The 288358-nt window shown below is 40.7% G+C and overlaps 2 protein-coding genes and 1 pseudogene across 19 annotated transcripts; 1 reads left to right on the top strand and 2 right to left on the bottom strand.

Annotated features, from left to right (window-relative positions):
* Nucleotides 1-60780: 60780 nt before the first annotated feature.
* Nucleotides 60781-135651, bottom strand: KIF20B (kinesin family member 20B). Of its 6 annotated transcripts, none has more exons than XM_047826115.1 (34): nucleotides 135592-135651; nucleotides 133524-133616; nucleotides 131925-132072; nucleotides 126988-127074; nucleotides 126756-126872; nucleotides 125990-126128; nucleotides 125256-125440; nucleotides 123323-123359; nucleotides 121946-122173; nucleotides 120679-120790; nucleotides 119766-119837; nucleotides 119509-119655; nucleotides 118662-118824; nucleotides 117915-118205; nucleotides 114404-114543; nucleotides 113276-113414; nucleotides 112147-112375; nucleotides 111166-111218; nucleotides 109684-109803; nucleotides 105365-105518; nucleotides 100627-101860; nucleotides 100153-100291; nucleotides 92872-92991; nucleotides 90852-90912; nucleotides 81593-81718; nucleotides 80806-80933; nucleotides 79009-79164; nucleotides 75040-75216; nucleotides 73306-73416; nucleotides 70358-70555; nucleotides 67724-67825; nucleotides 67169-67319; nucleotides 62615-62757; nucleotides 60781-61033 (listed from the first exon to the last, which is right to left on the bottom strand). In XM_047826115.1, the coding sequence occupies exons 3-34, from the start codon at nucleotides 132069-132071 to the stop codon at nucleotides 60956-60958; spliced, it is 5484 nt and encodes a 1827-aa protein (XP_047682071.1). In that variant the 5' UTR covers nucleotide 132072; nucleotides 133524-133616; nucleotides 135592-135651; the 3' UTR covers nucleotides 60781-60955. The 6 variants fall into 6 exon arrangements, 5 of the variants coding, with proteins under 5 accessions (XP_047682071.1, XP_047682069.1, XP_047682070.1 ...); XM_047826113.1 differs by having other exon boundaries at nucleotides 135509-135644; XM_047826114.1 differs by having other exon boundaries at nucleotides 135574-135638.
* Nucleotides 135652-135751: 100 nt separating this feature from the next.
* On the top strand, nucleotides 135752-237625 carry PANK1 (pantothenate kinase 1). 13 transcript variants are annotated; one of them, XM_047825032.1, is made up of 11 exons: nucleotides 135752-135984; nucleotides 141032-141174; nucleotides 169416-170471; nucleotides 174065-174146; nucleotides 175365-175508; nucleotides 211633-211985; nucleotides 221697-221950; nucleotides 226905-227081; nucleotides 227592-227715; nucleotides 231742-231867; nucleotides 236158-237625. In XM_047825032.1, the coding sequence occupies exons 6-11, from the start codon at nucleotides 211650-211652 to the stop codon at nucleotides 236215-236217; spliced, it is 1077 nt and encodes a 358-aa protein (XP_047680988.1). In that variant the 5' UTR covers nucleotides 135752-135984; nucleotides 141032-141174; nucleotides 169416-170471; nucleotides 174065-174146; nucleotides 175365-175508; nucleotides 211633-211649; the 3' UTR covers nucleotides 236218-237625. The 13 variants fall into 13 exon arrangements, with proteins under 13 accessions (XP_047680988.1, XP_047680987.1, XP_047680992.1 ...); XM_047825031.1 differs by lacking the exon at nucleotides 169416-170471; XM_047825036.1 differs by lacking the exon at nucleotides 169416-170471 and having other exon boundaries at nucleotides 174065-174150.
* Nucleotides 237626-245930: 8305 nt separating this feature from the next.
* Nucleotides 245931-246385, bottom strand: LOC125147788 (60S ribosomal protein L26-like; annotated as a pseudogene).
* Between the last annotated feature and the right edge of the window lie 41973 nt (nucleotides 246386-288358).

Genomic DNA, 288358 nt, shown 5'->3' with positions numbered 1-288358 from the left:
ATGGTGAAAGAAAGTGGTCTAGTTTCCTTCCTTTGCATGTAGCTGTTCACTTTTCCCAACACCATTTGTTGAAGATACTATCCTTTTCATATTGTATATTCTTTCCTCCTTTGTCAAAGAGTAACTGACCATATAATCGTGAGTTTATTTCTGGGCTCTCTGTTCTGTTCTGTTGATCTATGTGTCTATTTTCGTGCCAGTACCATAATGTTTTAATTACTACAGCTTTGTAGTATAACTTGAAATCCAGGAATATGATACTTCCAGTTTTGCCCTTCTTTTTCAAGATTGCTTTGGATTTTTGGAGTCTTTTGTGGTTCCATACAAATTTTAGAATTGTTTGTTCAACTTCCATTGGCATTTTTTTTAAATTTTTCTTTTAACGTTTATTTATTTTTGAGACAGAGAGAGACAGAGCATGAACGGGGGAGGGTCAGAGAGAAAGAGAGGGAGACACAGAATCCGAAACAGGCTCCAGGTTCTGAGCTGTCAGCACAGAGCCCGACGCGGGGCTCGAACTCATGAACCGCGAGATCATGACCTGAGCCGAAGTCACACCCAACTGACTGAGCCACCCAGGCGCCCCCCGTTGGCATTTTGATAAGGATTGCATTAAATCTGTAGATTGCTTTAGGTATTATGGACATTTTCACATTTGTTCTTCCAACGCATGAGCATGGAGTGTCTTTACATTTATTTGTGCCATGGCTGGTGTTTTTAAGAAGCAAGAAGCTGAGCACATTTAGCTTTAGATCAATATGCAAATGACTCACATCACAATCAAATAGGAGATGCCAAAGTCTGTTCCTGACTCACTCCAAACTCTCTTGAGAGCTGTGTGGTAGGCTCCAGACACTCCAGCACAAACCCAATAATCTCAGCAATCACCAAGCACACATGAGTAGCATGAGTCACCCTGGCTCATGCAAGATGAAGAGGCTGAGGTAACAGGCACATTTTTAAGGCACTTTTAACTTTCTCAAGCAGGATTTTTGTTTTTTATTGGTGGTGTTTTATAGGGTTCTTTTTCTTTTTTCGGTTGGTTTGTTTGTTCATTTTTGCTATCATTGCATTTCTTCCCAGGTCAGGAGGGTAGTTATTGCAAGACCCATCCCAAAGATGAAGAATCTCAGGACGAGCAAAGCCATACCCCATATTATATGATTACCGAATGGCGGAGCCTGGCTCTTGATAAGAACAACTCTCCCCTGTAATGTGCTTTTGTCCTTGTGAGCTATGTCTTATCCTTCAAAACTCAACTCAAATGACACATCCTCTGAGAACACATCCCTCCCCTCAGGAAGAATTAGTCACTCTCATCTGTGTGCTCCCAAATCTGGACAAATAGTGCCTCTGATGTAGTGGTTCTAATTGGAGGGACCTCGTTCATATACCCAAAGTGCTTAGTATGGGAGAGGGGTCAGCAAACTACAGAATGCAGGACAAATCCAGCCCACTTGTTTTTGTACAACTCTTGGGCTAAGAATAGTTTTTACATTTTTAAAGGGTTGTAAAAGAAAAAAGAGGAGGAGACTGTGCAACAGAGTCTATATTTGGCGTGCAAAGTCTAAAATATGTCCTATCTTGTCCTTTACAGAAAATGTTTGTTGAGGCTGGACAGCAGGGGCACTATCATGGATCACTATGTGAAATCATTCATTATGAGGCCCCAAACTGCTTCTCTGTCCATCCTCTCATTAAATTTGATGCTCCAGACGTATAGAACCAACGGAATGTGCCAAATACAACAGACTTTTTCACACTTCCGTGTTCTTTGCTTATGATGGGTTCTCCCTTTTGGCTTGACTGATAGTGTGTGTGTGTGTGTGTGTGTGTGTGTGTGTGTGTGTGTGTGTATTTTGGCCTCATTTTATTAATTTATTATTGGTATGGCTAGTTCCATTTTGCTTTTCTTTTTTATTCAGGTACAGTTTGTATCCAAAGAAATACACTGATCTTAAGTGTACAGAGCAATAAAATCTGATAAAAACATACATCCTACCTAGATATAGAACTTTTCCAAGACCCTTAGAAAGTTCCCTCCTGTTCCTTTCCAATCGATTTGGTTCCCTGCCCCAAGCCAACAGACAACTAATATTCTGCATTTTTATCTCCATAGATTAGTTCCATCTGCTATAGAGTTCATATGAATCGAATCATATAGTATTTACTCTTTAGTGACTGGCTTCTCCACGCAGCATGTTTTTGAGATTCACCCAGTCGTGTGCTGAAACTGGCTTATATTGGTCCATAAGAGCTGACTGCCAAATTTTGAGAACTGGTTGTTAAAAACAACTATTATTAAAAGCTAAATTATATAAACATACACTTAAGTAGATTATATGTAAAAACAAGGTAATACTCAAAACGCATTATTCCCTAATGTTTTACCACATTTCACTATTCTCTATTCTCTTGAGGTTATTGGTATCCATTCTGTCTGTATAACGGTGTGCTTCCCAGTTCTGGGTTCAGTGTCACCGCACTGGTAGCTTGAAATTGGCTATAGGGGGAGTTACCTACACCATGAAAATCAGCAAACACCACAAATAAGAATTTTTTTTCACTTGTTGGAGAACCAGTTCTTAAGCACTTACCGGAAAACCACTAGATACATCTATGTCTGAAGGTATCAATAGCCCATTCTTTTTTGTCGCTGGATAGTACTCTATTGTATATTTATGTTACAGTTTTTGCTGTTGATGGGTATTTGTGTTATTTCGACTTTTGTATGTACAAAGCAGCTATGAACTCCCTTATATAAGAATTTTTATTAGTTTGTGCTCCCATTTATTTTGCGGTTCCCATTTTATTGTATCTTGGGTTTGCGTTATTTTGGAGATTTGAAACATGGGTGGTATTTGACCTTATAAGTAAGCACCACGTTTCTGCCAAAGAGGTGGTGCCATTTTACAATTCCATCAGCAACATGCTAGATAGAGCCCCGGTTGTCTTACATTCTTAGTTACGTTGGTGTCATCGGATTTGGTTTCTGCCATTCTCCTAGGTGTGTAGTGATATTTCCCTGAGGTTTCTATTTTCCCTGCTGACTAATAGTGTTGAGAACTTTTTCGTGTGTTTACTGGCCATTTGTGTATCTTTTATTTTGAGGTTTCTGATCAAGACTTTGGCTTCTTTTTAATTGAGTTTCGTGTCTTGTTAATATTGAGTCAGTGTTCTTTATGCATTCTCAACAGAAGCCTTTTGTCAGCTATACATTTTAGCAATATTTTCTCCCCACCTATGGCATGCCTGTCTTACTATTCATGGTGTCCGTTGATAAACAGAAGCTTTTAATTTTGCTGAGTACAATTTATCAATTGTGTCCTTTATGGATTCTGCTTTCCGTGACTTATCCAGGAAATCATTGCTTACCTGAAATTCGTAAAGATATTTTCCTATGCTTACTTCTAAAAGTCTTATGGACTTTACATGCTGTATGATCCATCTTGAATTGATTTGTGTGTATGATGTGAGTAAGGTAGGGGGCAAGGTTCATTTTTTTCCCTCTATATATTTCTTCTAGCACTACTTTTCCTGTTTAATTCCTTCAGTAACTTTGTCAGAAATTAGTTGACTATATTAACGTTGGTCTATTTCTGGTCTCTATCCATTCACCAAAAAGTGTCTCTGCCAGAGTGCCTTCTTGTGCAGGGTCACCTGGCAGATCCCCCCACCCGGGCAGCACCAAGTGACCTGCCTCAGAACAATGAGAAACAGCCTTTATGAAACTACTCTGTTCAATTCAGAATTGAACAAAATCTAGTGGACTCAGGGAGGATCCATAGGAGAGCAGTTTAAAAAAGGCTTAAACAGACCTTCTGAGGAAAGGTTAAAAAATAAAGATTATTTCAGCTCAAACAGAAGGTGACTATAAATATTCAAACAATGAAAGAATAGCATACAAACAAAGTGGTTAGCTGTGAGCCAGGTCCACAGAGGACAGAAAAAGAGGAAGCTGACAGCTTCAAGAGGGAGATATTTGCACTAAATCTAAGGAAGAGGGGCTCCTGGGACGTTTAGTTGGTTCAGCATCGGACTCTTGATTTTGGTTCAGGTCATGAACTCACCGTTCATGGGATTGAGCTCTGTGTTGGGCTCTGTGCTGACAGTGCCTGCATGGGATATTCTCTCTCTCTCTCTCTCTCTCTCTCTCTCTCTCTCTCTCTGGCCCTCCCCTCCTCGCACATGCTTTCTCACTGTCTCACTCAAAATTAATAAACATTTTCTTTTTAAATCTAAGGAAGAAATGGGAGGAACTGTGGTTTGGAACTAATAAGAATAATCCGACACATGGGGCTGAGTCGGTTAAGCATCCTACTCTTGATCTCAGCTCAGATCATGATCTCATGGTTCGAAAGATCAAGCCCAAAGTCAGGCTCTGTGCTGACAGTGCGGAGCCTGCTTCAGATTCTCTCTCTCCACCTCTCTCCCCGTCCCCCGCTCACACACACTCTCTCTCTCTGTCTCTTTCAAAATAGATAAATATTTTTAAAAAGAATAATCTGACACTTACCAACCTAAGTAAGTCTGTGTTTACATGACACACATAACGTAGATTTTTTTTCTTAAGTCAGAAGAAGTGTCGATTATTTTTCCGAATGTTTTTCATGTCCCTTCTACACATGTGGAAACTTCTTTGCAACATAAGGCAATATTTGGACATGAGACTTCCAAGGTTAAGACTGTCATATACTGAAGTTGGATTTTTCTAGTGTACTATGACCTGACTACCCTTAGGAGAGACTCACTTTATTCTACTTCCATTTTATCACGGATAATAATATTATGGAGATGTCAGGGAGTCTCTACCATGAAATTCGTGATCATCAGGCTGGTGAACCTGTAGCTGTCTATATATTTGTTCTGCTCTGAGAAAGATATAGTTACCTACCTTTGCACAAAAACATAGTCTACTGAAAAGTGCCTCCAAAATAGTTGCTAAGATACAGCTTTGACTGGGACAATAAAAACAAGAATAAGTGGTTTCACACTGCAGAGGAAAACAGAAATTTCAAATCACTTCAATCTAGGAAAAGGAAAAAAAAATTCAGACTGACTTGGCATTGGGTGGGCCAAACATTGGAAAGATTAGCCGAGTCTTTTACATTTCATCCAGATGTTCTGAAACCCAAAAACGTTGGCCAATAATTTAAAAGCAGCTTAAAGTAAAAAGTCTTGGAGACAAAACAGCTGCTAGGGTTTGATATAAGGCTCCGAATGCTGTGAGGGTTTCAATGAAGAAGTGATCACATAAAATTCTGTGAGTCGTGAACAGTGAGAGGCTTTGCTGCAGAGGCATTGGAGGCTCACTGAAGGATGCCGGGATGTTGGCAGGGTGGTAGCAATGCCGGACACTTACGGACATTTACCTAGTAAACCAAGAATAACAAAGACTTTATTTGGGGACCAGATAGCTTTCCATGTGGCTGAATTCATGGTACATACAGTTACTGGAAGCCACAGAGATAAGTTGGAAACAGATGCAGGAAGCCTTGAATGACCTACCCAAGACATAATGAGGAACTTCCTTCAGAGAGTGGCTACCATGTCTAAGGCACACTGGGCAAAGAGCTTTCATCTTGAGCACCAATTCCCATGAATTGATAAGAAAGGACCAGAATTGTTTGCAGAGAGTGATTCTGAGGCCACGTGTCTGGACAGTGGGAAGGATCCTGTGATCAATTAATGGTGTCTGCCATGGTCCCTAAAAGCAGTGCTAGTTTAGATTCCACAGGTGTTTAGCTGTGTCACCTCCCTGGGCTTTTCTAAGATTCTAGGCCCTCTGAAAAGCATGTGTTTTTGTTTAGAACGTCATTTATTTCTTTGTTCTTACGGTTACTTTCCATTTCTGTTTTGTGGAGAGTATAATGGCCACACCATTGATTTGGTGTTAAATATCTTAACTCATTGAAATTCCGTTGAAGTCATAAGAAGGTGAAAGAAAGAAAAAAGATTGGAAAAGGCCGACTTCTGTCGAAGGAAATGTCTGAAAAATACCTACAGTTTCCTTTTTTTTCTTCCTTATATATTTTACATTATTTTTGGCAAGTGGCCTAGAAGAGAAAAAGGAATTATGTAGCCTAGTGGCCACTCCATTTATTCTATTTGCCACAGAAAGAGCCCTGCTTGCCATGGGCACCAGGACTCTGCTTCTCTAAACAGAAGCTGCTGGCAAAAACAAACAAACAAAAAAAACAAAACAACAACAAAAAAAGGAAACATTCACTTCCCAAAGGATGTGTTCGTCCTGAAAGGTAGTTCTCTGCTCAACTGCCAATAAAAAGAAAGCTATTTTGGGGTGCCTGGGTGGCTCTGTTGGTTAAGTGTGGGGCTTTGGCTCAGGTGGTGATCTCAGGGTTGTTGAGTTCGAGCCCGCATCAGGCTTTGCACTGATAGTGCGAAGCCTGCTTAGGATCCTCCCTCTCTGCCTCTCCCCCACTCTCTCTCTCTCAAAATAAATAAACATTTTTTTAAAGTATATTTTTCAGTTAACAGCTCAATTTTTCAGGTATCAGAAATGCTAGAAACAATACAGTCTACAAGATCACGGACCTAGTGAAATTCTTTGCGTGGGTACCTTTTCAACCCTTCGAATTCAAAATAGCAACACATGGGGTTTTGTCCTCACATTTTTCCCTCGAGAGGTATTAAGTTCTTTCAGAACTGGAATGTGATCTTTAAAGTGTCTAGCTACCTGAAGTCAAAGTCGTAATAGTATATCAAGTCATGCCAGTGAAAGACCCCTAATTGTCCCCTCTTCTCCCTGCCTCCTCCACCCCTCCCCAGACTCACTTTCAGCTCCAGGAGACAGAACAACCAGCAATACAAAATACTCTTGGGAGGAGCACCGGGGTGGGTCAGTTGGTTAAGCGTCCAACTTTAGCTCAGGTCATGATCTCACCATTCGTGGGTTTGAGCCCCGCGTTAGGCTCTGTGCTGACAGCTCAGAGCCTGGAGCCTGCTCCGGATTCTGTGGCTCCCCCTCTCTTTGATCCTCCCCAACTCATGCTCTGTCCCTGTCTCTCTCAAAAATAAATAAAACCATTAAAAAAATTTTTTAAGACTGTTAGGAAACCCTTTGGATGTCACCCATGAAAAGAGCCTATGTATGTGGGAATCCTGACCACTCACCTCCCTCGGGGCTCATCTAAGCTGTGTAGGGAGTAGATTTAACTGTCAGTTTAATCTGCTTCCCGGAATGAGCTTGATGAGGTGGGGTGGGAGAGTCCCAACATTTAATTTCTTTGTGTGGGTCTGCCCATTGAGTCAAAAACTCACGTTTATTTGAAACATGTACTGAACCCATACAGTATGCTTGATGCTATGCGGAGAAGCTGAAGCAGGGGGTGTCCTGAGTTCAGCGAACTCCCAGTGTAGTGGAAGAAATGGAAACACACAACTGAAATATTTGGTCCAGTGCAGCATAAGAGTGGTCCCCCAATCCAATGTGGGCACTCCCGGTGGTCTTTTGGAGCAGGAAAGGCCAGAGCTGTGGAAGATCATTCAGAAATGAATGCTCAGCCCCCTGAATTCAAAATCAGGTGGGGAGGTCTTTGCCATAGAAAAACACCCTCGGGGCGCGTGGGTGGCTCAGTTGGTTAAGCATCTGACTCTTGATTTCGGCTCAGGTCATGACCTCACTGTTTGTGAAGTGCGCTGGTCTCTGTGCTGATAGCACGCAACCTGCTTGGGATTCTCCGTCTCCCTCCCTCTCTGCCCCTCCCCTGCTCACACATGCATGTGCTCTCTCTCTCTCTCTCCCTCTCTGTCTCTCCCCTTCTCTCCCTCTCAAAAATAAACATTAAAAAAAAGAAAGAAAAATACCCTCAACATTCAAATACAGGGATCCGCAGTTCATCTACATGATGGAATATTGCAGTTTTTAAACATTTTAAGTTTCATGTATATATATGTTTACACACATTATATTTATTGCACATATACACATATGTAGGTGTGTGTGTAAGTGTACGTACATACATTTTTAATGGACAGGGGACTGTTCAAGAATATAAAGTAGGAAAATTATAACAGGATAAAAACTATATATGTGATATAACAACGATCATTTTGGGTCGGTCTCAGCCTGTAGATAATGATGCTATTGGCTAGAAATGCCTGCGGGCACTCACCGGGGCCGGTACCACTTGTAGGGAGCCCCACAGAGCCAGTGTGGTGGCTGGACCAGCCCTTCTGGTTCTTGTTATGATTCCAAGACAAGTTCAGCAATAACCATCAGGAAACTAAAAAATCAAGGCATATTACTCACAAGTTTTGGAGGGTACACGGCATGCCTGGAGCCACCCAGGAGACCTCTGAGAGAAAGAGGAGGGGGGCCTGGGGTTCTTCCTTTACTGCCACGGAGGGTGGGGTGCCTCACATTTCTTGATTTCACTATTGGTGAACTTAAAACATAAGATCCAGAATTAAATCCCTCGGAGGGAAAGGCAAGCGGCTAGATGTTTCCCCTTCCCCAATTCCTAGATACAGTTGACTCACCCTGTCATTCTTCCCCAGTCTGTGGAGGTCCAGAAGCCTGCCAAAGACTTCTGCAGCTGCCAGTGGGCATCAGTGCTCTTGGTCCCCTGAGCTGCGGCCTCCCCCACCCTCAGGTTTATGCTGCTTGTTTTGGTCTAGAAGTGAAATTAACACCTCTTCACAGCACCCCCAAAATATCCATTCACACAGTGCAACATAAGCCTCTCCCCCATCCGGCTTCCCCCCACTTCCAAAACCCTTTGGCCAGAGGACACCCAGCCCCCACACCCTCTCTCCTTCCTATACCAAAGGACAAGATGTTCTTCCACGCTGAATCCAGAAAATATATCAGTTTATTTTTCTCTGAAAAAGAAAGAATTTCACGCCAAAGAGGAATTCTGATGCCAGCTGTTACTTTAATTAAAAAAAAAAAAAAATCAACTCATTACATACCAAAATGCTAACAGAGGAATTGCAAAGTCCAGGCACTGTGGGCAGTTATTTTCTTGGTGATTTTCTGTATTTCCCAAGTTTTCTGTATATCCCTTTCCAAATAGGAAACACAAAAGGAAAAAAACGGTGTCATTGTTGATAGCACTCACTGATGAAGAGGGTGCAAAGGCCCCCGATGGAGGAGGAAAGGGGACCTGCCAGGGCAGGCAGGCTCCCTAGGGCAGGTGAGTCTGCGGAGCACGCCCCCTCGTGGGGCGTCCCGTTGGCGCCCTCCACTCTCCAGGGTCGGTTGGAGCTGCCTTTGCAAAGGTCACCCCAGGCGCCTCTTGGAAAGCCAGTGAATGATCTTGTCCCAGCCTCACCCTTCCCTGCGCACCCTGCTGAGGGGAAAGGAGAGAAGCTGTGGCATTCTGGTGTGCCAGCCGCCACCAGGAAGGGTCCTGGCTGCCAGGAGGACCGCCGAGCAAGTCCACTTCCTAACAGCCTGCTTTAACCTCCTGGATTCATTAACCTTAGTTCTAATTAGTGCAGCTCCAGCGTTTTGCTGCCGCTCACCATCACAGCTGCTTAATTGCCTGAACAGAGCAGTTTGCCTATTTGGGGCTACAAATTAAAAGGTCTTGTTTCAGTTTGTGTGTTTCCTAATTTTAATTTAATTTGCAGCATTAATCCTTTTCAAGATTCACTAGCACGCAGCTCCGCTGTTTGCTAAAGCAAACAGCCCCGCCTGGGGCCTCCCCACCACTCTCGCTCTGCCGCCCAGGGGAGCCCCCAGATTTGTTGGGGAGGGGAAGATACACTCCAGAGGGACTGGGAGAAGTCTCTCTCCTGGAGAGGACTGCTTTGGTGAGATAGCTCCCACCCAACCACCCGCACACCCCAACACCACCCTCCACAAGGCCCCCCTGGTGCTGCTCTTGGCCTCCAGGGGCCTTATCTCTTCTCTTAGCTCTCCTCCCCTCTTCATGGTCTCATAATACTGCTCTCTGCATTTCCGCTGTTTGCACCAAACCTCCGCTCCAACTGGGAAAGGGCTGGGGGTTACCCTGTTGCGTGAACACCCCCTGAACTTTTCTAGTGGCTGGGACTGGGGGAGGGAGGGACGCTCTCCCCAGGCTCCGCCCTCCCCTTGCAACCAGCCACTGAAAAGCCTCCTGCTCTCCAAGGTCTGCAGGACTCAAGTCACACGTCTTTAATAAAGATTGCCTCCCATTGTTCCGAGGCATCCCTTGGTGATGCCTTGATGACTCATTCAATAGCCATGCTCATCTGCCTGATGGCATCTTCTCTCAGCTTCCCCACTTTCCAAAACCATCACAGTGGGGGGTTAGGATTTCAATACATGAATTTCCAGGGAGAGGAGTGGGGGGACACAAACATTCAGACCGTAGCAGTATCTGTGACCCAAACCATAGGACTGGCTGAGTACTGGTTTGGTACTCTCCACTGTATCCAGTGGAGACAAATGTACTAGTTTCCCAATTATTAGCACAGATCTGGTGGCTTAAAACAGAAATTTATTCTCTCAAAATTCTGGAGGCTGGAAGTCCAAAATAAAGGTGTCTGCAAGGCCACACCCCCTCTGGAGGCCCTAGGGAAGAATCCTTCCTTGCCTCTTCCAGCTCCTGGTGGCTCCTTGCATTCCTTGTGGCTGCATCTCTCCAATCTCTGCTTCCGTCTTCATATGGCCTTCTTCCCTGTGTGTGTCTGAGTTTTCTCATGTCACTTAAAGGACACTGTCATTGGATTTAGGGCCACCCTAAGTCCAGAATGATCTCACCTTGAGATTCTATAAGTTTAATTACAAGTGCAAAGATTCTATTTCCAAATAAAGTCACATTCACAAGCACTAGAGGTTAGGACCTAGATCTATCTTTTAGTGGCCACTGTTCAGCCCACTGCAGAATGGCTTCTCACCTGGCCAGTCTTCCACTTGGAAGCAATACAAAGACGATTATGCAAAAGACACTTAAATCCCAGATAACCAACAAAGTGGGTACTTCAGTCTCTGAAAGTGACCCTACCCTATAAAATCAACACTGTGGGCAAAGCCTGGTTTGTTTTAAAGCTTCACCAGCACGCTGAGGCTTAGAGCAGGATGCTAGAAACAGATGGCAGCACTTCCCTGAATTTTCTGGAGTTAACAGAAATAAGACAGAGAGAGATGAAGTGTGAAGAAACAGAATGTAAAGACTTCTTCCCATTCACTTTCCCCCTCTTCACTTCTGCTCCAACCACACAAACTACCTGCACAGAGAGACCAAGGCAGAGTAACCAGTAGGCATATATTTGACAGATGAATGCGGAAGTGAATCTATAAACAAGTTAATGGTTCTTATAAAGCTGTGAATTTCTCTAACATGTAATCACATGCAAAAGAAGCAACGAAGGTAGATAATTCCATTTAATTTGACCATTATTTATTAAATGTCTACTTTGCCTTCTGAGGCTGGAATTGAAGTGAGATATAGAAGAGCTTAGACCAGTGATGGTGGTTGAGCTGGTGATAGAACATCAGTTAATATTCATCCATTCATTCATTCATTTATTCATCCATTCATTCATTCTTCACATGGTGCAGGCAATGTGCTTGATGCAGAGTTGTTATCAAAAACATTTTGGCAAATATGTGTGTCCTTATTAATGCATTACAAGGCAGGATCTGATTATTACCGTAATTTCAAAGTAGCAGGAAGCATAAATGATATTTTGAGAAACTTGCAACTGTGATGTAACATGACTACGTCTATGGAGTCTATTGTGACAAAGTCATGGATTCTGCTCCTACTACCAGGTCTGTTGCTACATCCATAACTGAAGGAAATGCTAAATTTCAGTCAGAAGTTAACAAAAAGAGAGAGATAGTTTTCCCATCCAGGTCTACAAACCACTTGATTATTGTGAGCTCCTGAGTTTAAAGTTCTAGGTGCAACCATGAGAGAGACTGAACTCCGCCTGCTCCAACGTGGGGCAGGTGCCTTCACTGGCCCCCCAGGGGCCGTCCCTATGACATTATGAAATGTGGATTGAGGAAGGAGAGCCATTTCCACAAATGAGCGGGGTGGGGAGTGCAAGGGGCAGGATGAGAGATAGACACCGTGTGTCTATTACACTGGAAAATTGCTTAAACTGAGCAAAGACTCATTTGGTTGATCACACACGTGTAATTCACTCTATTACTGTTAACAACCGAAATGTGGCTTCAGGCTGGACTATAATAAGAAATCAGTATACATGGCAAAATGGTTCATTTCCTCTTCTCAACTAAGCACTGGGACAAAGGCATCTTAGAAGAAATTAAAATCAGCAGGATGGAAAGTGAGAAAGAATTACTCAAGTGCAATTAATAATCATTAATAATTAATAACCATTCCGCCCACACACTGGGATCCTACCTTTATTGCTAATAAGCTAAGGACTCAAGGGTTACATATCGCTCTGTGTGTATTTGTTAATTTCTTTTCAAGCATTCTATAATTATTCTCAAATTAGCCTTCAGTGTGAGCATGAGTCTACAGGGGAGACTCTTATTCTTTCATAACATTTCACAACGTGATCCCAATACACCCCCAGATCCCCCTTTACCACTTCCCTACACCCACCATGTTCCAGCCACATAGAAAGTCTTGCCTCTTCCAGGTCAAGGAGATACATTTATGCTAAAAATTATTCACTGAAATTTACCTGAAATTCAAATTTAACTGAATACACGCTATTTTTATTTGCTGCATAAGTAAATAAACCCTACCCAGATCACACTTTGTACTTTCAAATGTCCTTGTCATTGTCACACTATCCTTTCCCTTAAGATGCACTCCGTTATCCCCTTGGCAAACTCAGTCTTCAAGAACCACCTCAAGCACCCTTCCTCTGGAGAACCTTCCCTATTTCCCTCAGGTAGATCATCCCGAGATAGTTTCTTATACCCATTAAAGACTTGAACAGTGAATTGGCTACCCGTCTCCCCCACTGACCACGAACTCTTCAAGGGTAGCACTGGGTCTGGGTATCTTTGTATCTTCATGCCTGGTGTGCAGTAGAGACTTAATAAGTGTTTGTGGAAGGAATGAATTAACGGATTTGTTTGTAAATGAACTGCTGCTATTCCTATTAACAGCCTCCCTGCTCCTATTTCCCCTCGCCACACCGATTCAGCTGCTTAAAACAATATTTTTCAAACCTCAGGCCATTCCTTAGTAAGAATACAAATTAATTTAGAGGATAAAAACCAGCATGAAACAGAATAGAATGGGGGAGAGTAGAGAGGGTGATGCGTAGCAGAGTGAAGTGGAGAACAGCACAGCTCACACAACACGGCTAAACCTTGATGAGTTTCAGGCACATGCGTGTATGCGTGTACGTGCACGTACTGGGTTTCACCAGAAAATGTATTTCTTACTGTAACTGATGGTCAAAGTAGTATGAGAGCCCTGTGAGGAACATCGGGATTGGTTGTTGGCTGTGAGTCTCTGTTAACATTTCTTGTGATTTCTTCGCTCTCCCTCCAAACATCTTCGATGGCTCCCCATCTCTGACATTCGAGACCTTCTATGATCTGGCCTCAACCAAATGCTTAGGCTTTTCTTCCCACAACCATCTCCACAAACCGTCCACCCCAGATAAATGCCTACTGCATGCCCACCGCCCCCGCTTAAATGGACAAGATATACTCTTTGCTCCCCAAAGTCTGTTTGCCTTCTCCGCTCCAGCCCATCCCTTAATGGCCTCTCTCCTGCTTCTTTTTTCCATAGAATTACCCCTGCTTCCTGACATCCAATCCAAAGCAAACTCCAACTTCCCTCAACCCTCTACAAAATCACCTTTTAAAAAACCCCAAATCCTGGGCCACTTGGGTGTCTCAGTCTGTTAAACAGCCAACTCTTGCTTTCAGCCCAGGTCATGATCTCACGGTTCGTGATTTTGAGCCCTGCATGGGGCTCCACGCTAACAGTTCAGAGCCTGCTTAGGATTTTCTCTCTCCCTCTCTCTCTGCCCCTCCCCGGCTCGCTCTCTCTGTCTCTCTCAAAATAAACTTAAAAAAAATTTAAAACACCAAACCCAAATCCTATAATAGTTTCTTTCTAATGCCTTCTTACTTAGAAGCCCCTCCGTTCCTTACTGGTTCCTCCAGTGGCCTTACTGGTACCACTACTGATGTGTTCCTGGTGGTCTTGGGCTGGAACGCATGGACAGTTGGCTCAAACTGGTGAGCACACACCTAATGTTTGCTGTAAAATACCATCAGGGTTTTTGTACCACCACGTGATTCCATGCTTTTCACATGGTGAGAATTGTCTGGATTGTGTGGTGAATGTCGTTTGCACAGAACATAAAGTTGTTTGCATACGCAGTCTAGGTTCGATATGTCAGGTTTACGTGAAGAGTGTCAGGCCAACTGCCACCTAAGAGTTCTTTTAATTGGCTATGGTGTGTTCTCACAGTCACACAAATGACAAATAACTGAAGATTCTGGCCCCATTACTCCATGATTGATGTCAATAAGCCACACAACACTGAAGTTGCCAAATACGTCTTTTAGACGTTTTGGGAAACGACTTCAAAGCCTTTTGAAGAGAGATGCAGCGTATAAATATATTTCAGAACAAAGAACGCCATATGGCTGTGTTGCACTTCATAGGTTTTGAAGTTCTGTGACATCGGTTACTTTCTGGTGATGTCTACTCCCACCGGTCATGACTAAAAGCAGCTTCCTTAACCATGTGTGCCCATTCTGAAATGAGTGCATACAAACCCAGGAAGCAAATGTTTTCTTTTACCCAAAGATCTTGCATGTTCTTCACAAATGCTGAAAATCAACTTAGAAGCATTATGTAATCTATTCAACCTGCTCAAATAAGTTCTAAATTCAGTTCAATAACTCCCCCTCCTTTCAACAGTCTAGTGCATAGCCGAGATCTAAAAAATAAATTGATACACATTTAAAAATCACGTAGAAGTATCTCCTACATACATCTTATTTGGTCTTCAGAGCTGCGTGCCAGCAAGGTACATGTGAGGAAATTAAAATTAAGGAGCATTTCAGTAATGGTCTGAATTGTATACCTCCCAGATTCATGTGTTGAAGTTCTAACCCCTAATGTAAGCATATTTGGAAATAGAGCCTTTAAGGAAGTAGTTAGGGTTGAATGAGGTCATAAGGGTGGGGTCTAATCCTCCAGGAATGGTGTCTTTCTAAGAAGAGGAAGAGACACCAGGTCTCTCTCTCTCTTTCTCTCTCTCTCTCTCTCTCTCTCTCTCTCTCACTTTCTGTCTCTCTCTCCCTCACTTCACACACAAAGGAGAAAGCCAGTTGAGGACACAGTGAGAAAGCAGCCAGGAAGAGAGGTCTCACCAGAAACCAACCCTAATCTTGGACTTCCAGCCTCCAGAACTGTGAGAAAATACATTTCTGTTGTTTAAGCCACCCGGTCATTGGTATTCTGTTCAGCAGCCCCAACAGACAAATACAAATTCCAAAGTCAAACAGATAATAAACGCTGAAGATAGGATTTAAAACCAGATCTCTGGACACCAAGTCTAGCATTCTTTCTAATATACCAAGAGCAACATTTTGGATCGGACTTTAGACTAAGTTCTGAACTTCCTAGGAACTCAGAGAAGTAAAATGAAACCTGTCTCCTCTGTACGCAGAGCAATTACCGTGGTGGCTATTTTCACTACTTCAAGCTTGCCTGGCTTTGGGGAGTTACTCCCAACACTTTCTCTTAACTTTCATTTTAACTTGACTGTGTGGCAGAGCTCTGAGGCCAGAGGCCGTAGCATGGACAGGCCGGGATGCAAGGTTTGTTCAGTGTCAGAATCTACCCCAAACTTTCTTCTGCTTTTCTTTTTTACTTTACCCACTGGTAAGGGCCCTGAGGCTGGAGACAGAGGCTCAGAGCAGCCACAATCTACACCTGGTCTTCAGGGTTCACCCCTACTCTCTACTACTTTTATCTTAGCTAGTATAAATAACAATAACCAAAGAACAGTATATTCTGCTTTTCTCTCGTGTCCTGTGCATTTTCTTATGCAACCAGTGAGCTAACTCCCTGGAAGCTGCATCCATCATTTCTAATTTCCATTGGTAACATTTAGTTCCAGTAACTGATGAGAGCTGCCAGTCCATACCATGGATGACCCCGCCGTCCAGGAATCAAAAGTGTGTCAAGCCTTGCCCTCTCACCCTTTCTCTCTCCAAACCACGTGTTTCGGTGAGTCAGGGTCATTCTACTGAATCCTGCTTCTCTTGGCACCAACTACTTGCTGTTGGCCCAAATGGGAGGCTTGAGGGGATAGACCTTCAGAGTTGCCAAGTCTCCCTCAAACTTCTGACACTACCTGCAAAGATAGAGTCCACCTACGAAGTTAAAAGTCCATGGTTTCCATGACTTTTCTCACTTCTGACACCAACCACAAATTCCAGGGGTTCCCAAAACCACCCTCAGTCTCAATCATGCATTCAAAGGATTCACAGAACGGGCTGAAAGCTGCAATAGTCATGGTTAGAGTTTATTACCGAGAAAGGAGACCAGTGAAAGTCAGCCAAACAAGGAAACACATAGAGAAGAGTCGAGAAGGTTCCTAAACACAAAGCTTTCCATTGCCCTCAAGACATATTACCTTCCCATCACCAGTGTGTGACCATACACATGGAGCATCGCCAACCAGGGAAATTCACCTAGTCTGCAGTGCCTAGAGTTATTATAGGAGCTTTATCTGCAGGTATTATTGATGAGCCATGGCGTTTAACTCAGCATTCAGCTCTTTCCCGAACCCCAGAGGTAGGGTTGATAACATGTGGCCCAAGGGACCCACCATGCATCACCTCGTTGGCATAAACTATCAAGTGTGACCTAAGAGGCCACTATAAATAAAAAATACATTCCTGGCACTTGGAAAACTCCAAGAGTTTAGAGGTTACCTCCCAGGAACCGGGGACCCAGGCCAGACTTGTCTTTGAGCAAGGCAAGTTCTTTACTACACCTCTTTCACCTGCTTTTGCCTCCTAGAAATGCCCGACAAAGACGGAAAAATAAAAATAGTAGCTCTATTGAGAGTATATTAGCTGCCACTATACACTTATTTTTGCCTAATTCTTAAAATCCTATACAGTTGGTGCTGTTAATCCCATTTTACAGAAAAGAAAATGAGGCTCAGAAAAGTTGCTGCCCCCAAAAAGTAAAGTTGCCCAAAGTTTTAGAGAGGTAAAGTAACAGATTTGACCTTGGTGACACAGCATACCCTTTGGGCTATTACGTCCATGTTGCCAATTACCTTCACTCATTCATTCTACAAACATTTATTTTATGTCTACTAGGTACCAGGAACTGTTCTAGGTGCTGGAGATACAGCAAAGAACAAAACAGACAAGAATAACTGCTCGAATGGGGTCGATATTCTAATGGGAGGAAAACAGAAAATTAGCAAACAAGCAAAATACATAGTATTTTGAATGGTGATATTACTATGGAAAAAATAAAGCAACATGTACACCTTGTTTAGATCTTTATTTAAACATATCAACGGTAACAAGACGTCTTTGAGACAAATGGGAAATTTGAATATGGACTGGTGTTGTGATACTATTGATGTTAGATTGGACGACGGCATGATGTCTATGTTCCAAAAAAACAGGTATTTATCTATTAAAGATTTAGGCTGATTATATATTTAGGGATAGAGTAAGATTGCAAAAAGTGTTGATAATTATTGACGCTAGATGATACATACGTGAAGGGCCTTTATACTAATATTTCTAATTTGGGGTAGGCTTAAAATTTTACAGAACACAAAATTTTTAAAAAAGAAAGAAAGCAATGGATGGGGGTGGCAGATAGGTCTTGCTACACAGCTTGCAAGATCAAACCGGTATATTGGAGAAGACCTTGCTAAGAAGATGACACTGGAGCAGTGCAGGGGAGAGGGCTATGAGGCTCTCTAGGGGAAGAACTTTCCAGGCAGAAGTAGGGTCTAGTGCAGAGCACTGAGGTGGCAGTTTGCCTGATAGGGCATGTTCAAAGGAAGAAGTCCATTTGCTGGAAAGGCACGATCAACTGATTAAAGTAGAAGGTGCCACCAAAAAGTTAACAGAGATGGGATGCGTGGACCGGAGAGGAAGTAGAGGCATGGCCACATCCAGCCAAGAATCCATACCCCCCCAAAATGAAGAATACCTACAAACCAGTAAGAAAAATGCAGGTAACCCAACAGAAAAATGGGCAGAAGACAGGAACAAGCACTTCACAGAGAAGTAAATGGCCAATAAGCATATGATGCTTATTGAAGTAGGTGCTCTACTTCATTAATCGTCAAGGAAATGCAAATTAAAACCACAATGCTACACCATCACACACCCACAGAAAGATTAAAATCAAAGGCAGGCAATGCTAGGAATTAGTATTGAGGATGTGTAAGTTGCTACAAATTGCAGGGTCTACTAACACCCAACATATGCATACCCTTGAAGCAATCAATTCCATTTGTAGGTATATATCCAACAGAAAACCCTGTAAATGTTCACCAAAGACTGGAACAAGAATGCTCACAGCAGCACTGTGCTTAAAAAACTGAGAACTGGGGCGCCTGGGTGGCTCAGTCGGTTAAGCGTCCGACTTCAGCTCAGGTCATGATCTCGCGGTCCGTGAGTTCGAGCCCCGCGTGGGGCTCTGGGCTGATGGCTCAGAGCCTGGAGCCTGCTTCCGATTCTGTGTCTCCCTCTCTGTCTGCCCCTCCCCCATTCATGCTCTGTCTCTCTCTGTCTCAAAAATAAATAAACTTAAAAAAAAAAAGTTGCTGAGGATTCAACTCAGTTAAAAAAAAAAAACAAAAAACTGAGAACTACCCAAATGCCCAGTAACAGCAAAATGGATAAACAATGGGCTACAAAAAAGCATTTAAAATAACAAAATAAACCATATATATGAATCTCACAAAAAAAATAATGAGCAAAGGAAGCAGACACAAAGAATACTGTGATTCCATGTATGTAAAGATCAACAACAAGCAAAACGAATCTGTGCTGGTAGAGGACAGGTTGTTGCTTACCACTGTGGAGAAGGTGACTGAAAAGGAGCATGGGAGATTGGGGAAGAGCTGATAATGTCCTGTTTCCTGATCTGGATGCTAGTTAAGTACATGCATTCAATTTGTGAACAGCTACCAAGCGGCACCCTGATGAGGTGTGCATTTTTCGGTATATTACGCTTCAACGAAATGTTTCTGAAAAATCACGTAGGGCCATCTTGGTTCCCTCCTCCAAGATAGTAGTGACATGGCCAACATGCAGATGCCCCTCTCCTGCATCCTATGCTACAGGAAACGGGGGTTGTTGCCGGAAAAAGAGCAGAAGACCTGCCTTCTCAGCTCAAAGTTGCAACCTCACTGGTTAAAGACACAGAAATGGACATGGCAAGTTTTTACTCCCAAGAAATGGGGCAGAACTGTAAACAAGAAAGGAAACTATGATGATAGCCACCTTTCCCTCAGCATTACAGATGTTGGTAAGGTACCTGATTGTATCTTATCTCACAGAGTATTTTTACACAAGGTCACGATGCCAGTTAAGTTGTGGCATCATTTTGAGGCCAAACTGCTCAGAGTTCAAAGAAAAAGAGATTGAATGTTGCTAAGTGTAGACGTTATGAACTCTTCAAAAGCCAAAAATTATTACAGCTTTTCAAGCTAGATATGAAAAGGCCAATGGATCATCCTGCAGGTTTTAATTTCTAATACAGTAAATACTGATCTCTGTAACCTACATAAGCAAAAAGCTCTTTGCATCCTCAATAATTTTTTTGAAGAGTAGAGGATCTTGAGCCCAAAGGGAATAAATCACTGTGGAAGGTCCTCAGCCACACTAGGTTCATTTCTTCCTATGACCTCATACGGAGCTACTGTTCGGGGATTCTAGCAACCAACTAAATTTCTGTCTGGGCCTAGGTTACCATTCCTTCTATTCCTTCTGGCTCAGGAAGCTGCTTTTCAGTGAACTGGAGACATTAACCAACCTTAGCTTTTTCCTCCTCGGCATTGTGAGTTTTCTTTTTTGTTCGTTAGTTTTTCCCTTTTTTCTCTATTCTTTTTTCCTCATCCTTATTCCTTTTTATTCTTTTATTTCTACTCTTCTCTGTTTATTTTTCCTTTTACGTCATTTTTTTTCTTTTTAAATTCGTTTGTATCTGTTCAGTTTGGGTTTTGGGTTTTGGAGAGGGGGGGGCTCGTCTGACATTGCATTTTGACTCCATTACCAAGACCAGTTCCCCAGGAGAACTTCGAACTGGTTTTCTTTTGAGGTGATCTGGACCAAACTTGTCACCAGCTTTTCCAAATGTGAGCCGACCTTAGGACACCTTGACTCCAAGTGCAGCATTAAGTCCAACATGCTGCGGGGCCTCTCAGTCACCTCTGCCGAGGAGAGACTCAGACAACGGTGTCCTCAAGCCATTGGCCAGGGTAACGGGGCTGTGGTGAGGCTGGCCCAGCACGTCCTGACCGGGAAAACGATGGCCGTGAACATCACTGCTGAGACCCCACAGAACTCCGCCAGCCTCCAGAGACTACCCCGCAAAGCAGGAATCGTGAAGGGCAGATCACCTCCACACGGCGAAACACTTAAAGTGACCGGGGCTGCGGAAACTGCCGGCCTCGTGAGGAGCGGCACTGGTGGAGGAGAGGTGTTCGAGCACCCGGTGGCCCACGGCAGTAGGAGAGAGAAGAGGCTGAAGGCTTTAGCAACAAGCTCACCTTTTTCAACAAGCCGGATGCCTTCTGTGGCAGCCCCCCGTGTGCCGCCCCCCGCTCGTCCAGGGAGTCCTTCAACACACACGGGTCAACACATTCCTGCCTCTTGAGGGACAGAGCTCCAAGGAGCTATGCCAGCCGGTGCTGAGCAGAACAGAGCACCTTCCATTCTAGCCCGTGGAAGGTGGAAATCTGCTGGAGAAGTTGCCCTTTCCCACCCGGTAAGAGGGGCAGGTGGGGGATACTAGGAAGACTCCGTGGGTTACTGTGGGTCATGAATCTGAGGGCCTGAAGCCCCAGGTGGAGCCCTTCTGTGACTACAAGGACCTGGGCGGCTGAATTCGGGGTGCCCGTGGGTTACCCCCGGAAGGAGAGACCCGGGACTCACTCACAGGCCGGAAGTGCGATGAGGCCATGGCCACCTACCTGCTCCTGGGGGGTGAGAGACCCGAGGGCGACCTCCCGCCCTGAAGCCTGAGCCTTCAGCTGATCTAACCAACAGCGGCTCCTGTCCCTGCCTCCGAGGGACGCACAGGGGTCTCTGCCAACCCGCCTGAGGGGAAGACCACCCTGTCCCCGCTGCCCTGTCACCAACCTCTCCACCAGCAGGAATCAGGGCAGGAATTCCTCACTTTGGGAGAGAGCGGCCTGGGCCAGGCCTCCATGCAGGACGGCCAAGACAACCTAAGCCAGCCGGGGCCCCGGGCGGAGGCTTTCCGCTTCTGCCACCTCCACCGTCCCGCAGGGCCCCTGCAGGAACCCAAGGCCCAGGCAGGCCTCTGGGCTGCGCCCTTGTCGAGTCCCCCGCGAGGAGCCACTGTCCAGCACGCCCCCCCAGCAGGTCCTGGTGGCCTCCCCTCTACCCACACTGTCGCAGGGATGGTGGAGACCCGGTTTCCATAGGGAAGGCCCCATGCTGGGCAGCCCAGCAGGTGCTAGACCCAGAGCCTCTGCCCTAAGTGAGACCCTGGCCTCTCCCCGAGAGGGCCGCTGCCCGCAGGGGGCCACTGGGGGTGTCTTTGGGAAGTTTCAGTTCAAATCTCTAGGAGGAACCTTTGTCCAAGGGTGGCCGGTTAGAACCTAAAAGAACCTGAAAGCAAAGACAGAGGGAAGACACCTCGCTCCCGGCGCGGCCGCGGAGCCGGTGACACCGAGGGAAAGACCCGCCGGCGACCGCGCGGAGCTCCCAGCGCTGCAGGTGCAGGACGGAGGTGACACAAGTGACAGCTCCGCCGCCCCCCCCCCCCCCAGCTGCTTCGGGAGGCGGCCGCCGGAACGGGACGGCCACACCGCAGTCTGGGGACACTGCTCCTCCGCCGCGTCGTCTCCGCCGCCTTGCGCGGAGGGCAGGCGGCCCTGCGGGGGGACAGACACGGCGCCAGTGAGAGCTCACGAGGCTGAGGGAGCCCAGCTGGGCGGCCCCGTCGCCACCCTCCCTGCGTGTGGCGGCGACTCCAGCAACCGGGACAGTGGGGAGCCTCCCGGTGCAAAAGGAAGGCCCCACTGTGCACGCTGGAGGCCGTAGGCCAGCGGCCACCGAGGCCCCCGGTCTGCTAGCCTCGCTCCTCGTGTCGGAATGGATGGTTATGGCTGCCGGCTGGTGGCTGCTGCATCCCTCAAGTTATTTCTCGGCTGTTTCTGTCCTTGAGAAATAAGGCTCAGATCTAGGGCTCCCCTTCCCCACCCTGCCTATTCCTGCTCTGTGGAGCTTCCCCGATGCTCCAACAGGTCCAGGAGGGCATGGCCTGGCTCCTGGGGCACCCCAGCCAGGGCCCCACCCCACCCAGCATCCCTCCAGCACTTAGTTTCTCCTGAGGATCCAACAGAAAGTAAAAGAATATTTGGGTGGGGGAAGGGACTCTGTAAGACTTTTAATCTGAAAGGGATCGGGAGACACTAGAGTTTTCACAGAGAATTGACATAAGCTGACTGATGTTTCAGTGGGATCCCTGTGTCTGGTAAAGTGTTTAGGGGACCAGGGCAGAAGTGGGGAAATACCAGGAAATATTGCCATGATCCAGGTGAGTGGAGATGGTGGATTGGACCAGGGTCATGGAAGCAAAGGTGAAGAGGAACATGGCCCTGTGACTGGCAGCTTGTACCTGCTGAATTAGCCCTCGGGGCTTGATTTCCCAGGGGCCTCCTGCCGGGCCCTCTGCCTCCCAGGCCCAGTATGGCCTTCCATCCTCTCCTATCTCTTCTCCCAGACCCCCTCTTCCAGCTAATATCAGAAGGGCCAAGTAGCAGAGGCCAAAAGAAGTCATCTAAGATGCAGACTGTGAAGTATAGAGCTAAAGGAGACACATCACAGAGGAAGAGGAGGCCGGTCGGTTCATGGTCTCAGCTGTAAGCAACAGAAACCAACTCAGATTGATTTCGGCAGAAAAGGGGTTTATGACCATGATACTGAGCGGATCACCAAATCGCCCATGTGCATGGAGAGTCAGGTTCTACGAAACACCGGATCAATGCCCACTGCCCCATGGCACAACTCATCAGGTGTGGACATCCCTACCACCACCAGCGAGGCAAAGACTCTACAGCTTGCACCATCCACCCCCCCAGCACTGTACCCTGCATCCCACCCCGGCCCCGCGGCCACGACTGCCCTAGGAACCCAGTCCAAGTGGAGGCTCCCGGTCCCTACCTCTTTGAGTCCCTGACTCCTGCTTCCAAGTCAATGCAAGTCACCTGACCATGCTGTAGCTGCAAGGGAACCTAGGGAAGGAACCATCTGTCATTTTCCTCTCCCATCGGGGGAGGCACCCTCTGCATCCCACTATTGCTAATAAGGTTGGGGAAATACCAAACATACAAGGGCCTGTGGATGCTAAGCAGGCTTAAAGCAATATACACACAATTGTCTATAAGAAAAAGTGTATCAGATGGGGCCCAGCAAATGTCCTATGATTAGGAGATTACCAGACTGATTTCCTTCTGTGGCTCTAATGCGCACTACCAGAAGGAAAATCCAAGAGAAAAATTATTAAAATGTCCCATTCTTTTAGAAAGTGACTTAAACCCCTGAGAAATTGACTTTAATTAACAGTGATTTAGATACTTGTTTGACTATTATTGACAACATGATACAATTTTCATTTTAGAAATGTTTGGGGACACCTGAGTGGCCCAGTCGATTAAGCATCCCACTCTTTTGATTTCGGCTCAGGTCATGATCTCGTGGTTATGAGATCGAGCCTCATATCCAGCTCCATGGTAGGCATGGAGCCGATTTAAGATTCTCTCTCTCCCTCTTCCACTGCCAATTCCCCACTCACGTGCATGCTGTCTGTCCCTCTCTCTCTCTAAAAAAAAATCTTTGTGTAATTTAGTTGTATCTGTATATGCATACAAATATATATATATATATATATATATATATATAGAGAGAGAGAGAGAGAGAGAGAGAGAGAGAGAGAGAGAGAGGCGGGGGGACATCAGAACCCTGATCATCAGAACCCACCTGGATCCAGCTATATCTAGAGCTGAATAAACTTCTAGAATTCCTAGGAATTCTAAAAACTTAATTACCTTTTGGGTTTCAGTTAGTTTGAGATGAGTTTCTGTCACTTGTACCCAAGAGATTCTAGAATAAAAAAATACATGTATTTAAATATTATCGTAAATAAATATTATTGACACTTAACCTTAGTTGATTTTATTAGTTGGGACTAAAGACATAAATAGGCTTATATAAGAGAACCTTAAATAAAATGAGTACATGGGGTAATACAAACTTAAAGGATTATAGATTTATTTTTATAACCCTCATATCCAGAGCTATGACAAATTTTATATTTTTAAATTTCCCATCGTTTTTATAGTCTCAGTTTTCCTAATGTGTGTAGGAGGGCCATAAGCATGTTTAACAAAAAGAAGAAAGAGGTCCTGATGTATTCTGAAGAAGTATTTTTAAGTTCCAAGCAAGACAGATTCTATTATTCCTGGAAAGGAGCTTGCTTTGACATAGATGTAATGTCAGTGTGTGAAAGAAAGAATAGATTTTAAAACTTAAGCTATTTATAACGTATGTGGGGAAAATGAGTATCGAAGATTAAATTTGTGATTTAAATATAGGAATAGCATACAGTTAAGGCTCAACTAAGCATCCAAGTCTAGCACTGATGCCCTCTTATCCTCAAGACACACACATGGCAAAATAGTTACTTTGCTCTAAGGGATCTAGGGCACTAGATTACACTTAAATAATGAAGTAAAATGTAAGCATTTTGAGACACTTCCCACCAACCATCAAAAAATGGACATGGACATTTACCTCCACTCCCTCCTGTAACTCCACTGAAATATAGTAAAGGGATTAGATTAAAAGGTCAAACCACAAGGCTAAATAGAAGTGGCAAGGAGACAACAGCAATAACAATTCGGAAGCAAGAAGTAGGAGTAGTGACGTTTTAGCAAACGTGAGGAAACCAAAGCCCAAGCCAGCAGCGGCCGAGCTCCCCTGAGCAAGCTCCTTCCTGCCGCAGGCCCCTCCCAAGCTCTGAACTGGAGGCATCAGGGACCCTGGGGGAGGGGGGAACCGGTGGTTGAAAAGTCAGGGGAGTCCCTGGAAGTATGAATACAGAGTGGTTAGAAGGCTATATCTGCTCCCCACTGACAGAAGACGGGAGGTTTACTCTCTGGAGATGTACATCAAACAAAACTCTGGACTTCAGGGCCCCAGGTCCCCATGTTGGCAGTAAACTGAGCTGAAAACAGGGACAAGTGAGCATCAGACAGTGAGACCCTCCTGGCCCCCTTGTCCCCTAGCTCCGTGAATGCTGGTAGTTAATTTAGGATGTTATTTTCAGGCTACCTTTACTTTCTTCTTTCTAATTATAACTATGTTTTTAAATTCCTACCGTAAGTATGTATTTGCACATAGTTAAACATAACTTAGGAGGTGAATTATTTCCAACCTATAATCCTATATCTAGCCACACTATCCTGTCAGCCAATTAGGATAGATTGAAGGATTGATCTGACATGTAAATTTATCTCCCAAACACCGTTTATCAGGAGCCCTCTGAAATGTACTCTGTTGAAATGAGGGGGGAGTAAGAGGGGGGTAAGGGGGCCAACATGAAATCTCAGAAAATGGAGGATCCAACATATGAGAGAAATGAATAGAATTTTCAGGATGAAGATAAAGGGAGATGTCAGGACCTAGAGAATAAGGAGGTTGGAGGAGGTGAAATCAGGGCTCTTGGAGTGACAGACACCCTCCAGCAGGGCCAACTTACCCATGAGGGACACTGCACACAGTGCCTCGGGCCCATGATACATTTAGGGACTATCAGAAATGTATTCTTTTTAGTTTCCCTAAAATCAAGAGCCAAATTTAATGTAATAACAGTGGATATACAATAATGAATCCAACCTGGATTATATTCATCTTTATCCCAGTGCAGCCATGAAATGTAATTTTTAGTATTTGTTATAGAAGAAGGGGCTCACAATGGCAAAACCGCTAGGACCTACAAGTCATAATGTGGCCCTGACCTCCCAGTGGAAAAAAAAGAAATTGGACAGCTTTATTTCAACATATGGAAAGGTGGTTTAGATCAAGTGGGTTAGTCATAGGTACACAGAAAAAACTAAGCAAAGAAAAATCAAGACGTTGCATTGTAAAGGGAAAACAAGGTCTATACGTAAGGAGATGTAATCCTAATATATATAAGAACAGCATGAAAAACCCATTGTCAAAATAGACACTGAAAGCTGATGTAATAAAATACATAGCTCTAGATCAGGAAAATGAGAGAAGGGGAGAAATGTGCCCAGTGGTAGGAGAACTAATTCCTCTTCTCTAGTAGGAAGGACGTAGAAAATACAGAAAGTTAAAAATTAAGAAATGTATTAGAGGGGCGCCTGGGTGGCTCAGTTGGTTAAATGTCCGACTCTTGATTTTGCTCAGGTCGTGGTCTCATGGTTCGTGAGTTCAAGACCCGCATCAGTCTCTGCGCTGACAAGTGCGGAGCCTGCTTGGAATTCTCTCTTTCTCCTCCCTCGCTCTCTGCCCTCCCCCAAACACAGTCTCTGTCTCTCAGAATAAATAAATAAACGGTAAAAAAACAATAAAAATAAATAAACAGTGTTAGAGACATGTTATAGAAAAGTGAAGATACATAATAGAGGAAACAGTTAAAAGAGATGAACATCAGAACCTTCGGGAATGAGGATCAAGGGAGGTGCAGATGGGAACTGGATGCCGACCTGCCTCGGCTGACTTAGAGAACGTTTTGGCTTCGTGAAGGAGAACCTTTGCTACTTTAATAAAATTTAAGATGAAAGGAACTATATGCACCGCTGTGTGTTAATATACTTACTTGAAGAATTTTCTATTTGCCTAAATGTTTATGTATTAAATTTGTAAAAGTTTAAGAAGTCCAAAAATGATGGAATTGCACGCTGCGACACTTAGAAACCGTGAAAGACATGCTCACGGGACAGTATGTATTGAGGAGACCACGAGGCCGGAATGAAATTCTAACGTGATTGAGATGAACACACTTCAAATAGACAAGAATTATGAGGAAAGCAAAAAATGCTAAATCTAATCAAACAGATGCCAGAAACAGTCAATACGTTAGAGTCGCTAAGGCAGAATATAAAATAGGTTATAAATATGAGCTCTCCATGACAAGACACTGAGGGAAGAAGTAAACCACAGAATAAGTTCCGGAATATTTTATCAATAGCTATTGTGATCTGTGAAAATGCGTGTTAGGTAGGATATTCATATATAAAAAGCCTTGAAGACATTTGAATATCTATTCCCAGAAGTTACTCCCCACTCCCTGCTTCAGAATGCGTTTTCCATGGATTCTTTTAAATTCATAGCAACTGGGGCACTTGGGTGGCTCAGTCAGTTAAGCGTCCCACTTTGGCCTCAGTCATGATCTCATGGTTCGTGAGTTTGAGCCCCACGTGGGCACTCTGCTGTCAGCTCAGAACCTGCTTCAGATCCTCTCTCCCTCTCTTTCTGCCTCTCCCCCGCTTGTGCTCTCGCACTCTCTCTCTCAAAAATAAACATTTAAAAATGAATAAATAAATTCATAACAACGGTCCAACAGCATGTCCACTCCACAGTGCTGTGCTATCTACTCCTCCATGAATGTTACAGCTAAGTGATTTTAAAACAGAAAAAAAAAAAATGGCAAAGATACCCTTAGCCAAAACAAAATCAAATAGTTCTCTCAGACATGAGTCAAAAACTTAGATATGCATAAAATAGTGTTTAAAAAAGTTCATGTCGGGCCGCCTGGGTGGCTCAGTCGGTTGGGCGTCCGACTTTGGCTCAGGTCACGATCTCGTGGTCTGTGAGTTCGAGCCCCGCATAGGGCTCTGGGCTGATGGCCCAGAGCCTGGAGCCTGCTTCCGATTCTGTGTCTCCCTCTCTCTCTGCCCCTCCCCCAGCCATGCTCTGTCTCTCTCTGTCTCAAAAATAAATAAACGTTTAAAAAAAAAAAAGTTCATGTCACTTTATAGAAGTAGGGGGGAAACGTTCTGCTGACCATAACATAGTGAAGACAACAAAAATCCAGGAAAAGCAAAGAGTTAAGATGAAGATATGGTTGAGCAGTGAGGTACAAGCCAAAATGTTTCAGACCACCCTCTCTATAGCACGTGCGGCAATTTGGCACTTTCCAGGGACCAGCACGAGTGTAGAGGCCCAGGACACCCTCAAACGCTGCACAAATATTAAAAAATAGTTTTCCCTAATAAACTCTTTAAGCCAGATACTGAAAGCAAGTTGTTCATGTTCCTTCTCAGGTCACACCCTCTTATTTGAGAATCTGAGTAGTGGATAAATAATAGGTAGAGCTATCACGTATCGTGTGCTTATTAGGGGCTAAGTACATGTTTTAGGTCCTTTGTTAAGTCAGCACAGATGTATTGAATGTCTTATGAGGCTATCGTGATGACCAAAGCAGACCCTTGCCTACCTTCCCAGAGTTTCTGGTCTATCAACTTCTAGACTGAGACCTCAACACATGATGGGAGGAGACAGGGAAGGAAAGTCCAGAGTGAGGGGAAAGAGAAGCAGAGAAAAGTCACTGTCCAGTCCTCCTAAAGTAGTCACGTGGAGGGAAACTGAGAATTTGCAGAGAAATCATGGGAACAGCACATCCAGCTGTAAGAACAGGACATAGGTGGGAGCTGGTGTAGAAGCCCATGGAAGGCTATTGCCTCTGCATCAGATGGTGGGCCTGGGGTTGCTGCCGGTCTGCAGGGCAGGAGGGGAGGAAAAAAGGCTGGTGGCAAAACAGAGGAGGGCAAGGACAAGCTTAGAACCCTAGACCAGCCTGTGTACCTGCCTCTCACTGCCTCTAGGCACTACCTACAGGGAAAATAGCGGCTGCTTCATTTCCCTGTCCAGAGCTTGCACACGGACAGGGTGCAACCTGTCCAACCCTGACATGCAACCCTTTTGACCAACCTTGACATGCAACCATAAAGGAAATGTAGCTCCAGCTTAGGCCAGCCCAGCGCTATACTACCCCTCGTCAAATTGGAATCCTACTCCCCTCTTTTAACCATATTGAACTTCGAATAGCCAAGTCTGGCTTATACCTAACCTGATGCAATTATTCCTGGTACAACCAAAAACACCCTAACCCTCACTAGCCAAAAGAGGATAGGAAATCCAGTATGTCACTTTATCTTTGGGGAATGCCCATTCCTTCTCTTGCTAAATGACACTCCCCTTTTATAGCCTGAGAGAGACGCTGAACTACTACTAACTCTTTTCATGTTCACTAGGAGGAGAATGGGGAGGTGAAAAAAAAAAGTTGATAATATATAATATAATTTGCAAGGTTGGTACCCAAAATAGGAACCAACCCTTCTCTTGGAATTATCGAATGGTTTCTAATGGAAGTTCACAGTGTGATTGGCTTTTTAGATGGCGATTTGGTAACGTACCATTGTCATTAATGGCTGGATGGGCTGGAGCGGGAGACTGCAGATGGGTGGAGTCCCCGAGTCCCCGTGTCCCAGCATCCCTGCCTCATCCCTGCCGCCCTCCAGCCTCTTCTTGATGTTCTCTACAGATTGGAGCCCCAGCTCCAGGGAGTCTCTCCTTGAAGTGCCAGGAGCGACTTCTACACTACAACCTACAAGCTTTCTTTTAAGAACTTCAGCCTAATGAAATTACCATGAATGAGTAGCTTACAGTGGTTTTTACGATTGGAAATAACCTAAACACCCAACAGTAAGGGAGTTGGTTAAATAAATTATTATACTTCCAAGGGGCAAAATCATAATGCAACCATTAAATATTTTTTAAAATAGTGAATGGCAAAGAAAGATTTCCATTATTAAGTGGAAATAAAGAGAGACACCTAAATTATATGCACAGTATGAGCACATTTTTGTTAAATTATATATGCAAAGGAAAATAAGGTTGAAAGTACCAACAAGGTACCTATATTGAACTAGCATAATAATAAGTCACTAATAATAATCAATTTACAGAAAGGAATTTACTGTGAGGAAAAAATGAATAAGCAAACTGAAGGATATTTGCAAAACATAACAGGTAATCTCTTTAATAGATAACTGATTTTCTTCAAACCAATAAAGATGAACAATCCAATAGAAAAATGGCATTTAGAAAAGAAAATAAAACTGATTTTTGTTTTTAAAGTAAGCTTCATGCCCAGTGTGGAGCCCAACACAGGCCTTGAACTCCGGACCCTGAGATCAAGACTGAGCTGAGATGAAGAGTCAGAAGTTTACAAGTGACCCCCCAGGCACCCCCAAATAAAACTGATTTTTAAAGGTATGAAATGTTTTATCTCAACCATGGTAAGATAAAAGCAAACTGAAACCAAATCCAAGTACCATTTTTCAATATATAGTCTTGGCAAAGACAGAGAGTTTAACACACTGAATTGTCAAGAGTATAGGAAAACAGACACTTTGATGTGTTGCCCGTGGCAGCACAAATTGCTAAAACATCCACGAAGGGAAATAGTCAACTCAAAATTTTGAATGCATGTGCCTTTGAATACAATAATTTTACTTAAAGGAATTTATTCCCTGGTTGTATTCGATCACGTGGTAGTGGCATAAATACTATTTAGGGACTGGTTAAATTATGACATAGCCATACAACGGAATATTCTGTGATAGTTAAAAATAGTAAGGTACCTCTTAACGTGCTTACATGGAAAAATCTCCAGGATATATTACATGAAAAATTCAAGGTATATGACGGTGTGATTGAACACTACTATTTTGTAAAAATAAAATAAGAGATGTGTGTATGCATATGTGTGTATGATCTGTGTAAACTTCCACATGGCTGTGTGGCCACAGACCATCTCTGGAGTGGTACAACGAAATAATTAATAAATTGCTTTCCTATAATGTTGAGGGAGGGTAGACAAGCTCCCAACAGCTAATTAGTTCTTATTCTTTGCCTCCAACTTGCCCCTCCTTTCATTTCTTCATTTCCAAAAAGGTACTACCGCTTATCGCACTGATTATGTCCAAAAAAGTGGGAGTTGGGTTTGTTTCTTCTCTTTTTGTCACCCACCCTCTCCATTAAATTACTCATCAAATCCCACAATTTTACGTCCAAAACATCTCTCAATTTTTTGTCTACTTCTGTGCCAGAAGATGTTGGTTATCTCCCATGTTTGTTGTTCCCTTTGTCCTTAGTCACAGAATCCTGGCTTTTCAACCGGTCCTGTAGTTGCCCAGAATAATCTTGCCCAGAATAATTGTCTTAATTTCTCAACTCTCCTTGCAACCACATGCGGCCATGTGACTAAGTTCTGTTGAATGAACTATAACTAAAAGTGTCATGTGTAATTTCTAGAAATGCCCTCAAAGAAAAGAGACCCATTTCCTCCCTTCCTCATTCATGTTGGCTGGAATGAAAACAATGTCACTGGAGTTAGGGCAGCCATCATGGACCAGGAGGCAGAAGTCACATGTTGACAAACAAGATGGAAACATCTGGTACCTGCCATTTGTGAAGACACCAAACTACTTCTAGGCTGACTATGTGCAGCCTTCAATTATGTGAGAGAGAAATAAACACATATATGCCCAAGCCACCCTAATGTGGGACTTTCTGTCACAGCTACTCCTAATCCCAAATGATAAACCGTCTCTCCATTTCAACCATCAATGCTTTGGTCCAAGCCCAACACTTCTCACTTGAACTACTGCAACAGCATCCTGACCTTCCAGCCACATCTGATATTGATCTCTCTCTCCGTTCAATTCTATACACTGCAACCAGAGCCTGCTTAAGACTCTCTTTCTCTCGGGGTGCCTAGGTGGCTCAAAATGTTACAAAAACATTTACATGATTAAATCTCTCCTTTGTTTTGTTTTGTTTTTTAATTTTTTAACTTTTTTTTTGTTTATTTTTGAGACAGAGAGAGACAAAACATGAACAGGGGAGGGGCAGAGAGAGAGGGAGACACAGAATCGGAAGCAGGCTCCAGGCTCTGAGCCATCAGCCCAGAGCCCGATGTGGGGCTCGAACTCACGGACCATGAGAACGTGACCTGAGCTGAAGTCGGACGCTTAACCGACTGCGCCACCCAGGCGCCCCTAAATTGCTCCTTTGTTTGCAGTCCTTCAATGAATTCCCATTAGTTTTAGGACAAGTTTGAAATTTTCAAGATGGCCTATTCAGTCTTACATTGGCCAACAAAATTTCAGCTCATCCCTTGCTACTTTTCCATCTCACTCTCTGGGCTCCAATCACATCAAAGCATAATATATCATGTACTCTCTACCGCTGAGCTCAGTTTAAATCTTTTCTCTCCAGTCCCCACTGCCTGACTAATTCCTAGTAATCTTCCAGGTCTTCAGTAAAATATTAACTTCCTCAAAAATCATAGTGAAAAGCCATTACCATACTTCTTCATGATGTCTTGCACTTTTCTTTATGGTCCCTCTCTCATTTCTACCTACATAAGTATTTGTGCGATTATTCATTTAATGTAATTCATTAATGAATGAATTCACTCATTCATTCATTCATCCATCTCAAATGGTATGTATAGGTCTAATGCGTCTATAGTGCATTCCATGGCCTGTGCAGTTGTTAGGGTTGTTTGGTTTGTTTTCATTAAATTTAAAGAACTTTAGTGAGTATATCCTCTTTTGGGTTTGCCACAGGATCTACCAGTTCATATCATTTGACCAACTTAAGTCCCTTTCTTTCTTTTCTTTTTTTTTTTTAAGTCCCTTTCTTGTGTCCTCTAGGCCTTTGTATCTTTGGTCTGTCTTACCCACTACGCTGGAGATTCCATTAGGGGAAGGATGCTGCCTGTCTTCCTTGATATCCTATGCCCTCCGTCTTAAAGCACTTGGGACCTATTAAGGTGCCGTAGAAATCCCTGTCCGGTAAATGAAAGCAATGAATGAAACTCCCTTGCCACCATTAGTAGGGAGCTGTTTCTTCCCTTGGGCTTTTTTTTTTTTTTTAATCCCAGACACCCTAGAGAGATCAATGTGGAGAAGCATCCATTTGGTAATTGCTGCACTGCAAATTTTGAACAAATTTAGTACAAGATTCTGAACCGTAAAGCAAACTTCCACCCTCTTTTCTTTTTTTTTTTTTTTATTTATTTTTTATTTTTTTTTTTTCAACGTTTATTTATTTTTGGGACAGAGAGAGACAGAGCATGAACGGGGGAGGGGCAGAGGGAGAGGGAGACACAGAATCGGAAACAGGCTCCAGGCTCTGAGCCATCAGCCCAGAGCCCGACGCGGGGCTCGAACTCACGGACCGCGAGATCGTGACCTGGCTGAAGTCGGACGCTTAACCGACTGCGCCACCCAGGCGCCCCTTCCACCCTCTTTTCTACTAATGGACTAAATAGAAAGTAAAATCATGTATTTACATTTTTGAAAGTTTTGAGACAAAGTTTTGATACAAAAACATTCCATCTGGACCATTCTAGTTTTGCTCTCAAGGCGCGAAGCCCCTCGCTGTCAGCACCCCCGATTCCCTGTTGGCTTTTTCAACTCAAGACGCTCCAACATGTATGTTTCCATAGTCTGTCCTTACCAATGGCAACACCAAAAATAAATCCAGAACATATTGCTGAAATTTCTTACCATAGCAAACATAGTAGATTAGTATAACTCAGGAATGTTTCAATTCTGTCAACAATTAAAAATAAAGATACAAAATAGCCATCCCTGTTCTGGCCAGGTGCTTAATTTTTATGTTTTATATTTCCTTGTCCCTTGAAATGGCAACAGTTTGAGGCTTTATTTTTTTTTTTTTTTTATTCATGAGGTTATGAAAGCCAGAGACTTTTCTAAAGCCCAGGGCCTCCTACAGTTTGACTGAGAACATGGGGGCTGGGTTACTTCTAAAAATTAAATTCCGGGTTCCCTACCCCTACACATCATTATACATTTTCATTGCTTTGAAAGTTGCTTCTTATCCCTTCACACACACACACACACACACACTTTGTTTCACTTGATGAAAACTACAGTCGTCTTAATATCTCTAAGCATTTCAGAGTTGTCTAAGATGTAGATGAAAATACTAGAATCCTTTTTGTGGATTTTTACCTGTACTGAATGAAAGCAAAAAAGAGAGAGTGAAAGAGAGAGGAAAAAATCAGTTAATCTTGAAATATAATGTTCAAAATTGAAATTTAAAATAGAATATAAGGGTGCCTGGGTGGCTCAGTCAGTTGAGCATATGACTCTTGATTTTGGCTCAGGTCATGATCCCAGGATTGAGGGATTGAGCCCCATGTTGGACGCCACGCTGAGCACAGAGCATGCTTAAGATTCTCTTTCTCGGGGCGCCTGGGTGGCGCAGTCGGTTAAGCGTCCGACTTCAGCCAGGTCACGATCTCGCGGTCCCTGAGTTCGAGCCCCGCGTGGGGCTCTGGGCTGATGGCTCGGAGCCTGGAGCCTGTTTCCGATTCTGTGTCTCCCTCTCTCTCTGTCCCTCCCCCATTCATGCTCTGTCTCTCTCTGTCCCAAAAATAAATAAAAAACGTTGAAAAAAAAAAAAAAAGATTCTCTTTCTCTTGAGGTGCCTGGGTGGGTCAGTTGGTCCGGCACCCAACTTCGGCTCAGGTCATGATCTCACAGCATGTGGGTTTGAGCCCCGGGTCAGACTCTGTGCTGACAGCTAGGAACCTGGAACCTACTTTGGATTCTGTGTTTCTGTTACTCTCTGCCCCTACCCTGCTCATGCTCTGTCTCTCTCTCTCTCAAAAATAAAAATTAAATTTTTTTAAAAAAGATTCTCTTACTCCCCCTCTGCTCCTCCCCCCTCAAATAAAAATAAATAAATAAAATCTAGTTTCTTTAACAAAGATCTGGATGGATGGGGCACCTGGGTGACTCTGTCAGTTGGGTGTCTGACTTCTGCTCAGGTCATGATCTCACGGTTTGTGAGGTCGAGCCCCGTGTCAGGCTCTGTGCTGACAGCCCAGAGCCTGGAGCCTGCTTCAGATTCTGTGTCTCCCTCTCTCTCTGCCCCTCTCCCATTCATGATCTGTCTCTCTCTCCTTCAAAAATAAGTAAACATTAAAAAAAATTTTAATAAAAAAAAATCCAGATGGAAAATGTTTCCATAAGCAAAATAGTAAGAATAATTATTTTCTGTTATTAAAACAAAGTCAAAACACTGATGTTAATGAAAGTCAATCATACACTTGACAAAATGATGTCATGAGCTTTTTTTTAGTCAGTATAAAATCTTACCAAGTATGTAAACCAAAACATCAGACCACTAAATTCGTTCTATGCTTGTTCAAGTAGCTAAATGCTTTGGTGCAACGTTGCATATTTTCCTATTTTTCTTCCTCTGTGTTCTACGTTTCATTCTTAGTTGAACTGATTTGAAGACCAAAGGCAATCACCTCTAACTTCAGCTCTCCATTTTGAAATATCTCTATTCAATTCATTGAAAAGACAAATCACAGTGTCTCAAAGTTATGAATTGTGTGCTGCTATGCCTGTTTCTTTTTTGCTGGGAGCAATCTGTCCAACAACCCTGTGCCCTTCAAAAAATGAGTTGCCACAAAACTCAGAGTTCTCTAAATTACCCTCACAACAGTTCTCAGATGATAAGTTTTTCCATGGTTCCATTAAATGTCTCAGAAAACCCAAAATCATTTAACACTGTCATTGATGCAGTCACTCGTAATAAGAATAACCACTATTGTGCATTGAGCACTTACTCTCCTCCTCCAGGTACAGCGTTAAGCAGTTTATACATGTAATCTCATTTTATCTTCCCGATAACTCCCTATTAGTCAAGAACTTTTGGTTTGCAAGTAGCAGAAATCCAACTCAAACATTTTTAAGTAGAAGTAAAAAAACAAGCTCCCATACCTGCAAGTCTTAGAGTCTTGTTGGCTGAAGATGTGGCTGGATCCACATCATCAGGACGCCATTTTTTCTCTCAGTTCTGTTCCCTCTAAGCAGCTTTATTCCCAAGCTATCCCTATATTATTATGAGATGATTGCCCTTAGCTCCATGCTTGCATCCTATCAACATAACAACCTGCTACGGAACGCTGGTGTACCTCCCTTCCCCCACCCCCTACCCCCACCCCGCCATTCATATGCTGAAGCCCTGACCAACAAGGTGGCTGTGTGTGGAGTTAAGGCCTTTGAAGGTAATTAAGAGTAAATTAGATCATGAAGGTGGAGCTCTAATCTGATGCGACTGGTGTCCTTAAAAGAAGAGATGTCAGAGAGGTCCTCTCTCTGGGATGTGAGCATGCAGAGAGAAAGGAGACACCTACAAGCCAGGAAGAGAGAGGCCTCACCAAAAACTAACCCTACTGGTACCTTGGTCTTGCACTTTCAGCCTCCACAATGGTGAGAAATTTCTGTCGTTTAGGCCAATGGTATTTTTGTCATAGCACCCCACTGACTAATGCAGCCCTAGAAGGGTTTTCCCAACAACCTTAGCAAAGTCCCAGACTCAGGCCTTGTTCAGGTCACATGTCCACCACTGAACCAATCACCGTGGGGAGGCCTGGGTCACCTGCTGACCCTTTGAGCTGGTATGTGAGATTAGTCTTCCTTGACTATTTGGGAAAGCAAACGGGCAGTCATTCCTAAAGGAAAATTATTGCCAAAAGAAGCAGAAAGTGATACACAGAAAAACAAAAACACAACAGGAGCCGGTGACTTCCAAACACTGTGGAGAAGGTTCTGTTGTATCTCTTATTTCTGTAAGGGGAAACAGGTTGAACAGAGTCAAGTGATTTGCTGAAAAACTCATGTCTGTACATGGATGCGCTTCAGACTCTCCAACTCTAGACTCTGAGCCACTTCTTGATGATAAAGCCCTTATAAAATGGTGTATAACGCTATTTCACCTCTCTTCATGGCCAACCTGCCCCACTTCCGTTTATCACAGGGAAGTTTAACAGAATGCTAAGTAATATGCCTCTGTCTCTATAATTTTTATCAAAATGATTAAAAAAAAAACCCTCCAGCCAAAATGAAAACAAGAACTTTTCTGGATTGGATCAATGGTGCCCTCGGCCTCAAAGCATCTTCAACAATACATTTGGGATGTATTTTGCCTCTGATTATAATCTTAATAGGAACCTCATTTCCCAAGCATTTCAGGGTCCTTTTATTTCTTTATTTTAAATGTTTATTTTTTAATTTTGGGAGACAGAGAGCATGAGTGGGGGTAGAGAGAGAGAATCCCAAGCAGGCTCTGTGGCAGAGCCCCACACGGGGCTCAGGCGCACGAACCAGGAGATCCTGACCTGAGCCAATATCAGGACCCAGATGCTTACCTGACCCAAGCCACCCAGGTGCCCTTCAGTGTCCTTATAATCACGGCTCTTTTGTCCATTTTTCATCTCATACTATTTCTCTTGGTTTGCCATTCGCCACAGGAAATAGTATTTCCTTTTATGTATCCTAAGCATCCTTCACTTAAGCTGCAAAGAAGTCTCCTCTCACCTCCGTTCAGGACTTGGTGCAACGGTCTCTAATGATATCCAGACCAGACCGTTGACCTTAAAGGTTTGCTGGAAGGGTACCTCCTCCTGGGTGTCACCTCTTCCCTAGGCTAGATCTTGGGCAATTGAGCTTATCCTCATGAGGCATCCCTCCCTTGAATCTTTCCTGAAAAACTGCACTTGGGCCCTTGAACGTGGCTGATGATCATTTAAGGGAAAAAAAAAATTCTTCAAGACAGGGCTCCAGTAGAGGCGGGGACTCGGCCATCCCAGTGTCTCCAGTCCAGGTCAATTAGGAGCAGAAAGCACACTGAGGGGTGGAGGAGACGGTGAAGCAGCAGGGACGGGGGTGGTAAGAGTAGATAAGAGGAGATCCTCATCCGCTGGATGTGATAAAGCCGGATTCCGCAACAGAGATGCAAGTCTAGAACGGTTATGAGCGCTGCCAAAGTCGATTACATACGACAGTCTTACCACAAAGGCAAAAGCCTCTAGTGAGGCAATCAAAAATGCACTCTTCATAGGAAAATGTTACAGGGAAATACCAAAAGAAAGGAATACCTGTTACAAGTTCCTAGACGGGTGAGTGTCAGTCAGCAGAGTGGACGGGCGACCGGCTTCCCAGAACAAGACTTCGTTCCTTTAATGTTTACCAGAAAATTACTTAAGCGTTTTATCAGGAATGTTCATGTCTTCCCAGAATGGAGGTTGCAAATGACTTCATGTAAAAAGTTTTCTTCCCACACCAGGTTTGTGGCAAGTTCTCTTTAACAGTAGTCAAGAGTGTTTAAAGGCCATGTTTAAGAAGCGGAAGCAGGGTAGCAGACTGGTTCTGAGTGTGGGTTTTGCAGCCAGACAAACCTGGGTGTTCAACCTTAAGCCTTAGTTTATTCATGTGTGAAATGAAGGTGATAATAATGACCTTCTTGGGGAGGGAATATTAATATTATTTCATTCTTATTATTTTCGCCGAATTTTTACAATTGATCACTTTTATACTAACATGTTTATGGTTATAATAATAATAAACCATACTTACTATTATTGTAAAAGTCTCTAAGTAGCCAGGACCTATGTTCCACCTGCTATAGCCCCTTTCAAGGCCCTGCGGCAACTCCTGAAAATTTGGAAAATGTTTGGGCACCAGGATCTCAGGAAATACTGAACCCTGAGTTCCACACACTGCACGAAGGAGGCGGTCCTCGACCGAATCCATTTCTCGGCCAAGTTTTCACACACACAAATGGGCAGAGGATTTGAACTGACATTTTCCCAGAGAAGACATACAGATAACCAACAGACACATGAAGAGATGCTCGATGTCACTCACCATCAGAGAAATGCAAGTCAAAACCACAGTGAGATGTCACCTCACAGCTATTAGAATGGCAGTTCTGAAAAAAGCAAGGGATGAGTATTGGTGAGGAAGGGGAGAAGAGGGAGCCTGGAAGCGTTGTTGCTGGGAATGCAGGCTGGTACAGCCACTATGAAAACAGTACTGCGGCTCCTCAAAGAATTAAAAATAAAACTACGCTGGGGTACCTAGGTGACTCTCAGTTACGCGGGGACACTTCATTCCGGCTCAGGTCATGATCTCACGGTTCGTGGGTTCGAGCCCTGCGTGGGGCTCTGCGCTGACCGTGTGGAACCTGCTTGGGATTCGCCCTCTCTCCCACGCTCTCCGCCCCTCCCCCACTTTTGCACTCACTCTCCTGCTGTCTCTCTTTCTCTCAAAAATAGACAAACTTTTTAAAAAAATCAAAAAATAAAAATAGAACCACCCTACCATGCAGCAATCCCACTTCGGGGTATGTATTTGAGGGAAACGAAATCACTACCTCACAGAGATACCTGTACCCCATGTTTATTGCATCATTATTCATAACCAGCCAAGACACAGAAGCAACCAAAGTCTCCACTGATGGATGGGATGAGTGGATAAAAAATGTGCAATATATGCATAATGGAATATGATCCAGCCATTAAAAAAAAATCCTGCCATTTTGCAGCAATGTGGATAGACTGGGAGGGCATTATGCTCGGTGAAATAAAAGAAAGATAAATACGGGATGTTTTCATTTATGTGTGGAATCTAAAAAAGCTGAACGGGCTGGGTTTGGAGGAAATAGGGAAATATTGGCCAGTGGGAACAAAACTTCCAGTGAGAAGATGAATAAATTCCGGGTGATCTAACGTGCAGCATGATGACTAGAGTTAACAACCCTGCATTATATACTTGAAAGTTACTAAGGGAGTAAATCTCAAATTTTCTCACTACCAAAGAAAAATGGTAATTGTGTGAGGTAATGGAGGTGTGAACTCCTGTATTGGGGTTATCATTTCATAATACATGTGTATATCAAATCATCTCATGGAATGCCCGAAATTTACATGAGGTGCAGCACCCCCTGCAGGCAGTACGAGGAATGGCTGTTGGGGATGAGCAGGGCAGCGCCCCTACAGAACACTCACAGCCACCGAGTCTCAGAAAAACCAAGGCATGGGCTCCCTGCACCCCAGAAGTGCTGTGATCCAGACCTTTGCGGCTCCTGAACAACAGACCCGGGGAACCAGGACAGTTCTGGAGCAGCCACTGACTCTGCACTACCAGGCGCTGAGCATTGTGCCTGTGAATCCAGACATATGTCCAGGAAAGTCACATCTAGGAGAGAGAAGGGGTGCACTGGATATGCATGCAGGTGTGCAAAAATGGAATGCTCTAGACTTACTCTAAGTTGAAGGTAACTTTTCAATCACATCATACCTCAGAAATGTTTAAAAGCCATCGTCCTTTACCCCTTCAAACATCTCTCCTTCCAACTCCCCTGAGGTGGCCCCTTCGCCGGGGCTCTTTCTCCACCTTCTCTTAGGTCCACTCACCGCTCCATTTTAAAAGTTAATTGAGGGGCGCCTGGGTGGCTCAGTCGGTTAAGTGTTCAACTTCGGCTCAGGTCATGATCTCGCGTTTGTGAGTTTGAGCCCCACTTCGGGTTCTGTGCTGACAGCTTGGAGCCTGGAGCCTGCTTCTGATTCTTCCAATTCCGATACTCTTCTCTCTCTGCCCTTCCCCTGCTTGTGCTCGCTCTCTCTCTCTCTCAAAAATAAATAAACATTAAAAAAAAGGTAATTGAACTGGGAGAGCAAAGCCACACCAGAAGAACGAACCACTTTCCATGTGACTTCAGGTCTTGGTGGCTTGCCCGCAATGGGAAATTTACAAACAGGAACTGTTTCCAGTATAACCCAGCTTATCTCAGCTGACACACCTGCATCGACCTGCTTCCAGTCCTCAAACTCCTGGCAGAGAGGACCTTAACCTGCCAGTCAGCTTGACTAACCTTTAGACTCTCTGACTCTAGGCCCCTGAGCCCCTGACCAGCCTCCCTTTTCTCAGACCACAAACTTTAGAAAATTTGCAATTGTAAATTTGTTCTTCCACTTCTTGGAGGTAAAAAGTCTTCTACAACCCAGAAATCTTTCTCCAGGACCTGGAGCCAGCCCCTTTGAAATATAATCATCAAGAAAGATAGGACCCTCACGTCCCAGGCTCTGTGCATGGTAGGAGCCTGATTTCAGTAAACATCAATTAGCAAATGCAAATGGCCTCATCACATGACCGACCTCCTCCCTGACATCCTCCAGTATGTTCCCCCTACCTAGTTCACCTCAATGTTTAAGGTCCTTCGGCTTTCGTGTCAGTGGAGACGAGTTCACCCACCTTCCCCTACAGAATGCTACGTTCTGTGTATGTGTAGAAATAAATTTCCTTTCCTATGTTCTTGTATCCTGTCGCTGAGATCTGGCAAAGGGACACCATGAAAGAGGGAAAGAGTAGCAGGTTCTGGCCCTGGGTCTGCTGCCCACCAGCTGGTTTAGTCTTTGGAAAACGTTCAACCTTCTCTGGATATTCTTTCCTTTATCAGAGTAGTGAAGTAGAACTGAGACCGAGGATTCTCCAACTTCTATTACTTATGTCCCACTAATGACCAGGTCAAATAACCTGAGCACCTCCACTCCCAGGAGAGGGACCAAACACTCTCTGAGGATAAATAGTCACAGGGCCCCCCTGGCGCTGTATTTATCATCTTCTGTGGGTTTACACATTGCAATGGCAGAGCCGAGAATAAATTTTATTGCTATCATTACTGGTTGCAATTTGTAATAATTTCATTGACATATATGTTATCGCTACAGTAAATCTAAAACGTAAACGTGTTTTTAAATTGTAGTCGCATTATGGATAGTAATGGGAGGGGACTGATTAAGAGAAATACGAGCTAGGAGATGAATAATCCAGCACCAGAGATCTCAAACTCGTCCATGAACCTGGGGTTTGAGTAAGCAAGCTATCTAGCAGGGGTGGGGGCGCAGAATGAATATTCACACTGTCTTCTCCTCCTCCAACAATTCCAACTGGCGCTGCACTGCTCCCCAGCCCCCCAGCCCACCCCCACTTCCGTGCTTCATGACGCAGGTGGTCAGAATGGTGAGAACTCAGCAGGAAAGCCTGGATTTCCACAAAAAAAAAGGGAAAATTAATGATGAGAGAAAAGAAGGCTCAGAAGGGGTGGAGAGAAACGAACCTGGGCTTGGAAGAATATCTAGGGTTGGGAGTTGAGAGAAAGCCAGAGCTTCTGAAAGCAACTTCTGTCCGTGAGGAGTATCTTAAGAGGGGCGCTGATCAGGACAAATACTTTAGGTTCTGCGACACACTAGGAATATTCTCTGCCCCCTCCTTAGTCGGAGTACATTTTTCGGTAAAATTACTCCTTTGTGGTTGTTACAGGTTTCCTTAAAATCATCCCTTTATGCAACCTGTGCACTACACAATCAAGAAGCACAAGAATACCTTGTTTCTTTCAGGTTATAGTGATAGACTTTTTCTAATCCTGAGTACCACTTTCCTGCCATCGATAATCAATGTGAAATCCTGCCTGCCCCTGATCTGGGCTCCTGGAGCGGACCTTCGTCCCAAGGGGAACACCAGTGCAAGTGCGGCAGCTCGTGTCTGAAAGGCTGTGATGGACAGCCACACCTCAGAACTGTCTCAGCCATCTTTGTCACCCCCAGATAGTGGTGATGAGCTATGGACTTTAATATGAATGCTCTTCAAGATGTGCAGCTGCACTGTAAGTATTACAAAGGCTCTTCCTCCTCTTGTAAGAGCTGTCAGCACAGACCCTGATGCAGGGCTCGAACTCACGAACTGCGAGATCGTGACCTGAGCCAAAGGCGCACACCCAGGCGCCCCCTACTCAAGGGATTCTTGACGTCAGTGCCCAACTGTAAAGTTAGCCAAATCCAGCTTCCAGAATATTGCCCCGTTTTCCCTCAGGGACCTTTCAACCAGGTATGGAGACAAAGATTCTCTCCTTGACCAGACTAGTTGGGCTCCTTTGAGCTCTTTTTCAACTGGAACCTGTTCTTGGGCATGTCCTCAAAAGCCCAGTTTTGGGGCATGTCCTCAAAAGCAAGAATCCTGCTTCAGTCAGTTTAGCCAGAACTTCCCATCCCCCACATCCGATCACTCTCAATACCCAACCAGATTCTTCATCCTCCACCATCCCTCAGGTGATGTCTGATCATCCTGGCCTGCCTTCAGTGAGAATCCCACTAGGTTGATTAAGCCAGAATCCCCCTGCCCTTAATGTTTCCCCTTAGCAATTTTCCGTCCACCCCCCGCTCACACACACGTACTGTTCCTTGGCTATAAGTTGCTACCTTTCATTATTGTATTAGGAGTTGACCTCAATCTGTCTCTTCTACAGTGAACCCCCACTGCATTAGTCCCTATACCTATCTCACTAGTCCTGAATAAAGTCTGCCTTACTGTTTTAACAAGCATCATGAATAATTTTTTTTCCTTAACAATGGCCAGAGGATCTCAAAATGGTCAGATCTGGTCGTTTAGGGGCCTGTTTGCTATTAAATGTGAGTATGTGCCAGGATATCTGGTCTGAAACTTGCTCTCATCATAATCTCGTAGGGAGTTGTAAAGCAGGAGCAAATAATCCTCCCCAGCTTCGAACACTGAAAACCACGGACGTCTGCCAAAAAGAACCTGATGGCTGTACATGAGCAGATTAGTTTGGGTCACTTCACAACATCCACCTCAATGATGATGCAGATCGAGGGTCAGAATCTCGAGGATCTCTCCAGCGGCAACATTCCTCGATTTTGCAACTTGCCTAAAATGTGTGCAGCATCTACCTCCCAGGCCTGGAAGCAGTTATGTAATCATGAAAGTGTTCCGTATCTTTCAATCTTCACTTTGGTATTGATCTTTCCCATCAATAGCAGATAAAGAAACCGACTAGATTTTTCCAAAGCCAGCCATCCCTCTTTTCAAAGATGCTGCTAAGTAGTGAAGGCATAATTGAATGTCAGCAGCCACTGGAATTCAACAATGAGGCTCCCAGGAGAGTGAAGTAGATTTGTTCTCTTGCCTCCCTATCCAAGGAAGCTTCCCCACTGAGTCCTGCCTCCTGAGTGGAGGTATTGTATGAAGAATGAGGCTGGTCCACTACCTTCCTCCTTACTTGTCTGGATTGAAAGCCTCTTGCTGATGTCTCTTCCTGCTCTTTGATGGAGGGTCCTTTCTCTGGCAGCAGGAATTCTGCCCCTGTGGGAGAAAACCAGCTGGAGACCAGGAAATGGGATTTTAAACTCTCTTTGGATACCTGGCACTGACAGGTGGAGGTGCCTACATGAACCACGGGTTGTGTTTCCATGGAAACGTGAGGCAGTTTGGACAGGCGATGTTAGCATTAACCAGCACTGCTCCACGGACAAGCGCTCCTTCTCTCTCTCTTTCAAGGAGTCCCAAATTCAACTGAAACCAGTATTTCATTGAACAACTAGTATAGGCCGAGCACCAAGCTCCTGCAAGTATGAAGGTAAACAAAATAGACATAGTCCTTTGCCTTCATGAGACTCCGGTCTAGCTGACTGGAACGTCGGTCAGAACAATCAGAACATGAACTGAGCCAATTAAGCCATTCCTTGAGGTGTGAAATATGAAACTCAAAAGATGGGCAGGACTAACAGACCTTTATAAGTAAATGCATCTGCCTACGTTGGAGGTGTATATTTTTCACGTTTTTTTCACTGCGAGGGGGGTGAGTGGTCAAAAACGTTCGAAGACCATTGCTCCAGAATAAACGATCCCCAAACCTCACTGCAGGTTAGAATCCCCCAAGGCACTTATTAAAAGAACAGATTCCAGATTCCCAGTCCTCACCCGGGATAACTATCTTCGGGAGATCTGGGGTGAGGTCCAGGAAACTGTTTAGTAAACACTCCAGGTGATTTTGATGAGTCCAGCTCTGCCAGATCTGTTCCCTACAAAGCTAATCTATTGCCTCTGCCCCAATCCCCAAAGGAGGTCTTTGTCTGTGGCTAGCCCACATTTTAATTTAGGGCAGGGAGTGAGTTTGTTTCGTGTCTGTGTGTTTGTGGCCTTTGATTATTTTGCTTATTGGTTATACGAAGTGGCCTCAGTAACTGCTTCAACTTCCGGGCTTCCCCAATGGTTGACTAATTCTACTTTGTGACTCTGGGGACTTACGTCAAGCGGCTGACCCCCTACCCAGACTTCCCTCACCCCTGACCCCAGCCTATAGCTCTAGAGTCCACTGAAGCTGTCTCTTTCTCAGTGCTTTTTGTCTCAGTCCTTTCCAGTTTGGTGACCGATTGTCCCAGTTGGTCCAAGACAGAGAGATTTACAGGAAGGCAGACTTCCATTAATATATTTGGGAAAAGTCCAGGTAGACCAGAATGAGCTGGTCACCGGAGCCAGCAGCTTGGCTCTCAGTAAATGGGGCATTTGAAGAGCTCCAATGGTGAGCCCAGTTCATGCTTCCCAGCAGTGCCAGTTTCTTTAGCCGAACTATTTCTAAGCCTTCTTTGTTTTCATCCATCTAACATCCACCTAGATCCATGGAAACAGGAACAAGAACAAGGCTATTAACTAGAATTTAAAACTCCCTTGTCAATTGTAGCTGCAGGCTGCCTGCGGAGACTTTGGAAATGCCAACTTCTACATGGCCCTCCTGCTGTTTAGAGGGGAGAATAACCAATAAGCCGGGGTCCACGGTGATAAGTGTTGTCAGTCAACCCCATCAGATCCAGCTCTCTCTGGCTTCGGGTAACCAGGAGTAACGTGTCTCCAGCCCAGTGGCTTGGAGAATTGTAGTGGATCCAAACGGCAGCCTCCTGCAGAGCCCAGCTCCCTTCCTTGCAATCTGTGTTAACGCGAGAATTAGAAAGAGGGTTAAGTGTGAAATCCCTTTCCCTCCAAGTTGAGTCTAGCCCCTGCACACCCCCACACTCACTAGATTACCTAGAAGGAAAGTGTCACTCTCTGCTCGGGGAGGGGAAGAAATGATCCAATCTACCATCTATGTGTTAGGACCTGCCATAGCCATTGTAAGAGCCCAATCTCTCTCTGTCCTCAAATCAACCCTAGGAAGAAGGCATTTACAATTCCCTTTGAGAAAGGAGGAGCTCCATGCACCGAGGATTTAGATATCGTCGACCATGTCCCACGGCTAGAAGATGCAGAGAAGATATCCAACCAGCAGAACAGGACTGTGCTCTCAGCGGCAGCTTCTCCTATACCTGGCACGCTCTGCTTCTCCCCGCAGGGTCCCTGCTCCTGTCCCATGTTCAGTTTAATTAACATGGAAAAGGCAAGGAGGGCGCTTTTGAAAACCCAGATCTCGGCAATGGAAGTTCCCAGGATCTCTCGCTTCCTCTGAGCAGCACCTGGATTCTCAGGCAGCTGGAAAGCATGCAGCCACTCTCTCAGCTTTGTCTCCCCAGGAGAAGCCCATTTTGGCCCTGATGTTTCCTGACTCTGGCAGGGATGCCACACTGCCTTTCTCCCAGGTGATCTTCCTTTTGCCGAATCCCAGTCTCCTCCCGGTCCTCCCAGCTGCTCTCCTCCTTTTTTCAGCTGCTGGATGTTTCCAGAGCGTTCTAAAAGTTCCTCTGCATCTGAGGTTATTCACATAAAGGATCCCCGGCCATCATGACCCTGCTTTTTATAAGGCTTAAGAAAAAATTGTGCTTCTACCTAGATTGGCTGATACATGGAAAAGCTGGTTGGTCTATCTATAGTTCGCCAGCCATACGTGGTGCATCAGTCCCTAGAGCTTAGTCAGAAATTAATCTGTGCAAGCCCCTAAAATGCCCCGGTGACAAGCTCTCCCTGGCTTTTCAGTAAGGTAGAGCTTCGGTCTACTGACTCTGAAACTTAGGCTTCGTACCAGCTAAGGAGCTCATCCTCTTCCAGCCAGAGGCCAAACTCAGATACCAACTGGGAAACCTGGAAGCAGTCCTCATCCTCTGTACATGCTCTGTATCCCTCTTCCCCCAGAAGCTGAGGCATAACGCAAATGGCATTGGCGGGAGGAGCTCCGAGTACCTGGTCATCGCCCCCAGGTAAGGAGGGAAATGTAACCTTCATTATAATTGTGGTTATCATAAAATTCAAATGGATGTACAAGCTCTTTATTTCAACTATCTCTCTTGCATCCCGGTTAGGTCTTGGGCTCGATAGTCAGACGGATGGCAGAGATTTCCAGATTCTTATATTGCGAGGGCCATGGAGAAGAAGCGCAGGAAAAACCTCCCCCCACAAACTAGAGGCGAAACTTGTACTTTGGCTCTGTTTGTTGATGGACAGTTTACTCTCTGCGGTGACACGTCACACCCGATCTAAGTCTTAATTCACATCATTCAAGCTTCTAAAAAAGCCTTCCCTCCTCCGGTACTGGGTAGAAACACTTGCGTCAAATTACATGATCACTAGAAATTACCTGCTCTTCTTTTTAACTTGGGCGTGTTTTTACTCAAGCTGATCGTGTCAGCAGAAGATGCCTCGAACGAAGAGTATCTGGCCTACAGGTTGCCTCCTCCGATACACCAGCTGTCTCTTGAACAACAGCGACACTTCAGACAGCATCCAATTCAGAGCAAAGGCCCGCCCCTTTACACCTGCCCCCAGATCACCTACCACAGGCCCACGTTTTGTAAGTTCATTCAAAGACCTCTCCTTTCCTGCCCCGGCCATGTTTCTCTGTGTCATTCATTGTCCCTCATTACAAGTCAGAGAGTCCGATTCTGTTTGGCTGGTCGTGCCGGTAGCTTTCCCCTGGAGGGTATTGAGCAAATGGGGTCCCGGACCAACTCTGCTGCTCAATAACTAATCCTTGAATAAATCACTCCCTTTTTCTGGGCCTCCTTTCTCACGTGAAAAATTGGACAGCAGATGCGACATAGGTAGTCATAAATAATCGCTGTGCAGGCATAAAATTCACTTTATTTTTTATCAATTTTTCTGTCATGAGTATTCATTCCCTCTCAGAAACGACAAAACTAGATTTAAGCCAATCTGAAAAACTTGGCCCAATCTAGTAATTTTCTTTTTATCATTTGGGATTGATTTTTTTTTAATTTTTTTAATGTTTATTTATTTTTGAGAGACAGAGAGAGACAGAGTATGAGTGGGGGGGAAGGGCAGAGAGAGAGGGAGACAGAATCCAAAGCAGGCTCCAGGCTCCGGGCTGGCTGTCAGCACAGAGCCCGATGCGGGGCTCGAACTCATGCACCGTGAGATCATGCCCGGAACCAAAGTTTGGGCGCTCAACCAACCGAGCCACCCAGGCACCCCTATCATTTGGGATTTAAAATGTCACTTTTTTTTTAATGCTTATTAATTTATTTTGAGGGAGACGGAAGGAGAGAACGTATGCAGGGGAGGGGCAGAGAGAGAGGGAGAGAGAATCCTAAGCAGGCTCTGTATTGTCCACATGAACTGTGAGGTCATTACCTGAGCAGAAATCAAGAGTCGGACTCTTTACCAACTAAGCCACCTAGGTGCCCCCCAAACTAGATTTAGGCCAATCTGAAACTTTTGGCCCAGTCTACTAATTTCCTATCGTTTTGGGTTTAAAATGCCACTTTCTTAAGTAACGTCATCATTATCGTCAGGCATCACGCAGTGCTAACTTCCTGGCCTACCGTGCCGCCCCCTAACAGTCTGTTGGCTTCCCGGGGGCCTCACACCTGACTGAGTCCCACAGTCTGAGTCTCATGGTGGACCGTCCAATCGCCTAGATGCATAGAGGTGATAAAGATGTCACTCATCAAATTTTTGCTTATCCCTCTACTAATTTCCTCACCCCTGGTGAGATGTCATGGGTGGTTCTACAGAGACAGTCCTATTTCCTCCCCCATCAAACCCTGTGAGTGGCTCCAGCCTGACCTACTGACCACACAGGCTGCTAGCACTGATAAAAGGTGACAAAACTGTCCCTGCTCCCCAGTCACTCCCCAGCTCGCTCAGGACCCACAGCAAGCCTCAGGTGCACCTGCCATGCCATGTAACGGGGTCAGGGCGGGCCCCCCCTCCCCTGCTCCCTCAGCTGTGCCTCCACATGACCCACCCCCACCCCAGTTAGCACTCCTGGGGTTCCCAACTTGGAGCCAGCACCAGCCCGTATCAGCTCCCACCCTCTGGGGGATTCTCTTGGGCCCCCTGCCAGGCCCAGCAGCTGCCTCCTCTCAAAAAAGGAAGAAAGAAAAAGAGACTAGGAACCTCGGGTGAAGACACGACCTCTGCTTACTTCACAAAGCCCCTCACTTCCTTCCAGCACCTTCAGATCTTCTTCTCTGGCAGGACAGAAAAACAAACCAGCTCGGGACCCTGCCATCATCTCTGTCTCCTGCTCCCCACCTGGGATGACCCCCAAGATGCTGAGGTAGAACCCTAGGGTCACAGAACCCAGCTTAAAACCCAATTTTTCCATCCTCTGCTAAAATTGTGAAATGAGCCCTGAGACTTCCTGACATGACCCTGCTTAGCGCCCACCTTTCTGCTCACAGCCGGAGACAGGAGCCAGCTGCGTGGTCCTTGATCTCGACTCTCCTCTCTGTGAGAGCATCGCTGGGGACTCGGAGCTGAGGCGAGTGTCTGCACGGCACAGGGTGAGCATGAGCGTGTGTGGCGTGAGTCACGGCGAGCGGACAGGCTTCCCTTCACCACAATCTCATGTGAAGCTCAAGTTAGGGGCCTTTGTCATCCTGCCATGCTCTCACACAAGAGACGGGAGTAACGATAACATTGGAAGGAGAAGGGAGTGGACGGCCCTGCCTTCCTTCCACCCGCAGAACTGGAAAAAATGAGTCATGTTCATCGGGCGAGCTCTGCGGGCACAGCTGTGGTTTAAAGGCGACAGAAGATACGGGACCGACAGGGGCAGGAGGCAGGTCCTAGATGGCGAGGAGGCAGATAGCCAGGGACTGATTAGCAACATCACGAGCAAGTCTGGCCAAAACACATGGTGAAACCTGGCTGTGATCGTAGGTTCCGTGTAACTATTTTCTCTGCAAAGTGACCTAAGGAAAGCAAGCACTCCTGTATGTTAAGCTAGAGTTCCAACGCTGTTCAGTGCAGCCTTGTTTTTAGTAGCAAAAACCTGAGAACCCTAGATGACGGAGAAAACAGGGCAGGCGAAATAAATTATAGCCCCTGCATCCGATGGAACACCGCACAGTCCTTAGAAAGATTGATGAAAAATAGTTAATAAAATCAGAAGATGCTCACTATAGATTGTTAAATGAAAAAACAAGGCACAAAGCCATAGATACTTGCTTCTCTTTTGTTGAAGAAGAAAATACATGGGCAGAGAAATAGTCCAAAAGGATATCTTGGGTGTTCATTTCCCATCCCCGCCCCCAGAAACAGATTTCATATTATATAATATAAATCATATATGAGTATATATGATCTTATATATGATTTTCATTTACTTTTTAAAAATTTGCATACATTTAAACTTTCTGTATCAATAGATATTATTTTGCAATCCATGGAAGAAAAACAAAAATGTTTTTTAAAAAGTAAATCCAAATAAAAAATAATAACTGGTCTTTTTTTAAAAATTCTTTTTATGTTTATTTATTTTTGATAGAGAGAGAGACAGAGCATGAGTGGAGGAGGGGCAGAGAGAGAGGGAGACACAGAATCTGAAACAGGCTCCAGGCTCCAAGCTGTCAGCTCAGAGCCCGACGCGGGGCTCAAACTCACGGAGAGGTCATGACCTGAGCTGAAGTCGGATGCTCAACCGACTGAGCCACCCAGGCGCCCCATAACTGGTCTTTTAGAGCCATGTCAAAAGGTTGGTGTTTGTTCAAACACGCACCTGAGAGTTTTCAATCTCGGAGAGACAAGGACAGAGCTGTGGGTTCAAAGCCCTTGCTGTGAGCCCTAGGGCGGCTAAGATGAACTCTTGCTGAGCCATGCAAAATATTAAAAGAAAGGGACAAAAATAAATAAACGTTAAAAAAAATTTTTTTTTAAAGGGGCGCCTGGGTGGCTCAGTCAGTTAAGTGTCTGACTTTGGCTCAGGTCATGATCTCAGGGTTCGTGGGTTCGAGCCCTGCATCGGACTCTGTGCTGACAGCTCAGAGCCTGGAGCCTGTTTCGGATTCTGTGTCTCCCTCTCTCTCTGACCCTCCCCCACTTGCACTCTGTCTCTTTCTGTCTCAAAAATAAATAAACATTAAAAAAAAATTTAAAGAAAGGGAGAGAGAGACTTGGAAACAGAAAAGGGCTGTGAGGTAGATGTGGGATGAGCAGAGCTTAGGTGAGCAATTAGGCACGGCCGGGAAAGAGGGGAGGAGAGAAGTCAGGGAATCCTGCAGAACAGGAAATGGCTAAATGTGATAACAGCCTCAGCATGTGCATGGGTGAAAATGACAATAATGTCCAAAACGACCAATTCTACCACAGACCTGGGGACGCATCCCACTGTGGGAGGAGCACCTTTTTGGGAAGAACACGTTATGACTTCATCATCCCACGTTGAGCCAAGACAGCGCTTCTTATAAATAGTAACATCCTAAATCAGCTAGACAAATTCACAGATAACGACAAGTAGAGGAGTTGTCTTGTGTTTTAGAAAAACATTCGAAAGGAGATAGGTTGTGACGAGAGCAGATGGAAAGGAACGAGAATTGTGAGTTGGAGTAATGCTCACGGAAGTATTTTTAACATGCCTACCACATAGTGAATCCCCATCGGTACGAGTGTGATTACTTGCACGCAAGGTGTAGCTTTCCTACTCAGTGAGGAGGTCCTTCTGAAGTTTCCCCCTTATTCTCCCTCCAAAGTGTCTGTTGAACACATCGCCTTGTGGGCAGTGAGTGATCAACCGTGTCTGTTGAAGAAATGAATGAAGGCAGTTAATAAATCTGGTCCTTCCTAAATGCCACGTTTGTTGCTAGTAACATTTGTCTTTCTCTCTGCAGCCTTCGCCACAGTAACTAGGGAAGAGTGGGTGCGATCACCCACCAACGGGATCCTCGCTCCGTGCGAAATGATTCACTTGGACTCGGAGACTGTCACAGGTAGAAGGGATTTTAGAAATCACCAAGTCCCATGGGTTTCAAGCTGTGCTCAGTTCTACCACCTTGGGGCGCGAGTGAACCGTACTCAGCCTCAGCAGCAGTTACGCTCCTACCTGTTTCACGTGGCGGGCTTTCTCATAAAATTTCCTTTGTGCAGATTTGAGACTAAACAAACTCTGAGAACCGTGGACGCCGAAACCCTCTCATTTCATAAGGAGACAGCAGCTGCAAGATGTAAGAGCTGTGTGGCCAGAAACCAGTCCGTCGGACATTTTTCCGAAATTCTTGCTCACACGTAAACAGCCCCTAAATTGGGGTATGTTTTTTCAAGTCACTTTTGTGTAGAGGTGCCAGATAAAACATCTGACGTCCTTTACATTTGATTATCAGATAAACAAACCGATGTCTTTAGTATGTCTCAAATACAGCTGCACTTGTCCAGCTGTCCAAACACCAGGGTCCACGAATGCTTCATCCTAGGAGCTGCTGTAGCACCTGGGCTCTCGGCGTGTTGCTGTCAGGACCCTATTATTTATAAACTCTGTCCGAATGAGAAAAACCCAGCCCATAAATCATACGCTCCAGCAGCTATTATGGATGGAGTCAGGACCAAACAGCCATTACCACAAGAATCGCAACCATTCATTAGGGTAAAATGAAGGCTCTCTTATTGTAAGTGGAAGGTGTAATTGGTCAGCTCTACCTTAAAGATCGTGCCCTGCACACGTTCACAATCCAGTAGATCAAGTGCTTGCGCCCATCTGTCGCTGATGAAAGCACGTGTCTGTGTAAGGGAGTCATAACCTCTGTGCTGTTGACTTTCGAGGCCAGTTGGACAATCAAACCATAAATCATCAGTTGCTTCCTCATCTGAGGCATCACATCACATTTCTTCCCAGGTAAACTAGTATTTCTCCATTTCTGGTTCCATTTCGTGGTGAGCTCCATCACAAATTGCATTTGCCAAACATACTGCTGGACAGGGAGATGAGTAAATTACGCCCCCCGTCCTTGACGTACCTACATTCTAGAAAGGCAGGCAAATGTGAAATGTAGTGTAGTACTGAGTGCTATAATGAGGGTAAATAAGCATGAACCACTATGAGCACGGGAGGGCCGTGGGAGACCAGCAAATTGGAAGTCAAAGATGAGAAGGTGAGGTAGAACCATATAGATGGGACAGCAGGATCAAAGTCTCAAACGTGTGAAATGCCATAATAGTGTGTTCAAGATACACTAGTTGAATAGTTTGGTGTTGCTTGGGTGTAAAATTCAAGACAGAGGAAAAAAATGATGAGAAAAAAAAAAAGCTAAGCTGGTGGGTGATGGGCATTGAGGAAGGCACTTGCTGGGATGAGCACCGAGTGTTGTATGTAAGCCAATTTGAAATAGATTATATTCATTAAAAAAAAAGCTAAACTACCAGAAAATAGAACAGAAAATAGAAAATAGAAACATAAAATAGAAAACTACCAGAAAAGCTTTAGGCAGAAACGCAGCACGGTCAGATGCAGGTTTTGGATAACGCTGTCTGGAGCAGTCTGGGAAGGGATGGGGGTGGAGTGCAGGGCAAGGGGAAAAGTGTACAAAGTCTGGCATCAGCAGCGCATGGTCCATACAGAAGACGGAGACAGTCTCGCCGAGGGTAATGAGGAAGGGAAAGAGGATCGGGGTTTGTGAAATATTTACAAGGTCAGATAGGCAAGATGTGGCTCCCTGTGTGTAAACGGTAGGAGGGAAAAGAAAAGAACGACGGCCCGTTTTCTAGCTTGGATGATCAGGTGGGTGAAAATTCTGCCAAATGAGACAGGAAGGCCCCCTCCGGTATTCTCAGACCGCATCCTGTGTGCATTCCTTTGTCATCACAGATTGAAATATGTCATTATTGTGTGCTTACTTGTTCAGTGGCAGCCTGCCCCTCTGGACTGAAAACGCAGGGGCGGGCGGAACCGCGTGAGGTCTGCAAGCCCTGGCGTCACCAGCATTGGCACTGGGGGGTGGCACGGAGTCAGCACACAGTGACTAGTCGGCAACGAGAAAGACAAATACTAAGTATGTAGAATGTTAAAAAAAAAAAAAAAAAGGAAAACAGGGACAGTGGGGAGGGCAAGAGACACAGGGAGACAGGGAAAAATTGGAAAAAGGGTATGGATCTTTTGTAAGATAAACAGGGTCTGAGGATCTAACGCACAACATGGTGACTGTAGTTGATAACACGAGAGCATGTAATCGAAAGTTGCTGAGAGTAGAAATTCAGTGTTCCCACACAGACAAAAAAGGTAAATATGTGAGGTGATAGACGTGATAATTAATGCAGGAATCCTTTCACAATGCATACATGTACCAAATCATCCTATACCTTAAATACCTTGCAACTTTGTTAATGAGATGTGAACAAAGCTGAATAAGTAAATAAATGCCAAAGATTACAGATTGAGAAAGGGAAGTACAAGAAAAAAGATACCAATTTAACAAATTGCTTTCTGGACACGGTCAGTCTGAAATGACTGTGCAAAAACCCAGGTGAGGATAATCAGAGGCAGCGGGCAACAAGTCTGAATCTCGAGGGAAGAATAGGTTTGGAGATAAAGATGTGAGTTTCTAGGAAGCGATAAAAAGCATGAAAATGAGAAGAGCGTCAGGAGCAGACCTAATGAGATTCAACAGTTAAAGGGATTTACTTCCTCCTACTTGGTGGGCAATTACCTTTGCCTTCACTGCCCCCTGGGCTGCTCACAGAGCTGGCATATGAGAGGCTCAGGCACACATTTCTAGGTTGTGCCCCAGGGAGGGTTCACCTGTGCCTTTATGACCTTCCCAAGGCAACACTGTATGCCTATAATATCTTTCTCCCCTGTTTTGCCAAGCCAGTTCTCCCAGGTTCTTTAAACAGCCCCTGAATTCTGTGAAATTCTCTTCCATGAAATCCTCCTAGGAACCACAGGATAGCAATTATCCTGAACACCCTAACCATCGAATCACAAATTGCCACTCTGCTTAATCAAGATGAACAAGTCTTATGATCTACCAGTTCTTTTTCCAGTTAGATATCTTTGTTTGCCGTTTACCTTTAAGATCAAATTGGGCCCGTGTTGATGTAAGCACCTGTTGTCTGTTGTTACTTGGTTTTTTGTTTCTATTCTGTTGTTTGTGCATTTGGCCACAGCAGGGGTCTGTGTGCTTTGACCTGGGACTGTACCCTGAAGAAACCACAGGCTACGTCAGGTAGGGTAACAGAACATCCTGGATTTTCAAGCACTGTTGTGCTGAAAATACCCTGTAACCAGGTGGTATGTCAAACTCTGCATTTTGGCTTGGAAAATGGGGTTAGGGCAGAAATGCTCTGTAGATTGTGTGGTATTTACAATTAGGCATTTAACATACGCTTTTTAGAAATAACCAAAACAAGGGGCATCTGGGTGGCTCGGTTAAGCGTCCGATTCTTGATTGCGGCTCAGGTCATGATCTCACAGTTTGTGAGACTGAGCCCTGTGTCGGGCTTCCTGCTGACAGTGCACAGCCTGCTTGGGATTCTCTCTCTGCCCCTCCCCCGCTCACACGTGTGCTCCCCACCCTCAAAAAAAAGAAAAAAAAAACTTAAAAAAAAAAAAAAGAACCAAAAAAGGAAGTTGAGCTTCCAAATTCCTAGCTTTGTCAAAAGCCGACAGGGTTTCTTTTTTTAAATATTTTTTTAATTTTTTTTTCAACGTTTATTTATTTTTGGGACAGAGAGAGACAGAGCATGAACGGGGGAGGGGCAGAGAGAGAGGGAGACACAGAATTGGAAACAGGCTCCAGGCTCTGAGCCATCAGCCCAGAGCCTGACTCGGGGCTCGAACTCCCGGACCGCGAGATCGTGACCTGGCTGAAGTCGGACGCTTAACCGACTGCGCCACCCAGGCGCCCCATTTTTTTTTTTAATATTTTTTTTAATTTTTTTTTCAACGTTTATTTATTTTTGGGACAGAGAGAGACAGAGCATGAACAGGCGAGGGGCAGAGAGAGAGGGAGACACAGAATCGGAAACAGGCTCCAGGCTCTGAGCCACAGGATTTCTTTACCTAGAAAGATTAAAAAGAAAATAATAGGGGCGCCTGGGTGGCTCAGTCGGTTAAGCGGCCGACTTCGGCTCAGGTCACGATCTCACGGTCCGTGAGTTCAAGCCCTGCATCGGGCTCTGTGCTGACAGCTCAGAGCCTGGAGGCTGTTTCAGATTCTGTGTCTCCCTCTCTCTGACCCTCCCACATTCATGCTCTGTCTCTCTCTCTGTCTCAAAAATAAATAAACATTAAAAAAAAAAGAAAATAATAGAGAAGATAATGTCTAAGGTCACTATGATAAATTTGTTTTTATGTCTATATGGCAATATAACTTTTCAGTGATGGATCAGTCAGGAATAAATTTATCTGCAAATCACAGGAAGCCTCCTTTTCCCTCATAACAAGTTCAGAGATAGGCAGTCCTTGTTAGCATAGTCGTGCCCAGAGGGACCCATTGAGACCGGGGTTCCTGCTACCTGTCCTCTCTGCCATCCTTAGTTATACTGCCTAGTCCTTACTTGTCATCTCATAGAGTGATTGCTGGTTGCTCCAAGTTTTGTATCCCGAGGACAGGGCGAAGGGGGTAGAGCAAGAGAGAAAAGAAACTTGTTTTAGGAAGGGAAGTCCTCCCCAGTGACTTTGACCTACATCTCACTGACCATTCCAGCTACAAGAGGACGGAGATCAAGTTTGTAGCTTTCACAGCTTCCACCACAGAGCCTGGCAAGAGGTGGGAGAAATAAAAATTGGGAACTGTCAGTATTTCAGACTTAATAAAATCTAAGTCACATTATTATATCTGCGTATTTCCTAAAATCTTGGGAGCATATTTTAATCTAATTTACATGTGCTGACGATTTCTATCTGCATAATTCTTAGAGTGATCTTATGTCGAAATTTCCCCCTCTATATGAGCAATATTACCCTCCTTTTCTATATGGTCTACTTTATCAAAGTGGGCTAGGAAAAGGATTAGAAAATATTTCCAGATGCTAGCTCAGGTAATTGGGTGAGTAGGTTTTATTTTTAACCACACGGTATTTTTTAAATTGGTTCCTGGAATTTTCCCCAGTGGTGGCAAGAATATCTTTGGTTGGCAAGCAACGGTACCATGGATAATTTTACCTATCTTCCCACATGTTTGCCCTGCTTGGTACGTTACATAAATTGGAGTACAGATGTAAAGTCAGAGAATGGGTTTTGTTTGTGTGGAGCCTTTTGCACAGAGAAGTGCTTTGTCTCCATCTAGCGGACAAACTCAGCAACGTCAGCCGTGGTTCTCAAGCCTGCTGCACTTCAGCATCACCAGTGGGGCTTGTAAACAATCAGGATACCAGGCCCCTCCCCAGACCAATTCAGTCCGGTCTGAGAAAGGACCCAGGCTTCAGTATTTGTGTGTGTGTGTGTGTGTGTGTTAGGTATATAGGTAATTCTAATGTGCAGTTAGCGCTAAGAACCACTGAGTTAGAAGCAGCTCTAAATTGGTGGATGCTGGACAATCATCCTTCCTCTAAGATTGCCATAAAGGAAAAAGAATAATCTATGCAGGTAAATTCTATACTATTCCAGAGGCCTTTTTCCACCTTCCAGAGAACTCGGCAAGTCGATGCTAAGAATAAAAGAAATCTAAATTTAAATTCCTTCCTGTGTGACTCTCCATATGAGGAGACAGAATGTGCCCTGTCCCTGGGCAAAATTGGCAAGCAGTCTCAACCTTATTTTAATAACTTATGTGTTTACAAATTTTACATACTTTCTCAATTCTCTCAAGAACCTATGAAAGTAGGTCTTCCTTCTGCGAGTGTCCACACTCATCCAAGACCAGATCCCTAAAGCATCTTAAGTGCCCACTCAAACCCTGTTTTCCCTTTAATCTTCTCTCATTAAAGCTTACTTTGCTGAACAGCACTGTATTGTATAATTGAAATTTCCTACTAGAACTTCAACTTGCTCACCAAAAAGGGGGAGAATATGTGAGGTGAGGGATGTGTTAACACGTTGGCAAGGGATCCTTTCACAATGTATACCTATATCAAATCATCACTTTGTACACTTTAAATATCTTACAATTTTGTCAATTATATCTCAAAGCTTGAAAACAGAAGGACCTGGGTAAAGATTCTAAAAGTATTTCATGTAATAGTCATGCAAGTTTTCTGTAATCTTGAAATTATTTACAAATGAAGTTTTTTTTTAAATAGTTTTTAAAACTTACTTTTCCAAGATCTGCTTTCTCAGCTTGCTTTTATTCCCCGATTACCGATTTACTGAATGTGCACTTGTCAAACACACAGTTGATAATCTTGCAAGGAAAATATATCAAAGGCATATATATAGGAGTTTTTAGTATACACATAGCATGGAGGATGCATCTTATTGCTTTTTACATATTCCAGAAGACATTCATATGAAGATAGATTCAAACTGGCCACTCTAATTCCCACTGATTTCTCACGTCCTCTGATCCCATCTCCTGACCACAGCCTTGAAGAAATCACTAGTTTTGCCTCTACTTTTGGCTTTGTCTTCCCATAACTAAAGACTTGAGTATCTTCTCATATGCATATTGACCATTGCTTGTATATTCTTTAGTGAAGGATCTGTTCAAGACTTTTACCAGATTTTTATTGGGTTGGTTGTGTTCTCATTACAATTTTATATATAATTCTTGTATTTCTCCCAGTGGCTCATATGCAATGTGTTTTTCCTACGATTTTCAAGATTGTGATTTCTCTTTCAAAATTTTCTCTTTACTGTTGGTTTTCAGTAGTTTCACTATGATCTTCCTAAGTGTAATCATTGGATTTATCTTAATTGGGGTTTACAGTTATTCGAAGTCCATGTTTCCTCATAAAACTTATACAATGGCCATTTTTCTTCAAATATACTTTTTCTGCCCTATTTTCATTTTTTTTAACCTTACGAATCTCCAATTAAATGTGTGTCAATCCATTTGATACTATTCTATAGGACCCTGAAGCTCTGTTCTTTCTTCAATCTCTTTTTTCCAGCTTGGGCAATTTAAATTGATCATTCTTTTGACATCTCTGCTGCTATAGCTCTCCAGTAATTTTTCATTTCACTTATCTTTTCTGATGTAACAACTCCATTTTCTTTTTCTTCATTCCTTCCATTTCTCCGCTGAGATTCCTTATGTCTACAGTCATTAAGATGACATTTCCTTTAAATCCCTGAACATGCACTTATGAGGTGCTTTAAAGTTTTTGATGGGCCGTGTCAAGCTTTGTTTTGACTGTGTCACACGTTATAAAACTTCTGTTACAGAACTTCTGTATCGTATCTTTCTCTGAAGGGTGTTGATTTCTGTCCCAGGAGGCATTTTGATTACTACTTTCAACCTTACATAGGCTTGGTTCTATGCTTTGTTAGTATGATTCTTTGGAAAGTACAAGGTGTATCTCAAACCCTTCTAATTTGGTAAACTCTGTCTCCCTTGCAAATCTTGTTGAGGCTTGATTTCAGACTATATTCAGGGACGCGGACACTTGTCTACATTTTGAGACCTGAAACAAGAAGGCAGTGTCACCTTGTTCAACCGTAGCTGGGAACATGCATCTTGGGCAACTAAAATTTTTTGCCACTCTGCACATGCCTGAGAAAGACTACAAAAGAGCCTAGAGTACTGACTTTGGAGTTACAAGGAAATTTTAGCAAATAGCAAATTTCCAAACATAATCTGTGAATGAGGATCAACTGAGGATATATTTTTAGCGTAATGAAGCCAGGTAACATAATGAAACATATTATTGCTTTAAAAGGCTGTGTTAACTATTTTGATGGAAATTTTTCCTAAACATGGTGTTGCTTGCTCTTAAGACTAAAGGTAACTTTTTTCCCCAAGTCAAGGTCATCACTATAATAAAATGAACAGTGATAAAATCCAATGAAACCTTTAAGGTTTTAGATATATAAATGTATGCTCTTAGATTTAAAACCCCATTTGGCAACAATTCTTGAGGCCTCTGCTTTGTTTTTTGCTTATTGATTTTTTTTAAAACCAAAAGCTCAATATACCTTAGCTATATGATCCCGAGAAAAGTAAACTTTATGTCTCAGTTTTCTTATCTTTAAGAAAATGCATTTCTAAGGTCCTTCCAGGTCTAAAATTTTGTACTTTCTAGCTATCAGTACTTTTTGGTCTCTAGATGCTTCCTTTCTTTCTGCTTCTGATCTTCTGTGTCCTAGAAAAAACAGGATTACTAACAAGACATTACTAACAAGACATTATAATTAAAAGACTTGAGATCTTTTCTAAATTATGTGCCTACAAATTCTAGCAGTGAGGAGACCTGTACACCCTACTCCTGGATCTTAGCTATAATCCAGACATGTAAAATCAGTTGTGTTTCCTAACAAATGAAGTAAAAACAATTCATAAAACACTGTTAAATAGAAGTAAACCAAATATCTGACCTGCGATGTATGTAAAAAAACCAAAAACAACAGCATCTTTCCCAGAACCTCACTGATCCTTATGCCTGAGATAAAAGGAAAATGCACACAGTTTGAAAAACTGTTATATAGCACAATGTATAAACTTGTCAAATCAGTAAGTTGTACACCTGAAACTAACGTCACATTGTGGGTCAACTATACTCAAACAAACAAAAAAAAAAAAAAAAAAGAGAGAGAGAGAGAAAGAAAAAAAGCTATTATAAAAAAGTCTTAGAGAAGTAGACAAATTGAGCTGTTGACATATTGTCTTTATTGAATTAAAATTATACTATGTATAAAATAGCAATGTGTACACAGAGGGATTTAATGCATCATCATATATACAATTCTCTTTGAAAAGTTAGCATACAAATTACAATGATTATGAACATAAAATTTATTAAAACATCCTCCAAAAGTGATTTATTTGGCTGTTTTAGTTCGAAGCCGTCGTTTAAGAATCTGATGATCACTCTCCTTTACTTTATGGTCCATCAAAATCTGAAATTAACAATTCCACAATTTTTTATAAATAAAAGCTTATTTATAATTTAATAAGATATTCATGTGCTTAATAACTGGAATAATAGGTACATTTTAATATTTTTTTGTCCTCTTGGCCTGCAGGTATACTAACCTTCAATAAAAAAGCATCATCTATAGTAACAGATTTTGTAAAGATTCTTTCAACATTACCTAACATAGAATTAAAATCATCTACCCTTTATATTGCATTCAGGACATATATATCTTGAAGTAATAACTGAAATATTTGGAGAGAAGTACCTTAAATAATTTTTAAGAAATTATCTTTCACAGCAACAAGTACAATAATCCCCCCTTATCTGTGGCACATATGTTCCAAGATCCCCAGTGGCTGTACCAAACCCTACGTATGCTGTTTTTTCCTATACATATACATACCTGTGACATAGTATAATTTGAAAGTTAGGCACATTATTATATTGACAATCACTAATAATGAAACAATTACAACAATATACTGTATAGTAAGTTACGTGAATGTTATCTCTTTCTAAATATGTTATCGTACTGTCCTCTCCCTTCTTCTTGAAATGACCAGAAATGATAAAATGCCTACGTGATGAGTGAGGTGAATGATGTAGGCATTGTGACATATAGGCTACTACTGACCTTCTGATAATACATCAGAAGGAGGATCATCTGCTTCCAGACTCCAGATGACCGTGGGTTACTGAAATCATGGAAAGTAAAACAAAGGATAAGAAAGGGCTACAGCATATAACTCAGAAAAGTAGAACGAGTATTATATTCCAACTAAGAAAAGAAAGAACTTCAGTGAAAGGAAGAAATCATGAACTAATCAGACAGATGGTGAAAAGTGACCAAGAAACTAGGATTTCCAACAGCATGTCCTAATTGACACCAATTCTTCACCACCTGCCTTCAAGTGTCTTGTATCTGATCACTGCTGTTGCAAAAAGTCTCTCTCTCCCCTGATTTCTCTGAGCCACTTCCTGCAGAAGCCTCCTCCTGTAATTACTTTTCTACTGTCACTTTCATCTACTGGGCAAATGCAAGCATGATGGGAAATTAGAACTCTCCCTGTAATAGCACAGACTGTTCTGAGTGAAGAGAATGAGTCATCGAGTCGGGATGACAAACTACAGTCTTTTCTTAAAAGAACCTGGAAGGCTTAGAGAAAAGGTGGGAGGAAATGACTGAATGTCAATTCTGCATTTTTACCAGGCCCACTTAGGCCAGATTTGTACAACTCCTGTGATAAAGTTAACAAGAAAAACAGGTGTTAGGAGCAAACAAATTGCTCGACAGTGATAATTCTGTTGATGGAATTAAAATTCCTCTGATGAGTTTACAAATGTAAATACATGACACTTGTATACGTTAATGCAGCACTTGTTTTAATTATTACAAATTTAACACATCACATAGCAAAAGTGTAACACTTAAAGCATTTCAGGAGATGTGATCTAAAGAATAAAAATTCGAACCATTGTAAAATTCAAACTGTATGAATACTTCAGAATTAAAAAGAGCATGAACAGTTTTACTTTCAAGAAAACGAAAGGAGTAGCTTACCACTTGGCCAGATATATCAATAGGAGATGAAATTTCATTTGTGTATAATTTCCGCTTGGCCCGTTTTGGTCGAGACACATTTTCTTTACTCACTTCTACATTTGAGAGCTTTGAAGAGCTCATCGTTTCAATTATCTTCTTTGCTATGAAAAAGAAAAGTTTAAATCCTAAAATAAATAACTTTCTAACTGGAAGGGTTTGAAATCCTTAATAAAGAAAAAAACATACCAAAGTAAAGAGAAAAGCACTGTAACTTAGAAATGGTGAAAGGACATGACTCGACAATTCGCAAAGAAAAAATCAAGTGCCTCATAAACACATGGCGTAACGATGAACAGCAAAAACAAAAAGGCAGATAAATAAAACATCATTTGACTAATGTTCAACATGGTGAAAGGTTTGGTAAATTACAGTACAACCAATAAGTGTCTTTAATGATTCAAAGAGGCTTATGCTGTTATAGCAAAAAGCAGGATCCATATATACTGGACCATGCAGCAGTACTCACGTGTAGAGATATCCACAATCAATATTAAGTCAAAGTAGTTTATAATCGTGAGCCCTTTGCTTATAGTTAACACACACACACACACACACACACACACACACACACACAGTAAAAGAAATCAAATTGTTAATGGTTGATTGTTTCTGGGAAGTGGAAAAAATTTTCAATTTCTTACTGTGTACATTTGTTTTTCTTTCTTTTTTTAAAATGTTTTATTTATTTTTGAGAGAGCACAAATGGGGGCGGGGGGCAGAGAGGGAGGGACAGAGGATCTGAAGTGGGCTCTGACCTGACAGCAGTGAACCTGATACGGGGCTTGACCTCACAAACTCTGAGATCATGACCTGAGCTGAAGCCGGATGCTCAACAACTGAGCCACCTAAGTGCCCGTATTTTTCTTTTTTCTTTTTTTTAAAGTTTATTTTATTTATTTATTTTGAGAGAGAGAGAGAGAGAGAGAGCAGGGGAGAGGGGCAAAGAGAGAAGCAAAGACAGAATCCCAAGCAGTCTCTACACTAAACAGCACAGAGCCCGACACACGGCTTGAACTCATGAACTGTGAGATCATGACCTGAGCCAAATCAAAAGACACTTAACCAACTGAACCACCCAGGCATCCCTACATTTGTTTGTTTTTCAACAGGTACATATTGATTTTAATAGAAAACATACTTCCAGTTAGGAAACCTGCTGGATAGAAAATCCATATACATATGATATTAGCTATATATTTTTTTTAATAGAAAAAAGGTTGAAGAAACATGCTAAATTGAAAGTCTCCTTGCTAAGGGTTAGGCTGGGCTTGAAAGAGCTGAGCTGCCAGATGTCAGAGTAGCCAGTTAAGTCAATAAGCCAAAATGAAAGCAACACTTAGGCCTTTAACCACTTACTGCAATAGAATAAGCAAGAGGCAAAACCTGCGAAAATGCGACTCGCACCCACCTTCCATCTTTCCCCAGGTGTGGTCTAGGTCAGAAGGATCGCCACACAAGTGGGGAGTCCTCTCACTGCCAAGGGAGTACTGAACAAAAACCTCTTGCCTTTGCTATTTTATGGACCTTAGGGCTGGAGACCAGAAGGAAGGGATAAGAGTGGAAAAGTAAAGTCTGAGTGGAGAAAAGTATCTTCCAGGTTCCCTCCCTTTTCCTGTCATGAGAAGGTCCTAGGAAGAGGTGCCTGAGGAATTTCTCTGCTGAGGGGCCCTAAAAAGGAGGCTCTGAATGAAGGCACCTCGGCGAGGACTGCGGGTATGTATAAGGGGATGGCTGGCCAGGGTCCTGAGTCCTTGACTGTAACTCCCTTCAGAGACTGCACTCTGCCTGGGGAGGGCAGCCTTTCCCACGAAAAAGCCATGAGGCCTAACAGGTAAAGATTACCTAACTGCCTATGGGTCAGCCTAAAAGGGGGGAAAAAAAAATCACACATAGGATTTTGGCCTGGAGCCCCAAACTCCCCACTACGATGTGCCAGCCACTATACTAAGGGCTGAGGATGTAAACCACACAAACACGTGGCATTTGTGAAGCTTATATTGCAGTGGAAAAGATAACACAAAAATTGTAGTTTAAATAATTCAATTTGCAGTTTGAAAGATCACTCTGGTGGCCATGCATTAGCGGGACAGGAGAGAGACAAAAGGGAAATGAAGGAAGACCAATGACACCAAGGAATGAAATAACAGTGGTTATCAAGAGCCACAGAATTCTAAAAATTAATCTCTATTTTTCCCCCTAGATTTCTAAGTGATCGACAACAGACACATAGTGTAGTTATAATCCAAAATTGGGGTATCTTATACTCCTAGAAGTAAGTTTCTAAAAATCCACACTAGGGGCATCTGGCTGACTCAGTCGGAATAGCATGTGACTCTTGATGTCAGGGTCATGAGTTCAAGCCCCATGCTGGGTGTAGAGATTAAATGAATGAAAAAAAAAAAATCCACACCTGCTGTACAGGTAGGGAAGCTGTTAGGAGCTGAGTCAACCAAGCAAGAAAGTCAATTACCATATGTGTGCTCCTTTCCTTGAAAACTTATTTTCCTTTACTATGTAAGTGCTATTCAATATAATTTAAACAAAATACCTAAGAATCTAAAATAACAAGTCCTACCGCTCTACATTTAAACATTTAACAGTTGCTGTTTGTCCCTCCAGATATCTTCTATGCCTATGCTAATTATAACTTTTAAAAAAGTACATGTCTTATAAAAAAAATACATATATACAAATGAGGTTTGGTAAGTCTAAAATTCCCATACTGTGCATGAAGCCAGCCAGACTACAGCAAACTCACAGGAGCACCTCGAAATAGTTTAAATTTTCAAAGAAAACAGTGACACTAGGGGCACCTGGGTGGCTCAGTTGATTAAGCGTCTGACTTCGGCTCAGGTCATGATCTCACCATTTGTGAGTTTGAGCCCTGTGTCGGGCTCTGTGCTGACAGCTCAGAGCCTGGAACCTGCTTCGGATTCTGTGTCTCCCTCTCTCTCTCTGCCCCTCCCTCCCATGCTTATGCTCTGTTTCTCTTTGTCTCTCCATAATAAATAAACGTTAAAAATTTTTTTCAGAAAGAAAGAAAACAGTGGCACTCGATAGCTCAAGGTAGTATTGTTTCAAATGGTAACATGTTACATTCCTTTTGATGATGATGTAATTTTACAAACTGGATTTTCAGAAGCTGAATTTTCAGTGGTTGTTTGGCCTTAGCATTAATGGATAAAATATTAGCTGTTTCTTTTTGGGTGTAGGGGAACAATGAAAAAAATTACCTAGACGTTAAAGGCACTGTGAACCAAGAAAGTTTGGGAACCTCTGTATTAAGTTTTTACAGGAAGTGTTTTTCCACAGCCTATTTGACTCAACTCAACTATCCCCTGCTTTTAATTTAGCTCAGTCCCTTTCCCTCATTCTCCTCACCGGTAGTCTCAATTTATCCCACAACTACCACTGAGGTTAAGTTGACAAAAATCCACTCCTCTGCCTGCCCCTTGTCCCCAGTAACCTCTCCACACTCTCCAAGCCAGATGCATATTACTACCCAGAATTGCCTACACATTCTCTACACTTTCCTGGTACTCTACCTGTGTTAAAACTGTTCCCTCTGGTAGATGTGTGTGTGCACATGTGTGAATACATATAAATGTATGTTTGTGTTTATGTGTGTGTGTATTTAGAAAAAGTATGTATCTTAGTATATATTTATACACAAATAATATGGCTATGTTATAAAGAAGAAAGCATTAAGCAATTGAACTCAAGAGATATTTCTAGAAATACATATATTTTTGATATATTTTGATATTTTTGATATATATGAATGGATAATGTTTGTCAATGCATAGAAAAAAATACTAGTAAGAATATATACCATAACAGAGTGATTATCTCTAGAGGGTGTAATCCTGCCAGCATTTCAATCCCAAGTTAAATCCCATCTCCTCAAAAAAAATAAAATTTTCCCTTAGCCTCTGAATCAAAAGAGCTCTCTTGCCTCCAATACTACCAAACTTTCTTGGATCCCTGTAACTACATTAAAGCAGACTGTTCTGGATGAAGTACAGTTGACCCTTGAACAGCACAGAACTTTGGGGTACCGACCCCTCCATAATGTTAAAAATCCACGTACAACTTTTGACTCTCCAAAAACTTAACTAATAGCCTTACATTTGATCAGAAGCTTTACTGATTAACATGGATTTTGTATGTAGTATATACTGTATTCCAACAATAAGCTAGAGAAAACAAAATATTAAGAAAATTATACACTTACAGTAACATAGTTAGCAAAAAACACCCACACATAAGTGGACCCATGCAGTTCAAGCCCATGTTGTTCAAGGGTCAACTGTACGTACGTACAGTTCTTTCTCCTCCTCTACAGCCAACACCTGAGCACACATCCTTTCACGCACCCTCCCATCGTACTTCACACAGGACAATGTCTATTCGAAATACGATAATCACTGTTGTTGAGTTTATATGCCAACCAGATATTAGAAAACACCTTATACCTAACATAAAAGGTCTTTTAATTAGTTTTCTGCAAACCTTTCGATTGAAGAATTGTTGGAGAATGTTGTAAGAAGTCTCCAAATTTCTGTAGTGTTCCTTCTTTTTTCTTAGTGGCCACGTTTGTACTAACTGTGGATGCCTGACTCCGTAAAGAGTATGTTTTTTTAGATGATGGGCGTGTGGAAACCTAAGGAAACAAACATTTTTTGTTACTGTTGATGAAAAATGTTAGAAGGAAACAGTTGTGACCACAGTGGAATTAAAGAGGCCAGACCCAGGTCACATTTGCAGGCAGGAAGCTCAGGATTAAGGGTATGAGGAGACGATGAAAGAGCCCAAGAATGGCAAATGGGTGTAACAGGCAGAACACGGACTCAGAAGTATCGAGAAGGGCCCGCTACTGGCCAAATGCTAAAGTTTATATTCTAAGCTGAATTAGATGAATAGGAAATGGAAGATAAATGAGTTATAACTGGAGAAAACTGAATTTCTGGGTAATTACTAATTAAATCTGACATTTTTATTTTTATATTTTACTTTATAACTGTAAATTAAGAAAATGGTCAATTTTGGATGAATGAAAAGACAAACCTTTTGATCCTTTTTGCCAGAGGAATTTCTATGCTCAGAAACAGGAGAGTTGAAATTAGTTCTGGGTGTAGCATTCTTCTTATTTTCATATTTCACCAAGTCCTAAAAATAATGAAATTCAGCACTGGTTAATTCCTTAACAATATTTTCTTTCTCTAGACTCAAAAGAAGAAAGATGATAGTTCTTAACCAAGGGTGATTTTGACCCCAGAGGACACTGATAATGTCCAGAGTTATTTTTGGTTGTCGTTGCTGGGGGGAGGGGGTTTTACTGGCAACTAGTGGTAGAGGCCAAGAATGCTACTAAATGCACAGGAGAGGCTTCCAAAACGGAGGTATATAAGCCTGAATGTCAATCACGCTGAAGCTGAGAATCCCTGACTGAAGGTATGACTTTCCCCCCCAACTTTATTGAGGTATTACTGACTATAGTATAACATATGTTGAGTTTAAGATGTACAACATGAGGATTTAATACACACATATATGGCAACGTGACTGAACACATGAATTTTTCACACACACACATCACAAATAATGAAGCTATATAAGCTAAATAAAAAATAGTAGAAAAGATAGCATCTTTTATTTGAACCCCATTTCCAAAATACAGCAATACACCTACACTTTCCTCAATTCGCAAATCATTCAGAGCATCTATGTTTGGCAGCATCAAAAACAAAACAGAACAAGATCAAGTGAAAATCTTCAGTATAAGCAGAGGCAAAATGCTAAAATCAAGAAATATAATTTATCTTCCCTATTAAATAGGCTTGACATATTACTTTTCTTTTCCCCACATCACCTCTCTTAGGAAAACGTCTCTTGTGGTATATTAACCGAATCAAACTGGTAAAAATCCTGGTTGTACCAAAGATTGTACGCGTAAAACGAAAAACAAAAAAAGGCAAGAAGAGAAGCAAAGATCATGACCGAACCTCAGAATTCAAGTTACAAAGTAGACCTCATAAGGGTGATAAGAAGCAGACCTCCTGAAAGGGGAAAGACAGATGGTAATCAATGTAAAACAAATGAAGAGTAAGAAGTCCCTCTTACTTGTAGTAAGCAAAAAAGAGCTCTCTGGAGTCTTCACTGGATTAGAATATAGCACTGCGTAAATGATTTTCATGAGGACCTTATTACAACACTCAGTTTCTTAAAGCATTGAAGAGCTAGTAAACATCAGGAACAAAATTTAAGTTTCTACATAATTCTACATCTACAATAATCTGCATATCTATTCTAAAAAACACATGGGGAGTATATTCCGATAGTAAAATGAAAATAATTGTGTTTTCACCCTGAGTACACAACCAATTTTTCATTTTCCTTCGAAAACAATGAATCAAGGAAAAGTCAACTTAACACAGATCATAATGAAACTACTTACTGTTTTAAAGTTATCTAAAATTTACTAAATATAAATTAAATATTGAATACAAAGTTAAGACTCTACAAAACAGTCATTAAAGGTGTTCTAGGTGTAGCAGGAAATATGCTAAATAATATTCACTTGGCAAATTTATTACCTGACAGAGAGCCTCAGGAGTATGGTTAATACTATTTCTACCCTTCCACCAGCTTGAAAATATACTACTCTTTAGAGGGGTAAAAAAAAAAAAAAAAAAGTTGAAGAACAAGTTATTGTGCTAGAGAGTTTATAATTAGTTTTAAATTTAAAACAAGTTACTGTTAAAATAAATACGACCATTTATTATGTATCCACCACATGTGGAACAAAAGCTAATAAGCATTTTAAACATATTGTCTCTAATCCCATATTTCCAAAAGAAGAAAACTGCAGCGCAGAAGTTTATGTGACTGGCCAAACCTGCTTGGCTAGGAGATGGCAGGAGGTTTGGTAACCCTACAATCAGAAATCTTTAGTAAGAAGAAGTAAAAAGTTTTTATCCTACCACTAAATAGAGGCCCAAATTTTAATATACTGGCTAACAGAAAAAGTCCCTCTTCCAAAACCTACTATGACCATAGAGACCTAAAGATTTTAGTTAAATAACAAGATTATACTCATGCGGTTTAGCCATTCAGTTTCTCTAATTTCTTTGTCAACTCTCTTCTACTGGAGGGAGAGTCACTAAGTTTGAAAAGGACTGGTATACTGAAGTAGCTCTCCAGTGAAATCCACCATCACTTGACCTATCAAAGCTTCAATGAAACAAGAGGTAAGCCATATATTTTAATAACCGCAAGCTTTTTGTTTGAGGACTATCAAACTATAATTATATTCTTAAAGAATATAAAATGTGCCATAAATTATGATTTTGGTCTCTAACAGCAGTGCTTATGAACAGGAGGACAGTATAGTAGTTTAACTATATAATAACTGAGCTTAAGGTTTGCTTGTTTTTTTTGTTTTTTTAATTTTTTTTCAACGTTTATTTATTTTTGGGACAGAGAGAGACAGAGCATGAACGGGGGAGGGGCAGAGAGAGAGGGAGACACAGAATCGGAAACAGGCTCCAGGCTCTGAGCCATCAGCCCAGAGCCTGACGCGGGGCTCGAACTCCCGGACCGCGAGATCGTGACCTGGCTGAAGTCGGACGCTTAACCGACTGCGCCACCCAGGCGCCCCAAGGTTTGCTTGTTAAATTCACTCATTAGTTAAGTACTTACCTCCTCCATTTCATTACTCTTCCTCTTCCGGGCCTTGGAAATCTTAACCGTCACTGGTAAGGCGCAACCGAGGTGTTTCACTGCCATTTTGTTTGGCCGTAAAGGTGTAAACTGAATCTCTAACTCAGGTTTTGGAAATCGAGTCGTTTGATTATTTTCTGTTGACACTTCACAAGAGTCAAGGACTACAGAGCCATCCTACAACAGAATTAAAAAGAACACAAATCTTATTTGCAGAATATGAATTTATGAATCGCAAAGAGTAAACTCTTTCAAATGCCCATCAAAGACAATGAATTGGAAACATTAAAAGTGCGCTGGGTCAAATTTACCACAGCAAGTACAAAAAGATGGAGTTACCATCTGCCCTCTCCAGATTTATACATGGTATATTAAAATCTAGGGAAACAGAGTAACAAATTGTTTGGAACATTCCTTTATAAATTTATATTGCTGCCCTAAAACCTCCTGATTCCAATTCCTATTTGTTGGACTCCAACAAATTGAGTTGGAGTCTCAATCCTTCCTTGAATCTGGGCTATCCTCATTAATGACTTCCACAACCAATAGGATGTGGTGGAAATAACATCACCATTCTGAGGCTTGACCGTAAGAGGAAGATTGTACCTTCCACCCTGTCCTCTTGGAAAAGGAACTTTCAGGACACTCCCCTATCTCAGAACCCAGCCACTGTGCTGTGAGAAGCCCAAGCACAGGGGGAGGCCGCAGGTAGGTCCAGCTAAGCTCCCAGAATCAACTATCCCCAGAATCAACCATCAACTACCTGAATGAATCATTTTATCAGACTTTAAGACAAGAGAGCATATTGGGGCGCCTGGGTGACTCAGCCAGTTAAGCATCCGACTTCAGCTCGGGTCATGATCTCATGGTTTGTGGGTTCGAGCCCTGCGTTGGGCTCTGTGCTGACAGTTCCGATCCTGGAGTCTATTTCAGATTCTATGTCTCCCCCTCTCTCTCTGCCCCTCCCCTGCTTGCACTCTGTCTCTCTCTCTTAAAAGTAAACATTTTTGGGGCGCCTGAGTGGCTTGGTCGGTTAAGCGTCTGACTTCAGCTCAGGTCATGATCTCACGGTCTGTGAGTTCGAGCCCCGCGTCGGGCTCTGGGCTGACAGCTCAGAGCCTGGAGCCTGTTTCAGATTCTGTGTCTCCCTCTCTCTCTGACCCTCCCCTGTTCATGCTCTGTCTCTCTCGGTCTCAAAAATAAATAAACGTTAAAAAAATAAAATAAAATAAATTTAAAAAAAAAGTAAACATTTTTTTAAAAAACCTATATTTAAGACAATAGAGCATATTGATTTCATGAAGGCAAAAAATATATACAAAATAGCATTAACAATACCATTCCCCCCAAACCGTGGAATATACAATAACTGCTGAAACTCTTAATAGGAATTGGAATCAGGAGGTTTTAGGGTAGCAATATAAATTTATAAAGAAATGTTCCATAAATGATTGCCTTTGCAGGAGTGACTAAGTGGCTCAGTCAGTTAAGAGTCGGACTTCAGCTCAGGTCATGATCTCACGGTTTGGGAGTCTGAGACCCACGTCAGGCTCTGTGCTGACAGCTCAGAGCCTGAAACCTGCTTCAGATTCTGTGTCTCCCTCTCTCTCTCTGCCCCTTCGCCACTAGTACTCTGTCTCCATCTCTCTCAAAAATAAATAAACAGTTAAAAATTTTTTTTAAAAATAACTGCCTTTGCAATCAAGATTAATCTTATTTATGAATCAACTCCAAACTTTTCTTCAAATGATATGATCTTAGTCTCTAAGGTCAATGCTAATTATTTGAAACTACCAAAAACTATCAAAGAAAGGCCAAGAGAAAAAAAGCGTCATGCCATTTCTCCATTTTAAAATGCCCTTCTCTTCCTATTCTCAGCTTGGTAAAATTCTATTCACCTTCAAGACTCAGTATGATGTTACATTCTCTAATCCACATCCACAGCCACTCGGGAAAAATTCATCATACCCTCCACAGGCAGGGTTCCTTCTTAGCAGTCTCTTCATGAGTCTTAGCCCATAAGATAAAGTCAAACAAATAGTCATTTATGTATCCGTTTTACTAGATTTTTTACTCCTTGAGGACAGCAATGTCTTGTGTTTGTAACCTCAGTGTTTAACAAGTTTCCCAATACTCAATGCTCCCAGTAATTGTGTTTAAAAAATAAACGTAAAAAAGGGAATTTCATCTTCAAAACTTTAAGTGTCATAAAATTTTTATCTATTGCATATATAATCTGAGAATCTCTATATTATCCGAAGTGATTCACAGAACCCTAAACCCACTGCAAATTAAGGAAACTCACCATGAGTTACTGAGATTTGGTAACAAAGTTATTAAATGGGCACAAAAAAAACCCCACCCAAACCACTATTTGAATAGAATGCTTATTATAAGGACCTCTTGGGACACCTGGGTGGCTCACTGGATGGGTGTCCAACTCTGATTTCGGCTCAGGTCATAATCTCACAGTTTGTAAAGCTGAGCCCCACATCAGGCTCCACGTTGACAGCACAGAGTCTGCTGTCAGGGATTCTGACAGGGATTCTCTCTCAAAATAAATAAACTTAAAAAAAAAAAAAAAGAAAAAGAAAAAAAAAGGACCTCTTATGAGGACAAATAATCATATTTATCTTTTGTAGGATTTCCTATTTCTGACCACCAAGTCTGTTTATATTAACAGATCTGTTGTTTGCAGTAAGTTTCATTTTGAGAGATTAATATCATTTGGGGATCTAATCTCCCAAAAGAATTTCACTTCTCAAAAGCCTTTAGGTTTTCCTTCCCACAGCCAAGAGCACATATAGCTAACTGCATAGCAAGGCACCTACTAACAATTGATTAAATTACACTTGCAAGTGTTATTTATTAATTAATGCTCACTGGTAAAGAGGGTAAAAAAGTAGACTGTGTTACCAAATGCCTACCTCTACATCATTCCTAGAAATTTCAAAACTTGCTGACTGAGGTTCAGTTTCAACTCTGCCAGGATCCACTGAACTTGTATGTCTAAGCTTGATATCCACGTCTTGTTCTTCCTAAGTAAGGAAATATAAAACAACAAGCCACTGTAACCAAAAATACATTAAAACACTTCACCTAAAGAATAGAAAATCAAGATTTGGGTGGATTATAACATGGAAGTAATTAAAGACTTCTTCAATGACCACCTAACTCTCCTTCCTCCTCTCTTTCATCATCAGAGACTCAGGAAAGGTTGGGCAACTTGCCAGCCTCTGAGTCTGGTTGGATGAGAAATCTGAAAAATCACTTTTAATTTCCAAGGTGTTTTACGTTTGTTTATTCTCTCATTTTACTTTCATTGGAACTCTCTCAGCTAGGTTTGTCAAGAATCATTATTCCTACTTTCTAAATGAGGAAACAGGGACCTAGAGATGTTAAATGACATGGCCAAGGTCTACACTAAGCTTGAAGTGTTGGAATGCCAACTGCTTTGATAACGCCATTGTGAAACACTAGGAGTCTTGAGAATAGAACTGTGGTATCAGGGGAGAAAAGACCATATTGATAGCTAAACCTTCTCTTGCTGCACACTTCATCCCATTTTCTCAGTTACAGGATATGTTCTACTGCTAAACCCTACTTAAGGAATCTATAAAGAAGAATCAGATTACATTTTTAAACTCGATAAAATTCTAACAGTGGTGGCCTTCTCACCACTGCCATCAAAAGCATAAGTCAAACATAAATTTATCTCTTATGCCATCTACCCATTATTGCCAAATAAAAAAGAATCCACTGAATCCGTAATGCGGAAAGCAACCAGCATGTATTGACTTCCACTGTGTTAAAAACTGCGCTAATTGTTTTACAAATACTTCCAATTTTCACAACTCTATTAGGAAGACATTACTATCTCTGTTTTAGATAAGTTCGGATATGATAAGTGATTTTCCCAAAGATCCCCAAACCACAATGACAGCAACAGATACCCAATTTTTCTAAGTTTCTAGTCTATGCTATTTATACCACATATTACTACCTCGTTTTTTAGCAGTCTTCCTCTTAGAATCATGAAGTCTTTTGTTGTGACAGACAGGCACACACATTCATTTTCCTATAGTCTGGAGGCTTTAGAGCAGCAGATTTTTGAGGTAGATCATTTATTCTGGAAAGACTAGTTTCAGATGTTTGATTTCACCAGGAAGTAACAATTCTCTGTGAAATGCAATCCTCTCTCCATGCAGGGTTCCCAACCCCAACGTAACATTACAAAAGTAATTCCTGAATGACTCACCATTGTGCTTATTTTCAAAACAATTCATACCTTTATATAGCAAACTTAGAGTGGGCCCAAGTACTTAAATATTACCAAGACTAATACTGAATCACATTTCCACATTTTAAAGGTAGATTAGGGACTAAATCACAAATTGTTTATTTTTTAATTACTCTACCTGGAAAATATGACCAAAATATTTCAGAAAGTACTATTTCTCAGTGGGTCACTGGCAAGTCAGTCGTAATGATAAACTCTGAAAACCTGAAATACATGAAAACTATCCAAATAATTTTTCAAACTCTGATTGCCCTGTGACCTATTGAAACTTACTTTTTTGTCCTCTAAGAGTTAATCAATTATCTTGAAAAATTCCTATGTTCAATAAAAAGAGGCACAGAAAGAATAAGATTCTATTCACCGTTTCAGAAGGCTTCAATGTGATCTTTTTTAATTGTTCAATTTCATTGTCTTTCTGTATGTTACTGGAGAGCAGTCCCTTCAGCTGTATTTCTAAAGCTGCGACCAGTTGATCGCGTTCTTCTCGCCACTTCTGAAGGTTATCATCTTTCTCTGCCAGTTGTACTGTAAGTACTTCCTAACCAGAAAATGGAGCAAACGTTATAAAACTAAAAATTTTTTGAAATTTTTATTAGAAATAACACAACCATGAATAAGACATGTACCAAATTACATGGTTTTGGCTAGATGCTTGTAAAACAAAATACATAATGCCTTTAAATATATTTAATGTCCACATGCTGTATTTATCACTATCCCACCTCATTTCAAAAATCAGCTTACTGGTCACTTCTTTCAATTCTTTCAACAATTATGGCTTTTAAACTAATACTAGCATTTCCCCCAATATTTTGGAAGTGAGAGGTAAAATTACAGTAAAACAAATGACAAAACTAATAGCAACAAATAACAGAGGAATGAAAATTTAAAATATCATTTTCAATGTCTTCAAAAACCATGAAATAGTGGTGAAGTAACAAAAATACATGCAAGACCTAAACATGAGAAGCTGCAAACCACTGCTGAGAGAAATTAAAAATGCTTCAATAAATGGAGAGATAATCTGTGCTCAGTGATCAAAAGACTCAATAATGTTAAGATGTCAGTCCTCCCTAAACAGATCTATAGATTCAGAGCAATTCTGATTGAAATCCAGGCAGGTACACATGTGTGTATGCATGTGTGCATGCGTGTGAGTGTGTGTGGAAACGGGAAAGCTCACTATCAAAGTTATGTGGAAATGCAAATGATCCAGGAGAGTCAAAATTATTTTGAAAATGAAGAACAAAGTAGGAGCAAACACATTGTCATTTCAAGCCTACTATGATAATCAGGACAGTGTGATACTGGAATACACTGCGATCAGTGGAACAGAAAAGAGGGTTCATTAAGTGCATGGTCAACGGACAATCTACAATAATGCCAAAGAAAGAACAGTCTTTTCAACAAAGATTGCTTACAATAGCCAAATGGAAAAAAAAAAAAACAAAAAAAACAAAAACCCAAACCTAATCTCATCCCATATACAAAAATTAACACTTAGCCAACTGATTTATGATAAAAGTGGCAGAGCAGTGAGAAAGAAACAGTTTTTTCCAATGAATACCACCAGGAAAATTGGTAATCCACATTAAAAACAAATCTGGATGCCTCACTCACTCCAACACAACACTCAATACTGGAATCAAAATATGAAAGGTAACACCTTAACAGGAAATGGTATGAGAACATCTTCATGTCTTTGAGGTTAATAAAGGAAAAGATTGGGAAAATGAACTGAAGAATATTTAAGAACTTATATTCATAAAAAGGCATTAAGAGAGTAAAAAGTAAACCAGAGACTGAAGAAAGGCACTTGAAACACATGACAAAGGGCTTCTAACCAGAAAGTATAAGGAGCTCCTATGTATCAAGTAGAAAAAGCCAAACAGTCAGATAGGAAAAAGGCAAGGGGACCTGTATGTAACCTTCAACTTCATTAGTACTCAGGGAAAAGCACCTTAAAATCATAAGAAATAACCAACACCACCATATGTTGGTAGGAATATACAGCAACTCCAGTACTAGAATATAAATGGGTACAGCTACTTTGAAAACCTGACATTCTACCAGAGTCCCACACATGTATACCCTATCATCCAACACTTCTGTTCTTGGGTAAATATGCAATAGAAATGCATGCACATGTGCACTGAAAGAAATGTGTAAAAAAATGTTTATAAGAGAATTTACTCATAATAGCTCAAAACAGAAAATAATACACATATCTTCAACATTAAAATGATTAGGCCGTGGTATATGCATACACTGCAATATTCAGCAAAGACAATGGACTAATTCCAGCTCCGTGTGGCATGAATAATTCTCACAAACATAATAGTGACAGAAGCCAAGTACAAACAAATGCATCCCATACATTTCCATTTACATAAAATTCAAAAATGGTCAAAACTAAAGTACAACATTAAAAGACCCAATAGTTGGGGCACCTGTGTGGCTCAGTCAGTTAAGCATCCCATTCCTGATTTCCGCTCAGGTCATGACCCCACAGTTCATGAGTTCAAGCCCCGCATCTGGCTCTGTGCTAACAATACAGAGCCTGCTTAGGATTCTGTCTCCCTCACTCTCTGCCCCTCCCCCACTTGCGTGCGCGCGTGTGCGCGCTCTCTCTCTCTCTCACAATAAATAAAAATTAAAAAAAAAAAAAGAAATAGAAGACGACCCTTCTGAGGTACCTCTGGAGTAATCTTTCTTGAACTGGATGGTACTTAAGTAGATACTGATTTTACAAATATTTCCCGAACTATTGTTTGTTTACTTACTGTATTATATGTGACAATTTTAAAAATTAACAATTTATATACCTTAAAATGGGAGAAACATACATCCTAGATATGATGGTAAAGAAATGTATGGGAGAAAGAAGGAAGCTAGCTTTCTCAAGGATTGCAAAGTAGGTTTCCTTGCTAGCATTGCTGCCAATGACTGGGACCACTGACTGAGAAAGAAAATAGCCCTGATTCCTGTTTTTAAATTGGAGTGACTCAAAGCCAGTAGTTTGATTTCACTTCTTGCCTCTTACTATTGCCCAGGAAGGAATGATGGGCTATGGGACAGGAGCAGAGAACTAGAAGCAACCTTTCCTTTTAAGACAAATGTAGCAGCAGAATCCTGCTCAACCCACCACTTCCTGAGGATACCTTCAATCACATGGAATTGGCACATGAAATACATTACCATCTCAGAGCCGTAGTAACAACAAGTGTTAGTCTCACATGATTTAGCATATGACCAAAAGAGTCAAGACTCTAAGGAAATGACAACTAATGTCATATTGTATTCCAGATGAGATTCTGGACCCAGAAAAAGACATTAGAGGGAAAACTGATGAAATTCTAATAAGGTCCACAATTTAGCTAACAGCACTGCAATAATGTTAATTTGTTGGTTCTGATCCTTGTACTGTTGTTATGTAAGGTGCTAACATCAGAAGTTAGTGGTTAAGTATACAGGAACACTCTGTATAAGTTTTGCAACTTTCCTATAAATAAAATGATTTCAAAATAAAAAGGTAAAATTATTTTAAAAATTTAGTGGGAAAATCACCCTTACCTTATGGAAAATTAACATCCTATTTTTATAGGAAAGCTTAGCTATTATCTATAAAATTCTGTCATAAACAAAAAAATACCAGCAATGACAATGTGATACTGCCCAGTTACTATGATAGTAAAGAGAAAACGAGGTTTTCATTTAAAGACAGCGTCAATGTGTCGCTCAAGAGTTTTCCTAGGACCAATGATGCCTTTTAACTTCTTTTTTTTCTGTTGGCAACATAAGGTGCCAAACATACTAAGCAGTCAATTAAAACAGGAGGGGAAGAATAAGCTAAGATAGAATGCTATAAGAGCTACAGCTGGTCAATGTAAAACTGAAGGTCATTTCTACCTGTAGTCTTCTAGAAACTATTTGGTTGGCTTTTTAAAAGTCCTGATAAAATCAGCTTATGAGGTAAAATACACACACCATGTTAGTAGAATCTACAGTTGAAAATGCAAAATCTTATAATATAGTAAGGATCACCACTGTAGCAATCAAAAGGAAGAGACGTTTAAGTTCTGTATCCAGATACTGAGATGTAATTAGGCATTTTCCCAACCTGCTAAATGGGCTGAAAAAAGTTAAAATAAGAACATAAGTGAACTTCAAAATTGGGACAGAAAAGTCATCTTACAAATAGACTGCTTTTTAAAAAAAGCCAAGAAAATCAGGCAGCCATGTAAAGACTGGTAAGAACCCCAGGGATAAATTTAACAAACCAAAGAAAGCTGGTAAAATACATCAAAGATAAAGTATAATTGTTACCCACCAGTTCATTTTGTTGCTTTAAACAACGCTCTCTGTCTTCAGCATATTTTTTCATCTCTTTGTTTCGTAGATTCTCAGCTTCTTTTGCTTGAGTGATAAGCATCATTTTTTCTTCTAGCCATTTCTTTCTATCAGCTTTATATTTATGTTCAGATTCCTATATATATAAATAGTACAAGTAACTATCACATGCTGAATAAGTAATAGTTGGTAAATGTATTTTTATAACATATTCATATAACCCATCACTTTTTTTACTTTTTGAAAACTTAAAAATAAGCATTTTTCACTAAACAATGATAAGAACAGAGTTTATTTTGGATTATAGAATGAATGCTGCTGGTTTCCTTTTCTAAATGGACTTCATTTTATAAACTTTATTTTGCTATGAAGTCCATTTAAGGACTCTCCTTCATCAGTGACCTTAAGAAATAAACAACTTCTATTTCTGAAAGAGTTACAAAGACCCAAGTCTTTCTAAACACCAGAAAACAAACAAAAAAAAAGACTTGGTTTGTGATGGTTTTCTTTTTTTTTTTAATTTTTTAATATTTATTTATTTTGAGAGAGAGAGAGAGAGAGAGTGTAAACAGGGGAGGGGCAGAGAGAGAAGGAGACACATAATCTGAAGCAGGCTCCAGGCTCTGAGCTATTAGTACAGAGCCTGACACGGGGCTTGAACCCACAAACCGTGAGATCGTGACCTGAGCCAAAGTTGGACGCTTAACTGACTGGGCCACCCAGGGGCCCCCATGATGGACATTTCTAATTGCATGATATCAAAATTAATTTATTCCTGGGTATACAGGATGCCAAATAAAAAACAACTTGTACAACAGGACGTTTATTAATTTGAGGAACACTGGGAATAGCTAGACTGAAGTAATTTCCTTTCCAGAATTAGAAAGTTTACAATCTAAGATATGTGATTACGTCATTTGAGGACAACATAAAATAAACCAATATGAACTTAATATGAACATTCTCAATATAGTTAATATATTTTTTCATAAATAATGCAGTATTTACTTTGTTTTAGCTGCTTTGGGGTTTTCCCAACAGCAAGGGTAAATTTTAGAATACAAATTAACAGTTAACAAAAGAAAATATTCTTTATTTATTCAGTATCTGATTATATACGTAGCATGAGTTTAAGAAAAACATTTAGGTACAGCCAACTTTTAAAAATCATTATTATGCTTTCTTCAATTTTAAAACCAGTCCTTTCTAATCAAATGTAGAAAATTTTAAGTAGTATTTGGTAAACCCCATTAGAAAAATATTTCCCCCATATGTTGTATGCCTTACAGTATTTAGAGTTGAACATGGAAAAAATATAAACACAAAACAGAGTATCTTCTATATGATGCAGTTTCAAATATATTCCAGTGTCCACATACACAACTGTATTCTTTTCCAACTTCATAACTGAAAATTAAAATGATTATTTACAAAATAATCTTCCTAACAGTCCTCTTCCCCACAGCAGAATTTGATGACTCAGAAGCTTAAGGAGTAGAAAAATAGGTACAAACACATAAGAAGTTGTGATTTAAGAATTAGATATATAGAATGTAAAAATGAACACCCAACCACTGTATTTTCCTAGGCACTAACAGTGATTTGTATCTTGAGAATTTCCACGCTATGTCATTTCAGTGTATACTGAAAAATTATACCTATATGCTAACATTTCCCAGGAGTATTTCACCCATATCTAAATTAATTATAAACTATTTGCCAAATTCTCTCTCATGAGAAATACAATGGAGAGATACATACACACATAAAATCGTACCTGTAACTCATCCTGAAGCTTACTGAGCTTTTCACTAAGTACATCTGTGTTATCCTCAAGTTCTTTATTTGACCTTTGATTACTTCTGTCTTCCAGATCTTTGCATTTTTCCTTCCATTTTTCCAATTCTAATTTGAAAACATAAATTTATTTTTTAAAGCATATGAAAAAGTTATACCATACAGAGATACCTGTGGCATGAGACACAGACAAGAATCAGCAGAACCCAGAAGAAAAAACATAAACCCAGATGAGAACAGAGCCAATTCCAAGGACTTCATTTTTAAGAGTTCTTACCAAATCCAAATTCTTAGAGAAGAGAAAGTACAAGGACCTCTCAAGAACCCACTGAATAGTGTTCAGAGTATACAGTGTTAAATACATCTTAACCTTAATTATGTAGGAAACTTCTCAAAAATAAAAAATAAAATAAACCGTGATGGTATTCTGAAGGATAGAATCAGGGTATTTACTGACATAAACATATAAGATGATACTAAAAAGCTGGACAGAGGTGAAACTCGATTGAGAAATTTATTCTTACGTCTGGGAAACATTACAAGCTATCATCCAGTTATTATGAAAGTGTCCTTATTCCTTCTTTACTACATATAATTTTACTTAGACAAAACAATTTTCACCACAATGGAAAACAGCAAGTGATAGGACATTAGGAAAACACGCCAATACTTTTATTATACTCAACTCCTTCTAAAAGGGAAAGAAATCTAGGAAAATACAGAGAAGAAAATACAGACCTTGAGATATTTAAGCAACCATGTTTTACCTGTGGCCAGTCTTTCGGCTTCCTCTAACTTCACCTCGAGCACTTGATCTTGTTCTGCCTGAGTTTGTTCCTGTTCTTCCAATGTCATTCGCATGTCCTCAATTATTTTCTCTTTAACATTTAGATCTAAAAATTTGAGGAGAACATTTTAGAAACTACTAACATGTACATCTAGCTATCCAATTTTTCTTGAGTTCTTCTAAAATTAAAATACACTTTTATTAACTATAATAGAATCTGAGTTCCACATAAAAGCTTTGTCTTGTTCACTGCTGTACCTCAATGCCTAGAACAGTACTGGCAGATATGAAGCACTAAATAGGTATCTGACATACAGATAGATACTTGAATGATTGCAAGAATGGATGGATGGAAAAGAAACTCTTTTCAGATAAAATTAACAATTTTTTATAATATCAAACTATTGGTACTAATAAACACAAATCTCGGGGCTTAGAAAAACCATTATTTGCAAAACATTCATTTTCAGTATAATATTCTCAAACCAAAAGTAAAACATTTACCCCCTAAAAACAGAAAGGGCTCAATCCCAATTTGACTTTTTTTTTTTTTTTTAGATCTCAAGTAATTATTTTTTTCTACAAAAATTGCCAAAGCCAAATATTTACTTCTAGTATTTTTTAAAAAAAAACAGCTCTTCAGGGGCGCCTGGGTGGCGCAGTCGGTTAAGCGTCCGACTTCAGCCAGGTCACGATCTTGTGGTCCGGGAGTTCGAGCCCCGCGTCAGGCTCTGGGCTGATGGCTCAGAGCCTGGAGCCTGTTTCCGATTCTGTGTCTCCCTCTACCTCTGCCCCTCCCCCGTTCATGCTCTGTCTCTCTCTGTCCCAAAAATAAATAAACGTTGAAAAAAAAAATTAAAAAAAAACAAAAAAAAACAACAAAAAAAAACAGCTCTTCAGGAATGACTGTGCTATTAGCCTTACCAAAATTGTTTCTGGCCCTTAAAAAATGACAATAATGACATAAACAATTCTATTTTAATGCTGCCTGCCAGAAAGAGGGAAAAAGGAAAACGTGGCCTCTGGTGACGGCCACATTTGTAGCAGGGCACTACTACAAAACTTACCAAAACTATTATTACTGACGCCAGAGTTAATAAACCTCTAGATGCATACAGTTCAACCTCAGGTCACTGAACATTAAAAATGACAAAAATCTCAAAAGGCCTTCTCAAAGTGCACATAAAGCAATTAAGAAAATAAAGACAAAACACTAAGAAAACATTATATGAGTAATTTTTAGTATTTCTGTCCATTTATGTAAGCTGCCAGGAGTGCTAATAAAACAGAATTCCTCCTAGGATCAAAAGGAGTCTTAGTATTATTATCTAAACTCTTTCTTTTAAAAAGTATGATTTGCAAATATATTCAGATTATACAATTAATTAATTAAAAGTTTATTCAAAGAACCCCTTCTCTCTTCCACCCTAGATTTTACTCTAAACTAGAAGGCTAGAAAGAAAAAGGTTTAAGTATCTAGTTACCAATTAGGAACGTCCCAGGACACCAATGACAATTTCACTAATGACTATTATTATTTGAAAGGTAGGTGCAGTTAAAAAAAAGAAAGAATTATTTTATCAGTCACTACCTCCAATAATAGACACTTCATTTCAGGAAGCAATCCAGAAATACACAACTAATAAAATGAAATAAAGCAGCATGAGGACAGCTAGGAGACAGCTATCTCTTCACTGCTATCTAAAGATAGCCGTGAGCTGCCACCGCTAAATAAATGACTGTCAAATAAGCCAGCAACCAAGCATTAAGCATTGAGGGGAGAGCGTCACTAGAGCTATGGTGTCCTAGGAAGGCTTCAAAGAATAAAGGCTTCAACATAACATTTGTGAACAAGTAGGAAGTAGAAAAAAGGGCCATCACGTACATGAGGCCAGGGAGAGAAATAAATATAAATGCCATCAAAGACTCCAGACTAGAAATACTCACTTATTGATAGTTAAAATTTATTTCAGAATATATACCAGATGTACACGGACCAACTACAGAAGCATGAAACCACAGGACACCAGTTTCACATATCACACTGGCAAAAGTCCGAAGTTTGGTAACACCTGATACTGGCAAAATGTGGGGAAACGGGCATTCTATACACTATTTTACTGTGAATATAAACTAGTTTAATCACTTTAGGGAGCAATTTAGCAATATTTATCAAAATTTCAAATACTCATCATTTGGGCCAACAATTACACTGCTGAGACTTTTCCTTACAAATATATTTACATGTATCCACACTTTTGTACAAATTTATTCATGGTAATGTCTATAATAACAAAAAAACAATGTCTGAAATAACCAAAAGTATTTTTTTCATCAAAAGAGTTCATATTACTGGACACTAGATTATAAATGTGTTGTTAATTTTCTTAAGTATGATACTGTATTTAGGTAAGATGATTCCTTACCTTATGAATTTCATGATAAAGTATTTAAGCGTAAAGTATCATTGATGCCTGCAAGTATCTTTCAAGTTGCTCAGTTTTATACATGCATATTAGAGAAAGAGACAAGAGCCAGAGACAGATGCAAATGTGACAAAATATTTAAAAACAGTGAATCTAATAAAGGGTATTCAGGTGATCTTTACTTTCTGATTCCTTCACAAATGTTTATTTCTTAATTAAAATTTGAGAAAAATAGGAATAATGATTCCTACTTTATAAGCAATTGAAATTGTACCTTAAATTAGCATATAATATTCTCTACTAGATTTTGACATTATGTTTCATTTAGGATCAACACCATATCTTCAGGCAAATGAAGGACTCCGCTCCTTGCAATAGTGTATATTAAAATCAGTTTTATCTCCTCTATCCTAATAAATTTTATTACATTACTTAAGGCTTTCTTTCAAGGGAATAAAATTTTCTTTTCCCATTAAAAAAGGGGGGGGGGGGTGCCGCCTAGGTGGCTCAGTTGGTTGGGCGTCCAACTTCGCCTCAGGTCATGATCTAACCATTCGTGGGTTCGAGCCCGATGTCAGACTCTGTGCTGACAGCTCAGACAGCAGCTTGGAGCCTGCTTCAGATTCTGTGTCTCCCTCTCTCTCTGCCCCTCCCCCACTCTCTCTCTCTCAAAAATGAACATAAAAAAAAGGTCATATTAAATACAGTATGATATATCAATATCAATAAAATGTAATACTATTTAGCCTTTTAAAATAAAGGTTAAGGGGCACCTGGGTGGCTCAGTCAGTTGAATGTCCGACTCTTGGTTTTGGCTCAGGTTGTGATCCCAGGGTCATGGGATGAGCATTGGAGCCTGCTTGGGATTCTCTCTCTTTCTCTCTCTGCCCCTTTCCCCAATCTTTCTCTCTCTCAAATAAAATAAAATTACAAAGTTAAAAAGGGGGGGGGGGGGGGGAAGGTAAAGTAAGATCTGTGTGTGATTATATGGAAAAATTTCTCAAAACTTCCCAAATATGTAGAGACTTATTGTTTTAGTTAGTGATTTCTTCTGGGGTATTTTTCTTGAGATCATATATTTCCAAAGGAAATGTGTGGTCTTGTATTTGCCTTCTTTATCACAGGAATAGAGGCAAATAGAGCAGGTCACAATAAGAGAACAAAACAAATTAGTCTGGATAGAGCAGTAAAGTTATATTAGGCTAGAAAAAGGTAGACTAAAATCCCTAGCTAGAGGGTAAAAGTTAGTGTAGGCAATATGAAAGGATTGAAAAATTTTAATAGGAAAATGACAATGAAAGAAGAGTTTTAGAAAAATCGAATCTAGCTGTGTTGCTATACGAGTGAGTTTGACATAAAACCTGGCAACGAGCTAGGACAAATATGAGGAGTAAAAAGAAGTAAAGTAACTTAGGTACTACTTCTGAGGGTGTGGGAAGACAATATTATTTAAAGTCTAAAAGCAAAGATAGTCAAACATTTTCTGCAAAGGGTGAGATAACAATTATTTTAAGGGACTATAACAACTATTTACCTCTGCCGCTGTAATATAAAAGCAGCCAGACAATACAAGAGAATGTGTTGCTATGTTCCAAAACTACTTAAAAAATTAGGCAGTAAACTGGATTTGGTCAGAAGACTTCCATTTCCTAATCCCTGGTCTAAACAATGGAAATCGTAGACATCAGTAACAGAGATCCAGAAAGTTAAAGCAGTTTGAGCACAGACATTCACATTCAGAATTTAATAAGACTTCAAAAACTTCAGCATAGGAAAAGAAAATTGTAGACCAATATCCCATATGAAAATAGTTGCAAAACCTCAACAGAGTACAGCAAACTAAGCCCAGCAACATATAAAAAGCATTATACACCATGACCAAGTGGGATTTATCCCAGGCATGCAAGTTTAGTTCAACATATGAAAACCAATCAATGCAATACACCTAATTAATTAAGAATAAAACCATACAATTGTCTCGATGGGATGCAGAAAAAGACATTTGACAAAATTCAACACATTTTAATGATAAAAACACCCTATGAACTAGGAACAGAAAGAAGGGAACAAACTTCCACAACCTGATAAAAAGCATCTACAAAAACCCAACACCTAACATTATACATAGTGGTTAAAGAATGAAAACTTTCTCCCTACAATCAGGAATAAGACAAAAATGTCCACGCTCATCACTTTTATTTAACACTGTTCTGGAGGTTTTAGCCAGAGCACTTAAACAAGAACAAGAAATAAAAGTCAAAAAGAATGAAAACAAAGAAGTAAAACCACCTTTATTTGCAGATGACATGATACTGTACATAAGAAGAGACAGAAAGAAAGAAAACCCTATTAGAGTTCATAAAGTAGTTCAGCAAGTTTACAAGATACAAGGTAAATATAATTAAATCTATTGTGTTTCTATATACTAGCAATTAACAATCCAAAAAATGGTATTAAGGAAACAATTCCATTTTCAATAGCATTACAAAGAATAAAACAGTTAGAAATGAATTAACAAAAGATGTGCAAAATGTATACACTAAAAAATAAAAAATATCACTGAAAGGAATTATAGAAGGCCTAGCTAAATGAAAAGATGTTCCACATTTGGTTGACAATTTCCCCAAACAGATCCTCAAGATAGAACACAATTTCCATTAAAATTCTAGCTGGCTTGTTTGCAGAAAATGACAAGCTGATTCTAAAATTCATGCGCAAATGCAATGAACCCAAAATAGCCAAAATAACACTTCCTAATTTCAGAACTTACTGTAAAACTATAATAACAAAACTTTCAATAACAATGGCATTGAAAGTCCAGAAATAAACCCTTACATTGATGATCAACTGATTTTCAACAAAGGTGCAAAGACAATGCAGTGGGGGAAAGAAGAGTCTTTCCAAAAATTGGTTCTGGGACAACTGAATCTTCATATGTAAAATTAAGTTAGACACCCCTACCTTACACCATATACAAAACTATAACTCAAGTAGATTAACTCAAAATGAATCAAAAATCTAAATATAAGAGCTAAAAGCTTAAAACTCTTAGAAGAAAACACAGATGACTTTGGATTAAGCAACAGTTTCTTAGACATGATACCTAAAATACAATCAGTCAAAACAGATAAATGGGACTTCATCCAAAACTTTTATGCATCAAAGGACACAATCAAGGGAGTGAAAAACAACCCACAGAATGGGAGAAAACATTTGCAAATCTATCTGATAAGTCATGTATCCAGAATATATAAAGAAGTCTTACAACACCATAATAAAAAGACAAATAACCCAAATGAAACATGGGCAAAGGACTTCAATTTCTCCAAAGATATACAAGTGGCCTATAGCACAAGACAAGATGCTCAATACCAATAGTCATTAGGGAAATGCAAATCAAAATCACAATGACATAACTTTATACCTACCTGCATGTTAGGTTAGTGTCCCCCCCCACAAAATTCATGGCCACCTACGATGAATATGACCTTATTTGAAAATAGAGTAGTTGCAGATATAAGCAAGTTAAGAATAAGGTAAACTAGATTAGAGTGGGCCCTAAATCCAATATGACTGGTCTTCTTTTAAGAAGAGGGTAATTTGGACAGAGACACATAGGGAGAAGACACCAGTACAGACACACCAATAAGAAAGATGGCCATGTTCCCTATCCCCACTCATCACGCTCTCTCTCTGTCTTAAAAATAAGTTAAGCATTAAAAAATTAAAAAAAAAAAAAAAAAAAAAAGGGTGCACCCGGATGGGTCAGTCAGTGGAGCGTCCTACTTGGGCTCAGGTCATGATCTCACAGTTTGTGAGTTCGAGCTCCGTGTCGGACTCTGTGCTGACAGCTCAGAGCCTGGAACCTGCTTCAGATTCTGTGTCTCCCTTTCTCTCTGCCCCATCCCCACTCATACTCTGTCTTAAAAATAAGTAAAACAGGGGCGCCTGGGTGGCGCAGTCGGTTAAGCGTCCGACTTCAGCCAGGTCACGATCTCGCGGTCCGTGAGTTCGAGCCCCGCGTCGGGCTCTGGGCTGATGGCTCAGAGCCTGGAGCCTGCTTCCGATTCTGTGTCTCCCTCTCTCTCTCTGCCCCTCCCCCGTTCATGCTCTGTCTCTCTCTGTCCCAAAAATAAATAAACGTTGAAGAAAAAAAAAAAAAAGTAAAACATTAAAAAAACTAAAAAAAAAAAACAAAAACCAGAAAGATGGCCATGTTAAAACAGAGACAGATTGAAGTTATGCTGCCATAAGCCAATGAACACAAAGGACTGCCATCAAGCATTAGAAATCAGAAGAGACAAGGAAAGATTCTTCCCCAGAACCTTCAAAAGAAGCATATCCCTATCAATACCTTCAGATTTCTTGCTTTCAGGGCCGTGAGAAAAGAAACTTCCATTGTCTTAAGCACCAAGTTTGTGATACTTTGTTAGAACAGCCCTAGGAAACTAATACTATAAATTTTTAAATCAAAAATAACAAATTCTGGTAACCATTTGGAGAGCTTTCATTCACTGTTGGTAAGAATGTAAAATGGTATAGCCATTGAGGGAAAATTTCATGGTTCCTCAAAAAATTACAGAGCTATCATCGTATGACCCAGTAGTTCCACTCCTGGATATATATCTCCAAGAGAACTGAAAACATATGTCCACCCCAAAATTTATACACAAATAGTCATAAAAGCCAAAAAGTAAAAATAACCCGTGTCCATCAACGGATATATAAATAAAATGTGGTATATTTGTTATGATGGAATATTATTCAGCCATAAAAAGGAATATAGTACTGATACATGCTACAGTATGGATGAAACTTGAAAACATGCTAAGGGAAAGAAGTGAGACACAAAAGGCCACATATTGTATGCATCCATTTCATGAAATGTCTGCAACAGGCAAAGCCAGAGACAGAAAGTATGTTAGTAGATGACAGGGACTGAGGATTGACAGCTAATGGGTATAGGGTTTCTTTTTTGGGTGATGAAAATGTTCTGGAATTAGATAATGATAGTGATTGTACAACCCTGTGAATTTACTAAAATGCACTCAGCATTACACTTTTAAAAGGTAATTATTAGGTATTATAGCTCAATTTTTAAAACAAGAATTTTATACTAAGATAGCTAAGTAAATCGCACTCAGTGTTTAAATGGACATATAGAAGCCAAAGTGAAAATGCCCTTTGTGTTTGTTGGGGAATGAAATCACAGGAGTGAATGAACTCTCAAGTGAGAAAACAAAAGGAACAAAGAGGATGAGGCCTTCGTTAGGAAAGTTGCCACAGTGGCTGAGGCTCATTCTGAGAGACAGGCAGCAACTGGTACAGAACATATCACAACAGCTGAGACAAGTCTCAAAAGGGGGGAAGCTACATATTTACCATCTTATTTAGAAAAAAATATACTCACACACAATAAATGGTACATAAAAAATGAAAAGGAGGAAAAAGAGAAGAGTGAATAATTATGTCAAAATAAAAGAAAGGACAAAGGAAAGGAGGGATTGCAAAAAGCTAATAGATTTGAAAATACGTAGGTTATAAGTGACTTGGGAGCAAGTTTCAAGAGCATGGAAGTCAGATTAAAGTTGTCAAAATGGGCCTATGCCACAGTTCTCAATACTGTGCAACGAGAGGAAAAATTAAAATATGATAGAAACTATATCCTGGTCCAAGGGCATGCTTTTTCAGAATAGCTAAGATCTATTCACATTTATCAACAATAACAAAAGAGTCAAAGTAAAGAAAATCCCTAAAAGCATTATAGAAATAAGAAATGTTAAGGGACAAAAGCCTAAAAAGGCAGGCAGGAGAAAATAGGACAGTGTGCAGATAGATACACAGTATATTTATGCATACACACACTCAAATATTTGATCCTAGTTAATCCCACAAATGTCCAAATCATCTAAACAAATAATCTGGTTGACCTACCCCTTCTTTTTAGTTGGCCAAATACAAATATCATGAATTAGTGAAGAGAATCTGAAACTTAAGAATGAAACAGACCTACGTTCAAATCCCAGCTCTACTAACCACACAACTAAGAGATTGAGGGATGAGTGACGGGCAGTAGAGGGATGCACATAATATCACAAATAGAAAGATGGATCATCTACAAAGGTAATTTTACATTTCAAATTTAAAAGTAAAATTTGAGTAAAAAAAGCACAATTCAGCACATAAGATGTGAAGCTGAAGTACTTCATGGTTTTTAAAAACTTTTTAAAAATATTTTAATTTTAAAGATGTTTTACTTGACATATATTCTTACATGATTTTGCTAGAAATCTATTCCATTCATTGTGACCTATGTAACCGACTTTGTTTTTCAGAAAATAGTGGCCATTATCTAGAAATCAATATTCCTTTAACTGAGCATTTTTTAATGTTTTATTTTTCTAAGAATAAACTTTACGTTGACAAGTTACTTATTAGGATCAATGCTTTTCTGTGGCGCCTGGGTGGCTCAGCTGGTTAAGCGTCTGGGACTCTTGATTTTGGCGCAGGTCATGATCTCATGGTATCGTGAATTCGAGCCCTGCATCAGGCTCTGTGCTGACTGCACAGAGACTGCTTGGGATTCTCTCTCCCTTTCTCTCTCTGCCCCTCTCCTGCTTGTGCTCTGTCTCTCTCAAAACAAATAAATAAACTAAAAAAAAAAAAAAAAAAAAAAAAAAAAAAAAATCAATGCTTTTCTCTTTTGATACAGTTACATCTTATGTTGACCTTACTTTATAATTTTCAGAGGAAAATGCTAAATCAATTGTTATGCAGTTATTTTAGTACCGGAAATAGAGATTTGCTCCTGACCTTTGCATACTCTCTCATACTGTTGTATAGCTTCTTTCACATTCTGATTATTTAACTGCTCCTGCAAAATGAAACAACAGGAATTAAATGCAAATGTAACTAAAATGCACACCAATATTTAATATTGGGATTTAAAAATAAGGCTCAATGTTAGGTTTGAAATCTCTCTCCTACAAGGCTGATTACTAGTCTCAAACTTCCAAGTTTTTTCACCTTGGAGAAAAGGGCAGGGTGAGAGTAGTAATAAGAAAAACAAAAACAAAAACAACTTGATACCTTTAATCTACCTCAAAGTTACTGCCCAGTCATTTTATTTACTCAATATTTTAAGCTACCAGGTTTCTCTTATACACCACAAAAGTAGAAATGAGGATATGGAGGCTCACTATACATTTAACAATAGAAGGAACAAGGAAAACCATAAAAAAAAGTTCCCTATCAATAAACTTAAAAAGCTGAAAAAATAGGGTCCTCCAAACCCTCTACATAGAAAGTAGCTGGGAAGTTTGAAAAAAATAACAGAAGCCACAAAGGCAAGACTAAATTATGGACACTGGAAATCTTCCAATTCTAGTTTTAACCTACCTGGTAATCCTTCATTCCCTGTCTCATTCAGTGTCAACACTATCTCCTTACTTTATAAATTTTACAATGAATCATTACAGAACCTGGAAATCTCTGAATCCTATTATGAAAGTACAGGCTGCTTTATTAGGATTACATTCAGTTAAAAATTAAATCATGTGTTGGGGCACCTGGGTGGCTCAGTCAGTTGAGCATCTGACTTCGGCTCAGGTCATGACATCGTTTGTGAGTTCCAGCCTCGCGTCGGGCTCTGTGCTGACAGCTCAGAGCCTAGAGCCTGCGTCAGATTCTGTGTCTCCCTCTCTCTCTCTCTGCCCCTCCCCCTGCTCACGCCCTGTTTCACTCTCTCTCTCTCTCTCTCTTTCAAGAAATAAACATTAAAAAAAATTTAAATCATGTGTTTATATCTGAATATTCATTGGTTTGCTTCATTTAAAAGCAAACATGCAAAGAATACAACAAATCCATTCTTTTTATTGTTGCCCAATCTACTTAATTGATGTCAAGCAAAATATAATCACTTATAAAGGGATTTTGCTTTTTAAGTGTCCTTTTGAAAAATATTTTTTTTAGAACATGAGCTTCACTTTCTTTTTACTTTTTATTTTGAAATGATTTTAGATTCACAAAAGAGTTGCAAAGATAGAAGAGATCTCCTGTATAACCTCCACGTAGCTTCCCCTAATGTTAACTCTTACATTATCAAAGTACATTTATTTAAAAATTGCAAAACACTGGACAGAAGAATGAGCAGTTGAGTCTCCATTCTCTATTATTTAAAATATGGAAAAAATCATCTTTGTATGAAAAAAGAAATTAGCACTGATGCAATAATGCTAATGAACACTACAGACTTTATTTGGATTTCACCAGTTTCTCCAGTGACATCCTTTTTCTCTTCTAGGATCCCATACAGGATCGAAGATTGCATTTAGCAATCATTTCCCCTTAGTCTCCTCTATTCTGTGAGAATTCCTTGGTAATCTTTTTCTTTAATAACCTTGACACTTTTTACTGGTCGGGTATTTTGTAGAACATCCTCAGTTTGGGTTTGTCTGATGTTTTCTCCTAATTAAACTGAGATTATGGATTTGGGGGTAAAATACCACATGAGATGGCCCTGCCCTTCTGGACACATCCTATCGGGAAGCACATGGTCTCAACATGACTTACTACTGGTGACGCTATTCTTGAACACCTGGTTAAGGTGCTACCTGCCAGGTTTCTCTACTGTAAAGATACTACCTTTTCCTTTCCGTACTCTATTCATTAGAAGCAAATCACTATGGCCATACTTAATTTTAAGTAATTAAAAAAAATTTTAGATTCCAGAAATAGCCAAAAGAGAATTTGTTGTAAGAATGGATACATTTAAGTAGATACTAAAATACACCAACAAAATCTACTTAAACTATTTTAAAAACAAAACTGTTACCTTGAGTTGCTGAATGGTTCGCTGTTTCATATCTATTTCCTGAGAACACTGGTTTTTCTTTTTCTCCAGTTCATTGATTTTCATTCTCAGCAATTTCTCCTCATCACGCATTACAGATACCTACAAAGTAATGTTTATAAAACAAATTAAATGTTTTTTATAATACTAACTGCTTTTTGTTGTTTAAAATTCATGGCCACTGGTTCAAAGATTCATATCCTTTAAAACCCATTAGAAAAATTACAGAGTCTAACATACTATGATATGGCCTCAAATTATAGAAAATGTCTTAATACACTAAAGGAGAGTGCATATGAAAAGATCACTTTCTTCTTATAATATTTTAAGAATTTCAAATTCTCTAAGTGCTCTAAAAAAGAATCAACATAGCACCTTGCAACAGCAAAATCATTATCACAGAAAAATCAATAGAGATACTCTATGAGGAAAATACTGGCTCAGGTTTCCAAGGTTTACTGAGTAATGGGATCAGTAATACAAGAAATACTTTAAAAGCTAACAATGGCCCACAGAGGATGAAAATGGAACAATCATAAGATCAAAAGTTATCCGGGGCGCCTGGGTGGCGCAGTCGGTTAAGCGTCCGACTTCAGCCAGGTCACGATCTCGCGGTCCGTGAGTTCGAGCCCCGCGTCAGGCTCTGGGCTGATGGCTCAGAGCCTGGAGCCTGTTTCCGATTCTGTGTCTCCCTCTCTCTCTACCCCTCCCCCGTTCATGCTCTGTCTCTCTCTGTCCCAAAAATAAATAAACACGTTGGAAAAAAATTTTAAAAAAAAAGATCAAAAGTTATCCACGCAAGTGAAGGTCAACTGATTGATTACTGGTAACATAATTCTACAATTCTCTACCAATCCTAGAGATCTCATAAAATGAAGGCTATAAACTGAAAAAAGCTCCCCTTCATAAAAAGCATGGAAATACCATAATAGTAGCTCTGAGTGGTTTGGTTTCAGGGAATTTTTACATTTCTTTTTAGGCTTTCTGAATGTTCCAAATTTACTACACAATAGATACATATTACCTTTATAATCATACATTAATATTATTTTTATTTTGTTTAAAAAATATGGGACTTAGAGTAATAAAACCATCCTTACCAATTTTACAGCCATAAACTATCAGCCAACAAGAAATAAAGACTGTGTGCTGCACCAATATGCACATAAGGACCACCTTAGTTTCCATCCTGGCTCTATCATTTGTTAGCTAAGTGAACTTGGACAAGTTAGATCTCTCAGTACATGTTTCCTTATCCATTAAATGGAAGTTAAAAACAATGCCTACCCCTAATATGTCTGAGAATTAAATGAGATGTTATATGTAAACTCAGAATAACTGACCCAGAGTAAGCTATTATTGTTGTTGTCATTATTATTATTTACATTGACACTACATATTATTTTGAAAAAGAAAAAATACCCTTAATAACCATCATTAGGGTAACAGTGGTCATCTATACAATAAAACATAAAAAGAGATACCCTTGTAAATAGTGGTGTGAAAAAAAATCTCAAAACTAGAGTTAAAAAGCAATATTTATATATACATGATTCCATTTATAAAAATAGACACATACAAGCATACACAGCAGTTACATACATATATTAAGTCAAATGCATACACAAAGATCTAAAAAAACATAGATGGACTGGCAAGAGTGGTCATGTTTAAATGGAAGAGAGAAATGAGAAATGTTAAGAAATATTTCCAAATAATATATACAATTAAGTTTTTAATTAGAAAAAGGAGCTATTATTTAATTGGAAAAATGAGCTATTATTTAAGTAGCTGGTTCCATGTGAATAGAAGTTAATTATACCATCCTTGAGAATGTTTACTGATAATCATGGTGCTCAGAAATAGTACCTTAAACCAGGAAGTTACGTGTCTAGAAAACGAAGGATCCAAATCTTCTGAGTAACGAACAAATGCTTTTCCAAATTATACCACATTGGTTTTAGCTTACTGATCTAAGAATTTTCCTATTATCTAATTATAGTTTAGGTCATCTTTACTGTCTAACATTCCTTATCTAATCTACCATTAAAATATTTGTCACGTAACTTCGAAATTTTCTGTATATACTTATATGAAACTCCATAGGTTTTTACATTTTACCTATGGTGGTATGATTTATATTTTCCTTCCACTGATTAAAAACGTTGTTATATTTCCCTTATTATAATGAATACATACTATAAGATATTAATAAATGCAACAATAGAGCTTTAAGAGTGTTACCTATGCCACTGCCTAAGTTAATCAAAATATGTAGTATTTTTATATATTTCCTTGCAGTCTATATTTTAATGCAGATTGTTCACAAACATTTAATCTTACCATATACACTTGACCCTTGAACAATACAGAGGTTAGGGATACATATCTTCTATGCAGTCAAAAACTGACATATTACTTTTTAATTTTCTTTATGTTTACTTATTTAATTTTTGAGAGATAGAGAGAAAAAGAGAGAGAGCAAAGAGAGAACAAGCCAGGGAGAGTCAGAGAGAGAGGGAGATTGAAATCCCAATCAGGCTTCACACTTTCAGCACAGAGCCTGACACAGGGCTCGAACTCATGAACTGTGAGCTCATGACCTGAGCCAAAACCAGGAGTCGAACACTTAACGACTGAGCCACCTAGGTGCCCCGACATATTACTTTTGACTCTTCAAAACCCTGACCATGGGCCTTACCAATATCATAAAGTCAATGAACACATGTGTATGTTATATGTATTATATACTGTGTTCTTACAATAAAGTAAGGCTAGAGAAAAGAAAAAAGTGGACCTGCACAGCTCAAATTTATCTGTTCAGGTTTGACTATATATAAAATTGGGTTCACTTTCTATTATTTAATATTATAACACAAGCATTTTCCCATATTATCATGAAAGCTTAGCTCTTAACTTTGTACTTAAATCAGAATCCTGCTATTTATACTGATGATTCTGAAAACTTTATAAATTATAAATTGTGCTGATGAAACAATGAGAAATACAATTTACACATCTCTACAAATCACTATAAATGAAGAAACAGAACTTAGGCCAAAGCTTCCAGGCATCACAGTGCTTAAGGAACTGGCAGAGAAAGAAAAGAACTTCTATCCATAAAAAGTGCAGAGGGGAACTGGGTCCATAGCAAGAGCTTCACTCCCCCTTCCTTTTCTTTACTAGACAGACCTAATGGTCATGAAAATTGTTGCTTACTTAATCAGAAAGTTCATATCCATTCTAACTTTTTTATTCATTTTTAATTTACATTAATGCTATCTTATTATGGGAATTTTTTTACACTAAATAATAAACTATTCCAGAACTTCAATTTCAAATGGTTTAGAATAAACTAACCAATCCTCTGTTGAAAAAATATATATATACTGGATGAAAAAAAAATAAATTTAATCTTTTTAAATGCATTGAAGAATTAGCAAAAAAAAAAGTTAAGAAATACAGAGATAAAAACTGAGTGAAAATAAGAATCATAGAAATAAGTGGAGCACTGACAGATGCTGGCTTTTAAGTACATTTGAAAAATGAAGTGGTCTGGTTTTCAAAAGAATGGTAAAAAATAAAACTATTAGGGGCGCCTGGGTGGCGCAGTCGGTTAAGCGTCCGACTTCAGCCAGGTCACGATCTCGCGGTCCGTGAGTTCGAGCCCCGCGTCGGGCTCTGTGCTGACTGCTCAGAGCCTGGAGCCTGTTTCCGATTCTGTGTCTCCCTCTCTCTCTGACCCTCCCCTGTTCATGCTCTGTCTCTCTCTGTCCCAAAAATAAATTAAAAATGTTGAAAAAAAAAATAAAAAAAAAAAAAAATAAAAATAAAACTATTAAAATAAAGAACTTCAGGCTCAGACAGTTAAGTGTGTGACTTCGGCTCAGGTTATGATCTCACGGTTTGTGGGTTTGAGCCCCACGTCGGGCTCTGTGCTGACAGCTTGGAGCCTGCAGCCTATTTTGGATTCTGTGTCTCCCTTTCTCTCTGCCCTTCCCCCACTTGTGCCCTGCCTGTCTCTCTGTCTCTCTGTCTCTCTCTCTCTCACCCTCTCTCTCTCTCTCTCTCAAAAATAAATATTAAAAAAAAGATTTTAAATAAAGAACTTCAATCATCAAAAGACGACAAAACAGAAGATATTTGTGACGTATTTAACTGACAAAGAATCAAGAATAAAGAAATACTACACACTAATTTAAAAAAAAAAAAGCACAATTAAGAGAAAATATTAACAAATGATTTCACAGAGTAGTTAGTAACCAGAACAGACAAATAGCCAATAAACACATGAATAGATGCTGGACTTAATTAATTATCAGAGGAATGCAATTCCAAATGGCAATAATACCCCTTCACATCGTCTGATGCAACAATTCCACCCCTTGGAATAGAAACTCTCACACAAGTATATGCACAGGCATGTATAAAAGAGGAATGCTGCTTCTACAGCAAAAAAACAGAAACAAAAAACAAACCTAAATGGCAATAGGAGAATGGATAAATAAATAGCAGAAGGTCACACAAGGGTGTATTATACAGCAGTAAAAGTGATTATTACAATATACATAAATGAATCTCAGAAATATGATGTGAAAAATAAAAAGTCTCAGAAAAATACAATATACTTAGAGATAAAGAATAAATATGGTTTTAAATTATATTTTTAGAAGGTAAGAAAGATTAAACACAAAACGTTCAATGTAGTAACTTCTATGGAGGTAGGAAGCATAAGTAGGGATGGGGCCCACAAGCATTTGCTATATCAATTTCTTCAGACCAGACACATTTAAGTATTCTTTTTAACTAACTCAAAGTAATAATAAAAAATAATTCTTTAAAACCATTTCAGCTTTGGGGCACCTGGGTGGCTCAGTCAGTTGAGCACCTAACTTCCGCTCAGGTCATGATTTCACAATTCATGAGTTCGAGCCCCATGTCGGGCTCTGTGCTGACAGCTCAGAGCCTGGAGCCTGCTTCAGATTCTCTGTCTCCCTCTCTCTCTGCCCCTCCCCTGCTCTCACTGTCTCTGTCTCTCTCAAAAATAAATACACATTAAAAAAATAATAATAAAAAAATTAAAAATTGTTTCAGCTTTTAGGGGTGCCTGGCTGGCTCAGTTGGGAGAGCATGCAACTCTCAATCTTGGGGTTATGGGTTCAAGCCCTACACTGGGTGTAGAGATTACTTAAAAATAAAAAGCTTAAAATTAAAAAAAAAAACAAAGAAAACCACATTTATTAAAAAAAAAACAACTTTCAGCTTTAGAAAAACTCTAGGTACAAGACAAAATCAAGAAGTCATGAAAGAAAAATAAATAAATTTAAATACATGAAAATCAAAATTTGCTCTAAGGCAAAAAAAGAACCCTATTAAGAAAAACAGCAATGAGGAGAAGGGGTCTTCAATTCATATCTTTAAAAAGGCTAATTTCGGGGCGCCTGGGTGGCTCAGTCGGTTAAGCGTGGGACTTCAGCCAGGTCACGATCTCGCGGTCCGTGAGTTCGAGCCCCGCGTCGGGCTCTGGGCTGATGGCTCAGAGCCTGGAGCCTGTTTCCGATTCTGTGTCTCCCTCTCTCTCTGCCCCTTCCCCGTTCATGCTCTGTCTCTCTCTGTCCCAAAAATAAATAAACGTTGAAAAAAAAAATTTTTTTTTAATAAATAAATAAATAAAAAGGCTAATTTCCTAAATATGTAATAAGCTCCTATAAAGCAAAAATAATTGAAAAAAAAACAGAAAAATCAATAACCCAAATTAAAAGGCCAAAGATATGAATACACAGTTCATAGAAAAAAATATAAATGGCTTTTAAACAAAAACATGCTCACTCATAATTAGAAAAATGCAAATTAAATTACTGTGAGATACATACTTTACCTGTCAAATTAGCAAATATCAAAAAGTATGATAAAATACTACTTTGTGGATTAGGGTGGAAAAAATATTCTCTTATTCTCATAATTACCTCTGGCTTACAAATTGGCATTGAGAGTATCAGAATTACAAATGCATCAAAATTACAAATGCACAAACCAGTGAATCATAAATTCTACTTTTGGGAATTTATGTATCACAGAATTTCTTGTAAATGTTCAAATGACTTTGCTGCATAAGCTCAATCAGCAGAAGACAAAATTATCTGAATTGTCTAATAATACAGGACCAATTAACTAATGGCAAATACAGTTTGTAGTCATAAAATAGTTCATTTGGAGATTCTTTTTTTTTTTTTAAATGTTTATTTACTATTGAGAGAGAGAAACAGAGTGTGAGGGTGGCGGGACAGAAAGAGAGACAGACACAGAATCCGAAGCAGGCTCTAGGCTCTGAGCTGTCAGCACAGAGTCCAACGTGGGGCTCAAACCCTTGAACCATGAAATCGTGACCTGAGTGGAAGTCGGACACTCAACTGACTGAGCCACCCAGGCGCCCCTGGAGATTCTTGACATTATCCTGATATGAGAAGACAGCCAAGATGCACTATTAAGTGAAAAAACTAAGATTCACAACAGTGTCTATAGGATATTTTCATTTTTTTTTTTTTTTTTTACAGAAAGAGAAGAAAGAAGGCTAGAGAGAGGAAGAAGTAAAGAGAAAGTAACTGGTATCGTTTGATGCCTTGGAGAGAAACTTGATGGCTAGGAAGGAGGGAGTTTTTTTTCTCACTGTATATACTTTTGTGTATTTTGTACTTGCAATCAGTGATTACATTTCCTATTTTAATATTAAACTAATAAAAACTTGTTACAACTATACTGCATACACTTATGAATATTATCTGCAAACAAGTTTCATTTTTACTTCTGGGGGAACTTGAACTTGGCAGTGCTTAAAAGAAAAAAAGATTCTAATCCTATATGAGGCACATTTTTTTCTTTTTTTGAGATTTATTAAGTTTTTTATTTTAATTCCAGGATAATTAACATACAGTTATATTCGTTTCAGGTGTACAAAGTAGCGATTCAGCAATTCTACACATTACCCCGTGCTTATGATGATTAGTGGACTCTTAATCCCCCTCACCTATTTCACCTATTTCCCCATCAACCTCCCCCACATATTTTTCTTAACGTTGAACATTCCTGTTTGTTGAAGCTGGCTAAATTTTCTTCTGTGAAATAAGTTTTCTCAGCATTTTAAGAAAAATTATGGAGTTGGTAAATGTTCTGTTTCATTCTAAAATCTGTGTCTAAAAAATGTGCCATGGAAGGGAAACAATCGTTGTTATTTAAGTTGGCCATACAACTTTTGAAATAACCTACCTCTTTCTGTACTTGCTCAATCTGTTTTTTCGCATCAGCCAGTTTCTCTTTCAGCTCAGCATAGTCTTCTTCCTTCCTCTGAAGATCTGCTTTCAGATTCTGGGTAAGAGCAGCGCTTGCAGAGAGCTCCTCTTTCAACCTAAAGAACACAAATCATGTTCTATAGTGACCACCACTAGACACATACGATCATATGTGTAACTGCTAACGATCTACCAAATTCTCTATTTTCACAAACCTGGAATGTCCAATGAGTCCTTCAGAGAGGATTTCATGTGATTTTATAAACAGATTTTTGCACACAACTTTGGGTTCCAAAGGTCTATTTGAACAAAGTTCAAGTTCTGTACTCATCATACATGCTATATTGTATTAGATTAAGTTATGCCCATCTATTATTTAAAAGCTACATAGGAAAACCAATAAAATAAATGCTTTGCACATTTTTAAATATTTTAATAACATTTATCTTACTTTTCTGCTTTTTGCCGGTGGGTTTCATTTTCTTCTTCCTTTAACTGAAGTGAATGCTTTGCATCTTGCAAATTATTTGTTAATTGTGCGATTTCTTCTTTCAACTTGATTTCCTTTTCACTTAAATCTTTGGTGTTTTTAATAGAATCCTGAAGATTTGCTTGAAATTCCTTCAGACTTCTCTCTAGCTTTGAGATGATAGATTCCTTTTCCAATATTTCTTGTTCTAACTTGGCTGAACGACTACATTCATCTTTGTGAGTTTCTAAGATTGCTTTAAGTTCCTTTATTTTCATCTTATAGCAAGTAACATCTTGTGTAAGTTCTGAAAGTGCTCTCTTCCCTTCAACTACATGCCGTACTTGAACATCAAGAGAAATGTTTTTTTCTTGCAATTCTTGTTTCAGCTGTTGTATAAGATTTTCTTTTTCTTTCAGTAGGTCACCTTGATTTTTATTCTCCCTCTCCTCTGTTTTTAGCCTATTGTTTTCATCCATACAGCCTCTTAATTCTGCCTGTACTTTTTCTATCTGTTGTTCCAATTCCTGGATCTGATGACTTTTTTTGGAAGAGGCTTTTACAATCTCCTTACACTCTTCCCAAATGGCCTCAATACTAGAGTGGAAAGAACTTTCCCTACCGAGTTCTTGAATATGATATTCGTTAACCTGCTTACTTACCAAATCATCATTATCTAAAAGGTGTAACTGTGTATTCTGTAAATTATCCTCTTGAAAGCCACTTGACAGATCCCGGAGATTGAGTAAATCTATGTTTGCGATCTGAGAAACTGAATCAAGCATTCGTAGTTCATCTATTTTTGCTTGCATTGCTTTTATTTGTGAAACATTAGTTGTGATATTTTTTCTAGCGGTTTCTATTTCCTTTGACATTTTCTCAATCTTTTCCTCCTGTTCTTGATTTATACCTCTCAGCACATGTAATTCAGAAATTGCATTATCATAATTTGACTGAATTTGCTGGACCTCAATATTTAAAGTCAAACTCTTCTTTTCAGAAAAAGAAAGTTCCTGCTGCAAACTAATGATCTTTTTGTTTAATTCTGCTTTTTCTTCCTTTTCATTTTTAAGTTCATTCTCAGCCATGAGTAGACATGTTTTCAGTTCTTCATTATTTTCTTGTAAAATTCTAATGCCTTCCTCATCTTCTGAAATGGTCTTCTGCACTTCTTCACTTTTCTTTTCATCTTCAGTTGGAGTTACATGGATAGGTCCTTTAAAAATAAGAAAACTGTTATTAATCTAGCAAACATTAATAAAACCAAAAAATTACCCTATGGGCCAATATTAAAACATACAAAAAATATGAAAGCAAACTTTTAATGAGAAACAGAAACAGGGCATCGAGTGAAAAAGTAAAAACAGGTTGCAAAACATACACCCACATAAGCCCATTGATGTAAAAATTATAGTTCCTTAAATTAATGCAGAAAGAGTTAGCAAAGGAAGCATGCCAAAATAGATGGTAGCTACCTGAGCAGGATTACCAGTTATTTCTCTTCTTTTTATAACTTTCAATATTATCTAAATTTTCTACTACAAGTCTTTGTTATCATTATAGCATGGGACAGAGGGAAGGAAATCACATAATGAGACACTTAAGGTGGACATCCCAAACCTTAAAGAACAATTTTAAAGTACAACTGTATTACAGATCTACTGAATTAATGACTTGAAAACTGAGTACCTTATTTTAATAGCTAAAATTAGGGGGGAAATCGTTGAAATTCTGAGAACTCTGATATTGCCTTACCCTTCTTCACTAGTTGTATAACTGTCAATAAACTCCCCAACCCTAAGACCACTTCCTCAAATGTAAAGCAGAAATAATAACATCACCTATCTCAGTTTCGACAGTATGGATACAAAAACAAGCCTTATCAGTAGATTTCTATTTTTCAAATACAATCCGTATTCATTTCCTTCACCTAATTGTCTAAATGCTCTTGGGTAACTGTGCAATCTCATTTCGGAATCCCAAGATCTTTCTTTAATACAGACTAATTTTAAAAGCACACTGAATAAGGTTTTATTATCTGTAACTCACATTGTGTCCTCTGCCTCATAGAGAGGGTGGGGAAAACATGGCATTACCCTTGCTGTATAGCCTCACTATCTTAAAAGCTGCTTAGTTTATTTTTGAAGCTTTTCTTATGTTTGTAGTTACATTTTCCCAATTTACTGCCTCAAGATTCTTAATTTATTCTAAGGATTCCAGCTACTCTGGAGTCTTAAAGATTTACCCTATTTTTACAACAAACTAGCCCACTTCCTCTTACGGATTTTTTTTTTTTTTAAATAATCTTCAACCAATATATAATTCTTCCATCTGAGTGTCTCCTAACCTTTTACAAAGTTGGGGCAAGTCGTCCCAAAGTGGAATGATCCAGTCTCCACTGGTTCAGATTTGTTTTACTTCCCATTTCATGTAATTCTCTACTTGTCATGCTATATTTATACCTATGACTTCATCAGTGGAAATGACTAATTAAAAAAACTAAATGAGGATGATAAGAGTCCTGGACTTTTTTTTTCATAACTTAGAAATGTTTTTTTTAAAAAAAGAATCCTCCTGCCCTTTAAAATGACAAGTTATAAAATTGTGTGAACCCTTCATGAGGAGAGATGGGATCTAAGCAAGTTTAAAATGAGAATAATCAGAAATTCAGAACTCACAAATAGATCCTATCTATCCTAAGTTGAGAAATTTGAGTCACGCATACCATATGGATATAGTCCCTAAACCTTCAAGTGAATACAGAAAGCTCAATAAAACTTTTGTGATCAAATAATGTTGTTCTTTTAATTTTACTATATTTCAAGACTGGGATAATTACATAACATAAGGTAAATCAAACGAATTTGTTTTGTACCTGATTTTTTTTTCAGATACTCATACTGTTCTTCCAGAAAATTTTAAATGTTTTCTATCAAAAGATTTATACAACATATTCAGAACTGCCTTGTCAGGGAGAAATTAAAGTATTAGTCAGGCAACAGAGATGGGAAAAACTCTTCAGTATCTATTGTTAACTTATAAAAACTACACATAAACAATAAGAATGCAGTTAACACTTTAATTCAGTATTTACACTATACTCAACTTATACGTATACTGCTTACTGTATTTTGTTATAACAGGTACAGTTTTGATTGAACAATTGCAAGTAAGCAGACTGTATCATGTCTCTAGTTTGCCTCCTTTATTGCTACCTGAAGGCTTATTTCTTAGACTGTTTACATGGTTACCAGCTTTCCCAAAGTACAGATACAGTGACCTCAAACAAGCAAGTTCACTTTCATAGGAAAATTGCTTTGCATTCCTTTTTAAGAAGAGAAAACATGCATCTATGAAATACTATCAACTCCCTGATCCTATCCTAGTGGTTACAGGACTCACATATTTTATTCCAGAGATTTTAGTAGAAGTTAAAGGGGAAAGATGGTGGTTATAACTATGATTTTCATAGGGTACCTTACATATATATTCCTTGTAGTCTCTAATAACATAAAAAACTGAGAAATGGCCAAGTGGTTATGAATTTAAGGAGAAAAAAATATTTTGTTGTATTACATAAACTTACTTAAATCTACCCATATCAAAATTATTTATGCCTAACAACTACAGTTCTTAAATACTCTTCATGAAAAGGTTACCTTTAGGATTAGTCCCACTGTGTGTATTACTTGCTCCTGGCCACTTCCACTTCCTAGTGACCTACTGATCCTACGTTCTCAGCTACTCTATGGCACAGACCAAAGCGAAAGAGGGAGAGGAACAGTGTGCTATGGAAAATCACAGCAAAGGCATCCCTCCTTCAATGCATAACAGAAGGCATATGTTTATTATGTCTTGATCTATTAGCTCACATGAGCACCACACATCCTATAAACCATATATCTAATGTTATATTATCCTCTAAGGCATTTACTTTTGTAAACATGCATTTCACTGAGGTTCTATAAGGTTTATCATGTTGGTATACTACCCACTGCCTTCATCTTTGAAAACCTCAGGAGGCAGGTAGTACTTATTTTATTTTGCTAATGACCAAAGTTAAGACTTAACTTACCCCTTTTCTCAAGGTGAAACAGTTAGGCAGGTTGGTTGCTAAAGCTAAAGTTTATAAACCTTTCGTAGAAAGCCCTTACGCCCTGTATCATACTACAAAAGTTTCCCAAAAAAAACAATGATTTTCTTAGAGAGAACATAAAAGTTGATATATTCTTCCACATAAACAGAGACATACATTATACAGTAAGCATGCACCCACTTTTTAGTAATTCTACAGTAAATGCAATAACTCAAGCACATTTGTCTTTGGTACTGTTCAGCTCGAAGTCTTACTGTCAAATGTCCTTTTATAGAAGGAATAAAGAATGCAAAGGGAGAAAACAGTGTGGAGAGATTTGGGCATGAAAAGATACTGTAATTATTTAGTAAAGAAGACTACCATTAAGCACAGAAGTAAAAAGAATCATAGGCATGCAAAAGAGTGATAAAAACACAGTATCTAAAATTATTTTATTAAAATAAAAGACAGCTGTAAATACGCACACCCATCCTCCAGGCAGTTTATAATGTTAGCATTAAAATCAGTGACATTTACATTTCCTCAGGTTTTTTCCTTAGATAAGTAAATTTCCTGTTTGCAACTCTGTCCATTACTGGTTTAGGAATTAACTTTCTGAAAGTCCTCCTGCTGACAAAGTAGTACCTTTCTTTGCTGGCGGTTCTTCTGGTTGAAGTTCATTTTCATTTTGTCTTTTTCTTCCCAAATCGGTTTTGGTTTTGTCATCCTCAAGCACCTGAACTGTCTCACTATAAGCCAATGTATTGCTTGTTATTAAAGAAGAGGTACCAGCCTGGTCCTAAAATAAAATAATTAAGGTTAGTTCACATACAGAAAGCTACAATACATGTAAAAGCTATATAAATGTTTCAGTGGTGTATCATAAAAATTTTATTTTCAAATCAGTAGAAACATTTTCTAATTTATTTCTTAAATCTCACCCTAAAATAACTGACGGCTCTGGCAAATGAGTAATATTAACTAACTTGTACACTCTCTAAGGAAAACAAAAATACTTATCTTAAAGTCAGTTAAGCATGTAGTTTCACCCTGATACCGAAAATCAAATTCATCATTAGTGGGTTTAGACCTGCATGGGGATAACTGGAGAACCCTAAAACACTTACCTTTAAGTCACATTCCAAATGTGCTTCGAAAAGAAAAATACAAAAATACTACCACAAAACTGTTTCTTACAGATGGCTAAACTTAAAATCTTGAGGTCCCCCTCTAGAAACTGTGCAAGTTTTGTTTTGTAATCAAAGCCTCTCAGAGATAAGCAGCACCTTCTTATCTTTAACAACTCCCAGAAAAATAGTTTAGGCCTTAGCTTCTAAGCCTATGTATATTTAAAGATACACAGTCCACATACAGCTTTAAAACTGAGCCCCCAGTTTATCTAAACAATAAAAATCACTTAGATTTTTATTTTTTAACACAAATACTATGCCTCCCTAAAAGGTGAGCAGAAAACAAAGATTGAATATACTGTTCTCCAGAAAGAGGAAGGATGAAACTCCGTAGTTAGGTCTATAAAGTAATCAAAAGTATGGTAAAGGCAGGGACTTTTTTTTTTTTTTTTAATGCAAAGATTACTTAAATCCCTATATGCTGGTAGCAATCCATGTTGGGGGGAAAAAAGTGTATGAAAAAAACAAAATGCCATTTTATAACATAAAATAAAACATTTTATTCAGAAGATATAAATGAGATGCCTTTTTTAAATTACAAAGTAATGAGGTTTTTTTTTTAAGAAGTTTTTTTTTAGCTATCCCTAAACAGAGGAGGATGTCATGACGAAAAACCTCCACGCGTTTTCACAATTAGTCCCCTGGTGTCACTGAGAAATAAAAAAATCCTGGAATAGACAGATCACACGGCTGACAGAGCCTGAGAGTTTTCATTCAAACACTCCATAACAGGATCAAGTTGGCTCCTTCCTCACTCTTAGACCTATCAAAATGATATGATCATTTTTTCCTCCTTCAAAGGATACAACTTCCACCAAAAAAAAAAAAAAAGAAAAGAAAGAAAAGAAATCTATCCTCCACAACTCATTTACTGAAGAGTCTTTTCTGCCCCTAGAGTATGCTTTTGGATGGAAGGATGATCAAGAACCGACATTCAAGACAAACTTTTTTATCTTTCAGAAGAGTCTGCTTTCAAGACAAGCTTTGGAACAGTGACCCTAGATTAACAGTTTAACAGCACATTCAGGCTAAGTCCCAAATTACTTTGCATTTGTTTACATATTTATGTGAACAATACTGCACACTGTTTTAACTTGGTTGGTAACACAATCTAGAACCCATCTAAAAAGTTTATTTACAGGCAAGGACTATTAAATTAGGAATACGGCTTATTTTATAGTGCTTTCTCACTATTACTTAAACATTACAGACACACTGTGGTATACAAACATACTACAGAAATAAACATAATTCTGGGGCGCCTGGGTGGCGCAGTCGGTTGAGCGTCCGACATCAGCCAGGTCACGATCTCGCGGTCCGCGAGTTCGAGCCCCGCGTCACGCTCTGGGCTGATGGCTCGGAGCCTGGAGCCTGTTTCCGATTCTGTGTCTCCCTCTCTCTCTGCCCCTCCCCCGTTCATGCTCTGTCTCTCTCTGTCCCAAAAATAAATAAAAAACGTTGAAAAAAAATTAAAAAAAAAAAAAAAAGAAATAAACATAATTCTACCTTAAATTTCTAATAATTCTCTTGGAAGTGGTAGTCGCCAGTGTGATCTATCTCTGGCTTTTTTTTTTCTTTTTTGTATTTTCCATCACCAAACCAAATAAGACTTAAAATCCAAATGAAGTGATTAGAGCAAAAGCATGTGGTGACTAACCAAACGAAGGTGCTGAGAGAGTCTGGAGGCCCAGCAATTCAGTTACTGTAAAAAGTCAAGCCCCAAGTCCCAAAAGGTCTTACCTCCCCTTATTTCACAAGTCCATTTTCTCTTCTTAATCTCTATCACCACTATCCAATTACCCTTAATCAAAATTCTCATCAACCATCACCTGACTCTTCCAAGATGCTTCTCTGGTCTCTCTGCCTCCAGTCTAACTCCATCCCAATCCCATCCTACAAGTTTCCAAATACATCACTCAAAATAAAAAATCAACTTTGCTACTCCTCTCCTTAAAATTAACGACTCCTCACTGCCCATAAAATAAAATCCAAACTCTTTAGTGCAGTATTTAAGGACTTCCATCATCTTACCCCAACCCACCACTCCCAGATTCATTTCTCACCTCTCCTTGCTTTTAAACTTTCTTCTTGAATAAATGCTTGTGCTTTCCTACAGTGACTGAAAGACTTCTCACTTCCATGACTTTGTACATTGATTCCTAAACCTGAAAGGCCAGCCTATTTTCTTGTCTATCACAGCTACAAACTGTCCCCTCCCCCTACTTTCAACTGGCTGAATTTTAGTCACCCTTTATGGCTCAACTAAATCATTTTAACCTCCAGAAAGTATTCCCTAAACCTCTACCTAGTCTCAGCTTCTTGCATATAGTGACTACACTGCACATTTCATTGTAATTATGTTTATATGGTTTCTCTCTTACTGAGGAGTCATTAAGGGGACTAGTTTTTATAAACCTATATAAGTCTCAAAATCTAACAAGGTACCTGGCATCCAGTAGACACTCACAAGTGTTTCTTGACTAAAATAAGCCGTTTTATGCTTCTTATCCTTTCTGTCCTCCTTATTACAAGGGTGTCTTTCCCAGTTCAGGTACAAAAAAAGTCAGATAGCCTGAATAATGCATCTAATAAATAACAAAAGACAGGCCTGCTACCAGAGATTAGACAGAAGGTAAGCTACTCTTCCTATATACCTATGCAGTATCAAAAGCCCACCTAATGTTGAGATGATTCAGAGAATATTGGTGGGTAATGGACCTTGACTGTAAACATACAAAGGACAGTCAACAGTCACTTTTTACAAGACACCAACCCTGACTCATCTGGTCAGAGAAAAAGACCTACAAAAGCACCTCCAAACAAAGCAGAGAGGTTTGGTATTAGTTTACTCAGCCTATTATGTTATGTCTATATGTTCTGACTTTTTTAATTCAAAAAATAATCTAAAGGAGTTTACAATAAAAAACATAAAACCAGAAATCATTTTTTTAAACAAAGGATTAAAAGGCATGCTGATTATCCTAAACTAACTAAATATGAAATTACCTAAGTTTGTATGTATCAAACCCTTAAAGGCTTTGTATGGCACACAATACATGATGTAATTTTTTAAAGAAAATATCCTTGCTATTATTAAGCATACGAACATTAGCAAAAATGCATATAATAAAAAAAAAAGCCTCTAACAAAAAAACCCTAATTTCAATGATTTTCATTTTTTTAAAATGTTCATTTATTCATTTTGGAGAAAGAGTATGAATGCATGCGTGGGTTCAGGGGAGAGACAGAATCCCAAGGAGGCTCCACACTGTCAGCATAGAGGTAGGCATGGGGCTCCAACTCATGAACCATGAGATTGTGACCTGAATGGAAATCAAGAGTGAGTTGCTTAACCGACTGAACCACCCAGGCAGCTTCCATCATCGAATTTCATTTAAAGTTCTATAAAGAGATACAGAAATATAGATACAGTGATGGAAGTCTTTATGATCTGAAGATATCTAAGCACATGAAGTTCCTTTTGCCCCAGAGCTCCCCTTCCAAGGGGCTATGTGTTCTTCTCTCTCATACATGTAAAGTACTGCCAGCATAGTCTGTGGGATATTATGTTCAAAGAGGTCAAATGTTCTCCTGCAAGTTACTCAAAAATTCAGATTTGCACAAGAGTAAACTGAATTTCAACACCCAAATAAACAATTCGACATTCTTAGTAAATTATTTTTAGCTATATGAGCTATTTTAAATTATTTTATTTTGAACCAAAATATAGACTTTTTAATGTAATTTGTAAGGCAGACAAAGTTAAATTCTTACACTGCTTATAAACGTGTTATCCGTATGAAATTTTAGGTTTTGAAATTTATTGATTGTATCCTCTTTTTGAGCAATCATATCTCCCAACTCTTGAATTTTTTGATTCTGCATAAGTATTGTCTTTAAAGAGAAGAAAAACAGCAAGGTTTAGTAAATATATTTTAGGATAGATAAAATGCAAATAGGATATAATTTTAGAATTCCTTCAAATTTAAAACGAAGTAAAAATACCAGTAGCAACACACCATGCATAGTATGACCTTATTTTTGTTTAAAAATAATATATATTTACATTAAAAAAAAAAAAAAGAAAAGCAATTTAATGAATTGAGTAAGAGGAATCTGGAATCAGACCATCTGAGTCTGAACCCTAGCTTCTCCACCTTCTAGTTGTATGATCCTGGGCAAGCTATTTTATGTCTCTGTACAAATAAAAAATAACAGTATCTACATCATAAAGTTGTTCTGAGATGTAAAGCACTTAAAAGAGTACACAGTAATGTTCTATACAAATAAATACATATAAAGTAAAAGTCTAAAAAAGATACCAACCAACTTGGTTTTCCCATTTTTATTTAGGACAAAGATTATGGGGGATTTATTTTCTATTTTACATATAACTGAATTTTCACAACTAGGATCTACTATTTTTATAACTAGAAAAAATAAAGGAAAAGATTAGGAATCATCCAAACACTAGCTGTAGTGTCTTCTGCTAAGTACATTATTTTGGTTATTTCTTCGAATACTGAATATTAGATACCAAAGATCTTATTTATGTCTAATCATATCTTAAAATATTTAGCTCTTTAGAAGGATAAATATAAATTGATATAAGACCCATGCCAGAGAAGGTCAGGAAAAATAGCAAGTTTAGAGCTCTAAGTTCACTACATGTGCATGTATGCTTGTAATTTCATATTTAGACTTATCAATGTCAAATCCATCTACAACCACTTGGAATGATTATCTGATCTAACGATACAAGGTGCCGAAGATCTTCAGAATTCAATGCTGCACACTGATCAAGCCATATCTCGTATTTTACAACAGTAATTTTAGGTGAAATAAACACCATTTAAATGCATCCAACTAACACTATGCACCCACCGAAAGAATAACACAGATCTTTATGTGCTGATGTACAATTACATCAGCATGATCTCCAAGACACCTTTTGACGGAAGAAAACAAGACACAAAACTAATTAATCCCATTTGTGTAAACTTTTCAAAAGATGTGTGTATGTGTTTTCTATATATAAATAAATATCTTCTGCAAAGACTGAAGAAACTTTCTAGTTGCTATCACTAAGAAAAGGCCTGAGAGTGAAAGCACTTATAATTTTCAATTTTTTAAATCACATTCATTTATCATTTTTTAATTATCTTTAAAATAAATGTACCTTGTCATAATTCATGCTCCTTCAATTGCTTAATTATTAAGTTCCTTATCAAGACAAAATAAAACTTGAAGTATTACCTTATTAGATTTCTCAAGCTCTTGAACCAATGAATTTATGTTAATTTCTGATTCTGAAAAAATAAGAATATTGAAAACAAATATATAAGCATCTAAAAAATATATTACTGTATAATCATTGGCACATAAGCTTCTATAGTTGACCTAACACTAGTGTTACAGTCAGGAAAAATGATTTTCACAGCCACTAGAAGCACCCAGGACTCAGTTACTAATTCTACCACCAGAGGGCAAGGTTTCTGTAAAAGCCACTTTCAAATCCAATCCAAGGTAAAAATGAATGACCTATGTTAAATAGTGAAAAATTTCTGGTGTAATTTCAGAGATGAAAGGAAAATAGAAGCTTTTCTATTTTCATAATGTAATGTATGAAATACATTCATAATGTAAAGGCACCACTTACATGATATTTTCTACCCATCTTGTTTCACACAGAAAAGGGCAGAACATGTCCTCCAACACTTTTAAAAACCAGATATGACAAGACATTGAGTGTGTGTGTGTGTGTGTGTGTGTGTGTGTGTGTGTGTGTCTGAGCTGGAATGGAGCACCAATGTAACAAACTTAAAATCACTCCATAGGAGTTACTCTATCCCAAACTTACAAGCCCAGAGCAGAATCTACCACACTATGACAGAACATAAAAAATACAGAACAAAATTCACAGCTTTACAATTTCCTAAGATTTCTTAATTTGCTGATAAAACTAATGCTTCATTTGGTGTTTGTTGTTCTTGTTGGTTTTGAGGGGTCCACTTTCTACTTTCTATTAATATTAGCCTATAAGTAAATGAAGGCAAAAAAAATTTTTGATAATAAATTAGTACAAAGCCATTAAAATGTTAAAATATTAAATGTTGCCTAGATCAAAGAATTTTCTAGTCAGTACAGTAAATACGTAAATAAGCATCTGTTTTACTCACCGACTATGTTTTTTATGCATTTGTAACATCTAAATATGGATAAAATACATCTACTTACCATTTTCTTTCTTTTTTAACTCTTCCTGGATTTTGATTAATTCTTCTTTGGTTTTAGCTAATTCAGCTTTAACTTGATTAAACTTTATTTCTAAACAAGCAATAGCTTCCTGGGGGTCAGCAAGAGATGCAATATATAAGTGAGCAATTTCAGCCTGTTTCTTAATATCAGTGACATCATCTTGAAGGGAATCAATAATATCTTCAATTCCTACATAATTATGTGCTTCCTAAAAACAGCAAAAACCACATGCCTAATGTTAACAGTGGCTTTCACTCTTGCAATGTGGCACTATCTAATTTCGACAGTTTTAAGAACACATAGCAAAAAAATTCACAATTTAGAATTTTTTTCAATAAATTGTATCAAAGTATCTCTAATTACTAAAAAGCTGTGTTCCATTACTCATGACTATTTTATGGAACATGAGACACAGTTTCCCATAAAAAAAATGTCATAAGTTGTGAGAAATCCTTCTAGAACAATTATGACTGTCAGTTCAGGTATACTTTGTTATATAATGTCTCATAAGGGCTCTGGTGGGACAGCTAAGGAAACAAACCTCCATCATCACAACTCAGACCAAGAGCCAAACCATGTCTAGGATACATAAACATGATTTGACAGCAAGAGCCAGGACATCACCATCCCAGGCCCCTAAACTGAGTTATTAAAAAAAAAAAAAAAAAAAAAAAAAAAAAAAAAAAAATCAAACAACCCCCAAAAGACATCAATTTCAGTGGAAGCAGAAGAAGGGTATGTTTCCTCAAGGGCAGGGAATGGTCAATCAGCCAACAAGAGCAATCCTGTTTACATATAAATGATTTTGCTTTAATCAGAGCAAAATTGTTTAAAATGGACACAAATGAGGCTAAAAGGAATCTACCTACAATCAATACATCTAAAAAGCAACACAAAAGGAGATATAAACATGACACATAATTTCTCTCTAGTCTAATAGCTATATTTAACTAATTGTGCTTACATTACTAACAAAGCATGCTTAATTATAATAAAGCTACATAGTAAGTATTTTAATTCTAAAGTATATTAGTGTTTCTCGTCACTGATGTGGTACACTACACACAGATCAAACACCTCACTGGACTTCATATTTCAGTTAACATACTTTGTTTTCAACTTTCATGACACAATCTTCATTCTCTGGTTCTTCTTGAGTGTCACATTTACCAACCAAATCCTTGAAGATAGCCAAACGACATTCAGCATTTTCCTCAAGTATCTCTCGTTCCTGAAGGAGAGTTTCCCTTCATAACACAAATTAATCCCATTAGGAAACATAAAAGCACAACTTTGTGTTTTTGTTTTGAATTTGTAAGATTAAGGATACATGCACCCCTATGTTTACTGCAGCATTATTTATAATAGCCAAACTATGGAAGTAGCCCAAGTGTCCATTGATAGATAAATGGATAAAGATGTGGTGTGTACACACACACACACACACACACACACACACACACACACACATATATAAACAATGGAATATTATTCAGCCATAAAAAAGAATGAAATCTTGCCATATACAACAACATAAATGGAGCTAAAGGGTATAATGCTAAGCTAAATAAGTCAGAGAAACACAAATACCATATGATCTTACTCATACGTGGAATTTAAGAAACAAAACAAACGAGCAAAGGAAAAAGAAAAAAGAGAGACAAACCAAGAAACAAATTCTTAACTATACAGAACTGATGGCTACCAGAGGGGAGGTGGAAGGGGGCATGGGTCAAATAGATGATGGGGATTAATAAGTACATTTATCAGGGCACCTGGGTGGCTCAGTCGGTTAAGCATCCGACTTCAGTTCAGGTCATGATCTCGCAGTCTGTGAGTTCAAGCCCTGCATCGGGTTCTGTGCTGACAGCTCAGAGCCTTGAGCCTGCTTTAGATTCTGTGTCTCCCTCTCTCTCTCTGCCCCTCCCTCACACTCTCTCTCTCTCTCTCTCTCAAAAATAAACAATAAAAAAAAGTTAAAAAAAATAAGTACACTTATCATGATAAAAAAATAAATAAGAACTAAATTTCTAAGATTAAATTTATTATAAATTAAAAGCAGAATTTAAATCATTCATGTACAATTCAGAACCACTGTCAAGATTAGCAACAGCTACTCTCAAGGCTGAAAGAAGAGGTCAGAATTTAGAAGCCACTTAATATAAAAAAAGTAAATAAAAAATTCTGTACAAATAAAATTCTCAATTTTTACTAGGACATGAAATAAGTAACTTACTTAAAATCAGCTTCCCGCTGAGCTAAATACTGAGTAAACTCCTGTGTAACTTCATCACGAATTTTAAATTCCAATGTTAACTTTTCCTTTCTTTCAGTTATCAGTTTTTTTTTCAAGTCTTCTATTAAATCCAACAGTTTCTAAAACATAAACATTAAAATCCTAAGAACAAATATATCCCAAGGGAAATATTACTGTCCAAGTATTCAAAAATAACTCTTTAGTTGACTATAATTATGCATCCTTTTAATAACGATAATATTCTCATTGAAAATTACATATGTGCAGAGACTCAGTAATCTGAAAAGCCTCTCTACATTTTAAAAATACACTTACAGTAACTCAGATGTCTCACTGTATGGCTACACTAAGAAAAAAAGGACAAAAAATCTGAAGATCCATTATCCACCAGGAACTACTCTGGGGAGTTCATATTCGATGCTTTTCAATCCACATAACCTTCTGTGAGCGTGGTAGCAGCATCCACACTTTGTAGGTGGGGAAAGTAAGGACCAGGTTTGTGGAAAGTGGTAAAGGCTGGATTTCAACTTAGTCAAGATCTAAAGCCTAAGTGTTATACAGAGTAGTTACTGAGAATCCCAAACACATTCCAAAATGGAAAAAAGATATGTTTCATAAACTTATTTGGTGAGCAACAACTCCAAAACCCTGGAAAAAGCATAATATGTAATATGGACAATGAATAAATAAGGCAATTAACACTTGACATGGCCAGTATAGATCTGTAATAAAATATTATAGCATAACAGCCTGATAGTCTTTTAAGATTTCTACTTAAACTTTCTCAACAACAAATTACCCAGTAAACTCTCTCAAAACTACAGATCTTTCAATGTCTCAACTTGATATTGAAAATATTTCCATAAATATCCTAACTTTGAAATCCTGGTTCTAAGAACCTACACCAAAGAAATACTTCTATACCAGGACCCAGTGTTCTGGCTGTGAAAATGGTTATCAGTGTTGTTGTTTTATGATAGTGATTGTACTTAATTAAAGGAAAAGTGAAACCCAACTCAACAGTCAAACAAAAAAGATTGGTTCAATTATGGTACGATCATACAGCAACCTACTGTAATGAACAATGACATATTAATGCATACTTTGTACCATTTTTTTTTTAAGTGAAAAAAGTCAGGATACAAAAGAATAATGGATAGGGGCATCTGGGTGGCTCAGTCAGTTAAGTGTCCAATTTTGGCTCAGGTCACAATCTCACTGTTCATGAGTTCAAGCCTGATATCAGGTTCTCTGCTGTCAGCACAGAGCCCACTTTAGATTCCCTGTCCCCCTCTCTCTGCCCCTCTCCTGCTCACACTTTCCCTCTCTCTCTCTCTCAAAATAATAAACAATTAAAAAACAAAAGGGTAATGTATAGTAAAAATCCATTAACATGAGTGGTATATAGAGAGATCTTTATATTTAGTTTCCTTTTCTTTTTCCAGATTCCATCATGATTAAATAATACTTTTATAATTTCAAATGACTACATTTTCCCACTGTTAATTTTTTTTTTAATGTTCATTTATTTATTTTGAGAGAGAGAGATCTCATGAACCAGTAGATCATGACCTGAGCCAAAATCAAGAGTCAGACATGGGGCACCTGGGTGGCTCAGTGGGTTCAGTGTCCGGCTTTGGCCTAGGTCATGATCTCACCATTCCGGAGTTCGAGCCCCGCATTGGGCTCTGTACTGACAGCTCAGAGCCTGAAGCCTGTTTCAGATTCTGTGTCTCCCTCTCTCTGCCCCACCCCTATTCCCTGTCTGTCTCTGTCTCTCTCAAAAATAAATAAACATTAAAAAATAAAGGAGCATCCTCGGTTAAGTGTCTGACTTCAGCTCAGGTCATAATCTCATGCCTTGTGAGTCTGAGCCCCGCGTGGGACACTATGGTGACAGCTCAAAGCCTGGAGCCTGCTTCTCTCTGCATCTCCCCCACTCGTCTCTCTCTCTCTCTCTCTCTCTCTCTCTCAGAAATAAACATTTAAAAAACATTATTAAAAAATACCACTGTTCAATTTTATGCATTTACCATACATGTAAGACAATCAACCATCCTGTTTTTGAAGAAATAGAATAACTGGTACTAGGCAGACACTTTGAGTGCTTTTACCTGACTGCAAAGTAAGTTTGGTGGATTATGCTAAAATCACTGAGTGAAAGGATACTAAGGAAGAAGATACTCACATGGTCTCAAACTATCATCCCGCAGATGATACTTTTAAAATATAAAGAGATCTGAAACACAATACCTTAACCAAATGAGCAAAACTTAGCATCACCAAGAATGGGGGATTCAGACATCATGTGTCTCCTGATAGGATGCAATGGAAAATTTACAACTTGACCTAAATAATAGGATGTGTATAGTGTAAAACCTGAATCATGAGGTAACAATCAAAGAAACTGAGATTGAAGGTGCTGTACAAGACAACTAGCCTCAACTTCTCAAGAATATCAGTTAGATTACAAATAACTAAAAGAAACATACCAATCAAAAACAATGGTTAACTTTAGTTGAAGCTCAAAAACATAATGGCTGGGCACCTGGGTGGTTCAGTCAGTTAAGTGTCAACACTTAATTTTAGCTCAGGTCATGATCTCATGGTTCGTGAGGTCGAGCCCCACATCATGCTCTGCACTGACAGCCCAGAGCCTGCTTGGGATTCTCTCTCTCCCTCTCTCTCTCTGCCCCTCCACTGCTCATGCACACAAGCATGGGTGCCTACATACACTCTCGCTCTCTCAAAATAAAATAATTTTTAAAAAATGGCTATAAAGGACATACTGGGACCACCGAATAAATCTCAATATGGACAATATAATAGATTATATTATTATATCAATGTTAAATTGCCTAGGTATGAAAATGGTGTTGTGATCATAAGGCATATGTCTACATTGTTAGGAAACACATGCTGAAGTAGTTAGTTGTAAGGTGCCATTATGTCTACATCTTGTTTTCAAATGGTACTGGCAAAAAAAATGTGCATTCACATACACACAGAGAATTAAACATGGTAAAATGTTAACAACTAGCAAATTCAGGTGAAGTATAAATGGGTTTTCATTGTACTAGTCTTACTGTAGGTTAAATTTTTTCAAGACATAAAGTTGAGGGGCGCCTGGGTGGCTCAGTCGGTTAAGCGTCCAACTTCGGCTCAGGTCATGATTTCATGGTTCAGGAGTTCAAGCCCCGCATCGGGCTCTGTGCTGACAGCTCAGAGCCTGCAGCCTGCTTCAGATTCTGAGTCTCCCTCTCCCTCTGTCCCTCCCCTGCCCCGCTCTGTCTCTCAAAAATAAATAAATGTTTAAAAAATTAAAATATTAAATATATACACATATATATATACATATAAAACTGAGATACATAACAAACTTAGCATGTTGCTGAAAAAAACTGGAAGAGAGGGAGTTGTAGGTATTGTTAACCCTAACTTTCATAATAATAATAAGCCAAGCTTAGAAATACGAGTTCTTAATACATACCCTCTTCTCCTCATGGCTACTGAAAGCCTTATCTTCCTCCAAAGTCTTATCTAGATCTTCATCAGTACGTTCACTTTCCACACTTTGGTTTTCTTCACCTTTTTCTGGATCCTCAATTAAATCTTCATCTTCCACCAGGTCTTCTAGACTACTTTCCCATGAAATCGTGGATCTTTTTACATTTAGTATTTTATTAACTGAATTATTAATGTCTAGGGATACATCTTGAGAAGATTTGACAGGTCCAAATGGTTTCTCTTGAGAAGAATTTAAAGCGTCTGGAACACAAACCTGTAAAAATATCCAATGTGACTTTTAAAACAGAAAAGGAAAAACTGTCAACCAGAAAAGAAATCCATAAATTTGAGTCAAATAAAAATCCTAGTGTTTAAAAAAGACCTATCTATGCAAACAAACATACAAGGACTCCTAGCAGAAGGGCTTCCTGATTAGCCATGAAGTGAACCAGATGGATGGCAGAGCAGACGGACAATTCACAATAATACTCGTAATTTGTAATGAGTGTGTATTATGAACTCTTATTACTAAGGTTATCCTAATACTAGCAAGGGAAACTTTCAATCTTTTTAATGCCCTCTTACTTGATCAAATATTCACATTTCTAATTTTCAATTATTTCCCAGGTTTTCAGTTATAAGTACAAAATGGGTTAGTTACACCAAGAAAAAATGGTTCATATTCTGGTAAGAAACTTAATAAATCCTGCAGAAATTTGAATATATTTACTTTTTGTGCAATGGCTGAGAATTTCAACACATTGAGGGTTTCATCATAGGCAAAATAACACTGGCTGATGTTGACAATCATGCATATTTTCCCTTTACCATTAAAAAAACTTTGAAAATAGTGAGTCAGTTTACTTTCCCGGAAAGGCACATGCTGTTGAAACCTATGGAAAAAATTTTCAAAAAACCATAAGTTAAAACAAATCTCATAAAGTCAGAATGCTGATAAAATTTACAAAGAAATAATTAATCTAGCTATCACAGACTTAAACTCTAGGTTAGTGATTAGTTCTGCCGATAAAAGTCATTTTCTGTTTACTTATGTTCTTTTCTTTAAATACTACTACTAATACGAAAACTAACAATAACTCAGTATGCAAAATGTTAAGAAAATCACATTGAACTGGGTTGTATTTTCTAGGGTAAAGCAATTATACAAGATATGCCATGAAACACATTAACTAAAAATGAAGGCTAATTACAATTTACTAAGCCTAAAGTGTAATTAACGCAGAAATCTTATCACATCTAGAACACAAGGCATTAATTAGTAAGAATACAGTGGTTTTAGATGCTAAACCAGGATCATAAGAAGATTATCTAAAGTGTCTGTTGACATATATTTGCTATGGAAAATACTGTTTACTTGATGAGTCACTGACATCAACTAACAATATTTTTTACTTCAATTTTTTAAATCCAAGAACTCTAAGTATTTCAATTGTAATCCATATATAGTCATCACATACGAAGCAGATTAAAAACAAAAAAGAACTTTCTAAAACTGGAGTTGAAAGTTTAAATATTATAACACTTAATATGCTAACAGCACTTTCAGCAACACTTACTTTGACTTTTCACTGTTTTTCAAAACATTGATACACTTTCCCAGAGTCAATAAAGAAGTATTGATGTTCCCAGTCTCTCTTAACCTTTCCCCTTCATTCTGTGTCTTCAGGCTTCTTTCTGAACCAGCAAGATCACATAAACACAATCTGAATTAACCAAAAAAAAAAAAGAAAAAAAAAAAAAAAAAACAACTATGAAAAGTTCTTCAAAATGAAACAATTCAAAATAATTAAGAGTTAAAGAATGCTCAACTTACTCACTGACTCGCATTACACGAGGCATTTCAGAATCTTCAATCTGTAATATTCTAATAGTGAATATGCTGTGACTAAAAGAAATATACAAAAATCAAATGTTATCTTTCCTTTTTAATTTCTGCATTCCATCTGGTGAAACCAGCATCCAAATAGACATCTATTTACACCCTAATACTAGCCATACCTCCAGCACTGCATTTTCCAACCAGTTGCCAGGTATTCCAATCCCATGTTTCATTGTCACCTAAATACCTAACTGCCTAAAATCATGTATCTTATCTTTCATTTAGCCCCAAATTCCCTGAACCCTCTCCTTCTCTTAACATTCCACTTCTATTAGTGGAATCATTTACAATAAAATTTCAATATACTTGCAAAGATCATATTATTAGTTAAAATGGTACACAGACTGCTAATCTTCTACCTAAAGCAAAGCATACATTTGGCCCAAATACAGGCTTACCTGGATCATATACTATCTTCATGCCATACTAAGTATGGGAGACAGGGCTCTTTCCCCCTTAAGAGACAACCTGTTTTAAATATCTCACTGTTTAAACTTATTTCCTTTTGTCTCTCAAGTCCCAATTCCTTCCCTCAAAAACATCATTCTTTAACCTTGAGATGTCTATTGTAGGCAACTCTTAAAAGAGAGCTTAGATATTCACATAAAGAGTAAAAATACCTAAGCGACTTTATGTAAATTAGTAAATTTTATGTTAGAACAAGAAATAGTCCAGATAATCTTCTGTGCTTTAGTGCTCCTCAGTTAACAGAATACTTTTTATGCCTATGAATTCATCTAACATATCAGAGAGACTACTGCCCAGTTCAATCTTAAATTAGTTGTATTTATAATAGCACAGAATACCCTGGGTACTTCAAGCTCACACCACAGTGTTTCTTCTTTACCTTCTACTAGAAGCATTGTTCAGCTTTGTGAAGGCAACACTCTGGTGCTTTATTCCTAGTTTTAAAAGTCTATATGCTTCTTTGGAATCAGATACTTGAATCCATTGTAGATCTTTAAAAAATAAAGAGGACACATCAATTTATAAAAACATAGCATTTGTTGTACAATGTAATCTCTTTAGAGATTTGTAACCTCTTTTCCCAAAGACATATAATGAAGTGTTTTTTTTAAGTTTTTTAAAAGTTTATTTATTTTGAGAGAGAGAGACAGAGAGTATGAGTGGAGGAGGGGCAGAGAGAGGAAGAGAGAGAATCCCAAGCAGGCTCCACGTCATTAGCACAGGCCCGACACGGGGCTTGATCTCATGAAGCGTGAGACCATGACCTGAGGTGAAATCAAGAGTCGGATGCTTAACTGACTGAGCCACCCAGGTGCCCCTATGATGAAATCTTTTAATAACACCCCTTATGTGGAATCCACTCAGCTATTCCATATTCCACTAGAAAAGTGAAATATAAGGGGAGGCGTTACAATTACTTTCTAATATTTAAGTTACACAAACACAGACAAAAGTTTTTCAAAAGTAGGTCAAAGGGAAAATTAAAAATAGAAGAGATTCCTTAGAATTAAACATCCAGAAAAAAAAAAAAAAAAAGACAAAAGACAAAGCACACTACGGATTAACCCTACAAAATTACCTAGATGTGAAACACTGCAGGTTGCAATTCATTAGTGAATCATCAAGTCAAATTTAGTCATAACCATCATTTTATTAAAATGAAGTAGAATACAGAAAACACCAAAGTGCGTTCCTTGTACTAAGGATAAGTATAATTCACGAAACTTCTGAGTTGTAAATATACGTGTACGTATATACACATGCAACTACTAGATCATAATGTTAATATATGTAAGTACTTCCTACTTTGAGTAGTGACTGTAAAAAGTTGGAAAAACACACTGTGGAAAGCTCCAAAGTTTGCACACTGCTGCAAAGCAGCATAATAATGTGAATATAAACACACACAGCTTTTCCCACCGCCCCCCCCCCCAATCCCCTGCAATGATACTCAAGGAAAACAATATTAACACTGACCCCTTACATTCAGGTTTACTTAACACACCAAAACATACCTGCAAAGCACAAACTTCTCTTATTATGTTGATGTTAACAATTAATATAAAAATTTTCAATCTCCAGTTTGCTGTAACAAAGTCTAGAAAGAAACTTTGGAGCAATAAAATAAAAAACATTCATTACTATACCTTTTATAAAAGAATAGCCCTTTACATCTTGCGAAAGGCGTAGCATCTTTCTCTTTTGGAATTTAGATGATACAGGAACAAACAAGTCATAAATACATTCATTGTAAATCTCAAAGAAAGAAACCCACACAGAAAATTTTATACTATTATCCATATTCAAGCTGGCTTGTTCACAATCTTTCATGGATTCTTCACACTCTGGGATATTCAAAGAGTTTATTAAACTTCCTACAAAAAATAAAAAAGGATAATCAGAAAATTAAGAAATAGACTAAAAATGAGATAAGACAGATCAAGACTTGTGGACTTGAAAAACTAAGTATCCTTAATCTTTACTTTTTTTGAGAGGGAGCGAGCAAGCAGGGAAAGGGAGGGAAAGGGAGGGAAAGGGAGAGAGGGAGAGAGGGAGGGAGGGAGTGAGAGAGAGAAAGAGAGAGAGAGAGAGAGAGAGAGAGAGAGAGGGAGGGGGGGGAGAGAGAGAGAGAGAGAGAGAGAGAGAGAGAGAGAGAGAATCCCAAGCAGCTACAGGGCAGAAGGAAGGGGAGAGGGAGAGGGAGAAGGAGAGAGGGAGGGAGGGAGGGAGGGAGGGAGGGAGAGAGAGAGAGAATCCCAAGCAGGCACAGGGCAGAGGGAAGGAGAGAGAGAGAAGGAGAGGGAGAGAGGGAAAGAGGGAGGGAGGGAGGGAGAGAGGGGGAGAGGGAGGGAGGGAGGGAGGGAGGGAGGGAGGGAGAGGGAGAGAGAGAGAGAGAGAGAGAGAGAGAATCCCAAGCAGACACAGGGCAGAGGGAAGGAGGGAGGGAGAGTGAGAGGGAATCCCAAGCAAGCTCCATGCTGTCAGCACAGACATGGGGCTCAAACTCATAAACTCACAAACCGTGAAATTACGAACTGAGCCAAAATCCAGAGTCCGACACTTAATCAACTAAGCCACCCAGGAACCCAAGTATCCTTAATCTTTTATTCAGCAATGTTAAACACTTTTTGGACCAAAGCAGATATAAACAAAATTTATATTTTATATAAATATGGCTTATAGAAATAATATAATTTATATTAGCCAAAGTTTGGCTTCTTTTTATCTTTCTTTTCTTTTTGAAAAAATGCCAATGAGCCAAATTGAAGTTAAAGGTAAAGGACAAAGAAAAAATAGTAGCTCTCTTGAATTCTACATAAAAGTTGTAAGTGAGAGGGATTCTCTGTGACATTAAATCCAAAGAAAACTTTACAGTGACTGATATTTCATATAGTTATGTACCATTTTCCAAGAATTGCTATCTCATTAAAAAAATTAAATCACTAGGACTGATTCAAAAATTAAAAGCTATTCAAAAGTATGTCACGTAATCAACATTCGAAAAGTGAGAAAGGAAACCTTACCGTGAAGAGTATCATAACTGTCATTTTGCATCGCAACCTAAAAAGGAACAATTTTTTTTTTTAAGTTAAAAACCATTTTTAGTTAAGGTTAAATAACCATTGTATTAATTATCTATCTATCCAAATAAGTCGCCAACCAAACCATAACCTTTCATCTACTCAATCCAATGACCTCTATTAATTCTTTGTCCTAGTTAAATAATACATTCTCATAATAAGAAATCTGGGATACTATAGAAGACTATTAAAAAGAGTATCATCATATATGATCCCTATCACTCAGAGGCAATTACTATTAATATTTTAACACATGCCTTTCTATTCTTTTCCCCACACTCGTTACCTTACCTTGAAAGCTTTTACTTTTACTTGCTATGATTAAAAATTATTTGTAAGTATTTGATGGCAATGGGGCGCCTGGGTGGCGCAGTCGGTTGAGCGTCCGACTTCAGCCAGGTCACGATCTCGCGGTCCGTGAGTTCGAGCCCCGCGTCGGGCTCTGGGCTGATGGCTCAGAGCCTGGAGCCTGTTTCTGATTCTGTGTCTCCCTCTTTCTCTGCCCCTCCCCCGTTCATGCTCTGTCTCTCTCTGTCCCAAAAATAAATAAACATTTGATGGCTATATAACGGAATAGATGTGAAATGGCTTAATTACTGCCCTGTTATTGAACATTTATTTACAAATTTTTGCCAGTAAAAGTAATACTAAAATAAATACCTCAATTTGTTATTTTTTTCTTCTGCATTCTAATTATTTCCTTAGGATATATCCCTAAATCTGAATAGTGGATGAAAAGATATGAAAATATTTGTCTCTATAGAAGAAAATGTGCTTTTTAAAAACGCAGTTTACAATCAATGTATGAAAGCATGATTTCATTTTTTAAATATTTTAACAATTTCATAGCAAAATAATGTTTTAACTGAATAACTCATTAGGGAGATTTTTTCATTATTGACCTTAATATCCTCTAAGAATTACCTGTGCAATCATCTACTAATCTCTGTAATTCTTATTTATACTATATACTAGCTTACTTTCAGAGATCATAACCATGGACTCTGAACTTTAAACTCCACTGAGCAAAAATCAAAAGGTATGAAGATATACGCAACTGTATATATGACTGTGTTTGTGTATATACAGACGTTATAGAAAGCTCTAACTACAGATTTTGTTTTAGAAAAGAATCAAAAACTATACTTTCCAATATGTTAATGTGATTTTCTCTTCAGAAATAAAGCCACAAGAAATTTTCCCTTTATGTTTCTCACATTCCCTTTAGATCTTGTGTGCACAAATTATTTTTATAACTAAAAAAATTTTTTTAATTTGAGAGAGAGCATGTGAGCAGGGGAGAGTGGCAGAGGGAGAAAAAAAGATTTTTTTTTTTTAGTTTATTTATGTATTTATTTTGAAAGAGAAAGAGAAAGAGAGGGGCAGAGAAAGAGGGAGAGAGGGAGAGAGGGGGGGAGGGGGGGAGAGAGAGAGAGAGACAGAGAGAGAGAGAGAGATCGATCCAAGCAGGCTCTGTGCTGTTGGCACAGAGCCCAATGTGGACCTCTATCTCATGACCCTGGGATCAGACCTGAGCCGAAACCAAGAGTTGGACACTCAACTGACTGAGTCACCCAAGCACCCTAAAAAGAAATTTTTTAATCATTACATCAAGGACAGTAGTGTTTCAACAACAACCGAAAGAAATTTCGGAACTATTTACATTTGAATTGTTTAAACATTTCTGCTATTTGTACAATATAAAGCAAGGACAAGAAAAACTTCAAACAAGGTTATAATACTTTCCTAAAAAAAGAAAACACAACCATCACCATCACCACCACCACAAAATATTCCAATATAGGCTAAAACAAACTAAAGAGCTTATACAAGGTCATGACATTTATATATCTCACATACTAGACTCCCACCATACCTCTTTAATTTGCCGGAGCAATGTAACTTTGCTAGCAACCTCTTCTTTCTCTTGGTCTGGTGATAACCGTAAGAATTCTCTAGATCTATGTGGTTTAAGGTTCATCTTTGCATACAGTCTTTCCTGAAGACTATCAAATAATACGTTCAAAGTTCGCGGCAGAATACCAATATTTTCTTCTGTGCCTGTGAAAAGAATTTTTGTTTTATATCCTTTCAGAGTATTAGCAAAGTGGAAATGTTCCTGGATTACCAAGACTCCTTTTATATCACCAACAGGCAAAAATAAACACCTAAGACAAAAGCGAAAGAAGTTGCAGCATTAGTTTTCCATCACTTTGGTCTTCATTGTAGAATGGACATTTTATCAGCTATTATTGAAATTTTACATTCAGATCAGGCCGTAAGATTTGCAATCACCCATAATCACATAATGGAAAAGTAAAATAAAATTTAAGATGCTTCCCTGGTTATCCATGCTTAGTTCACTACGTCACATAAATCCTTTTTCCAAATTTTTATCACCTAATTCTCTATCATATGGGTAAAGTAATTTCCCAAATGAATTAAATCAATCTGAATCAAAAGCCATCGGCGATACACATTCACGATGCTATCAGTATTAAAAGTGGAGCAAATGTACTAGGTAATGGAAACATAACTACATACAAATATTATGAAAATGAGTGAATATTACTGCTTTTTTCCTTGAAATGTAAAAACAATACAATTTACCTTGAAATGTATATGTTTTTCCTGAATTGGTTAGCCCGTACGTAAAAATCAGCCGACTCTGTCCTTTCAAGAGGTCTTTTACTGGCTGCATAATGCAACCCTGGAAAAACTCCTTCTGTGTAGTTTCTGGGCCAAAAACCTAAACAAGCATTTTTTAAAACAAGTCTTTTTAGAAAATTCAAGTAAATTTTTACAATAAGTTCTACCCTATAACTCATGTTTTTAAAAACTTTTTTTTTAACTTTATTTATTTATTTAAGTAATCTCTACACCCAGCATGGGGCTCAAACTCATGAACCTGAGATCAAGAGGTACGTGCTCCCCCAACTGAGCCAGCCAGTTCCCCCTCGTGTTTTATAATTTTAAAAGATTTCTTTTACAAGATTCATACTTAAGGGAGGTGCCATATCCCCAACTCCCACAAATATACATGATAGTTTAACTACTGTCAGAAAGTTTTCAAGATAGAAATCTGACCTAGTCAATCAAGTTTTCATCTAAATTTTGGAAAGAACATCTCTTTAAAAAGATTAAAAAATTTATCAATTTAATAATAAATTTAGCAATAAATTTAGCAATTTATTCATTTCCAATTAGATGTTTACAAACCTAAAGTTTGAGTTCCACTCTAAGAAAAAATACCAGTGCCTAACACCTAAGTTCCATAAGTACAAGACATATATAGTTCATTATATACAATAACGTAGCAATTTAGCCTAAGCCAATTCTCTTTTACTTAAAATCTTTAGTTTCTCATAGGACTTACCTTGGAAAAACTGAATTTCTGTGCCATCTGCCCAGAGCTTTTCTCACTTAACCGACCAAGAATGCTTTGAGGATCTTTTAGCAGAATAGTCTGTGAGTCTAGAACATACACACAGCCCTAGAAGACATCAATCAATCAATCAATCAATAAATAAATAAAAGCCCACAATAAATAAATAAAAACAATGGCATTTTGCCCATGAAAGTAAGACCCAATTAAAGTCAATACAAACCTCAGACTCATGCTCTTTTTCTGACTGTGTAAACGGTCTTATTCGAAGACAAACCTGGAGATAATCTTTGGATTCCAAACTATTTCCCTTAAAAAGAAGAACAAAATAACTGTATTTAAAAAATACAAAATATGGCTTTTCAGAAATTACCTTTTTTTAAAGTGGCTATTACATAACCATTTAAGGTCATACAGAACCTCTAAGCAATCAGTGATTCTTCTGTTTGTAACCATTTATATGTCTAAAGAAAAGCAAATCTGCTTTAAAAAAAATAATACCACAAAAGACTCGATTTCCTCTACCTTCTATATTTATATTTGAAGCTTATAATACACCTCTTTTCCCTAAAATCCTAACCTTTGCAACTAAAAACAAAAAATAGGGCTCTCCGTCACTAAAACATAGAATTCCAAAGTAAATTACAAGCAACCAGAATAGCCCATTAACCCAAATGTTCAATTCTATTTAAAAATTGTTTGCTATACAGCATTCTCTTTACTGCTTCCTTTGGGGGAGAAATTAATTCCTTTTTTAAAATAATTCTAGGGGCGCCTGGGTGGCGCAGTCGGTTAAGCGTCCGACTTCAGCCAGGTCACGATCTCGCGGTCCGCGAGTTCGAGCCCCGCGTCGGGCTCTGGGCTGATGGCTCAGAGCTGGAGCCTGTTTCCGATTCTGTGTCTCCCTCTCTCTCTGCCCCTCCCCCGTTCATGCTCTGTCTCTCTCTGTCTCAAAAATAAATAAACGTTGAAAAAAAAAAATTAAAAAAAAAATAATTCTAAAGAAGTGTGTTTTTTTAAGCAAAAAGGAAACAATTAGATACAATTTACTAAAAACAAACCAAAAAAACTAGAAAATCTGAACAGACTGATATTTATTAAAGAAATTCAACTAAAAAAAAAAAAACTTAACTTAAATTCAAACAAACAAAATAATCCCACAAAAAACTCCAGGCCCTGGTAATTCATTACTAAATTCTCTCAAACACTTAAGGATGTAATCATACAAATCATAGATAAGCCCTTTAAGAAAATAAAGAGAGAGAACACTTTTCAACTAATTTTGAGTATGACATAACCTTGACACCATGATCTGAGAAAGATATCCTCAGAAGAAATTACAGAACAACCTCTCTAATTTAGATGCAAAAATTCCCTAACAAAGTATTAGCCAATATATAAAATAGAATAATACATCCTGACGAAAAATGTTTTATCTCAGGACTGCAAGGTCAATTTAGCATTCAAAAATCAATTTGGATAATTAACCACATTAAAAGAATAAAGAAACATTTATCTCTAATAGATGTAAAAAAAGCATTTGATGACAGGATATTGACATATGTATTCAACATCCATTCATAAAAATTCTCAGCAAGTGGAATAGACAGGAACTTCCTTCTGATAAAGAACATTTACAAAAACCTGCAGCTAACATCATACTTAATGATCAAAGACTGAATCTAAGATAAGTAGCAAGTAACAAGACAAGGATTTCAGCTCTCACCACTTCTATTCAACTCTGTACTAGAGGTTCTAGCCAATGGTAATCAGGGGGAAGGAGGGGAGGGGAGAGAGAAAGAGAAAGGAAGAGGAAAGGAAGGGAGGGAGGGAGGAAGGAAGGGAGGGAAGGAAGGAAGGAAAGTAGTTAAGAAAGAAAGAAAGAAAGAAAGAAAGGATGGATGGAGGGAAGGAGGGAGGGAGGGAGGGAAAGAAAAAGTAAGCAAGGGAAGAAGAAAGAAAAGGCATCCAGATTAGGAAGAAATAAAACTGTCTCCATTCAGACATTAGCATCTACATACAAAAATCAAACAGAAGCTACAAAAACATCTCTAGAACTATTAAACGAGCAATGTTAACGTGATACAGGATCAACATGCAAAATCAATTATTCTTTTATACACTGGGAAGAAACACCAGAAATTGATTTTAAAAGCAGTATCATTTGGAAGAAATCAAAAATCATGAAATACAGGATAAATTTGACAAAAGATGTGAGAGACCTACACTCTGAAAACTACAAAACATTGCTCAGAGAAATTAAAGGAGACCAAAAGAAATTGAGATACACCTTGTTCATCATTTGGTAAACTCAATATTGTTAAGATGTCAATTCTTCTAAAACTGATCTACATATTCAATGCAACTGCAATCAAAATCCCAAGAGGCTTTTGTTGTGGCAATTGACAAACTCATCTAAAAATTCTCACAGAAATGCAAAGTATCTAGAATAGTCAAAACTATGAAAAGGAAATTGGGTGCGCTAACACTACCTGATTTCAACACTTATTTCAAAGCTACAGTGATCATAACAGTGGGGTACTGGCAGAAAGACAGACAAATCAATGAAACAATATTCAGAAATAAACTCCCATAGAGAAGGACATTTGATTTATAATAAAGATGCAAAGGAAATGCAGTACAAAGAGCATAGCTTTTTCAGCAAATCATGCTAGAACAATTAGATATCTATACATAAAAAAAAAAATAAGGATTTGGATACATGCTTCACATTGTTTATAAAAATTCAAAATGGATCATATCCTAAATGTAAAACTAAAACTATAAAACTTCTAAAAGAACACATAGAAGAAAATCTTTGTGGACTTGAGTTAGGCAAAGATTTCTTAGGTATCACACCAAAAGGACAATCCACAATAGAAAACATTGATGAAATTAAAAACTTCTGTTTTCCCCTCTTGCATCGTTGGTGGGACTATAAACTGGTGCAGCCACTCTGGAAAACAATGTGGAGGTTCCTCAAAAAATTAAAAATATAATTACCCCATAACCCAACAATAGCACTACTAGGAATTTATCCAAAGGACACAGGAGTACTGATTCATAGGGGCACATGTACCCCAATGTTTATAGCAGTGCTATCAACAACAGCCAAATCATGGAAAGAGCCCAAATATCCATCAACTGATGAATGAAGACAGAAGATGAAGATGTGGTGTGTGTGTGTGTGTGTGTGTGTGTGTATATATATATATATATATATATATACAGAGAGAGAATAGAATACTACTTGGCAATGAAAAAGAATGAAATCTTGCCATCTGCAACAACATGGATGGAACTGGAGGGTATGTAAGTGAAATAGGTCAGTCAGAGAAAGACAATTTCACTCATACGTGGAAATTAAGAAACTTAACAGAACATTGGGGGGAAGAGAAAGAAAAAATATATAACTACAAACAGAGAGGGAGGCAAACCATAGGAGACTCTTTAAATACAGGGAGTAAACTGAGGGTTGATGGGTTGGGGAAAATGGGTGATGGGCATTGAGAAGGGCACTTGCTGGGTGGGATGAGCACTAGGTGTTGCATGTATGTGACGAATCACGGGAATCTACTCCCAAAGCCAAGAGTTAGCTAACTCTTTTTTTAAAAAACAAAAAACAGGGACGCCTGGGTGGCTCAGTCAGTTGAGCGTCCGACTTCAGCTCAGGTCATCATTTCACAGTCCGTGAGTTCGAGCCCGGCGTCAGGCTCTGTGCTGACAACTCAGAGCCTGGAGCCTGCTTCAGATTCTGTGTCTCCCTTTCTGTCTGCCCCTTCCCTGCTCATGCTCTGTCTCTGTCTCAAAAATAGATTTAAAAAACAAACATTAAAATAAAAACAAAAAACTTCTGTTGTTCAAAAAATACTGTCAACAGAGGATAGGCAACCCACAGACTAGGAAAAAATATTTATAAAGCACATATCTGATAAACAAATGCATCTGAAAAATATAAAGAACACTTAAAATTAAATAATAATATAAAAACAAACAATCCAATTTTTTTAAATGGGGAAAGATTTAAACTGACACTTTACCAAAAATACACTAATGACAAATAAGCACATGAAATCATATTCAACACATTTAGTTATTAAATGCAAATACCAACTTGATACCAATATGTATCTATTAGAATGGCTAAAACTAAATTTAGACTACCCAGAAAAGCCAATATAAATTAAAGACAAGAACAAAGTTGGTGGACTGCCACCATCCAACTTTAAGACATTCTATAAAGCTACAGTACTCAAGGCAGGGTGGGGCGCCTGGGTGGCTCAGTAGGTTAAACATCGGACACTTGATTTCAGTTCAGGTCATGATCTCATGATTCATGAAATCAAGCCCAGCAGCTCTGTGCTGACAGCGTACAGCCTGCTTATGATTATCTCTCTCCCTCTCTCTCTGCCCCTCCCCCAGTCGTGCTCACTTACTCGCTCGCTCACTCTCTCTCAAATAAATAAAACTTTAAAAAATAAATAAAGTTTACAAAGACACGAAACAAACAGTGGTAGTAGCTACGGTGGTAGAAGGAAGGATTTTTACTTTTTAAACACTACTGAGTTAGCTTATTTTAAGTAAGGCATGCAATTCCTAGGGGCATAGTGGAATGTCTTACATTTTTGAGGAAATCATGGCAGTACTTAACATGTTGAACACCGTGAACTATTAGTTCAAAATAGTTCACAGTTGCCACCTTAGATCATACCATTTCTTTTGATGTCATATCTTGGTGAAGCTGGATTCTTCAGTGGTTGCTATGATAAAAAACAAGTACTACCCCAAAACACTGAAGAACAGGAAATAAGGTTGGCAATATCTAATCTGATTCCAAAGCCTGAGAAGCTATGATGCGCACAAAAGATATACATATCCTTACAGCAAATAACTGTGGTAATTAAAGAAAAACAATTTTTTTTTTCATTTACGTTAATATTTTTCAAATGGCTCTAGGTTAAGGTATAGTTATATATTAAGCTGCTCGGACCTACTACTTGGAAGAGCTGGCATGCATTTAGGGCACCATGAAAAAATTACCGAGATAGAAGGTTGCCTTAAACCCACAAAGTCTGGAAAGCTCTGGTCATACCTGTCTGCAAGTGTGTGCACACCACACACATTTCCACTCAGTCAGCATAATGCTTTCCTCGTACTTACCTCAGTATTTGAAGCAACTAAGGAAAATTCATGAGAGAGATTAAGCTTAACGCCATCAAAATTTATTTCCGACGGTCTTGCAATTGGGTCAGCACTAAAAACATAGGATGGTCTAGGCACTCCATCTTGATTTAAATTAGATTCCATTCTGCAAGAATAACAGTAATTTTAGATAATTTTAATAAATTAGCATATAAGCCACTCATAGTTTAAAATGTCTGAGTCCAGCCCACTAATAACCCCCATAAGTAGATTTCTAGAGAAAGGAACATTACATCTATAACACGATGATGACCCACGGAAAAGACAAATGATCAAAATTATAAAGATTCCGAATCAAGTAATATTGAACAGAGCCTGCCACTACTATTCATATGATCCAACTTATAGGTCGATTCAGCCAGAGATTTCATGAGTAAAGGTAGTCCATTAAGTAAGACAATATAAAACATTCAATCTCTGCCTGAAATCCTCTCCGAAATCAAATAATTATAGAGTAAATAATAATCTTGTGTTACTTTAGTTATTTAATGTCTTCTGAAAATGTTAGTTATAAGCCTTCGTAATGTTTTAGCATTTACAAGTTAAATTCAGTTATCTGGACAATTGAATTCTTTCAACTGAATTCTTCCAAATAATGCAAGTGAAAAGTGAAATAATGTATGTGACCACATTCAAAACAGTACCTGACACATTGTAGGTGCTAAAAATTAAGGTGAATATGGAATAATGTATCAAAGTATTACAACTAAACATCAAGGCACTAAACTTAAACGTAAACTTACAGGTAACTTTAACTAAAAAAAATTTAACATTCAAATAATTATTGACAATCTACTAGGTGCATAATAGCAGGAAGAAAGAGAGCTCCTTGATGTTCTTTGACAGTATTATGAAATAAAAGAACAGTGATTCCCAAACTAGGGTTCCTGGCTCAAGAAAAGAGTAATGGGCATCCATACATATTATATAAATAAGCCAAAGATGGCCCCTGTATATTGGCCCTGTGTTGTTTACTTCTTCACAGAACGCCAGGAATGTTAGTTCAAAAACCTATTAGGTGCCAAATTAAAATTTTTACACATCAATTTGCTTTTAATATAGCCCAAATAATCTTTTTTCTTTTTTTCAAGTCAACCAGAGCATAACTAGTTTGCACATCCCACGAAAATGCACCCAACTTCTGCTCGCAGAGACAAATTCAGGACTATAAAAACCCAAGCCAATGATGCCCCTAGGAACTGGCTGACTCAGGTACTCCCCACTGTGCTTCTGAGTAACAACACCGCTTAAGACCATAAATCCCCAAGTCTAATTCTCCTCTCCGTCCCCTCCCAACCCCCTAGGTTCCTTTACCTTTTCCCCCTTCTATGTGGTGGTCCTTCACTCTAGCTTCTGAAAGATTTCATGCTGGGGTGGACCTCTCTCCCATTTAATCCTGTCAAAGTGCTATCCCAATAAAGTTCCTGTGTGATACTGACATACTGTGGTCATATCTTTTTCCTAGATCAGCCCTGAAACCCACAAACGCAATACAACAGAGTTGTTTTTGTTTTTCTGTTTTTCCTAAATCTCAAAAAGACAAAGGAAATTATTTACCTTCAACAAAGCCCAGGAAACTGCAGGATCAACCAACCATACACTTTAGTATCTTGGTTGCTTTTGTCTTTATTGTATTGTCAGTGATAAATACTGTGATAAATAAAAATGAAATAATTACTTAAAATGCAGTTTGATAGAATATTTCAAACACCCAATGTATGGGTGAAAATTAAGAAAAAGGGTATCCGATAGAGTGGAAATAACCACTGATCTAGAACATAGAGAAGTTTGCAAAAACATTAAAGCACTGGCTTGACATTGCATAAGTCAGATTTTACAGAAATACCCAGGAAATTGGAAGATAAGTTTCATTCTTTGCCTTCAATTATTAAAAAAAAAATGATAAGCCTTCTATTAAATTACTGAATCAAAAAGAATATTTATACCTCTTTTAAAAAGCAAGGTTATAGTAGTTTGTACTTGTTCATAGTTCAGTTTCAATGAACTACCTCTAACATTTATAAAATTGTTGACATATACTGTCACAACCTGAACTTCTGGTTAACTTGTATTTAAGTGTGAGAAGTTAACTTCTTCCTAACTAGACTAGAAATCTCTTGAGGGCAAGAAGAACTACTCTGTATCCCCTACAACATATTCAGAGATGTATGAGGATAAAAATTCCCTAATGACTTAAATTAGAATAATAAAATCCTCTATATCAAAAAAAATTGGTACTACTTTTTTAGTGATATTATGTTTAGCAACAGCAGGGTTCAAGACCTGTTTCAAAGGCTGTTCCCACGACTGAGAATGTGAATCTTTTTATCTTCTCTCCAGTGAGATTCCATGGCTGGAATTTGTGAAAAATAACAAATACACTACTGAATGAGGTTTCTGAATGCCATCCACAAAATACAGTTTCAAAAGAACCCTCCTCCTAATAGAGGAATCCTTTATAGGATCTTGCAACTTGAAGTCCTGGGTCGTGGAGATCTAATAAAATACATAGACTGTTACCGCGGCTTCTGGGTAAACATGCTACTTCGTTTTAAAAGCAAAAGTAAACCCTGGGTGCCTGGCTGTCTCAGTCTGAGCATCGGACTCTTGGTTTCAGCTTGGGTCATATCTCAGGGTTAGTGGGATCCAGCCCCACCTGTAGGGCTCCACGCTGACAATAGGGAGCCTGCTTGGGAATCTCTCTCTCCCTCTCTCTGACTCTCCCCTGCTAGCTCGCTCGCTCTCTCTCTCTCAAATAAACAAACATTAAAACATCCTTTTTAATTAAAAAAAAAGTGAATCTGAATCTGATCACCTTAAGCAAAGATTGCTTAAGGCATGAATTTAGGATTGTCAACTAATCCTTCAGCAAGGAACATTAGAGTTGTGTCAGAAGGAATCACTGAAGCAGGAAGTAGAACGAGTTGGGGGAAACATTCTCAACTGGGGGATGACAGTAGTCTCACATTTGCCACACACACCCTCTTCCGCTTGGTACTAAAAAGCCCCAAAGGGCAAACCCCTGGTAGTGGAAGCAGCGTGGAAATAAACACACCTACAGCCAGACAGGGCTTCCCCCCACCAGCCCCCAAAAAAGAGGTCATATCATCTGCCAAGCAAACTGCTCACCTCCGGGATCCAGAAAACTAGGCCTGGCAATGGAGGCCAGCGCCCCAACAACAGCAGCAGCAATAACAAAAAACACTAATTGCAAACACTTGGTGCCTACTATATACTGGCACCGTTTCTAACAACTTTACATATTATTTTATCTTCACAAGAGCCGTAAGAGGATAAATGTTATTATTACTACCTCTTTTAACACATAAGGAAACTGAGACCCAGAGAGAGAAAATACGTTGCCTTGCCTCACTCAGCTAATATGCGGTGGAGACGACATTTAAGCCCCAACCCAAGTAGTATGGCTCAACCCTGCGATGCGCAGGCCGTGCCCACGGTGCCCTAGGAGCACCCATCGCTCTGCAACCCAGTTTCCCGAGAGTAACCTCAGGGGCGTCGGGATCCCCTGGGAAGGTACTCACACTGCCAGCACCGTTTCCCAGCCTCAAGTCTGGTATTCGCGCAGTCAGCCACCTCGCACCCTCACTTGGGCCCACCTCTTCACCTGCACAAGTTGCCAGACCTGCCAGATCTGCGAGCAGCACCGCGATGTTTCCTTTTTCAAATTCAAACAATGGCGGCCAAGCCACCGCACTGCACGCTGGGAGTGGGCGGGGCTTCCGGAACGGCGCCTAGGATCGCAGAGGCTCGAGCCGTGGGCTTCCCACTAGGTCCCGGAAGGAGCTTTCAAATCTGGGGCGGATCTCTGATCGCCCGCAAGTGATGGGCCACGGGGCCGGTGGGTGGTCTGCGTGCAGAGGGTCGGAGCTTCCCGCAGAGCCCGCCGTGCCGCGAGGGATGGGACGCTGCCTGGTGGTTGCGGCGGGTACCACCTCCGTTGGCACGGACGCCAATCTCGGATACCGTCGTGGAGACGAGACGTAGCGAAGGCCTGGAGGTGAGGCCGCTGCCACCACACTTAGCCCCGCGACTCCCCCAGGGACGGGCCGAGGAATGGGGGCTAGCCTCTGCCCGGTCCGGTCCCTGCAGGCGGGAGCAGACCTACTTGTCCCGAGAGTCGCTTAGAACTAGCGCTGCCCGCACCCGAAGGGCCACTTCCCTCGCTGCGTGACCCCATATGTCATCCCCAGCCGCCCTCGTGGACGAAATGAGTTTTTCCCAGAATAGACTCGTATAAGCATTTTCTTTCTTTCTCTCTCTCTTTCTTTTTCTTTCTTCCTCTTTCTTTCTTCCTTTCTTTTTTTCTTTCTTTCTCATTCTGAGAGTATAAAGCACCTACCGCTGCGAGGCGCTGTGCTTTGACAGTCTAAATTCCATGCATAGGCAAGGTCTTTGCCCAAAATGTTCAGAGCCAGTACAGCCTCCTCTGCCTCTTTTAAAGTGATCCTCTTCTTCCGAGTGTGGTGCTGTAATATTCATGTCAAGCATTTATTACTGAGGCCGTCTCTCCCTGGTGTACTTGATTTTAAAGAAAAATATAACTGCTAAGGTTAATTGAGCGTTTACCTTGTGCTGGTGCTAAGCATATAAAATGGATCGTCTTACCGATCCTGAGAACAACCTTTTGAGGTAAATAACATTATCATCCCCATTTTATAGATTCTGAGGAAGCTGACTTCATATAGTTAAGTAATTTGCCAAAAAGCATATGGTTATTAATGGGGGAGCTGGGATTTAAACGCAGCTGAATGAGGGGCGCCTGGGTGGCTCAGTCGGTTGAAACTTCGACTTCAGCTCAGGTCATGATCTCACTGCTCCTGAGCTCAAGCCTGGCGTGGGGCGGATCTGACCGCTCAGATCCCGGAGCCTGCTTCAGATTCTGTGTGTGTCTCTCTCTCTGACCCTCCCCTGCTCACGGTCTCTCTTTCTCCCTCTCAAAAATAAATAAACATTTTAAAAAAATGTTTAAGAAAATCATATTTATATTTTTTAGTAAACAGATGCAAAAGAATATACAAAATACACTAACTTTTGTGTAAGAAAGGAAAACTGAAACTCTACATAGATATATACCACACACACACATTTTTTTCTTGTTTTTTAAGAGATAAACTCAAAAACTAAGTAAGAAAATTAGCTGAAAATGGTCACCTATATTGGGAATGTTATGCAAGGATTAGTGATGGCAGTTTGATTTCTCTGAATAACCTTTTGTTTTTTTAAATATAGTTTTGCCCTTTCAAAACATTAAGTCTAAAACAGTGGAAATAAAAGCAAGCCCTAAAACTTAATACAAAAAAGACCTGAACATACCTGTGTATCAAAATGCCAGCACAACCATACAGAGTTCATTCAATTACTTGAGTACCGTACTCCATGAACTGGGGTTAAGAGTTCTGGAATACAGCATAAGAGCAAAAAGTACAAAGAAATCAATAACTTCACTTAGTAAGTTTGATGTTGAAAAGGGTATTGGTAGAGTAGTTTTGAAACTACTATGCATGCATTATTGGAAAAAGCAAACGAGTGAATATACTCATGTTGTTTGGAACCAAGTTTCTCACTGTGGGAGAAGGGAGATAACAAATATGGAATGATAGAAGCTAAGGAAGAATCCCAGAGTGTTGGATTTGAATCGGCATTAGTAGAATAAAGTTGTGATTTCTTTTTTTTTTTTTTAATCTCAGTTGGTCCATTGACAGGGCTTAGAGGCATAGAAACTCTGACACCCCAGTAACAATGAGCACACTAGCACCAAGCCGCCCAAGTGGTTTCTAAATACCATTCTCATCCCTAAAATGAATCAGTGCTCCTTGGAGAGAAGGCTGCTTCTCATCCGGAGCAAGGAATTACAAAGCAAACCTGGAACACTCTTGTCAGAAAGCAAAGAAGTCCTTAGAGATTCACAGAGTCATTTCAAAGGATACTGGACCTAGCTTAAAGGAGCCTCTGTTGACCATACTTGGAACAATTTGAGCATCAAAAAGAATAATGATCGCGAGAGATTGAAACAGATTTCATTTTTTTAACATTCTTTCCATGAGAGACAGAAGGAGAGATGGAATAAAAATGAAAAGTTCTTTACACAAGAATGTCAATTAATGAATACAAATGAAGCAGTAAATGGGAAATCTCCATTTTGCAACTCCCAATGTAAAAATTGATAGGAGTAAGCCTTATGAATACATGCTAAAACAATGGATAAAAGATGCTAAAATCATTGGCTGGAAGGTTGTTGGGGAACAGGACATTAACACTATCTCAAAGAATGTCCTAGAGAGTAATTCATAATTAGAAGGGAAAGGGGAATTTTACAATGTAGAGGTTTATTTATTGGACATACCTTAACCAAATGAGGAAACTTTAGCATCACCAATGATGGAGTGATCTATCACCTAATGATACCTGTGCCAGAAATGTTTAAGTCTAATTATGAAGAAACAAAACAAAATGAAAAGAATATAGAACACTTTACAAGACAGCAGGCCTAGGTTCTTCCAAAAGCGTCAGGGAAAAAATGTCAGTGTCAGGGAAAAAGAAAAAAAACAAGGTAAAGGACTGCTTTAGTCAGGAGACAAAACTTACAAATGAAATTCATAAATCTTGATTGGTTCACAGATTTTTTTGTTATCTTTATTTAATTTATTTTTTTAAATTTACATCCAAGTTAGTTAGCATATAGTACAACAATGATTTCAGGAGTAGATTCCTTAATGCCCCTTACCCATTTAGCCCGTCCCCCCCCCCACAACCCCTCCAGTAACCCTCTGTTTGTTTTCCATATTTAAGAGTCTCTTATGTTTTGTCCCCCTCCCTGTTTTTATATGATTTTTGCTTCCCTTACCTTATGTTCATCTGTTCTGTCTCTTAAAGTCCTCATATGAGTGAAGTCATACGATTTTTGTCTTTCTCTGGCCAGTTTCGCTTAACATAATACCCTCCAGTTCCATCCACATAGCGACAAATGGCAAGATTTCATTCTTTTTGATTGCCGAGTAATACTCCATTGTGTGTGTGTGTGTGTGTGTGTGTGTGTGTGTGTGTGTGTGTGTGTGTATACCACATCTTCTTTATCCATTCATCCATTGATAGACGTTTGGGCTCTTTCCATACTTTAGCTATTGTTGATAGCACTGATACAAACATGGGGGTGCATGTGTCCCTTCGAAACAGCACACCTGTATCCGTTGGATAAATGCCGAGCAGTGCAATTGCTGGGTCGTAGGGTAGTTCTATTTTTATTTTTTGTGGAACCTCCATACTGTTTTCCAGTGGCTGCACCAGTTTGCATTCCCACCAGCAGTGCAAAAGAGATCTTCTTTCTCTGAATCTTCGCCAACGTCTGTTGTTGCCTGAGTTGTTAATGTTAGCCCTTCTGACAGGTCACAGATTTTTTTTTTAAAGAAGTAACTACATGGGAATGCAAGCTGGTGCAGCCACTCTGGAAAACAGTATGGAGGTTCCTCAAAAAACTAAAAATAGAACTACCCTACGACCCAGCAATTACACTACTAGGCATTTATTCAAGGGATATAGGTGTGCTGTTTCGAAGGGACACGTGCACTCCCATGTTTATAGCAGCACTAGCGACAATAGCCAAAGTATGGAAAGAGCCCAAATGTCCATCGATGGATGAATGGATAAAGAAGATGTGGTATATACATACAATGGAGTATTACTCGGCAATCAAAAAGAATGAAATCTTGCCATTTGCAGCTATGTGGATGGAACTGGAGGGTATTATGCTAGGTGAAATTAGAGAAAGACAAATACCATATAACTTCACTCATATGAGGACTTTAAGAGACAAAACAGATGAACATAAGGGAAGGGAAACAAAAATAATATGAAAATAGGGAGGGGGACAAAACAGAAGAGATTCATAAATATGGAGAACAAACTGAGGGTTACTGGAGGGGTTGTGGGAGCAGGGATGGGCTAAATGGGTAAGGGGCATTAAGGAATCTACTCCTGAAATCATTGTTTCACTATATGCTAACTAATTTGGATGTAAATTTTAAAAAATAAAATTTAAAAAAAAGAGAGGAAGAAGTAACTACAAAGAAACATTTTGTGGATAATGGAGAAATTTAAATATGGACTATATATTAGGTGATACTGAATCAGTATGAGATTTTTTTGCATGTGATAATGCATGACTTTGTAGAAGACTGAAGAAGATACTTGCTTTGGTATTCAGCAACTTACCTTCAAAAGATTTGGCAAAAAAATGAAACAAAACCAAAATAGACCGTGAGAGGGAATGAAAGAATAGAGAGAATGGGGAAAATAGGACAAAAAAAAGCAAATGTGGTAAAAAGTTAGTAATTGGTGGATCGAGGTGAAAGGTATCATCATGTACATTGTGCCATGATTTCTATTTTTAAAAATAACTCTGAGACTTTCTAAAAGAAAAAGGAAAAAATTTCTAATTCTTTACCAGGCCTTGCAAGTGTCACCGTCCAGCCAACCTCACTCTTCTCTTTGTGCATTAAGGGAATCTGCTCTGGGCACCTTAAACACACGAGGTTCTCTCTAGTATATATGAACCTTTGCATAGCTTGATCCCTCTATTCTGATTTCTCTCCTCCCCATCATTGTGTGGCTCAGTGCTCTTCCTCTAGATTTCTCTGTAATGGTGTGTTCTTAGAGAAGACTTCCTGTCCACCTTATCTCACTGGGCCCTCTTTTTTATTTGCATATTTGTCTGGGTTTTGTTGTTCCCCCACTTCTTCAAATATAAGCTCTATGAGTACAAGGAACTGTTTCTACTGGTCTCAGTTATATCCTCAATGACAATGTAAATCCATGGTGATCAAATAAATATTTGTTGAACAGTGAATGAAGGCTGATGTGGCTGAGTTGAAGACCCTGGGGAGGGATAGCCAGAAGCAAGTTTGGTGGGAACAGGCCAAGGCTGGATCCTACAAGACGCAGTCAACAAAGTACTGATTTGGGTCCTTATTCTAAAAGCAATGAGAAGCAAGTAGACCGTTCTCGGCATGAGCACAATCCAATCCGATTTGCCTCTGTGTTTTGAAAAGGTTAATCTCCTGGAGCGGCAAACAGAGACAGCTAAAGAAGAGTCACTGAACCAGTTAGGAGACTTGCAGCCATCCCAGCAAGAGATGATAACGTGGACTTGGGACGTGGCAGAGCTGATACAGAAAACTAGAAGATTTCAGAGGTATTTTTTCCTGTATTTGCCATTTCGGCACCAGCCACTGCGTTTTCCCATAAAAACAGAGCCAACTTAACTGGGAAATGCTTCAGATTTAGTCCCAAGTCCAAATAATTCCATTTGTCCCCTTGAAGTGATCATTAGCATAAGAGGGAATTGTTAAGTTACATCAAGCTGATTTCCTTCCTTCGTCACAGCCTCTGCTGGTAAGAGCTACCAATCATAGCTAACTTTCCATGTGCCAGATAGTATTCCGAGCACTTTTATACTCAATCTTAACAATAACTGGGTGAGGTATTTTGTTGTTGTTACTATCCCCACTTAACAGGAGAGAAAACTGGGGCATGGAGCTATTAAAGAATAGTAAAGTTGTCGTAGAAGTTAACTTAAAGGTGTTAAGTTTAATTCAGGTACTATTTGTAAAGTACTTATAAAAGCGCCTGGCGTGTGTGAAATAGTCACTTTTTAAATATACATCAACAGTAAACAGTGGGGTTGGAATTGGAATCTGGGTAGTCTGGCAGTTAACCACTGTATTCTACTGCCTCTCAAAGCTTAGATCAACACCCCTGTAATTCTATTAAAAGAAGACTGAGTGCCTAGCTTCTGTGCAAAGCCACCTCCAATAATAGGACTAACATAGTTTTTCAATCCAGAAACTGAGTATGTATTGATTACAGAGGTTTGAATGACAGGTTTAACCAAAATTTGTCAAGCACATGCTATGCAGCAAATGTTGCTACCCTCAAGGAGCCTTCAGTCTAAAGCAAGGCCTTATCAGTCTGAGATTTCAAGAAAGATTTAATCTTTAATTTCTTAAGTCACCCAATGTGTGAATGCATTAATTTCTCTCCTGTGCATCTAGTGTGGTACTACTTTTGTACCATCTGATAAAATAGTCACACAAATAACTTTTTATGCCCTGTGGTTTATGTGGGGAACCTCGTGCACAATTTCAAAACAATATGACAAACGATATGATAGAAGTGTACAAAAAGTATTAAGAGCAGAGCGAATACAGCTTTGGAGTAACAGCTCTGAAGTCAGACAGATTTGAGTTTCAATAGAAGCTCTGTTATTTACAGGAAGTGACCTCAGGAAGACTATTTCACTTCTTCAAGTCTCAAAGTTGTGAGGATTAAAATAGTGTCTGTGAGTTATTTAGTAAAATAGGTCTCATAATGGTAGTTATTTTTATTAAGCCTGCTTCTTAAGTCACTAGAATATGAGCTCATGGGTATATGTCTTGGTCCACTATAGCCCTGACATCTATGACCGTGCCTTGCATGAAACAGCCACTCAAATATTTTTTGATTTAATAAATGTCATCTACCAGGGAAGATTTCTTTTTTTTTTTTTTTAACAGATTTTTTTTTTTTTTAAGTTTATTTAGTTCAGACAGAGACAGTGCATACAAGCAGGGGAGGAGGAGAGAGAGGATTCCAAGCAGACTCAGTGCTATCAGCACAGAGCACAGCACGGGGCTTGAACCCATGAAATCGTGAGATCATGACCTGAGCCAAAATCAAGGGTAGGATGCTTAACCAACTGAACCACCCAGGTGCCCCAACAGGGAAAGATTTCTTCAAGTGCCATGTAGGCTAAAATGAATGAATGGGATTTGCAGTGAACCGCAGAGGGAAGCCATTTTAGGCAATGAAAACATGAGGCAACGAGAACAAAGACACGAGCACACAAAAGTTTCCAAAAACTGTGAACACGTAGTTCAGTAGGACTGTGAGCGTCACTAACATGAATAACAATAGGAGGTGAAAAAACTCGTCTGGGCCTCGACCCTAAAGGGCCCTGTGTGATATGTTAAAGAGATGCAGAATTATATTCTGTGAGCCATAGGAGGTTGGAGAGACATGGAGGGAAAAGTGGAGGAAGAGAAGCAACAGGAAGGGCCAGGTCTATAACATCTCAGTCTTTCTTACAGTGTGGGAGTCCAGAGATGAAGGATCAGGACATAGAAGTTTACTATGTACAGGTGCAGAGGTAACCAGTAGAGAAAGAAAGAATAACCATAAGACTCTTGAGCTAAATGTTTGTCATTGTAGGAAGTGAATAGTTAATATCTATAATTATTACAAGAAGAAATAACATCTTTGATACCTATACATCAAAGATATGTATGGTAATTACCAAAAGAAGTAAAAACAAATTGTAAGAGTGGCTGCCTCTGGGAAGCAGGACTGGAGTTGTGCAGCGAGGGAGGGCATTATAAATTCTTTAAATTTATAATAAACATTTTTTAAGGTCATATGTCAGAGGAAAGATGCATTCCTTTCTTAAGCACTTATTGTGTGTCAAGCTATATGGCCCCATCACCTCCTTAGTGAACGAGGCTCCCCACTTCTGAGCCTGCAGAGACGGTGCAGTTGGCCGTCTTTCCAGAACACACTGGACTAGTACTTGTCTGAGAGCTTCTGCACTTTTCCCTCTATCTGTTCTTTCCAAAGGTCTTGGCATTACTAACTCCTTCTCATTATTCAGCGCTCATCTCAAACATACCTTCCCCAGTGAGGCTATCTTGCCCACCCTACCTGAAGCTGCTCCCTTCACCCCACCCCCAACCAGTTACTTTCTACCACAGTGGCCTATTTTACTTTCTTTGTAGCACTTACAATAACTGAAATTACCTTATCTGTTGATGCTATGTCTTCCCCACCACAGTGTAAGCTTACGAGACAGGGATCTCATCCATCTTATTCACCACTATATCCCTAGTACCTCCAACAGTGCCTGGTAAATAGTAGCTGCTCAATAAATACTTGTTCAGTGAATGAATTCTCGCAGGTGTTCTATGCACCTCTAATGTCCTATAATGTCCCTGAAGACAATGATGGTATAGCTTTTACTTTTTCTTTTTCTTTTTTCAGTATCCCTAGTACTCAGGCACAGGGCCTGGTTCAAAATATGAGCTATTATAAGTTTTCATTCGGTATTCAATAAAAGTTTATTATTTGAATGTATACATGAATTAATGCTGTGTACATTCTTATATGCCATCTCATTAGTCTTAAGACCCTACTATTTGCTAATAAAAATATATACACATTTAACCAGGAATGGGTTTCCCACTGTCTAGACCCTTCCAAGTGCCAAACCTGGGGCTTCTGCTTCTATTTCATCTTCAGTATCCTCTGGTGGTAAAGCAGCTCAGTGTTTTGAAAAGTGTGTCCTATTGGCAAGGGTGAAATCCACAGAGAGCAGCAGTTCAAGTGGGAGCCTAGCAAAACCTTAGGGCACAGGTGGGCATCCTTCACTTGGATGATCCAAGAAGCCAAGTGCAAAGGCCTGCCGGTGATCACAACAGGACTTAAGGCTCCTCTACACAGAGTGGCATGCTCACTCAAATGTTGGGGGTGGTCTGCAGTCACCAGCCAGCAGCCATCTCTTCACATGAGCTCTCTCTTTTTAACTCTGTCCTTTTTTGGAAGTCAGTCAATTGGATATTAACTGTTTCCTTCTCTTTGTATCCCTAATCTAACAATCTCAGTTGTCTACAAGTCGATGCAGATAGATCTAACTATACGGAAGTGTGTGGCAAGAAAGAAAAGCTCAGCACTAACATTTCAAGACCTTTTGTTTCTGCTTATAACATAGCAAAGAAGAAAAACCACAGCATTCCATTGCCAAAATGGAATTACTTAAAACCAAAACGGCACTATTTATAGATCATATCTTGCATTGTTTTGAAAATAGCACAGGGCAGTGCTAGTGGACCTCACATACATATTCAACAATAATTACAGGCTTTCTGGTGCATTTATCTATGCCAAAAAGTTTTATTTTGATGAGCTATTTCAAGATTCTAGTTTCCTCAGAAGGAGAAAGTAGGATCACGCCAATATGATCTTTTTATTATAGAAAATATTGTGCTTTTCAGATTTCAATTACTAGGGAAGATAATGATGGCATGAATAGTATGACTATTTTTGGTTAAGGGAAGCCATTACATTACCATAATTAATTGATAAATAATGAGACCAATTTCAATAAATTCCTTAAAAAATACAATCTTTGATATACATCAACAAGGCCTTAGTGATATTGGGAGGAAGGAGAGGGAGGTGAGAAGGAAGACAAAAAATGCATACTTATATAATTTTTGTTTTCAGTTATCTAAAGGAATATTTCTGAGCCTTTGGTTACAGAGGTATAGAATATTAGGGACATAAGGGGCCCAATGATCTGGTTCAAATTTTTCATTTTATATGAGGGGAAAAAACAACGTTCTGAAAAATTAAGTGACACACCCAAGCATTCATCATTAGTAAATGGCAGAGCCAGAATATGAATACACAGCACAAACAGCCAATTTTTAAAAATAGATACGCAAGAAAAAATACCAAGTTATAAATAATTAGTATAGTATGATCTCATATTAGCAACTTCAAGACTAGCACACATTTTTTTTTAAATACATGAATAAGCTCATCTTTTGCAATCAGAAAATTAGCATTGTTTCCTTTTTATTTCCAGAACTCCTGTTATTCCATTTCTCCCAGAATTTTACCCTAATATAAATTTACCCTAAAGAAGGGTTTGTGTTCAAAAGGCTTTTATTAATACCTTATCGTGTCTCTCAAACAAAAATTCTTATACAGATTTTATTTTTTTTATTCCCTCTAAGTTAAAAACACACTTCTGTAGTTAACATGATTATTATCATCATCATCATTATTATTCAAGTAGTTAAAACAATATAAATACATTAAATATTTTTGGTAGTTACTAAACAACTAAGTAGAATTTTTCAGAAATATACCTCTTATAAGGATTAATGGGGATTTATTTTTCCATTAGTTCATGTGCCCATGGAAGAATATTATATCTATAATGGAAAAGAGTACCACTTCTATTGCTGTTTTTCATTTTTATATATGTAAGCATATAATTGCCTTGTACACAAAAATAATGTAGGAGTAGAAAGACTTTATGACAACATCACCAAATTGTTTAAACTTCTTTCAAATTACATGCCAAATACAAGAGTGACTCATTATCTGAGATTATTTTTAAAGACTTATCACCTAACAGTTCAATTAGGTCCTATTTTAATTTTGTTGAAAGCTGTAAATTAGCTCTCTCTCTCTTTCTCAAAACTAAATAAACATCAAAAATTTTTTAATTATGTAAACCTTAAAAAAAAGAGTTTTATTATACAGACGTTAGAGTCTCAAACTTTTTTTTTTTAATGTTTATTTTTTAGAGAGACAGAGCGTGAGTGGGGAAGGGGCAGACAGAGAGGGAGACACAGAATCCAAAGCAGGCTCCAGGCTCTGAGTTGTCAGTACAGAGCCTGATGTGGAGCTCAAACTCACAAACCGGGAGATCATGACCTGAGTTGAAGTCAGACACTTAACTGAGTGAGCCCCTAGAATCTCAAACTCTTAAACTACACCAAAAAGGCTTTATCAAAAATGAACAAGTGACTATTAATTGCATCTTTTACTCTTTTACTCGGCACCACTCATTTAAACCAATATACTCAGTAAAAATGGAAATATTTCAATGTCTGTGCAAATGCAAAATTTTTTATAAAATTTCTTTCATCATATGTTTGAAATATATTTATGTCAAAATCTTTAAGGTTTCATTTACTGAATGTATGGAAAGATGTCATATAACATAATTGACAAAGCCAGTCCTCACTGTCAGACTTATCAGTTTGTGTGAACATTGTAAGATTTATTTTGTCAGAAAAAGTCTGATTTTATTTTTCAATTTAAATAACTGTCTTAACGTCTGTTTTAAGGAATAGTATCAAAAACACTGAGAAGTAAGTTATAGAATCTGTGTTGTATATTTCCAAAAGCAATCAGTATTAAAATGATACAGGTCTAATATAATTAATTTTACATTAGTTAATTGAAACAAAGTAGTACATTTTTTATTCATCTACAGTTTTGGCAATGTAGTATCTGGCTAAAACTAGAAGTTACTGATGAAGCAAGAGTAGGGGAATAGGTGTGATATTCTTTAGGAAACGTACAGATGTATAATTTGAACTCTGATATTAAATTTTTTTTTTTAATTTTTTTTTTCAACGTTTATTTATTTTTGGGACAGAGAGAGACACAGCATGAATGGGGGAGGGGCAGAGAGAGAGGGAGACAGAATCGGAAACAGGCTCCAGGCTCTGAGCCATCAGCCCAGAGCCTGACGCGGGGCTCGAACTCCCAGACCGCGAGATCGTGACCTGGCTGAAGTCGGACGCTTAACCAACTGCGCCACCCAGGCGCCCCTAAATTTTTTAATATAATACAAAGCATGCTTAAAACTCAGAGATAGTCATTAATTGCATTAGACATCACAACCAAACTTTTTTGTGTTTAATAGAAGATAAAGGTATATGCTAATTAGGGTAATTAAAGCTAGCTGCTGTAAAACAACACCTCCAACTGGTTTATTCCTCATTCATTTCATACATAGCCCCGTTGTGAGTAGGGTGACTGTGCTGGGCAACTGCCTTGAAAATACTGGCTTGGTTCCTCTCAGTTGGTAATCTGCAGTATTGACCTCTGCGGACCTATCTGAAGGCAAAGAGACCGCTTGAATAAGGGTGCCAGAAGGATTTAGAACTAGGCCTGCAAGTCGTGTACATTCCTGCTGCTCATATTCCTTTGGAAGGAACCCAGTCTAACTGCAGGGGAGAATGAGAAATGCGGTTTTCCTACACACTGAGATTCCTACACACTCAGGAAGAGGAAACCCAGTTGATGAGCAGATAGCCAATGTCTGTCACATAGCTAATAACTAATTGGTCCAGCAGCTGGCAAATTCAGGTGTTGTTATGGGGAGATGGTAAAAAATAATTCAGAGGATGAAATAAAATAGGAATTGAGTATAATCAGAATAAATATCTCATGATCCGGTTTGATAAAATAGGTTTCACTACTTTATTGGCTGATATATAACTAATCTGAGAGAAACCTTGTAAAAATTGTATCTGTGAGTGCTACCCAATGTCTCTTTTAAAAATTGGTATTTCTAAAAAACATTTGTTACACTAAGAAATACTCAGCATTGCTACCACTACTGTTCAGGCTATTTGGTGATGATTTCTTTCCAGCTAATGACAAGTGCTAAGGTGGGCTTTTTTTTAAGCTCTTTGATTTGCTGTCATAGAACTCTCTCCCAAGAGCATTCTTTGATAGACTCCAAAAAGAGCCAGAGGCACAGTCATTTCACTGTCCATTCTAATTTAATTCAGAATATCCCAACACTACTGGCCAAAATACTCTGGTTCCAAAGTAACGCTTAACTCTTAATATAAATCCATAGAAGAAAGACAAGCATCAGGTAGGTTTCTATGTGTTTTGATTAATTGTTCAAGGAGGCTTCCCCAAAACCAGTCATTTGAATTGTTCTTTTGTTGGGCAACCAGGAGATGTTTACTCCTTGGAACAATGCACCATAAAGTAGGAGATTAAACTACAGTGAAGGGAGAAGTGAGAATGCAGAATGTTTGGTCAAGAAAAAGGAAAGAGTATGTTGAAGTAAGAAAAATAGGTAGGGCGTTATAGTCAAATAGATGGGTGGATTCCAAGCTCTGTCAGTTTGAAGTTTGTGACATTAGGCAAGGTCAACACACCTTTCTGAATCTGATGCTTCTTAAATGCCAGGTTCTCTCTGTGCCAGCCTGGCAGACAAAAACACCCATTAAATAGTAGTTATTATTACAATCTAACAGGAGAGACCAGTGTTGGAAAATAATAGGAGAGTGACGTAACCCCACCTAACGAATATGATCTCTTCCACTCCTAAGGGAGAGAATCCTCATTGGATTTTATACACTCTCGTATTTATCTAGTAGGTTGTATAAACTCTTCTGGGATGACAGGACCTGTGCTTTAACTCATTCCATAAACCCCTCCGCCCTAAGAACCATGCTTGTACCTAACGGGAAAAGAGAGAAGGACTTGGGACCAAATCAAAAGTCTTCAGCCTTCTATAATACAGGCACGCCCCCCCCCCCCCTTTTTCAAAAGTTCATGTTTTGCACTTCACTTTTACAAAAGATCTATATTAGCACTGTTTTCACTAACCAAAAGAAATCCAGAAGTGGCTGAGTGGCTCAGTCAGATAAGTGACCAACCCTTGATTTCTGCTCAGGTCATGATCTCGGGGTTCAGGAGTTCGAGCCCTCAGTCTGACTCTGTGCCCCTTCCCTCTCCCCCACATCCTCGTGCTCTCTCTCACTCTCTCTCAAAATAAATAAATAAACTTAAAAAGAAAAGAAAAGAAATCCAAAGAGGATTTTTGCTGTCATGAGAAAAAGCGAAAATAGTGTTCAGCTGTTTGGCAGTTAAGCCCTTACAGAAGCAGCACGAGCCCCGGCAACTAGAGTGGCGCCACCAAGCGCCGTCTTCAGGAACTACACTCAGCATCTCATGGGCCGTAGCTTTGAACTGTTTGGGAGCATCTGTGCTTCATCTAGATTTATTCTGTACGTTTGACAGCTATATCCTAAGGTATCAGAAAAGCCTAAGAGAGGTTATTTCTGGGGTCTGGGAACACTCAAAAAATTTTCCATATAAATTAATGGTAATTGTTTCTATGCTTTATGCCATTTGGCTTTCAAAAGATTTCATAGGAACGCTACTTTCAGATAGCAGGGGAAACCTGTATGTAGTTCGTATTAAATGTTTGATGAGGATATAAACAAATATGGAAATGATGGGAATGAGTAAGAAAAGCTGGCTATCCAAAAAGAACTTATAAAATAACATGTGACATAGGGCCCAACCCACAGAAGTCCTTCAAAATTCTCATGAATTCTGAGTTGAAAGAAATATATTAGTAGAGTGCCTAAAATATGTTTTAATTCTGAACTTGATTAACAATAATTCTGAGTCACAGTTGGGATATATAATTTGTAGAACAGTTAAAAAACAAACCAAAAACCTTTCAAATGAGTGGATATTTAAGGGAAATTTGTGGGAGTGTTTGGGATGTAATCGGAAATGAGTGGTTTTCTTTCATCTTTCCTGATTGCTCATTGTGGGGCAATAAGTAACTAGGCACATAAGTACCAAACAGATAATTTGGTACAAAAAGAAACATCTATATTCAATGGCTATAAATTTAGCATTTGTAACCATTTCTTGCCAAGACATCCTCACATTATTCAGCATGGGGCTCAGTTATTGACTGTGCCAGTCAAACAGCCACGAGTATCAAGTTCCTTTGCTAAAAATATTTCAACCCAAATCATCCTGGCAGACAATAATACCAGAACAAAAGTCCTTTGTCCAACAAAGTGACCAGATTTTAGAAGACTGAATAGAGGCAGAAAAGACAAAGCGTGGTTGCATTGCCTTGGGCAAGTTACTAATCGAGCCTCAGTCTTTTCATCATTAAAACGATATTTTTAATACGAGTTCATAATCTGCACTCTGCAATTCCTAAGTAGGGTTTAAAAAAAAAAAAAAAGGCAAAAACTCTCTGGAACCCACAAGTATTTTTGTCAGCTTGGCACCGGGACTGTTTGGCAGCAGAGGTGGCCATGGACAGACTTGAAGCCTCAGTTATGTCTCAGCACTCATATTTATCACACACACCCTCTGCTGTTTGCTGACACTCTGTGACTTAGGGATTCATTTTACTGTGAACGTTCCCCAAAGCATTAAAGATATGGGTAACAGTGAGAAGAAAAGGAAGCCATCAGGCTTTATCAATAGCTCAGAAAATGGAAGATCGATGATGGTGTGTCTGTGAGACATGTTACTGAAGACTGTGCTGCGGAAACCACCACCTCTGACTTAAAGAAACAGAAAGGCGAGTTGTTGAAATTGTGTGATGACAGTCAACACCAGGAACTAGTGAAAAATAGAAACACACGGCCCAGGGCCAAAAATGAAGATCTTGCATGTGTGTTGATTGAATGCATCCAACAACAAAAAAGTAAAGTCACGCCACTGGCTGGCTTGTTGGTTGTGAAACAAGCTAGAATGTGCCATGGAGAACTAAACCTTGAAAGTGAGGATGAATATTCAGAAGGCTGGCTGCAGAAATTTAAAAAGTGTCACGGTATCAAGCATCCTAAAATATGTGAAAAAGCTCCTACTGATTATGAAACCCTTGAAAATTGCATTGGTGGGTTCGCTAAGGTGACATCTGATGAAAACCTTAGCCTTGAACAAATGCTAATGAAACAGCTTTGTACTGGCACTATGTTTCTAGAAAAACCTGAACAATGGCTCACAAAAGGGCACCAGCAGATTTCAAAGATGCCAAGCAAAAGTTGACTGTTGGGTGTGCTAATGCTGCAGGCACACACGAGACAAAATTGGCAGGGACTGGAAAAAGCCTGTATCCAAAATGTTTACAGGCTGTGTGCAGTCTACCTGTGCATTATTATGCAAACAGGAAAGCATGGGTAACAAGAGAAATCTTTTCTGATTGGTTCAGTAAGTACAAGCTCCCAGCAAGCAAGCTGGACTGCAAGACAATTGCAAAATTTTATTGTTTTTAGACAACCATTCTGCACTTCCCCTTCCTGAAAGTCTTGTGAAAAGTAATGTTTTTGGCATTTACTATCCTCCCCCCCCCTCTAACATGACATCCAAAATACAGCCTTGTGACCAAGGAACCCTATGCCCTAAGAAGAGCTATCACTTTTTTTTCGCCAGCACATTTGCTTCAGTTAACAAATGCCCGAAAATTCAATACTTAAAAAAAAAAATTTAGTCTTAAAGATGCCATCGACGCGTTGCTAATGCTTGGAATGATGTTGATAAGTCAACATTAACTAATGCTTGGCACAGGCTTTGGGCTCCAATGGTGTTTGAAAATGACTTGGCCAGTGAAGATTTTCAAGGATTCAGAGATTATGATGAGAAGATGTTATCAAAACTCATTACTTATGCCAAAAGTTTATCAGCCAGAAGTGTAAGTAAGTTGGAAGAAGCCGACATGGAAGAAATGCTGTACATTGAAAATGATGTATCTGTTGTGTGTTCTTTCAGTGATGGGAAATTGCTGAGATGGTGTTAAGTACAGGTCAGTGTGAAGACCATAGTAATAATGATGATGACGTGAGTGTGGGCGAAAAAAGTCTGAAAATGTGTGATCGATTAATTGCTAGCCTTGAACAATGTGCATTTATCAGTGAGCAAGAGATCATGGCCGTTTATTCAATTAAAGAGAAACTGCTTAGACAGAAACCTATGTTAAGGAGACCAGTGAGAGTGGGGAAAGTCTTTAGAAAGGCCCTATGTGGTTAATGCCTCTTCATCACTTGAGAATCCCATTCCTGGCTCCTCATCAAACGTCCAGCTCCAACCTGGTTTCATAGGTAAGGATACCACCAGTGTAACCTCTTCTCCAAGATTCTCAAACAACTAGAAGTGATAAATATTTATTGTATGTGTTATCGGTTAGTTTTCATAAATATAAATTTAAAATATTATTTTAAAGTATTTTTAAAAATTTTTAGTGTTTATTTATTTTTGAGAGAGAGCAAGAGAGAGAGAGAGAGAATGAGCAGGGGAGGGGCAGAGAGAGGAAGAAGCAGGCTCCAGGTTCTGAGCTGTCAGCACAGAGCCCGATGCAGGGCTCGAACCCACGAACTGTGAGATCATGACCTGAGCTGAAGTTGGACGCTTAACCAACTGAGCCACCCAGGCACCCCTAAAAAATATTTATCATAAGCAACAAAAGAAATAAGAAGCTTACGTACTTATGGCCTATATTTATCCCGCCATTCCATTTACCAATAAATTTATTTACCAACAAATTTCATTTGCCAATGGATTTATTTATCTAAATAAATTGTAACATTATTTATGGCCTTTATTCCATTTAGTGTGAATTTTCATACATCTCTCTGCAGAAATAATGAGTTTTGTAACCATTTGGAATGTTACAAAATTAATAGTGTATGTACCATATTCCCAATTTCTTTATAAGTTCCAAAAAGTTTCATTTCCAAAATACATCTGGTCCCCAGGGTTATGGATAAGAGATTGTGGACCTGTACTATTTACCTTCAAGTTTGTTGTGAAGACCCAATAAGATAATTAATGTAAAATGCCTGGCACAGAATAAATGCTCATTAAATATAATTGCTATCATTACTATTCCATTCCCCTACTCTTAAAAGGAAAATGTAGGACAAGGTCTTTTTGAAGTTAATAAATTGACCTTGCACAGTAATAATAAGCATTCTTCAGATTTTATCAGCTTAAGAGATCCTTTGGCAATATGCTGCTGATAGGTACTAGAGTATCTCTTAAATATTCATCCAAAAGATTGAAGCATTCCCAAATTGGAGGATAGAAAATGTTGTGCTACAAGTTACACTGGTTTTATAAAATACATACACCTCTAATTAGCCTTTACATTATTCGACAAAGAGACATAATTGGTTATCTGTCTGCTAACCATTTCCTCAGTTCCCTCTGCCATTCACCCCATAAACAATATTTTAATCTTCCTTGTGAGTAAGGATTTATTCCTAATCCTCTGTGTATATCCTCAGCTGCTACCATAAAACCTTGAAGATAGCTGAGTGAATAAAATTGGCATTTTGTTTTACAAATAAAACTATTATTAGCCTGATGAATGTCAGTTGACCCCCTATAGGTTGGTCTCCTTTTGGTTTCTTTGTAGTGTCTATAAGATTTATTGCTTTTCTTTCATTATAAAAGGCATATGACAACTATGTAGAATATATGGAAAATATTACTTATAAAGAAGAAAATAAACTCACCTTTATCTTACAACCTGTGATAATCACTCTTAACATTTGTTTACTCTCTATCTATTGTCCTAAACTGTAAACCCTAGGAGGGTGGACACCATGTGCATTCATTCCTGTTCTCTACTCTGCTCAGCATCCCACAGTAGCAGGCACATAACAGATACAAAGAAAATACTCACATACTCAAGGATCAAACTAAATTCACAAGGGACTTTTGACCATGTTATTTCTAATTAACACTATATTGGGAGCATTTTCCCATATCTGTCCTATTTGATCTAACCAAATCTGATTTCCTATACTGCACTCAGCTTATCCTCTTTGTTTCTAGAACTTGCTACTTCCAGGCCCTGGGTAACATTATCCTGCAGCCTCTCTGCCACACCAGCCTTCCTTTCCCTGTTGTCTTCACTGCTTCCCCATCAGAACTGCCCCTCTTTTCCCATTGGCTCATGACCCAGCTCTCTACTGGCTGCTCTTATAAGGAATAGTTGATCCTCACCATCGTGTGAACCCATATATACCCTGACTGACCATTGGTTCCCATTCTCCACGGAGCGCTGCTTTGGGATTGGGGTGAGCGAAATCGGGAAAGGCATGCAATGCAAGGGACAGAGAGTCTCAGTGGGGAGGCAAACAGTAGCATCTCCATCTTGTAGGGATGAGAACGGTGGGCTCTCTGTTGTCCGTATTATCCAGTCTCCTGTGATCAGTCCCTGAAACAGGTGTGAACTGAGAAATGCCTGGAGTCACTGTTCTGCGCTGGAAATCTCAGCCAGACACATGAGTAAAGGTCTGTCCCACTGATATATGTCACCAGAAGACACCTTACTTTGTACTGTGAACCAGACCCTAGGAACTAGATGCATGTAATTGAATTTATGGACCCTATTCCTATGTTATTTCAGGATTTTTCTGTAACTTTTACAAAATTCTAATGAGAGATAATATTCTTCTTCCTCTCCCAAATAATACGCCTTACATTGACTGTTAATTTCCTTATCTAGAGATAATTTTTTTAAACGTTTATTTATTTTTGAGAGAGAGACAGAGCATGAGTGGGGGAGGGCCAGAGAGAGAGAGAGATACAGAATCCAAAGCAGGCTCCAGGCTCTGAGCTGTCAGCACAGAGCCTGACACGGGGCTCGAACCCACAAGCCCTGAGATCGTGACCTAAGCCGAAATCGGATGCTTAACCAACTGAGCCACCCCGGCACCCCTATATAAGGATAATTTTTTAAAATATCATCTATCCTTAGTTTTCTAAAATGTTACCATCAAATGTCTAGGTGTGATCTGAGGTTTTTTTGTTTTTCTGTTCATTCTAAGTGGCATTCATGGACCCTTTCATTGGGAGTTTCCTGTCTTTCATTGACAATGAGATATTTTATTCTTTTTTTTTTTCTTTACTATTTTCTCTCCTCCATTCCCTTTAGTCTGTCCTTCTGAAACTCCTCTTTGATTTTCTTCAAATGTTTGATGATTCTTCGTTGTGTCATGTTTGCATTTTCAATTACCTATTAGCCTGCCCATATGTCTGAGCGCCTTTTTTTGCTTCTTATGGTTCTAGGGGAGAGGTAGGACATACTACCTGACTGAGTAGATCATTAGCAACTTCTGTAGGCATTGGAACTCCCATTTTCTTTTGGGGGTACAATGCCCCTTGGGTACTTCCCTGCTGGTAAGGCCCAAGTAGTCCTTTTCATTGGAATTGTCTTTGCTATTTGCTGCATAGCACAGCTGGAAGAAGGAACCTGACTGTACCTACTGCCGTAATGTTAACCCAAATCATACTAAATGTTGGATGGGGACTGCCTCCTGTTCCCCATATCCACTTTCCCCAAGCTGAAGCCTCTCTCACAGTTTACAGGTGCCGTCTTCACTAATACTGGACAATGGTTCCCTCCCTCCATGTCATCCCAGTTCTACTTTCTGTCTTTCACCGGTTCCTGCAGAATTTTTAGTCCATTGAGAGTAATTAAGTCATCTTGTAAGTCAGCATGATCTTCAAATATCTGTATATATATTTATATATGCACTTTAGATTCATTTTAGGGTTAAGCCCGGAGAGGAAGTCTAGATGAACATGTGTTTGTTTTTACCGCCATCTGGATCCAACCCCATTGTAGTTTTCAAATGTGTTTAACAGACATACTACATTTCAAACAAAATCATATCTAGAGGATCAATATATTAAACAGGTAAAAGCAAAACTGATGTAGTTGAAGAAGAGAAGGTGACCCTGAATATGAACTTATTGGTCTCCCTTTTGCTCTCCACTGCAGCTCCTGACCCCCTCCACCGAATCTCACAACTCCGCAGAACAGTTTAAAAACCACTGACATGATTTATAGTCCAGGAGTGTCTGACCCATAATAGGTTCTTAGTAAGTGGTAGCTATCGTAACTATTAAAAACATTGCCTCTTGACCTTCCCTAGCCCAAGGCCTTCCATAAGTTCTGGTACCAACTTCTGCCATTTGTACAAGCAATCTCATCTTGGAAACAAGTAAAAATATATAGATATATTTCAGAGAATCAGCGGCAACTGAGGACCTAATAAATACGCTTAAGCATTCTCTGGGCCTCACCTGTTAACCTCGCTTAATCCCCTCAACCTGTGAGACAAGTGTTTTGATCTCCAGGACATGATGAAGAAATAGAGGCTCAGACACACATAGCAGGAATATGCACAATACCAAATGTGTAAGAAATACCCATTTATTTTATTTGTTTAATTTAATTAAAATTAGCATGATTCCACTACAATGGTAGGAAATGACATCCAAACCATTCAGGGGGCTTTCCTCGCAAGATTCTGGATCTTGCCCAGCGTGCTGAAGCATGGAGAAGGCCTGTCCTGTCATCCCTCTTCGATTTGCACAAGAATCTATCTGCTAGATGCCCACTTTCCGTACCAGAAAAATTTCCGCTGGATTGGGACACACCGCAGCTCTGTGCGACGTAGGATGTCAAAGATCTTTGAGAGGTTGGAGTTCCAGTCCCTAGGGTTCAGAATCTCCAGCCGCACAACCATCCTCTCTGAGCACTGGCTGCCTCCCCGAGCATCCCTTTTTTTTAGTGACAGGGAGGTGTTTGTCTCTTCCTTCCTGTTACCCTCAAAGAGTCTCCCTTTATCCTCTCCTCCTAGGGACACCTAGCAGAATCTAGCAGAGTTTAAACTTTTCTAAAATAAAAGCTGCTCCCTGGAAATGGATGCTTTCCTTGTGCAAAAAAACTCTGAGGCAAGAAAATACCAAGACCCTTCTTGGCAAGGGAGTGGTGAGGATATGGAGAATATGAGAAATTGATTCTCAGTAAATTTTCCTGCCACAAAAACGAGGTCACTGACTGATCCAAAGCCCACAGTAGTGAGAGGCAGAGCTAGGATCCACAGCATTCTTGCAGTTATGCAGACCACCTGAAGAGAACCCCTGGGCTCCCCCAGTTGCTGCAGGGCAGGTGCGCCTGGGCAGGGGAGAGCAGCAGCTGCAGATCCCAAACGAGAGTGGCCCCCTGGCTTCTCTGATGGAGATCACCAGTGGATGAGATCCTGGGACTTGAGTCTTCACAGAGATGAGCTTGCAGTCCAAACCCAGACCTCTCTCACCCACAGAGGGACGATCCGTCATGTTATACTGATAAACACAGCGTGTCCCAAGGATAGAATCCAAGTTATTCTAATCTCGGCATTTCCATATGGTTTATGCTTATGTAAAGCGGTGCTTGCCAGAAACACAGTGACAACACTGTCAAAGAGCATTTAAATGGAACAAACCCAAGCACCTTCTCGAATTTGTAATACATACATTATGTAAGGGAGAAGTAAAACAAAATGACTTTTTACACATGGATGTGCTTTCAGGGGATTTTTGAATTATATTCCTTTGAACAATAATTTCATATTTCTAGATGCAACACTTGTTTTAATCCTGTTCCAACCAAGAATTTTATTTTGTTCTAAATTAATTTACTTGCGGGGTGCCCGGGTGGCACAGTCAGTTGAGCATCTGACTTCGGCTCAGGTCATGATCTCACCACTTGTGGGTTCGAGCCCCATGTCAGGCTTTGTGCCGACCGTGCGGATTCTCTGTCTCCCTCCGTCTCTGCCTCTCCCCTGCTTGCACTCTCTCTCTTAATAATAAACATTAAAAAATTTTAAAAGTAATACTAATAAATTAATTAATTTACTTGCAACTTTTGTTATTACTCAAATCAATTTTCTAAAGGCTAAGGAGTTAAGTCACTGAGAACACAGCCACTTAATTTTGGGTCTTTATTTTTCTGTGTGCAGTAGTATTTTTATACTGACCTCGACTGTCAAAAACACACTCAAAATAAAAAAGCAGGAACGGGGGAGGTGGAGTGAATCCTCTGAACAGCCAAAATAGGGGTTGTAATGTTCAGGTTTACATTAAGGGAGACCCTGGGACCCACAATCTTTGTGTTTACCCCAGTTCACTTTCCCTTATGAAACATTTTAAACATATCACATAAATGGTGGGAAAAAAAAATCAAAAAAATTGAAAGTACAAAGAAAAACTCTCCTGCAGGTATACCACCCAAAGAATACCGCTGTTCATATTTTCATCTCTTTCTTTTGGGATATTGTATACATGTGTTTCACATTTCCACCATCATTCCGTTGCCCATTTCTTTTGTAGTAATGGTCAACTATTGAATTCTCTTTTTTCTTTTTTGTTTATTGTTATAAAATAAGCATTTCCCCTATTTAAAAAAAGTAGAAATTCAGAGGTACATGTGTGGCTCAATCGGTTGAGTGTCCAACTTCGGCCCAGGTCATGATCTTCTGGTTTGTGAGTTCAAGCCCTTCATCAGGCTCTCTGCTATCAGCACAAAGCCGGGTTGGGATTCTGTGCACCTCCCCCTTCTCCCTGCCCCTACCCCGCTCACATGGGCTCTCTCAAAAAGAAATAAAAACATTTTAAAAATTAATTAATTTTTTAAAAAGTCAATTAGTTCCCTAGAGAGACTATCTTCCAGAAAATCCATTCGTCTAGATTCTGTATCTTGCCTCAAACTGAAACAGTGGCATATGTGGCTAAGTGCCAGGGGTTTGAGGATGTCATAAGATAAATATCTTCTTATAGGAATTTTCCACAAAATTGAAAGAGAAGATTCACTCTAAAATAAACCCAGCCCAGACATAGGAAGTAGAACCAGAAATACATATGAATTTTTAAGATAAAACAGGAAAAGGATTTCAAAAATGAAATGTAGTTCAAGAGAAAATGATTTCGTTGACATTTTTATGAATTGTAGATGCAACCCGCATTGGTAGCACTTGTGGTGGTCTTTTGTGGTACTTAAGTTTACATCTTCCAGATGTATACATAAGAAAACAGTGTCTTGGGGTGCCTGGGTGGCTCAGTTAGTTAAGCATCTGACTCTTGATTTCGGCTCAGCTCATGATCTCACAGTTGTGAGATCAAGGCCCATGTTGGCTCTGAGCTGCACATAGAGTCTGCTTGAGATTCTCTCCCTCCCCGTCTCTCTCTGCCCCTCCCCCACTAGTGCTCTCTCTCAAAAAAAAAAAAAAAAGGCAGTGTCTGCATGAATATATAAGAATATATAAGAATATGTAAGCAAACCTTGCTTTGCTTTTAGCGAAGAATTTCTAGGACATGTATCTGCTTCCACGCTCCATTTTAAGTATGCGTATCATGTGCTTGTATTTTGTATAATACAAAAAGAAAACAGTCCTTTATCACTGAGCATGTTGGCATTATTTTCCTTCTTTTTCTTTTTCTTTGCAATATTTGAAATGAGTTTTATTCCTTTTTTATCTTTTCTTTCTTTATTGGAAACATATTTTATGTTTAAAAATGGATTTTTTTGAGGAGCTACTATAACCTGCTTTTTTCCAAAATTGAAGATTGTATTGTGATGGGAAAAGTGCGTGACATAAAATTTGCCATCTCAACTCTTTTTAAGCGTACAGTTCAGTAGTGGTAAGTATATTTACGTTGTTATGAAACAAATCTCCAGAACAGTTTTATCTTACAAACCTGAAACTTTATACCCATTGAACAACGCTTCCTTCCCCCTGCCCCACCCCCTGGTAACCACCATTCTACTTTGTTTTTCTATAAATTTGACTATTTAGATACCTTATATAAATAGAATTCTACGATGTTTGTCTTTTTGTGACTGGTTTATTTCATTTAGCATAATGTTCTTAAGGTCCATCCATGTTATAGCTTGTGATGGGTTCTCCTTCCTTTTTAAGGCTGAATAATATTCATATATATGTATATAATATAATATACATATGTGTACATATATATACACACACTATATATATACACACACACACACACTCAATTTTTTTTTGTTTATACACACACACAATTTTTTTATTCACTCATCTATTGGTGGACATCTGGGTTACTTCTACCTCTTGGTTAATGTGAATAGTGCTGCTCGGAACACAGGTATGCAAATATCTCTTTGAGATCCTACTTTCAGTTCCTTTGGATATATACCCAGCAGTGGGATTGTGGGATCATCTGATGATTCTATTTTTAACTTTTTGAAAAACCTCCATACTATTTTCCACAATGGTAGAACTCATATTTTAAAAAAGAAGAAATGGCGGGGAGCCTGGGTGGCTCAGTCGGCTAAGCTTCCGACTTGGGCTTAGGTCGTGATCTCACGGCTGGTGGGTTCAAGCCCCCGAATGGGGCCCTGTGCTGACAGCTCAGAGCCTGGAGCCTGCTTCAGATTCTGTGTCTCCCTCTCTCTCTGCCCCTCCCCACCTTGTACTCTATCTTTCTCTGTCTCTCAAAAATAAATAAACATTAAAAAAAAAAAAGTAGAAATGGCAAGAAAGCATCCTGTTTGTGGAGGGTCATGTCAGACCAACACCCTAGATTCACAGTGGGCAGGAATTCACTTCCCAGCTTCCATTGTCACCAATTCTTTTCCTGACAAAGCCCTGGTTTTGGTCAGGTGTTTACTCTTCCATCAGAAGATTCAACAGAATTTGACCTTATCCTCAGCTTTGGAAGTGTATCTCACTCTAAACCACTCTTGATAATCCCACTACCTTGCCATTGAATAGTTTAGGAACTCAGACTTCAGTCATACACAGTACAGTTTTCCCTTGAGGAGTGTTGTTGCTAGAGGAGTGAGCAGGTGACCTAAGTTGCATCAGATTGAAGGGAAAGGTTTCTGTAGGACAACTGGGTGAAAGGTTTTCTTTTTCTCCTGTGGAATATGAACAAAGTAATGTAGGTCCCCATTGTTTCCTGTAAGTCACTTATTAGCCATGAGAGTCCTAGTCTGGAGACAAAATTGTTGCACAAAGAAAGACTAAATCAAGAGAATACTAAATAAATGGAATGGAGCCCTCATGGCATTGGGCCTGGAACCCTTCTGAACTCTGGATTTGCCTATTAATAAACATCATTGTTTAAGCTAGTTTGAACTCAATTTTTCTGTAACTGGCAGCCCATAGCATCCTACCTGATATAACTCTCCCTGCTGTTCACCAACCCTTGGGGAAAACTTTGAGAATCACCTATCCATCTCACAACTCTGAGGTCTAACAATTGCTCCTGTTGCAATTCCTCTTTACATATTGGCTGGTCCCACAGCCAACCTGGGGACATCATGCCTCAGGACATTGTAAAATCTGACCGAAGGTTTCCATTCTGTTGCTGAGGGTTGGATGAGGAAAAGGGTTATCCCTCCTGCCAGGAGATAGCCTGTGATGAGAGCTAATGTAGAGGAAGAGAGGTTGTACCCTTGGTGGTAGCTTTGGAAGGAATGGAGTGCCTGCAGGGCTACCACTGGCTTATAATGTTCTTTTATGTGAATTAGGGGGAAAAATGCCCTTCCCAAGACACTTTACTTCCATATGACGGTAAACTGTCGTAATACATTGATTTTGTTAGCACAAAACATTTTTCTTTCATTTGCCAGAAAATTGTCATAATGAATATACAAATGTATGCTATCTAGGGTGTAAATAGCTCTCTCTTAGATCTGGCACCATTGAGCATGACACCATCTGGACAAAGGAACGTGACAGCCTATTAGAGACAGAACACAGAATGCGGAACAGACGAGAAAGCTGGTGGAGACGTACTTATAATCCATTCACTTTTAGCTCAGACATGATTTTGATAGGTAAACAACTTTTAACAAGTCAGCTGGGGAGATAAGGCTTTTCTTTTAACTTTGTATTTTAAAATAATTTCAGACTCAAAAAAAGGTGCCCCCCCAAAAAACAAACCCAACCAACAACGCATCACCAAAAATAAAAATCGGTCCTCATATATCCTTCACCCAACTTCACAACTTATATAAAGAGAGTACAATTATGAAAATCAGGAAATTAACTTTGATATCATACCACTAATATACAGAGCTTATTCAGATTTTACTAATTGTCACACTAATGGTTTTTTATGGTCCTGGATCCAATCCAGAATCACACATTGCATTTAGTTCTCATATTTTCTCAGTCTCCTTCAACCTAAGGTAGTTCCTCAGTGTTTGTCTTTGATTACATTGACACTTTTGGAGAGTACTGGCAGTTATTTTGTAGAATGTGCTTCAATTTGGGTTTACCTGATGTCCTTCCTAATGATTCAAAATTCAGGTTGTACATTCTTGGCAAGAATACCACAGAAGTGATGCTGTGCCCTTCTCGGTGCATCATTTCAGGAGTCGCATGATGTTAATGTGTTAACTTTATATGCGATTTAGGTGGTCTGTGCCTTGTTTCTCCACTATAAAGTTACTCTTACTCTCTTTATAATTAATAAATATCTTGTGTTGAGATACTTTAAAAATATACTTAGGGGCGCCTGGGTGGCTTGGTCGGTTAAGCGTCCGACTTCGGCTCAGGTCATGATCTCGCGGTCCGTGAGTTCGAGCCCCGCGTCAGGCTCTGGGCTGATGGCTCGGAGCCTGGAGCCTGTTTCCGATTCTGTGTCTCCCTCTCTCTCTGCCCCTCCCCCGTTCATGCTCTGTCTCTCTCTGTCCCAAAAATAAATAATAAATAAATAAATAAATAAATAAATAAATAAACGTTAAAAAATTTTTAAAAAATTAAAAAATATATATATACTTATATCCTGTTTCTTATCAAACTTTGTCCCACCAATTTTACCACCCATTGGTGATTCTTACCTACAGAAATTACCAGTGTGGTATTGGCCAAATAGTGAGGTCAAGATTTCAACTTTACTTTTTAATGTTTATTTATTTATTTTTGACGGTGGGAGAGGGGCCAAGAATCCAAAGCAGGCTCCACACTGTCATTACAGAGCCTGACGTGGGGCTCAAGCTCTCAAACTGTGAGATCGTGACCTGAACAGAAGTTGGACACTTAACCAATTGAGCCACAGGCACCCCCAAGATTTCAGCTTTGGAATTAAATTTGGAAAGACTCCCCAGAAGTAGGTGAGAAACATGTTGCAATCTGAGTGTATAATCTACTGACCAAGAGCAGGAGTTTTGCAGTCAGACAGACCTAAACTCAAATATTAGCTCCACTGGGTATTAGCTGTGTGACTCTAAGCAAATTAACTTCTCTGATCATTAATTCCCTTATTGGTAAAGTAGAAATTATGGAGTCTACCATATAGAGTTTTTATAATGAATATAATAAATATAAAGCACTTTGCATAGTGTCTGGCACATGATAAATGCTCAGTGAATTTTAGTTATTGTTATAATTGTTATTGTAATGAAGCGGTTCAGGACAAGTCTTCCCCAAAATGTGCCACTTTAGCATGTGGACTGTTTTGAGCTGAAGGTAATTAAGACCTTGTGGGCTCAAGAGAAACTTTTTTTTTAATTAATTAATTTATTTTGAGAGAGAGAGAGAGAGAGCACGCGTGCATGGGCGCAGGTGCACAAGCGGGCAAGGGGCAGAGAGAGAGGGAGAGAAAGAGAATTCCAAGCAGGCTCCATACTGTCAGCACAGACCCTGACACAGGGCCCAAACTCACTAACCATGAGATCATGACCTGAGCCAAAATCAACAGATGCTTAACTGACTGAGCCACGCAGGCACCATTCAAGAGAAACTTTTGCCCCTCTTTTAACTATGTAGAAAAATCTTCCCTGGGCGCCTGGGTGGCCCAGTTGGTTAAGCATCCAACTTCGGCTCAGATCGTGGGTTCGTGGGTTCGTGGGTTCGAGTCCTGCATCGGGCTGTATGCTGACAGCTCAGAGCCTGGAGCCTGCTTCAGATTCTGTGTGTGTCTCTCTCTCTTCCCCTCCTTCGCCATGTCTCTCTCTCCCTCTCAAAAATGAATAGACGTTAAAAAAAATTTTAAAATAAAATGGCTCAAATGGTAACCTTATAAAAGGGGGGAGGGCGCCTGGGTGGCTCAGTTGGTTAAGCATTCGACTTTAGCTCTGATCATGATCTCCTGGTTCATGAGTTCACGCCCCAGGTCGGGCTCCATGCTGACAGCTCAGAGCCTGGAGCCTGCTTCAGATTTTGTGTCTCCCTCTCTCTCTGCCCCACCCTGTTCATGCTCTGTCTCTCTCAAAAATAAACAAGCATTTCAAAAAAATGTTTTAAAAAAAGTGATCTTTCCCAAAATAAAAATATTAGCAGAGACAAATTTTATTTGAAGGCCCCATCTGTATGGCAGGGCAAACATCTAGTATGGATGAAATAATTCCTATCATAGAAACAGAGTACAATCAAAGACATTTCAGAACAGTTCCTGGTCAGAGAAAGGAATGCCTGCTCTATAGCTTTGGACCAGTGTTGACTTTATGTCTTTCATTTCTTCCCTTTCCAAATAGGACACTGAGGTTATTTGTCTCTGCTTGCTACTGTATATTTGGGAATGAGAAAAGAGAGAGGACAGATAGCTCTCTCTCTTTTTTTTTTTTTTTTTTTTTTTTTTTTTTTTTTAGCTTTTACACAACCAAAAAGAACCACATGTGTACCAGATGGAGATGCCTGAGCATCTCCCAGGGCTTTTAGCTGGATTCAGTGACTTTGGATAACATTCTCAGGGGTAGGGTGGAGAGGGATCTACTCTATATATGGGAGGAAGAGTAAAAGGGAAATTCATTGGCCAGAGAGCGAATTGTAGCAGACTGACCATGTGTTTTCCAAGCTCATTTTTTTTTTCCTCCTAGGTACTAAGTTAAATTACATTTCTCAGCTTCCCCTGCCATTAGAGGGGGGCCACTTGGCTTGAGTTCTGACCAATGAGATGGGGAAAAAGCTATCTGATACTCCTAGGCCTAGTCCATAGCCCACAATCCTCTGTGCTCTCTTTTGTCTCCCCTCAGTGAGACTGATGTCAACATCTAGGGCAATACTAGGTTCTGAAAGACTGCACAGAGCAGAAACCCCCAGCTGACCACATTGAACTCTTTGTGAACAACGAATAAATATTTATTGTATTAGGCCACTGAGATTTGGAATTATTTATTACACAGAAACTAGTGTTAATTATGCTAAGAAAATCTCCACCGTACTAATTTAACATGCTAAATGTTACACAACAATGGGCAGCTAAATGTTTATTCAGAGATTCAAGATCCATTAAATACATTATTTCCGTTGGATGATTTCTGACCAGCCAATTTGGTAAATAAATTTTAATTTTCTAAAGGTTGCCTTCAGAATACAAATATACCTGCCCATAATGGAATAATGGATGTCATAACTGAATGTGCCCAAGGGGTGGGCTAGAAAAGGATACCAGATGAAGTAGGTAAAGCCTTAAAGTGGGTAAAGCCTAGGTCCAATCCTGAGTCAAGATCAGAGACAGTCTCTCATCCAAGGTTCAACCAAGCAAAGAGAAACCACCATGGGTGTTTAGAAGAGAGACTCTACGGTGAGAGAAAGAGGAAGAGGCAGAGAAGCTAATCTGAGGACAGTGAAGCAACATAGACATTAGCAACAGCACAAAGCCACCACCACCCTTAGACTGAAAAACAGGGAAAAGGTGGTTTAATTGGAGCCCAGGAGTTATGATCACCCAGCAGAAGAGGCAGTCAAGGCAAGCACATCCCCCAAAGGTGCAGGAGACTTTGGAAGAAGGGCAGCAGTTTTGGAGATGCCACCCAAGGAAAGGAGAGTAAGATTCTACCATTCCGTCACTAGTGCCGCCCAATGGCTAATGCCAGCTGGAATCCAAGTGACTCAGAGGCCTGAGAAAGACAGCCTTACAGGAGCCAGTCCACCTGCCTTACTGAGCAGGGTAGGCAGGCCACAGGCAAAGGATCTGAGCACACGAAAGTGTAGGACATGCAGAAACTCTAAGGAAGAGATGTAGAACACTCTATTCTCAGTAAAATCAAAGCTCAAGGGTTAGAGCAACTTAAAAGAGCATTGCAGTCAAAGGTGGGACATTTTTAAATGTTCTTGCGTCTCAGAGATGCTGTTCTACTTGTTGTGATTAAAGTCACCACTTTTTTATTTTTATTCTAGGTCATGAAAGAGCCAGCATGTGGGGGAACTTTATTCCTATGTCCAAATATGAAATCTGTTCAGATGTAGCTTCCTTCTCCTTCAATTTTTGTAAGCAAATTTGATTAAGTGTTTGAAAACTGCAGAAATGAAAGGTGGAACACAGTCTGCCACTGCTAATTCGCAGCTCTGTGATATTGGGCAAACCACTTAACTGACTTCTGCGGTTCTATTTTTCTCATCTCTCAGATGGACACATAGCTTCTTCCTTATCTCATTGGCCTATTGGAATGATCATAGTTTTTGTTTGGTTGGTTGATTGGTTTTAATGAGACAATGTGAAATACTGGTATACAGAAAAGCATCGTATAATATAAAACATTATACATATTAATATGCTCTAAATCTATCCCACCATTCTATCCTTTATTTTGCGGGTCAGCTTTACTGAGATATAAATTAAATACAATTAATTTCATTAAGGTAAGTAAGTGTACAATTCAATGAGTTTTGGCCAATATATATAGATATGTAACCACTGCCACAATCATGATACAGAATATATCCATTGACCCCCAAATTATCCCTGGTGCCCATTTACATTTTTATGTTTTGAGTCAGTACATACTCAAGAGAAATGAAAACATACATCCACACAAAAACTTGTACATAAATATTCATAGTAGCATTAGTCATAATAGCCCCAAAGTGGAAACAACCCAAATGTCTATCAACTATCAAATGGGTAAGTAAAACATGGTATATCCTTGCAGTGGAATATTATTCAGCCATGAAAAGAAACGTACGGACGAAAAGAAACCAGTCACAAAAGACCACATATTATATGATTTCATTTATATGAAATGTCCAGCATAGGCAAATCTATAGAGATGGAAAGTAGGTCAGTGTTTCTCTAGGGCTGGGGGTTAAGGGGAAATGGGGAGTGACTGCAAATAGGTATGAGGTTTCCTTTTGGGGTGGTAAAAATGTTCTAAAATTGATTTTGGTGATGACTGCACAATTCTGTGAATATACTAAAAAACCATTGAATTGTACCCTTCGAATGGATATATTGTATGGTATATGAATTATGTCTCCACTAAGCTCTTACCAAAAAACTAATTCAGGAATTAAAGGAAATCTAAAACAAAGGCAAAATTCCAAGCACAATATTTCATTATAGTTTTTGTATACTATTTTTTCTTCAAAGTTACAAGAGCATTTCTATAAATTAATAACAAAGGAAGATCACATCCACAATCCTAATAGCCTAAGAAAGCAAACTATTTGATTATTTCATATCCCTTCTTCACCTCATCGTTGAGTATGTTTGCTTGATTTAAAGTCATAAATGGTACAGACTCGATTAGTAGGTTGCTTTCATCAGTTAACATTTTTCCATATTGCTACATAGTTTTCACTGTGATCATTTTGAGAAATACATGACATTCCACCTAACCGACCACATTCCTCCATCCACTCAGACACCCACGCCAGAAAGCTGAGCTATACCTATGTTGCTCTTGTCACTACCCTAGTTCAGAACAACGTACTCTCTTGCCTAAATTACTGCAAATGTTTTCTAACTGGTGCCCTTGCTTTTTGTGGTCTACCAATCCATCCTCCACACAGCAGACAGGCCTGAAACTGGTGTCTTCAGTGGTTCCCAACCAACTATGCATGAGAGGCCAAACCACTCCAATGGCTCACAGACCGCTTCAGGCTGGGCTCTTGCCTGCATTTTCAGCCTCATTACCCCCCTGTCCCCTACCCCACTCCATATCCCCTGTGTCCACTGAAATGCACACAGCATAGCGTGTGGGGTTTACTCTGCCCAGAATAACTCACCCACACTGCCCCCTCCTGTCCACTCGGCAAACTCCTACTTCTCCTCTAAGGTTTGGCATAAACATTGCCTCCATGGCGGAGCATCTCCTATCCTCCCCAGGAGGGAGGTACTCCCACCTCCATACTCCTAGATACCTTCGTACATAGCTCCATTTTGTATTGTACTTCCCATGCATGCTCTATGCCTACCTCTCTCCCCAGAATAGGAATTATGCTGTCTTCAGCTTCCAGCACTTCAGCATCTGGCACATAGTACGTCCCAGGAAATGTCATTTCAGCAATTTAAGATTTATAACTACTGGGGCGCCTGGGTGGCTCAGTCGGTTAAGCATCTGACTTCGGCTCAGGTCATGATCTCCCGGTTTGTGAGTTCGAGCCCCGTGTCGGGCTGTGTGCTGACAGCTGGGAGCCTGGAGCCTGCTTTGGATTCTGTGTCTCCCTCTCGTCTCTCTCTTCCCCTCCCCTGCTCCTCCTCTCTCTCTCTCTCTCTCTCTCTCTCTCTCTCTCTCTCTCGTCTCAAAAATACATAAACGTTACAAAAATAATAAAAATAAAAAATAAAAATTATACCTACTGTGCTAATTCACTATTTCCAGGCACTATTCAAATCACTTTCCACATATTATCTATTTAATCCTCTAAACAACCTTACAAGGTAGGTATTATTATTATTATTATTATTATTACCATTTTAAAGATGAGAAGACTGAAGAAGTTAAATAAGTTGCCCCAAATCATTACAAAGCTAGTAAGTGACAGGGTCAAGATTTGAACTTAGGCAGTGTGATTCCATGCTCCTGATCACTACACTGAACTACCTCTTGAAGAAATAAGCCATTCTTTATTGCCATATGCATAGGTTACTTGTAATCTGTCTATCCCTCCCTCCCTCTCTCCATCACTCTCTCTGATATAGATGGCACTGTAATACACAATTGTGTGTATAGCTTATTTTCCTTATTTTGAATTTGGCTTAAGATAAATCCCTATGAGTAGAATTTAAAGATACATTACAAGATGACGTTTTTTGGATCTTCATATGTCCAATAACAACTTTACTTACCATGACATAGCTTGTGCTGAAGAGGTGAAAGTGTCAAGGCCTCGGGCCATCCCAGCTGATACAGGATCAGGCAGATGGGGTCACGTACTCTGAAGGCTGAAGATGGCTGCAGGGGAAATGCAAGAAGGGGCAAACTGGTATGAATCTGCCTCGGCTGGCAGCTGGCCTAACTTCACAATATAGCCCTTGATCTAATTTTAGGATGAAAGAACGGAAAACACTTCGATGTTGCTTCTCAAAATGTCCAAGTATTAATGACTTAGTGGCCAAATTACAGCACCAGTCCTCTCAATGACACTCCTTTATGCCATGAAGTAGGTTAACACTGAGCCGTACGAATATACATGTTTGAAGCCAGCCACCATGTAAGTCTGACTGCTCTGTGACTCTTGTGAGGAAGCCCAAGCTAGCCCAGAAGAGGTATCCTGTGGAGAGTGACGATCAGCCCAAGCTGCTCCAGCCGTCCCAACCTAGGTGCCAGACATGGAAATGAAGGAGCTACCTTGGACATTTTAGCTCCAGGAGACATGTGTGGAGGAATAACGGAAGAAACAAACTGTAACCCGAAGTCAGGCCTCAGATGTGTGGCTGCAGTGAAACCAGCCCGGCCATCTATGGTCATTTGAGCCATCCCAGCCACTTAGGCATCATCATGAATAGACGAGCTGTTTCCCCTGAGTGCTGTCCAAACTCCAGATCCACAAAATTAAGAGCATAACACATGCTGTTTATTGCTGCTAAACAAACAAAACCTTTTTTTTTTTTTTATCCACCCGGAAATTTGAAAAAGATCATTTGAATGAGAAACGCTGGCTGAAAATCAGTGCTCTTCCTCCTCTACCTAGCCGCTGACTTGGCTCCCATGTAAAAGCAGCTGCTCACCATTGGCAAGGATTTGATCCAGAGTCACACGTGTGACCTCTCAGAGCAGTAGCAGCAGTGGCTGCTGAAGGCTTATCCTGGCAGTTTTCTTCCTCTGCTTTACCCCCAGAGGACCAGGGGTGATCCGTGAAAGCTGGCGCTCCTCGGACTGCTGGAGGGCGCTCCAGCCACTCGGCTGCCTATGCTACAGGGCTACCTCCGCCTGATAGAGGAGGGAAAACTCTGGCTTTCACCGTAACCCAACCTGGGGTCAAATCCCAGCTCCATCACCTAAACTGGTGATATAATTCTGGCCGTATAATTCTGAGCAACTTAACGAATGTGGAGGCCCTGGATTTTCTCCTCTTTGAAATGAGGACAGTAACACCTAACTTAGTAAGTGTGCTTTCAGGGTTAAATGAGCCTTACCTCCCTGGCATTCCATAATAATGACAGCTACTGTTGACTGAGCATCAAAAATGACTTCAAATTCCTTATCACCATCCTCAGGTGGTTGCTCAACACTGCCTGGCAGTTTCAGAAATGCTGCCTGGCAATTTCAGATGTAAATTGGATGTTGCACTATTTTACATTCACATCCTTCCTCTCTCAAGCTTCGCTCAGACCCTTGTTCTCATCACTCTATGCTGATGACCTCACCGCAGGTTTCACGGATAAAAGAGAAGGAAGCTACCTCCTCTTTCGGTCATCAAACCTAAACTGCCCCCTGCATCTGCATTTACTTCTCCTTTCCTCTTTCAACAGTGGAGGAAGGGCCCCTCCTCCCATTGCAGGCCTGTCCATCCATTTGTGTTCTAGATCCCTTCATCTTTCCCCTCTCCACTGATCATTCTGTCAGCCCTCAAATAGGCTCCACTATCTCCCATCTTTGGAAACCTTCCTTTGAGCCCTGCACTCCCTCCAGGCACTGCCCTGTTTCTCTGCTCCCTTTCTGGCAGACTCTCGAAGTTTCTACAGACCCCATCTCTACTCCATCACCTTTGCACTCACTAGCTCACTCGGATTTGGATTCCAGCTTCACCACTCCTCTGAGATTGTTTCTGTCAGGGTCACCAATGGTTTTTTATTGTTAACAGCAATGTCTACTTCATTGTTCTTTCCACTTCTCAACAGCATCAGGCTAGCTTGGACTTTCTGAAATATTCTCCTCTCCTACTTCCAGTGAAACCATAATCTCCTGGCTTTCCCCTTCTTTTGTGGGGGTCTCCATCCTCGGTCTTCTTTCTCAACACCATGTGTCAATGTTGATACTTCTCAAGATTTGATCCTGGCTCCTCTTTTCTTCTATTCCTACATGTTTCCCTAGATGACCTCATCCACCACGAACTTGAAATACAATATTATGCTGATGCTTTCAAATGTGTATCTATAGTTCAGGCCTCTCTCATCCACCTCCAGACTCACGTATCTGCCTGCCTAGTTCATGTAACTACTTTGAAGCTTACCTCTTCCAATTCCACTCTCTTGCTTAAATCAAGAAACCAGAAGTATCCTAGACCTGTTCCTTTTCCTAACTCCCTACATTAGTCTAATAATTTCTGTTAATTTTACTTCCAAAATAGGTCTCAGAACTGTCCCCTTCTGTCCATCTCTGAAGCCATACTCCCATCACTCTCATCTGAACGGCTCCCTCCTGTTGGATCTCTCCCTGCTTTTCCTCTTGCCCCTGCTCCTCCCCATTCCCTATGTAACATCCAGAGTTCTCTTTCTCAACATAAATAAATCAGTTATTGTCACTTGTCCACTTCAAAACTGTCAGTAGTTTCCCATTATGCTTAGAACAATCCAGACTGTTTGCTATGGACTGCCAGGCCTCTGGCCCCCAAACCCTGCCTACACCTTCAACCTCATCTGAACCCACTCTTCTCCCTTGTGATGCTCCAGCCACACTGGCCTTCTGGAAGTTCCAAACATTCCTATCCCATGGCCTTTTGACTGTGGTGCCCTCTGTCTTACTCGTCACCTAGATCGCACCTTCTCATATTCTGGATCTTTATCGGTTATGAATGGTCTTTCTTGCCAGCAAATAAAAAGAACCTCATCTAAGAAAGGCTAATACACATGGAAGCTTTTCTCTTATAACAAAATTTCCAGAAGTCAGTATTCTAGGGCTGGCACAGCAGCTCCATGAGATGAGAGGAACTTGGCCTCTCCCTAGATTTCATCTCTACCATCCTTCATATGCTGACCTCCCGTGTCTGGCCTCATCCTTGCTGCCTCATGGTCAGAAGATGGCTCCTACACTTGAAGGCCTTCACTCCATATCCCAGGCAGAAGAAGGGGAGCTAGGGGGCAAAGCCTACTTCTTCTCTAACTTTTCATTACACAGAATTTCAAACATAAAAAATAGAATAATATAACAGCCCCCTCATGGATCCATCATGCAGCCACAATAATTATGAACTCGTAGCCAATCTTGTTTCGCCTCCCCACACACTTCTCCCTTTCCACTTACTATTTTGAAGCAAGTCGCAGACGTTGTATTATTTTTTCCCAAAATGTTTCGCTATATATCTCTAAAAGACAAAGCTCTTCCTTTTTTAAATATAACCACGATACCATTACCACACAAAAAATGAACAATTCCTGGATGTCATCAAATATCTGGATTTCAAATTTCCAGTTGTCCCAGAAGAGTCGTATTTTTTGTACTTAAAAGTATCCAAATAAGACCAATACTTGCCATGATGTGTTCTTGATGTCTTTTAATCTATAGGATCCCCTTTTATCTTTTTTTTCCTCTCAATTTATTTTTGAGAAATCAAGTCATTTGTCCCCAGAGTTTCCCACAATCTAGATTTTCCTGATTTCATCCTGATGGTATCCTCTGTCTTCCGTGTCTTATAAACTCACAGTTGGATCTACTGGTTTCATTAGACTCAGGCTTGGTTTTTTGTTACTGTAGCTTTTGTTCATTTGTTTGTGTGTTTGCTTGCTTGTTTGTTTGGCAAGACTGCTTTGTAGGAGGTGATGTGTTCTGCTGTCTGGAGTCACCTAATATCTGATTGTCTCTCTTTTTGTAATATTAGCAGGTTTTGATGATTAATGTCTAGATCCATGAATTCATTAGGTTATAAAATGTTGGTACATTAATTCAATCATTCTTTCTTCATTTATCAGTTGGAATACTTTTATAAAGAGAAACTTGCTCCCCCTATTATTAGGTTACCCAATGGATACAGACAATAAAGGAAAGGTAAAATACTTGATTCTTTTCTTTAGTTTGCTAGTTTTCAAAATAATGAGTTGACTCACTAGCACCCTCCAATGATGACCACTCAGGGATCCTTTTTTAAAAAATTGTCTTTATGGAGGCGCTTGGGTGGCTCAGTCAGTTGAGTGTCTGACTTTGGTTCAAGCCATGATCTCGTGGTTCATGGTTTCCAGCCCCACATCAGGCTCTGTGCTAACAGCTCAGAGCCTGGAGCCTGCTTCAGATTCAGTGTCTCCCTCTCTCCCTGCCCCTCCCCTGCTTGCTCTCTCTCTACATATATCTCAAAAATAAATAAACATCTAAAAAAACTTTTTAAGGAGTCTCTCAAAAAAATAAAATAAAAAATAAAAAAGTTGTCTTTATGAACTTATAGATTTAAACATATTTGACATATTTTGACATACATTGCAATTCTCCATATTGATGCTCAAATGGTCCCTTCTCTGACCTTTGGGAGTGTCCTTACATTGGTTCACCATTTCCTTTTCTATGAGAAAAACTAAAGCTTTCTTGAAACATCACTTGGCCAGTTTCCACGTCTGTCTCACTGGCCAGAGTTATGTCACATGGCCACCCTGAGCTTGATGATGATGGCAGACAAAGTTTGAGTCATTCATCATCTCTTCCAAGAGGCTTCCCCTGGTGCCCTATCTAAAGAATGCACCCCCCTATTATTCTGCGGAACTCTATCCTGTTTACTTCCTTTACACTACCAACCAGAAACTATGGTTATTTTATTTGTCCATTTGTTAAGGGTCTGAACTGCATCACTGGGCTGTGAGCTTCATGACATTTTCCCGAGCACAATACCTGCAGATGTACACAGAAGATACTCAGTAGGTATTTGTTGAATAAATAAAGGTAGGCACGTCTATTATCTCCATTGTATACATTATATACAGTGCTGTCCAATACCGTAGCCAGTAGCCACATGTTGCTATTTCAATTAATGTAGTATAACTACTATGGAAAACAATGTGGAGGTTCTTCAAAAAATTAAAAACAGAACTACCATATAATCCAGCAATCCCACTTCTGGCTACGTATCCAGAGGAATCAAAATCAGGATCTTAAAGAGCTCTCTGCACCCCTGTGTTCACCACAGTGCTCTTCACAGCTGCCAAGACATTGAAACAAACTAAATGTCCATCAACAGACAAATGGATTAAAAAATGTTGCACACAGATACAATGGGATATTATTCAGCTTTATATAAGAGGAAACCCTGCCATTTGCAATAGCAAATGAACCTAGAAGACATTATGCAAAGTGAAATAAACCAGACACAGGACAAATACTACATGATGCCACTTCTATGAGGAATCTAAAATTGAAGCTCACATAAACAGAGAATAGAATGGCAATTGCCAGGACCAGGAGGACAGGGAAATAGGAAAGTGTTAGTCAAAGGGTACGAAGTTACAGTTAAGCAAGATAAGTCTTAGAGATGTATGGCATAGATGGTGCAGCATAAATACCGTATCCATACTTATAAATTTGCCAAGAAGGTGGTTCTTATGTTAAGTGTTCTTACCACATGATAAATGATAATCATCATCATAATAATAAAGAGGGCAGAAGGAAGCTTTTGCAGGTGATGGATAAGTTTATAGCATAGATTGTAGTAATGGTTTCATGGGTCTACACTTATGTCCAAACTCATCAAGATGTAGACATTAAATATGTGTAGCTTTTTTATATGTCAATCATACCTCAATAAAGTGGTTTCAAAAATAATTACATAAAAATGCAAATTAACTTAAATTTAAAATCCAGTTTCTTAGTCACACTAGCCATATACTGACTACTCAAAAACCACATCTGAATAGTGACTACCACCATGTAGATCTAGTGCATTTTACCTCATCACAGAATTCTACTGGAAAGTGCTGGATAGAAGAAGAAATTGGCTGAGAGGTAAATTAGCCAAGGTCATACAGCTACTAAGAGGAGTTGGGATTCAAACTCATGTCTGAATGACTTTAGAGCTAGAACTCAACACTGTAACAGTCATCGTTCTGTTATTACTTGCTTACTCCTGCTTTCCATTTCAGACCCTCTAAAGGAATTTACAGGGAGCTTCAAGCCTGGCTACCTCACAGAGTGACCAACTGTCCTAATTTGCCTGGGCCTGAGGGCGTTCCCGGGATGCAGAAAAATTCTGGGCAAACCGTTGTTAGGAAACAAAATTCAACCAGGTAAATTTGAAGATCCAGTTGGCTTTATTAAGCAATTCATGATTTGGGCAGTATGCCATCTAGCAAGTAGAAACGGAGCTCTGCGGAGTATACAAAATGGAGGGTTTTTACAGGAAAAAGGGTGGGGCAAGAAGCTGTTCACAAAAAGAAAAGGTCACCTTCCCTTAGCGAGAGGGATGGTGGGTCTTATCAGGTGAATTACCTCAGCTTTCTGTGGGGAATGGAGAAGGTCCCTGTGACAAATTACTTTATTGGTGCTTACCAGAAAATTCCTGACTGACTGGTTAAAACTACATTTCTGAGAGAGGTTGAAACTGTAGTTAGGTTAGGTGTCAAGCCTATAGCATAAGTGACTTTATTTGGGATCTGTGGTTTTCTTTTTTTTGTTTTTTAAGTAGGTTCTATGCCCAGCGTGGGGCTTGAACTCATGGCCCTGAGGTCAAGAGTCACACTGGCTTTCTTCGAACACTGTGCTACCTAATTATCAAAATTCTCTGTTGAGGTTTGTGACAGGTAAATAGATGGTCTCACTCAACTCCATTTCAACCCCTTGTAATATGTGCCCTATTACATGCTAGAAGTGAGAAAATTGAAGACTTCATTTCCCAGAGTCCCTTAGAGCTTGGATCCCATACATAGTCTAGCTCTGGCCAAGCAGATGCACTTGGGCAACATCCAGAAGGCCAGCTTGAAAAAGAAGATGCATTTCTGCTGTTTTATCAGCTAGGCAGTTCTGGGGCAGCAGAGATCTGAGCGTATTATCTTGGATGTCATGGCTTTGGAGAGACAGAATACGGGCATGCATTTTGCGGTGTAGATTTAGCCTGAGCCAGCCAGTCCTGGAACTGGCAATAGTAGCAATGACTCCCTGATTTCTTGGTTTACTGTTGTATCAGAAGTGGCAGCTCCCGAATCACTGTTCCCTGAGTAAGCGTATTCTGTGGTGGAATCCTGAGCGTCATTACTGGGAGCCCAGCCTGGATCCTGCTCTTTCAGCCTTTCAAGGGATTTTTATCCTCTTAGCTCTCTGTGTGAATTCACTTTATGCTGAAGGGAGTTAAAGTGACTTTTATTATTTGTGGCTGAAGAACCTTCACTATTCAGCAGGGACTTCCTCTGGAAAACAAGGGAGCCTATATAACAAATCTGAGTGTCCTGAACACTGGGACCCTAATATAAAACTCTCCCTGACACTGCTATCCTTCTCTAAGGAAGGTGCATACATCCTAGTCACCAGTATCCTCCAAATACTGGAAGTTGGTTATGGAGAAACGTACACACACACACACACACACACACACACACACACACATTTTTTCCTCTTCCATATGCTGGAATGTTCTTCCAAATCTCTTTACATGACAGTTCGCATCTTAATCTCTCTACCTTCAGGTACCAGCATCAGTTGTGGCTTCCTCAACTTCCCCAATCTAAACTGGCCCCCCTCTTCCAGTTATTCTCTTTCACATCATTTTGTTCAATTTTTATGTTACTTTACACAGCGTGTATTTATTTACTTGTTCATTTTCTGTCTTCCCCTGTCCCCACCTTTCTCCCTGCCCAGAAGAATGTATACCCCGTGAAAGGAGGGACATTTTTTTTTGCATTGTTCATCACCGTAACCTCACCGCCTTGGAACAGTGGCTTGCACATGGTAGCATCATTTAAACATATTTGTTGAATAAATTACAAAATAGAGATTGTTGTAGCTAGGACATTTTTTAACAGGGGGAAATGTTCTTGTGTGAACAAGACTTAACTGAGACCGCAAAGAAACAATGAGAAATAAGGAGACCCAACAATTGTGATGAAAGGCATTGTTGTGCAGGTAGCGGAGTATTAGAGCGGACATTTGCAACCACGGTGTAAACTCTGGGTAATGAGAGTAATACACTGACTTTTGGGAGGCACTTTGGTTGAGTTATGAAGTGTGCAGTTTCTAGAGCCACCTAAACATGAGTTCAAATGCCAGTTCCACGTTTCTGCTGTCTGAATTTGGGCAAGTTCATGAGCTTCTCTCAGTTTCCTTCCCTCATCTGGAATATGAGGAGAATAATAGTACTCAACACACATGCCTACTGTGCTGATTAACAAGATGACACTTATAATGTGCTTAGTACATGGCCTGTGTATGTAGCATATGGCCTATGAGGACTCAATAAGTATTAGATAATAAGAGTATTATAATTTTGCTAAACCCAGCTCCATTCCTGAAATTATGCCCAATACTTGGGGTTACTCTGATTATAGCCTATTACATTTCTAGCAGCCCAACCCTATCCCCCTTCACCAAATCATAATTAGTAGGTGCTCAAAAAATATTAGTGACTGTCAGGAAGTTTGCTCATGCGGGGTATATTCCATTCATGTATAAACAGTTATTATTGGTGGTGCTGATGCTATATTTTTCCATCTCTGTTGACCAAAAACAAAACAAAACCAAAGAGAAACTTAAATAGGCAACAAGAATATTGGGTAGAAAATACTCCATCATCAGAGAGAAGAGCAACCAATATAAAAGAACATTAAAGAGGAAAGAAGTGGCCTAAACCTTTCCAATGATTCATTCCAGTGATTAATTTTCCCTACATTTGATTTGTCCTATTGAGAGGGACAGGGCCAATTCATTCTTTCATTCAGCAAGTATTTATGAAATGCCTACTAAATTTATGATGTTGAAAGAACGGGCTAGGAATGCCTTCTCTAAATTCACCCCAACCTTGGTTAGCTTCTACTCAATATTTAGAATTCAGCTCAAATACCATTTCCTCTGCTAAAGCTTAAAACTAGGCCAGGTCACCCTGGTGTGTGTCCTCATGGCACTGGAAGTCTTACCTTTTCCCCACTTGCTTTTTTGGTGATTATGTGCTTAATGCATGTCTCTTCTGTAGTCTACACAAGGGTAGGGACTTTGGTTTTATTCAAGAGTATATCCCTGGTACTTAGCTTGGGGCCTGCTACATAGTAGTTGCCGAGTTTTCTGAAGAGAGGAAAAGATTGAGGCTTTGAAGAAGGGGTCATCAGAACCTCACTCTAACACTGTTCATTCACCACAGCAGCTTTTGCTTGTTCATGGTGGCCTCTGACTCCCCCAGGCAGCTCTGCTCTTAGGACCCCGCAGAAAGCAGTATGGAAAATCACTGTAATCGAAAATAACACTACACTCAAAAATAGTCTCCTATACCTCTTGTAAGAGGTGGCCTTGTGGCAAATCTCTAAGCAAGGCACCAACGCCTATAACAAAAGCAACAATGAAATAAGGAAGTTCATATTGGGGCAATATTATCCTGGCAGCTAAAGTTCTAGGAATTCTTTTTAAAGATTTTATTTTTTTTAAGTAATCTCTATATTCAACATGAGGCTTAAACTCACAACTCACAGAAACACAGGGAGTAAACGTGAGTGGCAGGAGATTAAGGCTGAAGCAGGCAGTGTATGAAGGACCTGGATGTACCCTGCTAAAGAGTTTAGAATATTATGAATTGTGGAGCACCCACATAGGAATTTAGGTACAAAAATGTCAGAATCAGATCTACATTTTTAAAAGATCATCATTTTTTAATTATTTTTTTAATTTTTTTTAATGTTTATTTTTGAGAGAGAGAGAGAGAGAGAGAGACTGAGTGTGAGCAGGGGAGGGGCATAGAGAGAGAGACACACAGAATCTGAAGCAGGCTCCAGGCTCTGAGCTGTCAGCACAGAGCCCGACGCAGGGCTCAAACTCACAGACTGCAAGATCATGACCTGAGCCGAAGTCGGATGCTTAACCGACTGAGCCACCCAGGTGCCCCGAAGATCATCGGGTTTTTAAAAAAAAAAAAAACTGTTTATTTATTTGTCTTTTTATTTGTTTTGAGAAAGAGGGAGATAGCAGGGAAGGGGCAGAGAGAGAGTGAGAGGGAGAGAATCCCAAGCAGGTCCTCGATGTCAACACAGAGCCCCATGTGGGGCTCGATCTCATGAACTGAGATCATGACCTGAGCTGAAATCAAGAGTTGGAAGCTTAACTGACTGAGCCACCCAGGTGTCCCAAAGGTCGTCCTTTTTAAAGTGTAAGACCCAAAGAGAATATAGGCAGAAGGTCTTGGTCCTTTTCTGCCGATTTCATCTTGCATGTTGAAACCACTACATCACCAGTTGGCCAAACTGGAAACAGAAATCACCCTAGCCTTACCTCTCCCTCACCCTCCAAATGCCCACCAAGTCCTATGGATTCTACCCTTAAAAGTTTCTTGAATCTACACAATGCTATCATTCCCACTGCTATGTCCTTTCCTCAGACCCTTATCACCGCTTATCTGAACTTTTCCAATAGCCTTCTATCTGGTCTTCCTCCATACGGACCTCCTCCCCCAATTATTTGCTAGGCTGCTACAGGAGATTCTTCCAGAATGCAGGTCTGGTAGTGTTTCTATAACCTAAAACTTTTTAGTGTTTTCCCGTGAGCCTTAGGAACTCTTTCCTACTGGCAGAAAGCCATCTAAGATTTGGACCCATCTAACATTTTCAGCTGCAAATGCTCACCTCCTCCCTTGCAAAGCTGTCCTTCAGCCTTGTTGAACTCCTGGCAGATTCCCAAACAGGCCAGAAGGCTTCAAACCTCCCACAGAGTCTCCATTCCCTCCTTCTGAATGGATTTCCTTCAACCTTCCCTAAAGAAATCCCATTATTATTCAAAATTCAGTTTAAGGGTTATTTCCTCCCTGAAGCCAGTCTTTTTGTTTTTTAATGTTTATTTATTTTTTGAGAGAGAGAGACAGAGTGCGAGCAGGGGAGGGACAGAGGGAGAGGGAGATACAGAATCCGAACCAGGCTCCAGGCTCTGGGCTGTCAGCACAGGGCCCCGATGCAGGGCTTGAACTCACAAGCTGTGAGATCATGACCTGAGCAGAAGCCAGACGCCCAACTGACTGAGCCACCCAGGCCCCCCTAATTTTAAACTCCGTTTTAGTACCACTTCCCTTCTTTCTCCTTCCTGTAGCTCGCTGTCTGGAGTCCTCTGGTTACTTCCATGGCAGATGTCATTGTTCGATGTTTGTCCAAGCAAGGACCATCTACATCATAATCTCTTTGTTGTTGGACTTTTTAAAATATTTGTTTGTTTGTTTGTTTGTTTATTGAGAGAGGGTGCAAGTGAGTGAGGGACAGAGAGAGAGGGAGAAGGAGAGAGAGAGAATACCACGAGGGGCAGAGAGAGAGGGAGAGAGAGAGAAGCAGGGCTCACCCAAAGCAGGGCTTGAGGTCATCCGGTGAGGGCTTGAACTCATGAACCATGAGATCATAACCAGAGCCGAAATCAGATGCTCAACTGACTGGGCCACCAGGCACCCATAATCTCATTTTTTGAAAAGTTTTTTTCTACTGTTTTACTTCTTTAAAAAATATTTATCATCACCATCATCACCATTGCAGATTCCTGTGCTCCAAACCTACTAAATCAGTCCATGGACCTGGGTGAAGAATTTGCTCTTAAAAAAAATCTGCTAGATTACTGGTCATGTTCTGTTTCTTGATCAGGTGCTAATTACACACAGTGTTTATTTGTGTGGAATTCACTGAGCTCTGCCCTTAGATTATGTATACATTTCTGTATGTATGTTACATTCAATGAAGAGTTAAAAAGTAAACACTCCCCAGGCTATTTTTATAGCACTGATGGAGAAGCACTGACTTCTCTCTTGCTATTGAGTTGTAAGCTTTTAGAGGGTAGTGAGGGTATCTATGCTGTCTCTGTATTCCCACCATCTGTTTTAGTGCCTACAGTATAGTACACACTTAATGAATGACTAGTAAATAAATGAATGAATGAACAAAGGGAGAGAAGTGGCTTGAGGGTTCCTTCCTCCCTCACTCTTTTCTAAACATTGTTCCATGCCCCTGCTGGAGCACGTGAGAGCTCCTACCTCAGAGTTAAACTTCCCAGATATATCTCCCCTGAATAATCCTGTGAGATGCCACCTGACTTCCTCTCTACCCCACATGCTTGGTGTGACTGATCCAGGGCACCAGCCTGACAAGGGCGGGAGAAAGGAAGCAGGTGGAGGACGTTCTGTCCCCAGTACCAGTACTTCTGCCCTGCCTGGGTCTGAGCCACCTGGCTCAGGCGTTCCTCAACATGCCCGGGAATCAAGCTGGAGAGAGCATGTCCTTGGAGATACTGCATTGCTAAAGCTCCTACTTGCACCTCTGATATAAACTGCTTCCTAAATTACTCAAGTTATGTGGGAATTTGAAAATCTTTGAATATTTAGGAGTAGCAGTAGAGATTTTTTAGCAGATTTACAGCAGAAAGTGAGAGACACCCTGGGTGAAATATCATGTAAGTCATTTATTCAGTCACAGGTAATTACCAAAAGTTTCCTAGGGATACAACGATGAACAGAGTCATCTGCCTTAATGGAGATCACAGTGTGTGTTTGGGGGGCGGGGTGCCGGGGGAGGGGGTGAGACAAATACTAATATTGAAAGAGGACTTCAACTACCTCTTTCAATATTACTATTTTGACCTCAAACTTATTTATCGATTAATTTCTTCTTTCCAGCTTATCTCTTAACCTCAGGCAAAATACCCTGTGGGCAAAGCATCCCCTAATGAGAACCAAAACTACCCACTCAAGCAATAAGAACCACCCTGAGCCAGCAAGACCCTGCTTGACTGACCCCAAGACAATGATCAACCTCACCTTGACTGCCCAGCTGCATGTACCCACTGAAATTTGCCCCCTGTTTTCCTTATATAAACCTGGAAGTATTGTCAGCACTTTTGAGACAGTCTTTGATATGTTAGTCTGCTTTCTGGTATTGGCCTCACCGAAATCAATTCCTTTCTTGTTTCCCCACTACTTTTCTCTTTGCCTTTTGGATTTTGTCAGTGGCAAGTAGCTGAACCTGGTCTGTTTGGGACCCTCACAGCCAGGGGCTCCTGCACCCCTGTGCCCTGGCTACAATATCTAGATTTTTCAGAGCAGTTATGATGTGCTGGGTGCTTCACATATATTAGTTAATTTCATCATTGTAACGACTTAGTTGATGTCCTATTAATATCCCCACTGACAAATAAGGGAACAGATGCATCGTAGAGTTACAAACTGATAGATTAAGGAAGATACGGTGTAGGGAGTAGGAAAACCTGATCTAGTCCCAAGGGTCAGGGAAAGTTTCTCTAAATATAAGAGGTTGAAGCAGAGATCTGAGGATTGAGTCCAAATCTAGTGGACAAAGAGGTCTGGGGGAAGAGAATTTCAGCCAATGGAAATAACAGATGCAAAGGGAAAATAAATTGTTTGAGGAACTGGCAGGCTGCCCTATAGCAGGAGCACAGGGAGCTGGAGATGAGGCAGGAGAGGTAGGGGCCACAGCCCCAAGTTTTGTTTTGTTTTTTTCCTCTGTGTCTCAAATAGTATGACAAAGTCAGGGATAGAAGATTTAGGATTTCGCCCTGATTTTGCTCTTAACAACCTCAGCCATCTCTCTGTGGCTGTTTCCTTATCTGGAAAAATGAGTGGGCAGACCAGAGTTCTAAAGGGCCCCTATGGTTCCCAAGCTGTGGTTCTGGGTAGGGCGCTCCTGGAAGAAATTGCCAATTCAAGGCACAGGCCCTGGCTGCTGCTGAACACACTGAGGCCCAGGGGCTTGGCAACCCAGTGGCCCAGGCAGCACTTGCTGGCCTCTGAGTCCTCTGTAGGTTAGGTAAATACAAATGATGGAGAACATCACATATAATAAATCACACAGTAAATATGGCTGTGAACATGGTTTGTTCCTCTCACTCGACATGGGTGAACTGCTAATAATGTAGTAAAGATTACCACCTGTTTGAAGCATTTCCTGTGTGCCAGGATTGTACCAGTTACTTTAGATTTCTCACAACAGCTCCTTGTTAGATTCAAAAGCTGAAGCCTCAAGGGATTACATAACTTTGGTAAAGTCCTCAGCACCCAAATTTGCCCTGCCTACGGAGCATGTCCAGTCCTGTTTCCTATTGCCAGGTGTGCTCACTTGAGCAATGACTCTCTCTGGGTTTGCTCAGTGGCCGAGTTGGAATCTGAACCCAGCTCAGACTCCAAAGGTTATGGTGTTGACCACCGGGCCATACTGCCTTCCCTTCTTAAAACACAGGCAACTCCTTATTCTATAAATAGGATCACTTTGTCTCTTGAAGTCCTTTCTGGGTGAGGAAAGTGCTTTTTATAGCTTGGGACTGCTTCTGCTTTCTTGGTCTCTTCCAGCACCTGTTAATCCTGTGTGCAGCTGTGTCCTTCACTGTCCTTACACTGTATTCCTAGGTTTCCTCCCTGCAGAAGACAACTCCGGGAAACCACATGGTGTCTGTCTGTGTGCCAGTAAAGAAATTTCACTCCCCTCCCTCCCCAAATCGGCCTACCTTTCTATAAATATTCCCTCTCCTCCCTCCACTCAGGCCTGTGAGTAGTTTGGTCACTTAACCAAACACACACACACTCACAAAGCAACGAGAGGAGGGGTGTTGGAGGAGACAGCGTGAATGACCTTGCAAAGGTGTCTAGCTCTCTGGGGACAGGATTAGCAAACTTGAAACCTCAACAAATATTTGTGTGCCTCCGTATTCCTCCCGAAGCTACCTGCTCCTCTTGCGCCAGCCTCGCTCAGTCCCCTCTCCGCCTCTCCGAGATACAAAGCTCAACCCGCCCATCTTTTTGCAAACCCAGAGAACTTCAGTCCCCTAGTTGAAACTCGTCTGTGGCGGTGGCGGGCAGCACTGGGCATGCTCAGTAGTGGGGACAGGTCTGGAAGGCAAGGAAGCCGCGTTTGAAGTCGCGCGGCCGGGGGAACAGGGGGAGGCGAGCCGTGGGGGCCCCGGCTGGGGGTCCGCGGGGATCCCCGATTCCGCGCCCGGAGCTGGCATGCTCCAGGCTGGCGCGGCGGGGCGGGCGCGCAGGGGGCAGAGCGCGGAGGAGAGGGGGGAGCCGGTGGGAGAAGGGGAGGAGCGCCGGGCTCGCCATCCCCCGGCGCCGGCTCTGCGGCTGCTGAATCGGAAACCGCAGGGAGGATCCGGGGAAATAAAGACGCCCGAGAATGACCTCCAGCGAGGCTGCCTGAGCCGGGGCCCGCGCGCCGCCGCACCAGCCTCCGGCATGGGCGACCGGGGCGGGCGGCCCGAGCACTCGGCCACGCACGCTCCGGGGCCCCCCGCCGACACCGGAGCTGCCGCCGTAAACGGGCTGCTGCACAACGGCTTCCACCCGCCGCCAGTCCAGCCGCTGCTCCTCTGCAGCCGGGGCCCCGCGGGCGGTGGCGACGCGGCACCCCCGCGCCTCCAGCTCTTGCCCGAGCTTCAGCCGCAGCCACCGCCCCCTCAGCACGACTCCCCCGCCAAGAAATGCCGGCTGCGGAGGAGGATGGACTCCGGGAGGAAGAACAGGCCGCGTAAGTCCCATCGCGAGCGGAACGCTGGCGCGAGGCAGGCGCATCCCGCGCGCCTACCACCCCGGGAGCCGCGGGCAGGCACCGCAGCGCGACTGGTGCGCCCCAGCGCCCGCTGTCGGGGGAGTGTACGGAGGGGACTCCGGGGACTGATTCTTTCCCCAGGGCCGCCAAGCACTAAAGATCGCTGCCTGAGCCTCACGCTTGCTTGCTTCCGTCTGTAGAATGGGCCGATTCAATGCGGATCCTGCGCTGCTCCTTCGGTCTTGGCTCTAGGCAAGGCCAGCGTACTGCCCGCCTTCCTAATTGGTCGGTGGGAAAATGCACGTGTGCGAACATTTCACGGGTTCCGGGAGTAGGCGTAGAGCGGGAGGGCCCTCTCCCTTCTCCTCGCCCCTTTTCCTTGTCAGAGTTCGTCTTTCTGGGTTGGCGCTCAGGCAGCCACCTTGTCCTTTGAATCGCAGAGTAGCCGCCAGTACCTCGGGTCTATTGGCAAACGCAAGGCCTGGAGGCGTGGAGTTTGACAACCCCCCAAATCACATCCTATTAAATGCTCTTTCCTCGCAGCCAATGAGAGGACCCGTTGGCGGGGGCACACCCACTGATACCATGTGGGCCGGAACTATGTGGACCAATGAGAATTAGAGGTGGATTTTTTTTTTTTCTGGGAACTGGGGAGGTAGAGTTGAGGGTTTCTAATGGTAGCTTGCGGCGTAAAAAGCTGAAAGGCGTTATTTCACAATCTAAAGCGTGTATATATGATGTTACTTTATAAAGAGTACCTTCCCTGCATGACGTTGTGGGATGTAAATTCGTAGATCGAGTTTACAACTGTTTTTTCCTATCTGAGCTGAACCTCCTTCTACTGGTTACCTCTTTCTGGGTGTCTTTAATGAAGCTTATAAATGGCAAAAAGCAAAGTAAGTAGAATGCATACTAATTAGTGATTGCATTCAAACACCATTTGCGTATGGGTTATTCTGTCTGATACGGAGAAATTGCTAGTATAGGTTTTGGATTTATCTGTAAAAGCTTGATATTTGGCAAACTTTTTTGTTTCTCTCTTTAGACTCTTAGGTTTTCTGCGCTCAGTTAAAATCTCTGAGACTTTGGAAAGTACTGATGTGGGACGGGATGACTCTGATGCTTGTATTTTGTAGATGTGAAATGTTTAGGCTGAAAGTTAACTTTGAAGCCACACAGCAGATTTGGTGATTGTTGTAAGAAAGGCATCTATTTAGCACTTGAATTTGTACTTATTTTTGTTTTTCAGACTTGTTAGAAAATTACCTTCTTTATGGACTTGATATTGATTACTTATGATTTATTAACCTGTTTTACTTCTTTTGAAACCACATTTTAGTTATTTCTCTGATCTATGTTTACAAATCGCAGAACAGTTTGCAATGTAAATAGCTAAAGTATATCGAAAGAGAACTGTTTTGAGTTTTTGTGTAGTATAGCTAGCCTAAATGGTCTGTGAGGGTATATAACACCTTTAGAAATAATTTTTGAGGAATTAAAAGTACTCTCTCTTAATAATAGATTGGAGGCAGAGAAAAAATAATTTTGAGGCTTAACTTGAGCTTGCAAACCCACAAGGATTTTTTTTAAGTTTTTAATTATTTTTTAAACGCTTATTTCTTTTTGAGAGACAGAGAGAGACAGAGCACGGGCGGGGGAGAAACAGAGAGAGAGAGACACACACACACAGAGAATCCCAAGCAGGCTCCAGGTTTGAACTGTGAACACAGAGCTCCACAAGGGGCTCGAACCCAAGGACCTGAGCTGAAGTCAGATGCTTAACTGACTGAACCACCCAGGCGCCCCAACAATTATTATTTTAGAATACAAGAAAATATAACTTTATGCCTGTGTATTTGGTGTCAGAAATTAAAGTGGTTTGTATTTTTTACAAAAATTAAAACCTTAGCTATTTTAAGTCCAGTGACCATGATACTTAACTTTTAAACTTTTAAAAGGGATTCATCAAAATTTACTTTTCATTATCCTACCATGTTTTCATTTCTCAAATTTGAACAAGCATTTCTGAAATAAATTTTACATGTTCTGAGTGGCATCTGCTGTGTTCACTACCAAAAGTTCTCAGTGAAAACTAGGGCAACATCTTTAAGCCTTGTCTATTAATGTTTAGGTATTTTTTTATAAAAAAAAAGATAGTGCTCGGTCAATTCATATTTAGATTCTCTAATCTAATCTAATCTATATCTTAGTTAGATATACTAAGAGTTAAGTATATCCCCATTTTCTAACGATTGATAGATTTTATGTGAGCAACTATTACAAAGAGTATTTGGGTGCTTTAAATAAAATGCAGGGGTATTGTTGTTGGTGGAAGCATTGAAGCTGAACAAATAATTCCTATTTATCAGTTTACAACGTCAAACAACCTGCTTCCGTCTAAACCAGAGGTGTGTTGAAGACAGCCAGATCTCAGTGCTCTCAGATAGGCACTTGGAATGCTTATGTGAGTGGGTGTGTTTCTATTTGGTAATATCGTGGATAGAGTGCAATACACATAGAAATACTTAACGTTTGAAAACGATGAATGCAGTGAAACAAACAATTCAGTAGTTTCTGATTGTTTTAAAATTTTAAATCTCAACGCAGGAACTCTTTACAAGCTTATAAGCTAAACATCAGACCAGTGGTAGGTTAATTTTGCTAAACCAGGAGAGGGGAGTGTTGTCCACTTTTTATCGAAAGTACCATCACCTCACTCACCACTTGTCCTTGGAAAGCTTTTGTAAGACTGCTTCATCGGTCTTCCTTGGTTACTTCACCTACCTCTGCTATTTAGCTGTGTAGCCTCAACCAAGTTACTAGCTCTCATGTTGAGACAAAGGGTTGTTCCTTGTGTCTTCCAAATTCTGATACTTCAGAGCTATGACTTCTATGCTAGTTATCCACTTTGCCACACGACTTAGCATTTAATTGGGTTTCTTCCTCCTCTTCTTCTTCTTCTTCTTCTTCTTCTTCTTCTTCTTCCTCTTCTTCTCCTCTTCCTCCTCCTCCTCCTCCTCTTCCTCCATTCTCCTCCTCCTCCTCCTCCTCCTCCTCCTCCTTCTCCTTTTCTTCTTCTTCTTCTTCTTCTTCTTCTTCTTCTTCTTCTTTGTGCCAATTGTTCCCTGTGTGTTGTCTTATTTCCTCAATTAGGTTAGAAGTCTGATTGCAGATGATATAGTTTTTTCTCTTATGCCTTGCACCTCAGGTCCATGAACATTTGACTGATGTCACAGGAGAAAAGGTACAAGTGACATTATCACCACCTCATTGAGATAGTCATTTCCATCCATAAGATAGACTTTGGCAAAATCTCTTCACTGGAATTTCCACAGAGTATCAACTGGGAGATTCCTTTGATCTGCTCCTTGATGATTTGATTCTTTGAAGCATGCATAAGTAGCACCTTACTGAGTCAGCTCACTTCCCAAATATTTTGAAACTAATGATAGTCCTAATAAAATGCTGTGAGGGTCTAATGTGTTGTAAATGGTGTAGCCATTCAAACCCCAGAGGGCTTGTGTTTGGATAGCTGCTGGATGGCCTAGGGCCAATAATTCACCTATGTGTCAGTCCCAGGATGGAGATAATCATACTTCTCATTGGGTTGATATGAGAATTAAATTAGATAATGTATATAGTAAGAACCTAGATCCCTGCTTGGCATATAGCATTTATTCAGTAAATGCCAGCTCTCATCACCCCCATACAGAATACTGTCCACTGTTAGTCCAAAGGACAGGACAATTGAGCTGCCAGAGATTGACTTCCTTAAAAACAAACAAAACAAAACAAAAAACAGGCTTAGAATAAGAAAGACCAAAATGTTTTATTTGATTAGCTATAACACTCTTAGTCCTTCAATTATTTTTTTACCCTTCCCCAATACAAATAGTGGATAATAAAAAACTGTAGAGAAAAAGCAGGAAAAAGTACTTACAGTCCCATCACTTAGAGAAAACAACTGTTTACAATGTGCCATATTTTACAGGTAATTTGAGATCATACTAAGATGAGATTTTGCTAGCTTTTGTTTTTAAAAGTTTTAGCATAAGCATTTTCTTATGGCATTAAAACTTTTTTTTTTTTTTTTTAATTTTAGAGAGAGAGGGAATCTCAAGCAGGCTCTATGCTCAGTATGAAGCCCCATGCAGGCCTCGATCCCACGGCCCTGGGATCATGACCTGAGCCGAAATCGAGAGTCAGACACTCAACTGACTGAGCCACCCAGGCACCCCAAAACATAATTAAAAAAAAATTTTTTTTACGTTTATTTATTTTTGAGAGACAAAAAGAGACAGAGCACAAGTGGGGGAGGGGCAGAGAGAGAAGGAGACACAGAATCCAAAGCAGGCTCCAGGCTCTGAGCTGACAGCACAGAGCCCGACACGGGACTCGAACTCACAACCGTGAGGTTGTGAGATCACGACCTGAGCCGAAGTCAGTTGCTCAACAGACTGAGCCACCCAGGTGCCCCAAAACATCATTTTTTTTGGTTTTATTTTGTTTTGTTTTTTTGTTTTTTTGTTTTTTTTTCAAAACATCATTTTTTAAATGGTTGTATTATATCCCCAAGAATTTATTTAACCTTTCTCTGGAAGCTTTAGGCTGCAGCGAGGGGTCTCTACATCATAAACATTGCTGTAGCAACAACTTCATGTGTAACTCTTTTTTCTTTTTTTTAATAAAGATTTTTCTTAAGTTTATTTATTTTGAGAGAGAGAGAAGGATCTGGGGAGGGGCAGAGAGAGAAAGGGAGAGAGAGAGAATCCCAATCAGGCTCCGCCCTGTCATTGCAGAGCCCGATTAGGGACTCAAACGGGCTCAAACTCACCAACAGTGAGATCATCACCTGAGCCAAAATCAAGAGCCAAACACTGAACCAACTGAGCCACCCGCGTGCCCTTGTCCGTGACTCTTTCTTAAGTTATTGTTGATGAGATGGGTCGACACATACTTTTTGGAAGAGGAACCAAAACAGCACAAAGTAGTATTTAGATGTTTCCTTGAAATGCTGGATATTTTAGACCACAAGGACACTGTTAGATGAGCCACCCTGGTGGAGTGAGGAGAGAAATGCAAAGGAGATTGTTGGAGTCACCAAACACTATGCTGCAGAAAGGCAAGTATTTGGGCATCCTCAGAAGACTGGAGGATCAGTGCTGCCCTCTCCCTTCCCTCCTCTGTTGCTTGGCAACAGGCAGGAATAAAGACTGGATCAGGGAGGGCAGCCTCCTGTGGGGTGGGCATTCTGGCTTCTCAAATCATTTAGATAGGATGCTACGAGCAGAAAATGGGTGAAAATCCATTGCACCCATAACATACTCATAGGTGCAAACCAAAGAAACCTAAATCTGTCACCCGTTTCAGCTAGTCAGCATGGTAAAAGTATGAGGCCTCAATTTTCCAAACATTGGGGTATTTAGCTTTGGCATTTGGGCTTTCCACTTCCTATGAGAAAAACCAGGATAAAAAAGATCATAGAATTTTCTGGTTGTATCTGCACAGAGGGTAGATATATATGCTTTTTTTTTTTTTTTTTTTGTAAAAAAACTGTACTCAGTACTTCTACATGGATGGGAAGCATTGCAAATTCAAGAACACAAGACCGAAATGGAAAGCAAGGGCACACTGTAGTATTCCTACCATGTGGGACGTGGTCAGATTCCCAAGTTTGTCCATGAAGTTATGAGTTGTGCAATGCACATTTAAACCGAAGATTAAGACTTTAAGACCCAAGTGGCCTGCATCTAAGTGGTTAAGTCAGGTATCAGAATGTGTTAGGCATGTGAACACTTTTCCTCAAAAGACCAGTAAGTGAATTTCAACCTTAATACGAAGGATATTTTGCTTGGCACAGTAACCAAAGATGGAAAGGGTGCTGTTAATGTTTAGCATGTGGGGCATTTAACAAGTGAATAAAACAAAACCTGTCATGGTTTTGGAAATAAAATTAGTAGAGAAACAAAGGAGTACTGGTTTTAATTGACAGGTTTTGGGGTTTTGCTTTTGTGATAGCTTGACTTGTGTGTAGGTGTGTGTGAGTGGCTTTAATACAAACCAATTGCCTTGAAAGTAAAAATAAATCAAGGTTTGACTTCTATGATATTTAATTACATGTGCTTTAGCTTTAATAAGTAAGCCAGTATTCACCTTGGGATGGCAGTATTCTGAATCAGATACAGAAACTGTTCAGTGTACCCAATGTGGCGCACAGAATTTCTAAGAAGACCTTTTCTGTAGGTGATGGAGCTGTCGAGCATGGTATCTCATTACTTAATTCATGACATCTCTTAGATGCTTAGACTTGGCTAATCACATGTGTGTGTATGGGTGGGTGTGTGTGTGTGTTCGTATTCTCCTTGGGAATACATTTGAAAATAACAGATGATTCGAAGGGGTGAGGTAATGTTATTTTTAGAGGCAGTTACATCAAAATAATGATCTGGACCTCCAGCAGGTTTCTCTACAGTTTGGAAAGAGGACGGAAAAACTTATGACCATAGTGAGTACTTAACAGTAGTCACTTCCAGTAGAGTAGCTGTTATTGAGCAACAGCTGTGTACATATTGTTCTGTACGTGTTTTGATGAAAGCATGCACATTACCAACCCCACTGTCCATTTTACAGATGGAGAGAGAGAGGCTCAGAGAAGTGAGGTATCCTGCCCCAAAGCCTGTAGTCCGTGAATGACCGGGCCAAAATTCAGACCCAAGTCTAAGTCCATTGCCAGCTAGCTGGCTCTCTTCTCTGCCCTGATAAACTTATTATTTATGTTGGGAAAAGGAAGTGTGTTCTGTAAAACTTTAAGAAGAGATAAGTGTATGCAATCTGTACACCTTTGGCAAAAAGCTCATCCGTGTGCCTGTGGAAGTAACAGCAGCCAACATTAAAGGGCACTTACTATGTGCAGACACTAAGCTAAACACTTTATATGGATTATCTCAGCAAACGCTCGCAGTACCCTGTGAGTTGGGTACTGCTATAGATTGAACACTTGTGTCCCCCCAAAACTCATATATTGACATTCTGACCCCCAAGGTGGTGTTATTAGGAGGTGGGGCCCTTGGGAGGTGATTAGGTCATGAGCGTAGAGCCCTTATGATTGGGATTAGTGTCCTTATAAAAGACCCCAGAGAGCTAGAACCCCCATCCCCACTTCTGCCATGTGAGGGGACAGCAAAAAGATAGCCATCTAGGAGGCTGGCTCTTGCCAGGCGCTGAATCCACCAGTACCTTGATCTTGGATTCCAGAATTGTAAGAAATAAATTTCTGTTGTTTATAAGATACTGAGACTATGGTAAGACAAATCATATGATCTTCCCTCGGCAGGTGAAGAAACTGAAGGATAGCACAAAGGCTTGGGGCAAAACTGTCTGAGTTCAGATTTTGACTCTGCTGGGCTAGACTTGGGTAGTGTTCTGTAGTGGAAAGAGCTTTGAAGCCACCAGACCTGAATTCAGAGCCTCACTGTGCCATTACTAACAGTGTCCCCTTCAGGCGAGATCCTTAACTTCTCCAATAGAGATAATGGCGTCCATCTTATTGGTTGTGAGGACCAAAGGCAGAAAATGGAGATAAGTTGTAAAACAGAGTGACTGGACCCTGCTACGTGCACAGTAAAAGATATTTTACTTGCTAACACAAGGAGGACATTTAATATTAATATTACTGCTGTTACTTAGTCACAGAGGCTTTCAAAACTTTGTGAAATCTCAGGATTTCCATGAACTCATCTTGCCCCAACTGAGACTGGGCTTCATTCAAGGTATCTTCCAACCTGACCCAACATCACATCCTGAATGGAAGTGCCCTAATTCTGACGTTTCTAGAGGCAGGACACATGGCCTGTGTCGCAATTCTTGACCTCATTGTCACTTTCATAAGTTGCCCCACTGCAACTCCTGAGATGTACAGCATGACCTGTCTGAGGGTGATTTTGGCAACTTGGTGACTAAGAAGACTGTCATTTGTTTTACTGTTAATCTAGTGCCAGGACAAAGTTGGTGTTTTTTTTTTTTTAATGTTTATTTACTTTTGAGAGAGAGAGAGAGAGATACAGAGTGCGAGTAAGGGAGGGGCAGAGAGAGAGAGGGAGACACAGAATCCGAAGCAGGCTCCAGGATCTGAGCTATCGGCACAGAGCCCGATGAGGGGCTTGAATTCACGAACCATGAGATCGTGACCTGAGACACTTAACCGACTGAGCCACCCAGGCACCCTAGGACAAAGTTATTTCTAAAAAAGGAAGTTTCTTCCTTTGATCTTTATGGTTTGCTATGTCAGCCCCTGAGTGAAGCAGATAATGCACATAAGAGAAAAGGATTAGGAAAGTGAGCACCTTTCCTTTATGAAAGCTGCAGGAATCAAACAAGGCTGCAGAATTCAGAACGGATGCTACTTCTCAGGCCTTCTTTTTACCCATAGCCTAGCAAACCTTGTTCTGGCAGATGAGGAGATGGATATTTCTGGGCACTTGTTGCCTTCGAGACCAGCACGTGAACCTTCTGGAATGCCTGGCCCTGACTCAATGCTGAATCTGGGCCACTGGGTCTTTAGCTAGCGCCTCTGGACAGACTGAACTTACGTGAATCTCTGTGAGCTGTGGCCAGCCTGGGCAGTGCCAGTTGCTAGGAATCCTCTGGGCCTTCTGGACAAACAATTCCTTTACAGCCTGAGGTAGGGAGTCCAGGAGGGAACGAGGCAGGGGTGGATTTGTGTGACTTCAAGCTTGATATGGGTCCACAGTGTAATGAGGCTTCCAGCAAAACATAAGCACCCAATAAATGTTAGCTGTCATGGGTGGTGGTGTTAGATGCCCTTCCTTACTTACACTTACTCCTATAACTTCTGCCTTGACCCTACAGTGTATCCAATCTCTCTTCTGCATGACAGCTCCTTAGACATTTAAAGACAGCTATTTAACTTGACTTTTCCATGGCATCCTGCCCTCTGAAAAACAAAGACCCACACACTCACCTGCCAGACTTCATCATCCTTGTGAGCCAGTACTGGTTGTGTTGAGTTGCCAAAGTATTAAAGCTTAGATGGGAGAATGGCCTCTTGGGGTTGTCATAAAAGGGATCAGGTAAGTACTGACCTGGGTGACCTTGAACGCCAAGATTTAATAAGCCTGTATGTCCCACAGGGGCTAATCATTTTTTTTTAATCTTTTAAAAATGTTTATTTTTTCATTTTGAGAGAGAGGGAGGGCAAGGGAGGGGCAGAGAGAGAGAGAGAGATTGGGAGTGAGAGAGGATCCCAAGCAGTCTCCATGCTCTCAGAGTAGAACTTGACTCAGGGCTCAATCTCACAAACCGTGAGATGGTGACCTGGGCCGAAATCAAGAGTCAGATGCTTAACTGACTGAGCCACCCAGGCGCCCTGGAGCTAACCAGTTTTTATTCCTGTGACCCACGCACTGTGCTAGACTCTGCATGGGATACTCGGCTTCATGTGATTCCAAGCTGGAGTGTAGCCTGAAGCCAGTTGCCTGGCTTGATTTTAGTCAAATCTATGGCATTTCCAAGTCCCTAAACTCTGTGCGTATAAGTCAGAGGACTTGAACAAGTTGAGGCTGTCTGTTTGCCATCCATACTTTCCCAACTACCAGTGTTTGATGAAAAACATCTAAAAACATGCTATGTATTTGGGAGAAGGAAGGTAATATCAGTTTGGTCAAGGAGATACCACATCCTACCTTTTATGGAAGATTTTTACTATGAGGAAGTGACCCAAATGTGATTTATTCTTTGGAGTGACTGCATGATATATCGTCAACACTTTTAAAGAGTGGTAAGGGGTATCGTGAATAATTATGCCAGGACCACAGGCATAAACTGGGATCATCCTAGGAAAACCACAAGTTCCCTTAATTTGATGGGGCCAGCTCCTACGTGCTCAGGGGAGCTGGTTGTACACATTTCTCCCTAATTCTGCATCCTATGTCCTGGTGTTGGCAGCTTGAAATTGGCTACAGTGAGTGTATTTGCCCTATGGAAATTGGCAAATGCTAAAAATCAAGGTTTTCTTCTTAGGCAGCCAGTTGTTAAACATTTACCAGTATGTCACTGACTAGAATACAGGTCATGGGTCACGCAGAGGAAAGTCCCAGACAGCATCAGTAATACGAGCTGAATAATTAAAGCCTTTGATTCAGAGAATGGGAGAAAAAGACTGGCATGTCCTTTGCTAAGTAGGATAATGCCAGAAGGTGAGGAGTCAGACAAAAGAACTTCATTCTCAGGAAAGAAAGTATTCCACACATATTTGAGGGCCCGCTATGTTTTAAGGGTAGAATTTAGAATCACATTGTTGTCTGCCTCTCGTTCTCCCTCCTAAATTCCTACCCCAAATACCGTTGGGTTCAGTGCCAGATCACCCAGTAGGTAGAACAAGCAGGTGTTAGTGTACCAACAACGCAGCAGGAGAGAAGAAAGAAAGAAAGAAGAAAATAATATACATGACTTTATGTATATATACATGCATGCACCAGAGTACTAACTACAGGAGAACCATAACTTTAGGCTTCTTTACACTCATTTTATGATTCACTCCTGTTTTTATTTTGAATGACTTGAGTTGTTTTGAGCTACATGTTCGTTACATGTGGACTGGGCAACACCAATATTTTTCCTTTAGATAGGTGTAAATCTAGCCCCAGTGAACCTTGCACCTTTCTAGGGTGATTTATAATTAATTTACTGTTGGTGACATGGCAGGGCGGAGTTGCCGGAGGATCTCCATTTCATGTTTTTGGTTAGGGCGGGCAGGCTGAAATTTGTCCCAGCCAAAAGGGAAGGGAGGTTGTTTGTTTGTTTCCAGAGGCAGGATCTGTGGGGCAAAAAAAGGGACTTCCCCAATTCATTCCCATTAGAGTTTTACTCCAAAGGTGACTCGTGATGCCCCACTGTCCTCTCACTGTCTTGCATGAGTATTTAGAGAGTGTTGGGATTGTAAAGAAATCTTTTTACTGGGGAAAACTTCAAATGTTATATAAAGCCAGAGTGTGTACATCAAATAACTGCCCATCACTCATCACTCAGCCTATCTGTCCACTCATGTCCAATCTTATTTTTTCTGTTACATCCAAACCTCCCCTTTCAAACTGGATGATTTGCAGCAAGTCTCAGATATCTCAGTTTAATGGTAAGTGTTTTTATATGTGTTTCTAAAAGATAAAAACTCTTTTTGAAAGCATAACCATAATCTGTTAATTGCTGGAAAAAGTTAACAATGTATTGTTTTCAGTTGAAGCTATATAGTATTTTATGATGCACAGTTAGAGGAATAAATTCAGTTTACGGTTAAAATCGTTGCATCCTGTTTGTTGATAGATAGATGAAAATCTGATATTGTGTTTCCTGGGAGGATTTAGTTTGGGGGTTTTTTTGGTATGTTTTTGTTTGTTTGTTTGTTTTTGTTTGTTTTGCCAGTACCTGCTACTGCCTGTTTATGATTAATTTTTAACCATATCTTCATGGTCTGAGATTTGAAACTTCATTCTCGTAATGAAATAACCATGTGCCAAAAAAGGCGCTTTGGAATCATCCCAGAATCACTGGACTAGAAGTGATTTGTATCTCCCATGTAGTTTCTGTCTTGAGAGGGAGAGACTGGGAACAGGATTAAAAGAATTCCGCCTCTGCAGTCACTAGTGTGGGAACAGGCAAGCTAGCACTCATTCTGAAGACACCTGGGAAGGAGGACTGGGCTCAGACTGGAAGTCTGGGGGTACTGGATTCAAGGTTGAACGTGGAGTTTACAGGAGGTTACCAGGAGGGGTATTGCTGAAATTTGTGAGATTTGCCATTCCTTCATTTCAAATGAACCACAAGAACAAAGAAAAAGATCCTGAATCTCTCTAATATCACTCTTGTCTGTCAAGCGTTTTTGAGGATCAAACCACTTCAACATCAGTGAGTTCTTATCTGTATAACTGCCAGGATTGCCTTACTCTTGGCAGTTTTATGAGTCTTTCAGTTTTATGCAAAATGTGCTCCAGATGCATTTTATACTTCCTTGCCTTCTTGGACAGAATACTGAGTATCGTGATATTTTCTAATAATTTAGGGATATGACTAATATCTGGTTTTATACTGGGCTGTAGAAGTCACGGTGTGCGAATGGTCGCTCTTTTGTTTTTTAGGCAATGGATACTTGTTAGGCACCAGCTGCATACAGATGAAACTTTTTTAAAAGGGTCCACGTATTTAATTCAAAATTCTTTAAAAATATTTTTCTCTATTGAAAAGCCATAACTGAAACGCATGTTGAAAACCCCATAACTAATGTTTGGGTGAGTTCCTTAACTTCTTTCTCAGCCTCAGTTCTGTCATCTGTAAAGTGGGCATAAATAAGAATACCTACCTCGTTGGGTTCTGAGAATTAAATTAAACATTGCATGTAAAGCTTCTAGCACACACCCTGGCACATGGTAAGCCCTTAATGTTAGTTGGTACAGTGCTGCTGCTGGATTAACCCATTTTTTGTAGACGTTAGAAGAAGCTTCTTCTGGATTCTTTTTTTTTTTTTTTCAATTTTTTAACGTTTATTGATTCTTGAGAGATAGAGGGAGACAGAGCATGAGTGGGGGAGGGGCAGAGAGAGAGGGAGACACAGAATCCGAAGCGGGCTCCAGGCTCCGAGCTGTCAGCACAGAGCCCGATGCGGGGCCGGAACTCACAGAGGGCTAGATCATGACCGGATGCTCAACCAACTGAGCCACCCAGGTGCCCCATTTTTTCTGAATTCTTATAAGCAGAGCATTGATTGGCAAGTTTATAGCTCTGAAGTCTTCTAAAAAGTTTGGCCTGGGCACGTATATCCACATAAAATTGCACAAGCTAATATACCACTTCAGTACACGTGTACCACACTCAGTTACATTCTAGGCAAGGCTTAGTTAGGCATATTTGCTTTGCAAATGCTCTCACTCTGGCATAGGTCAGTTATATAATAACAAGTAAATGAATAACCCCATCAAGTTTAGAGTTTTAGCACTTATTATAAGGTTTAGAGGCTTTTGTTTGATTTTTATATTTATTACAAGCAAACTGAGGAGCCGTTAGTTATTTTTAGCGTTCAGCTTTTTGGTGAAACATTTTCAGTAAATCTGTCCAAGCTACTGAATCAGTTTTGATTCCAGAAATCCCCGGATTGCAAGGAAAGCTGTTCAGAAAACAGTTAGGATTTGCACCTACTCCCTGTGAGTCAAACTTGTCTCCATATTGTGCAATCCAGACAAAGTACAAAAATAAATTGGGTGCTGAAGTTTATGAGACTGCGGCTGTCATCCCTAAGTGACAACTGTCCAGCCTTTACACATCAAAACAGTGTTGGTCTCATAGATGGACTTTGCATTAAATGTGTAATATTTTTTCTAAAATGAGCCAATGTTAAGTAAGGTGTTGCTTTTATCTCTTCCTTCTGTGAGTTCCATAGTTAAGATGCAATAAAAAATTCCAGGGCTAAGTTGTTTGAAAATCTTACCTGAATGATAGAGAAGGGCACTCAGTCCCCAAACTAATTGGCACCAGATAAACAGAATACTTTGAATGCTCATGTTTATATTTTTAAAGTTTTCACCTCTTTTTCCAGTTAGATATTACATCTAGCTGTGCCTTGGATAAAAATTGTTACAGTAAAAGAAAACATTTAATACTAATTACAGTGACTGTCACCTCTGGAAACTTGCCAGCAATAAGCCAGAAGGCAGCTGAGAACCTGGAAGGAAGCAAACACGTCTGAGCAACCAAAATCAGTGTTGGGAAATAAATAAAATTGGAGACGCTTTTGCATTCTACATTTAGTGTACTTCCTGTGCTCTCTCTGAGTCTGTTTACTCTTACTAAAGGAACAGTGTTAACAGACATGAATTTTCTGGTTTCTCTGCATTCATATATAGCAGGTTTGGGGTAGATGTACTGCAGTAACATTGATAGCAGCAGGAAGTTAACAGGATTAGCCTAAAAGCAAGACATAGAAAGCCATAATAGAGACAAAAGAATACTTAAACCCTAGTAGTCTTGGAAGCAGAGAGAGGTTCATGTGGTTCTGAGGGCATCACTATATGGTGGGCACAAAAATTGACCCTCATATGCCCATCAGTCATCAGGAAGATCTAAAATTTTCTTGTGCTTATTTTCTTTAAAAATATGGGAAAATCTGTAGAAAGACTTTTCAAAAGCAATTATAATTTGGCATTTCTATTTCAAAAGCTATCTATGAAATGAAGGGTTTAGGTCAGAGCTTTGTATATGCATGAAATCTGCTTTATTAAGGTAGAATGCACATGCAATTCACCCACTTAACGTGTACAGTTAGGTGGGTTTGAGTGTATTCGCAGAGTGCAACCATTACCACAATCAATTTTAGAATACTCCGTCACCCCCTTACAAAACCTTATTTAGCAGTCACTCCTTTTTGCCCCCACAACTCCTGAAACTGGGCAACCACTGATATTTCGGTCTCTACAGATTTACCTATTGTGGACAGTTCATATATTGGAATCATACTATCTGTGCTTTTTTGTGATTGGCTCCTTTCATGGAGCATAGTGTTTTCAAGGTTCATTTATGTCTTAACGTATATGAGCATTTAATTCTTTTTTATTGCCAAATAATACTTCATAGCCTGGAGACAGCATGGGTTATTAATCCATTCATCAGTTGATGGACATTTGGGGTGTTTCCACTGCTATGAACATTTGTGTACAACTTTTTATGGGGACAGGTTTTCACTTCTCTTGGGTATGTACCCGAGAGTGGACTTGCTAGATCACATACAAACTCACGTTTAACCTCCTGCAGAACTGCCAGACTGTTTTCCAAAGTGACTGCACTATTTTATTTTATTTTTTTAATATTAAGCTCTTTTTATTTTTTAATCTTTTAATGCGTATTTATTTTTGAGAGAGAGAGAGAGAGAGAGAGAGAAAGCGTGAGTGGGGGAGGGACAGAGAGAGTGGGAGACACGGAATTCGAAGCAGGCTCCAGGCTCTGAGCTGTCAGCACAGAGCCCGATGCAGGGCTCGAATCCATGAACTGGGAGATCATGACCTGAGAGGAAGTCAGACGCTTAACCAGCTGAGCCGCCCAGGTGCCCCTGCACTATTTTATATCCCCACCAGTGGTGTATGAGGGCCACAGTTTCTTCACGTCCTCACCAACACTTGTTATTTTCTGTTTTTTAAATTATAGTCCCTCTAGTGGGTTCGAAGTGGTATCTCATTGTGGTTTTGATATGCATTTCCCTAAAAGATCTCTTATGTCCCTCCAACGCTAACATCAAGTGATTTTATTGTTTTTTTTAATTAAAAAAAATTTTTTTTAATGTTTATTTATTTTTGAGAGAGAGAGACAGAGTGTGAGACGGGGAGGGGCAGAGAGAGACTGAGACACAGAATCTGAAGCAAGCTCCAGGCCCTGAGCTGTCAGCACAGAGCCCGATGCGGGGCTCGAACCCACGAACTGGGAGATCACGACCTGAGCCAAAGTCAGATGCTTAACCGACTGAGCCACCGAGGCACCCCTAACATCCAGTGATTTTAAACTTTTTGTAGGTTTGAGTGTCATCTCCAGTTTAATTACAAGGTTCTCGAATGGCCAGGAAGTATCAGGCTTTACTTTGTGATGGTTATTGTACCTAAGAGGGAACCCTGCTTAGAGCTGCCATTCATAAATACTAAAAGACTGTTTTAAAGATTTAATTTTTTTTTTAATTTTTTTTTTTACGTTTTTATTTATTTTTGGGACAGAGAGAGACAGAGCATGAACGGGGGAGGGGCAGAGAGAGAGGGAGACACAGAATCGGAAACAGGCTCCAGGCTCTGAGCCATCAGCCCAGAGCCTGACGCGGGGCTCGAACTCAGGGACCGTGAGATCGTGACCTGGCTGAAGTCGGACGCTTAACCGACTGCGCCACCCAGGCGCCCCAAAGATTTAATTTTTTAAAAGTAATCTCTCTACACCCAAGCTGGGGCTCGAAGTTACAACCCCAAGATCGAGTCACATGCTCTACCGACTTAGCCAGCCAGGCGCCCCCTAAAGGATTGTTTTAATTAAGTGAGGTCTGGTCCTCGAATAATGTGGATTTCACTCCTAGCAGTTTTCACTCGTTCCTGGTTGTTCTTGATTAACAATCGGTCCTTGCAGACTGGAAAGCAAGTGCCAAGAGGGCAGGTACATTGCCGTATCCCGGCTCTGTGCCACGGTGACTTTCTCGGGCATAAACATGTGTTCATGAATCACTGGGTCCATAAGCATGTGGTTGTTCTCAGATTATTTGAAGAGGGACTTGTGACCCCCTCTTTCTTCCAGCTTGCAGCGCCATGTGAGCAGTTGGCACGTCTTTTCTCAGTCCCCCCACAACACCCCCCAGCTCGACTTTAAAGATCTGCCAGGCTCTTGCCATCAAGCTAAAATACATGAACAAAGCCCATTTCTGGTAAACCTGTTGTTCCACCCGGCGGTGCCACTTGGCAATGCTGTTCTCCCCAAAGCCTTAATTAACCACTCCCTGGTATTAAATCGTCGGTAGATCCCTGGAGTAAGTAAGCACGCTCTGGTGGCTTGTCAAGACAGAAAGCTAAACCTCTTGGTGGTTTAAACTGGGATTTGTTTAAGCAGGTAATGAGATTGCCATCTTGAGCTTCAGTGCAGGACATTAGGTAGCTGGAGGAGCCATTCCTGGGTGGACGCTCGGGTCTATTCTGGGTGCTGAAATGATCACACTGGAGCCAATCTTGAGTGGCCCTCAAGAGCCACTGTATGCTTGTCCCTTATGTGTCTGCAGAGTCCAAACTACGGAATCTTCTTCCAGGGACCGTACTTCTGATGATGAAGGTGGCATAATCAAAGCCGAGGACTACATGGAAGGTTGATACTCACCTTCTGTTCCCTCTAGATTGGGCAGGACAGACAGGTTCTTGGTGAGAAATAGGGACAATGACCTTAACTGTCTGTAATTGTATTTCTGCTCCCCTCCCCCCCCCACTTCCTCAGCCTCACAAGATGACTGCAGAATGGGAAACAGTTTTCATCTGTCTATTATTTCCCCTCCTTATGACCTGGGACAGAAATCCAGGGCTTGACTGTGGGGGTGACAGGAACAAAATGAGCTCGGTGGTCGCTAGAGTGACATCCCTTTGTCTACTCTGATTTTCTCTCGTAAGAGTGGCAGGGAAAAGCTCTCGGACCTTGGGAACGAAACTGCACCTCCCTGAGCTGCTCAGGGACTTAAGGAAGAGACCCAAGGAAAAAGCTTTTTAACCTTACGGGTTTGACCTTTTGGGTCCCTTCACCTCTAGCTTCATCTTGCCCCTGCTTCCTGCTGGCCTAGGTCCAAGCTAAGACAAGCTAAGAATACATTTGTGGGTGACACCAGAATGCCCCCCTGCAAGAGATTTTTTTTTTCCGCCTCTCAAATCTTAACCTAAAAAAAAAGTAACATAGCTTTCACGTTGGTGTTTCTGTTTGTTGTTCTGATTTCACGTGGTTGTCTGTGTCAAGGTCAACCACATGGGTTGCAAATCAAAGAACATCTGCCTGCCTGACCTAAATACACCGGTACTGTTGTCTGAGCTGACTTCCTTATGGAGAAATGCATGGTTACCTTAAAAATGGGAGTCGCTGGGAGAGAGGAGCACATTGCCAAAACTTAATCATATGTGGAACGTTTCTAAACCCACGGCCAGGCGCTTTCGTTGTGGATGGATGATACCTGGAAATCCAAAAGCTGTATTTAAAATTAAATACTGCGGCACTCATGTTATAAATTGCCCATAAATAATTCCATTAACAAGCAGTTAGATGCATTCAGGTCCTTCTGTTTCCAGAATGGGAACCTCTTCCAGGTCATTACCAGGCACCACCCCGGGGTTCCTCCTTAGGGCTCCCTCACAGTTACAAGCAAGAGTAGCCCATTCAAACTCTGATCTCTCACTTTTAAACTGTGGTCCAGCTACTTACAGCACTCATTTTGATTCAATGAGAACAGTGGTTTTGAACTGGGCCAGTGAGGATTACAGGTCCCCCTCGTTGAAAATATTTTCTCCAGTCCTGCTGCATCCCAATCTCCAGGCCATGGCCTGGGAGTTCATATTTTTAACAAGTGCCTTAGGCAGTTTTTATAATGAGGCAAATTTGAGAACGAATGTGGTTGAATATAGCCTGTCATTTTTAAATAAATGTAATTTAAACAGTTAACTTTAAAATTTAGTGCACTCTGGGGCACCTGGCTGGCTCAGTCAGTAGAGCACGTGATTTGTAATCTCAGGGTTGTGACTTCAAGCCCCATGTTGGGCATGGAGCCTACTTTAAAAACAAAAATAAAAATAAAATTTGGTTGCATGAAGTACTAAAATGAAGTTGCTTTAAGGAAATAAAATTGTAAACAATCCATAGGAATCCAGTTCAAATTGCAAATGCAAAGCAGACTCTGGTCTGATGTCTTGTCAGTTCTGACCTGGGACTGGGTGTGGAGCAAAATGTAAATAAACACAGACTAACTCTCATGGACTCCTGACACTTTATGGGTTCCTTCCTGAATAAAAAAAAAATTTTAAGTTATAATTTTCAACTCTGTTGGTAGAAAGATGAATGTGTTGAGATGCCATATGACCACATTTTCTTCGACCTGAAAGTTTAAAAGAAATTACAATATTTTCATTCATGAGTGCCCAAAAAGATCACAGGCCCTAGGCCCGGAGCCTATTGTGTGTCACAGACCATGGGCCTGCATGGCGGAGTTGGTGAAATCGGGCCTTAGTTCTGGTGGCTGATGTGATAATACTTATGCCTGCCTCAAAAGTGCTACAAGGAACTCCTGCTATTCTTTCTCCCTCTCGCAGATGTGAATATGATCGGCATTTTTTTTTCTTTAAATCAGCCTTTTTGTTCCCAGCCCACCTGCCAAGGAGAAAGTTGACAGGAATCGGAGGCCATGTGCCAGTGGAAGGCAGGTTTTTGTCACACGTGGATGTGTGACCTTTCCCACCACGATCCTTTCCCCCAAACATTCCTCTGCCCCCGAAGTGTGTTTTGAATTGCTGACTTTAACTTACAGGTGTTGCGCTGACAGTAAATCAGGTGCGTAAATCAGGACTCTTCCTACCCTAAAGTCGCACCTGAGGGATGTCCAGTATCTAACTGGTTAAACAACTTTGCTGAGGCTTTCCTTGTCATTGATCGCCTGTGTCGAATGGATTTCAGTATCAGGCATGATATGGGCAAGGTACTGCCTGAGCAGGGGAGGGGCTGTTGAGATGGGGAATGTAGGCACACTCTTTCCCATGGGCGGGACCACATCTGCCATCGGTGCATTGAAGCAAAGAAAACAATTTTTTTTTCTTTTGCATTTTTATAGTGCAGTTTTTGAGAATTCTAAAGTAACTCTGATTATTAAGATTAAATGTATCATTGTAAATAATTGAAAAGCATCTTCAGAAAAAACAGAAGAAGAAAAAAACCCACCCTCCTCCATGACCCAGAGATAACAGCTGTTAATATTTCAGCCTGAAGTTTCTAGTCTTGTTTTCTGTGCACAAAGAGCTGTTGAATTTTTATCCAAAATAGTAATCATACACGTGTCCCAGTTAATCACCTGCCCTTTCACCGAACGACATATAATGAACATTCTCCTCACATCATTAAATGCCGTCCTACAAAGTGGTGGCCTTTTTTCCCTTTGTGTGAATGGACAATCATGTATTTAATTTACCTACCGACTCTGTCATTTTGGACAGTAATTAATTTTCTAGTTATTAGTGGTAAAAGTTCAGTGATTTTTTTTAAGATAAATTTTTGAATGCGTGCATAACTATTTCTTTAGGGTAAAGCAGAACTGATGTATTAAAGAATGCAAGAATCTGGAGCTTTTTAATAGGTATTTCCAAAAACCCCCGTGGAAAGATTGCACCAGTTTACATTCCCGTTGGTACTCTATAAGTTCTTATGTCCTTGTACCCTTGCCAACCCTGGGGATTGCCATGTGACTAAAATTCAAACTAAAGGAATCTGGTGTGCATTAATTTGCAAGAAACCGTGACTCAAGTTTCTTTGCACAGAATATTTAATGTTTAGCAGATTATGCGCAATAATTACAGGTTCCTTTACAGTGTTATGGAAACCCTTTTATTAAATTTTACATGTATCACTTTCTGCAGGGTCCTTAAATAGTTCTTAGGTTTTCAACTCTTCCGTTATATGCAGTTAAAAGTGTGGTTTTGGAGGGCTTTGTGTGTGTGTTTAGGATGGTGGGATGTGAGAAGTGGACAGAACTTCAGTAATCAGTGAGCCCATCTCTGCCTTACAGCTTAGTCAATGGCTCAAGGAAGAAACTTGCCCACGATCATCCTATCTGTGGGGGTGCTGTCATTTCAAGTGACAAGCCACCTAACTTGGACAAGCCTTGCAAAATGGGGAGCTTGCTAGCTCATGAAACTGAAAACGGGTTCTGAAGCTACTGTGATTGACCTTGGACAATTCCTTGATCTTTCTGAGCCATAATTTTCTTATCTGTAAACAGGATGTTGGACTCGACCTAAGGTCCCTTTCACCTCTTCAAGTTAAATGTTTCTATGAATATATCAGCAAAGATTACATTATAGTACCAACTACATTTAGACATGGTGAAGGGAAAGCTAGCCCTCAGAGAACAAATACTTTAAGAAATACAATTCTATTACACACTCGGATCTAGATTAACAGTTTTTGTTTGTTAACATGTAGAGGTCCTTAAGCAACTTCAACATAATTAGTATTCATGTAGCGTCAATATCAGTGCATTAAAAGTCTTTTCTTTTTTCTGATTACACAATACTCAGATATCTTTTCTACCCATTAATTTGTTCAACAAATCTATTCACAAACAGTGGGAAAAGAAATTCAGTCCTTCTATTCACAATTATTTCATCCAATTCCAGCTTGGTGGAACCTCAACAAATGTGTTAAACTGTGCAGGACAGCAACTGGTTGCTAAGTCAAACTTGTGCCCAAAGGAGTTACTCTTACATACAGGAAGAAATATCGGTATTAGTGAACTTTGCCTCACCAAGAACACCTTAAAGGTCTGGCTGTTGTTCAAGAGGAGGTAGATTTTCTAGTATCAGGCTCCCTTAGCCCTTTAAAATAGTTTCTCTGACCTTTTCTGCATTGTGGTTGTTGGGGGTTTTGTTTTTTGTTTTTTGTTTGCGGGGGCGGGTGGGGGGGAGTCTTTGCTCATTGATGCTATTTGGTCACTGTATAAGGTCATTGTGTAACCCTTGACATTTACTACAGGAAGCATAGGTGTCTCTCAGAGACTATTCTAGTGCTCCAAAAACGTCTCTAAGAAACAGGCTTTGTTTCAAAGCCATTGATGACCAATAAAACTTGTAAATATTTTCACTACAGTATTTGGAATACAGATTCATTTCACAGTTTTAAATTACTACCAGAGTGCCAATCTTGGTTTGTGTTTTTAGAAATTTTTAGACAGAGCTAAATACAACAGGACCTACATACCTTTTTATTAACACCCAGCTACCACATGTTTATCGGCGATACTGGCAGTCCCTGGATCTGGTTCTGCAGGAGAGGGAGGGTTGGGGGAGGGGGCAGGGGTGGATTTTGAGGTAGAGTATATCAGTGAGGATATGCAAATCATTCTGCATAACAGCCCTTAAATCCCAGTGCCTTAAAACAACAAAGGTTTATTTCTCATTCACACTATAAGCCCATCAAGGAGGTGGTTCGGGCCCCATTCTGGCTCCCGCTCCCCCTGACTCATCATTATCTTGGATCTTGCTGGACATGGTAACAGAGAAAGAGCTCTGAAGGGTTTCACCCCGGCCGTAAGTGCTCTTGCCTGGAAGTGATGTACCCCATGTCCATGCACAACTTGCTGACTACATGAGGCACATTGCCCAGCTCAGTTATAAAATGTCCAGGGACTGCAGTCTCACCCCATGAGACTAAAAGGGAGAGAACTGGAAATATTTGGCCAGCAGCACTAGTGACTATCGCAATTTACTTTTCTGATTACCAAATAGCTGGCTTGCTCTCCGAAACCGCAGGTGAAATACAGCCATTCGCACCCCAGAGCAGACAACCCTGTAGCCTCACCCAGTCGTGGCATCTGGATGATGTACAGTAGGATCTAAATGAGGGGGTGATACAAAGTTGTTTCGACATCAACTCCAGAGGTGGGTCCTCTTGAGCTAGAGACTTCTGAACTCAACGAGGCCAGTTACCTGCTGTGCTGTGCCCCCTCCCCCACATTGTATGTGAATATGTAACGGTGAAAAAAAGATTGGAAACCTCAATATACACTCTTATTCAGAAAGGAGGTGAACGGGAGACATCCATTCATTGGTCCTCAATCATTCTAAACTGCTGAAGCAATTCTGAAATCCACCTGGTGACCAGTATGTAGAATGTGTTCCTCTGGGGTCCTGATTGTTGTCTCGGGAAGGGGCTCCCCAATCCATTGCTTCAGGTCTTCGTTTTTCCCAATAACCTCCTTGATCACAACTAAAGTAAGACGGAAGAATATGCCCTCTGTAGGAGCTGAGCAGCTCTCCCAGCAGACTTTAGAGGGTTGGGGGACTCAAGTGTTCAGCTTTTGGTTTCTCTGGCAGTACGACTCTTTTCAAAAGGAAATCAGTTTCCTATCTATTTAGCTCTAGTTTATTTCCATATGCCAAGCCCTCAGCCCTTGGCATGCTTCTGTTCACTGTATGCCTTTGTGGTTTTGCTCCCAACCTTTCTTTATTAACTTAATTGGTGATACTTTGAGCCTGTCAGCCTTTGGTTGGGAAGCCACACCTCTGGTCTCTTTTTCCCTGAGGTATTCTAATTGAAAGAATGAACTAAGGAGCCATGACGTCAACTGCTGCCGACACTCTGTAACCCTTTCAGAGTGTTAAGATTGAGCGTGATAGCCCTTCTCTTTCACCCCAAAGCTAAGTGCTAATTGACCTCTTCCCTGCAAAGACTTTTTCTCATTTCATTGTTTATCTCTTGGGAAAGAGAAGCGGCTGCTTTTTCCAACCCTGTGAGTCTGACTTAATAGACTTGATTCCCTTTTCTTTTGGTTTGTAAACCAGTCAATTACTTTCTAAGCACCTCTCTCTCTCTCTCTCTCTCTCTCTCTCTCTCTCTCTCTCAAAAATGAGTAAACAACACACATAAACAGAAAAGACATGAACATAGGTAAATGAAAGCAATTTCTCTTGCCATGTAAACTAATACTGATCTCTATTCCCTTACCTCAAACAAAACTGCTGATACAACATTTAACGGAATTTTCAGAGCTCTACACTTTTTTCCACCATTCTGTTGAGTGGCCAGCAAAAGCTTTGAAATGAGCAGGAGGTGAGGCAGGAGGAAGGTAGCAGGATTCTAAATAACATATGAAATGTTTAGGTCCCCTGTCACGTTTTTTAAAAGTAAGACCTCTTTGCGGATGCTTGTACTTACCAGCATCCACAAAAGACCACAGAGGGACCCTTCATTGCAGAGGGCTGGGGGCAGCTGTGGCTTCGTGAATCCTGGATTTCTACTACAGAACTAGGTTATTTTCTGGGTTTCACACAGTGTGTTCTGTCCATCCTGTGCTGGGAGGTCTCCTATTTTTCACTGTCACTGAATTATTCTTATATTCTTTTTTACTTCTGCATGTACCAAAATGTCTGAGTGTAGAATTTTCTCCATCCCCTCCCCCAGTCTCTAGCTTCCACCCATACAACCTGCTTACCTCTGCCACCTCCTAAAGCTATTAACAACCTGGAGGGACTGATAGCCTTCCATATCTTTCAGCAGATATATAATCATATAATCATAAACCTACGGGTCTCCTTTCCACCTGCCTTCTTTCCTGCCTTCCTTCCCTCCCCCTTTTTTTTCAAACCAAATTATTTACACTTCTGGCTATCTCTTACTTTTCTCATGAACAGAAGCTTAGGGCTGTCTCTCCAGGCAGCTGGTATAGATCTCATTCATTCTTTTCAGTGGCTGCCCAGTATTCCACGATTTGGAAAGAATACACTGTGTTTTCCTGTTACTGGGTATGCAATTTGTTTTCTGTTCTGTTTTTGTTTTTGTTTTAATTTGGCCACTGCAAAGGGTGCTGCAAGAATATTCTTATACCTATCCCCAAAATGCTGGTGCTTTTTGAATACGGTCCAGGAGAGGGATTAGCTGGATTAAAAATGTACTAGTACTTTTCATTTTACTAGCTGTTGCCACAGTGTTTCCAAATGAGTAGCCTAGCAAAGTTCCAGAATACCCTTCCCCCATCCTGTCCAGTGGTAGGTGTCTTTCCTACTATGAGAAGAAAGGATTATACCTGCAACACTGATTGCATAGTCCTGACACCTGTTGACATGGCACAAGTATTTCAGTGGAGGTTGAAATTAGGGCTCTGGTCAGCCTACGTGGTTGGGGGTGGTTGCGATTTTATTATACTTCTGAAAGAATCCGTAGGAAGTTTGTAGTAGGAAGAGAACTGGAGACCATTATACTGCAATCCACTCCCTCCACAGATGCTGGAAATGAGATCTTAGGGAGGTGGAGGGAGTGACAGTGAGCTGGTTACTGGCTCCTGCGTATGGGAAGCAGTGGTGAATCCTGATTTGAGGCTTTTCCTGTTACCTATACCGACAGCGAGTTTTAGAGACCAGACCAAGAAACATCACCTGTGAGTTGAACTGACCAGTGGTGATGAACTGTTTCCGGTTTTCTGCGACCTGCCGGGACAAGCGTTTGCTTTGCAAACTTCCGTAGTTATCACAGGACTTGGTCTTGTCACCTCGGTCTTGTCAGTGGAATCTGCTGCTCTTAGTGTTTGGGCGAGTTTGGGATTTCATTTTTCATACTGTTAAGGGTTAGGGTTTCCAAGTGTGGAACAGCCGGCTTGCATTACAGCTAAAATGACAGCAGCGAAGCACCGGAGAGAAAATCGCACGTGCGGGGATGGCTTCCTGCTGTGTTCCTCTCCTTCCACCCTCCCCAGCCTACTGATGTCGAGGGCAAAGTAGTAGGGCAGCCCAGAAAAAAGAACTTCTGTAGTCTCACTTATGCTCCTGGCAATGTGACCTCTGGGTGTGGCATGCACAACCTGACCAGGGCTCATATGGATGTTCTCTAGGGCGGAATAAAATAAACTTATGGAAAGAAGTCATTGTATCTCCCTGTATCTTTTTTTAAATTTTAATTTAATTTAATTTAATTTAATTTAATTTAATTTAAGAGATGAAGACAGTGCAAGTGGGGGAGGGGCAGAGAGAGAAGGAGAGAGAATCCCAAGCAGGCTCCGCACTGTCAGCACAGGGCCTGATGTGGGGCTCGAACTCAAAAACCGTGAGTTCATGACCTGAGCCAAACCCAAGCATCAGACGCTCGACCGACTGAGCCATTCCAGGCACCCCTGCTCCCTATATCTTTAAACTCAGTTTTAATATTACAGTTTCAGATTTAGTCCATGGAGTCTACTGATGGAAATGAAAAGGGAGACCCCAGATTTTGGAATCTCATTTGGGTTTGCTCTGTGTTCATTGCAGAGCATCTGACTGCACAGCGTTAACTTTCTAGGCTGCCTCTGAATGAAGTTAGCCAGTTCAGGGAGCTCAGCCTGTTCTTTTAATAACAAAAATAATTATGATGAAGATTTGTTTTGTTATAGATAAACATCTCCAGGAGGCTTTATAGATACACACACACACACACACACACACACACACACACACACACACCATCTCCTAAAGGCTTGCCTTAGGTTGCAGACCTGGTCAGGAGCTGTGTTCATTTGTGAGCTTGCCTGTCAGAGGCCATGGTTCTTCCAGTTTAGTGATTCCCAAGCCTGCAGATTGGAACCACTGGAGAACTTTCAAAAAATACTCATGCCCAGGTTGCAGCCTTGAATTAAAGTCAGAACCTGTGAGAGAGGAGACCAGAATTGGGATGCTAAAGGCGAGTCCGACACACCGCTGGGTTGAGGACTCCTTAGCAGGCCATTTGAGATGAAGACAGTGACTTTGCTTAATGCAGAAATGAGCTATAAGAGGAGCTATAGCTTTTTAGAGTTCTGTCACCATAGGATCATCATCTCTCATCACCCACTTTCTCTCACTTTCTCCTTCCTGCCTATTCTGTAGATTAAAGCAGTGGAGTCGGCTCATGGAGGCAAAAACTGAATACTCTATCAGTTGTTACTGCAAAGTGCCCTAGGGGTGTGCCAAGTGGGTTAGAGACCATCACGCCTCGGGTACACCTGGCATAGCCAGATTTGCCCCTGGCATTGGAACAGATCACTGTTTCTTTGACTGAGATTCTGATAAGAGAGCATTTGAGAGCCATGGTGCCTGCAAAAAGAAATCTTTAAATATTGGAATTGCGCTCAGCTTGGGGAGACACTCGAGCTCTGAGAAGCCCTGGGAATTGAGACCAGCCTAGGGGACTGCAACGTCTTAGTTTTCTTCTCAACCTCAGTTCTGAGGCACAGTCTGAGTGGACTGTGGGCAGACACATGGGCACCACTCGAATGGTGGATTCCCCCTTGCCTGTCTCTTCTTTTAGGCACGTCTGGTTGAATTCAGGTGGCGTGGATATTAAATGCACGTTCAGATGTGACACCATTGCATTTCGTTCTTGAATATTCAGAAATTGAACGTCTCTCCCAATGCATGGGATTCACCAGTACTATCTTTCTGTCCTCTAGCCTTCCCGTGGTTTGGGATGGACATCGGTGGAACGCTGGTTAAATTGGTCTACTTTGAGCCAAAGGATATTACAGCCGAAGAGGAGCAAGAGGAGGTAGAGAACCTGAAGAGCATCAGAAAGTATTTGACTTCTAATACGGCTTATGGGAAAACCGGGATCCGAGACGTCCATCTAGAACTGAAAAATCTGACCATGTGTGGGCGCAAAGGGAACCTGCACTTCATCCGCTTCCCCAGCTGTGCTATGCACAGGTTCATTCAGATGGGCAGCGAGAAGAACTTCTCCAGCCTCCACACCACGCTCTGTGCCACGGGAGGTGGGGCTTTCAAGTTCGAAAAGGACTTCAGAATGGTATGTCAGGTTTGTACTTGTTAAACAACAAAACCACCTGGCTTCTCATATGGAAGAGCTAGAGTACTAGTCTTGGGCTCTGGACAGGTTTACCTCACCTTGTCCGTGCCTCCGTTCCCTCCTGTGTATGAGTAGTTCCTACCTCCTAGGCTTGTTAAGGATTCGATGAGACAGTAGTATGTCCCTGGCATTTAGTAAATGCCCGTAAATATTAGCTATTGTCATCATCTTTGCTACAGCTACTGTTGCACAATATGCCAAAGATGAGATGGTATCGATCCCTGTCCGAAGTATCTTTGACTTTTCCACAGATGCTTTTCACGGCGTCGCGAAAAAAGCATAAACAGCATGCCGGTTTTCTAGCTAGAGAGACTGAGGCCCGCCAGAGAGGCTTTCTATACATCCTGCGAACATTTTTTACTGCCGTCTACCTACTATTTGCTCTGAGTGTCTTTTTTTGTTTTGTGACTGTCACTCAGAAGTTTTGTTCGAGACAGAAATGAAACACCTGATACTATTTATAGGTGACTTCCTTTATTAGCGAGTAAGATTTGGGGAGCGTGATTTCACGCACTAAGAATAATGCTGTCTCCCAATGGGCAGTCCATACCAGCTCTGCATTGCTCATTTACATTTGAGAAAACTGGCTAAATGGAGGACACGGATGAGTAAGATATCTCATGTTTCTCTTTCTTTAGCAATCTTTCAACAGCTGTGTGTTCCAATTTCCCCATCTCTGCAGTCAGGATAATCTCTATACCGCCCAGCCTCAACCCGCACGGAACAAAAGGAGGATAAAGTGAAATAATGGACGTAGAAAGTAAAGAGAAAATCAGGGAAGCTAGGCTCGGCAGAAGTGACTGGACATTAGAGACGAAAGGGTTGGAAGACTTGGGGGCTAGCCTTGCCAGAAAGTTGAAAATGTAGTGAGATGAGTTACAAAATACACGTTTCCAAAGCCTGGGGTATAAAGTTCTGGCATTCTGTCATTGGAACTAGTGTAAATCCGGTCTTGCCACAACGTCTGTCATCAGTGAAAATTAATGAATCAATATATTATTCATGGCATTTAATAAAGCTATAAATGTAAATTTTATTTGCATCATCAAAAGTAGCATCATTTATCCCACTAATTGTACAACGCAATTTCGAGGAATGCTGGCATTGGAGTCCCAGCACAGTATCCTAAGTGAGACTGATGATATCAGCTTTTGGCTCTTTCTTCTGTGTCCCCTTTCCCGATCTAGCAGTAGAATTTGGTGCTGCCACTTACCTAAATGATTCATGGCATCTCTTTCCCACCAAAGGGACCCAATGATCAAAGAGTTTGGAAACTGAAAAGGCTGAGATCCAGGGGCATGAAAATTAAATTTGAATTCATCATTGGAAAAGCATTGAACCTGAATTTTAGTGTTGTCTCTGCATTTAACTAGCTGGGTGACTTCGAGCAAGACATATCCCTTTTTAGCTTCATCGTCTGTAAAAAAGTGGCAGGAAAATGAAGAGAAGAGGGAGGAGTTCTAGGACATCAGAGCCTGAAGTCACCTTCGGAGACCAGAAAGTATAGCATTCGTGGCCCACATGGATAAGGAAACTAAAGCTAAAGAGAGATTAAGAGGCTTCAGTAGTGGGCACCTGGGTGGCTCAGTCAGTTAAGCATCCCACTCTTGGGTTTGGCTCAGGTTGTGATCTCACATTGATGACTTCGAGCCCCATGTCAGGCTCCATGCTGACAGAGCAGAGTCTTCTTGGGATTCTCTCTCTCCCTCTCTCTGTCCCTCTCCTGCTCACTCTCTCTGTCTCTCTCTCAAAATAAATAACCAAACTTAAAAACGTTTTTTAAAACGAAGAGACTGTGGTAGTGCCCCCTTGTAAGCACTAGGGTGTCAGCTCAATTCTGATTCAGGAGAAAATGCTGAGCCAGCCCTAGTGCTAGGAGCTTCCTTGTGTCACCCTATCTGAACACCTCCACTAGGGAGCTTAAAGGGAAGTAAGGTGACCTAGAGCATTTGTGCAACATCCCTCAATGCCTCCGTTCCTCCTTCTGGGTAGTGCACATTCTGAGAGAAAGTTACTCAATATATGTTAGCTGTGGGCAAGTGTGTTTCTCAAGGTTCTGAACTAAGCAAGGTCATACCTTATTACCACCAGAGTAAAGAAGGCGCTGCTCCTTCAGGCAGGCTGTTGGAGCCTAATGAATAGATTGGAGCAGGGAGCAAGTCTGGAGTATTTGCCAAACAGCCTGGCCAGCTGGGGGCATACATCCATAAAAAAGTAAATGGGTTGCCTTCTGTTTCCATGCTCAGTCTCAGCCAAAGCGAAGACAGAATTCATCGCTTCCCATAGCCTGTTTGCCAGGGTGCTGAGTTATGTGCCCCTATCCTTCCAAAGTTTGTGAGGATGAATAGGTCTTACCATCCTCTGTCCACAGTACACAAGTATGTATTGTGCTCCTTCTGGGCGTCAAGTACTGTTGGGAACAAAACAAAGCCCCTGCCCTTGAGGAGCTACCTTATAGTGTGGGGAGATGGTCAGTAATTAAATAAGCAAGTGAATATAGAATGTATCGCCACTACACACACACACACGCACACGCACACGCACACACACACACACACACGTATATGTATGTATATTATGGAGGGAGGAAAAAAGCAGAATAAAGGAGATAGGGAGTATTGGGAGATTTTAGTGTGATGAGGTAACATTGGTGCAGGAACCAAAAGAAGTAATGAAGCACATCAGACCAGTATCTGGGAAAGGGTATTTTAGGCAGAGGGAACAGTAAGTACTAAGACCCTTAGGTGTGCTAAATGCAAGCTTTTGTCTCTTCCCTTTTCCAGAGTAGAAAATTGAAGGTGCTTACGTGGTTGGTTGTAAACGATCAATATATATACTAAGGAATCTGACAACATAAAGCAGTGTGTATATATATATATGGATATATATATGGATATATATCGAGATATATATATCAAGATATATATATCGAGATATATGTGTGTGTGTGTATATATATATATATATATACACACTATAAAGTCCTGTCATTGTTATTGTATAAAATTACTGATTGGGGTATAATACAGCTTTGCAGAAGTGTGTTTTTAAAGCCTGAGTAGTTAGAGCTAACTGAAAGATGTTCAACAGACCCTGAATAGTCAGCAATTGTTATATCTAAGGACTATATCTTTTTCATTTATAGTAAATATACTTAAATCCTTAAATAATATCAACTAGCCTTCATCCAATTTAGAATGTACAAGAAAGAGCTATACACCATGAGACAAGCATTAAGTTAGACCCCCGTGTAGAATACTTTCAACTGAACAAAGCTGCAATTCTTTCTTCCTTTTTTCCCCCCTTCTTTCTTTTCTCTCTTCTTTCCTTTTTTCCTTTCTTCTCCTTTTAACATTTTAGGGTCACTGTCACAAATAAACTTCTGACACTCAGAAGTTAGCCTTCTGAGTTAATGATACACCAAAATGGAACGCAGAAGAAAAACTTAATCTAACTACAAATGGTCTAAAAATTGATAAGCCAGTGAGGAATCCCACCATTGAAGAAAGTGATCTTCAAGGAGAAGACTTGTCTATCCCCTGTCTCTATTCTGTGAGTTTTCTTTTGAAGAACTCACTAGAGGGGCACCAGGGTGGCTCAGTTGGTTAAGTGTCCGACTTCAACTCAGGTCATGATCCCATGGTTCACGAGTTCGAGCCCTGTGTTGGGCTCTGTGCTGACAGCTCAGGACCTGGAGCCTGCTTCAGATTCTGTGTCTCCTTCTCTCTCTGCCCCTTCTCCACTCATGCTCTGTCTCTCTCTCTCTCTCAAAAATAACTAAACAGTAAAAAAAAAAAAAAAAGTTTAGTGGAAAAATTATCAGGAAGAGGGAGGACAATTGTGGAAATGTGAAAATCTAAATCTAAGTGGATCATTCAAGAACATTTATTAGCTTGGTTCCTATTATTAATCCAGGGACTAATTTGTGATATTGCAGCAGCATAAGGTTTGGTAGACAATGTCATTCTCCACTTGTGACTGGCTTGATGCTATGGCCTCTTTATTATTGGGTGCAGGGAGGAAGAAGCCATCTTGGAGGTTTTGTTATATTTCTTACTCACAGAACATGTTTGAAATTCATCTGTCTCTGGTCTCCTAGGTCTTCTTTGAGAAGAAAAAAGAGCCCAGAGTGAAATTTGTAATTCAGAATCAACTCTTTTATATGCAAATTATTCTTCATTTCTGCCATTGGTGGTTTCTGCATCTTCCAATATGTTTTATGGAACCAGTGTCCTCAAAAGCACCCTTGGGAAGTGTAGGGTATCATCCAGATGTGTATTTTATTCATGTCTAAAATACAATTTGGTGACTTATTTCTCAACTACAGGGGAGTAATATAGCTGGTTTGGGGCAGGTCCATCAAATAACCCCATAAGAGTGGATATGGAACCTCTTGGGGTGTTTTTGGGGTTTTTTTGGTTTTTGGTTTTTGTTTTTTTACCAGATTTATCTATTTAACTCCTTATTTAGTTATTTTTGACAGACTGGGCTGAAGCACATAAGGAGAACCTTTCACCTAATTGTATCCTGAGCATGCCTTGTATTTAGGACCCACATTTTTTCTAATATTAGCATAGAGGTATCATAGAACTCCCTCTACAAATTAGGGTCTTCATTGTGGAAATAGTGTTTCCAATAGTGGAACAGTGCATTTCAACTCAAGAGAAGAAGTCCCAAATTATTTTATTTCTCACATAATTAGAACCCATGTGTATAGTTCTTTATAGTAGCCAAAACATTTTAACACAGGTGTCTCATTTGATTTTTTTTTTTTTTTGAGAGAGAGAGAGAGAGAGAGAGAGAGAGAGAGAGAGAGAGAAAGAATCTCAAGCAGGCTCCATGCTTAGTGCAGAGCCCCACTCAGGGCTTACGCCCACGACCCTGGGATCATGACCTGAGCTGAAATCAAGAGGCGGATGCTCAACCAACTGAGCCACCCAGGCGCCCCTCATTTGATTCTTGAAGATAATAGCTCTAGAAGTTAGATAGGGCAGGTGCTATTAGGGAGAGTATGTGACCTTATTGAACACCTGTACTCACTGTTCTGGGGTCATGGACTCATCCCAGCTCTTCAGCTCCTAATACCGTGTGGTCCAAGGCCCAGCAGCATCAACATCACCTGGGATATTGTTAGAAATACAGTCAGAATCCTTGGGAGTGGAGCCCAATGGTCTGTGTTTCAACAAACCCTCCTGGTGATTCTGATGGGTCCTATAGTTTGAGAATCCCACCACACCCGTACGCTTGCTCGGGTGACTTTAGTACTGGGCAAACAATGTGAGTTCATCATAGTTGTAAGTTTGAAAGTTTTTTCTACTCTACCTCTTCCCCTACTTGCTAGCCTTGGGATCCGAGATAGGTCACTTAACAGCTGACCCCTAGTGATGCATTTCATCTGCAAAATGAATAATAATAATAATAATAATAATACCTTCCCTGCCTCAAGTCCTACAGATGAGATCATACAATTTTTTACTAGCTTCCATTATTTACACAGAGTTTGAGTCTTAGGACAAGCTTAGGTTTGTTGCTTCTATATTTGGGGAGTAGTTTAAGCTTAATTATTTAGGAATTGGCAGAAGCCATACTTTCTGAAAGTGGTGAGGAGACTTACAAGCAGTGGGGTGCTGGGGCCAGTTCCTACCGGCTTAAGAGAGCTCATTGTGTGCATGTCTTCTCAACTCTGTGTTAGTGACATCATGTTGGGAGCTTGAAATTAGCCATTGTGGGGACGATTATGCCACAGAAATTGGTAAATGCTATAAAACAGGGCTTTTGCTCCCAGAGAGCTGGTTGTTAAACATTTACCAGCACACCTTGGTTACAAGGTGATGTTCACATTAGTTATAGCTTCATCTGTGTGTTTGCTGGATCTGATGTTTCAGATCTATCATCATTTAAGACCCATTATAGAGATGAGCATTAGAATATATATAAAGCTAGTAGGATAGAAGTCAGAATCAGCCCACAGAAATGTTTGGTTGGCCTGCAATATTTTTAAAAAGTTAATTCGCTGTCAGATAATTTATCACACTGAGCCCCCTTTACCATAGGGCAACAATGGGCTGCAGGCGAATTGTAAATATGTGTATATTGTCCTGTGTGCAACAATCCCCATCATCCTGTTACTTTACAGCCACTCAAGGGCTTCACTCTTCATGTTTTCTTACTGTCTCCTGGAGGTATTTGCATTTGTTACACCCGATATAAAAAAAACTAAATGTGTTTTTTGGAGAATGAGTGTTTTTCCATAGCTAGGATCTGAACGTGCTGTTTTAGGCTTTCCACAAAGTTAATATAGTTGTATTTACAAAGTAGAAAGTCTGGGGAGTAATTCCCATCTTGTTCTGAATTTCATTGGTCTGTTTGAATATCCAAGTAAGGATTTGGCCCATTGCTTAACACTTGGGAGCCTGGACTTTTTCCTGGATGGTGAAGACTTTTGAGGGAGGTCTCTACAGGTCTCCGAAAGTGACTAATTTCTGTTTCCCAGTTTGGGGATGCATGACCTGGGCTTTGGAAATATCCACCCCTCGGTAAAATGTATAGCAGAGATGTTTATTCGCTGCTAGGACTTTATTTGAAAATTTTTTTAATGTTTATTTATTTATTTTGAGAGAGAGAGAGAGAAGGAGTGGTGGGAGGTGGGGGGCAGAGGGAGAGGGAGAGAAAGAACCCCAAGCAGGCTCAGCACTGTCAGCGAGGAGCCTGACACAGGGCTCAAACCCACAAACCATGAAATCATGACCTGAGCCGAAATCAAGAGTTGGACACTTAACCGACTGAGCCACCCAGGCGCCCCGAAAATGATTTTGATGGGAAAAATGAGATAACGATGTTTTCTTTCAGATCAAAGTTTGTATGTGCTTAGTTTATTTGCCTTGAGGTTTTTCTTTTTCCACAGCATAAAAGCTGTGCCACACTGTGTCTCTACATTTGTGATGTTGGCTCTGGGCATGGCTGTCAATATGGTTGATGGACCTCTGATTAATTTTTAAGCAGGTTAACCTATGGTCCCAAGACTGGCTGATGAAATTGATACTTTTCAGTTTGGTTTGACCCAAGAAGCGCTAACTTTCCCTGTCCCATTGAAAAAATGTTTATTAAACAATTACGATGGGACAGGCCTTTGAGCGCTGTGCTCAGGGGCACCTGATGAACCATAAACAAAGCCCGGATGTGGTTAATGCTCTAAGCAGAAGAGCATGGGGTTTCATGTCTGTCATACAATCTTTTCAGGTCTCCAGGTAGTTTTCTACCTAAAGTATTACCCCCTTAAAACGTATATGATTACTTGCATCACATCCCAAATTTTCACTTGGTAAAAAAAGGAAATGTTTGGAATCATGTATGAGATAGGTTTACTTTATCAGCAAGTGTCATTTAGGATGATTGTTTCTGGGGACCTCCTTTCTACTTGTTGGATGATATGCTGCCCAATTCATGAATCATCGAACAAAGCCAATTAGATCTTTAAATTAAAAAAAAAAAACAACAGAATAATTCTTTGTATAAGAAAACTTGTGCCACCTTGCTGGTAACCTGTTCAAACTAATTCTGCTCTCTAGGTATAGATTTAGTGGGTTTTGTTGAATGGGAAAATTCAGATGGGTGATATGAAGTCAAAAGTTTTCTTCCAGCTGCTAACTTTTATAATGAAAACGATGCCTTTCTGGCAAAATATCTAAGTACAGCACTTGTATAGGTTGTTTCCAGATCCCAGAAGTACTTTGCATTGTGGAGACAAGAGAAGAACAGGGAGTCACTGGGAGCTGTTTGCTAGTTGTATCACCAAGGGAAAGTTATTTAAGCTCTGGGAGCCTTAATCATAAAGGATAAAATACCTACTTTTGGGTTCCCTGAGAATTAAATGATCTACTACAAGTTCTTAGCATGTAATACACAATAAACACTAGCTATTATTTTCTTAAAGATTTTTTTAATCTTTATTTCTTGATCTTTTTGAGAGAGAGAGAAAGACAGTGAAGTCCGTGAATCTGTGACCTGAGCCAAAGTTGGACGCTCAACCGACTGAGCCATCCAGGCAGCCCCCCAAAGATATATTTTTTTTTTTAATTTAAGTTAGACCTGACAAATTATCTTCTTTCACTAGTTCAGTGTCATATTGATGATTTTTAGATTTTCTTTTTTCTTTTTTTTTTAGTCCATAGGAAATGATCCTCAACTCATGTTGATGATTATTAGATTTTTTCTTTCTTTCTTTCTTTCTTTCTTTCTTTCTTTCTTTCTTTCTTTCCTTCTTTCCTTCTTTCCTTCTTTCTTTCTTTCTTTCTTTCCTTCTTTCCTTCTTTCCTTCTTTCTTTCTTTCTTTCTTTTTTTGTCCATGCGAAATTATCCTCAACCGAGACATAGGGACCAGCAATAATACGACTCTTGGGGGCCATGAATTAAACTTTTGAGGATGCAAAGGAGCCATTCTCCCCTAAGCCTGCCCCACAGCCAACTCATTCCCATTTTGTTTTTTCCCCCTGTACCTGGGAGAATGGGAGTTTTTGTCTCAGAGGAGCATGAAAAGGCACTTTAGGACCACCTCCACTATTAATAAAATAGCCAACATCTTTTGAGCCTTTTGTACGTGTATTATTATCATGAAATCTCTACAACAACATTGTACAGTGGATATCATCCCCATTTTACAGAGAAGCAGCCTGAGGCTTGACAAGTTAAATAGCTTGCCCCACATCCCTCAGTTAAGTGTTAGAGCTAGAATTCAAAGCCAAGTCTATCTAAACTCCAAAGCCCAGGCCTGGGAAAAGGAGAGCTGGATTTCGAAGGCTCAAAGGTGTTTGTCTCCAGCTCCTAGGCTCGCTGTGCCTCCCTAAGGACCTCATCGTGTCAAAGAAGTGTGGGATTCTCTCTGCTCTCAGAACATTCTCACTCTCTGCCCTGCAGGGGAGCCCCGGTCTTAGCGATGCGCTCTGTTCATTTCCTGTGGCTGCTGTAACAAATTATCCCAAACGTAGTGGCTTAAGACAACAGAAATGGATTCAGTCATAGTTCTGGAGGCCACATGACCCAAATCAAGGTGATGGCAGGACCACGCTTCCCTTAGAGGCTCTCGGGCAGATTCTGTTCCTTGCCTCTTCCAGCTTCTGGTGGCTGTTGGCGTTTGTTGGCCTGTAGTGCAGTACTCCAATCTCTGCCTCTGTCTTCACCTGGCCTTCTCCTCTGGCCATCAGCTCTTTACTGTGGTCTCATAAGGAAACTCGGCAGTGGACTTAGAGTCCACTCAGATAATACAGGATGTTCTCTTCATCTCAGGATCCTTAACTGAATGACATCTGCAAAGACCCTTTTACAAAATCAGATAACAGTCACAGGCTCTAAAAATTAGGACATGAACATACCTTTCAGGGCCCACCAGTTCAACCCATGACACATGCTATTGGATGCTTTCCCGGCAAGCAGGCAATTTCCTGTCCCTCATTTCCCACTCTGGGCAGACACGATGTCCGGCCAAGGTGCTTCTCTGGCAGAATGACTAATTACAACCAGATTTCACAACTCAGTGTTTCAAAAATATTGTCATGCTTTTACTGTTAATAACACATTTTTAAGTCCAGCTAAAAGCCTACGGGGCTTCCCCGGAAGTGGTCATAGCCTCTCTCATGAGGTTTTGTTCTCTTTCAGATTGCTGACCTGCAGCTCCATAAACTGGATGAACTGGACTGTCTGATTCAGGGCCTGCTTTACGTCGACTCCATTGGCTTCAATGGCAAGCCAGAATGTTACTATTTTGAAAATCCCACAAATCCTGAATTGTGTCAAAAAAAGCCGTACTGCCTTGATAACCCATACCCTATGTTGCTGGTGAACATGGGCTCGGGTGTCAGCATCCTAGCAGTGTACTCCAAGGACAACTATAAGAGAGTTACAGGGACCAGGTAAACATGGTTTCTACTAGAAGAACCTTTCTGTACTTAAATCCAGGCGTCTCTCTTGAAGACCAGTTTGTAAAAAGATTCTCTGTACTGAGTACATTTTTAAAAGAAGGATCTTACGCTCCTCAGCCAACCAGAAAGGATTTCTTGCATGATATGTTAAAAGAGTAGAAGGATGCTTTATATAAAGGGGAATAAAACACAGTCCTTACCCTGCTGGAAACTGGTCAGGTTGAGGGAAGGATTAGCACACACCAAACAGAAGGTAGTCCATGTTAAGTGCCAAATGAATGGCAGGGACAATAAGAGAGTAGAATTCAGAAGAAAGGATGCTTGGGATGGTCAGAGAGGGCTTCGGAAGAAACCTTCTCTTGGAATTTCCTTGGTGCCTGGCACAGGATGCATGGCTTGACATAAATCACCACTGCAACCAGTAAAGCAAACTGGGTTTACAAAAAATGGTTTGTTTTTTTTTTTTTTTTACCCTGAGTTAAATGCTCCAGCTGAAAGCCAGAATGGTTGGCACAGGGCACAGGGTCTCTGCAAGTGCAACTGACGGGAAGACACTGCCGCAGCTGCACTGGGGCGGGGCGCCTTGCTTTTAGCGCGCGCACGCCCAAGGGCAGTTGTGCCCAGCTTCCTGTTCGTAGTGATTCCACAGGGGCAAAAGAATCCAGTGTCAGAAATCTCTGAGAAATGCTAGTGTAAACAAAATCTAGGAAGTTTCTCTTACTTCTAAGTGAAGGATTCGGTGTGAAGTGTTTCTCCCACCAATTGGAGCACAGAACCCGTTTTTGGAGGAATAACTTAAGGAAACAGTGCCAGGTGGAATGCATGGTTTTGGACATGGTATCAAACCCATCGTTGTTAATAGATGAAGATATCGTGGAACTTCTCTGGGCCTCAGTGCCCTTGTTTGTGCCACAAAGGGGGTTCTTTCTTAGGTCGTTTCTATGGGCATTTCTAGTGCTGAAATCCTCCACTATTACTTCCCCATTAGGAGAAGAGCACTGTTTTTCGGACGTATTTCTCTGCCCTGTGATGGGTCCGCATTAGTCAGTGTGATTCACCACTGGGGAAGGGAAGATTTAATCCTCCAGGAGACTTGGGCAATGTCTGGAGACATTTTTTTTTTTTTTTTTTTTTTGGTTGTCATAATCGGATGTGGGGTGTGACTGGCATCTGGTGGCTAGAGGCCAGGGACACCGCTAAATATCCTACAAAGCACAGGGAAGCCCCCAACAACAAAAAGGTACTGAACCCCAAAAGTCAATAGTACTGCTGTTGAGGAACCCTGGCATGTGCGTGCGCACACACACACATACACACACACACACACACACACACACACACACTCCGACTGAATCCTGCTTGTGTTCAGAATATCGAATGTTAATCGCTACTCGGCACACATTTTCTCAGTGAGCATACAGAACTAAGCTTCCTTGCTCACAGAAGAATCACAGCTGTCCCACGACTGTATTAAGACTGTCAGGAGTGTCAAAGACAAATGAATATTTCGGCCAAGCTGGTTTTACCTTAGAGAGTGATCTCCTAATACAAGTACAGTTTTGAAGAAACTACAGACTTCTTCCCAGAAGGAGTCCTTGATTGGTAGGAGCTAGTCCCAAGGTAACAAGCTAAATAAACACTTTTCCTCAGTTAGAGATATTTATAATTTCGTTGATTAACACTTAGCAAATTCATGCATCACAATCACAATTCTATTTTCTCAAACTTGGAAGTTCCAGGAATCTAGATCATCTTCTTGAACAGCTGCTAATGAGCTAATTGTGGTGTTTGGCTTCTATTACATGTGTAATCATGCTCATGAATTCCCATTATTGGTAAATGCCCATGAATGACCGGTGTGTTGCAACCATCAACAGACCCTGTCTGGATATCCAAGTTACTCTGCAAATGCTTTTCGACCAGTAGTTTGGGAAACATGCTATAGCCGACTGAAGGTTCATAGAGAGCCCTTTCGAGGGCTGCCACAGGTAGGGGAAGGAAAGGAAACATCAGTTCTGTGGGCTGCAGCTCCTCCTTGGCCGACCAGAGTTGTTCTGCCAAAGGCTTCCAAGTTACAAAAGCACCGATATAAATAAACTATTATGGTCGGCAACAAACGTCAGTTTGTAAAACACACTTTGGGAATCACTGATCTAAGCAAATGGCTTCAGCTTTAAGTTTACTACTGCTATTGTGAACTGGTGGCTATAACCCCAGGTTTTTTGTGATTATGTTATACTCTATTTTCTCAAACATTTTTATTTTTAGGAAGCCACATCATTACAGGAGATCAGTTTCTTTGAAGCATATGACTTTATTATTTTTTTTAATTTTATTTTTTATTTTTTTTAATTTACATCCAAATTAGTTAGCATATAGTACTTTATTATTTTTTTAATGTTTATTTATTTTTGAGAGAGAGACAGAGAGACAGAGAGAGGGGAGGGGCAGAGAGAGAGGGAAACACAGAATCCGAAGCAGGCTCCAGGCTCTGAGCGATCAACACAGAGCCGGACATGGGGCTCAAACTCACAAACTGCGAGATCATGACCTGAGCCAAAGTCGGACGCTAAACTGACTGAGCCACCCAGGCGCCCCTTAAGCATACGATTTTAAATGGTTCGTTTCATGTTATGTGTAATTTTATCGCATCCTAGATGAGGTAGTGACCCCTTTTTTGTTCTATTGACACTACTCCAATTTTATTGTAGAAGCTAAAGAAAAAAGAGGACTTTACAGCTGCCATTGTTGGAATGTGCAGATTATTAAAAGGGGAATGTAAAGAATTTTGGAACTTAGGTGAAAGCAATAGCGCAGCTCATCTCATTGTTCTGGAATCTATTTTAAGGGCACAAGCCCCCAGTAATTGAAGGTTTCTTCTCTTTTTCCCTAAAATCCCTCACTACAAGGTTGTTGGTTTTTGGAAAAAAAAAAAAAAAAATGATGATGATGCTATTCGACAGCTGCTCCCTGGCAGTATGTTTTTGTCTCCAGTTGGCTGAGGGTCTTACCGTGTCTATGGAAACAAACTGATGTACCTGATCATGAGCGAGAGAATCACTTTGATTAAATCCTGGTTAGCAGGTTGAGGATATTAATAAAGTGCTCTTCTGCGACTGTGCGTCCTTTCCTCCCATCTGCAGCGTGCCAGCGACGCACATGCATGCTCGCTTTCCCCACGCAGCCCCGATGCTTTGTCTGGAGCCACGGGTCATCTTCCAGCCACACAAAGCACTCGTCCGTGTCCACTCATACCAACACATCAGTTGACGATTTGCCTTCTTTCTAAGTCCGCCAATGTCTCCGGTTGCCTAGATTGAGAGTAGGTTGTTGACTGCCTTGGTTGACAGGAATACCTGATGTTCAAAGAAAGGTTATGAGCATGGATGAAAGCAGCTAGAAGCATGAGAAATGACTTAAAAACATACAGAGACAAATCCAGATGGCACGCAAACGAAAAATTGTCCCCACTAAAATATACTAGCTTTGGAGGGCAGACTGAAACCGACAAGGTGTGTGCCACACCGTGTTAAATGTAAATAAGTTTTCTTAGAGGAAATCCAAATGTCTACTGTGACGGACTTGCCAAGGCAGGGATGTCCATGAGATCTTTATTTCCTCCTGCTACTGTACCTTCAGTGTGGGTAGCTGCCTCTGGTGGTGCCTAGCTACATAATTTTCCACAAGGAGCTATAGTTTCAATCAAGTATGTATTTTTGTAAGAATCACTATTTAAGAAATATCACATACAGTTTGGTTTTAGATACAACTTAAAGAACTGTGTGCCTGTCTATAATCTGGCACCTTCTTGTCGACAGTTATTGACAGAAAATAGAGTTTCCCCTAGAGTTTCTTGCTTCAAATTTAAATTTAAAATAACCTTCACCTCCACTTGAATTTTCTCTTAGAATTAAAAAGCCAGTACCCAAACACACATGGGCTTCCCAGGGCTAGCAGCTCGTGGAGCTCGAGGACAAAACTGACATAAGCAATTGACTCTTCTGCATTTGCTCGTCTACGTGGTAGAGTGAAACCCAGGCCTGGGTCAGTGCCTCTTTCCCTGCCCGGAGGTCACTGGTGATAGCTCCACTCCAAGCCTGCTTCTCTTTCTGTCACGTAACTTTGACATTAAGACGCAACTAAATTCATTCTCAGCTACCATAATTAGTTTCTAATTTTGTCTAAAGAGACTATTTTAGAAGACTTTTCCCCAAAACGACTGAAAGCTTTTAAAACATAGCTGAGCATTGAAACTGTTTTATGACCTTTGTTACAATTTTTTCACTACTGGGTAGTAAGTAAAATATTAATAACCTTTTCCAGAGTCTACCAGAAAAAAATCCAGTATGTGAGCCATCAGTAGTTTCCATTTAGAAATTTCTAAGAAGGTTCAATGAGATTATGTCTGCTAGAGGTCAAGGTAAAAGATAACAGCTTCTGGGCAGGCTGTTCCTCACAACCCTAGGTCAGTCTGGCTCTGCACTTGTGAACTTCGTGTACACAAGGTTTCTTTTTCCAAGTATTTGTATGAAGCTACACTTTTTTTTCATAGCAGTCACTTCTCTGGTTATTTGCTGCTTTCAGACCACTTACATAAGAGAGATCCTGATTCGCCCCATTTTATAGGTGAGAAGACTCAGTGAGATTCTTAGGTTAGTGGCTAGCTGAAGGTCTCACAACGGAAATCAGTGAAAGTCTTTCTCTGGTTTTATTCTTCAATTCAGGGGCAAGTTTTCCTTGGTGTTTCTTTTTAGCCTCTGCCCTTTTTTTTTTTTTTTTAATCCAATCTACCCTAAAGCTATTTTGCACCCTCCACAAAATTCAAGTGCCCCTTTGTTTTTCTTCTGTTTTTATTAACCCGTATTAGTGACCTTGTTGTAGTTGGGGGACTCGGATGGGCATATCTTAAAGTAAAATTTAAAAATAAACCTTATTGTTCCTTCAGTCTTGGAGGTGGAACATTCCTAGGCCTATGTTGCTTGCTGACTGGTTGTGAGACCTTTGAAGAAGCTCTGGAAATGGCAGCTAAAGGCGACAGCACCAATGTTGATAAGCTGGTGAAGGACATTTACGGAGGAGACTATGAACGATTTGGCCTTCAAGGATCCGCTGTAGCATCAAGGTAGAGACGAAGTAGCTAGGAGCCATAGTGTTTAAACAAGGCAACCTCTCCACCCTGGCCATTCACTTAGTTATTTTTAAAAATGTCAACCCACCAGCCTGGTGCAAGTATCTATGGTTATTGGAGCTTAGACTTGATCTCCCACCCTTTATAAAGCACTGAGATGTTTAGCCTTTGATGCTTGTGCTTAAAATAGGGCAGCTTTGAAAGAAGGTTCTGGAAAACTGCAACAGTTTCCCCTGTTCCATTCTTGTCAATATATCTAGAGAGCATTAAAAAAAATTTTTTTTCCCATTAATAGTCATGCTACTTTGCCCCTATTTAAAAAAAAAAAAAAAAAGGGCAGCCAACCATTCATATCGTAATCCTGTCTGCTTGTAAACCATGGTAGCCAAATCAGGTCATTTGAACTTGAACAGTTATTCATAAGGCTTTCCACAGTACTTTGGTGAAAGCGTGGGACCTGCCTGAGGATGATTTTGAACACTCTCGCTAATATTTCCAACATAGCTTTGGCAACATGATGAGTAAGGAAAAGCGAGATTCCATCAGCAAGGAAGACCTCGCCCGAGCCACACTGGTCACCATCACCAACAACATTGGCTCCATTGCTCGGATGTGTGCGTTGAATGAGGTAAGGCCTTAACCCAGAGAAAGACTTGTGTCATTCATACACATCATCTTTAGCAGTGCAAAACTGTTGACCCTGACAAAATTGTAGATCCTTGGGAAGCCTGCCCTTTGTCCTAAATCACATCTTGTAGAACATGAGGGGTGTGTTTTGGGAAATGGAAAGGAGCATGTGTCTTATTTTTAAGAGGCACTGGATAATAAATGGTAAGCCATCTAATCATGGAAACCAGGTAAAATTTACCACACGTACCATAGCCTCTCTGACCATCATTATTACCATGTACCTACTGAAATGTGAGGGAAAGACTGTGCATCCTTGCAAATAACTGCAGGTAAAGTGTTCCACTTGCAATAGTTGATATTCTCTCTGCTTTCAGCTTCTTTACAGTGTTGCCTTGTGGCATGGAGTTCAAGCAGCATTGTACAGGGCTATCAAAGCATAGAGAGCTTGCTACAGCCGAGGCCAGCCAGAGCCCCAGGCACAAAAAGGGGTGGGGCTGGTGACAGACAAAGTTTTGGTAACATGGTTTGAAACACTGCAGAATTCCTGCAGGAAAATAGAACTCTTTTCTGGAAGACGAGACCTGTAAAGTAGCATGGCTCCCACTGAGTTGTGTTAGGAAGACAAGAAAGGGGTCAGGAACATGTAACACGCAACGGGTAATAGAAGTTATATTAAAGAATCACAGTCGCATCCGTGATAGAGTTCTTAAAAATATAATTTTAATAGAAATACATACAGAAGACAGTCAAATCCTAAGTGTACAGCTTGAATTTTCACACACCTGTATAACCACCACTCAGATCAAGAAATAGAACATTACAGGTACTGCAGAAACCAGCCCCTGTCCCCTCCTAGTTGAACAGTGGGGTTTTAAACACGGTAAGAGGCGATCTTTATGAGGGGTGGTGCCAGCCCGGCCTTTGAGCTCTGGGGTTACAACTTTGAATAGAATATGCCACTGGTCTGTGGCTCAGGGTCACAACTTTTTTAAGTCCCTGAGATGGAGTTTAAATGAAAGGCCAGGAGTTTAAATGCAAGGCCGAAGTGGAAAGAAAGAATGTATTCCAGCCATGTGCCTTTCAAAGTCCACTGCAGTCATGGGACTCATTTTAACAGAGGATTTATTTTTTGACCTTAACCTTTAAAGGGAGTTTTTTCCAGGTAGCCAAACAAAGCCTGACCAGTATGTGTGTAGTGGGCTGTCCTCACATACTCACAAAGGTCAGCTGGATGGCAATGTCCCTGCCCCACAGGGTCATAGATGCCCTTTCTCCTGCTTTCCATGCACTTTGAGTGAGCCAGCTGGTCTTTTTACAGAAATCATAATCACTTTAGGGGGAGGTCGACTGGTTTTATTTTTCACTCTTGATCTCAATTTCCTACCATTTATTGTTGGAGTGTAGCAAAAATGGTGGGTTTCTTTTTTAAGTATGGCCGATGAGAGGAATCACCCACCCGGTGACCTTGGGCAAGGGCTTTATTAGCCGGTGACCTGCCAGCGCAGGCTCCCTGTGGGCACACCACAAAGTGGCAGCAGGGTTTCCTGTCAGAGCCATAGTGTGAGCTCTTCAGTCATTGCTTAGCGTGCTGGAGTCACAGAGTGGAGAGCCCTTGAACTCGGCTACTTCATAGAGGGGCACCACGTTTACAGATTCTAAAATATTTTTGCTGTGATTATTGGAATCCTGTAAAGTGCTTCTCCATCAACATCAAACTTTTTATTCATGTTATTGGATAGAAAATACAAACACATGGGGCGCCTGGGTGCCTCGGACCCAGCGTCGGACTTGGGCTCAGGTCATGATCCCATAGTTCGTGAGTTCAAGCCCCTCATCAGGCTTTCTGCTGTCAGCACGGAGGCCGCTTTGGATCCTCTGTCCCCTCTCTTTCTGCCCCTCCCTTGCTCATGCACCCGTGCGCACGCATGCTCTCTCTCTCTCTCAAAAATAAACATTAAAAAAAAAAAAAGCACCTGACACAGAGTTCTAAAGACACCGAAAGGGTATATGAGGAAGTGAGTAAGTATTTCTACCTGGAAATTTCCATTTCCATCTGGAAATGTTAGCCTCACTAGAGGTAGCCATTGTTCTCCACTTTTGGGGTTTTATTCTATCTTGTATGCAATAAAGGAGAAACATTTCCTTCCAAAGGCAGCAAACTCTACAACATTCTTTTTTTTTAACAACACTTTTATTGAGATATAATCTCACCTCATACAATTCACCCTTTACATATTATTGTATGTCTTGCTTTGATTGTTTATCAACTTTTTATTATGAAAATTGGTAAGCCTACGTAAAGGAGTAGAATGGTATAAAGAACCTCCTTATATCTATTAACCAGACTCAACAGTTATCAAGACTTTGCCACACACACCTTATCAGTTTTGTTCTTCCTCCTCCCTCTGCTCCTCTCTCCTCCTTTTGTTCCTCCTCTCTGTTTTGCTAAAATATTTAAAAGCAAATACCAGACGTTATATCAGCCTACCTCATATACTTCAATATGCACTTTCGGGAATATTGCCTCTTGCTTTTTAACATGAGAATACATGTGAGTGTTATATCTTTCCTACTGCAATGTTATTTTTATTTTTATAAATGTTTACTTACTTATTTTGAGGGAGGGAGGGAGAGAGAGCAAGAGAACCAGCATGCACCTGAGTGGGGGAGGGGCAGAGGGAGAGGGAGAGTCCCAAGCAGGCTCTGTGCTGTCAGCGCAGGCCCAACTCGAGGCTCAGTCTCACCAACCGTGAGATCATGACCTGAGTAGAAATCAAGAGTCAGATGCTTAACCAACTGAGCCACCCAGGTGCCCCGTCAACATTATTTTTTTTAACTAATTTCCTGAGATTTTCTCTAGTCTTTCTTTCTTTTTTTTTTTTTTTTCATAGTCATATCTTTGGCTCACTTGGAATTTATTTGAAATGAGGACTGTCCATCAGCTTTTATTGTCATTCTGTTCCTTCTGGCTCATTACCAGCGTAATGCAGGACTGGGGCTTTGGTCAAGTCCCAGTTGGACTTCCTTGTTTTAGGTGAAAAGGCAGAACTCCTAAATTTCATTAAATTCTTCTTCAATCTGAGTTTCTTACTTTGAGTGTTTCTTGTCACATCTCAGTCTGAGCAGTTTGTAGCTACCATTGTTATTTGTGGAAGCTTATTAAAACCACCTCCCACCCGTCCACCCATGGAAAATTTTCACCGTAATTAATGGGCTCATCAACTTACACTGTCAAAACTGGAGACGGTTAAGGAGCCATGTTCCTAGATCCTGATTATTCCTGATAGACTGAACAGAAAATAATGTCAGCTTCCAAGACTCTCTTCCATTTGACATAAGTGACCATAGCAACTGGCTCTGTGAATGAGTGGTAGTGACCAACTTCTGCATGGTAGTCAGGCTGAGCTCAGTGTTAAGTGTGTGTGCAGAATGCAAATCCACATCCATGTCACCAAAGCTACAAGCATATTTTTCTTTTCCATATTTTAACCCACATGCTGACCAAACAGGATAGTCCACCCTACATCCTAAGGGTAGAGACTGGGAGTTGTTTCTTTTTGTATTCCTGGTGTTTGGTACAGAGCAAATGGGGCAAACCTGTTGGATGAATAATAATACCATTGCCGTTTTATTTATGAGTTGATTATAATAATAATTTATAGCTGGAAGTTTGAGGGATTGGAGGAATGCATAAGCAAATTTAGCTGAATTAGACTCCAATTACAATTTTATATATGTGTGTTGGTAGCTGAATTTCATATCAGACCTAAGTCAATCTAACATAATACCTGCAAACAAGCCCAATAGAGGTCTCTGCCTCGCCCAACCAGAATCTCACCCTCTCATTCTTGTGGAATGCGCTATGACGTTTGTTCAACTTCCTCTCGGAAATGCTGAAATAATTTCACTTAAAAAAATTCACTGTTGAAGGTCCTGGGAGCACATGGAATATGGAACACTGGGTCTTTGCTACATGCTACTTTTATACTATCATTTCATTGTTTTCCTTTAATTTTTTTTCCAGAATATTGACAGAGTTGTGTTTGTTGGGAATTTTCTCAGAATCAATATGATCTCCATGAAACTGCTAGCATATGCAATGGATTTTTGGTCCAAAGGACAGCTAAAAGCTCTGTTTTTGGAACACGAGGTAGGTCAAGTCTACATGGACTTAGTCATCCTGCGTGGAGTGTATTGGGTGTTGTCTAATTTTCGAGTGAGTCCCTCCGTTTTAAAATTGGTCAAATAGAAAGACTTGCCATTTAAACTTTGCACTTAGACAAAGGATAAAGAAGAACTATATATAAAATGGAAGCTTTCTTCTCCAACAATCAGGACTTGTAGTTGGTTAGTAATAATTTTAAAAATCAGGTAAAATGGGTAATCATTAAAAAATATCTCTCTACTTTAACCATTTTAATATAAAAATGTATAAATGTTCATTCACTCACAAATTTTTCAGTGTAGGACCAAGGTTTATTTTGAGCATGGATTGGAACTGGAGCATGGATTTCTGCTGATTGGAACTCTGCTGTTTTGCTTTCTGTTTTTTTTAAAGTTTATTTATTTATTTTGAGAAAGAAAGAGAGAGAGAGAATCCCAAGCAGGCTCTGCACTGGCAGCGCAGAGCCCAATTGGAGGCTCGAACCCATGAACCATGAGATCATGATCTGTGCTGAAATCGGAGGCTTAACCGACTGAGCCACCCAGGCGCCCCTGCTGTTACCCTTTTTTTCATAATCTGCAAGTATTATATAGCTTCTTTGATGTCTGATCTGTGTCTTTAAAATGGGTTAAGAAATTAAAGATACGTATGAAGCAATTTGTTTGCATAATCCTAGATTTTCTCCTCAACCTTTTCATATTTCGTATCCACCTACGTAGAGAGGTTTGTGACTCCTTTTTTCAGTCTTTTTCAAGAATTTAACTGGGGGTTCCTGGGTGGCTCAGTTGGTTAAGCATCCAACTTCAGCTCAGGTCACGATCTCACGGTTCATGGGTTCAAGCCCCACGTTGGACTCTGTGCTGACAGCTGGGAGCCCGGAGCCTGCCTCACCTTCTGTGTCTCCCTCTCTCTCTGCCCCTCCCCTGCTCACACTCTGTCTCTCTCTCTCTCTCTCTGTCTCTCTCTCAAAAATAAACATTAAAAAAATTTTTTTTGAGAATTTAACTGGATTTTCATAGAAGTGTCCATTTATTTTGTACTCTTTTTATTGGTTTAGATGATACATAATTAAATTAGATTACGACATTAACAATAAAAGTGTCCTAAACAAATCTGAGGATAAACACAGCTGACTCTTGGCAAGCAGACAACTCTGCTGGCAGGAACGGAAGTGCCAGGGCTGCTCAGAGCAGCCTGGTGGCCCAGAGAGGCTGGTGTCCCTAGGCGTTAGCAACCTGTTTGCATAGGAAGCGGAGATCAGTTAATTCAGAGAGTCCCTTATATGGAGTTTCTATAATTCTATACATCAGAGGTTTCTAACAGTAAGCGAGGGGCCTCCCTCTCTTTTGCCCACTGCCTCCACCACCACCTTTAAAATCAGTACTTTAAGGGGCGCCTGGGTGGCGCAGTCGGTTAAGTGTCCAACTCTTGATCTTGATCTCTGCTCAGGTCGTGATCTCACAGTTCACGAGTTTGAGACCCGCATCAGGCTCTGCACTGATGGCAGATGGCATGGAGCCTGCTTGGGATTCTGTCTCTCCTTCTCTCTGCCCCTCCCCTGTTTGTGCTCGCTCTGTCTCTAAATAAATAAATAAACTTAAAAATAAAATAAAATCAGTATTATAGAGAGCGACAGTTTATTTATCACAGGAGGTAATATTGTAATCCCTGGGGTATATTGTAGCAGAAAAAACTTTGAGAGAACCAATATTGCAAACTTGTAATGAGTAAGTACTGTGGCATTTTTCTCATCTCCAAACTGAATTATTTATTTGAAAAGTCGCTGATGCATTTATAAGTTACTTACAGTTTTCTAAGCCCATATTTTGTTTTCTTAAAGCAGCTAAAACAGTAAGAATTTAACTAGGAAAGACTTAAGGCTTAGTGATAGAACTTAATACTAAAGAAAGCCGGTTTTTTTGTTTTTTGTTTTTTGTTTTTTGTTTTGTCGGCCGACCTATAGCATGGAGTGATAGAACTTTGGGGGAATGGAGTCCGAGAACTTTTAACCCCCTCCCCCTCCAACCAGAGCAGCTCCCTTTTGATCTGCTTGTTTATCGTTTCCACCTAAGGTTTTGTTTGAAAAAGAAGAAAGCATCTCAGCTTTAAAAAAGCAATTAAAATGAAAAAAGAAAACCACTGTTCTAGTTCAGCTAGAGTTGCCATATTTGGTGATTAAAAACACAGGACACAGTTATTTTATCTGGCATTTATCTGTATTTTATCTGGCAACCCTAAGTCCAGATTCTCTTCAACTAAGGCAGAAAACAAACCCTGCAAGCCATCGGGAATTAAAAGCCATCTACAAGGCACATGGGTGTTAGTTGGTGGTAAAACAGGGAGTGAGATCCATCATTTTGGGGAAAGTCATTTCCGTAGGTGAAAATGTAGTCACCTGTATTAGTTTGTACGATCCTAGGCCTCTGTGGACTACGGCTTTGCTTTGTTACGCACATATCGTAACTTAGTCTTTATGGCCAATGAAAGTGGGGCGTTTTTATAGTCCCTTGTAAATATCTCTCAGAAAATTCTCTGCGTTCTTAAATTCACTCTGGCTTAGGCAGGCCTTCCTGGAGGACACTGTGGAGAGAGAACTTTTGGGAGGTGCCGGTGAGGTGATTTTCCTGCCCTGCCTCAGGGGTCCTCATTCACTCCTTCTCATTCGTTCCACTAGCAGGATTGAGAAGTGGTCAGCTGAGCAGTTAAGAGCACAGCATCTTAACTGACTAGGAGAACTTAGACAATAACTGTACGTCTCCATCTTTGTGTGAGTCTTCATAAAGTGGGATGATAATAATATTTATCTCATAAAGTTATTGTGAAGATTGAATGAGTAAATTCGTGTAAAGTGCTTAGAACAATGTTTAGCGTAGGAGTGCCTGGGTGGCTTAGTCAGTTGAACATCCAATTTTAGCTCAGGTCATGATCTCACTATTGGTTGGTTCGAGCCCCGTGTTGCAATTTGCGCTGACAGTGTGGAGCCTGCTCGGGATTCTTTGTTTCCCTCTCTCTCTGTCCCTCCCCCACTCGTACTCTCTCTCTCTGTCTCTCTCAAAAATACATAAACATTTTTTAAAACTTTTTTTAGAAGAACAATTTTGGGGACGCCTGGGTGGTTCAGTTAAGTGTCTGACTTCGACTCAGGTCATGATCTCGCCGTTTGTGAGTTCGAGCCCTGCATCGGCCCTGTGCTGACAGGACAGCTCAGAGCCTGGAGCCTGCTTGGATTCTGTGTCTCCCTCTCTCTCGGCCCCTCCGCCATTCGTGCTCTGTCTCCCTCAAAAATAAATAAACGCTAAAAAAAATTTTTTTAAGAACAATTTTTAGCACATTATGAACCCTCAAGAAATGTTAGCTGGTGGTAGCAGAAGCAGGGATCCTACCATGTAGTATTACCCCTGGCACGTTGCCTCCCATTTCCACTGGTGACCGTTGACTCAGCAACACGAGCGGAGCCTGCTACCTTTTGGAAACCAAGTTCTCTCAAAATTTTTATTTTTCATTTCCTCTCATTTTCACAAAAATATGGGCTTTTATTTTCCGGGTGAGCCAAGTGAATCTCGGGCTGATTTAGAGGCCATTCCAAGATCTATGAGGGAAGCTTAGCGTTCTCTCCTGTGAGACACAACCTTGAAGTCAGACAGGCTTGGGGTTGAGCCCTGGCACAAGCGTATGACGCTGAAGGGGAAATTTACTTTATTACCTTCCATTTCTCATCGGGTAATAATAATGAATTTTGCCATGGCAAGAATTAAAACACTAACACTTATAATTGTAACACTAACAATTCCAGCACTCATGTAGTACACACGAAGTGCCAGACATTTTCCTAAGCACTTTATTGACATCAGCTAATTTATTGAATATAGAAAACCAGGTATACGGGGCGTCTGGGTGGCTCAGTCAGTTAAGCGTCTGACTTCGGCTCAGGTAATGATCCCAAGTCTTCTGAGTTCAAGCCCCACATCCGGCTCTGTGCTGACGGCTCGGAACCTGGAGCCTGCTTCGGATTCAGTGTCTCCCTCTCTTTCTCTGTCCCTCCCCAACTCGCACTCTGTCTCTCTCTCTCAAAAATAAATAAACATTAAAAAAAAAAGAAAAACATGGATATCTTCTAAATACTATTATCATTGTTCTACTGTGCATGACAGGGTTCAGGTTTGAAGTTTTTCTTATCTACAACATTAGGGGGCAGCATTCCCAGAATTATGAAAAACAGGAGGTATCTGGCTGTTTAGAGATAACCGTGCACAAGTTTCCCCATTGCTTTTGTAGGGTTATTTCGGAGCTGTTGGGGCACTGCTGGAACTGTTCAAGATGACTGATGACCAGTAGTGATGACAGTGGATAGAAGAGCCTTCTGTGAGAACAGAGACCTGAGACCTGTCGCTGGAGAAGGTAGATGTCGCTATGGGACGGAAGCCAAGCCATTATGGCAGATGAACCTGCTGGATTTGTAAATAATTTAAAATCCTTCTAGCTGATCTTTTACTCTTGGGTTTTGAGCTTATGATTCACAATGGGGAATACAAGAGTTTTTTCTGTATACTGTATTTTTAAAACACACACACACACACACACACACACACACAATTTGTGCAGAGAGGCCAAACCTATGAATTTTATGCATTAACCTTGAAAAGTTGTATGAGGTTTAAGAAGGACCCGAAGTGTAAGTGCTGTTTATTTTTCTTCTGGGGTTTACTGATCAGTGTGGTAATTTTAACTTCATTTAGTAATTACTCTAGGAGATCTTACCTTTACTTATATTCATCATGACGTTTCATGATTTGCTGTTGGTTTCAAATGAAACTACAAATCTGGCATGCTTTACTGTGAACACTATTTTGTTTGTTTGTTTCTTTACCTTTTTTTTTTGTCTTGTTTTTTTCTGTTTGAATGTCTTATGGAGAAAGAGAGTCCTTCCCCCTGTTTCTGTCGTCAGATGACTCCCTCTCCTCTCCAATACCTTTCTTTAATATAATTGTTTGTACCAATGAAGGGGCTGATCAGCTCACTAAGAGTGAAGCACGAGATCGAAAGCGTTCATGAATTTTATGAGTCAGGCAACAGTTGAAAATGATATACAATGAATATACAGTGTTTTGTTGGATTTACTTTACGTTAGGTTATATTAAATTGTGTTCTCTGATGAACTGTCCTCATTCATACCCACCATATGAGTGGCAGCAAATCCTTATGCAGGACATTGGAACTTCCCGGGTGAAGTCTCCCAGTAGATTAACCGTTCACATTGGGAGATGGGGGAGAAGTCATGGGTTGACGTGTCAGGTAATCACACCTATTTGTTTTGTACACGTATGTACATAGGAGCTTTGTAACAAGCCATCTTAAATAATACTTTTTTGATTTGAAGTATTTCAAACTGAAAACTGCATTTCAATCTCAGTTTCTAATATTAAAAAAATCATGGTACTGATCTATCTATACATATTTTTTTTCTTTTTTGAAAGATGTCATTGGCACCGATGGGTAACTTTCAAATGAGAGTCTTGTACAAATATTGAAACGCATGAGGTCTAGTGACTTAGAACTGATTAATCCTTTGAACTGAGCATATTGTTGAAAGGGATCTTTGCAGGCACTATGATTACTCCGTGGTGAATCTTTCCTTCTCTGCCTCCTGAGCACCGTCTTTAATTGCCATATCTTCACGTCTTGGAGAACTCGATGTTAACTGAAGTATTCACTTGTCTGGTTGAAATAAAGCCTGTTTCTGTTGTGATGTGTTTAGTGTATATGTTATTTTCATTTCTTAATCTTCATGTTCATATTATCTGCTTTTGTGCCATAAAATGAGTGTGTGTTGTATTTTAGCTCCTCTTCATCTCATAATTTGAGGCTTTCACATAAGGGTGTCTTCAGTTGAAGCTTGTAGCTCTAAGCAGGGATTTTTTTAAAATAGCTTTATTGTTCTTATACAACTGATTCATTGCCAGAATATCATTACTATCTTTGGTAGTTCCCCCTCCCCCCAAATTTCAACATTTGGTCATCACAAATACATCTTATCAACTTCCACCTGGCTTTAAAAAATTCAAGCAACTAAGATGTTCTTGAAAAAGAAAAATGTAAAAATGTACATATTAGCTACATTAGTGCCTTTTTTTTTTATTATTCTCCTCAATCAATCCTACACTCCTCTGTCAGGGAATAGCAGACCTTGGATTATGGTTCTGCAGAAGAAATCAGGGCAAGTTAGTATAATTATATAATTTTTTAATTATCTGGAATCACTTGATCTTTCACTGCAAATGTGTAAAACATTAGTTTAGCTGAGGAAATCAATTATTCCATTATACAAATATCGATAAATGTAGGCTACATATAGCCAGCCAGCCTTTTTTTATAATGAGAAACTCGTAGCTCAAGGATTTTTATATTCACTTGAATCATAGACACTTTCCTTTGGCTCAACATTGAAAAGAAACTTGGCAAGACTAAGGAATTTTTATCTTGAACTGTATGAATTCAGGACGGTCAGGTGTTCCAGAGCACGGCTTTTGATTGTGAGACAGCTTCAGTGTGGATCTAGCTTGGCCATTGGTTAGCTGTGTGGGTAAGCCACTAAACCCTCTCTCTAAACCCTGGTTTCCTTGTTCATAAAATGGGGCATACAGTTTTTACCTCCATATCTAAAGAGCTTAGCACAAAGGCTGGCATATAGGACATGTTAGCTGTACTGGGAAGAGAAAAACAGATGTCTTAAACGAACATGTGATATCAGTGGTATCTAATCTTCTAGAATGTGGGGAGCCCATTGTAGCACAGAGATACAGATCTTCCTATGCTAGTACATGTCCATAGCCCTGTGTCCACAATTCCAAAATTCCAAACTCTTAAAATGTATCTTGATAACTCACTTGACAGACAAAGCTGACTTCAGGATTATTCATCACACTCTGTAGGACTCCTCATGTTTTGTTGCAAAGCTACTGATATGTTTGATTACAGGGTACCACCCCAGACCCTACCAGGGATGTTAAGTAGCGAACAATTCTGAATTTTGAAAAACATCTGGTGCCAGGAGTTTTAGATAAAGGAATTGTGGAAATATAGTTGTATTCTTCAGCTTAGGTAGCATACACAGATCCAGAGTCCCCTTCATGGGAACTGTTATTTCAGGTAATTTATGCTTGACCTCATCCAGTCATACAGGGAATAAGAAGCTACTTTGCGCCAGGAAGGAGCTGAGGAAACCAACAGGAATTGGCTATAACTCCTGCTGTTCTGCAAGGGAGATAAGTCTCAGACCAATTTGTGTCAAAAAGTGTCACGGGTGTTATTCACAATATTTACAACAGAGAACAAAACAAAAACCTACCCTCCCAGAGCTTACATTCCAGAAGGAAGACAGACAGATAGATAATCACTAAATAAATAATGGTAGATCAGTACTACAAAGAGAAAATGAGGTGAGGTAAAGGGCGAGAGAGGGGGTAGTTCCATTTAGAAAGCGGAAGGGGAAAAACATCGTTGGTAGAGTGGTCAAAGACAACCTCTCCTCCAAGGAGATGTTTGAGTGGAGTCAGATGAAGTCGGGAACACACCGTGTGAATCCCTGGGAGGACATTGTTTACTCCTGGCAAATGAGAATGGAGGTTTTGAGGAGCTGCAAGGATTCCAGTGTGTGTAAACAATGGGAAGAGCGACAGGAAATGCAATTTCAGGAGTAGGTGTGGGCCAGGCCCAATATGAGGTCTGTACGGGAGGGGAGAGGGCTGCATCTGAAGGAGGAACTGGTCACTTCTCCTAGAGGAGGGGATCAAGAAGTTTTCATAGAGTCCCAACCAGTGAGTACAGACCACTTGAGTGGGCCAGGGCGGGGAGGGGGGAGAGCAGGGCTTCCCAAGCAGAGAGAGTAGGGTGAGAGAAGCATTGAGAGAAGAAACAGTTGGGTTTTTCAGGGAACTAGAAGCTGTTTGCTTCAGCTAGAGCCTGGGTAGTGCCAGAGAAACCAGATACCAGGAGAGAGGAAATCAGCCAGATTATGGAAAGAGTTGTATTGCATGCTAAAGATTCTAGTGTTTTGTGTAGTCAGGGCCGAGCCATCAAATGGTTTCAAGTCAAGGGAAACTAGAATTAATCTGGCTTCAAAGTGGTAACAGAGCAAAATGTGCGACTGAGGTAAAGGAGTAAACCAGTTATTATGCTTTTGAATATAGAGCACCATTTTATTCTCATGTTTGCTTCAGTTCCTCTGTTGTGTCAGACCTCATGCAATAGCTGCTTAGTGGACCACGTTTCTCTGTAACTAAGAGGGTTATATAAGCTCTTGAGAAATTTCCCACAGGGCAAAGGCTGCTAATATCTACAACCCTGCTATGATTCCATTTAGTGATTAGGAAGATTTCAACACCAGTGATCACCATTAACTCCATAACTTGTGAGAACTGTTTGGAGAGAAGGCTCTTTTGCTCCCAATGATCAGAAGACGTCCCCAAATTTGTGAGGAAAATTGAACTAATGCCCATATTCTACTGGGTCTACCAGGTGCTCGTTATTCACTCCATCTATTTAGTTTTGACAAATTTAATTAGTTTGAATTAGTTTTGACATAATTAATTTAATAATGCCTATGATCTGGGAGGCATTGGGTAAGTTCCGGGATGCGTTCAGTGGGAGTAAGACAGCAAGGCCCCTCCTTTCATCGGGCTTACATTCTCACGAGGGAGGTGGACTTTCAGCACATGAACCGACAAACAAACAGGAAAATAGCATTTAGTGATCAGGCTGTGAAGACAAGAAACAGGGTGATATGGCGGAGAGGGAGGCAAGGGACTTCCTTAGTAAGATGGGCATAAGATACAAATATGAAACGATGGCCTCAGCTCTTGAGGAACGACCATTAGGTTTATCTTGCTGTCATTCACTACCACCTCCACAACAAAAATGGGAGATGTGTTTGGGAAACAGTTTGGAAGTTAATTCATTTTCCTTTTATTTTACTTAGAATAATCAATTTAGTTCCCATACGAGTTCAAAATCATTATGTTACATGAGATAATATTCATTTAGTAATGCACCGTTTTCACTCCTCCCTCATTTCATGAAACAGTATTATTTGAGCTGTTCACTTGAATCTTTATTGTCAATGCCTTTGTCATTATCAGGGTCATTTAGTGGTTTCCAGAGCGCGCCAAGTCTGACACACGGCACTTTTTTGCATCTACTTATGATATTGAGACTGGATTATTTTTTAACCAATCCACAAGCACTTACTCCCGCAATGACCTCACTTATTTGTTTCATTTTTCAAAAGTGTTATATTGGCGATGCCATAGTGTAACCATTTATGTAGTGCCTTTTATGGTACACTTTCAAAGGTTAGTTTATGAGTATTCATCACTTGCAATACAAAAATAAAAGATAATAATAAAAGATAATTAAAAGTCTTTGCCTCTTTTTTGTGCTCACTCTATCAGGTAAACACCAAACATTCCAAACTAGAATGAATTGAGATTATTTCACTTAACGTCGTCACCAATTCTCAACGAGTTTGCAGTGAGAATTCATCTTCCTAAGCATTCTTGGGGTGCCTGGGTGGCTCAGTCGGTTAGGTGTCTGACTCTTGGCTTCAGCTCAGGTCATGATCTCAAGGTTTATGAGTTCAAGCTCCGCATCAGTCTTGACATCCGCATCCACTGACAGTGTGGATCTTGCTTGGGATTCTCTGTCTCCCTCTCCCTCTCTCTCTGCACCTCCCTCACTCGCTCTCTATCCCTCTCTCTCAAAAAAAAAAAAAAAAAATACATAAATTAACTTAAAAAATTAAACTTAAGTAACTTTTATAATTTTAACAAGTTTGACATGCATATAATCTAAATTAAAGTTAAGAAAGCTCCAGAAGACTGAAAAAAATAGCAGTACCCATGTTTTCTTTTCTTTCTTGTTTTTTGTCCCTCTTTCTCTTTATACTTTATTAATGACACATGGTACTTCCTCAGTGTGTACAGGCAAAGCCAAGGGCTGGGAAAGGGCACTTGGATATGTCAGACCACCAAAGTTGTAGCTAATGTGCAGAGCTACCGGAACGATCCTGACTGGAGGATTATGGGGAGGGGTATGTTCAGCATTCCAACCAATGCCTGGGTATATTTTTATCAGGAACTCTTTTTTCAACATTGGCTGTTGTTCTTTCTTGTTTTATCTCACTATTCTGAGCAAAGCAGCTTCCCAGATAAGCGTAGGGTGACAAGTGGAAATTTTTTGGGTATTTGTATGTTTAAACATTTCTAAAAATATTTTTATTCTATGCTCATACTCAATTGATAGTTTGACAAAGTATAAAATATTAGGTTAGATTTTTTTCCCCCCAGAATTCTGAAGGCGTAGCCCTGTTATTGTCAAGCTTCCAGTGTTACTGTGAGAAAGCCTGATGTCATTCTGACTCCTGATCTTCACATGTGACTTCTTCCCCCCTCTTTTTCTGGAAGCTTTTGGAAACTTATCAACTTCTGGCTTCAGCCCCAACCTGTAAAGAGCTTGGAATTCATCACTCCCATCCTTATAAGAAAAAAGCTAAAAACTGAAAATCAATAACTTTTCTTGGGCTCATCAGAGAACTGAGGTCATAGGGCAAACTGCCAGCCTGAAATCTGAAGAGACAGAAAATCACAGCTGAAATCAATTTTCCTACCTCCCATTAACTGGTGGGTACACTTACATGACAATTTTGACAAACTGGTGGAGGATGAGTGTAATCTAGCAGAAGAGAGAGAAATTCCTGGGGGCCTGCAGTCTTAGGCGGGGGTCTCCACACTTTCATGTGCCTCCAGGAACTCCATCAGGCTCTCATGGTGAAGAACTGAGAAAAATTCTCTTGTGTCTCTGGCAGAGGGACAGTAAAAGTAACCATTTTGAAATTGGTCTAGAGTATTCTCCATGAAAAAGGGCTGGTTTCCAATGGTCAATATATTTTTTTAATTTTTTAATGTTTATTTAGTTTTGAGAGAGAGAGAGAGACAGAGTGTGAGTGGGGGAGGGACAGAGAGAGCTGGAGACACAGAATCCGAAAGAGGCTCCAGGCCACCCAGGTGCCCCTCCAGGGGTCGGGATTTTATCAGAGATTTATCTCACCTGGGCAGGGGTGGGGTGGGGGGGGGGTGAGAAATTCCCTAACTTCAGCTTCCTTTTGTATCCCTATCTCAACTAAGGCTGGGGAAGGAAGAGGGAGTACAAGAGGAGGTGGGAAAAGGGGAATTCTGAGAAACAGCCCACAGCCCAGGGACACAGGCCCACTGCAAGACGGAGATTTCCTCTTAAGATTATGAATGTTTCCCCTCCTTACCTCCTACCACCACATCAACATGGCTTCAGTATAATAACAGTGGATTACAGCTCAAAGAGAGCTGTAAGGTGCAGATTCTACTTAAGAACTTATTAGGGAAACTCAAAGACAACAGAGGAGTTACAAACAAGGACACAGGGGCATCTGGGTGGCTCAGTTAAGTGTCCAATTCTTGATTTCAGCTCGGGTCACGATCACTCGGTTTATGGGTTCGAGCCCCACATCTGGCTCCACGCTGAGAGTACAGAGACTGCTTGGGGTTCTCTCTCTCTCCCTCTCTCTCTCTCTCTGCCCCTCCCCCACTCATGCGCTCCCTCTCCCTCTCAAAATAAATAAATAAACTTAAAAAAAAAAGACACGAGGAGTTTGAAGCCTCTGCACCTACAGCTACAGCAATGTTAAACACAGCCCAACTCCTAGCCAGATTCACATAAATCTCCCACTAAAAGCCATTGTACCTCAGTTTCTATTACCTAATACATCCTTTGTAGCTTTCAGCAAAAGATTATACGACATGCAAAGAGACAAGAAAAAACAGTCTGGAGAGATCAAGCAAGCATCAGACTCCAATATGACATAGATTTTGGAGTTACCAATCAGGGAATTTAACATAAATATGTGAAGGGTTTTAATGGAAAAGGTAGAACAAGAACTGATTGGCAATGTAAACAGAGAGATGGAAAATCTAATGAGGAATCAAAAGGAAACGCTAGAAATTCAAATGCTGCAACAAGAAGTGAAGAATGCTTTTGATAGGCTCATCAGTAGACCAAACTCGGCTAAGGAAAGAATCAGTGAGCTTGAAGATATGTCAATAAAATCTTCTAAACGAAGTCCAAAGAGAGAACAGAATACCCAAGAGCTGTGGCATAATTTCAAACAATATAACCTACGCATACTTAGAACACCAGAAGAGGAGAGAGAATGGAGCTGAAGAAATGTTTGAAGAAATAATGGCTGAGAATTTTCCAAAATTAATGACAAATACCAAACCACAGATGCAAGAAGCTCGAGGATCTAGACAAGAAAAATACCAAAAAATCTACACCTAGGCATATCCTATTCAAACTGCAGAAAATCAAAGACAAAGAGAAAACTCTGAAAGAAGCAAGGAGTTGGAGAAGGGGGGTCTTACATATGGAGGGAACAATGCTAGGACTTAACCACTTACCACTTACAGTGGACTTCTCCTCATAGACCACACAAGTGATAAGAGAATGGGCTAAAAATATTTAAACTATTGAGGCACCTGGGTGGCTCAGCAGTTGAGGGTCCGACTTTGGATCAGGTCATGATCTCACCTTTCATGAGTTCGAGTCCCACATCGGGCTCTGCAGTGCAGAGCCTGCTTGGGATTCTGTCTTGCCCTCTCTCGGCCCCTTTCCCACTTGCTCTCTCTCTCTCTCTCTCTCACTCTCAAAATAAATAAACTTAAAAAAAAATATTTAAACTATTGAAGAAACTTCTCTCCTTCACCAGTATTCTGAACATGTATAATGATAAGCCTTAGTGTGAATGTATTTTTATTGGCTAAGCTGGTTACATAATGGATTCCTTCAAACTGAAAATTTGTATCCTTCATCTCTGAGAAATTTTCTAATATTATTTCTTTGATAATTCCATCCCCTCTCTGATCTCTTGCTCGGGAGCTACCCTTGTTTGGATGTTGGACTTCCTGTATTGGCTGTCTAATTTCCATATTCCTTTTTCTTCTAGTTTTCATCTTAATCTTTTTGCTCCATTTCACCTTTATCTTTCAGCTCTTCTATGAAGTTATTATTGCTACTATTTCTACCATTATGCTGGATTTCCCAACAACTATTTTTATTGTCTGATTTTTTCATAACCTATGTTTTATTTTTCAAAAAAATATTTTGTCTTTTATGTTTTTACATGTCTGAATAGTCTCTCTTCCAAATTTCTTGTTTTCTATGTGCTTTGGTCTCTGTCTTTCATTTTAGAGGCTTTCCCTAGATGTCTTGTGATCCTTGTGTGACAAAAAGTTAATTGAAGGTTTAAGTAAGGGGTGGAACTTGATGATTGGACTTCACTGTAAGGTGATCTGGCTCAGCCATTTCTTTGGAGACACCCATTGTCAATATCTTTGGATCTTTTCTCCAGGATTCGTGATATCCTCCAGAGAAGGTGTTTCCCATCTCCTTTCTGGAAATATAAGCTTGACTGCAGAGCATTCTGGGAGTGGAGTGAAGAGAGGAATCTGAACTTCTAGAATAAGAGGCAATGAGGTATAGGTGGTACTCTGGAGCCACCTGCTGTATGAGCTTAGACAAGTTAACATCTCTGTGATTCACTTTCCTCAGCTGTCAAATGCAAACAAAATTTGTTAGGAGAATTAAACCGGTTAGTATATGTAAAATGTTTTAAAGACTACCCAAGCACCAGGTAAATATTGGCTATCATCATAAATAGACCAACTTAATTCCCCTATTTCAATACCATACCCTATCCACAATAATGCCAAATGTTGATCCATCCAGGTGTCTCTCTCTCTCAATCTCTCACTCTCTCCTGTATGTGTGTGTGTGTGTATAGTTATTTATTATTTTGTTTTCACAAAATTATTAATCAAAACAACAAAAGCAGATTTACAGAGCTACGTATCAATAACAAAACAAGAATGAAACGAAATGTTTGAGAGACATCTTGGAAAGTTTCAAAGGAATACACGTCAGGCTAAAAGTCTACAATTAAACCATGGTTGCACAACAGGTTATATTCATTCTTGCATTTTCTCATTAAGTTCTTATATTTGCCTTTCTCTTTTCAAACTTGTCAGGATTTGGCTTTGCATTCAAGAATTTTTTTTTCTGATCTTTGTCCAGTTTTAGCCTAGTGAGAACCACCTCTTAGGGGTGAGAAAATAGATCTTGCTTGTGTGAATGCCACATGGAGAGTTGTACCATTAGCCTTCTCATGCTGTACCCACTCCATGTAGATGACATATATCTTTCTGTACACTTGGACTAACTTGCCAGTTTGGTGACCTTTGCAGTGTCCTTGAACCACCTGGCCCTCATCATCCTTGTTACATGGGCCTGGCACATTGTACTTTTGCTGCAGCTTCTTGGACATTGGGGAAGACAGGATCTTCCTGTGCATGTGCAAGGGGGCACTGAGGGGGCGTTTGAGATTTTTGCTGTGGTCCAAGGTCACAAAGGAGTTGAACTTCATGGTGACCATCTACCTGGCACTGGGCGGTCTCCTTTAAATTTTATTTTTTGAGAGTTACTGGCAATTTGCCCTTCCAAACAGCAGGAGTATACACATTGTACATGATTTTTGGTAGTGCTTACTTTCCTACACACTCATCCGCACTAGGTATTATCAATCCTTTCATACTTTCCAATCGTATAGATGAAAAATGGTATCTCCTTTTAATATGCATAGAAAGTCTTTGAGATCTTCCTGATCCAGAGCTTTTGATTCTAATATTGGGAATTACAATGAACTTGTCAGGTCAAAAGAGAAGCTATCTTACAGTCTTTGAGAAGGCAATGCAGTTGAGCGAATCAGAAAAAAAAAAATTCTGCAATGAGCCTGCTTTGGTTGAAGCCTGTCTTTAAGCTAGAGTGTGACCGTGGGTGAGTCCCCTAACCTCTGAAAGCCTCAGTTAGTTCATCTGTAAAATGGGGATAAAACTAGTTATTCCCTTAGATGATTGTAAGGATTAAGTGATGATGAAAAAGAGCTGAGAACTGTGCCTGGTTCAGGTGCTCATGCTCAGTAAAAATCAGTCCTGGGCAGTCCCCGAAGGGAGCAGCCACTCACACTGCCTCTGCCTCTGCCTCTGCCTCTGCCTCCAAGAATTATGCGTGTGACCTGGCACATTATCTTTCTTTTTTGGTCTTTTGCAAATGCTGTTTTTTTGGTGGTGGTTTTTTTTTTTTTTTCATATGTGAGCAATCATTTTCTCTAAGTTCTGTAGGTTATAAAAGTGCACTTGTTAAGAACATTTAATGTTCTAAGTGTCTCATTGGCTAGTTTATCCTCATGATATCCTCATGAACTAGGCAAACAGGCGATGTTATCTCTACTTTACATCAAGAAAGTCAAGGCAGAGAAAGCAAAAGAAGCTTCTCTAGGTTAAAAGAATAAGTTGGATGGGGCACCTGAGGGGCTCAGTGGGTTGAATGTCTGACTCTTGATTTCGGCTCATCAGGTCACGATCCCAGGGTTGTTGGATCGAGTTTCACCCTGAATGTGGAGCCTGCTTAAGATTCTCTCTCTCTCTCTCTCTCTCTCTCTCTCTCTCTCCCTCTGCCCCTCTCCCCAGCTCACTCTCTCTCTCTCTAAAATAAAAGTGAAAAAAAAGAAAACTAAAAGAATACGTTGGTAGCAGATTTTGGATGAAAATCTCAATTTTAGTAGTTAGGAAATGCCAAAGTGTGGCTTTATTCCAGGGGAGCTAACTTGGTGTAATATATGAATGCCTACTCTAGTAAGTCAGTAAGGATGAATTATAATTAACATAAAAGTTATTCATAGACAAACACTTCATTTCTAAAACATCTAATGGTTATTGGAAACTGCGCAAATAGTTAAAATATTACAAATGCATTGGAATTAATATTAGCAGCACACCCATCTTGTAAAGTAATGAACAAAGTTGCTGTTATATTTGTATTATAAAGTAAGGCAAATTAACCTAATTTTGCCTATTGTTTAATAGGAGGGATGGATCCTTAAAAATAGTTGTCAGTTCTGAGTCTCATAAAGCTTCCTGAAAATTACCTCAAAAGAATTGAGGCACAGATATATTACCAAATGAGAAAAAAAATTTATAATTAAAAACAAAATAATAACCTACTCCCAAATTACATGAAGCAAAAATGGGTATAACTGAAGGGAGAAATAGAAAATTCAATAGTAGTTGGAGGTTTCAAAATCCACCTTCCCATAGCGGATGGAAGAATTCGTCAGAAGATCAATAAGGAAGTAAAAGACTTGACCAACACTGTAAACGCCACAGACCTAACAAGGCATCTATAAAATACTCCAGCGGAACACAGCAGAACACTGTTAAAGACAGCAGCAGAATGCACCCTCTCCTTAAGGGCCCGTGGAGCAGTCTCCATGATCAACCACATGCGAGGTCATGCAACCGGCCCCACGAAGTTTAAAAAGACTGAAATCATTCAAGTTATGCTGTCTGAGGACAGCGGAATTAAATTAGTTGTCAATAATAAAAGAAATCTGGGGAATTCACAAATACATGAAAATTAACACACTCCTAAACAATCAATGGGTCAAAGAAGAAATTACAAAGGAACTCAAAAACTGCTTTGAGATCCATGAAAAGGACAACACAAATGTCAAAACTTCACTGGATGCAGTTAAAAGTGCTTTGGTTATGGCTGTAAATATTATTTGGCTGTAAAAAGGGATGAAGTGCGGGACGCCTGGGTGGCTCAGTTGGTTAAGCGACCGACTTCAGCTCAGGTCATGATCTCCCAGTTCATGAGTTCAAGCCCCACCTCAGGCTTTGTGCTGACAGCTCAGAGCCTGGATCCTGCTTCAGATTCTGTGTCTCCCTCTCTCTCTCTCTCTCTGCCCCTTGCCAGCTTGCGCTCTTTCTCTCTCAAAACAAACCTTAAAAAAAAGGGGGGGGGGATGAAGTGAGGAGGCTCATGACATGGAAAAACCTTGAAAATAATCTGAGGGGAAGAAGCCAGTCACAAAAGACCACACATTGGATGATTCCATTTGGAAAAAATGTTCAAAATAGTCAAAGCTATAGAGAAGAAGGTAGATTAATGGCTTCCTAGGGCCGCGGATTTGGGAGAAATGAAGTTTCGCTGTTAATAGATATCAGGCTCCTTTTCTGGGTGATGAAAATGTTCTAAAATTGATTGAGGTGGTGGTGGTACAACACAACTAGAAATCATGGAGTTATGCGCTTTATTTTTTTTTAAATTTTTTTTTAACGTTTATTTATTTTTGAGACAGAGAGAGACAGAGCATGAATGGGGGAGGGTCAGAGAGAGAGGGAGACACAGAATCTGAAACAGGCTCCAGGCTCTGAGCTGTCAGCACAGAGCCCGACGCGGGGCTCGAACTCACGGACCGCGAGATCGTGACCTGAGCCGAAGTCGGCCGCTTAACCGACTGAGCCACCCAGGCGCCCCAAGTTATGCACTTTAAATGGATTAATTAAATGGTATTCGAATTATATTTCGGTAAAGCTGTTTTTCAAAAGCAAGTTAGATGTGAAGATTGAAAAAAAAATCCCGTGAATGTTGCACAAAAGCTAAATTATGTATGTTAATAATTGGATGTTCTTTTTCTTTTTTTCTCTTTTTCTTTTTTCTTTTCTTTTTTTACCGGACAGGCATTATTTTGAATTTTGTAAAATAGTCTCATCTTGAGACTAACAACTTTTTTAGTTGTTTTACTTTTCCACCTTCTTTTCCCTGGACATTTCTTGACTTATCACATGTTTAGACACAACCACCAAGGGCATGTAGTCAAATTTGTGTAGCCCAAAGTTGATGCGGTGACAGTAGGAACACTGTGACATAAAGGCAAATAGTCTCAGCCCCAGTTGTGTAAATTACTGGGTGTTTTAAAACAAATTCGCTTTTAATTTTTGCAGTTCCAGGGGTGCCTGGGTGGCTCAGTCAGTTAAGCGTCCAACTTCAGCTCAGGTCACGATCTCATGGCTCGTGAGCTCGAGCCTTGTGTCAGGCTCTGTGCTGACAGCTCAGAGCGTGGAGCCTGCTTCAGATTCTGTGTCTCCCTCTCTCTCTCTGCCCTTCACCTGCCCATGCTCTGTCTCTCTGTCTCTGTCTCTCTCTCAAACATAAACATTAAAAAAATTAATTTTTGCAGTTCTAGCTTAAGGAGAGCTTTAAATTTTCCCTTAGGTCATAAAGCAACAAGAAAGAATTGGACCTTTTTTTTTTTTTTCAACGTTTATTTATTTTTGGGACAGAGAGAGACAGAGCATGAACGGGGGAGGGGCAGAGAGAGAGGGAGACCCAGAATCGGAGACAGGCTCCAGGCTCTGAGCCATCAGCCCAGAGCCCAACGTGGGGCTCGAACTCACGGACTGCGAGATCGTGACCTGGCTGAAGTCAGACGCTTAACCGACCGCGCCACCCAGGCGCCCCTGGACCTTTTTTTAATATTCGATCTCTTCTCTTCTCTTCTCTTCTCTTCTCTTCTCTTCTCTTCTCTTTTCTCTTCTCTTCCTCCCTTCACACAGCTCAAGGAGATTTACTGTTGCTATTTAAACCAGGTTCAGCATCTGAAGAATTTATGCCATTTGGCTTCCATGACGTGGCTAAGGAATTATGTCTGGTTTAGCACATTCCATGAGTGAGACAGGTGGATTTTGTGCATCCTTAAGAGATCTTCTTGTGTATTTTTAAGAAATACTTAAATTTTAATTTTAAAGAAAACTTAAATTTTGCAATAATTGTTTTCCATTAGCTGCTCGAGTTTCTTTACCCTGACATAGGAAATATCTTCTCATGGCATGTTCTCAGACTGTTTGTTTCTAGACTGTTCTTTAGCCTTTATGTTGTGTGTGTGTTTGTATATACATGGTGTATGGGGAAAGAGACCCCAAGTTAATCCTGCAAGTAATGTATTTAGAGTTGATGTCAAAACTGTAATTTTAGCAGAGTGTATTTTTAAATTTGATATTTGAATAGTTTGTCAAATGTCACATTATTTTAAATATAGACCGAAAATGTTTTTGTATTAAGCTCCATAAGTGTGTGGGTTGAAATCAGGCAAGTTAAATGCAATTGTGAATTTTAAACAGGAACATTTTTAAGCATTCTCCTTTGGGGTTTGATTACTATTTATACTGGATTTATAAATTTTGAAATGAGCAGTCACTCTTGTCTATCTGTTCGTGTGCCAACATCAACATTGAATATATCAAGTAGTTATTTATGCAATATTTAGACAAGCAAAGGAGAGGGAGGCAATTATTATCTGTAGATCCTACCCACACAACTTAGAGTAACTTCAGAGAAAATGGTTTAGTTGTCCACACAATTGAGTTTTTGTTGGCTCTGCCCTGACCATTTATTTATTTATTTATTTACTGTTTATTTACTTACTATATTTATTTATTTTTGAGCTAGTGAGGGGGGTGGAAGAGAGAGAGGGACAGAGGATCCAAAGAGGATCCCATCCTCTCTCAGAGCACAGCCCAATGTGGGGCTCGAACCCACGGACCCTGAGATCATGACCTGAGCTGAAGTCAAGACATTTAACCGGCTGAGCCACCCAGGCGCCCTTCCCGTGAACATTTAGTCGATGACACAATTCTTCCTGTTCTTCAGCCTGTGTCTACTGTCTACACCCGACCTCTGCCGTCCGCGGCAGTCACAGCGATGGTGGGGAATTAGGCAGGAGGTCTGTCTCAGCAAAATCAAGCTGTAGGGATCTCTGTTCATTACAAAACTTGGTCTCATAGAACCCTAAGGCCCATTTCTGTTTTGGTGGCCATTGAGAAATTGCCAGATGTAACCTCACTTGGATAGAAGAAATTAACCTTTTTATAAGGGTATAGAGAATTAAGATTGGTTTTAACAAGAGAATACCACACTGCCAAGCAAATTCAAAATACGCTGGCATGCAAACTCTAAGGTGCAGAGACTTAGAAACTCATTATATAATGCTAACTACTCATTAATTACCACTCATGTTTGAATGTCAGCTCTTATTCACTGATTCAGTGCTGCAAAACAGCTTGAGTGGAAGCAATGAGTCTTGCCTTTCAACTCAGGAGAAGTTAACTTTGATCAGTCAAGTGGTAATTTGCAAAACTATGATAAAGGCCTTGCCCAAAGCAAGGTTACCAAGTATAAGAAGTGGAAATTAGACACTCCACTGTCTTTCTGACTTAAAAATTCCTAAATAAATGTTAAACATCTGCTTAGAAAATATTCATTAGGAAGGTGCCAGATTATTAGGCTGCTTTGAACTCTCTCTTTTTTTTTTTTAATTTTTTTTTTTCTTTTCAACGTTTACTTATTTTGGGGACAGAGAGAGACAGAGCATGAACAGGGGAGGGGCAGAGAGAGAGGGAGACACAGAATCGGAAACAGGCTCCAGGCTCCGAGCCATCAGCCCAGAGCCCGACGCGGGGCTCGAACTTCGGGACCGCGAGATCGTGACCTGGCTGAAGTCGGACGCTTAACCGACTGCGCCACCCAGGCGCCCCAAACTCTCTTGAACTCTCAGAACAAAGTTCTAAGCGGGCACAGAATGAAGAGGGAGGGCTTGGAATGGAGATGATCTTTAACACCCTCCAAGCCTGAGCTTTTGTGATTCTGAGTATCAGGCACTGGGCCTGCCCTTTACAAAGCTAACACATGGAAATAAAACATGTTTACTCCGAAAAGAGTTCCTAACAATGACAGCACTGACAAATTAAGCCTGTCACGTGCTCTGCGCTCCTGCAACATCCTTGCACGGTCTGCAACATCCAGACAATGAAGGAGGTGGGGGTTCCTGTCTTCACCGAACAGGAGAAAAGACTGAGGCTCCAAGAAGGTAAGGAACACACCCATGGTCACGTGCCAATAATCGAGAATCCTGAACCGGCCTTCTGGAGAAAATCTAGGTTTCTTTGGGTCCGAACGATCCTGATGTCTGCTTCCATTCTCCAAAGGGGATTGTGTATGGAGGCAATGCCTGTGTAACTATCGAGATTTCTTCACAATTTCACATTGGCTGATCTGAGGTCCTAACTCAGGTGCCTTCCTTCTCGGTTATTCAGTTAATATTCACATGCTTCCCTTCGGCCTTCTCTCATTTTCCACATTCCACACCAGCACTGATGGTCAGGCTAGAGCGCTTCTAAAACAAACAACAACCAAAAAACTTATTCACTAAACTTTTATGTGGTTAAAATAATAAGTATTTTGCCTTGTCCAGGAAAAAATCCTTGACTTTACAAAATACTGACTTGACATTGCAAAGATCCATGCCGAAATTATATTTGAAAAATGGAATGATTATTGATTTTTGTATCAATTTTCTGTCTCATGTATTGAAATAGATGGTTTCTATTTTATTCAATAACTTGCATTCTTAGCTCTGATGTTACTTTTGAATATTTATATTTTTCACAAAAACCAGTTCATCTTGATGTGATTTCTTTTTTTTTTTTTAACTAACCTTTCAATTATAAATTTGGGGAGAGAGGTATATAAAAATTATGGTATTTGGCTTTCAGCATTTCTCATTATATTTAAATTTTTTAGTGGTAATGCAATCTTTAGTTTCAGTGAGTAAACCTCTTTTTGATAGCTAATTGATTTTTTAAGATTATTTATTTATTTTTATTATTTAAAAAAATTTTTTTAATGTTTATTTATTTTTGAGACAGAGAGAGACAGAGCATGAACGGGGGAGGGTCAGAGAGAGAGGGAGACACAGAATCTCAAACAGGCTCCAGGCTCTGAGCTGTCAGCACAGAGGCTGACGCGGGGCTTGAACTCACGAACCGCGAGATCATGACCTGAGCCGAAGTCGGACGCTTAACTGACTGAGCCACCCAGGCGCCCCTTTATTTTGAGAGAAAGAGAGAGAGCAGGAACACAAGTGGGGGAGGGACAGAGAGAAAGGGAGAGAGAGAATCCCAAGCAGGCTCCGTGCTGTCAGCATGAGCCCCACGGGGGGCTTGATCTCACAAACCTTGAGACCATGACCTGAGCCAAAATCAAAAGCCCAATGTCCAACCAACTGAGCCACCCAAGTGCCCCAATATCTAATTTTTTAAATGACCTATCATTTTGTCGTGATTACAATTTATATTATAAAAACTGTGTCTTCTAAGTCCATTCCTGTCCTTAAAGATGGCTTTAAAAAAGAATTTTTATTGAATTATATTTATTCCTGTTCAATTTTTTTTCCCCCAGAAATGATGTAGGCCGGTTTTCTTTTTGTAAATCAAATTCTTTGGTCTCAGTAACTTAGCCCGGTGTAATTGCTTAAGTAATAGTAGCATCTCAGATGTCAGATGGCTTTTATTGAAGAAGATGCTTATAATATGGAGTATCTTAGTGTGGTGTAGGCCAGCATGTCTCAGAATAACCTGGAGGGTTTGCTTAAAGGCCTGTTTGGGGACCTCTCCCAAGACCTTCTGAATTCAAATCTCTGGGGTTGAGGTCCCAGAATGCATTTTTTAAAATCTCCCCAGATGATCCCTAACCACTTAAAATTTGAGAATCACTGTACTAAAGGGTATATTACTACAAGCATTAAAAAAATCATGTTCACACTTCAAATAAACCGTCCTGATTCTCTGGTAGGTTACACCCAATGGTGAAGACGGTGTCCATCTTGTCTGTTCATATGGGAACACACAGACTCCAGGCCATATCACCCACAGGCACTGCAGGACAGGCTCAAGGGATAGGAATGTCAGCTTACCACTCAAAGGAGTCTGTAATACAAGCAGTTAATCAGCACTACCCTAAAGATATAATCAGCAGATGTAAAATAAAGATATTTTTCAGATTCCAAGCATTTCGAGGTGGAACAAACCTCCAGGAGAGCAGACAAAGTGGCATCAGAAGTTATTAAGTAACATCTGCTCACATGACCTCATGGGCCTGCAATCAACACGGCTGCGTTTACCCTGAAAAACTCTCACTGGCAAAGCCAGCAGGGAGTTCGGCACCTTCGAGCATTAGCCCCTCGGTCTCCTGGGTGGCACCACACCAGTAAAGACTATCTTTCTTCACTGCAAAAGCCCAGTGTCCGTCTTCCTGGTCTTGCGGCACATCGGGCGGATGAACTCTCGTTGGGTTCAGTTGCAAGTGTTGGAAAGCTGCATTGTTTGATGAGCATCGATTGATGAGACACACCCGATCACTGATGATGGCACCACATCAGTCAACCATGGCTACTACAGGATGGCTGGCTGCCCCTAGAACAATACACGAGCGAGTCCCCCACATTATGTTGAAACAGATTTTGCCGGCACAGTTTGGTAGTCTAGTTTTCAGCCTCTGTTCCACTCTCACGCTTTTTAAGCACCTCCTCTGGCCTCAGAAGGGAATGTTCTCGGTTCAGTTTGCAGGGGTGAAGGGATCTCTTAGTGGGGCAGTTACTCTGCTTCAGATGGTCCGAGGTCGGCCTTGGGTGAGCCACTAGCCTCTCCCCAAAAGACATCTCCGTAAGTTCAGCGTCCACTCACTGTTGCTGTCATCTCTGAGTACTCAACAGTTTGTGTTTTCTAAGCATGCTGAGCACACACTGGAAATTTTAAGGACGAGCTGCATGGAAACTTAAAAGAATCCACTTTTTCCGAAAAGATCATTGTGCTGAATGGCAGAGGCAGTGTTGTGGTATAATTATTTTAGGCTATGGGAAAACAGCAATCACACCTTGCGGTCACCTAGTCTTTTTTCACCTAGGGATCCTCCAAACTTTCCCCAACAAAAACGGCAACAAAAACCTCACTTTTCTAACAGGGAATATGTTTACAAAGGTTGCCATGACAGAAGGTAAGCGAAATCCTATTTGTTGATCTCCATTGCACAAAAGGCTTGTTAAATTCAACAAGGATTTATTAATCACTTCTTGTGAGCTGGGTGTTGAGTTTAATCCCAAAGGTCATCTTTAGGTTGGCACAATCTAGAGCCCTCTCGTTAACTTGAGAGGTATCTATCCGTTTCCTCCAAATTTCAACATAAAAGTAATTGAAATTAATTATTTCTTCTTCTTCTTTTTTTTTTTTAATAAGTAAGCCACTGTGGCAAACAGTATGGAGGTTCCTCAAAAAATTAAAAATGGAATTACCATAAGATCCAGCAATTTCATTACTGGGTATTTACCCAGAGAATATGAAAACACTAATTCGAAGGGACACGGATACCCCTGTGTTTATTGCAGCATTATTTACAATAACCACATTGTGGAAGCAGCCCAAATGTCCATCGATACATGAACAGATAAAAAAAGATGTATGTTGGGGGGCTCCTGGGTGGCTCAGTCGGTTAAGCGGCCGACTTCGGCTCAGGTCAAGATCTCGCGGTCCGTGAGTTCGAGCCCCACATCGGGCTCTGTGCTGACAGCTCAGAGCCTGGAGCCTGTTTCGGATTCTGTGTCTCCCTCTCTCTCTGACCCTCCCCCGCTCATGCTCTGTCTCTCTCTGTCTCAAAAATAAATGTTAAAAAAAAAAAGATGTATGTTGTATATACAATAGAATATTATTTAGCCATAAAGGAGAATGAAATTTTTCTACTTTCAACAACATGGATGGTGCTAGAGAGTTTAATGCTAAGTGAAATAAGCTAGTCAGAGAAAGACAAACACCATACGATTTCACTCATATGTGGAACTTAAGAAACAAAACAAAAAAGGGTGCCTGGGTGGCTCAGTCAGTTAAGCGTCAGACTTCGGCTCAGGTCATGATCTCGTGGTGCATGAGTTCAAGCCCCACATCGGGCTCTGTGCTGACAGCTCAGAGCCTGGACCCCACTTCGGATTCTGTGTCTCCCTCTTTCTGTGCCCCTCTCCTGCTTGCGTTGGGTCTCTCTCTCTCTCTCAAAAATAAATAAAAACATTTTAAAAGTTTTTTTTTTTAAAAGAAACAAAGCAAATGAACAAAAGGGAGAGAGAGAGACAAATGAGCCAACCAACCAACCAACCAACCAAACAAAAAATACCCAGACTCTTAACTATAGAGAACAAACTGATGGTTACCAGAGGGGAGGGGAGCTGGAGGGATGGGTGAAATAAGAGATGGTGATAAGGAGGACACTTAGGCTGATAAACACTGAGTGATGTATGGAATTGATGAATCACTGTATTGTATACCTGAAGCTAATATGACACTGTATGTTAACTACCCTGGAATTAAAATAAAATTAAAATTAAAAAGGGATGCCTGTGTGGCTCAGTCAGTTAAGTGTCTGACTTCAGCTTAGCTCATGATCTGACAGTTCATGGGTTCAAGCCCCAGCATCGGGCTCTATGCTGACAGCCCAGAGCCTGGAGCCTGCTCTGGATTCTGTGTCCCCTCTCTCTGCCTCTCCCCCGCTTGTGTGCGTGCTTGTGTGCTCTCTCTCTCTTTCTCTCTCTCTTCCTCAAATAAATAAACACTTAAAATAAAATAAATAGGGGCACCTGGGTGGCGCAGTCGGTTAAGCGTCCGACTTCAGCCAGGTCACGATCTCCCGGTCCGGGAGCTCGAGCCCCGCATCAGGCTCTGGGCTGATGGCTCAGAGCCTGGAGCCAGTTTCCGATTCTGTGTCTCCCTCTCTCTCTGCCCCTCCCCCGTTCATGCTCTGTCTCTCTCTGTCCCAAAAATAAATAAACGTTGAAATAAAATAAATAAAATAAAATAAAAATATGTAGTGCTCCCCATGAACTGAGGAAAGGAGGGGGGTTATTTTAAATTCTTCAGACTCTGGAAGGCCAAATTTCCCAAATGACTGCAAATCACGTTCTCATCTGGGTATTTAGGTATCTTCACAAAACTCTCAATTTCTAGGACACTCTGAAACCATGTTACTTTGAAAACCCTGTACCTCTTTTCATGTGCCTGTTGGCCATCCGGATGTCTTCTTTAGAGAAGTGTCTATTCGTGTTTTCTGCCCATTTCTTCACTGGGTTATTTGTTTTTCGGGTGTGGAGTTTGGTGAGCTCTTTATAGATTTTGGATATTAGCCCTTTGTCCGATATGTCATTTGCAAATATCTTTTCCCATTCCGTTGGTTGCCTTTTAGTTTTGTTGGTTGTTTTCTTTGCTGTGCAGAAGCTTTTTATCTTCATAAGGTCCCAGTAATTCATTTTTGCTTTTAATTCCCTTGCCTTTGGGGATGTGTCAAGAAATTGTGGTTTATATACACAGTGGAATGCTATGTGGCAATGAGAAAGAATGAAATATGGCCTTTTGTAGCAACGTGGATGGAACTGAAGAGTGTGATGCTAAGTGAAATAAGCCATACAGAGAAAGACAGATACCATATGGTTTCACGCTTATGTGGATCCTGAGAAACTTAACAGAAACCCATGGGGGAGGGGAAGGAAAAAAAAAAAAAGAGGTTAGAGTGGGAGAGAGCCAAAGCATAAGAGACTGTTAAAAACTGAGAACAAACTGAGGGTTGATGAGGGGTGGGAGGGAGGGGAGGGTGGGTGATGGGTATTGAGGAGGGCACCTTTTGGGATGAGCACTGGGTGTTGTATGGAAACCAATTTGACAATAAATTTCATATATTGAAAAAAAAAAAACCCTGTACCATATTGAGAGCGGGGATGGGCTAAATGGGTGATGGGCATTAAGGAGGGCACTTGTTGGGATGAGCACAGGGTGTTACATGTAACTGGATGAATCACTAAATTCTACACCTGAAACCAATACTACAGTATATGTTAACTAACTTGGATTTAAATACAAATCTCGGAAGAAAAGAAAAAGAAAGAAAAAGAAAAACCTGTGCCATATTAAATTAAAGATTATTAAAGTAAACATATTGTCTTCAACTCTTACTATGTAATTACTGAAATTTTTCTCCTCAGGCTCTCTTAATTTATCTAGAACTAGAGACATGGTTTTTCCTCACTTAAGGAGGTGATAATGAAGTGCAAATACAAAGAAGAAAAGCCTACTTTTTTTTCACTCTGTAAATATATGCTATATTATTCTGAATAAGGTCCATCAATCTGAAAGCTTAAGCTATATGAAATCATTTCATTGCAAAGATATATGCATATATCTACATTTAGGTCAATGTAGCCGTTTCATGAGCTTACAATGTGCTTTTATGGACGGATAGTGTATCTTATCGTTAATAAACATTTATATCATATTAAAAACTCTATTCAAAGTGCGCTTTTATTATTTGTCGCGTTTCATGCAATTAAAACCTCCTAGAGCTTCCTTGGTGTATTTCAATAAAGAGTTAACAGGGGTTTGGGGCGCCTGGGTGGTGCAGTCGGTTAAGCGTCCGACTTCAGCCAGGTCACGATCTCGCGGTCCGTGAGTTCGAGCCCCGCGTCGGGCTCTGGGCTGATGGCTCGGAGCCTGGAGCCTGTTTCCGATTCTGTGTCTCCCTCTCTCTCTGCCCCTCCCCTGTTCATGCTCTGTCTCTCTCTGTCCCAAAAATAAATAAACGTTGAAAAAAAAAAAAAAGAGTTAACAGGGGTTTACAAAATCCCAAGTGATTTTGACATTTGAACCAATTACATCACTGGAGCCAAGGCTGATTGTTCTTTAAAAGGGCGGCTCACTGGGAATGGCTGAAATGGCTGGCAATCACCCCACCCCCACCCTTCTCTACTAAGTACAGATATTTGTTAAGACTTTTACATTTAATATTTTTTTTGAAAGAGAGAGAGAATCCTAAGCAGGATCCAGGCTCAGTGGGGAGCCCCATGCATGACCTGAGCCCAAATCAAGAGTCTGATGCTTAACCTAGGGGGCCACACAGGAAGCCCTATTTGTTAAGACTTTAGAGGCATATATCCTGCTTCCAGAATCAACACTACGTAGTGATTATTTCTCCATTTCCCTCCCTCCCTCTGTCTCTCTCTCTCTGTCTTACTACCTTGTTTGTTTGTTTCTTTATTTTCAATAATACTTCCCCGAAGGTATTGATAGGGAGAATGGGGTACAAGACAGATATCACTTCTTTCAAAAAAAAGTTAAAGCTGGGTGTTTTGTTTTTGTGTGTGTGTGTATGTTTGTTTTTTTGTTTGTTTGTTTTTTGGGTTTTTTTTTGAGAGAGAGAGAGAGACAGAGGGAGCACGAGCAGGGAAGGGGCAGAAGGAGAGGGAGAAAGAGAATCCCAAGTAGCCTCCATGCCCAGTGTGGAGCCTGATGCCGGGCTCGATCTCACAACCATATCATGACCTGAGCTGAAATCAAGAGTTGGTCGCTTAACCAACTGAGCCACCCAGACACCCCTAAAGTTGGTATTTTACTCAATCAAAGGCAGACACTATAAAGAACATTCTAATCACATGACTACACCACATTTTCCTGTTTAAGTCAAATCGGGGTTATGATCGTGATTAATGACACACATTGACTAAAAAAGTCCACTGGTGTGATTATGAAAGGCAAACCTTTCTGGTTTTAGGGCAGAAGCAGAATAAGCATCTATTTGACCTTTACACTCCATTCTCCTGGAAAGGCTTTCTAGCCTTTTGAAAAATCTTTATACTTCTGTTGCACATCAAACTTGGAATCATATGCTTTGAAAATACGCTATTAACAAAAGTTCATCTTGGCAGCTGGTTCAAATATTTACTGAAGAATATGTAACAGCTGTGGCACTCATGATTTCAAACAGATGGCAGGACTATACTGGCACTGTGCATTCATAACAAAAGTAGTCTGTTTGAATTTCCTTAAAATTTTGCTGCTTTGAAGTTTGAGGGGACATAATTTACCCACTTTTCCTCGGTCCTTGGGAGCACAAGGAAGGTTTGGGCTTCCAACTCGGAAGTTAGGACTCTGAAGGTTTGCACAGCTATTCAGGAGCGCGAATGGAAGTGGGCGGTACCCTCCGGATTCTTGCCCCACCCCCTCCCCTTCCAGCTCACTCACTCCCTCTGTCCTTTGGTTAGGGCATTGTCTTCGTTTTCTGGGTCTTTGGAGACTTAGTGCTAAGTCAATTGTTTTAAGTCAGAACACGGAGATAATTCATTTTCTGCATCAGAAAAGCTTAAGAGGGGTGCCCTGGTGGCTCATTCGGTTAAGCGTCCAACTCTTGATTTTGGCTCAGGTCATGATTTCACTGTTCATGAGTTTGAGCCCCACATTGGACTGTGCTGACAGTGAGGGGCCTGCTTGGGATTCTCTCTCTCTCCCTCTCTCTTTGGTCCTCCCCTGCTTGTGCTCTCTTTCTCTCTCTCAAAATAAATAAATAGGGGCTCCTGGGTGGTGCAGTCTTAAGCGTCCGACTTTAGCCAGGTCACGATCTCGCGGTCCGTGAGTTTGAGCCCTGCGTCAGGCTCTGGGCTGATGGCTCAGAGCCTGGAGCCTGTTTCCGATTCCGTGTCTCCCTCTCTCTCTCTGCCCCTCCCCCGTTCATGCTCTGTCTCTCTCTGTCCCAAAAATAAATAAACGTTGAAAAAAATAAATAAATAAATAAATAACTTTTTTTTTTTTAAGGAGAAAAGGTTAAGAAAAGGATAGAGGCATGTATAAAGGCAAAACACATGTTGCCACCATTTCTCTCCTCACCTCAGCTATTGCAAACCAAAAGTCCTTATCTTGGTAGAATCTTAATGACTGGTCCTGGCCCAGAACTCGCTAAACCCTGCACAAATGAATGTTTCCACCAGTTAGACTTTCTTCAGCTTATTTGGGCTCACTGGTAATTTTTTTTTAATTGTTCAGTTATTTCACCATTAACCAGAAGATATTTCCTGAGAACCTTCTAAGTGCCCTTGACAATGCAAGGAATTTGACAGATAGTTTGCCTGGACATTTTATTTCTACCCACAAGATTTTATTTTAAAAATAAATATCACTTAGGGGTGCCTGGGTGGCTCAGTCGGTTGAGCGTCCGACTTCAGCTCAGACCATGATTTCACGGTTTGTAGGTTCAAGCCCCGCGTCAGGCCCTGTGCTGACAGCTCAGAGCCTGGAACCTGCTTCGGATTCTGTGTCTCCTTCTCTCTCTGCCCCTCCCGTGCTCCCACTCTGTCTCGGTCCCTCAAAAATAAGTATTAAAAAAATTTTTTTAATAAACATCACTTAATTTTCCAAACATTTCTTCTATTTAGTAATCAGTAGCTTTCTCACAACGCAAGATACTTGTTTTGCTAACGAGGCCAAGAACCATCTAGATGTCTCAGTCAGGTGTTAAAGTTCTGCTTAAATGTTTGGTCTGTGATAAAGCCATTAATGAGCTCAGGAATCACTTGTGAGACTTGGTGGGATGCAGGTTCCTTGGCCCAGCTGCTGAGATTTCAATTACTTCATCAGGAAATGGATCAGGTGGTCAGTATTTTTTTTTTAACTCTCCCCACGTAACTTTAAATGTGAAATCAGGGTTGAGAGCCATTGGATTCAAGGCAGCAAAGACTACTGAAGGTAAGTACTCACAATATCTCAACATCAGTAAACATTAGTGACAGCTTCTGGCTGAAGGACGCTGTGTGAGGTGAAGGAAAGTAGTGAACGTTTTTCTGAGCAGAAGGATGATGTGATCTAAACCACGTTTCGTTTTCGTGGTTGTTGTTTGCCAATTTAAACATTATAAGGGTAGGGATACCTGGCCAGCTTAGTCAGTAGAGCATGTGACTCGATCTCGGGGTTGTGACTTTGAGCCCCGCGTTGGGTGTAGAGATTACTTAAAAAAATAATTAAAAAAACTAATTTAGGGGGCGCCTGGGTGGCTCAGTCGGTTAAGCGTCCAACTTTGGCTCAGGTCATGATCTCACGGTTTGTGGGTTCGAGCCCCACTTCGGGCTCTGTGCAGACAGCTTGGAACCTGGAGCCTGTTTCGGATTCTGTATCTCCCTCGCTCTCTGCCCGCCCCCCCACCCTCAAAAATAAATAAACGTTAAAAAAAAATTTTTAAATAAGAAAAAATTTAAAAAATAAAAATGATAAAATGTAACCTCTTTGTGATAATTCAGTAGCACATCTAATGAGAGTCCCACTTACTCCTGTCTATCCTCTATCTTCCCAGAAGTAAGCACTGATATCAGTTTGGTCTATACATTTCCATTTTTTTCAATTCATTTGTATGTATAGGTATTCATGGAAATATGTATTCTTAATACTATAGATTGGTTACGGATGTATACTTGTATATTAGAAATAATAACATAGGAGTAATAAACATGAAGTTCAAGATAAGGTTATGAGAAGGAAGAAAGGCATAGATGAACATGAGGTGGCTTCATATGTTGAGAAATAGGATGGGTTTGGGGTAGATGAGTGCCTTTCATGTTATTCTATATTTCTCTAGATGCATGAAATATAATATAAATCCATACTTTTATTGTGTGTTGAAATACACGCTTAAATATAGTTTTATTTTAGAATATTTTATTTTTTTAACAATTTTTAAAAAGTTGGGGCACCTGGGTGGCTCAGTCGGTTAAGCGTCCGACTTCAGCTCAGGTCACGACCTCACGGTCCGTGAGTTCGAGCCCCGCGTCGGGCTCTGGGCTGATGGCTCAGAGCCTGGAGCCTGCTTCCGATTCTGTGTCTCCCTCTCTCTCTGACCCTCCCCCGTTCATGCTCTGTCTCTCTCTGTCTCAAAAATAAATAAACGTTAAAAAAATTTTTTTTAAAGTTGTATTTATTTTGAGAGAGAGAGAGAGAGAGAGGGAGAGGGCAGGGGAGGGACAGAAAGAGAGGGAGAGAGAGAACTCAAGCAGGCTCCATGCTGTCAGCACAGAACTCACGAACTAGGAGATAAGACCTACACTGAAATCAAGAATCAGACGCTTAAGGGGCGCCTGGGTGGCGCAGTCGGTTAAGCGTCCGACTTCAGCCAGGTCACGATCTCGCGGTCTGGGAGTTCGAGCCCCGCGTCAGGCTCTGGGCTGATGGCTCAGAGCCTGGAGCCCATTTCCGATTCTGTGTCTCCCTCTCTCTCTGCCCCTCCCCCGTTCATGCTCTGTGTCTCTCTGTCCCAAAAATAAATAAACGTTGAAAAAAAAAAAAAAAAGAATCAGACGCTTAACCGACTGAGCCACCCAGGCGCCCCTATTTTAGAACAGTTTTAAGTTTAGAGAAATAAAAATGGGAAGATAGTGTAGGACTCCCATATGCAGTGCACCATTTTTCTCTCTGTTAACATCTTATATTAGCATAATACATTTGTTACAATTAATGGACCAATATTATTAACTAATACTTTATTCAGAGTCTTACCTAATGTTCTCTTTCTGTTCCAGGATCCCATCCAGGATACCACATTACATTTCATCGTCATGTCTTCTTAGGCTCTTCTTGGCTGGAACAGATTCCTTTTCCTTTTGATGACCTTGACAGTTTCAAGTACTGGGCAAGCATTTTGTAGAATGTCCTTCAGCTGGGATTTGTCTCACGTTTTCTCATGATCAGACTGGGGTTATGGGTTTAGGGGAGGAAGACCGCAGAGGTAGGGTGCCATTCTTATCACATTATATCAGTGGTCCATTCTATCAGTGTGACATCGCCGATGAGGCTGGCCTCAGTCACCTGACTGAGTCAGTGTCAAGTTTCTCACTCCTAAAGTGTCTCTTTTCCTTTCCTTTGGCGAGTGAACTATTTGAAAGACAAACCAGGCCCCTTTTCCCTTTGGAGGAAAGAGACACCTTCGAGTGGCTATTGCACTCTTTGGAAGGAAGTTTCTGTGTGAAGCCCACACATAAGAAGTGGGGTGCTGTGCTCCACCCCTAAGTAATTTATTTGGAATTCTTCGGCTCAGGAGACCTGTCTTTTCTCACCCATTTATTTTTTCATTCCTTTATTTGTATCACTATAGATTTAGAGATATTTATTTTACTCTTTTGGTTATTATCCATACTGCTTTATTGCATTTTGTTGGTCCAAATTGTTCTAGCTTTGGCCATTGGGAACTCTTTCAGATGATATATTTGGTAAATTGCCTTTTAAAAACAGCTTTAGGGGCACCTGGGTGGCTCAGTTGGCTAAGCATCTGACTCTTGATTTCGGCTCAGGTCATGATCTCACAGTTTGTGAGTTCGAGCCCTACACTGGGCTCTGTGCTGGCGGCACAAAGCCCGCTTGGGATTCTCCCTCCCTCTTTCTGCCCCTCCCCTGCTCATGGGCACACGTGCTCTCTCTCTCTCTCTCTCACTCTCTCTCTCTCTTAAAATAAATAAATAAACAAAAAACCTGCTTTATAAATTCTACTTCTGAAACCAATATTGCCCTATATGTTAACTAACCAGAATTTAAATAAAAACTCGAAACAAAACATTTTTTAAATAAAAAAATAAAAGCAGCTTCATTGAGACATAGATTACCAACCATACAATTCACCCACTTAAAGTATGCAATTCAATGGCCTCTAGTACAATCACAGGGTTGGTTACCACAGTCAACTTTAGAACATTTTCATCACTCCCCCTCAAAAACCTGTACGTATTAGCAGTCACTCCCCATTTGCCTCCAACCCTTCTCGTAACTACTAATTTACTTTCTGTCTCTGCAGATTTGCCTGCTCTGGACATTTTCTATAAATGGCATCATGTAGGGCGCCTGGGTGGCTCCATCAGCTAAGCATCCGACTACGGCTCAGGTCATGACCTCTAGGTTCGAGGATTAGAGCCCCGCATCGGGCTCTGTGCTGACAGCTCAGAGCCTGGAGCCTGCTTCAGATTCTGTGTCTCCCTCTTTCTCTGCCCTCCCCTGCTCATGCTCTGTCTCTCTGTTTCTCTCTCTCTCACACAAATAAATATTAAAAATAAATAAATAAATGGAATCACGTAACATATGGTCCTTGTGACTTTCTCTTAACATAATGTTTTCAGGATTTGTTCATGTTGTGCCAGAAATCAGTACTTCATTTCTTTTTATTGCTGAATACTATTCCCTTGTATGGATATACCACATTTTGCTTATCCATTCATTCATTATTTGATGAGCATTTGGGTTGCTTCCCCTTTTTGATTATGGTGAATAATGCTGCCACGGACATTCCTGTACAAGTTTTTGCGTGTGCCTGTGCATTTAAGTTACCAACAGTATATACCGGTATTATTCTGTATTCTGGCTGTCACATCCGTGACAATTCTATCACAGGCTTAAGCTATTTTATGTTATCTTTTAATGTGATTATGATTATTTACTTGTTTATTTTTGAGAGAGTGCAAACGGGGGAGGGGGAGAGAGAGAGAGAGAGAGAGAGAGAGAGAGGCTCTGAAGTGGGCTCTGTGTTGACAGCTCTGAGCCTGATGTGGGGCTTGAACTCCTAAAACCACAAGATCATGACCTGAGCCAACGTCCAACACTCAACTGACTGAGCCACCCAGGTGTACCTACAATGATTTGTTATTAAAAGGAAGGGGTGTTGGATTTAATAAGATTGGGGAACACTGGTTCTTTCTCCCAATCATACTTAGGGGTTCCTTTTCCTGAGCACCTCTGTGTATATTACCACAAAAGCAATTATGTGACCATATGATCATTGTTAACAGATCAGTTCTTCAAAGACTCTGAGCCCTTTGTGAGCAAGAATCCTGTCTTTTACTTTCATATTTCCAAGATCTGGACAGTTTCTGGCACTCAGTAAATACTTACTGCATGATGAATAATGGGGAGTAATTGAGATGATCACCCAAAGACAGCCAGGCAGAGAAAAGTACTAGGTGGGAAGGAGGAATGAACATTGTGTGCTGACATCGGAGGCCAGACTCTGCTTCCTCACTTCTGGTTGAATTCTCCCAAGTTGTCCTGCCCAGAGCTGGGCTCTGAATCCATCAGGAGGAACTCCCCCAAGCCACCACCTTTCACCATCACCTGCCCCAGCTCTGGGTGGCGGGGACGACAGACACCGCTTCTCCCCCTCAGCAGTGCAGGGCAGTGGGAGTTCACCTCCAGCTATTGGCTTTGTGCCCCCTCGGTGAGTGCTGCCTTTCAGAATCTTACTGCGCTAGAACAGGCATCAGCCAGATGCACACCGCTGCATTTGGTGGGCTTTGGTGGCAGCTCATTTAAATTAAAGCCGAGGTTCTCTGCACCTGCGTGTTGGTTTCCGTTAAGCTCCGGCTCGGAAAACTTTCCCAGTGATCTTTGCTGCATGGCCACCTTGCCTTGGCCCCCCACCCCCGAAGCGTTGTGCCCTTCTCCAATTCACCAGAATAGTGCCACTTACCGCATGCCACTTTCTCCGATTGCTATTTGAGCATACGACTCTTTACCGCTAAATTATAACTTTTATGGAGAGAAACTGGGTTACGCATTTTCATATCCTCATAGCACTAGAGGGTTGCCTCAGTCAACAAACGACAGGACAAATATGGTTTATTATATATTTTGTGTAAACGCAGCTATTACAGGTTAATATGTTTCATATATTTATTTTATTAAAAATATGTCTTGGGGCGCCTGTGTGGCTCAGTTGGTTAAGCGGCCAACTTCCACTCAGCTCGTGGTCTCACTGTTTCTGGGTTCGAGCCCCACGTCAGGCTCTGTGCTGACAGCTCAGAGCCTGGAGCCTGCTTTGGATTCTGTCTCCTTCTCCCTCTGCCCCTTCACCCACTTGTACTCCCTCTCTCTCTCTCAAAATAAATAAATATTAAAACAATTTTAATGTCTTAATGAGAAATTCACATAACAAAATTAACCATTTTAAAGCAAGCAACTCAGTGATATTTAGTACATTTACAACCTTATGCATCCACTATCTAGTTCCAAAACATTTTAATCACTGCACAATAAATCCCCCTGCTTACTGAACAGTGACTCCCGATTCTCGCTTTTACCAGCCATTGGCAAGCATGATTGTGCTTTCTGTTTCTATGGATTTACCTATTCTGGATATTTTATATAAAGGCAATAACACAATATGTGACCTTTTGCGTCTGGATTCTTTCACTTACCACAATGTTTTCAAGATTCATCCATGATGTAGCATGTATCGGTATGTCCTTCTTTTTTATGGCTGAATAAATGTTGTGTATTTTATTTGCAATTTATCGCAGGTACCTGATGTTACCACTAGATGGCACTGCTTCCCTAGGAATTTCCTCGTGGTTCCTCCTGCAAGTTGGTGAAATTAACTAAACTGAAATTATATCAGTTCAAGGACTGCTTTCATTGGAAAGCCTAATGAAATAACCATTATGGGTGTTTTGACAGCACACCATACAAACTGTCACGGATCTAGCCATTATATGCTCCTGTAAGCTACAGTGGCTTCTGCTAACGCAGGTATTATTTCCAGATCTTTTAAAAAGTATCTATTTCATATTGCATTATAGTAACATAAATCTTTCTATTAAGTTGCCAATGAATAACAATATCCCTGTCAAGACTTAAATAACAAAATGCAATAGAGAAGTTTGTAATGTAGTTATAAAATCTGCATGATTCTCGGCTTGGTTTAGACTCCAGCTCTACCTATTAGCTAAAGGATCATGAGCAGAGAAAGGTATCATGGGGAAACCTCATGGGTTTCCTTAACCACCCAGAAAAAAAAAGAAAGTAAATGAACACCCTCCTTCGAGGGCTTTATGAGTAGCAAATGAAATATGTCTGTGAAAATGCCCTGCTATCTGGGAAGCGCTATGCTAATTGTTACTAATTTTGAAGATTTAAAAATTCACACTCATTAGTATTTACATCGTGCATAAAAATGTTATTCTCTTTCAGGTAGTGTAATTAGGCTCAGAGTTTATCAAGAATTTTAATAATTTGGGGGACGCTGGCTGACTGAGTTGGTAGAGCAAGAGACTCTAGGTCTCAGTGTCGTGAGTTTGAGCCCCACGTCGGCTGTACAGGTTACTTAGAAAGAAATAATTTTTAAAAATGTTTATTTATTAATTTTTAGAGAGAGAGAGAGAGAGACAGAGAACCCCAAGCAGGCTCCTCACTGTCAGTGCAGAGTGGGACAGAGCGCTTGATCCCATGAACCATGAGATCATGACCTGAGCTGAGATCAAGAGTCGGATGTTTGACTGAGCCACCCAGGTGCTCCCAACCCCCCAAAAAGAATTTTAACAATTTAAAAAGCAATTCTATTTTGAGCACTTCTCTGAGACTATCATCAGAAAGAATGGTTTGAATGCATTCTATGAGGAAATGACAATTTTGAGTAAGTGACCTCTAGTAGTGGATTCCTAGTTTATTTAGTTTAGTTAGATGAGGTAACTTTGAATTGACTAACAATATTTCTTAGTACCAGAAGCATATGTCCTATCTGGTGATAACTGTTCAAAGCTTCTTTGTACTTTTAGTGCCCAGCAGAGTTTGACGTATAATAAGCCTTAAGTATATAATGATAAACAAATAAATGAGTTCTAGTCCCTGTATTTCCCCCTTATTTGACTAGGAGGTTTGTGTGTGTGTGTGCGTGTGTGTGTGTGTGTGTGTGTGTGTGTGTGTGTGTTTAAAGTTTTATTTTTAAGTAATCTCCATACTCGACGCAGGGCTCGAATTTACAACCCAAGATCAAGAGATCGAGCCAGCCAGATGCCCCTGACTAGGAGTTTCTTCAAGGTAACAATCATTTTATTTATTGAATTTTCATTACCAAATAGCGCCTGGCCTTCAAATAAAAAATAAATAAATAAAAATAAACAAAGATGAAGTGCTTATTGGATGCATAAGTGAATAGATGAATACATTAGTACTAAAATGCAGAGAATACAAGTTTAAAACCGTTGGCTATGTTTTAAAACTATTAGAGGTCCATTTCAAAGTCACAGAGTCTCCCCTAGTTGATCTAGCTGCTTAGCTAAACGCTACACAAACAGTTAACATCTATAATCATCTTTTGACAGATAAAACCAAAGTAAGCAGGTGGTGTTCATAGGCAGGCTTGCAAATGACTCGTGTGACCTCAGCTTCTTAAAATGTAAGCAGTACAGAGTTCTTTGCATGTGTAGGAAGCACTGGGATTTTGCAAGGAGAATGGGCGGACATGTGGGACAAGTGGATTAAAGGAGATTAAATCCACACAAAGCATTCATTCAACTCAGTACCTGGCTCCTAGCACCTTTGTGCTAATTGGGCAAACACCTCTCCCGGCAGATTCAGCTTGGGCCCACAGCTTGGCAAGCTCGGTGGGGTTTAGATTTCTGTCCCCAAGCTTCCTTGTGGGGCAGCCTTGTATAACGAACGACCTGCAGAGCTATTTTTGGAGGTCCTGGGGCTTGCTTTGTCATGAAAAGATGGCATGACATCAGGTCATGATCTCGCGGTTTGTGGACTTGAGCCCCGCGTCGGGCTCTGTGCTGACAGCTCAGAGCCTGGAGCCTGCTTCGGACTCTGTCTCCCTCTCTCTCTCCCCCTCCCCCCCCTCAAAAAATAAATAAACACTAAAAACTTTTTTTAAAAATAAGCGGCGGTGCTCTCCATCCCTTCCTCTCAGATGATTACTTATGAGTACCTCCCCCAATACTGCAGCATGCTGAGGCATATTCTCCCGTATGTCTTAGGTTCGCACACCTCCGCTTTCTTCTCAGGCATATTTCCGTTCTGGAATGGCAAGGAACACCAACAAACACAAGAGGTCTTGGAGTGCATTCTCCTGGATTTTGAATAATAGTAACATTGCTCATCATAGACTTAAAAAAAACCCGAATAGACACTATTTCTGGAGCAGTTTTGGGTTCGCAGCAAAATCGAGAGGAAAATGCAGACGGTTCCCTTGTACTCTTCCTCTGCCAGGGCACAACACCCCCCACACCAGCCTCCTGCCCCGGGGTGTTACGGTTGGTGGACCAACACCCACACATGGTTTTAAAAAATGTTTATGTACTTATTTTGAGGGGGGAGGGGCAGAGGAAGAGGGAGAGAGAGAATCTGAAGCAGGCTTCATGCCCAGGGTGGAGCCCAACGCGGGGTTCGATCTCACAACTGTGAGATCATGACCTGAGCCCGAAATGAAGAACCGGAGGCTTAATGGACTGAACCCCCCAGGCGCCCCTTGTCACATCATTATTGACCAAAGTCCACAGTTCCCATTAGTGTTCACTCTTGACGTTGTACATTCTGTGGGCTTGGACACATGTATAATGACACCTACCTACAGTTACAGTTTCATACAGAACAACAACAACAAAAAAAACCCTTTGCTTTGGCTATTCATCTCTCCCTCCCCGGGACCCCTGGCAACCACTGACCTTTTACCCATCTCTACAGTTTTGCCTTTTCCAGAATGTCAGAGAGTTGGGATCATACAGCATGTAGCCACTCCAGACTGGCTTTTTTCACTTAGTAATGTGCGGGTTTTTTTTTTTTAAAGTTTATTTATTTTTGAGACAGAGAGAGACAGAGCATGAATGGGGGAGGGGCAGAGAGAGAGGGAGACACAGAATCAGAAACAGGCTCCAGGCTCTGAGCCATCAGCCCAGAGCCCGACGCGGGGCTCGAACTCACGGACCACGAGATCGTGACCTGAGCTGAAGTCGGACGCTTAACCGACTGAGCCACCCAGGCGCCCCAATGTGCGTTTAAAGTTCTTCCACGTCTTATCAGGGCTTGATAGCTCATTCGTTTTTAGTGCAGAATAATATTCCGTTGTATGGATGTACCACGGTGTATGTATCCATTCACCTACTGACAGGCATCTCGTTTGTGTCTCCATTTGGGCAGCTAGGAATAAAGTTAATATGAGCATTCACGTGCAGGTTTTGTGTGGATGTCAGTTTTCAAGTCCTCTGGGTAAGAACCAAGGAATGGGATTGCTGGATTGTATGGTACTAATATGTTGAGTGTTGTAAGACACCTCCAAACCGTCTTTCAAAGGGGTTACACCATTTTGCATCCCCACCAGCCATGAATGAGGATTCCTTTTGCCCCACCTCCTCACCAGCATTTGGTGTTTGTGTTTGGGATTTTAACCACTCTAATGCGCGTGTAATGGTAGCTCGCTGTTGTTTCAATTTGTAGTCCCTTAATGGTGTATGATTTTGGCCATCTTTTCATCTGCTCAATTGCCACGTATATATCTTCTTTGGTGAAGTGTCTGTCCAGGTCTTTTGTCCGATAGTAACTGGATTCATTTTCTTATTGAGTTTCATCTTGATTTTTTTTTTTTTTTAACAGTGGTGGAGACTCTAGTAAATGTAGAAAAGCACAGGGTTAAAAAAAAAAAAATAGAAACTTCCATAACTTAGAAATAACCAGAGCACTGTTTTATACTCATTGGACCAGTTTCCTCTGTACATAAATAAATGTTATTATACACGGTACATGAAAAATTAGGATAACGCTCAACAACTGTACAAATGCCAGATTCGTAAATGCTCCCCGGCAGAGTTAACACTCCTGCAGGATCTATAGTCTTCATTTGCTCAACACATGACTTCAGTTCCAGATGCTCCTCCTACTTTCCTTGTTGCAACCAATGTCAGCATCTTCACAATGGCTCAGTGATTGGCAGGTGGCCTTCCATCTTTCTTCCTTAAAAACCACAGCGATGTCAAGCAATGTAAATACAGTATGGAAAGGGTTTCTGTAAATCTCTTACAGATGATAGTTATTTCTCAAGGAACTTGGGAAATGATACCAAATCCAGTTCCTAATTCACACGTGTCCAATCTACAGCTTGGTGTCGTTTGGGATAAATAAATCTGGGTTCAAATCCCGGCTCTGGGTGGTAGAATGTAAGTTTTTTAGCCTCTTACCCATTTAGCCCATCCCCCCCTCCCACAACCTCTCCAGTAACCCTCTGTTTATTCTCCATATTTAAGAGTCTCTCAGGTTTCATCTCCCCCCCCCGTTTTTATATTATTTTGCCTCCCTTCCCTTGTGTTCATCTGTTCTATGTCTTAAAGTCCTCATATGAATGAAGTCATATGATATTTGTCTTTCTCTGACTGACTAATTTCGCTTAGCATAATACCTTCCAGTTCCATCCACGTAGTTGCAAATGGCAAGATTGTGTTCTTTCTGATTGCCGAGTAATACTCCATTGTGTATATATATATATATATATATATATATATATACCACATCTTCTTTATCCATTCAGCCATCGATGGACATTTGGGCTCTCTCCATACTTTGGCTATTGTTGATAGTGCTGCTATAAACATTGGGGTGCACGTGCCCCTTCGAAACAGCATACCTGTATCCCTTGGATAAATACCTAGTAGTGCAACAAACATTATCTATCTTAATGATCTATTATGGCCCTATAGGTATTTATGCGTTGAAGATATTGAAAAAAGAAAAGAAGGAAGGAAGGAAGGAAAGAAGGAAAGAAGAAGCTTCTTGCCCTCGAGAAGCTTGTTTTCTAGTGCATAAGGCAGATAAATAAGCCACCAGCCAGGATGCAGTGATGGAACTAAGTCAGAGTTGTACACAGGGTGTGAAGATATTCTGAAGGGATGCTTGTCTAATCAGGGAGGCTTTCCCGGAAAGACCATGATTAGGCTTCCTTTCAGAGAAGGCTTGGAAGGGTGAAGGACTACAATGTACTTGCAGAACCATAAATGGCTTGTACGAGGCAGTAGTGTCGCCTTGGGCAGCCGTAGGAGATGAATCCAAGAGGTAATTTCAGCAGACATCGCTATCTGGCATCGTTTTCTGACCCCACCTCATTTCCTACAACTCCCTCCCTGTTCCGATCCCACCGGCCTCCTTGCTCTTCCTCCCATACCCCCAAGCACACTCCAAATTCAAGGTCTGTTCCTTTGTCCCAGGCTCCTTTGGAATGTTCTCCCTGCAGATAGCCGCAGGCCTGCTTTCTCAGCTCCTTTGGGCTTCTGCGTAAGTGCCACTTCCCTGACCACCCCGTTGACCACTTTCCCTGTGCTGTCTCTCTCCCCGGCACTCATCACCACCCGACACGCCGTGTACTTTACCCATTATTTGTCTGTTGTTTATCTCTGCTGCTCTACCCCAGTGATACGAGCAGTGCCTGAGCTGTGCCAGGCAACTCACATATTTTTATTTTTAAGTGAGTGCCACATGATTGCTGTTAAATTGAAGTTGACAATACATCTCTTTGAATGATACTTTTGCTCGTGTTTGTGCATTTGTTTTTGTTTTATAGTCAGGTAAGGGCTAAAGATACACAGAGTTCTTACCTAACTTTTTCTATGTACTAAAGCAGCCAGCATTATGATCAAAATCATTTAAGTTGATCCTAAAAGATGCTCGACATCACTCATCACTGGGGAAATACAAATCAAAAGTACAACAAGATCTCACCTCAACAACTAAAAATCAAACAACACAGGAAACAACAGGTGTTGGCGAGGATGTGGAGGAAGTGGAACCCTCTTGCACTGTTGGGGAGAATGCAAACTGGTGCAGCCACTGTGGAAAACAGTATGGAGACGCCTCAAAAAGTTAAAAATAGAACGGCTCTACGGTCCAGCAATTGTACTACTAGGTATTTACCCAATGAATACAGAAATACTAATTCAAAGGGATACATGTACTCCAATGTCTATAGCAACATTATCTACAATAGCCAAATGGACACAGCCCCAGTGAACATCGGCAGTAAATGGATAAAGAAGATGTGCTATATATATGCAATGGAATATCGCTCAGCCATAAAAAAAGAACAAAATCTTGCCATTTTTCAATGACGTGGATGGAACTAGAGAGTATCATGCTGAGCAAAATAAGTCAGAGAAAGACAAATACCATATGTTTTCATCCATATATGGAATTTAAGAAACAAAACAAGTGAGCAAAGGAGAAAAAAGAGAGGGGCAAACCAAGAGAGAGATTTAATTTTTTTCATGTTTGTTTGTTTGTTTAGAGAGAGAACAGGGGAGGGGCAGAGAGAGAAAGGGGGAGAGAGGGAATCCCAAGCAGGCTCCTCACTGTTAAGCACGGAGTCTGAGTCCGACAGTTTGTTAACAAACTGTGAGATCGTGACTTGAGCTGAACAACGGACTGAGCCACCAGGGTGCCCGTAACCCGTCACCCGGGTGCTTAACTATAGAGAACACACTGATGGTTACCAGAGGGGAGGAGGAAGGGGGGGTATGGGTGAAACAGGTGATGGGGATTAAGGAGTGCACTTGCTGTGACGTGCACTGGGTATTATACGGAAGTGTTGAATCCCTATATTATACACCTGAAACTAATATTACACTGTAGGTTAACTAACTGGAATTTAAATAAAAACTGAAAAAAAAAAATTTAAGTTGATCCTGAGAACTGCTGATGGAGACATCTGTGAGAAATTTTCTATTCCTTTAAAAGGGGCTCATGCATTACTCATATTTAAGAAACACTATTATAATATCTTAGATTGTGTATGTGGGGTTTTTTTTCAGTTAGTAAGGAATATAGGAGTTAAACATTAAATTTCTTAGTACCACCGCTTACTCGCTCTGTGTTCTTGTGCAAATTATTTATTTATGAACTACCTGTCTATAGTTTTTGAGAGGATTAGATGAGCTAATGCTTACTACAGTGCCTAGGCATAGAAGGCTCTCAGTAAATTGAGTTATGTTGTGCTAATTATCTCAGGAGGTGGGGACTAAAGCTGAATCATTTTCAAAGAACCATATCCTTTCCTCCAGAAGAGTCACCGCGGTTTGACATCCCATACGGACTTGAATCCTGAGCATATGTCTCACAAGATCTCAGGAATCCTGTGGGTTTTGCTCATGACTGCTCTCTAGCACCTAGCCAGGGGCCTGCTGTGCCAAAGTGTTGATTCCGGAAGTCCATGTATAAAGGCGGTGTAAATCCCAATAGTGAACACATGGGGGTAGTGTTGTGCCATTTATCCCCAGCCTGGCTCCATTCAGAAAACTTGATTGAGGAAAGGGCATTTTTTAAAGCCTAGTTTTAGTCAAGAAAGCAAGTTCTTTATTTCTTTAAGGCTCAGGCTCTCTGATTTTGCTTCATTACTGCCTGAAATATATACCTATCCTCTCCATGGAAATATAAATAAAATCTAAAAGCTTGGCTGTATTTGTACCCAAGACTTAATAAGGAGTTTTAAATGTCCAAATGTTTAAATCAAAGAAATTTAAGCTGGTTATCCCTCTCTATTGGGTAACATAAAATATAATGATATTGCAAGTAAGGTGATTAGAAGTGCCCTCTTAAAACATTAATTTTCTCGGTTAATCATTGTGGACACTTTCCAAAGGTAATCGCTAACCCCGAATACTTCATTCTACAAATATTTACTGAGTGCCTTCTAGGTGCTAGGGCTTTTTCTGGGTGCTGGGAAATTGAGGAAGGCAGACGATGGTTGTATCTTTGTGTTTAGCCTGCCAGATATTCTGTCAGGAGAGGGAGGGAGGGAATTAATCTGCTTGCAGAGGCTCAGCACTCTTGAAAGAATATCTTAGAAACATTTAGATGTGTTCAGAGGAAGGGGGATTTAGAGATTATCTTGTGGAAATGCCTAGAGGGGCCAGACAAATAATATGCATAAATGAAATGGGACAGGTGGGAACTGCCCTTAAATGAAGAGCAGCAGCCAATTTAAAAAAATTTTTTTAATGTTTATTATATTGTTGAGAGAGAGAAAGAATGTGTGTGTGCAAGCAGGGGAGGGGCAGAGAGGAAGACACAGAATCTGAAGCAGGCTCCAGGCTCCGAGCTGTCAGCACAGAGCCCGATGCAGGACTCGAACCCATGAACTGTGAGATCATGACCTGAGCCAGAAATCAGACGCTCAACTGAATGAACCATCCAGGAGCCCCAAGCAGCATCCAATTTAAAGGCCACTCCCTCCCAATTATCTCAGGCTAGAATTTTCTTCTCTCTCTCTCTCTCTCTCTCTCTCTCCATCAGCACACACACCCCTTTTTCCTCAGGTCACCAAACAGAAAGCACTGCTCTCAGAAAAGTGGATTCCGAGAACCAGAGACAGGGCATCATCATCTTCAGGTGCTATTATCAGAGGAGGGATGAGGTGGGCAGCTGTGCCTTCCTCCCTGTCATTTGCGAATGTGAGAAGCTTGTGAGATGTGGAAGGGAGTCTCTGAGGCCAGAGTTTTCAAGGGAATTCAGATTTGGATTTTGCAAAAGAAACCAGAAATATGAAATTTCATGGGAAATCTCCCAACTTTAGAAGGTTGCCTATGACTGAAATTTTTGTCAATGCTACGGAGGGCCAATCCAAGCTCAGCGGGGAGCTAAATTTGCCTCCTTGCCCCATAGTTTACTCTCTAACCTAATTCCATCCTCTAATTTCATGGACCAAAGAACAGACTCGGAGAGGGGTGCCTGGCTGGCTCAGCTGAAGAGCGTGAAATTCTTAATCTAGGGATTGTGAGTTTGAGCCACACGTTGGGTGTAGAGATGACTTAAATAAAAAATTGGGGGCACCTGGGTGGCTCTGTCGGTTAAGCGGCCTGCTCTTGATGGCAGCTTATATCAGGATCTCATGGTTGGGAGATAGAACCCCATGTTGGGCTCCGTGCTGGGCACGAAGCCTGCTCGAGACTCTCTCTCTCTCCTCTCTCTCTGGCTCTTGCTCTAGTTCTCTGCCTGTTCCCCCACTTACATGTGCATGCATGTACAAGCTTGCTCGCTCTCTCTCTCTCAAAAAAAAAAAAAAAAAAAAAAAAGGGGCGCCTGGGTGGCGCAGTCGGTTGGGCGTCCGACTTCAGCCAGGTCACGATCTCGCGGTCCGGGAGTTCGAGCCCCGCGTCGGGCTCTGGGCTGATGGCTCGGAGCCTGGAGCCTGTTTCCGATTCTGTGTCTCCCTCTCTCTCTGCCCCTCCCCGGTTCATGCTCTGTCTCTCTCTGTCCCAAAAATAAATAAACGTTGAAAAAAAAAAAAATTAAAAAGAGAGAAAGAAAAAAGAGACAGTAATAGACTTTATAAAAAAAAAAAAAAAAACAAAAACCACTTAAATAGACTCAGAGAAGCGAATGACTTGCCCAACATCCATATTCTCTCCCTGTAGTAGGAAAATGGCTGGGGAAAGTGGAGGAGAGGTGTGACAGCTACCAGACGGCTCTTGTCAACTTTAAACACGCAGGGCTTGAAAGGGAGCCGTGCTGCTTGGCAACGTTGGTGTTGAGACAATTCAGAGTGTGCTTTATCCTAACAATGAACGTAGTGCCTAACGTGGAAGATGATGATTATCGCGGAGGGGCCAGGGAGCCAACCCAAATGCGCTCCGTGGTGGTAAGCTGGAACACCACCGCGTGCGGGAGGCCAGCTGCGGGTTAAGGTCGGGAAATTCCGGGTAAGTCAGACATGGTATTATTTCACAAACCTAATAAGGGAAGCGCATGTGGGTTTGACTACTAAGTGAAGAAAAAACACGGGAAACGCAGTGAGCTTGGGGGTGTGGAGGAGGAGCTCGCCTGAACGAGGACACGAAGGCGGCTGGGGCTTCCAATTCTGGGGGCATTTCAAATGCGGGCATTTCGTGGAAACGGGAACTAAAAATATTTTGGTACCATTTGAGAAAGTCCCATGTCCTCGATTGTCGACTCCACACGGCTGATTCTTGTGTCTTGACGTTCCGAGGGGAGAGCCAAGGGCTGACGTCGGCCTCCGGCTTCGTGAAGTCTAGTTCACCTCCCATTTATTCTGTTGGGGCAGAGTGGGTATCTATCTACACGTGCACTGTCACATTCCCGGTGAGGCCTCAGGCACTCACAAGACCCTCTGTGACTGCGTGTTTCGTTGGGCTGAAGTGACTTCGCTGAAATGAGAAGCCATTGGAAGGGACCTTAGAGCTAGATCTCATCGTGTGCACCCACTCCCACCCCTGCGAGCGTGACAACGCTCCTTCCTGTCACACGGCCGCTCCCGTCAGCGATGGGACACGCTATGTACTGTTGCCATGGCTGGCCAGCAGCCAGATCCAACTGCTCGAGACCCTCCCCAGATGATGACGCCTCACTCCAAACTAGATTGTCATGATGTTCTTGGCCAAAAGCCCATACTTTTATAATGAGACTTCATGTGATTCATGGGTTGTAATAAAACCATAATAAGTATTAATAACACATGCCGTCTAATCAATTGGCATTCTCCCACGAAGAGCTCAAACTCTTCTTATTTCTTACTGTGATATCTTTGTACTTACGGACGCACGTCAATAAATCTCTCTACATAAGGGGAAAAACAAGAAGTTTCCAGGCAACAGTGTGAGTTAGCTCCACTAGGTCGGAAGAGCAACGGGGCTTGGGAATTCTATTGTTTATTTTTATTTTTAATTTTATTTTTAAGTAAATTCCGCCCACACCCAACGTGGGATTCAAGCTCATCGAGGGTCAACACAGTCTCCTGACTGAGCCCACCAGGCACCCTGTGATCTTGAAGCTTTTAGATCAATGGTCACTGAGATTACTCCAGAATGGAGTTTAATTTCTCAATGCACGTTCTCACGCCACCCAAAAATGAAAGTTTCTGACCTAAGTCTGGGCCTTGCACACCTTGAACACTTTGGGTCCTTTTATCCATTCATCCAATAATTGAGTTCCTGCTGTGCACCGGGCACCATGCAAGTTAACAGAGACACAGGATGAGCACCATGGACGTGATTCTTGTTTGCACTGAGCTGTTACTTCAGAGCCAAACAAAATGAAAACAAATGGCCTCGGAAGGCCTCGGGGAGATGACATTTAAGCTGAGGTCTTTGCAAAAAAAAAAAAAAGTTGCAGCGCTTTCCAGGCAGGAGGAAGGGACACTGTAATAGACCTCCGCCTCCTTGGCTTGGTGCTGAGAAGAAAACCCAGCCATGGCCACAGCTATAGCAAGCAGGAGATGGGGTGCCAGATGACGTAGAGGGGCGCGGGACTCTCGCCGGTCATGCTCAGAGGAGCCCAGATTTTGTTTTAGGGCGTTGGGAGCCACGGAGGAGTTTTCAGCTGCGAGGCAATGCGATCTACTTTAAGTTTTGAGAAAAATGTTCTTGGTGTTGTCATGGGAATGGACTGCAGGGGGCTGAGAGCAGACACAAGTACATGGATTAGGAGGACACTGTGGGAGAGAAGACCAGACGGCTGGCTGCATCAGGCTGTTGGCCCTGCAGATGGAAAAACAGTGAGGCAGATTTGGAGTTCTACTCTGATGAGGTAATTGACAGGACTTGCGGATGGATTGATGTGGGAGGTGAGGGATGAGTCAGGTTTCCGGCTTGATGAATGGAATGCATGGCATCCCAATCTAATAAGACCATAACTAGAGCTGGTCCACTTAAGGAGGAAGACAAGGAAAAGGAGCAGCTGGTCCTGTCTGTTGGGGTGCCTTCCCCTTTTCCAACTGCCCTTGGGTCTCGCTCCAGTACTCACGCATGGCTCTCAATTTTTAGGGTGCTGAGACACTTGGAAAGTTTATTCAATACTGGTTTCTACATAGAATATTACTAGAGCAAAGCACTTAGAGCAGATACAGAGCAGAATGGTGAATGTGGACGTGTCTGCTGATAAGAACTATGTATCCACTCCTTTCAACTAACCTGCAGAGTGTTGGTTGGAAACACTTTTAAAGCAACTGGCAAGCAGTTTGCTGGTGGACTTATGGCTCCTTTTTGTATGCTTTTTCTTTTTTTAAAGGAGATTTTGTTTGTTTGTTTTTCTTTTTACTTTATGTTTTTCTATTCTTCGTACTTCACTGAAATAGAGTAGAACCAATGACTATTACTCATATTCCTAGAAACTCTACCAGTGGTTCTTCCAGTGGTTGGGATGAATTGTACTTTTTTTTTTTTTAAGTAGGCTCCACACTCTCTCTGTTGATTGAACTCATGACCCTGAGATCAAGAGTTGCATGCTCTACCAACAGAGCCAGCCAGACGTCCCTGAATTGTACTTTTTTTTTTTTTTAATGTTTACTTATTTATTTTGAGAGAGACAGAAAGTGCGAGTGGGGGAGGGACAGAGAATCCCAAGCAGGCTCCACGCTGTCGGCACAGAGCCTGGCGCACTGCTCGATCTCATAAACGATGAAATCATGACCTGGGCCAGAATGAAGAGTCAGATGCTTAACCAACTGAGCCACCCAGGTGCCCCTGAACTGTACTTCTGTAACTTAATGATGTTATCGTAGCATCATCTCTAACCACAAGAACTAAGCAATATGGATGTGCAAATATGTGTCTCTGCTCAAAGCAGTAGATACAATAGTATCCTATAGTGCAGGTTATATAACATTTCAGATATACTTACAGCACATAGAAAAAAACTAAAAAGAAACTAAAAACGGTTGACGCTTTATTTATTTGGATTCGACTTACCCTCATCAAATATTTTCTTCAATTTGCACTTCCCGAATTTATGAAAATGAATAAAAGTGAAGCAGAAATGTGCTAATTAATCCATTCAGAAGATCGACACAGAGGGTCAAAAGGGGGCAGATCAGCCCCAGACAAAGCTAGCTGGGTTTTCTTTTTCGTTGCGTGGCTTTTGTTTTTGCAAATAAGTGTCATGAGTCTCCTCTGTGTTTCTGTTGTTAGCAGGTGACCTGTCCAGCCGGAACCACGCGTCCCTCCGAGTGACTTACAGAAGCTGGGTGGCCCTGCTATGCGCCACAGGGACAGTTTCCGCTCTGCCGCTCTGTCTCCCTTCTCTGAACGGTGATCACACTTCTGTGACCCCTCTGGCACGCACTACATCCTACTTAGCACTCAGCTCTGCCTCTTTCTTATCTGCCCTGCTAGACATTGCGGACATTCCCCGAGATCCAGGCCTTGCCCTTTTCCTCTGGTTTCATCTCGGCTTGCTTGCATTGAAGATTTTCAAGCCATATCTCTAACTTTTACCTTTCCCCTCGGCCCCTGACCTGAATTTCCAACAGCCTGCTGGGCATTTCACTCCCAGCTCAAGCTCCACGTGTCTAACATTGAAGAGTTCACCAGCTACCAGCTCTTCTCTCTCTGTTAATGATCACCATCCTCCTGGCTGGAGACACACAGGCTCCTCACGTGTCTTCCACTCCACATCTCATCAGGCACTTTGTCCTATTGATTTTTCTCTGTTCTCCTCAAAATGACTTATTTACTCTCTGCCAAATACACCTTGCACTTTCCCTCTGCTGATATTATAACCTGTAGTTGCACCTGCCAAGACGGCCCTCCTACCTGCTTAGTGAAAGGCTCCAAGAAGGAGTTCCAGCCCCACCTGTAAAGTCCAGCCTTCACCTGGGCGGTTTGTCTGCCAAGCATTCCACTTCGGAGCTCTCCTGGCAAGTGCTGACGTCCTTTTTCTGAACGAGCAGGCGATCATGCGTCTTGTCTTTTTGAGACTGTAAGGGTGTGGTGCAGGTGTCCTTGAAGTCTTTCATGGTTATTAAGCTTCTCTCGGTTCATGAATACTTACATTTCTTTTTTTTTTTTTTTAATTTTTAATGTTTATTTATTTTGGGAAGACAGAGAGAGTGCAAACAGGGGAGGGGCAGAGAGAGAGAGAGGGAGACACAGAATCTGAAGCAGGCTCCGGTCTCCAAGATGTCAGCACAGAGCCTGATGTGGGGTTCGAACCCACGAAGCGTGGGATCATGACCTGGGCCGAAGTCAGACGCTTAACCAACTCAGCCACCCAGGCACCCCTTTTTCTAGTGTTATTTATTTATTTATTTATTTTAATTTTTAAAAATGTTTATTTAGTTTTGAGACAGAGAGAGACAGAGCATGAACAGGGGAGGGGCAGAGAGAGAGGGAGACACAGAATCTGAAACAGGCTCCAGGCTCTGAGCTGTCAGCCCAGAGTCTGACGCGGGGCTCAAACTCACAGACCGCGAGATCGTGACCTGAGCCGAAGTCGGACGTTTAACCGACTGAGCCACCCAGGCGCCCCATAGTGTTATTTATCTTTGAGAGAGAGAGAGAGACAGAGCATGAGTATGGGAGGGGCAAAGAGAGGGAGACACAGAATCCGAAGCAGACTCCAGGCTCTGAGCTGTCAGCACAGAGCCCGACACGGCTCGAACTCATGAACTGTAAGATCATGACTTGAGCCGAAGTCGGATGCTCAACCAACTGAGCCACCCAGGCACCCCTAACTTTCAATTGCATTGTAAATTCCTTGAAGACAGGAACCTCATCTTAAAACACTTTGCACTGGGGGCCCCCGAGTGGCTCAGTCGGTTAAGTGTCCAACTTGGGCTCAGATTATGATCTTGTGGTTAGTGAGTTTGAGCCCCATGTCAGGCTCTGCACTGACAGTGCAGAGCCTGCTTGGGATTCTCTCTCTCTCTCTCTCTCTCTCTCTCTCTCAAAATAAATAAATAAACTTAAAAAAAAACACTTTGCACTGTGCATAGTGTCTATACACACTCGACCCTCAAAACAACTGGCTGATGTGTTTGCACTGGATTTGTCTGATGATAGAAACGAAGGAGAAACACACTGTGGTTGAGTTTCCAATTTAGTTGTTCATTCAATCGGCCCATCAAACAAAAATAATTTCTAATATATTGCTCACAATATGTCCCCCCCCCCTTGAGTAATTAAAAAGAACAAAATAGCATGATAAAAACCGGGGAGGGGCGCGGGGGAGAGAAAGATTTCTGATAGGTATGTTTGTAAAAACGTATCCCTTCCTACAATTGTTGGGTACGTACAAGATCTGCGGGCATTGTGAATGTATACTTTCTCTTGGTAAAGTGATGCTGCATGATAACCACGACACCCCAGTGGCTACAACAGTAAAGCTTTATTATTGTGTATGCGTGAGTGGGTTGGCTGGGCAGGCCTGATCTGAGCTGTTCTCAGTGGGCTCCCTAGTGCACCTGCAGCCTGCCATGGGGATGGTAGCAGTTTCCCTGATCTTAGCTTGGCTCTCCCGGTGTCTGCGGCCTTGGCTGGGGTGGCCGAGCTGACTGGGCTCGGGCCCTGTGTTCTCCCATCTTCCTGCAGGCTAGCCCGGGCTTGTTCTTCCAGCGAGGCAGGGTTCTAAGAGACAGCCGGGTGGAGGCATGGCCCCTTAAGGCTCAGAAGTGGCTCGCCACTCTTCGTCTTTCCCACTGGCTGAAATAACGAACAGACTGGCCCCGATTCAGGGGGTGAGGCAACAGGCCCCACTTCTTGATGGGAAGATACAAATTCACACCACAAAGGATATGGAAACCCAGGTGGAGAGAGTCCCAGCTGTTTTTGTATCCAGTCTACTCCAGATTTACACCAGGCTTCACATACCAAGGGCGCTGTTACCGAGTTGCACAATGTTGCACAATTCCTTTCACCGCTCTGCAGGGGCCGAGGGCAGGCTGCCCCAAGATGAGTCGCTAGGGTGTAAAGATTATTTTGAGCTGAAGGCAGTTGAGAGCCTACAAGCTCAAGAGAAACTTTTGCCCCTCTGTTAACTACATAGAAGAATCTAAACTGGAGGGGGGTGTCTATCCCAGAATAGGGGTTACTGGCAGAGGTAAATTTTATCTAAGTGACCATCTGCATGGCAGGGCAAACGTCTAAATGCCAAACATCTGTTCTTCTTCCCTGTGAATCACATTCCTTTCCCCTTCTCCCTCGTTCAAGAAGACAAAGACACCTCATTTTGCCTGACTGGCTTCAGCATTTCCACGTCTGTGTGGATTCCCTGTTAAGTATGTTATTAAATTTGATTTTCTCTTGTTAATCTGTCTCATGTCAATCTGAGTCTTAGTCCAGCCAGAAGGACTGAGCAGGAGGAGGGATTCCTGTTCCCCAAGAATTCTGAGCCACCTTCCTGCACTTGAAAAACGGGTGCTGTGAGACTGAACGAACTATATTTGTCTAGAACAGTAGAGGAGTTCCGTAAATCCATCATACTCACCCTCCAGCCATTCAGGGGTGGGAAAGAGGGGTACACCAGCTATGAACATTAACGGAAGTTGAATAATTTTATTTAAGTTTAATTTGGAGAACCAAAATGCTAAAACCAACACATACTTCAGAAAAAAAAATGATATAGAAGTTTGAACAGTAATTTACAAGATTTTTGAATAAATTAACTGGGAAACAAAGCTCAATGTTATTAAAATCAGTAGGGGCCAGAGTACCCGGGTGGCTCAGTTGGATCAGGTCACGATCTCACGATTTGTAGGTTCGAGCCCCGCGTCAGGCTCTGTGCTGACAGCTCGGAGCCTGGAGCCTGCTTCAGATTCTGTGTCTCCCTCTCTCTCTGCTCCTGCCCGCTCGTGCTGTCTTGCTCTCTCTCAAAATAAATAAACATTAAAAAAATTTTTTTTTTAATCAGTAGGGCCTGTGTGCTACTTTAACGGGAGCAAGAAAGGGTAGGTCATGAAGTCTGTGGGTCAGGCCATAGTGAATTTCTCATCTCTTTTTTTCCATACTCCACTCTGGTTGGTTGCTAAAACCAGTAGCTTTTTCTCTCTGTCCCATTCTTCATGGAAATATGCATTTCCATTGCAGATGTGTTCCCCAAAGGAGTTTTAGCTTGGTCAGAGAACTGTCAAAACTGCACACACAGTAGCTCAGAGCAGGGGAAACCATTGGCTTCAGGGAGAAAAGTACCGGGTTAGGTCTGAGGCTATCGTGATCCTGACCATGGTTGCTGACTTTGTTCGGAGTAAATGCTTCGTAAACAGTAACTGGATGAATCTACCAGAGGAACAAAAGCAGAGGTGAACAACCAAGGCGACATAGCTACAATCACTCATTCTGCAAAGATTTCTTAAAATTCCTGCTTTGTTAGCATTGGGAGAATTGCAAAGGAGACAGAGAGGGTCCCTGACACCAAAGAGCTTATGCTTTATGTGGAAATTTATGTGTTTGTATGTGATTTTCAGCTAACATTTATTTTAATTTTTCCCCCAGCTTTACTGAGATACGATTGACAAATAAAAACTGATCTAGGGGACGCAATGTGATGATTTGATATATGCATACATTATGACATTATTACCATAATCAAGCTAAGAAAGCATCCATCACATCACGTAGTTACTTTTCTTGTGTGTGTGGTGAGAGCACTTAAGGTCTACTCATTCAGCAAATTCCGATATATAATAGAGCACTATTAACTATAGTCACCACGCTAAGTAAAAGCTTATATCCTTTGACCAACATTTTGCCATTTCTTCCACCACCGAGAATGGCAACGGCCGTACGACTCTCTGCTTCTGTGAGTTTGACTATTTTAGATTCTACGTGTAAGTAAGATTATACAGTAATCGTCTTTCTGTGTCTGGCTTATTTCACATAGCATAATGTCCTTCTGGTTCATCCACGTTGTTCCAAATGGCAGGATTTCCTTTTTTATGGCTGAATAATATTCCATTTTATAAAAAGATACCACATTTTCTCATCAACAGATAGGTTGTTTCCAAATCTTCTTAGTGTAAATAATTCCACGAACATTTGCCAAATACTTACTATGTGTCAGCAACCGTGCCAGGCAATTCAGGAGTTACGTGTCTCACTTAACCCTCACAGCGGTCCTACAAGGAAGGTGTTGTTATATAATTTTATAGACGAAGAATCTGGAGTTTTGAGTTGTTACGGAACTTCCTCAAGGCCCCCCAGCCAGCGAAAGGTGGAGCTGGCTTTGAACTCAGATCTACCTAATAGCAGAGTCTGAATTCTTGATTACTATGGGTTAGACGGAAAGGCTTTGATATGTTTGTTTTATCTTTTAAAATTTTTATCTCATTTATTTTTATTATGACCATTTTCAAACAGAAGAAGTTGAAAAATTATACATACACTGTTCCTCGATTCTAGATTGACATTTTACTACATTGCTTTAGCATGTGACTATCCATCTCTTCCTCCCTCCATCCAACCATCAACCTATCTTTTTTTTTTTTTTTTTGATGCCTTTCAAAGGAGGTTACAAACATCAGTAGAAGCTAGGATTTGAACTGAGCCTGGAAGGATGTTATCAAGTCTATAAAGGCAGAAGAGATAGAGGAAGCAAAAGTCCATGTATGGGGAAAAGTGTGGGTGAAAGAACAGGGGCAGGAATGTGCATGATGACTTCATAGAACAAGAAGGAGGCAATGACAGAGGGTGACAGGGCAGGGGGGGACAATGACAATGAAGGATGGGTAGGAAGGCTGGATGGAAGAGAACTTGGGCAAACGAACAGAGGAGTTCCACTTCAACGAGTAAATAGGGGAAACAGGAACAGCCAGAGTTTCCAGTAGAAAGAGCACAGGTCATAAGCAGTATCGGGAGGGGTCGGTGTCCAGAAGGGCAGGAGTGAGGGAACACTAACCTAATGGAAGGCTATTAGTTGTAGCAAACTACGCATAAGGGAACCTGAGTCTGGAGAGCAGTGGGAATAGATAGGGAGAGAACAAAAATCACCAAGAAAATGTAATATAAGAAATTTGTTTTATTGTTGCTTAAATTCAAAAGCAATACTTTCTAGGATAGAATAATGTAGAACAACACAATCTAAATTAATTTTTTCTAAAAATGTTTTTCAACTGTGATCTTCGGAAAACCTGTCCATTGACAGAGCTCATGGGTGAGCGGATACCCACGTCCTGCAGATGTTGACCTAGTCAGGCTCTGTGCCGGCTGCTTCCTGTACATCGTCTCCTGGAATCCTCACAGACCCTCAGGGGAAGGCACTGACGCTCCTCCCAGAATTCCTCTAACCCTATGGGTGCCAACAGGAGGCAATTTTGCCCCTGCCCAGGGGACATTTGGCAATGTCTGCAGACAATAGCGATGGTCATGACCAGGGAGGTTACTACCGACAACTGATGGGTAGAGACCAGGGTTGTTTCCGAACATCCTTCAATGCACAGGGCAGCCTCGCAATGAAGAATTATCAGGTCCAAAAATCTAATTAGTGTGGAGAGTGAGAGTCTAACCTAATTAGCGCAGAGGTTAAGATAAGTAGCAGCTCAAGTCATAATTTTTGACAGGTACCATTGGTCTAATTTTATTGATGAGAAACACAAGGCTTAAGAGGGTTAAGAAAATTTCCTAAGTTCACACTGCCAACGGGTGGCAAAAAACAGGGTGTTTACTTAGGTCTTTTGATGCCAAATTCAATGTCTTTCAGTTATACCATGACTCCATGAAGAAGAAAAAGGGGTTAAAATCATTCCATGGCTTCAAGTCACGGGACATGAGAGAATTTTAGCGCCAAAGACCAGGGCGGTGACATCAACGAGAAGAAAACAGCAAGTCTGGGGGCAACTAATGGCAGCGTGTACCTAATAAGTCCAGTTGCTGACAGGTCAACGTTGGAAGTGGCGGGGTGGGGAGAAGTTAAGTGACAACGTCCCCTGGGGATCTGGCAAGAAGACCCAGAGGTCAGGACCGGAAATTTACTGCCTCGAACAGGCAGCTGTTGGCTACAGGCATGACAAGAGGGGCTTGGGAGATGGGTTAAGTGAAGAGAGCAGAGGAATTGGGGCTGAATTCTAAGACAATGCCCGTAAGAAAAGAAGTGCAGGAAAAGGAACCAAGGAAGACAACAAGGAAAGTGGAACCCGAAAGCTGCCCACAGGGTGTGATTTTATTAAAGAAGGCCCAAGAATAGGAGTTCGGGAAGGTCGTGTTTCTTGGCGTGCTGGGAAGAATTTCCCTGTATCCCATTCCATGTATCATTTGTATAACTAATTGGTAGAACTGACAGCAGGTAATACTTGTTTCTTTTTTGTGCTGTTTGTAATTATTCTTAGAATCTGTGTTAGCCCTGAAAAGAAACTTTCAACTTTCATTCAGGCA

The sequence above is a fragment of the Prionailurus viverrinus genome, chromosome D2, assembly GCF_022837055.1.
Source record: "Prionailurus viverrinus isolate Anna chromosome D2, UM_Priviv_1.0, whole genome shotgun sequence".
Lineage (NCBI taxonomy): Eukaryota > Metazoa > Chordata > Mammalia > Carnivora > Felidae > Prionailurus > Prionailurus viverrinus.
Note: the sequence above shows the minus strand (reverse complement) of the source record. Positions and strands in the feature narration are given on the sequence as shown.

What these genes read in the sequence shown, in the direction of transcription:
- KIF20B (XM_047826115.1), bottom strand. Translation starts at nt 132,071, where the DNA reads ATGGAATCTAATTTAAATCAAGATGGAGTGCCTAGACCATCCTATGTT. An exon ending in TGCTCCGGCAAATTAAAGAG is followed by an intron (nt 123,360 to 125,255) that starts GTATGGTGGGAG and finishes GTTCCTTTTTAG; the next exon opens with GTTGCGATGCAAAATGACAG. An exon ending in CTGGCAAAAAGGATCAAAAG is followed by an intron (nt 67,320 to 67,723) that starts GTTTGTCTTTTC and finishes TTGTTTCCTTAG; the next exon opens with GTTTCCACACGCCCATCATC.
- PANK1 (XM_047825029.1), top strand. Translation starts at nt 184,391, where the DNA reads ATGCTCCAGGCTGGCGCGGCGGGGCGGGCGCGCAGGGGGCAGAGCGCG. An exon ending in TCGAAAAGGACTTCAGAATG is followed by an intron (nt 211,986 to 221,696) that starts GTATGTCAGGTT and finishes GTTCTCTTTCAG; the next exon opens with ATTGCTGACCTGCAGCTCCA. An exon ending in AAGAGAGTTACAGGGACCAG is followed by an intron (nt 221,951 to 226,904) that starts GTAAACATGGTT and finishes TTGTTCCTTCAG; the next exon opens with TCTTGGAGGTGGAACATTCC.